At 43.7% G+C, this 259165-nt stretch overlaps 3 protein-coding genes and 4 long non-coding RNA genes across 15 annotated transcripts; 4 read left to right on the top strand and 3 right to left on the bottom strand.

Annotated features, from left to right (window-relative positions):
* Positions 1-5399: 5399 nt before the first annotated feature.
* LOC135181312 (uncharacterized) lies at positions 5400-9958 on the bottom strand. Of its 2 annotated transcripts, none has more exons than XR_010304819.1 (5): positions 9893-9958; positions 9125-9416; positions 8141-8335; positions 5662-5816; positions 5400-5570 (listed from the first exon to the last, which is right to left on the bottom strand). It is a non-coding gene; the product is annotated as an uncharacterized LOC135181312 (long non-coding RNA). The 2 variants fall into 2 exon arrangements; XR_010304820.1 differs by having other exon boundaries at positions 8182-8335.
* Positions 9959-24872: 14914 nt separating this feature from the next.
* Positions 24873-48856, top strand: GPR20 (G protein-coupled receptor 20). 3 transcript variants are annotated; one of them, XM_064153960.1, is made up of 3 exons: positions 24878-24955; positions 37332-37452; positions 47500-48856. In XM_064153960.1, exon 3 carries the CDS (start codon positions 47521-47523, stop codon positions 48580-48582), a length of 1062 nt encoding a protein of 353 aa, XP_064010030.1. In that variant the 5' UTR covers positions 24878-24955; positions 37332-37452; positions 47500-47520; the 3' UTR covers positions 48583-48856. The 3 variants fall into 3 exon arrangements, with proteins under 3 accessions (XP_064010031.1, XP_064010030.1, XP_064010029.1); XM_064153961.1 differs by lacking the exon at positions 37332-37452 and having other exon boundaries at positions 24873-24955; XM_064153959.1 differs by lacking the exon at positions 24878-24955 and having other exon boundaries at positions 37270-37452.
* Positions 48857-73187: 24331 nt separating this feature from the next.
* On the top strand, positions 73188-75238 carry LOC135181309 (uncharacterized). Its single transcript, XR_010304816.1, has 2 exons — positions 73188-73456; positions 74842-75238. It is a non-coding gene; the product is annotated as an uncharacterized LOC135181309 (long non-coding RNA).
* An 18270-nt stretch (positions 75239-93508) lies between these two features.
* Positions 93509-97402, bottom strand: LOC135181313 (uncharacterized). 2 transcript variants are annotated; one of them, XR_010304822.1, is made up of 4 exons: positions 97322-97402; positions 96995-97240; positions 93999-94234; positions 93509-93903 (listed from the first exon to the last, which is right to left on the bottom strand). It is a non-coding gene; the product is annotated as an uncharacterized LOC135181313 (long non-coding RNA). The 2 variants fall into 2 exon arrangements; XR_010304821.1 differs by lacking the exon at positions 93509-93903 and having other exon boundaries at positions 93925-94234.
* On the top strand, positions 97183-186373 carry SLC45A4 (solute carrier family 45 member 4). 5 transcript variants are annotated; one of them, XM_064154383.1, is made up of 9 exons: positions 119736-119854; positions 147132-147250; positions 147371-147987; positions 172496-172684; positions 175354-175533; positions 175646-176721; positions 177792-177891; positions 178841-179052; positions 179893-186373. In XM_064154383.1, the coding sequence occupies exons 3-9, from the start codon at positions 147750-147752 to the stop codon at positions 180253-180255; spliced, it is 2358 nt and encodes a 785-aa protein (XP_064010453.1). In that variant the 5' UTR covers positions 119736-119854; positions 147132-147250; positions 147371-147749; the 3' UTR covers positions 180256-186373. The 5 variants fall into 5 exon arrangements, with proteins under 5 accessions (XP_064010455.1, XP_064010456.1, XP_064010454.1 ...); XM_064154385.1 differs by lacking the exons at positions 119736-119854; positions 147132-147250 and adding an exon at positions 97183-97257; XM_064154386.1 differs by lacking the exons at positions 119736-119854; positions 147132-147250 and adding an exon at positions 97803-97879.
* Positions 186374-190363: 3990 nt separating this feature from the next.
* DENND3 (DENN domain containing 3) lies at positions 190364-232912 on the bottom strand. Its single transcript, XM_064154380.1, has 23 exons — positions 232811-232912; positions 226569-226842; positions 225779-225894; positions 225153-225292; positions 221993-222104; positions 220310-220429; positions 218758-218976; positions 217293-217414; positions 216704-216859; positions 213941-214037; positions 211783-211886; positions 211305-211483; positions 210043-210564; positions 209662-209924; positions 209036-209206; positions 201108-201237; positions 200542-200649; positions 198594-198733; positions 197405-197565; positions 195723-195856; positions 194707-194822; positions 194444-194581; positions 190364-191861 (listed from the first exon to the last, which is right to left on the bottom strand). The coding sequence occupies exons 1-23, from the start codon at positions 232889-232891 to the stop codon at positions 191661-191663; spliced, it is 3804 nt and encodes a 1267-aa protein (XP_064010450.1). The 5' UTR covers positions 232892-232912; the 3' UTR covers positions 190364-191660.
* A 10474-nt stretch (positions 232913-243386) lies between these two features.
* Positions 243387-257069, top strand: LOC135181060 (uncharacterized). The gene is made up of 2 exons (XR_010304694.1): positions 243387-243476; positions 256775-257069. It is a non-coding gene; the product is annotated as an uncharacterized LOC135181060 (long non-coding RNA).
* The last annotated feature ends 2096 nt before the right edge of the window (positions 257070-259165 follow it).

The following is a 259165-nucleotide window of genomic DNA, read 5'->3' as shown; positions in this document are numbered from 1 at the left end:
TGACTTCCTTTTGTAATAATAAGGTAACAATTAAGGATTAGACACACATTTGTGGCAAAGACCAGGGACAGACTGGGGAATGACTCCATGTAAGGAAGAAACAACTGCATGCTCCTTCTCATAGGTTTCTTCCCCCACTAAGATGGAATGCAGGTAGATCATCAGGTCAACAAGCAGACATGAATCCAGGGACAATTTCATCTATTGCCAGTCATGGTCACGACAGTGCTGTCATCTCTGTAACTCTCCAAAGCAGCTGGCTATAGAAAGCTCTCACCAGCACAAGCTTCTTGACACAGCTCTGAGAAAGCTGTCACAGGAAGCACACAGAGCTACCCAGCCCACCCAAGACATACAGATGCTGTCTACAATGGCAACAGTGTGAGCCCTGTCTTTAGTTCTGTCTATGCAATGCTTTGTCCTTTCCAGAGTGACTGGCTCCAAGGCAAGGAAGCTGATATCAATTTATCTGAGCCCTTGGAAGAGCCAAGGATTGTGACTAGGCAGCAAGGGTAAAAGGAATTAGTGTTACTTTGTGCCCAGTAGATTTCTTTTAAACCTCTGGCCATGAGCAGAGACTAATCCTCTTCAAAGGAAGATCATGTTCAGTCAACAGCAAAAAGCTCAGTAATTTCAGTAGTAGCGGGGGGGGGGGAACATGTAATAAAAAAGATCAAAGAAGGGAAGAAAATTCAGTTGCCATAAATGTGCCTGCAAAGACTTTGTATGACCTAACTTCGTCTGTGCCACCACAGACTGTCAGTCCGCATACGAGTGGGTGGTCAAGGCAGCATTCACAGCAGGGCAGATGTATATCTATGAGCTGCAGAGCACCAGTACTCTCCTGTGCTCAGCAGGCAGGTCCTGTGTGTTGATATGCTCCATGTTAGGTAGTGCTTAGGAGACACATGGACTGGGCCAATCCATCAGGCCAGATGCAAGAAACAGATGAAAGGAAGTCAGGCGTGAGCCTGGGAGCTTCCCAACATTGCCACACAGCACCAGCTCCCAGTGGTTGCTCGTTCTCTGTTGATTTCAGGTATGTCAGCATTATGTCGTGCTGATGACACTGTGCAGAGGAAAGTGAAAGTACTGGGAAGGTGGCATCTGGGTATTATTTAAAAACACAGCTTTACTCTGGTGTCTTTATAGCTCAGGAAAGGGAGTAGAGCACAGGTTCCAAGGCAGCTTGCAAGACAAGAAGCCTGGAATCAAGAGCTTTGGACAGCAAAACCAGGCTGTTTTGCTAGGAGCTTTGTCAGCCCAGCTGGCTCTGCTGACATGCTAGCATCACGCAATACTCCAAGGAGGGTCTGGACTATAGTCCCACCATAAGGATAATTACTCTCCATTTGCATTATTCCATAGGCGGTCTGATGGGACAGAAATGATTCCTCATTTTGGCTATTTGCAAAACCTGTCTCTTGAAAATCCTAAATTAGGACCTTGGAGATACTACTGCTTTCTTTTTATGCAACTTCTTTTTTTCTTTTTCCAGGGGAAGAAGTCTTGACAAGCTGTTGGGGGAAAGAGGAAGAAATATGCCTTTTAAGATGAGAGACAGAGGTACGTGCAGCATGAGCTCTCATCTTTCTGAGCTGTGGCAGTCAGGAGAAGTATTAGGGCATTGGATTCTCAGGCATTCATCTCCAACTCTTCCATAAACAGAATTCTAAGCCATCAAGCAAAGGATTTGTCTCCCAAGGAATTTAACATTTTTCTTGAGTGATCTTCAAAGGAAAAGAGTGTAGTTCCAGAGCTGGACCGCTTTCTTTAAGCCATCCTCAAGGTTGATGTCACCATGGGTAAACAAAGCAATTCCAGGGCTAAGCGTGACAAAATTGGCAAATTCTTCCTCACTTTGTATTGAGAGCAAAGAAAGCTTCTGTTCATCTGGCCAGAGGGCTCTTTGGAAAGTGGAACAGATCTTGAAAAATCCAGGATGACCTAATTGCTGACCTATATTGTCACAAGAGTGCCATCGTTGCCTCAGTGGGTGAGAAAAGCCCCAAGACAACTGTATGCAAGGCTGTCTCTTACCAAAGTGAGGGTGCTAAAGGAATCAAGAAGTTGTGGCTATGGCAGAGCACAAGCAGAAGTCCAGGGCATTATTCTAAATAACAAACTAATGTTGTGTTTTCTTCTCCTGAATTTGTCTGGGAAGAACAAAAAAGAAGATGAGACATTTTGCATTCATGTCATCATTGCCACCCTCCAGATTCACCTGCGCAGGAGGCAGTGCTGGCTGAGATTCCCTCCATATTGGAACACCTGTGTCTGGGTGCTCTCTGGTGTGAGAATTCCCACTGCAGTCATTGGAGCTGAAGTCAACAAGTCTAGAGTTCAATTCACTCCAACCTACAGTAGATGCCCAGCTTGGGGTGGATTCATTAGTCTGAAAGGTGACACTTGGAAACATTTGAGATGCCTGAGGGTATATACGACATCAACTGGTAGATAAAACACAGGGTCTGTTTCGATTGAGGAGTGTTTCAACAATTGAATCCCATCCACAGCTACCCCATGGAGATCAAAGATATTGAAAAATCAGGTACCCAGATGTGTCCTCAAGAAACCTAAATATTCTGTTCATTTCAATCATTCCACGACCTTTGGAAACAGTGTTAGGCAACTGTGTTGTCTTTCCTGCAGGATCTGACAGAAGCCCATGCCTTCCTCAGCATCTGAACTTCAATTACCTAAATTATTTGTTGATGCTAAAGAAAAGTATTGCCAATTAAAATGTCACCTTGTCTGGACAAAATGAGTGCTGTTGTCTGTTCAGACTCGGGATATCTCCTTCCCTAATAAAGCCTTCTGCCCTGATCTCTGTGCTGTCCAGTCTGCAAGCCACCTGCCTAGCAGAAAGACAACAATCCAGAGACCTCCAGAACATATCAAACCACATCGAGAAGACCTCCATAAACCTCACTTAACATTGCAGATTAGAAAGGATTAATCACTTTGCCAGGAAAGATTCCCCATATAATCTTCTGTTCCTGTGATTTTCTGTTTGAAGCAGCTTGGATAGTCTGTTGACTCTCTGAGACACTTCAAAGGACTCACCATTCTCCACCCCATGCCATGCCATATTAATACAACCCCATCTTTTTCCAGAGTTCACAAACTTTTGTTGTATTTTGGTCTTTCTGCTCTTTTGGCACAATTTCCTGCCTGTTTCCTGCACTGCCTTCACTGCACTGGTGTTGATGGAACCTCCATTCAAATCATGATAATCATGTTTGATGCAGTTCTCTTGGTCATGGAAGGCTACATTGAATGTCAGCTTATGTCCACAGCAGATAAAAAAGAAGGTTTCACCAAAAAATGTTGAGTCACCAGGCTGCCTAGCCATGTCTGAACCCCAGGTCAGTATATTCTCAGTGCTATTGCAATATCTCAATATGGTATAGGCATCTCTACAGTGTCAGCTCCCTTAGCATGGAGACTGGGACTAAAACAAAACTAGCCACATCCATTTTCCCACTAAAATAGGAACTGACTCCATCCAAAATGTTTTCTTCTTCATCTGCAGTGCACCAAGCTGTGTGTACATCACCTCTTCTGGACACTTCAGTCATCCCCTGGGACTACTGGGAGAACAAACTGGGTGAGTCAGCATCCTGCCTCCAAGAGTCAACGCCCAAGGAAGAACATAAGCTTAGAACAAATATATAACAACGTTTCCTTAAAACACTTCCCGGCATTCAGCAGCCTGTGGGCTGGGAATTTCCCAGGTAAGAAAAGGAGTCTTCACTGAATGTTTCCCCCATGCTTTCTGAGCATACATGAACTTCCCAGATACACAACTCCAGTTTTGTGATATGACCAATCACCTCTTTTTCTTGAACTGCTCCCTCAGTAGCTTCTTTTGGTGTCTTTTACTTCTTGCATTGGAAAAGGTTCTGAAGAGTCATCCCCTAACCTGTGCTGCTGGAATAATATGGTCATATGTCACTTCAGTCCTCACTTTTCCAGCCCGAGGAGTCCTGCAATTTGGCGGCACTGATTATCTCCAGAGCAGGTCAGCAGAGGGAGCTGATGGTCTGAGCCCTTCCAGCAGCTCATCTCTCTTCTTGTTTCAGCTTTTAATTCTCAGTCTAAGTATAAAACAATACCCATTGTTTCTCCCAGCTGCATGTCTGAATGTTCCAGTCAATAGCCAGTTAAGGCAATGCACTCAAAAAGAGAATATTAGGACTTTAGATAATATTTGATTCTGAGCAAAGTCAGATTTCAGGACTTGTCCTAAGACACAAGCCAAGATAAGACAAGCAAGAGAACAAAATCCCCATTCAAAAATCTTTACAAGGTCAACCCCTGGACTGTGGCATATTTTTAGACAGTGGCTCTCACCTGTATTATCAGAGCATGAACAGTCTCCCCTGGAATATCGTGTGTCATGCAGATCTGCAGGACCATAGCTTGACAGAAGCTGGAAGCTCCCCGTAAGCCTCAGAGTCATTATTTGAGATATTTGTGCCTCAGTTTCTCCACTCCATCTTTATTATAGTTGCAGTAGGACAAGCAGCATGTCTTGCTGTACTGGTTAGAGAAAGCCCACACTAGCCCAGGTTTAGCTTGGAGAAATGAATCATCTGCAACTGCCTGAAAAAATCTATGGAAAAGATTTTCTTATGGAAAGACTATTTCCATAGTCTTTGCATAAATTCTTGGGCATGTTTTTCCTGAAGATTTTTCTGTTCTTTTTTGCACTGTGAAAGAACTGTGCCTTAGCATGGAGGAAACCAGGAGCTAGGGTTATGTTACCTGAGAAGAGATGACGGTGGTGAAGCCTGCTATGAGATCCAGGGCAAGAGAAGCTCTACTTCCAAGCTCCGCATGCATCCCTAATCTGAGCCTTGGAGCCACCAGCTGAAATGGTCTCTTTGGGAAGCCACCAGCATCAGGAGATCCAGGGGCCTGATGCCTTTCAGTCCTCAGGAACACTCAAGAGAAAAATCATTCTGCTTTTGGTCCGATTTGGACCCAAACCAGCTCATAAAAGAAGAAATTACAACCCACACTTGATGACATTTCCCACAAAGTGGAAAGCCAACAAACTCTCACTCCCCCCAGCACCCCTGGCTTTGGCATCCTCCAGCACACACATGCTTTGGCCGAGTTCCGTTTGATCCGCAGAGCAAAGGAACCTTATGTCTCCTTTCTGGCAGCTGGATTGCACCACCGGGTAATTCTGTGCCTAAACTGTTTAAATAATGTTAATGACTTTACAAATTCACTTTCAAAACAGCCTGAAGTGTAAAGCCAGCACAGCTGAAGCCGCATGCTAGGGCTTAGGCATGTTTAGATAAGAGTGGGTGCAGAGTAAGCTTTCAGAGTGCTCCACACGAGCTACTCAAAAGCTGGTAACAGGAGGACTTCTGCCTCTTAGCTATGTCTCCTGTGCTGTGACGGGCAAGGATTGAAAGCCAGGACTGCTAGAGGCTTTGAGGGATTAGTGTTTTTATTTTTCTTGGCAGCTGGCTCCTTTTGTGGCTGGTGCTGTTGGAGAAAGCAGCAGCAGATCCATGGGTGTTCTCAGGTTTTCAAAACAGCAATAAATAAAACTACAAAATGAAGTCAGAGGCTTAGCTGAAGGTGCTGGATGCATAACAACAGGTCAGACTTTAACACAGGGCACATCTGGTGCACACTCACCTACTTGATGCAAAAAATTGCAGTTGTCTAGTTGTCTGGCACACTGTCATGCTCTCAGATTTTAGTCAGGATGTGCCCACGTTCTTCAGCCTGGCAAGGAGCAGGTTGAGAAACGCAGTGTAGCTTGATGGAGGGAAGCACTCAGCCACTCGAACCTGGGTAAAGCACACACCACATGGTTGCAAATCCAAAAGGCAGAGGCAGAGACATGACAACACAAGCAGTGACCACAGTTGAACATCCAGAACTTTCCTGGGTTTATCAGAGAAAGCTATCAGTGAATGTCAGAGCTCTCCATGCTCCTGTGTATTTGCACACCTACTCTTCCCAGTGCCTGCATAGGCTTTGTGCCCACCGCTTAGGTCATGCTATGGTCGTGATAGCCATAGCAGCATCACACAGGATTATCCGTGCCTCTTAGCAGCCTGGATTTCACAAGGGTCACCCACCTCATAAACGTAATAGCAGCTGCACTGAATAATCTCTCTTGGCCAAATAAAAATAGGTTAGAGAGATGTTTTTGCTTTGATTTACACCAGGATAAATCTGCTGTTCTGCCCCAGTGATTCTTTGCCGGCAAAGGAGAAGTGAGATGGGGTCAGTACAGCCATTTGGAATAACTGCAGGAGAGATTTAATGTGTGACAGCATGACTCCAACTCACATTGAGGAAATTAGACAAATAGAACAGAAAAATAAAGGGCATTTTTAGCAATAACAATGATTAACTACTAAAACAAGTAAGTTTGGGAAGGGGTGGATCTACCAGTTCTTGATGACTTTGCAGCTAAACCAAAGCCTTTTCTAGCCAAACACAATGCATGGCAAGTGGCATGCTCTCTGCAACATCCTTTACTGCAAACTGTGAATGTAGTGTCAGATTTGGGTTTCTTATCAAGCAGAAAAGAGAAGTTTGCAGCCAGTGTGCAGTTGCCCTCACAGTGCTCCTAACATCAACTGAAGAAAACACAGCCATAACCAGGTGAGATCCAAATCCATAACATAAAGACTCAAAACCATAACACAGTCTGTGTTCCCAAAATAGTGCTATTATGTTCCTCAAAGCTGTGTACCAACACAAACTAGCAGCTGCTGATCCTCTCCGGTTTCTGCTCTCTAGTCATGCAGTCTCTTGGCCCTGATGAGCCACACTACCCTCAAGTCAAGACAACTGGGCTCCAAACACACCCTGCACAAACCTGCTGGTGGCACAGGCCATGCACAGCCCCAGGCCTGCGGCTGGTGAGACAGTTTCATGCTCAGAGTTGGACACAGAGATGGGTTTAGGTGCAGCATAGGGCATGCTCCACCCTTATGTGTCACACAGTTCTGGCACACCTCTTCTTGCACTTGATGGGGACTGACAAGAGTCATTGCTCTGTCATGAGCTCCACCCCTCCAAGCAGTAGAAGTGTTTTCTCCAGTCAATAGCTGTACCTAGGAACAGTTAACATACACCATTCTACCAAGCTGCTCTCTCACCTGCAGCTGCAGCCCCAGAGTTCTGTGAAGAAGAAGCTACGCCCAGGAAGATGGGAATAAATCACTCAAAGAGGGAAATTTGGGGAAAATTGCTAGGTCAGTAGGTGCTCCTTAACATACTGTTCAATCTGTGCACATCTGGAGGTAATACAGATGATGAAGAAGAGCCTCCAGAGACTTACATGTGATGGCTGACAGCTAGTCATCTACAGGATCCTTTGTCTTAGTAATTCCTCCCAAAATACTTTTGGGTGATACACTAAGCAATGATGAAAAACCCTGAGGCTGCTGAAGTCAGGAAAAGGTCTGCCAATGGCTCTGGAGGTGTGTGGTCTGTTTTAGCCTTGATAGGGTGAGAGAGATCAAACAGGAAAGAGGGTTTGAGAAAGGAGGCAATTTCTGGCCAGTGTAGAATAAAAACCAGTAACTGGTTGCAGTGGTGTCTGTGGGCACCCTATGGTAAACGCAGGCCACTGAGGGCAGGGCTGCTCAAGCTGGGATTTCAGAGACTTGAGAGTAGCATGGATAGTCAGGGCAATGCATGAGCCCTGAGCAGAGAGCAGAGAGCTCACTGCATGAGCAGAGAGCAAGGGTAAAGGATGGGATGGAAATCAAAAGTGAGAAGGCAGATTGTGTCCATTCTGAACACTGCCTCACAGGGCAGCCTCCTCCTGTTTACATTTTGGCAATGGACATCTCATCTCCTAGGATGGAAACCGGGCAATGTCTCCTGGGTATTGTCACCTGTTCACCATTTGCCTTGGCCAGACTGAGATGAGGCCCCACACGCGAGCTCAGGCATGTTTGATTTACTTCATTGAAAGTAACAACACAGTAGGCAGTCCAGGGAGGATGCACAAAGAAGTAGGGCCATGCCAATGGAAGCTGGACATAGCCTGGCAGCCTTCCTTTAGTTCTCCCCAGGAGCAGGCAAGCCTATGATCCCACCCAAGAAGGGGTGCCAGGGACTTTGCCCTTCCCATAGTTTCAGTCCCCACCTCCTCCTGACCTCTCCCAGGACACAGGAGGCCAAAGGCACCTCACACTGCTTCAGGATGGCTGCAGCTCCTCCTAGTTCAATCTCTGCAGAAAGGATGTCTTGCAGTCCTCCAGCTCACTGCCCTGTGGTGATTCATGGCTTCTCTCCTGCCCTTCCTTTTATGGGGATTCTGCATTTCCTCATGTTTCCTGCACTGGGAAAGACAACGCTTAAGAGTGCCTCTTCATATGCCTTGCCACCAGTCCCATCTGCTTCCCCTGCCCAGTAGCAGGTCATGGACCTGCCATGTCCCATCATTCTCCCCATGCAAGAACAGTTACTCCATGGCCGCATCCCATCCTTCCTCAGCACCAGACAGACCTAGATTTCAGCAGCCTCCTCCTGGTAGTAAGCATGAAATGGGCACAGAAGTCATATACAAGGTAAGATGGACCGAATATGAGGATTCTTCTATTATCTCAAAGCCACATCCCCCAAGGGGCCCACATCCTTGGAAATGCCACCCTTGTTCTTTTTTAAATCCTCTTCTCAGCCAGCATTTGCCTGCCAGCAGTGCCCAAGGAGACCTGCTTCTGCTTAACCTCTTGTTTTGAGTCAGAAAATTTGCCTTTCTGCATTTGATTTCCTTCAGCACATTTTGCTCCTGTGGACAGGCCATCCCCTGTGGCTGTGCAATCTTGTCTAAGATGTTCATTATGTACAGCTGCAGCACATAACAAATGATGAAGAAAGTTGCAGCAGCAAAGGTTTAACTTGGATATTATTACAAATGTCTTCACCAAAAGGGCTCTTAAGTTCTGGAACAGGCTGCCCAGGAAAGTGGTGGAGGCACCATTCCTGGAATGATTTAAAAGCTGTGTAGATGTAGTGCTGAGGAAAGGGAAGGGAAAGGGACTGCAGTAGCTAACTCTCAGAACCATTAAACCACATCACTTTACTGCCTATGTCCTTAATAAGATTTTGATCTGCAAGAGAATTCTACCTTCTCAGCACTCCTTTCTTGTCCAGCAATTTCCAGACAAGATTCTGTCAATCCTGACCATGGCAGCCAGCTTGAACACTCTCCTGTTGCAGTCAGGGAGATGGTGACACTGCAGATGTGGCAAAAAGAGAATGGCAGTATCAGGCAGGCAATTCCCAGAAGAAAAACCCTCTTCTGTCTGGCTAAAAAATCATGGAAATGAAAACTCTCCAGGGAGAGAAAAGTTTGCGGAGGAGAGATGAGATGATGCAGAGCTTCAGACACTCCAGCTGTCTCCAAACAACTGATTCTCCTGAATATAAAAATAAAACAAGGGAATGCAAAGTGACAAACAAGCATAGGCTAGGACTGAGGCAGCCAGAAATTCAGGAAGAGCAAAAAGGAAAACAGTCTTTTCCAAACAGATTGGACAGATGAGCATCCAGCAAGTGGACACACAAGCCCAGCAGGATGGGGAATTGTTGCCCACACCCCCCCACACCCCCCTATTGCTTTCCTCCCATCTGATGGCAACAATTATAATCACAGCCCCTTCTTGTCTGGGGGACTGCTGCAACCACTGCAAAGAGAAAGAGCATTCTGAGCAAGAGGAAAACAATGGACCCTGCTGGCTCCTGATTCAAAGGGTAAAATGAGTTAAGTTTATTTTAGAACTTCTTGTCCCCTTCCCTTTGGCACCTCCAACACTTTCCACTGCCATGTCTCAGGGTAGCTGTGAGCGGCGTTCGTTGCAGCTGCTTTCCAGTAGGATAAGCCTTCCTCCCTCACCATGCGACGCCAGCTTGTCCAAATCTCCAGGCATCTGGGCGATACTGCACAAGTCCCCAGGTCCCTGGTTGCGCAGTTGTGTTCCTGTAAGAAACCAGGAGGTTTACCCAGGGTGATTCCTGTTTGCAGATCTCACATGCACAGCTGGAGTTCACAGTTTCAGAGATCTAGCTCCGAAGCCCCAGATGTGATTTCAAAGCTGACAGTCCATGCCATCTCCTTGCACTGCTGCTTGCTTTCTGTGTTCCTGGCAGGTGAAGGAGGAGCAGATGATGCATACCCTCGTGGGGCTTGGGTGATTATTGCTTTTGCTGCTTACATTTAATAGCCACATATTCCCATTGACATTTATTTCACACATCCTTTTCTTCATAAAATGATCCAATTTCTCTGTATGGAAAATTTAGCTGTCCTAAATATCAAGCTGTGTGCTTGCTCCATATGGGAACAATCGGAAATGGTTTAAGTGGAGTTTCAAAATGCAGATTAAAATGATGGGCTGGAACAAGATCTTCATTTGGAAGCACCATGAAAACATCCTCTCAGGTTTCAGCAAGCTGAAAGTTAGGAATGAATTTCATGCCAGGATTTTTCAGGCTGGAGAAGAAGATGAATAATACAAGGGATGAGAGAGATTTGTGAAACTATGAAAAGCATAGAAAGTGTACAGAGACTGGTTTTTCATAATCTTTTCTAAAGCAAAATCTAGAGCTTTAATCAAAGCAAAGCTTTAATCAAAGCAGCAAGAGGAAACTTCAAAGCAAATGCAAGCCAGTTCTTCATGTAACATGATTAAACTGTGCAAATCCCTGCCACAAGATTTTGTTCAGTAGGCAATGAAGACATGCACACAAACACATGTGTAAAACTAACATGAAAATCAGAAGACATAAAATAGTAGAATCATAGAATAGTGAGGGTTGAAAGGGACTTCTGGAAATCATCTAGTCCAATCCTCTTGCCAAAGCAGGCTTGCCTAGAGCACAGGCTGCACAGGAACATGCCCAGGAGGGATTTGAAAGTCACCTGAGAAGGAGGCTTCACAGCTTCTCTGGGCAGCCGGGTGGAGTGCTCAATCACCCTCAAAGTAAAGGAGTTTCTCCTTAAGTTCAAGTGAAACCTCTTGTGTTCTAATTTTTGGCCATTGCCCCTTGCCCTGTCACTGGCCACCACTGAGAGGAGCCCAGCCCCACTCTCATGACCCCTGCTCTTTAGATATTTATATGCACTGAGCAGATCTCCTCTCAGTCTTTTCTTTTCCTGTCTAAACAGCCCCAGGTCTCTCAGCTTCCCCTCACGAAAGAGACTCTCCAGTTCCCTAATTATCCTCGTAGTCCTCCACTGGATTGTCTCCAGTAGTTCCCTGTCTTTCTTGAACTGGCAATCCCACAACTGGGCACAATACTCCAGGTGTAGCATCACCAGCTAAAAGCAGAGGTGGAGAAGAACCTCCTTCAACTCCCAGCCACAATCTTCTTAATGCACCCCAAAATGCCATTTGCCTTGCCCATAAGGGCACTTTGCTGGCTGATGGTGAACTTGCTGTCTACCAGGACTCCATGTGCCTCAGCATAGCTTCTAGGCCCATTCCAGATCATCCCAGGCACAGAGGTGAGGCTGACAGGTGGGTAGTTCCCAGTGTCATCCTTCCTACACTGTTTAAAAATGAGTATAATGTTTCTCTTCTTCCAGTCACCAGGGGGTTCACCTGTCTGCCAGGGCTTTTCAGACATCTTGGAAAGTGGCTTGGCAACTACATCAGCCAGCTGCCTCAGGACTCTGGGATGCATCTCATCAGATCCCATAGAGTAGTGTATGGTCAGGTTCCGTGGGTGGCCACAGACCTGATCTCTCAGATGGGAGGGAATTTGCTCATTCGCTCCCCTAGTCCCTGCCTTGCTGTCCATCCAAGTTAACTGTATAGATCATGCTGAGGTCCCTGAGATGCTCCTTTATAACATACTGGTGCAAACACAGACTGTGCATCCTCTCAGCTGCAGCCATGATGGGATAGGTGAAGCCAAAACAGCACCAAGGCTGAGCTCCAGTGACATGGAGTTACTGGACAAGCTGAATTCAGCAGTGACTTAAGTCCCCAATATTCCTTATTGCCTATAGCTGTCTGAACAAGCATAGAGAAGACAACGTTTTCATCCTGTTCCAACTCTGTTACTGATGCTCCCAAGCATCAACAACCACCCAGCATTGATTCAACACTCAGTTTCCCCTTGAGCATGTCTCTCTCCTGCTCTGTGCGCTCAAGTTCAGCCTCATCTCGGGGGAATTGCAGAGCAACTTGGCTTTAACCAAAATAAACTATCCTGGCATGAGTTCCTGTTTTTCAAGATATAGCTTTAAAATAATAAAGAGGAATTTTCCCCTTTCCTTGCTCTCAAAGGCAGCACAGGCTCCATTGTGAAAGCTTCAAAGATTGTCACCTACAACACCATCATGACCCCGGAGTAAGCATCTATTTATTTTCCCATGAGAGGCATTTCTGCAGCCAATAGAGATTTATAAGTTGAAAACAGACAAGATTTTCCATGGCTTGTAAACTTGTGGAAAAATCAGAGGGACAAAGACAGCTCGGGGCTTCGAGGCTGTAAAACAACACTCAGTCCATCTGATTTTAAGTGCTTTAGACCTTATATCAATATTGTTCTTCTGCTGGGGAGGGGTGGGGAAGAAGAGGGATCCATCTACCCCCAAACAGCAAGAGAAATCTTTTGGAAACAACAACAAACCCACAGGCCTGGATAATCCCTGTTAATAAAAACAAAGCTGCAGCTCAGATTGCATGTACAAGCTGGAACCAGGCAAATTTATTCCCGAGGTGCTGTGACAGCAAAGAGATATCAAAGTGGTCACAAAAGTCTTTTGGCAGCTGCCCCAGTGCATCCTTTTGTCATCTTCTCTTTTCTCTTTTAATTTGATGGAATCGAGCCCCAAGTACTGTAATCCATCTTGGATCTCCTGCCCTGTTCCTCCTGTTATTTTAACTTTAGGCACAGCAGCCCTTTGAAAAAGTGCCCCGTTCCCACTGCCTGGGAGCTATGGGAAAAAGCTATCTTGGTCCTATCAGGAATGTTCCTCGTCTCTGCCCTGCGGTTGTGCTGCCTTCGGAGAAACTGGTGTCACGAAGCACCGAGAGGAACAGGCCAGGACGTTCCCTTGGAAGAGCTGGAGAAAGGCGGGGGGAGTCAGGGCACGAGTGGATCAGGCAGTGTTGTCTCTTTGCTTCTTGGAGTTGGAGGAAAGTTGGAGAGACCTAGTTGAAGGGGGGTTCTTACTTTATGGGGATGGGAATACTTTAGAGAGGTGGAAAGTTGAGGACAACATGTGGCAGAGCTTTGGGAAATCCATTTCTTGTGTTCAAATTAAGGCCAAATTAGACAGTAAAGATCATCTTACATTGTGCTAGAAGCCTGCACATTTGCAACTGAATCAAGACCTCACTCTCTGGTGTCTGTTAATTAACTCTCCACAGGGTCTAAAGGAAGCTCAGACACCTAGCACACATGGATCCGTAGACACGGAGACTCCTACATGTCTTGGTCTCCATCCAGAACTAAATGCCACCACGGAACTGGTGAGATGGATTCACACCCACGTGACCAAAGGAAATTACATATCAAGGACTCAGTGGGAAAGAGCAGGTTTTGTGGTTTATGTTTGCTGCATATCTACTGGACATTGCTTCTGGCTAGCTGATCTTTGAAACTAAAGGTTCAGTCCCTTTGAAGGTGGAAGAGATTAAGCAAGAAAAGAGGAGTCCAATGAGCAAGTGCCAACCTATGATCTAGTATTTGCTTTCCAATCAGGAGGGATGTTAAGCTGGAAGATACTACATACTGAAAAGATGCATCTGGCATTCCCCTACCCAAAGAAAACTAGAGTATCTTGTCCCACATTCCCTGACAGAGCTGCAGGGAATGACCAGGAGGAACATGCTAAGACATCAGGGCACCCAGTCTCAGAATATGAGACTGTGCCTTAAAATAGTTTTTGCACTCAGGGCCCAAATCTACTTTCCATGTCAAAACTATCATCTCTCTCTACCGATGCCACTGCCCTCCATCACACAGCTTTTGCAGGCTCCAACATTGCCCATATAAAAGGATCTCATGCCATGGTGCTGAGAAGTCCATTTGGGGATGGAAGATTTAGTCCCCCAGGAGCTACAGCAGGTCCATCACCTGTTGGACCAATTGATGAAGCAACATTCCTAAGGGCATTTCAAATACCACTAAATGCCCCTTCTTGGGCAACTGGTGCCTTACCATGCCTGACCAATTCCTCATACACCCAAACCCAACATCTCCATCTGATTTGCAGGTTCAGCTTGCAACATCTGGTTGTTCAGAGTCCAGAAATGGACAGGGATTCCTTCCATTGGCATCCACAGCGAAATTCTCACTGACCTGAGTAGAGGGGCAGAAGTCACAGCCTTTGGTGGTGGAGAATGCACCAATGGGAGATGAGGAGGGAAATCACAGAAAAAAGCTACCTAACCCTCAAGACACTGCCACGACCCCCTTCATCTCAGCCTCATCCTCAAGCACATAGACCTTATCCACTAGTGAAACTGCTAGGGATATTACACTTGACATCTGATGTGCCTGCCCCAAATACTTTCAGCTTTGCAAAACATGGTTGGCTCCAGCCTGGAAACACGAGCCACTCTAAGAGCTCTTCCCCCACTAGCTGTGATGGGAGAGAACTGGTGCTAGGCCAGCTGTCAAGCCTGTCTGTAGGGAATGGGCTGCCCAGGGAGGTGGTGGAGGCACCGTCCCTGGGGGTCTTCAAGAAAAGACTGGATGAGGCACTCAGTGCCATGGTCTAGTTGACTGGCTAGGGCTGGGTGATAGGTTGGACTGGATGATCTTTGAGGTCTCTTCCAACCTGGTTGATTCTATGATTCTATGATTCTATGAAAACATCCAAACCTGAGTCATCTTCAAGTGACTCAGATTGTTCCCTTTAGTTCTTCAGGAAACGTTATCAGCTGTCTTGATTCAGGCCAGAGCAGGATTGATGGATGCAGGGAGAAGGCAACACACACCACAGTTGGCCTCATTCAGAGAAGAAGACTTTGTGGAAGACAGATGGAGACGTGTGACTCAGGACTGGCTAGTCACTTGTCCTTCACATAAATCCTTTTTCTACTGGTGAAATGGAGGGGTTTGCACTTCTCTGCAATATCTGCCTGTCTCAGGAGATGACCTCAGGCTAGCCAAGCACCCTAGCTCTACTGGATGGGGACTCATAAAAAGCAAAGCAAGCAGTGAATCAAGCACTTGCTATGCTGCCTTTGCAGCAGCACTCTGCAGTAAATGTATTGGCCAGAGCAAAAAGCCCAGTCAAAGAAACAGCATGTCCAGTGGAAGCACAGCCTGGAGCTGGAAGCATCACACTCTTCTTTCCACAGACACCCCCAAGATTATGCTGGTTTCTGGATTCTGGAAAAATCTGGATGAGAAGTCCTTATCTCTGCCAAACCATCAAAGCCAAGAGAGGAGATGACAAACACCAAGCCACAGGTAGTCACTGCTTCCTTCCATCCTCCCTTGGAACAAGCAGGTTCCTCCTCTGTACACCCTCAGATGGATGTGATTTCCCTCACCTGCCATGCAGCCATGTCTCTGTGTCTTCTGCTAATATTAGCCTTGGTAAATAACTATAGTGCTGCCCCTGGGTGTATTTAAAAGCCATGTATACATGGTGCTCAAGGACAAGGTGTAGCAGTAACCCTGGTAGAGTTAAATAGTGAAATGATCTAATTATCTAAGATAAGTTGCACAAAAAGAAGTTGCCTGTAGTCTCTGGTCTTCAGGAGGGAATGCAAATTTAGACAGAGCTCACACAGCTACGGTTCTGCCTAGCAAGTCATTTCATGCCGGTGTCTCCGCATGCCCATACACATGCCCACTCTTGGATGGAAGATCTCTCTCTTTAGGTGGCCACAGTTCAAGGAGCTGCTTGAAGAGGACATGCCATTTCTCTTGCCAGACACATTTACTAAACTGCCATAGGCAGGGATTGTAGGTGTAGTGATAGCACTTTCAAGATGAAGAATGCTTTGGAAAGAGATTTAGAAGTCCTTTTGAATGAGTAATAAACTGAAAATAAGAAGAAAGCAGATTGGAATATCAGTTGCAAATACAGGCTCCTTCCAAATAAGGGGGTGTTACAGAAGTCCTGATTAGACCAAAGACATAAAAAGTAGGTCTGAGCAAATAAAATCTAAATGTGAAAGCATGCTTATGTCACAGTGCTCTACCCAAAGCAGGCAGAAGCAAGCTTGGAAGACCTCGGAACCAGAGGACATTTCCAATAACAGCACAAAGCAGCCACACAACCTGTGTTTGTTCACCAGTGATTGATACAGTTTTGCAACTTGTGCTGGCAACCAAGGGTAATTAACATCACTTCCCAGTTAACCAGTGGCCTACACAGTCACTGGATGCATGGAAGCAGAATAATATGTCGTTAATATCTACTTTTTTTTCCCCATTTTTACATTCATTTTCTTTTGCCAAAAGCTCCCAAAGCCATCAACAGGAACAAATCAATAGCAGGCCTGTAATCACTTCCAGGAATTAAATATGTGTCTGGTTCTGGTAAACTCCTGAATCAAAGAGCTCAGCCTCAGGGCTCCAACTCACAGAAAGACTTCATAGAGTGCAAATCAACAAGCTATAAAAAATACACCAATGAACGAGCTATTTCTTAAACACTTTACTGCCTCCTTTGGAAGATAATATATCTTCTTGATGGCCTTGAGGCTGAAATGAGTTTGATGGATAGCACCAATTTTGTAAGAGATGGAAGGAGTTTCTTACACTCTCTTCAGCACACATCAGCCAAGCTGATACCACACAGCCCCTCCAACAGGCTGGTACAACAGCACAGATGGTGATGCTAGAGACCAAGTGCACATTGGAAAAGAAGCACAGAAGATTCATGACTAGTGGGACAGCGTCCCTACCAACAGCTGACTGAGTGTAATATTGTGGTCATCTCCAGAGAACGCCAAGTCTATGCTGTTTCAGTAAAGACCAAACCTTCCTAGCATACATGAGCTCCCACCCTCATTTTGTGCAGGAAGACCGGTCAGGGAACAGCTCCAGCGTGGGATTAAACAATGTTTCGTTTCTCCAAGACCCTTCCACATCACTTCCCCGAATCATTTCACAGAATGCAACTCCAGCATTTGTCCAGTGCAGACAGAACAGGAGAAATTGCAGCTGGGTAGGAGGGGAAGGTGCAGCGACCTTGGAGCTCTGATCAAAGCAGAAGAAATCGGCAATGCCTCAGGCATGGCTCCTGCTCACCCATAGACAACAAGCAGTTGCAGAGTGGATGGGTGCTGGTCGTCACCTTCTGCAAAGTGCTCCCATGCAGCAGCCTTTCATAGCAATCTGTCTGGTTCATTTCAGCATAAGGGCCTGCAGGTTAGCTCAAGAAGCAGCAAAAGTGAGTTCTGACTCTGTAGGATGTGGCCTCCAGCCCGGAGAACAGTCACCTGAGAGTAGTAATTCTGGCACTACTACCAGAACATCTCTGTTCATGTATTTATTTCTCCATAATGGATCAAACATGAAATAAAAACCTACATTAATATCCTCTTTTAGGCTCCTTTGCATCAACAGAGGAAACTTTGCCTGATTCAAAACCAAGCTCAAAAATGAGATTGTCTCTAGGAGCAGATCACTTGCACATGCTGTTTGGTATACTGTTTGGACCCAATGATCTCAGAGGTCTTTTCCAACTGAAACAGTTGTATGATTCTATGATATTCATACGAGAGCTTGGCAGCCCGTTTTAAGTTGCAGTTTCAGGACAGTCCTTTTCAAGGCAGGCTGCTGGAATCCAAAGATGTAGGTATAGACAAGACCACTCAGTAGATACATCTCTCTCTGCTGACGGGAGGGAGAACACTTGGACATGAGCAGCCCGAAGGTTATGCAGACATAGACTGAATGTCATCTGAGCATCAACTCAGGTTTTGGTTGGTTGGTTTTTTTTATGAACTGTCTTGGGAAATTGTTATACTCAAAGTGACTGGTGAAGCCAAGGAAAAGCTCCTGCATCTCATGCAAAGACACATAAAGTCTTGTGACAGGTCCTGTATTCGTGTCACTGTGCATGACACCTTGCCTACTATAATTTGTGTTGAAGTTCTTACCTAGAAGCCAAAGACCCAAAGGCAAACCTCCCACTGATTTCAGTATGGGTAGAGTAGGCTACAAAAATTAACCCCTTTGAATGCAGCATTAATGTGCAAATTGTCTGCATTGCTACGCAAGAACAAGGTGAGACTGCCTGGGAGGCTAACAGCAGCAGGCTGACTTTGACTACCTCTCCACTGAGTGTCCTACTTTTTATAAAACATTCATGATATTTTCTTTCCAAACATCTCAGCTCATTCCAGACACAAATCCTTTGAGTTCACTGCACCCTTAGAGGAAACCAGCTGAGAGACAGTGAGGACACAATTAATGAGAGCAGGGCAGGCAGAGCTTGAGTCAGTGAAGCTGGAAATGAAAAGGAACAGCTATTTGTTTTCCTCCATTTGTCTGCTCTGAGATAAATCCCTCTAATCTTAGAGATCAAGTCTTACCAGAGATGGTCACCACTGATTATGTGCCCACATATGAAATGTGTTTTACCTGTCAAACTCGCTTTAAATAGCCACGGTGTGAGTACACAAAAGGCCAGCTTTGTATTGAACTAGAGTTCCCATGATATACAGCTTCCACTAACTCCTGTCAAGGTTGGGAACAGCTCTGCACACCAGCCCAAGTGGCATTGACACCTTTGCTATGCAGCAGGGCACCCATTCTCTCGCACTGAGAGGATGGGAGGAGGTAGTTCCCCCAAGATCTCGACCTCCTCTATCACAGGTTAAACCATGGGGAATGGTGTCAGATGATCCACCACTTGCCAGTTGGGCACTTAGTTACATAGGTCCTTCTCTGACCGGTTGAGCTAGGACCTATATGAGCTGTCCTGTTGACTAATGGAAAGTTTAGCCTTAAGGTCATCAAAGGCTGGGCCACTGGGCTTTAAATCACTCTGCTTTGCCAGTTTGTCTGAGACTCTTTGAGCAGTACAGGACATTGTTGTTGGGACTTTATTTTTATTTTTAATATTAATTTTAGCCAGCATGGAAGAGCAAGACGATGGAAGAAATGTAGTAAGGGTATTTGAAATGGGCATGGAATTTTACACAGGACAGAGCTCCCAGAAATAGCTCCAAAACAGATTGCTTTTAAAAAATTTAAAATAGCAGGTTTTATTGGTGTTAGAAGGATGATTTCTCAGGGCTCTGTTTACTGTGACAAGCCCAGAAGGGAGGGATGCCTGTTCCTGTGGAACTGAAAGAAGGAGATGTGCCATTACGGAGCGAGGCAGCACATGAGACCAGATTGCTTCACCATATATGTTCTATAGATCATGGCACTGCAGTGCAGTCCAGTCCAAGATGCTTTTGTAGATAGAAAGATTCCTGAAGATTTGCTTGGGTCACAGGCTTATTGCTTTGAGGAGAGGAAGAGTAAAGATGTGGGTCAGTTTCAATCTGCTTCTTCACTTGGTCACCAAGAAAGGGGAACAACACATCCAGGCAACTGCTGCCACGTACCCATTTTGTAAGCAAACTCCTTGGGTGTGATCTCAGATTTCTCTGAATCTGGTCTGACGCCTAAGTGTCAGCCAAATGGGAAAGGAGGGAAAGGAAAAACTCTCAGCAAGGTGAGCTTGGCCTGAGTTACCACCATCCTCATCTTAGAACCCATTTCACAGAGGTCTGTGAGCAGCAAAGCAAGGCAGTGTTCGAGGCGAGGCTTTGGGCAACCTGGTCTAGTGGAAGGTGTCTCTGCCCATGGCAGGGGATTTGGAACTTGATGATCTCTAAAGTCACTTCCAACTCAAGCCACTCTATGATTCTGTGAAAACACAGCCTCTGAATGCAACCTTCAGCTCAGGGACAAGTGCACTGGGAGAAATAATGACCCCTGGCAGGCTCCCGAATGAACCATTATGTCTTTGTGAGCCATTGTTTCCCTTACTGACAGACCAGCTCTCATTCACAAAGAGCTGCTTTTGCAAGGCAAGAGGAAAAAACACATTGGAAAACACAGAAGTGAGGCCTCATGTGGTTAATGCAGCATGGGAGCCTTGTGAGAACCCAGCTGTTATTTACCCTGGAGGATTGCATGGACAGTGTCAAAATGTCTTCATAGACAAATCCATTTTGTCTGCTTTGGTTTCTTATGCATGTAAACTTTGCTGTGGAGTTTCCCCTACAGGGCTGATGTTTGGGGCAACATTGCAGGTGAAGGACTTCTATCAGCTTCTCTTGCTTTCCCTCCAGGCAAAGCACACCCCATCAAACACACAAGGCCTTAAATAAAGGCAAAAGAGGCTGAAATTTTACTTATTTCATTCTTATATTGCTGAGCTGGCTATGTGACAAGACCACTGGCCAGCCAGTTTGGGAGATGATTCTAGGGCTTGTGAGCATGATGGCACCTTGAGCCATTGGAGTTATCTTTGGCACCCACTTAAGACAAATGGGAGCCCATACAATTACAGAATAGCAAGCAGAATCCAAGTTATCACTTCTAAAATGACATCTGCTTGTGGGCAACAAACTTAAAACCCTCCTGGCTTGTGACAGAATTTCTGTTTAGACTACCCATCTATACTGACTAGGTGTCTGGTGGCTGAAGCAGGAACCTAGACACCTACAGGAAAGTAAAACACTAAGGACAGCAGACTAAATCCAGCTGACAGATGTTTAGTGATGTCTGAGATGCTTTAATAAAACCTACACTACTCACAGGGCTGGAAGGTAAGACACAGGTCCTGTTGGAGACCTGTGAGCTCAGTGGCTATTCTTCAGTATCTCAAGTGGAACCAGATGCCCTCATACAGACAGCCTGAGTCCAGCCCCAAGCTTTTCTTCTATTTCCTCCTCTAAGACAAGCCATGAAGATTTGTGTCATGAAATGCACTTCGGCTGATGGTGCCAGGCTAGCTGCAGGCGTGCAGCAAGGGTGACTGGCCACTGGGACGTGGCCACACGATCCTGTGTACCACAGTTGGCTCTGATGCCGCTGCCTCTGCAGAAGGATACAGCAGGCTGGATGGGAACAAGATGTCTTTGCAAATGCTACTGTTAAAAAGTGCTCCCGCTGCTCTTAAGGGGTCTGAGAGTGGCATGTCCTCCTGTGCAGAACGAGAAGGATTTTGACAGCATGAAGTGCTGAAGCCTTGTTGGACTCCATGTCTGCATGTTCACTTTTGCCTGCCTGCAGTGGTAGTTTGGAGGCAGCGGTTGAAGCAAGGACCCCACTCTGCTCTTGGTCTCTCCAGGATGTTCATGTCTTCAAAGAACAAAGATATGTTCTTGGAGCCTCCAAGCAGCACATTTGCTCCCTGGATGAGGAACTGCAGGGAATATTTTCTTCTGCACTGGAAATCTCCTCAGCTATGTGCCAAACCAAAATGTACACTGTCCCAGCCACCCTGTGCTCCTCTACGCAGTGTGGGCTTGGAAAACCAGTGTATCCACTCATCTGAGTACCTAATAAAGCTCCCCAGCAGCTTGAAGCCTTAAGAGCCACTGCCAAGGATCCTGCCCCGGAGAAGGGGGAAGCTGGGGAAATCAGCATCTCACCTGAAGCCATGAGTGGTTGAATATGCACCAGGACATTCTAAAGGCAGGGAGCAGACAAATCTACCCTGCACAGCCTGGAGAGCTGCCATTCAGCTTTGAAAAACAACACATCCTACAAACTGCTGTTACCACTCAGAGGAGCCATGGAACCCTACCCTCATGAATGGTTTGAAAGTCTGCAGTCTCCCTTGTTCTCACCTCAAGCACAAGTGTCTAAAATTGTGGTCCTAACCCTCTCCTCCACCAGCTGCACTGAAGTCCAGAGTCCCAGTGCATCTTGACATTACTGTTCACTGGGAGCCTGAAGAAATGTGCCTGAGCCTAGAAATACTTGTGTTTTCACATCTAGTCTGATCGTCAGACTCATCTCACCATTGAGCCTTGATGAGATCAGTGGCAGCTGTGCCAAGGAGGAAACTCAGCACAACCAGTCCTACATAAGAGCAACCAAAGGATGAAGACATGCTTATTCAGACTTTTTTTTACCCAACAGGTCAGAAATTCACTCCAAATGGGGAGAGAAGTTTTTTTCTTACTGCAAATTACCCAGTTAAAGTCCAGTTCAAATCCATATAGTTACCAAGTTAAAACACTCAGGGGCAAAGGCCCTGTATTCATCTTCGTAAGAAGACCTCTCAGTTTCCACTAGGACTCCCTAGAAAGACATATTAGTGTGTATCTACATAGCCAGGGTCACAAGACTATGCTCTTCCAGAGTTAGCAGTGCAAGGACTGCAACATAGATCTCCAGCAAGGGCTCCCTATGACAGAGAAGAGACTCCAGATCTCTGGCACCTTGAGTGTTATTACCATCCACTCATCAAGCACTGTTTAGGCTTTTCATTCAGACTGAGAGCTCTGTACCTTCAGCCATGTGTAGTCCACGTAGGGGCTAGAAGATCTCATTCCCAAGACACTTCTGAGAGCCCTGTCTAAGATATGACACAAGTCTCTTTCAATCCAACACCTTCATGATCATAAGATCTCCCTGAAAAAGTCTTGGCATCCTCTAAAAGCCATGAAGGACTGCAAAAACCCCTGGCAGGGAAATGAGGAGTTAATAGTCCTACTACCTGGGAGGTTATCACTGAAATGGGACTTCTGCCCAGGAACTTTAGCTTATGGGCACAGCTCCACTGTGATGGTTTCTTCAGAATGAGTTGGCCTGCCTTCATCTGTTCAGGAGGTCCATTTCTAGTAAAAATCTGTAAATAGTCCAAAAGGTTGGAAGAAGAAACGTAAAAGGGCCACTGCTGGGTCACTTAATGTATAGACAAATACATGTTCACTGTATCTGCCACGTAAACCTCAACTGCTCAGGTTTATCAGTCACTGCCAAAAATGCTATTACAGCAGTTTGAGATTTCAAAGGCAGTTTCATTCCTGTTTCTGACTGACCTTTGGATGGATCTTTCAACTCAGAAAAAGAAAACTTTATGTACTCCAAAATGGAGCTCAGAAGGTTTAACACATTTCTAAGAATAGACATGGTGATTTACGAGGACCTCTTTTTCTGGTTTTTATAAGACTCTGTCTTCCTTCAACCAGGAACAATGTATTGGCTTTGACAAGGACACCCGGAATCTTGGAGATTTTAGCATGATTTATGATGGACAGTGTTGCTATCCAATGGCCAAGAAACCGGACTTATTACTTGGCTCTGCTGTGGGTGTGCTGAACAACCAAAGGGTTTTCCCTTCCTGTGTCTTCTTCTCTTCTCTGCAGTGGTAGTACTGGGGTCAAAACCTCTTTCTCACCACTGGTTTTCAAATGAACCAGTAGAGCCCATACATTCTGATGGTATCAGATGATGCTTTTTTGTCAATAATCCCTATTCCTTGCAAGATTTTATTACTACAGTTTCCAAGGGTCAACCAACCCAGTTACATCAATATCAGCAGGTGGCTGGGGCTGTTCATGAGTGTCGGTGCCTGGATTCAAGCAAGCTCATCTCAACGCTTGCTCCTAAGACCTTTCAGTGAATGGTTTGTGTTAAGATGCCACACAGAGTGTCCCATAACAGATTGTCATCAGTTCTGTTAAGTGATGGACAACTGCATCAGAGAAAGGTGATTCAATACCCAGAGACAGCACAGGTTGCACTGGGGCAAGCTCCATGTTCATTTTTAGGCGAGGCTCTAAGATCCAAGTGAGTGTTCATGTGCTGGCATTCACACTACCCAAGTGAATGAGTGCTCACAAATCTAATAGAAAACTACCAGAATTTAGGGCAGGAAAGCCTTGCTTCGAAATTCCTGGAAGTCACTGGGATGTATAGAGCAATCTGGGTTTGCTCCCAGCCAGCAAGAAGCAAGATGCCCTAAACATAGGTGTGATTAATCTGCTGCAACTGACTCAGTGTTGACAGTTGCACTCACAGGTTTGCCTTTATGACTGTGTTTTCCAAATGCCTCACAAGCGTCAGCCCTTTACACACCCTGAAAATGTGCCATGCACATGTCCACTGCACAGCAGGTGCAGGAGGGCTAGAGATGGATGTGCACACCAAGTAGCAAAAAAAACCGCCATGAGCCTTAACCTGACAGAGCAGGATGCCCACAGGAGACAAATACTCTTCAACCTTACAGCTGTCTAGGGAAAGGTGAGTTACACAGGTCCTGAAATCTGAATACGAGATACTGTGACCTGTAAGCCTGTGAAAGGCTGGTCTGTATCCACAGACAGGCACATTCAGCTGCATGCTTATCTACAACTGCATGCCACAAAGTCCAGGTCTTTAAGGCCATATTTTGAGATGGCAAAAGCCACTCAAATTGGCATCTCTCTGTTCCATTGGAGGTAGACACTGGTCCCAGCCTAGGCACAGAGGCAGCACAACTGCACAACTGTATCCATGTGGAATTGTGTAGGGACACTAGACCTCCCTTGATCCCTCAATATTCTATCTCCTCTTGAACCAGCACCCATGTACAAAGAGCTGACAAAAGTGGGAGAAGGCAGGGCTTGTGCTGCCGTTCTGGGTTGGAGTGCAGTTTGGAAAGCAACTCTGTGCAGATATGAGGGTCAGGCCTCCAAAGTCCCCAAGCCCAGGTGATGATCTACACCCAAGGTCAAGTGGGCTCCATAGGCACCTTTTCTTTCGACATTATCCCCTAAAACCTCCCACCACCGGCTGCCAGTTCATCCTCACTCTTCTCCCTCTCCGACCCCTCCCCTTCACCCTGAAGACGTCCTTTGACCAAAACGAGCTGAGGAGGCTAGAAAAGACACTGACGTCAATGTAAAAGTAAACCAAAGAGGTCTGGTTCCTGTATTATCACTGAGCCGGGCTGAGCACTGGGGAGCCAGCGCACACTCACTCGGGCAAGGAATCTGGGGCTCAGGAGTCAGCAGCTGAGCTTTCTCATCCAGGCTGTGTAAGTCCTGGCTGCGGCATGCTTCGGGCTGGGAGTGAGCGGGGGGGAGAGGAAGGGAGAGTCACCAGCTGCAGCTCGGGAAGGCAGCGTGCTCCGGTCCTGGCTGGGCTGAGAGTGGGAGATGTGGATGGGAAAGGGAGTCCTTGCAAGCCAGGTTGAAAACGAAGCATGTGGGTTTGGATGTGGTCTGGCTCCACGTGGGTGGTAACAGAGCAGGAGAGGAGAGTCTCCTATGATGGGTGCTGCAGGGGCAGAAGAGGGTCAGTAAATTTAGGGCTGGTGCAAGATAAGAGAACATTTAATTAACAGAAGTGCAGGGCTTTCTAGATACTGAACTGATCCATTTGGACAAGTGCGTTTGTGCTGGTCCATTACCTCAGCCAGTGACGTGCATATGAGGGCAGACAGAGGTGTACATAGAAAAAACAGGCTGCAGGCAGAGCCATCTGAAGGATTCTGCAAGAAAAATCTGAGTATTTCTGGTATACCTCCAGATACTGATTGACTCTTTCAAAATCATCTACATATAGCAACCTGGTGGAGTGGAAGGTGCTCCTGCCCATGGCAGGGGGATTGGAAGCAGGTGATCTTTAAGGTTCCTTCCAACCCAAACTATTCTATAATTTACAATGTACACATCCTGCAGGTGTCCCTGTACAGAAATGCAGAGCTAGATACAAGGCTTTCAGACTCAGGCCACAAAAAAAGTGAGCTAAGAGGGCTCAAACTGAACTTTACAATGGTAGGATAGGAAGCAGAAAACCTTCCCCAGAGAAATAGTATGGAAATGTCCTTATTTTGGATGCTGGGTGGATGGGAGAAGCAGCTGGGCCAGAGCTATGGTGGGTGAGAGGGATGAATGGACTTGCTAGTTCCACTGGCAAGTTACTGCCAAGTGGGGCATGTCTGGCTGCAGCACATCATATAAAGAGCATCTCCCAGCATTTACACAAGCTAGATCCCTTGGCACTGTGACAGATTTGCAAACGTGGCTCTTTGGGCTCATTTCAGCTGTGTTTTGGTAACTCGAGGCACCCTTTTCTTCCAACATTTCTCTTGTACAGTTTCTCTTGCTCAAAAACAAAGTCAGTGCTTTTTCTGAAATGGTAGTTCCTTCAGCAAAGCTAAACCTCCCCCATTCAGAAATAAGAGACAATGGGCATATAAATTCAATCCCTATTACATGTGTGTGACAGGCCCAATTGGAAAGCACTGGGGCAAATGCCTCTGTCATCCATGATTAGAGGTAATGCCACAACTCAGCTCGCTCTGTAAATCCCTGCCCTGAGTGGAAGAAAGCTGAATAGCCACAGGAAAAAAGGTAGAAATTCTCCCCCACATCTATTTTGTGAGGGCAGAAGACTGCCTTTGGTTGAAACCTCTTTCCTAAGAAACTTTTCCATCTCCTTTGTGCACAGCAATCTCTGCCAACCCACAACAGGGAAGAGAATCCCCATTTTTCCCTTTCCTTTCTTACAAGGACTCGTGGCAATTTAGCAATGCAAGTGAGCAGTTACTTTATTACTCAACCAATTGCAGTGTATTTTGCTTCACTCTGCCTGAGCCTCCTTCCCCATCTCATCAAGGCACTGAGATAAAACACAGACAGGGAGCAATTTCTTCCTTCCCTGCAGAGCATAAAGGTGCCAAAAGCAACCTACAAGTCTTTCTTCTCCCCTTTTGAAGAAGGAGGCAAAGGCCAAGGAAGGAATTGTACATGCAAGATCTCTCACAGCACGTTCTCTCAAAGGCAGAGCAAGTAGAACAGGGGAGGCTGCTGAACAGAGCAATAAATCCCACCGTGTGCACGTACGACACCACTGCATCCCTTTACATGCATCATGCCCTGGGCATGATGTAGTCCCCGCAGGGATATGGAAAGTCCTGTCCCTGCATATCCTTTCAGGAGACAAGATCAAACCCTGCACTCCAAATTTACTATGTCAGAAGTACTGTGAGATTTCAGCTGTTCACATCTTACCAGTCTGGGAACACATGAACAGGGATGTTTAGCAGGCACTTGTGACATCTGAAGTCTACAACCCCTTCTGAGGAATGTCTGCTGATTCTTAGCAAACTCAGCTGTAAATATTGTAAGAATCCTGCCATCCTTCCTTGCTCCCTCTTTTACTTCTCCCCCAGTTTTCAAACTTCCATGTTAATTTGTGGCTTTTAGCTGGAGACTTTGCTCCCACTCAGAGCAACTGCAGCTGACCAAATCCTATTGGTGAGTTAGCAGAGAAACAGTTCTCACCCACTGAGTCCTGCAGAGACATGGCAGAGTCCAGCTAAGCATGACAGAGTACAGAGACAGAAGCAATTGTGCTGAGGTGAAGGGTGAATCAGTGGAATATAAAAGAGAAGCCCAGGGCCAGAGCAAAGTGGAGCAGTAAAGCTGTGGGGGTCACATGGGACCAGGCTGAGCTGTCTGTGACACCCAAAGAAATGATGTCATCTGTCAGGATAACACTAACCAGGACAACTTGACCTGCTGTTCAGTCTCAGTGCGGCATTTACTGGGATCAATATACCATTAGTGTATAGACACAGAGGAACTGAATTCTTTATTATGTCTGATGTGCAAATCCATAAAAGATGTGCACCTCATCTATCACAGCCTGAAAAGCACCACTAGAGCCATTACCACACCACAGAAAGGATGACTTCTTCCACACTGATGCAAAAGATGTCAAATGTCCTGTCCCCTTCATGGCTTCTGCCACCTTCTTTACAAATACTGGCCGAAATGCTGGGCTCTCTGAAATGCCCCAAAGGCTAACAAATGTGGTGTATGCCTCCTTGTGTGGTGGTCCAGAAGACAGCTGCCCATCTTCGTGTGCACTGCAGTTGTCAGTCCTCTTTATATGACACCTGGAGAGGTGGATTTGCATTGCTCTGAGGTGCTGCCTCACAGTGAAGCTATCACAAGTAGGCTTTAGCTTTATGGATAAGGTTGGAGATGCTGTGCAGGTTTGCTGAAATTCTGTGTCATCTAGAGCTACAAGCAACTGCAAAGATCTACACTACAGTAACTCCCTTCACGCAAGTAGGTATTAGCAAGGTGAAATAGCACTGAGCTTTGAGGATGAGGGCCCATGCAGAGACCATGGCAAGTGTTTGCAACTCACCAGGGTCCCCTCAGAGTAGAAGGACATACTAAAGCAGGTATCTGGGCACAGCAGGAGAAGACACCAAGGCAGGTTCAGCAGAGCAACTTTTTATATGACTTGAAGGGAGTTTCTAGCATTTGAGTGCAAAGGACAAGAGATTGCTGATGGATGGCTTGTGTGGCAGTGATGGGCACAGATATCCACCACACAGAGCTGCTACTGTGCAACCAGCCTCTCTTTCCATGTGTGTATTAGCACCATCTTGCTGGTCTGCCCACTCTCCAGGAGCAGGCTGATGGGCAGTGCAAACTGAAGACACAGAGCACACCCTTGCCTACAACTTGTCATTACACATCTCAGCAGAGAGGCCAAGGCATTAGCAGGCATATTGGCCAGACATTTAGTGAGGTGCAATTTCATCCTCATTCTAAGGGTCTTTTTCTGGCAGGATGGAGATAGAGATCTGCATTGCTGTTTGGTTTCACCTGCTTGATACTCACAATGCTGCAGTTCCCCAGCAGTAAGGCTGTCTCCTTTTGCCCTAGCTGAATATGCCAAGCAATACATCTCCAAGAAAACTCCAGGCTGCCAGGCCCTCTTATGCTGTCTCCACCTAGCAATTATGCAGATAAATTGATTGTCATTAGAGTGATGAAGTAACTCCACAAGTAGACTTTCAGGAACGAGGCAGCACATTTTTCACACACCACTCTCCAAGCTTCCTTATGCTTTGACCAAACTCGCTGAAAACTGTCTCCAAACTGCACTGGTGAGTAGACTTGTGAAGACTGGAGCAAGTCAGTGAGGGGCAGGGATTTGTAGTACACTAATAACTCCACGTTTGTGCACCGTTGTGCAAGACAGGTTGAGCAGATACTTTCTGAAGGTGTCCAGGACTGAGTTCATAGAATCCTAGAACTATAGAATCATAGAATGGTTTGGATTGGAAGTGATCTTTAAAGGCCACCTAGCCCAAGCCTATCTGCAATGATCCAGGACGTCTTCAACTACACCAGATTGCTCAGAACTCCATCCAGTCTGATCTTGAACACTTTCAGGAACAGGTCAACTACCACCTCTCTAGGCAACCTGTTTCAGTGTTTCACCACTCTCACTGTAAGAAAAATATTTCTTATATCTACTCTAAACTGACTTAAAATCCCTTCTCCTGTCTCAACAAGCCCTGCTGAAAAGACTGTCTTCATATTTCTTAAAGGTCCCCTTTAAGTATTCAAAGGCTGCAATAAGGTCTTCCCAGAGCCTTCTCCAGGTTGAACTCCAACTCTCTCAGCTTTTCCTCATAGGAAAAGTGTTCCTGTCCTCTCATCAATTTTGTGGCCCTCTTCTGGATGCACTCTAACAGGTCCACCTCCTTGTGCTGAGGACTCCAGTACTGAACACAGTACTCTAGGTGGGGTCTGACCAGAAAGGAAAACCAACTCCCTCAACCTGTTGGCCACGCTTCTTTTCATAATCCCCAGGATACAGTTGGCCTTCTGGGCTGCAAGAACACATTGCTGGCTAGCATCTATCTTTTTATCCACCAATACTCCCAAGTCCTTCTCTGCAGAGCTGCTCTCAATTACATCACCCTCCAGCCAGTGTTGATACCAAGGATTGCCCTGACATAGGTATTAGACCTCTCAAAGTTCACATGGGCCCACTTCTCAAGCTTGCCTAAGTCCCTCTGGATAGCAGAGAGCCGCATTGTGGAGCAGAGCTGCACAAACTACAGCCCAGGAAAACACTCTGCTCCAAGCTACCCATTGTGCCACCACCCTCAAAGGGGTTTGGCAATGTTGGGAGTAGTGTGTATGCACTTCCTACCTGTGTCTCAGCAGTAGAGATTCAGGTCATTGGCACAGAGACAGTTGTCACATCCCACTGTTACATGGAGCCACTTTATAGTTCACTCCTTCCAGCAGCCACCTCAAAGGATACCCAGGACTGAAATAGCAAGGGGCAGATGTCAGGAATCAGAGTCACTAGCAGGAGAGGGAAAGGAAGGGGAGTCGTGCTGGCTCTGGCCCTTGCCCAGATTAGGTCTGTCTCATACCAGGGCTGCTCTCCCACTCACAGCAATATTAATCTCACCCAGAGAATCAGAGCTCCTAAGACACTGGCAGCAATAAATCCCAATGGGATGATTCCTCATGATCAGCTTACCTAAGAAAATGCATTATTATTAAACACACTGATTTATTAATACACTCAGAATGGCTCAGGCCACTAGTCCTTGCCCAAGGGAGTTCATCAGTGGAGCTCAGCAGCTTGACTCAGTGTTGGGACTGATGTATGACTAGCTGTGATCAGATGGCATGTCTAAAAATACAGAGCCTGCAGCTTATTTTTCTTGGAAAATGGAAAGACACCCAAAGAAGCAGAGCTCAGTTTAGCAACCACAGCAGGCTGGATTTTTTTCTTTAAAGAAGCCAGCAGAATTTGCCCAAAAGAAAGTGCCACTTAGGTTGTGTTACATCCGTGGGATTAACCTGTAGCTCTAGCATCATGGAGAGATCCTCCAGCTGCTTTTGCTGCTGCTGTGGGTCTAACTCTGCATCGCAGAGGGAAGAGATGCTGACTGCACATCTCTGCCCTGGAAGACACAAGCCACATGATTCCTCTTACTCAAAGGAGGTCTCTACACTGGGACCACAATGAACTGGGTTGGTCACTCAGTACAAACTGGTATTAATGAAGAGATGAACCTGCCTTGCACCATTCCCAGGGAAGTGCCACAGACAGCACTGCCTTCAGCCATCTCTTCTCTAGATCAAACAGTCCCTGGTGGTCTGTCCTGGTGGATCATGCCTGCTGGGCCTCAGGTCGTTCCCACTGCTTTGGTATGTGCCTTTTCCCCCTTCATTAGCTCATTTAACAGCATTTACTACAGCTAATAATGCATTTCTAGTAAACAATCCCTCCAGCTGTCACAAAGGGAGTGCCAAATAGCACCTTGCAGCACCTCCTAACAAAGTCTGAAGCTACAACTGAGAAAAAGTTATGGAAAGGAATGATTGATCAATGTCAGGCTGAGCCTGAAAAATATTGCTTTGAGGCCATAAAGATAAGCCAGCATTGAGCTTTCATCTTCTCTCCATTGTGCCATCCCTTGTCCACACCTCAATGGGTTCAAGGCCTTAGTATCATAGTATCATCAGGGTTGGAAGAGACCTCACAGATCATCAAGTCCAACCCTTTACCACAGAGCTCAAGGCTAGACCATGGCACCAAGTGCCACATCCAATCCTGCCTTGAACAGCCCCAGGGACGGCGACTCCACCACCTCCCTGGGCAGCCCATTCCAGTGTCCAATGACTCTCTCAGGGAAGAACTTTCTCCTCACCTCCAGCCTAAATTTCCCCTGGCACAGCCTGAGGCTGTGTCTTCTTGTTCTGGTGCTGGCCACCTGAGAGAAGAGAGCAACCTCCTCCTGGCCACAACCACCCCTCAGGCAGTTGTAGACAGCAACAGTTGTAGACAGCCTTGTTGATAACCACCAGTGACAATTTCTTCCTGTCTATAAAATTCATCCCTGTCAGCAAAAATAACCCTTAAGATTTTTGAATTGGCACATTTCAGCTTGACTCAGGTCTGCAGCAGGTCTCTTATTCCTCCTGTGGGAGAAGAAAGGGTTCTCAGCCATATAGCAAACCCACCAACACCACAAACAGTGCCAGCTGGATTCTACTGCCCACTTATCTGTCTTCAAGTGAGGAGTGACTATTCTGGCACTGCAATTCCAGCAAGAAACCCCACTAAATCACAGGCAGGACTCCTTTCTTCCCTTCCTCAAAACTCCCAGAGGCATGGCTGCACTTTGTGCTTAGAGAGGTCATTTCAAGAGCAGGGAAACCAAGGCACCTCTCCAGAAAGTGTTTTTTTGTGGGACAAGGAAAGACAGTTTGACTTGATGATCCAAAATGTCTCTTTCAACCAAACCAGTTCTATGATTCGTTGCCCCTGATGAGGCTCCCCACACAGAGCTCACCAGAGGAGCAAGAACTGTCTGCAGAACAGGAGCTGCAATTCCAAACAGCTGAAAACACAAAGCAAAGCATCTCCTCCAAAATAATAGGGGGAAAAAAGTTATAAAATGTACCAGCCTCTGCCAGAGGCAGCAGTTTTTGGAGTTACTTGTAATCAGGCAGCAGCAACTAGGTGATTGTTGGGTTTTTTTCTCCCAAATGAGGCCGTTTCTTTTCTTCCTGTTGCTGTAGGAGTTTTCATTGCTATGGCATTTCCTACTATAATCCATCAGATTTACTCTGCCCTGCTCCAGACCAGAGCATCCTGATCTCTGTGCATGTCTAACAAAACACAGCCCTGCCCTGCACCCATTCCCAGCCTCTACAAAGCAGCAAATCAAGGGAAAGGGAGAGCAGGGTTAGCATTTTTGCAGAGAGAGAAAGGGAAGGGATGTCCTTCTCTAAAATCATTTGAGGAGTGTGGATCCCAAACCAGATTTTCTGAGTTGCAGGCATCCTTCCTCCTGGGCTCAGCTGCTTGCACAACAAAGGCTACCAGCTACTGAACAGATGGGCCTGGCAGCACCCTGCTGCCCGATACCAGTTTTGTGCACACTGAATCAGAGCAGGTGAAGACACCAGACTGGCACCCTAAGGTCCCCAACACTTCCATGGCACATGTTTGTGAATGCCCTTTCTGAACTTTGCAGCCTTCCAGGGCACAGCACACCTTGTGTCCAAGGTTTTCCAGCTCAGACCTGCCATGCTATGCTCACCATTTCCCCAAATGCAAGAGTGGATCACTAAGAGCGACCTGGAGGATCTCTCAACTACCCTTGAGCTACATCCCAGTGCAGCCACCCCAAACATCCTGCCAATTCCTGTTTTGCAGCCCTCAAGCCAGAGACAGCAAGAGCCACTCCACCCAGCTCAGACCTCTCTGGGGCACATGTAAGTGATGCCAAAATTACGGCTGCCTGCACAGCTTTCCCCTCCAATTACCAGTGTCCCCATGTGCCCAGTGACAAGCAGGAAATACTTTGACAGGGATGAGGAGAGCCCTGCTGTGAGGCTGTGGCTCTGGAACCTGTGTTCTTGGTGTTTTGAAAAAATATCAGGGAAAAAAGAAAAAAGAGATGGCTGCTGGCCAGAGCTGGGTTAGGGAGGCCAGAAAGGTCAAAGCAGGGCCCTGCAAGGGATCACAACACAAGTTGGATCACACGAGTCAGCCAAGACACAATATGTTTTGTTAGGTGGCCAGAGGCTCTGTGGATAATTTTGTTGGTACCTTGAGTGAGGAATCTTGTGATAAACTGAGCAGACTGAGCTAGAGAGAATGATCCCTACATACCTCACTCCAGAATAGGGCACATCTGACTTCATACCCCTTGTCATGCAGGAATTGGAGGAAGGCAGGACCAAGGTACTCCAAACCAGTCACCAAAGAGAAACCTCAGGGTTTCCCAGAGGAGCAGCTTGCAGTTTGTGCCCTGCAGATGCCCTTGTTTTCCCTTCAGCTCAGCAGGTCTATCAGTCAAAATGCCATGACCTGGGGAGAAAAATGGATAGGGAGGCAATGGTCAGAAAAGTCAATTCCCCTCATAATGGAATTACTGAGAGAGTTGGAGTGGTTCAGCCTGGAGAAGGGAAGGTTCTGGGGAGAACTTATTGCAGCCTTTCAGTACTTAAAGGGGCCTCTAAGAAAGATGGAGAGAGATTTTTTTCACTAGAGCGTGTGGCAACTGGACAAGGGGTGATGGTTTTAAGCTGAAGGAGAGAGATTTAGATTAAACATAAAGAAGAACTTTTTTTACAGTGTGGTGAAATAGTGGCACAGGCTGCCCAGAGAGGTGGCAGATGTTCCATCCTGGAAACACTCAAGTTCAGGTTGGACAAGACTATGAGAAACCCGATGTAGCTGAAGATGTCCCTGCTCACCACAGAGAGACTAGATGACTTCTAAATGCCCCTTCCCACCTAAACTGTTCTATGATTTTTGAAAGACTATCAAAGTACACCCTTCTCCTGATGAAAACTGAGGAGACAGCTCCCCAGGTTGGCAGCTGGTATCAGAGTTCTGACAACCTTCTTCAGAGCTATCTGGCCTCTTGCTTTACTGCTCTATGCCACAGAAGACTTTTAAACAGAGCCCTGTTCCATCCCTGTTTTACATGGTGTCATTTAGGGATTGCTAGGAATTATTATAGGCCAGTAGAACTCTTTCCTGCCATACTTCTCCTACATGCTGATTTCAGCTACGTTCTTCCACCTACAACCCCAAGACATTCACCGCAGTGTTTAACATCATTGCATATTCAGTAAACGAGCTTGAAAATTTTCCACTTACTAAAGCCTAACTTTTTGTTCCTCCTTTCCTTCTCCCTCTGGGAGGGTGATAAATGACTGAAAATCAGGAGATGATAGAAGTTCTTCATTCATCAGCTATGGTTGAAACTCCTCCTGAAGCTAAGTGTGGGAACCGCATCTGGGACAAAGCGTGGCGCTGAGCCCGGATGTGCCTTCTCCACCTTAATAGCAGCATCTGCTTCCCAATATGGCATGCTCTGCACTATCTCAGGAACAACTTGAAACTTTGCAGCTGTTGCCACTCCAAGTCTAGCTCTAAATCCAGCAAGGAGGGAGAGGCCAAGATAGTGGGGGAGTGCAGGGCATTTGTTATCTTCTGCACAGGGATAGGAACAAAGCTCTCATGCATCACCCAGTAGCACAAAACCAAGCCAGTCCTTACATAGGAGGAGCCAGGCAGTCCCTCAGTGTGTGAACAGAGTGTAGGTATCAATATCTCATTCTGGAGCAAAGTCTCTGCTTTCTTTCAGTCTTGCCTTTGTAACTCCGAGGGCTATTCTCTAAGAACCAAAGTTTTGTTGACAGGCTGAGGGGAACATAAGCATTTGCCGGCACAGATAATAAGTTCGTCCAACCTGTCCAAAGCCAAACTGTAGGCTGGTTTCTTATCCTTTGTTCTTCTCTCTGTTCAGCTTCCAAGATGGAAAGAAGTGAAGGCAAGATTATTACCCAGACATGACTTATGAGGGCCTTCCTATCACATTTGCTTTCTAAAACATAAGTGAAAAGCAGATGAGAGTTCAGACACATGCCTGAGTTGGAGTTCAGCTGTGAAAGGCTGGATGCCTGGACCAGAGAGCATGTAAAAGTCAAGGAGGATGTTCCTGAAAATTGTTGAAGAATCTGCCCCTCAAATGTGAGGAAACTCCAAATAAGAAATCAATAAAATAACCAGATGAAAAAGATCAGCTCAGTCTTCCTGGGAAAGATCCAAGGGTGAAAACCTAATTCCAGAAAATGAGGTCACCCTTCTTTAATAACCATAGCTACTGGGTTTGCTCCAGTGAGACATGCATCTGTGGAGTTTACCTCTCCTCTATTTATGGATTTGGCCTCTTGACCTGGAATTCAATGTCTCTCAGTTGATCCTGTGATGGGCCCTATTCTGCATGCTTACTGCATTGGCACCAGTTTTGTCTTTATCTAAAGAGTGAGGGAAATGAACAGTCCTGGGCTGATACTAAAATCCAGCATCCATCCTCCCTGTCCTTCTAAATGTCAGAAATTGATGCAACTCCTCACTATAACTGCCACTTTTTGTTGGCCTTTTTTTCCCCCCACAAGGGACATCCAAGGTTATCTCAAATCCTCCTGCAAGCCTTTCAAGAGATGGACAATTTGGAACCCAGTTTAGAGCATGAGGGGAGACTTTGGAGGATTTGTGAGATTTGTTCACACCATTGGGCAGCACAGACATCTTGAAAGCTGATCTGGCCATGTGCTTAGCACCCATCTCAGCAATTGGATAATTAGTTATGCTTTGCCCAATCTCATTTTCTTCTCATGTAGCTAAAGGTGAGGACATACTTAAACTATGTCCTGGGGTGCATCAAAATAGGCATGGCCAGCAGGTCAAGGAAGGTGATTCTGTCCCTCTACTCTGCTCTTGTGAGACCTCACCTGGACTACTGCATCCAGCTCTGGAGCCCCCAGCACAAGAAGAACACAGTTCTGTTGAAGACAGTCCAGAGTAGGGCCACAAAGACAATCAGAGGGCTGGAACACCTTTGCTTTGGAGGATAGACTGAGCAATGTGTGACTGTTCAGCCTGGAGAAGGGAAGGCTCCTGGGAGACCTTGTAGCAGCCTTCCAGCACCTCAACAGGGCCTACAGGAAAGCTGAAGGGGGACTATTTGTAAGAACCTGTGGTGATAGGACAAGGGACAGGAGTTTTAAACCACATTAGGAAGAAATATTTTTACTGTGAGCGGGATGAGGGACTGGAATGAGTTGTCCAGAGAAGTTGTGGACACCTCATTCCTGGAAGCGTTTAAGACCAGGCTAGATGAGGCTTTGAGCAACCTGGTCTAGCGGGAGTTGTGCCTGTCCATGGCAGGGAGGTTGGAACCAGATGATCTTTAAGGTCCTTTCCAACTAAAGCCATTCTATGATCCTATGAAATCCAATCCAAAGCATCCTATGATTCCATGATCCCAGCACTGAGGGACCTGATAACAACAATGACTCTACCACCAGCAGAGGACTGTGTGATGATGGAGGAATGTGTTGGGGGGGTTCTCAGTGGAACCTCAAACTCCGTTTCCACCTTCATCTTATCTCTGCTCAGCCAATTCATCCCAGTCCTTGGAGAGACATTATTAACTCCTCTCCCAAGTGACTGCAGCCAAAACATCACCAAAGTGTGCAGGATCATCTTTTGTCTCCCTGTGCCAGGGTCTGGACATTTGGACTGGTTCAAAGCATGTCACAGGCTTTGTGACATTTGGTCCAACACTTTCCTGCAACTGCCAGGGATGCTTTTGCCTAATCCTAGTTCTTATCAGGAAGATTAGAAGAGAGGTATTTTCCTCAGGTTGCACAGTGATGGTTCAATAGCATCGTGGTGGCCTTCAGCTGGAGGGTTCTCAGCAAGGAGATTTTGTTCCCACAGAGACACAGGAAAACTGACCCAAGCAGGGGACAAGAGTGGGGTCAGTAACATCCTTTTCTGTTTACTAGAGTTGTCCAGGCATTAGCACCATGAGCAAGGCTGGAGCTCTCCTCAGTGTTTCCAGCACTTCATAAATTTCGCAGAGATTTATGGCTAGGAGCCAGCTGTTTGGGGAGAAATTCTGAGCACTAAAGACAAGTGGAATTTTTTTTTTCTGGTGGTGTGTATTTTTTCCCATTAGTTGCAAGGCTATATTTAGAGGAGAGGGGCGGGGGGAGAGAGCACACTAGAGACATTAGGCATTTCTTCATATTCTGTAGGCGCTCCAGTTGTTCTGCTTGTAGGAACAGATGTCTCTTTCCTGGGATGGTAACATTTAGGTCCATGAGGAAATTATTTTACCAGCAGCAAATCTAACATAGAAGTGAGATCGAGCCAGAGGTAAGTCAGAACATTGTGGAGCAATACACTGCAGGGAACACTGCAGTGAATGCTTTGGGATGCTGCTCAAAGAAAGTGGGGCAGGGGACTGCACCAGTGACAGTGTGGGGGTGATGAGGGGATTGCTGGACATTGGATCCAAAGTCTGGAGTGGCAAGTGTGGCTATTGCATCAGAGATTCCTGACAGGGATAGCTGTGAAGAGGAATCTGCACTGACCACATAGATAAGCAGCTCAGGAAAACTTTAGCTCTGCCTGTGTGGGAGGTGTGGAAATTCATCAGGAGGTGCCCAAGCTGGAAAGCCAGGCTATGCCAGCAGTTCTGAAGGTCTGGGAAGGGCTTCTTCCACTGCAAGTCTCTTTGCTTTTGGGTTTGGGGACAGCAGAGTGATAGTTGGTTGTTCCTCAAGGAGATGGGGGGTGATGAAAGCATGCAAAGCTACTGGATTTTGTGTATCAAAAAGTACTGTGCCAGCTCTTGTGAGGCATGGGGTGGTATTTTGTTTGTATCTCCATATTTCAAGGTATAATGAAATTTTGAGGAAATGCACTTAGGGAGGTTTTGGAAGCCAGAAGGGGAGTCAGTGCACTGCCTGGCTTGAGAGTCAGCTGCAACTGGGGATGCTCAGACTTGCAACAGGTGGGAGCTCAGCTCCAGGAATGATACTTTTTTTCTTTCTCTGAACCTCCTTGCTGGGAAAACCTGCTTGCTTCGCTAAGAAGCAGCAGATCCTTTCCAAGATCCTTCACTAAGCCCCTTCAGAAGTACTTTCTGCTTTCATAGCAACTCATCAACAGCTCAAAGTTTTTCCAGGATAATCTGGTTAATCCAAAATTTGCAAAACCCTAAAGACACTACGGGATCTGCCTGCACAGCACAATGTCGTGTGTGCCTAGCAAAAGAAACCATATAAAACAGTCTCCCAAAGGATTAAGATCAGGTTATACCTCCTAGGATGCCTCCAAAAAAATGTCAGCTCCCTGACCAGGTCTCCCATCTCACTGCGCTCCCTGTGGCCAAGCCCACGGAATCTGTGCCAGACTGTGCCTCAGCTTCTCCCGAGAGCAGCACAGGCTGAGGTGAGTGCCAGGCTGTAGGGCTGCACCCACCGTGGGCTGATCTGCTGCTCATGCTGCATCTGACTGCGCTCCTCACTGCATCACATGTTTATAAACATATGAAGGGTGAGTGCCAGGAGGATGGAGCCAGGCTCTTATTGGTGATGCCCAATGACAGAACAAGGGGCAATGGGTGGAAGCTGAGGCATAGGACGTCCCATGGAAACAGGAGGACAATTTTTTTCCACCGTGAGGATGACAGAACACTGGAACAGGCTTCCCAGGAGGGTTGTGGAGTCTCTCTCTCTGGACATGTTCAAGATTTGTGTGGATGCATTCCTGTGTGGTCTGGTAGAGGTGATCCTGCTCTGGCAGGGCAGTTGGGCTAGATGATCTTTCAGGGTCCCTTCCAGCCCCTAACATTCGGTGATTCTGTGACCTCTTTCACCTGTGTCTTTCTCAGGCTTTTTACCAAGGAAGATAGTGAACAGGTATCTGAAGGCATAAAGAGGGGAATGTGCTCAAAGATCACTAAATTTGCTATTAAACTTTTCCTTTTCAGAAGCAAGCAGCAATGCACAGGCCAGACATTGCTCCATTTAAGTTCCCACAATGTTTTTGCACTTGCCTGTGAAGTTTCTGTATGAGCCTGTACGGACATTTTCACTGCAGAGTTCTCCTCGTGCACAGCCACTGCAGCTGTTATTCCAAACTAACATTTCTAGCACTTTGTCTCAGGCACCCTTAAAATGCTAGATGGATCACTGCAATCCCAGTAACATCACACACAATTTTCCCGTGCTGTTACAACCTCCCAGGAAGACAGGCAGAAATCCATCTCTATTGGCTAGACCCATAAAACTCTCAATCCACATTTCTTTCCAAATTCAGTTCTTTTAAATAATGTTAAACCATCTTGTAACATAATTTTACCCCAAATATGTGCCTATCCCTCACATTATACTGGCTCACAAATGACACAAGGGGATGCACTCAGGAAGTCATGTTTTGATTTCTCTTAAAATATCAGAGCTAGAAAGACACAGCATCTCTCACAGAGATGTCACTCCATGCTCCCTCATGACAGATGGCACTTGGTACTCTCCCTGACAGGCTATGAGATGTTGGACTTTTAAATGCTAACAGCTTGATTTACAGAGCATTCACTAGGATGCCTAATATTCTGATAGTGCAAGAGAGAGGAGCATGAAAAATGCGACAGGCAATAAGCCATTGTAGATATCAAAGTGTTTCAGGAGGGACCTTTCTATCCAGTGTGGTATAAACCAGCAAGTGGAGGTGTAAGCCTTTTTTTACTTAGGGGTGTAAGTCCTTAAAGTACTGGCACTTTAAGGTGCCAGTACTAGCAAACCTTGTCAGAGACAGGCTAAAGCACCTGAGTGTCCATCACTGCTGGGTACACATTTGCAGATCTGGAGAGGCAATGTATGTGCAATCTGACTTCTTCGGTCATTCATACACATGCATCTGTGCTCCTTCTTTCAAAGGCTGAGGCCTTAGTGCTGCAGATAGGCACAGAGGAGCTATAAGCTCAAAAGAAATCTGCCAGGATGTGAATTTCCTACTCTGTGTATCTTTGGGAGCTTCGTTTCATATTTTTCATGCATGCTCAGGACAGAGCTGGGGAGAATCATGCAGATCTGTCCAAGCTTTAAATAGATTGCCTCTGGTGATCTGTCACCTGACTTTGAGCAGCAGGTTCAAGCCTAGATGCAGAGACTGCCTCACTCCCATCTGGGTCACTTTGCTCCATGAAGAGCAGGAATGTAGTTTGGAGAGTTGTGGCCTCCCTCTTCTAACTGGCAGTGATCCCTCATGGCCTAAGATGACCCGTTGGACTAAATCATTGCTTGGTCACCCACAGGCTACTGTGTCTGAGCCAGGTAGCTGGGCCACTCACTCTCAGAGGACTTGATTTTGGCTTAGGCTTGCTGAGGAGCATGGAGTTGACATGCATGCACACACAGAGCATGGTGGGTAAAGTTCAGGTCACAACTCATTGCAATACCTAGCACACATTCGACAGCAGGGCCTTGGCGATGAAGGGCCACATGTAGGCTAACTGGACCTACTAGGCAGGAGGCAAATGGCTCAACAGCTCATCAGCAACATCAGCCTAGCAATCAAGATTGCATTGGCCTCCACATGTTCTTAGTCTATGCCTGTTTGCATGACTTGAAGGACAACCCTAGCCATGCCTGGGACTGGACATCTAAGCTTTTCCTCTGGCCAGATCTGATCCTCATGAGAAACAAAAGTTAACAGAGAGAATTAATCCTTCTTTCTGTGTGTAAAGTAAGTTCATGTCTTACTCCTAGCAGACAAAGCTGTAATTTGGTATATGACCATTCAAACCATTGGATGAAGTAGGAGCTGCTAGCCATCCTGCTCTTCATCACACACGGGCAAGGATGCCATGGCAGACCAGTGCAGACCCCAGGCAATTAGTTATCATCTGTCCCCAGTCAGGCTGGTTCTGTCATGAGGGTAAAAGTGAAATCATTTCACTTTGGGGAAACAGTGAGAGGCAGGCAATGCTCTCTTTGCAAAGGAGCCACCCGGCCCTGTTTGCACTGCTTTGATGCCAAAACAATTGTGAATTTACAGGGAGTAAGATCTAAGTGAAAGGAAATGTGGTGGAGAGTGCTAGCAAACTCCTTGCAGGCTCACAGTAGAGGAATCAAGGATCACTCTCAGAGTCTGTGTGTGTTTTTCAGCTCAGCTATCTTCCATTCTCCTAATGTTTTTCAATCAGTTGGCTAATTTCAAGCAAAGTTTGGCAGAAGGAAGAGATCACCTCAATTTTCAGGAAATTAGGCAGTAAAGAGAGGAGAAAGTCAAACAAATGTCAGCGCCAAGGGAAGAGCTGGAACATGAGTGATCATTAAGGCAGCCAAGTGTCCACATGGGAAAAAGTTAGAACAATCTCAACCAGGGCAAAGGATTCATCCAGCCCTGTGAGCCCCTGCAAGGCAAGAAACCGTGAGAAAGCAGGTGACACTTAATCTGGCACTCACATAACTGTGTGGTTTGCATCTCCTAAGCACCTTTTATTGCCGGAGCACTAGAGGGCAAGAAATTGTCCAACTGGACTGGGTTTGACTATCTCCAATTGTAATTTCCTAGCAATAAGGTGTTTCCTGTACTCTGTTCAGTCATCCTTAGACCCAGAGGCTTCTATGACACATCAGTTCCCAAGAACCAAGGGACAGCAGAGATCTGACATCTGCAAAGATGGGAATCTGACATGTCTGACAGAGATCTGACACTCATCCTGGAATTAGCCCCATTTCTGCTTCAGAGTGGGATCTTGCTCTCCCAAACATTGTCTCCCTTCTCACAGCCTAAAGGGCTAGACAGGCACCAACTTTTGCCTTTCAGCATGTGGATTCACTCTTTTTCTCTCTCTTTCTCTCTCAGTTCCCACTATCAGCAAACTCACCCTTCCCAGGCTGAGCATGAGGCACACAGAACAAGGTCTACCACATATAGAGCAAGGTCCTCAACATGCACAAAAACACCATATTTGGCAAGTTTGAGCCACAGCTGAGTGAGAGCTTGCCAGAAGGAGAATCATTCAATTTTAAGTGAAAGAGAGTGAGTTTAACCCGTCATTTATAAATATGATGATAAATCACCCAGAGAACTCTAAACACGGCCAGGCTGCAAAACTAAACACATGCTGCTGCCATCCCAGGCAGCAGAGTAATACTAGCAGGCAGGATAGGGTGAAGAAGACAGGAGGGATGAAAGAGAACCCAGGTTGCTATATCAGATTTTCGGATTCAGGATAGGGAGATGAGAAAAGCTGGAGTTGTTTATGCTAAATAACACTCTCTCATGCCTGTCAATGTCCTTCTCATCTTTCCAATCCCACTGCGTGGCTTGCTTGTTCTCTGACACTAGGTCTGCAAGCAGAGATTCCATCTTCATGCATAAACAAATAACTCTTTTGGAGAACAGTTAGGAAAAAGCTCGGTGGCCTGACCTGCCTTTTCTTTTGTATTCCATGACTTGATTTTCTGAGCCAGATACAGAAGTCACTGGGTCAAGGCAGTGAATCCTGTCAAATTCAATAAGCGCGGGGTGAGGCTTAAGGCTGCCACCAAGCAGAAAGCTGTGTGGAATGAAACACAGGATGGTCAAGGATATCATCCTGGGGCAGATGTAGCTCTGAGCTGTCTGTGCTAAATGAACAAGCGTGATGCCAAGCAGCAAGTGAGCGAGGGAAAAGGCTGCAGGACCTGGTTTCAGCATAGTGACCATCTGTTTCCTATTTGGCCCCAGAATGATGGAATTGGTTGTGTCACTCGACAGTAAGAAAGCATTTCAGAGCTAGCCCCTCTCTCACAGTGCTGAGCAGGGACCTTTATCAGAACAAGGGAAACCAGGTCAACCTCCAGTCTTGTCCCTTTGCTTATCCCATTTCTACCCAGATGCTTGCTGTACTTTTAAGGAAATGTTACCCTCAGTCTCACAGACAGACAGACAAAATCCAGCCTGAGAGGTATAATGTAACAACGTGAGCCAAACTGACATGGTCAGACAGTGCTCGGAAGGATGTGTGTTTACCCGCCTTGGGCTTTGCAGACTGGCAGCTCCGAGAAACAGGGATAGCATGGACTCTCGGGGGCCGAGAGCCAAAATAGGCATAAAGAAGGTTGTGTTCCAAATTCCCTGAAGATTTTAGGAAGGGGGTTAGCACAAGGGCTATTTACTCTGCAAGCAAAGACGATTGTCCTTGTAGCTCTCTATGAACCCATGCCAGAGCTTTAAGCAATAAGTAGCATGAAAAGTAGCAAAATAAAGATTTACAGAGGCTTCAAAACATTTAACCATGACTCTACTGGATGCTGTATGCCACCACTCCATGGTGATGGGCAGTAGAACTAACTCACCTTAACACCTGCTTGAGTGTTTCTGATAGCAGAGAAAAGAGACCTGAGTGAAGTAATTTTCTGATGGGGCAGAGGCAGAATTGGAAATCTCTTGAAATGTTTGCTTTTTCTCAGACACAAGGCCACGCTGCCATTCTATGCCTTGTTCAGCCTCCTGCAATATGAGGCAAAGTACTTTTGTCAAGTGCTTGGAGACCCACAGTGGAAAAATACTTAGTAGCCATTAACCAGGGGGTTGGGCCAGCTCCATCACATTTAAAGCACTTAGTGGAATGCTGCTGCTTTGCCAGTCCATTTCTCTCCTGCTTGGGAGCCATGAGATGAGGGCAGTCCTATGAAGAAAATAAAAGGCCATTCACCCAAACATTTGTCAGTAATAATTTGATTAGAGGAAGAGTTTCCCCACTTCAGCCCAAGAGGCAGCTTTTCCATAGCTTATCAGTGAGGAAATCGACAGAATTAATTCAATTTGTTGGGACTTTCATGCATTTGCTTGGATTTTGTGTTCAGAGATGGCAGCAATAGATTGGGAAAAGACACAGATGCTAATTCAGCTCCTTCCTTGCCTATTCAATTTGTCAAAGCTGTTTGTCTGGAGTTTGTCCACATGGGCCTCAGTGAAGAGGTGACCGTCTGAAGGCTTTAATTTCAGTGTATGGCCAGTACTCATGGGGCATCTTTTTCTATTGGTCTGCAAAGTACCCTACATTCCACAATAGGATGGTGAGGATGAGGAACATCTGAATGGGTTTTAAGTTATTGATTCCATTGTGACAGGAAATAAAAGAAACTGTTGAGGTGAATACCAAGTGTCTGAGCCTGAAGAAAAATCTCTCAGTGGAGACAGCCTACTAACAAGATGTAAAATCAGAGCAAATGGCCAGTGCCTCAGAATTACGATAAGGAAAATGCGTACACCACTCAACACACTCTAGAACACGTTAAGAGATGGAATGATGGTTTTGTCTCCTGCTGTGCTCGACTCCCTGTAGGAACACAGATATGCAAGCTTATGCTGCACTCAAGGGGTAACAAAGTCCTTAATCCTTGGTTTGCATTGGTGCAGCAGCTTCTGCAGTGCTCCTCTTGGTAGCATCTGCAAAGAGAAATCTGGGAGCAGAACCAGGCATCTGTTTGTTTCAGTTTGCTTTCGTAATTAGGGAGTGAAGCAAACAAACAGAAGATTAAATGGTGAGAATGCTACTAAATCACTAGAAAATGGGCCAGCGTTCTGCATCTTCCCCATGCATCCTCCTCAGGTGCCAGACTTTGCAACTCCACTACCTTCAGCCAGTCTTAGGTCCACTTTTTCTTGTTATTTGTTGGCAGTGTGCTTGGCACAAAATGCAGAGAGATAAGACACTCCCCCAGGAGTCTGCAGGCTCAATCAGACCCAGACAAAATGATGGAGATGGCATAACCGTAACTGTAGACAGAAGTTAGGATTACTCTTATTTGCCCAGCAGTTCTTGGATTCATTGAAGGTAGTCAGACCCTAGGTTTCAGGATTTCAGTCCTGCAGCATAACCTGGCACTGGGTTTGATCTCAGGAGGGCTTTATGGTTGAGCACCAGCCATTCCAGTGGACAATTCAACTATCTGAACAGAATGAATTGTCATTTGATTGTAAATATCCTTCCGAGTTCAACAAAATTAAAACCAAGCTTTTTGTTTCACACCAGTTCCATACACTAGATAAGAGACAAGAAGAAACCATAGCAACCATTAGACTCCAGGCTAACAGACCTAAGATTTGTCATGGTGGTGATGTCACTTCTCTAAGAATTTCCAGAAAGAACTTCACACCTCACCTCCTAAATTCTCAGTCCTAATCTGTGCTTTTATGCAACAAATGTTCTGCTTCGAGCTCACCACACAGAATAACCACAACTAGACTGTAAGTATCTCATGAGGACCCCTGATTTTGAATGTTCAGTCACAGCTAATGAGATTTGTAGTTCATTAGTCTGAAGAAGAAAGCTTTTGGTGGCTCGGCAGGAGAAAGTTTTGGCACTCATCATGCAGGCTCTGAGCTGCTGTGATGATCTATGGACCCAGTTAAGACTCTCCCTGTAAAACATTTGGTTTTCACTAACAGGGATTCTCCTGAGGATCCACCAGAGAGCTTCTGACCTAGGTATCTTCCTCCTTTACTTTGTACACACCCACCAACGGCTTGAAGCATCTCACAGGCAATGTGACACCTTCGGTCCACCCGTCTGGTTCCTATAAGCAGCAAAAAGGATTAGTGAAGGCAGAAAGCCAGCTGCCAGAAGGTGGGACATGACTGGGGCAGCTGGATATCCAATCTCTTCTAGCAGTTCAAGCTCTTTAATTGAGACACTCAGCCTAGACACACTGTGGTTCCTGTCAGTGCTGGTAGATGTGTTTCCAGATCCTTGTGTCCTAGCCCTTCTTCACTTGGCTCTTTGGTAGCAGAGATTTCAAATCCTCATAACTCAAACCTCTCAACGTCGTTCTCTGCTGATTCAAGCTGATTTTTTTTAACCTCAAAGCCCTGCTCAGCTAGTTTGAGATATTCCAGACATTTTTCAACCATTTATTTTTATTGAAACCAGCCAAGTCTCTGTATATATTGGGCTTTTTTTTTAATCTCTTTAATATACAAATCAGTTTAAAATAGTGTGTAAGCCAGGAATGATTTGCAAATTAAACTGTCAAACCCTGGCAGGAGTAGCAGCTGACGCCCTAGGTTTTAAATCTCCTGGCTGCTGTTGCTGTGAGTATGGACATCTAGAAGATGCCACACAAACTGCTCGTGCTTGGCTGGAAGAAAACAGCCACCCTTTGATTTCACAGGACTCTTAGTTTCTGAAAACGCTGCTACAAGTAGCTGTCTAAGGGGGTCACCTGGCCAAGGGAAGGAATATGGTATCTTATGAATCTGAGGCAACTGTGTGCTGGTTTGAGGCTAATTGGAATATTTTAATGAGCGAAATTAGATTATTGGCTGTGAAAAGAAAATAATAATGATGTCTATCTCACTCATTGGTTTTGCTTAGGGATACAAAATAAGAACACAAAGAAAGATAAGTCAGTCTCTGGCTGACACCTGCTTCACTATCTCTGCCTGAACCTGCGTAACCGAACTAATAATTTTCTTCTTCTAACCTCTTGCCAACATTTCACAGCTCTCCCTGCACGTAAGGGAGATTCTGAGCTAAGGGAGGGGGTGGAAAGAGGGGAGTTGATTTGAGAGCCCTCCTTGGTGGCTTTGCTGGTCAGGTGGGGTTTTGTATCTCTGTATTATTTTTAACTCATATATTACTGCATATAGTTGTAAATATCTGTGTATATATATATATATATATATATATATATATATATATATATATGCTTGTAAATTGTGCCACACTATAAATACAGCTTCATTCCCTATCTTCCAGCCATCTGAGCTAGTCTGGTGAATTTCTAGCTGGGGGAGGGAGGGTTAACTCCCAAACCTGCACATATGGTTTTGCTGATAGATTGGGAAAATGTCTTCTGGCTGCCAGTACTATCCTGCTCCTGTGGATGCTTCAGTGGAGGGAGGACTCAAAAATTGTGTCATGTGCAGTAAAGAAGACTTGGTAGCCTCATATTGGCTTGACACAGCAGAAAACAGAGTGTGCCTTCTATAAACATCAAAGCACTCTGCTTGGACTCAGCAATCCTATTTCTCCAGGCCATTTGCCATGTAGTGGGCTCAAGCATGACCATGTTTAGGTCCCCTTTAGGTCCCCTGACTTTCCCATCTCCTTTGCTCTCTCAGCATAGTTCACATCTTGTTCTTGCTCAGGGCTTAAACCACTTTTGCACAGGACAGAGAAAGAGGAATTTGAGGATGGTGTGTCTTCTCCAAAACATGCATCTGGAACTGCTGGAAGACAGCAAATATAGACACAAGTATTTTTCTAGTGATTATTGGTAATCCCACATTGGCAGATGAGACATTCAGGCAGCATAGCAGCACATAGTAACTACTGAGGATATACAAATATGTTGGTGAAAAATCTTCCTAGGTGACAATATTTTGAGCCCATCAATATATCTGTTTCTTTTCTTCCAGATTGCTGGAAAATCAGTGACCATGTCAACCTCCTCGACCCAGCTGCCAGTCCTTGACTCTATCAACTCCACCCAGCAAAACAACTCCAGTACCTACTTGTTCTCCAAGTTCATCCACTCTGACAGAGAACTGTACACAGAATTTTACAGCCTGTGGATTGCCCTGATGATAGTCAATGCCATCATTTTCCTAGTGGGTGTTGTGTTGAACAGCTTGGCACTGTATGTCTTCTGCTTCCGTACCAAGACAAAAACCACCTCTGTTATTTACACCATCAACTTGATTGTTACTGATCTCCTGGTGGGCTTCTCCTTGCCTGTCCGGATCATCATGTTCTACAGCGCAGAGAACTGCCTGAATTGTTCCTTGGTTCACATTTTTGGCTACTTTGTCAACATGTACTGCAGCATCCTCTTCCTGACCTGTATCTGCGTTGACCGCTATCTGGCAATTGTACAGGTGGAGGCCTCACGGAAATGGAGGAACCCCACCTGTGCCAAGGGGATCTGCATCTTCATTTGGGTCTTTGCTACTGTGGTGACTTTTTCCATCCTGACCATGGCAATACAGTTTGCTGCATGCTGCCTTTCCAAGATTCTCGTTCTGATGGTCTGTGAGTACTTCTTCCCCCTCATTGTAATTATCTTCTTCACGACCAGGATTATGTGTGCTCTGTCCAAGCCCAGCCTCATGCACCAGAGTCGGGAGAGAAGAATGAGGGCTGTACAACTCCTTATCACCGTCCTTATCATCTTCATGATCTGCTTCACTCCTTTTCATGTGCGACAGGTAGCAATCTCCATCAACCCAGACATGTCCCACAATGTCAGCCTCCTTGTCTACCATGTGACAGTGACTCTGAGTAGCCTCAACAGCTGCATGGACCCCATTGTCTACTGCTTTGTCACCAATAACTTCCAGTCAACCATGAAAAACATCTTCAGGAAAACCGAGCCAGAGCAAACCAGTGTGGACATCTTGGGCATGAACAAGAGCTCCAAGGGCTCCAACGCAATCATGGCCTTCTCAAACACAATAGGAAGCCCTGTGAGCTTGCCGTCACCAAGCAGTGTCCAGATATAACCCGCCTCTGACGGATCATATTGCATTAAGCCAGTGTAATCATTCTGGAATATTGTTAGGATGTACAGTGCTATTGTCTTTGACCTCTTGTTTTTTTTTCTAGGCTGAGGTTCAGAATGACAGGGATGGAATTTGTTCCCCAAGAACATTGTGATCTGTTTGGAAAATGGAACTTGCAGTGCCGTTAGTAGCAAGACAGGACAGTCTATTCATTACTGTTCCAAACAGGAACGTTTTCTTTGTATTTTAATACAGACATTTTGCTAGCAATAAACTCTTCACTGTGGTTTTATTTTTGTGTTTCACACCACAGTGCAAAACCCCTAGAATTACTCAGAAAGCAGGAAATCTCTGTTTTCTCTGAAAGCTTTTGGGCCTCCAGACCTATCCACTACAAAGATTTCAGATGTCAACAGAGTGGGAAAGAGAATACTGTAACCCACCTGCCCCTAGTAACTACTCCTTTGTTTCTGAAAATGCCTGAACTTTCTCAGGGAAGAAAAGATGAAGCCAAGCAGTAGTATCACTATTTCAGCTACAACAAAACCAACAAAAACCCAAACAAAAACATGTGAGTGTGTATACTTTCATCCACATTGTTTGGGCTTGGGGAGAGGGTACACTTACATTTCATCTTCATTTGGGTCACTAAACCTGGTAAACTGCAGATGAGCTTACAAAAACTATGAAAACGAATGTGCTTTCCAGCATGCTGTGCTGTTCTGCTCTCTCCCTGAAGAGCAGCTAAGAAGGAAAGCAGAACCAGGCTACAAGGCTACACTACTCTCGGTTGACTTTTGCTTCCTGGTATGTTGTAAAATCCAGGCTTGCTGTCGTTATCCCCACCATCATTCTGTCCACTCAGTTACTTAAAAGCTAATTTCCTCTAAAGAAAGCAAAAGAATTCATCTCAAGCATCGAGGTTGAAATTCACCCCACTATAAATTCACCAGGATGATTTAGGAGTCATGTTTAAAAGGTGTGTGAGGCTAAGGATGATACTCACAGCATGAGCAAATATTTCAGACTACATTGTACCAATTAGGCAGTGCAAATACAAAAAACCCACACTCTCCTAGGAAAACACAAGCCCTGTAGCATGAAGAGCAGTAGCTGTTGTTACTGCTCCACATCTCCTCTCTTACATGCCTGTGGCCCCTCCAGCTGGAAGGCTACTATCAAGGCTACATCACGTCTAGTAAACAGTTTTTCTGGCACTCACATTTAGGTTGTCGGCTTTTATGGACAGTCCAAATTAGGCCATTCTAGAATACTCTGCTTCTGGGCTCTGACCATGGGGCAGCCATTTCCATTTTACAGGAGCACAACTAAAACAACACTTCAATCTGCCTCTTGCAACTGAGTCTGCCAAGTGTTTGCCTCTTGGAGCATATCTGTGCTCCCCCTAACTTGTTTCCCTGACCAACCCAATGGCAGTAAAAATTGAAATAAACATCACAACAATACAGGTATCTATCTAGAGATAAATAGAGTTGTCCCTAGGATCACTGAGCATCTCAGTTCCTGTTCCAAGCAGTGGTGTCTAAGGTAAGATTCAGGTCATGGAAGTAGAGAGCTCCCAGCTGAGTGACCCTGGCTTTCATGTGGCCTAGCTCTCCAGGGATATAACAGGAACCCAGACACCACCTACACATGGAGACACTTTTAGTGCACCCATTTACATCAGGCACCAAAGTCCTCTAGGATTCAGTAGCCAATAGTCCAGTGCCTAGTGTCACCACACCTCTAGCTCCTGATGCACAACACTGGTTCTCCTGCAAGTCCTGCACTGTCCCAATGGCCCTACCCACCAGTATCCCACAGTGTGCATTTCTGCTTGGGCAGCTGAGTCCTGTGCCTGAAACAAAATAATGTATCTGCAATCTACAAATGGGCAGTGTTCAGCCAGCTGGTGCAGGGACCTGCAGGTCTCGCTCAGATCACCAGTATGATGCTGTCAGCTGCAGCTAATTTGTTAACTCAAGCTCCCGATCATCCTGGGGCACAGCAATTGCCCTTGCTAGGTCTGTAACCTCTTTAAAGCTTTCCCAAGCAACACAGCTGACTCAGTGCCCTTTTCAGCTCTATTCCCTTGAAGAGGATTTTCCTCCCAGGAAGTTGTGACGAGAGCCATCAACACTGTGGCAATATCCCATGGGATGGAAAGCTATTGTCATAGAATTACAGAATTGTTTCAGTCAGAAAAGACCTCTATGATCATTGAGTCCAACTGTCAACCTACCACCACCATGGCCATTAAACTGTGTCCCAAAGCACCACATCCACCCATTTCTTGAACTTCTCAAGGGATGGTGATTTCACCACCTTCCTGCACAACCTATTCCATGCCTGATCAGACATTGTCTTGCCTTCTGCACATGGCCACAAACATGGTGAGCCTTCCTAGGGCCCAATTACACTGGCTTTTCCTTCTGCCTCATCTACTTTACTTATCTGTAGACCACTGCCACAGGCACCTCACAGCTGCTGCCACGTTCTTGGCAGGTCTCTGGTAAATGCTGTATCAGCACACACAGAGGAGCTTCTGACTTCTCAGCCGAGGATGGCCACTTCACATTTCTGCCCTTGTTTCCCACCAGCACCTCATTTGCAGAAAATATTTTTTACCTCATTCCCACCAACCTACAACACACTCCCAGACCTTTCCATGCCACTAGGCTGTTTGTAATGAAAATGCATGTCACAACTGCAGAACTGTTCACAGCACTGTCTTTGCCAAGATTGCTTCAGAGACACAGAAGTGCAGGCTCAGTGTATAGCTTGCTTTAGATTCTTTGTTCCAACAGGCTGCAGCTTCACACTTCCCTTCCTTTTGCTATCAGGAGTGTTTTTGCCATATACAGAAATGTCTTCACATCTTTCTCAGTGCAATTGCTCATTTGAGGTCAGTATAAAATCTCTAAAATTATTTGCTTGGATTTTTAAGCTCTTAAACAGAGTCCCAGATGGAGCTGTCTTTCTGCTGTAAACTTAACTTGCAGTAGTCTGAATTCCCTCTCCTGTCAGTGTATTACAAAAGCCACCTGAGATGAGATAATTCTCTTTATTTGGTAATGCTTTAAGGGGTCCTTCTTTATTTCATACCAGCTCCAAATCAAGCTTTGTTCCCTCACTAAGGGCACAGTTTACAAAAACTGCAAAGAAGCTAAATCATTCACTAACTGCCCTATTTTTTCAGTGACTTTTTGTGCTCTCTGTTTAATCCATATTGTTTACACATCATGCTTTTCCTCTTAGCACTTGCTAAAATTCTCTCCTATCTAAAGTCACCCATTTTTGGCCAGGGCACAAAGCTGAAAATCAGAACCAAAAAGCCAGTTATCATCAGAAATACCCAAATGGTACCCTTTTGGTATGTACCTTTTACCTACCAGTTGTCATTGCTGTTGAAGCCTCCCCTCTGTGTTTCTGGAACCTGGGGCAAGGTCCCTTACACCTCAATCTGCATCATCCTTCTCTGGGTATTGCCTCGACTTGTTTCTTACTTAGTGATCTCCAACTGGGATTGCAATTGTCCTATTCCTACCACAACCTGCCCTTTCTCTGATGAGAATGGCCACACAACACAATAGGGAAGCCTCCAAGGGTAACATGAATAACTTCATGCATCATTAAACACATGCAGAGACTGCAAAGGCTAGGCACATACAAGTAAGCTTTTGCAGGGCAGTCTTTTATGCAGAGTATTTAAAGATTAAGATGGCAAATTCCCAATGATTTCAAACTAAATCAGACACTTAATAGCTTTTGAGCTTCCAGATCGTTCCCCAGAGGCTGAAACAGTAATAGGGATGGATGACCATTGCGTATCATACTACCACCATGAAGTCTGTGGTAGACAGAATACAACATTCCCTAAAGAGCTTAACAGCAATAAAGAGCTCTGTAAAAAAGCCTTGCCCTTTCAGGGGAATTACAGTATTCATTCCTTTTTGATGTACTGTGGTTCTCTTGTGCATCTAAAATCCCATGAAGCAAATTAGAAACATCCTATTCTACTAGCCACACAGAGGCCAGCAAAAAAAGGCTGTGAAAAATCTCATGTATTTTTGGACATCTCAGCCACTCCTGGGACGAGAGATCTCTGCTAACCATAAGCTTGCCTGAATGAGACACAACACACAGATGTCTATGGTTTTTTTGGCATATCATGGGCTGGGTATCCAGGAATAAAACTTCACCACTTTCTCTCCCTGCTGTGTTTCTCATCTACAGTGCATCCAACACAGCCCTTGTTTCAAAGTACTTCTGTCTTTGCAAGGCATTTCCTGCTACAGCCCAGAAACCTGTAGCAAGGCAGAGGTGCAGAAATGCCAGCCCTGAGTCCTACTACAAACACAGTCGAAACGCTTCAATTCTGTACCAGAAAAGGAGCTCCTGATTCTACTCATGGGGTTATCTACCAGTCTAGCTCACTCATGGGCTTTGAGTGAGTTCTGCCCTTCCATGCATCCATCTTTGTAACTGCAAAGGAGCAGCAGCATAGCTATTGCAAAGGCAATTTCTTCCTTCCTTGTCCCTTTGGGTTTTGCTGTCCCTCAGATGCGTACAGAGTCTCATTAGTCAGCCCAATCAGCACTAATAAGTACTGTTAGCAGATGTGGGCTGGACTTGCAGAAGGCTGAAGAAAGTGGAATTGGCCATGTGACAGTTGCTCTGGGGCAAAGGAAGATGAAGAAGATACTGCAGAGGAACCAGAGCCCCAGACAAGGTAATGACAGAAGAAAGGAAAAGGAATCAATGAGTTAAACAACAAGTGGAAGGGAGGGCTGGTGAGAATAAGGATGTGAAAGTTAATACAGGGGAAAGCAGCCACTGAACACAGGGACTTGATATTCAGCAAAGGATGACATAGGAAAACAAGTGAGGGCTCAGCTTGCTTTTCCTCTTCTAGGCATCATTAGTCCCAAAACAGGAGCCCTGGGGAGGATTCCAGTAGTTGGATTAGAGTTGGAAGACTCCCATTTTAGGAAGAAAAAGACTAAAAGCAGAGCACTTTATCCCCTTCCCAGGGTGAGGCCCAGGAAAGGGACAAGACTCATTTCTCCACAGTTGTCTAAGCTTTTGTGGTCCTGGAGTAGAAGACAAGAGCTCTGTGTGCTGGGAAAGAAGAAAACCTTCGTTCAAGCACCCTTGGGGGGGTGCAGGATGCTCAGGAGCTAGTAGCAGTGTCTATTGTGTAGGTTGAAGTAAGAATATTTGAGCACCATCTGACTCTCAGACAGCCATGAAGAGATGGTCAACGCTCCATGAACATGTAGATCTGCCAGTACAGGCTTTATTTTGTGAAAACATCCAAAAAACTCCTCTGACACAAACATATCTCCCCCAGATATATCACCTCTGCTCTTCTCGGTAGGAAGAGCCAAAGAGGACACACAAGTATAAGCACGAGCCCCAGAACAGGCTCCCTCTCTGGAGATATTCAAGACCCACCTGGTGTGATCCTGCTCTAGCAGGGATTGGACTAAATGATATTTCAAGGTTCCTTCCAGTTTGTAACCTTCTGTGAGGTTGCAATTTGGTATTCTTGGGAATGGTGAGAGGCCCTTCTCCCTTACAGAATACCCCTTGGCTTCCCTTTTGTCTGTCAGTGGACCCTAACATGATTTTCTTGGCATGCCCTTACAGCAATCAAACAAAATCCCCTCAAAAGCACAGCCAAAATTTTACTCAGGTAAGTTTTGGTTTCATCTTCTCCAAAAGAGACCTCTAAAGCAGGCCAAGAAGTACTTGGTTTTTTTCCTGCAGAGAGAGAAAATTGGAGACTGCTCCAGGTTAGTTAAACAGATTCCCCCATGAGACTTGCCCAGGGGAACTCCATATCAGAATAGGGCACAGCATGAAAGCCTTGGGTCAGAGCCCAGCCTTTGGCTCACCCTTCCTTTGATCCCTCCAGCCAGAGAAGGACCCCCATAAATTCATTCACGAAGCTCATTAGACAGAAGCCTAGAGCAAAGCCCAGCATCCAACCCCTTGATGTTTTGGGTAGTTGAGACTGCCCAAATCCTGGCTTTGCAGGGCAGGCCTCCCTTGATGGATGTTATTTAGAGTTGGAAATGCCGCCCTGCCAGCGCCGCTTGGAAAACACGTCAGTGCTGGAGACGCCGCTGCAGACGGGCTTCTCTGCACAGCTGCCCGCTCACAGAGCATGTGGTGGGAAACTGTTGATAGGTTCTTGACAGAAGTTATGGCTTGTTTATCTGCTAGCTTTACTTTGTGCCTCCTACCCAACCCGGAAACCCTTCCTCTTCTAACCCCTTGGCCTGCTATTATATACAGAGTAGTCTACATGATAATTTTGGTAACCATGTTTCATCTTATGACAAACACTGCATAAAGCAAACAGATTTGTATTGTCATAATTAAAGCAAACTAATGGATGGTTTATCTATACAATCCTTGCAGTTCTGCCACTGCTAATGCTTTACCTGGCTTGCACAGGTTTCAGCAAGCTGCTGCAGGGTGCATTAACCCTTGCAATATCAAACAGGCACAACAACTCTGCTGCCTCCCAAGGATGGATGGACTTGGGAGCTGGCAGGACTTCTTTCTAAGGGTACTGCGTGTCAAGCAGAGATGAGAAAACCTCACACACTCATCTCAGCATCAACCTTCAAACTGGAGCTGCTTCTCAGAAAAGTCTGCAGTTTTCCAAGCCATGGATATTTGCTCTGTCTTTGTCTAACAGATTAGTACACTCCACAATGTCAGACTTCTTTTCTCCCAGAGAAGGTATTTGTAGACAACACTCCATCCCTGCACTCCAAAATAAAAATTACTCTGCCTCTTGCTCTGAGGAATGTTTACAAAGTCAGAGCCTTTCTGGCATTTTTGGAGGGTTCTTGGCTAGGCTTCTTCAGATGTCTCATCTGCCTATTCTAGGTAGCACACCAGAGAAAGGTGAGGATGGGGGTCAGAAAGGTGTTCATCTGCCATCTGATTTAACATAGGTTAAACTCTTTCTTTACAGTGGGGCAAATGAGGAGTAATAAAGATGGACTGAGGGAGAGAGGTGACATGCAAGGACCATGGGAGCACGGTGCTTCTCTCCACACCACTCAGAGCTCAAGTTCTGCCAGCACCAATGTGTCTCCTTAACATTTTTGGCTTCCTTACAGTCCCTACAGTATCTGGTGATCACTGCTTAGCAAAGCCCAAATACTCTGCATTTGGCAGCCATTTGTGCAGCTCTTCCAACCCCATGAAAATTGGAGGAGAGGTATTTTCTGCACACTGTCCCTACACCTGCCATGTTTAATAGCAGCAGCAGCTGATGCCAGTACATGGGCACCACCAGATGAGAAGGGCAGACCAAAACCACAAGACAATGCCATGGGGAGTAGGAGTGGGGGTGTTCATCTCTTTAATGCAAGCTCAGATAAGGAGATCCCTTCATTTTCTCTCCAGTCACTTCAAGGACAACATTTCTTTCCCATACATGGCAAGGTGCAACTCATTTTTTTTCCCCACCATCAGCAAAATCTTTCACAGATGAAATATACTTGAATGGCTCTCCAGGAGGGCCTCTTTGCCCAGCTAATGGTGCATAAAATCACAGGAAACAGCCTGCCTGGGGTATTTCTAAGAACTGGAGAAAAGCTAAAGCTGCTGGGGCACAGGCATAAACATCCTACAGGCTCTTTTCAGACTTGATTCTCACCTAGGGAAGTGTCTCATCTCTTTCTTCTGCAGCAGGAACAGAGGACACTCAGCACCCAGCAGGACTGGCTTTACACCTGTTCTGAGCATTACACCAAAAGTTGTTCCCCTTTAGCTCTGGGCCACTCCATCTTTCCAGGCTTCCACAGCTCTCCCCAGCTGGAACATACACAATGTCTAAAATATGAACTACAATTACCATGTACAATTACATTTTCCTGACCCCTTCATCAGACCTGATCCCTCTCTCCAAAGAGCAGCCCTGCCAGTAGAAGTATGGGTGCCAGGAGTTGCTCACACGGTTGCTATTTGCTGTCTCGTTGCTGTAAGTCACTTGTGCACTCAGGACAAACCCCTTCTCTGCCCTGAGAACTGCCAGGCCAGCCCGCGCCTGGTCCCAGAGCAGCCTGCACTCAGTGTGCAGTGGAGTCTTTACCTATCTTTCACCTTCTGAAAATCCATATATCACAGTATCACAGTATCATTAGGATTGGAAGAGCCCTCACAGATCATCAAGTCCAACCCTTTACCACAGAGCTCAAGGCCAGACCATGGCACCAAGTGCCATGTCCAATCCTGCCTTGAACAGCTCCAGGGACGGCGACTCCACCACCTCCCTGGGCAGCCCATTCCAGTGTCCAATGACTCTCTCAGTGAAGAACTTTCTCCTCACCTCCAGCCTAAATCTCCCCTGGCGCAGCTTGAGGCTGTGTCCTCTCGTTCTGGTGCTGGCCACCTGAGAGAAGAGAGCAACCTCCTCCTGGCCACAACCACCCTTCAGGTAGCTGTAGACAGCAATAAGGTCTCCCCTGAGCCTCCTCTTCTCCAGGCTAACCAATCCCAGCTCCCTCAGCCTCTCCTCGTAGGGCTGTGCTCAAGGCCTCTCACCAGCCTCGTCGCCCTTCTCTGGACACGCTCAAGCATCTCAATGTCCCTCCTAAACTGGGGGGCCCAGAACTGAACACAGTACTCAAGGTGAGGTCTAACCAGTGCAGAGTACAGGGGCAGAATGACCTCCCTGCTGCTGCTGACCACACCATTCCTGATGCAGGCCAGGATGCCACTGGCTCTCTTGGCCACCTGGGGAAGGACACAGGGCAATGGCAGGCACACAGTGAAAGGGCCCAAGCTGGGCAGGCAGGTCAGGGCTAAGTGCTTGATTTTATTTTTGAACTTCACTCCCCATCCTCTCAGACTGTCCAGTTCCTCACGAGTTTTGTCCTGCCTTCATATTTGTGTTATAGTCACAGAATCACAGAATGGTAGGGGTTGGAAGGGACCTCTGAAGATCCTCAGGTCCAACTCACCCTTCCAGAGCAGGATCACCTAAATCAGATCACACAGGAACACAACCAAGTGGGTCTTGAAAGTCCTCTGAGACTGAGTCTCCACCACCTCTCTGCCCAGACTGTTCTAGTGCTCTGCCACCCTCAAAGCAAAGTCCCTTCTGATGTTTAGATGAGACCTCCTGTGTTCATGTTTATGCCCATTACCTCTTGTCCTGTCACTGAGGACCACTGAGAAGAGTCTGGCCCCATGTTCTTAACACCCATCCCTTAGGTATTTGTAAGCATTAATGAGATCCACCCTCAGCCTCCTCTTCTTCAAGCTAAACAGACCTGGCTCTGTGCAGTCCTTCCAGCACAGTGGGCCTGTGATGGATTCTCTCCAGTAGGTCTTTGTCCTCCAGGCAAGGCCTCGCCAGCACAGAGCACATTCTGCTTGATGGATCCCAGGATGCCGTTGGCCTTCCTGGCCGTGAGGGCAGACTGCCTGCTCATGGCTATCCTGTTCCCTACCAGGACTCACAGGTCCTTTTCCTCAGAACTGCTCTTCAGCAGGTCAGCACCCAACCTGTACTCATCCATGAGGCTGTTCTTCCCCAGATGCAGTGTCAGCGAGCTGGAATCCAACTCTTCCTGCACAGAGGTGGGTTCCCAAAGCTGCTCTGCACAAACAAGTTCGATGTCATGTTGCCTGTCATCAGCCCCATACAGAGCAACTGGCTGAGAATCCCCAGCCTTGGCTTCCTTCCCACAGCAGCATCTGGTGTGCAAGCAGCTGCAGTGGAATTGTCACAGGAGTTATCCCCCAGCATATCCTTCCCAGACTTTCTGGGGCAGCTCAGAGCAGCCCCACCTCAATTTTGCTATGTTTGAGTAACTCCTCAAGGCTACCTAAGACTCACTATTTGGTTCAGGTGGACGATATTCTTGCACTGCAGGGATTTTTTTCCCTTTTCCAGCATCTCTTCCCTTCCCATGGGAACAGGATGCCGGGCTGATGAGATGCTGTGTGGTATTCTTTGCTCAGATAAGCAGTACTGGTTACACACACTGTTTAGGAAAAGAGTTATAAACACATACAGAAAGGTTAAGGTTTGGTTTTGTTTCATTTTGTTTTCATTTTAATTAAGAACTCGTGGATAACAAAATTCCACCTTCTTGAAAACAATCACAAACTTCTTGAAAACCACCAGTAAACAGCAGACTTCAACCAAGTCAAAGAATCCTATTATTTTTCCCCCTGAAAACTCTTTTCTATTTTTGCAAATGGATATGAAATGGGAAGAGGGAGGTTTGCTGAAATTTCCCCCAGAGACTTCACTGACCCACCCTTACCTCTGCATTGCACTGATGCAAGGCAGGGAGGATCTGCTTGCACCTTGCTTTTCTACAGCTTTGTCGGATACGCTGCCGCAGAATGGTATCAGCAAAGCCTGTGCCAGTGGTTTGAGGTCTGCTGCTGCCAGCCAAGTAGTGACCAAATCAACCACTGCCCTCTACTGAACACAGCCCGAAATCCCCGTGGAGCTCCTAAGCGTTCCGAAAATCATAGCTGAAATCCTGCTCTGTTGGGAGGATGGGAAAACTCGAGCTCCTCCCTGTCTTAGACTGTGAATGTTTGCTTCAAGTCAGCTGCCAAAATCCTCTATTTTGTGGTTTCCAAATTGCATCTCTGCTATACAGTTACATCTCTGCAGTAGCTCGAAGCCTGCATTGCTATGCAAGATTGCTGTTTTGCACTAATCATTCTTCACCACAAAAGTTCCCAAACATTGAAGCATGCTATCCAGAGAAGCAGTTGATGTTTAAATACATGGAGATGTTTAAAATACATGTAGATGTAGCACTTAGGAAGATGGTTTAGTGGTGGACTTGGAGGTGCTGGGTTAACAGCTGGGCTGGATGATGGTAAAGGTCTTTTTCGACACCAACGATTCTCTGACGCCGTGATTTCTTGTGCCACTCAGAGCCTTTTCTACACCTATCCACAAATTTCTGAGAGCCAGTGTCCCCAGGGCAGCACCTGCTTCAGGCCCTCTGAATATGAAGCTTCCCACCCACACAGTGGCTGGAGATGGTTCCTGGTGCTGCTTTTATCTGAAGACAAGCAAAAAGCTATGTCAGAGCTCATGACAAGGTGATTTTGAGCAGCAGCTAGGGAGGGGATTGACGTTCCTCTGTGCCTGGGAGGGAAAGCAGCAGCAGACACAAGCTGGACCACTGCCCTTTGACATTCTCCTCAGCCCTTGTCAGTGCTGTGAGCTCAGATTGGATTTCTGATCACCTTACGCTGTGTGCCCGTGAGGTTGGTTGAGGAGAAAAGGGAGGGAGGGAAGGGGAGATAGGAGAGGAAATAGGAGAGAGGAGAGGGGAGAGGAGAGAAGAGAGAGAAGCAGGGATAGGAGGGAGTGGAAAGAAGGGGAGAGAGGGCAGATGCGTCGCCATCAGCCGTGACCGCCAAGAGCCGCCGCTAGATGGCACTCGGGGACAGGCCGAGGGCGGCCATGGCCTCCGGCCGGCCCGGGGCGGTAGCGCCAGCGGCGGCCCTGAGTCCGCTGCGGCAGAAGTGCTCAAACAGCAAGCAGCAGCCAGCCTTGGGACAGTGGATGATGCTGTACAGGGGCCGTTTCGCTAGCTAAGGAGGTGGGAGGGATGCTGTCCTGCTACAGACCCTGCTCATCTTTGGGTGCTGCCAGTGTCTTTGTAAGAAGCATTTCTCTGTTCTTGTCTTGGCAAACTGTTGCATAAATGACCCTGGGATAGCCCTCCAAGTCGTTCCTTCGTACTTGCTGTATCTCTGGTTAGGTCTAAATAACAACTGTGGGTACATGAGGGCACCACTGCGTCTTGAATCCGTTGCCAGTCTGTACTGAATGTCCTAGACGCACCTGGCTAGAGCTGCTGCAATGCTGGAAGCCAAAACCTCCAAGCTAGCTAATTAGTCTGGGTGCACTGCAGGATGCAGAGCTTGGAAATGCCCTGGGTCTGTCGCATCACAAACAGCATAGCTTCAGTACAGACCTGCACACTCGCCTGCTGCGTCAGACTAACATCTTCCTGTCCAAAACTGTTGTCATTTTCTCAGATTGCTAGCAAATCAGGGGGAGTGGAATAGCTATGACTTATCCCTTCCACTCTCAAACATTAAATGCTCCTGGTTAGGCAATGCCTGCATCAGGAATTTCCTTTGGATTACCAAGTCACTACGGAAGGAAAAGTTCCTGGTGGAAATAAGTCACCACACATCAATCCTGCAAACTACTTACTTTGGAGCGCAGAGCTCCAGATCAGACCAGTATCATGCAGTTTCCCCAGCTGCATGTCTGATAGAGCCCCCAAAAAGCCCTCTACAGAGTCTTGCTCAATCACCACCCTTCATGTGCATCCCAAGCAGATCACGGTCAATGAGAGATGACACACAGGACTTAGAAGGACTCCAAAAAAAAGGACTTAAAAGCCTCCATGTGCCATGGCAAAAAGGCAAGAGACAGCAAGTGTGTTGCCAAGGTCATAGGTCCATGTCAAATGATGTCACCTATCTGCATTACAGAGAGGGAAGGAGACCCAGCCCAGTTCCTCTCTGACGTTAGGTCTGGGATAAATTTTGGGTATGTAGATGAGATGGCCACTCAAAACACTTCTTTCTCCTAAAAGCAAAAGTGGAATGCTTGTTTCTGCCCCCAAGCTCATTTTCACTTGGGTCAGTCCAGTGTTAACAGAGAAGGGAGAGGAAAAGGCCCCAGAACAAATCAAATCCAAAGCCAAGTCTGTATCAAGGAAAAAATGTTTCCTTCCTCCTGGCAAAAACTCTGAAACATGGGAATATTTCAGTAGAGTCGAACTGGCATGTATCAGACTGAGAACAGCAATGATCATCCCTTTCCCATGTCTTTCTGAGGATATCAATGTCACCCTCATCCAAACACTTTGCACCTCACTTACAGGACAGCTCCCTTCCTGTGCAGTCCCTTCCTCAGCTTTATCTGTTCCATACTGAAAATGTTTTAATGTCTTTGGAAAGGTTTCCTAAAATGTCTCTCAAGCTTAGAATCATAGAATCAACCAGGTTGGAAGAGACCTCCAAGATCATCCAGTCCAATCTATCACCCAACCCTGTCCAATCAACTAGACCATGGCACTAAGGGCCTCATCCAGTCTTTTCTTGAACACCTCCAGGGATGGTACCTCCACCACCTCCCTGGGCAGCCCATTCCAATGCCAATCACTCTCTCTGGCAAGAACTTCCTCCTAACATCCAGCCTAGACCTCCCCCAACACAACTTGAGACTGTGTCCCCTTGTTCTGTTGCTGGTTGCTTGGGAGAGGAGACTGACCCTCACCTGGCTACAGCCTCCTTTCAGGTAGTTGTAGACAGCAATGAGGTCACCCCTGAGCCTCCTCTTCTCCAGGCTGCACACCCCCAGCTCCCTCAGCCTCTCCTCGCAGGGCTGTGTTCCAGGCCTCTCACCAGCTTCATTGCCCTTCTCTGGATAAGTTCCAGTATCTCAACATCTCTCTTGAATAGAGGACCTGTCAAGGTCCAGAGAAGCAGAGATTAACAGTATCTCTGTCCAGAGGAACAGGACCCCAGAACTGTACACCATACAATTAGAAGTCTTCTTCTTCCCAAGCCAAAGGTGTCCCATGTCCAACTGATTTTCATTTGATTGTCCATTAATACTATATTTTAACATATATACCTCTTTTGCCCCAGTATATTTAACAAACTATTAATTTTGCCCCAATCTGCTTTTTTTTTAATACAAAGATTATCTTTTAGGCTTGACTGACTAAACAATTCACTTCTTCTTCTCACCAAATACATTTCCCCTTTCTCTGGTCATTCAAAGGGAAGTCTGAATTTCCTGAGACTGTGCAACTCTCTGCAAACTGATTTGCAACATCCAGTGCTTAATTCCTTCTTCGTTTCACTTAGAGAAACTTCCATGGCTCAAAATGCAGCAGGGGAGCAAATATTTCTATTCTCTCCAGTCTGCTCCTGCCTGCAGATGGCTCTTTCCATGACATGCAGCCTGCTGCAAGGCCATGAGGCATCCATATGCCGGGAACATTTTTCGACGTTCCTTTCCTAATCCATTTGAACCCTAACAATTTGACAGGTCAGGCAGACCTAAGAGGTTTTGCTACCAGCTGGCAGAGCAGAAGTGAAGAGCTCTCATTCCCCTCTAAGTAAGACCCAAAGGACTATCAGGCCATCACAGCCTCCAGCCCTGTGAAATACACAATTCAGTGGGCTGCTCAGCGAGACAATCACCAGTAATCCTTGAGCCTTCCCTCTAATTCACACTCACATGGACAGGGCATGTAACCTGCCTGTGACTCATCCTGTTCTTGGCAAACAGCTACAGAGGAAGAACATCCAAAATGGCCCACGATGACTCTCTGCTGCTTCACTCCAAATAAAACAGGAGAAAGAGCAGCAGCTGCAGAGCCTTTTTCAAAACACAGAGACACAATGAAATGGTTACACAGCAAATCTCACAAGGCCAAAACAGAGCAAGGCTCTGACATAAGTGGTCTGTTTTACAACTCAACCTACTGAGGCAGGGAGTTTGCCTGGCTGGTGATGTGACCTGCTTCTGAGTGACAGGTCAATGCATGGCAGTCAGAAACAGTTGTGCATAGCAGTCAGGCAACTCCAGAAACTGCCCGCTTTTTCCTTTCCCCTTTTAGCAAAGCAGCATTGCATCACAGAGGTTGCTGCTACTGCAGAGGCAGAGGAGTCCCTGCCCTTGCAGATGAAATGTAGATTCCATGGGAGAAGTGTAGTTCAGTGTCTACCTCTGGCTAAATATCCCTATGGAGAAACGATACCACCTTGGCGCTGTTGTCCATCAGGCTCCTGGGGCCTCTTATCAACATTATCCTATCCCTGTAGATCTTACAGTTTTCTCAGGGTACTGACACATCTTGCTTAGATCACAGTAAGCTTCTGCATTGCCATGGTGAGAATTAAAGTAACTTTATTTCTGTGTAGCTTCATTCACTTTGACCTGATTTAATGAGCATACCCCTTTGGGCAGTCCAATTTAACTTGCAAAGATCACAGAATCACAGAATGGTGGAGGTTGGAAGGGATGCCTGGAGATCATCTAGTCCAACCCCACTGCCAAAGCATGATCACTTTGATCAGGTAGCAAAGGATTGCACCCCAAGAAATTCTGAATGTCTCCAGACCAAGAGACTCTCTGAGCAGCCTGTTCCAGTGCTCTGTCACTATCAAAGTAGAGTTTCTTTTTGTTCAGATGGAACTTCCTATGTCCACTTTGTGTCCATTCCTCCTTCTGCTTGCACTGGCCACTACTAGAAAAAGTCTGTCTCCAAGATGCCTCTGCAGAGGTAAGCTTCTCCATAACTGCTCTGTGCCACTTCTTTATAGCACAGGCTTCTACAGAGTTTGTTCTGGTTTTGGAAGGGGAAGCTCTGAAAACCTCAACAGGAGGGATTAACCTGGCTAGCATTTGTAGTGTACTGTCTGCATCCTAGCTGGAGATGATTTCAACACAAGCATTGACTGTATCCTCTCTCTCATGCATTTGTTAACAAAGCATTTGCCTAATCCTTTTCACAGTCATGTCCATCTAGTGAGCTGAGTCTAACCCTTTAGATCTCAGTTGATACCAAAGCCATAGCATGACAGAGCTGAGAGACGTGCAGAACAGAGCAAAACTAGCTACAGTCACACAGGAAAATGAGCTGAAACAAACTAGCAGGAGCAGAACGAATAAGGCAGAGGTGTTAGGTAGAACAGGGTGTCCCTCTGAATCTACAGTTATGTTGGCAAGTCTCTGGCCACGGTAGTTAAAAAGCGAAGGAGAGTGTGAACAGCTCAGATGTCAACAGCACAGGACATCATAGCTCGGGCTTCACTTGACCCTTAGACCATCAGTTGTACATACAGAAATGGCGATCACTCCCAAGTCAATCTCATCAGCAGAGGATGGCCCCAACCAAAGACAAGGAAGAAGAAAATGTACTGGTGGCTTTTGTAAAGAAACCCAGATGCATCCCAAATTATGTTGCCTGCTAATAGTACACCACAGCTTGACTGTATTGCATGTAGATCATCACTGATGAGAGCATAATGGGTGTCTTCAAAAGGATTGTCGAGCTTCTTAAGGAAGCCCATAGGAAGATAGAGTGAGCTACTGTATTTTTTAAGTGTAAATTGCACATCTGCTTGTGTGTACAGATCGAATTTCCCACGGACTGGGAACTTTGAATTCTCAGGAACATTCAAGCTGATCTGTATCTCAAAAAAAGCCTTTATTAAATCAAGAAAGTGCTTACACATTTCACAGAATCACACAGAATTGTCAGATTTGGAAGGGACCTCAAGGATCATCTAGTTCCAACCCCCCTGCCACGGGCAGGGACAATTTCCACTGCATCAGGCTGCCCACAGCTACATCCAGCCTGGCCTTGAAAACCTTCAGGGATGGGGCTACTTGAAGGAAGCCTTTGTGCACTCGAGACAGTAACTTCTGCAAAATCCCCCCAGCTGGGGCAATTTGCTTGGAGAGCTCTTTCTTCTGCTGTAGTACAGGCAGCCATTGTGTTTCAGATGACATTCTGGCTCTGGGAGAAGGTTCAAGTCTGCCCAAGGTTATAACCAATAAATGAAATTAGCAGTGGCTTCATCTCAGTTAACCTCAAATTGCCTGTCTACACAGACACACCTTGAAGCAATTGAACTCAAGCTTGCCTTTGGCATTAGATCAAGCACCATGAATCTGCACTTGAGTTTTAGCTCATATTGTATATAAAGTTTATTCAGACAACAGGAATATTTGAGCATTTACAGCCAGCTTCCCTTCCTTCTTCCTATTTCCACAGCAAATTGCTGAGGAGTTTTTTTTACAGCCTTTTGAAGTAAAAACAGTCAAAATATATAGGTAGGGTATCTGTAGACTACTAATGCTTTAGGAATAAAAACAAGAGCCTGCTACTTCACTGCAAACCTCATATTCAGTCTGCATTAAATCATGTTGTTTGCAAGCCCTTCTGCACACAGCACCTCACCCTATGTGTGCACAGAGGTTGTGTTCACATGTGACACGTGTCACTATAGGTGGGGAGTTACTTGCAAATTCTTCCCCTCACCTTTGCCACTCCCAGTATTATGAATGACAGAAGTCACTGGATCTAGTTTCAGCCACTGAATCCCATTGCTTTCCCCACTGGAAGAAAGAAGCAGTGGAAAAAATCAGTGGCATTCTTGAGAACTTGGGAGTTTGGCTCATAGCAAGTGGGTGCAGGGCAGGAGCTGGCAATGCAGTTTGTTTACACAGACTTTGCTCCTGATGTTGTCCCGTGTGGCACTATGATGTTGAGGACAGCCTGGTGACCCTAGTCATAGGTCTAGTTGGGAGGCCTAGAGTCTAGTTGGAAGCCTGTATCTAGTGGCCAGGGGTCAGTATTGGGTCTGATCTCGTTCAATATCTTCATCAACAACCTGAATGAAGGGACAGGGTGTACCCTCAGCAAATCTGCTGATGATACAAAACTGGGAGGAGTGGCTGACACACCACAAGGCTGTGCTGCCACTTGGCAAGACCTGAACAGGCTGAAGAGCTGAGGAGAGGTGAACTTCATGAAGTTCAACAAGGGCAAGTGTACAGTCCTGCACCCAGGAAAGAATAACTCCAGCTTAGCAGCTGACCTGCTGGAAAGCAGCTCTGCAGGGAAGGACCTGGGAGTGCAGTGGACAACAAGTTCACTGTGAGCCAGCAATGCACTTTTGCGGTCAAGAAGGCCAACTGTGTTCTGGGGTGTAAAGAAGAGAGTAGCCACCGGGGCAAGAAAAGGTTGTCCTCCTCTTTTGCTCTGTCCTGGCCAGGCAGCACCTGGAGTATCATGTCCAGTTCTGGACTCTCCAGTTCTAAGGAGACAGGCAACTACTGGACATAGTTCAGTGGAGGAACACAAAAATTATTAGGGAACAGGAATGTCTCTCTTACGAGGCTGTGAGAGATGAGGCTGTTCAGCCTGGAAAAGAGCAGACTAAAGGGGGATTTTTATCAATGCTGATCAATATCTAAAGGGTAGAGGTCAAGAGGACAGGGCAGACTTTTCGGTGGTGCCCAGTGATAGGACAAGGGGCAATGGATACAAATTACAACACAGGAGGTTTCACTTAAACACAAGGAAAAGCTTATTTACTTTGAAGGCGATGGAGCATTGCAACAGTCTGTCCAGAGAGCTTGTAGAGTCTCCTTCTGTAGAGACTTTCAAAACCCACATGGATGTGTTCCTGTCAACCTGATCTAGGTGAACCTGCTTTAGCAGGAAGGTTGGACTAGGTCTTTGCAGGTCCCTTCCAACTCCTACCATTCTGTGAACTGCTATGAGATCTCAAGCGCCAAAGTTTTCAAAGACCTTGAGTTTTATGCAGATCAACACAAGACAATTTCAGGTATTTTTTGGTACTTGAGTGAGTTGGGGTCTATGAGGAGCAGAGTATTTTATGAGCAGGTGCAAACCCTGCTCTAAACTGCACAGTTTGACCCAGCATCACGTCCATGGAGGCAGCTAAGACTAGCCAAAGCACAGAATAATTCTTGCTCTATACTGCAAAGGATGGAGGTCTCTCAAAGGTTACTAGGTCACTAGAGTTTGCTCCATGGAGTCTGCTCTCACTAAAGCAAAAAGAATTCTCTTCTAAATGCCTGTTTCCCATGCTTAGGAACATGAATTAAATCTTAGCTATTGTTGTCACTCTGGCTGTGAAGGAGCATCCCTTCTCCAGGGAAATGGGGAATGGAGTAAGAAACTGTCCAGCAGGTCATCCATTCTTGTCCTCATTACTTGACTATGATGAGGCCTTTTAATATTCCAGGGGCCATGTTATCATGAGCCATAAAGCATCTTGATCCAGCAGCACAAACACTGGCCTGACAGTGTTTCTGGCATTGGGTGCACTGGTGAAGGCAGATCATGCAAAGAATTATATTAATGGTTAACATCCAGGGGGGTTTGTGTAAATAGCAATGTCAACAACTCTTTATTCTTGCAAAATGTGGCTATGGGTGTATCATGGGCACACCTCTTCCACAGTGCCCTAAAGTTGGCAGCAACCCTTTGTGCAGACGTGCAGCTGTACACATGTAAGAAAGCACGCAGAGAAAATCAGAGAGCTTTAATGCAGACAGAGACAGGCATGTCCTGTGCCTTCCCATATCTCCAGGATGTTGCTCTACACAACACACTGTGCTTTGCCCCACAGAGCTCTGCAGAAGGACAGCCTTGCTATCACCATCATGCGTTACAAAACTTGAAGAAGTGACAAGGGTCCCTGTGATCTGGCTAGAGGACCTCTGACACAGGTCAAATGTGAAAGGTTGTTTACATGGAGATTAAGTTCTGCTATACTAGCCTTCATTCTCATCTTCTGGGGATAACACCCACTGTGCAAATTTGAGTAGTCCATAAATGTAATACAAACTGAACGATAGCTGGAGGAAGTGGCAGAAATCTGGCAGAGAGGAGAGCACAAACAGAACTGTTGCAGATGTCAGTTTAGACACCAGCCAGAAAAAAAAAAATCTTCTTTTGTCTTTCCCTTTACAAAACAACAGTCAGACCCACCTCAAGATCTTGTGATGACTCTGAAATATTTGTGGGTCTTGGCAAAAGTCACAGTGAGATGCCTGGGACTTGCTACCTGGTCCATGCATCTGGTAGTTGAACTGCATTGCTCAGGACAAAAGAAGAGGTTACAGGTTGGTTTTTTTTTTTCAAGATCACAAGTTCTGAAATCCCCAGTTGCCTTTATTGTTTCTGTTTCTCCAGCACTTTGGAAAAATCCTCCTCTGTGCTCTCATTTCCATCTGAAAGTCTTCACTCTGTAATCCAGGTGCTGCGATGTGAGTTAGCTCCTGTTGTGCAGTAACAATCTGTCCTGTTCAAATGGCAGGAGATGCCCTGCTTTTAAAACAGTCACTGCTATTCATACATTTGTTAATAACAGTAGTACTGCCTGCTGGTACCATCCCCCTTCAATCTGTCCTCTTTCCCACTGTCCTTCTAGACACACAAACACTTGCTTTTTTCCCATCTTCTGACAAATCCTGTTGCAGACAGTTGGTTACCCACATATATCATTGCAAGGTATATTTTCTGCTTTTGGTTTGCTTTCAGACCATCATGACCTGGAGTGATTTCTGCATCCGTCACTGCTGCTAAATTTCAGACCATGTTCCTCTGTTTTCTCTATGGATGAGAAACTGACACCCGCTGAGGGCCATTCCCTTAGCCTCCTGGACAGGCCCACAGCCAGTGGCAGTCCTTGATGTTTCAAATACAATTTCACAGCAGAGACAAAACAGGAGGGTGGAAGAAAAAGGCACACTCATAAACACTTCCAGAAGTTCCTTTCTCTAACATCTTCCCAGACAGTAGCCCTTGCAACCAGTCTAACAGTCAGGCAGAGGCATCTGGAAGACATCTGCATCTGCAAGCCTTTCAGAAGCCCTCTGCAACATCTCTATCTAGCTGAGCTCTCCCATTGCACCTTGGGCCATGAGGGACAGCACTAACGTGCTGTGTTGCCGAGCACCAGATCTTTTTTCCATCAGCCTGTTTATAAGGAAGGATGTCAGTATCAAGCAGTCCTCACTTTCTTGGTCAGGCTGCTCAGCACAGAGAAGATGTCATGTTTGTGCCATCAGTCATATAGGCCTCTCATTTTTCCTTTGCAGACCAACATGACCATATCATCTTTAATAATACCTGCAGGGCTTATAGGTTTGGTGCTACACCTCCTGGAAACTTTGGGTCAGACTCTGAGCTGGTATAAATGGGATACAACACCACCAAAGTTGCTTAAGCTGCTGAAAATCAGGAAAGATCTGGATCATGTGCCTCTGGTGCATCCCTGCCTGTGTTGTGACTTAATAAGCAAGATCTAAGAATAACATTAATTCTCCCAGCCTGAGTCCTGTGCAGAATATCAAAGTATTTCACCAGGAGTGCAATAGCATCACTTCCTCTGTCCTTCACAATCATAAACGTATCCTCACCTCCCTCACCGGGTGAAGTCACTTGTCCCCTAAATTGCACTGAAGTCAACAGAAGAGTCAGAGTCCTTGTTTTACCTGGTGTTCCACTTGAGAAGGAGTAATGGGAGAGCTTCTGTCATGGCACCTGCTTGTCCCTAGCAGACGAGCTGTCTCCAGGCCTTTCTGATTACATCTTTGCCGTTCTAATTCACATCCTGCACTTCTTAGCGATAAGGTCAATGGGAGCAAATACAATGGGAGCTGCTGAAAACTCTGTTGTTGCACATGCTCCCAACAACACTCTCTGTGCTGCAGAAACCAAAAATAACTTCCTGGTCTCCCAGAGCGGTGTGGAAAATATTTCCCTTAATTTTCTAGGTTATAGATAACTTCCCTTCTTTAGATTTGTGGTGGCTGTTTCTCCAGGAGAGCTGAGCACAAATATCCCTTGGGAGCATGTGCCATTTTCCTTTGTGCTCTGCAGGAGTGCTCTCACCCTGGAGATCTCCATGCCCTCCTGACAAGGGCAGAAAATGTCCCTTCCTCACTTCTCTTGCTCCTACTTTACACATCTTTAACTCAGTGTTTATCCTTTTCTTTCCCTTCCTAAAATACTCAACTATCTTACTACAGGACTCCCACACTTGGATGAGACTGTGAGCTCTCAGTGCATGCTCGCAGCAGACAGCAATAGCATTGTTTGTGTCCTCTGCCTCTTAATGTACACAACCCCTGAAAGTCCAGAGGCTCTTCCCTACTTGGTTATTGGGCAAGTGGAGAAAGTGCTCCAGGAGCTTCATTTCTTCCCTAAGGGCAACCACATCTGCAACTGCTAGACAGCATGACAGCAATGGGTCAGGAAAGTCACTTCTGCTCAAGCAATCTAGATGCTTTTGCTACCACTTTTCCCATTTCTTCACTTGCTTTCTGTCACCACCATTGCTTGACTCTGGCTCTGAGTGGTAAATGAAAATATTGTCTCTCAGTGCTGGCAGGGTCTCCTCTGATTAAAAGCTCATGAATTATCTTTGATGGTCTGCAACATTACTTGGCTTTGGCATACAGTTGGAAACTCCAGAACTACAGCAAATGTCTGGGGAGACAGGCACAGGTTGAGCCATGCTGCAAGGTATCTAGAGACTTCTGTGAAGGTCAAGTCCTGCAGATAAGCCACCATTAATACAAATTGTTTTACTAGTGAGAATTCCAGTCCCTTTCCTCTCAGGTATTTGAAAATACCACTCAAACACACAAGAGCTGAACCTAGAATTGCTATTGCAGTGACAGCTGGATACCTCAGAAGCCAGAAAGGCTCCATTGTGCTGTCATATGGAGAGACAGGGTAAGTCCCTGACCCCACGCAGGCAGGGCAGAAAGGGCAGAGCAGGGACAGGCAAAGCATTGCCCTTCTGGGCAGAGAAAGATGGAATTCAAAACCCCTTGACTATAAATGTATTATTGTATGGGACACAGAGAGGGATTCCTTTGCTGGGACTGACTGGTCCAGGTGACCTCTGAGTCCCAAAAAAGCACATGAAGTTCTGTGTTTTAAAGTAGGCTAAAGGCTTTGACTACCCCTGATCCAGCTGCAAAAAGCACCATCTTTCTTAACAGCTACAACTGTGGTAATGACTCATTGTCAGAGCACACATCTGTCTCTCATCTACCATATGGTGCAGCACAAAAAGGAACCAAGTTATTCTGTAAAGAAACCAACAATGACCTGCCGATCAGGCCAAGAAGAGGAAGGCTGTAAGCTGGTTTGCACTGCTCTGCAGTCTCCAGAGTACTGTTACAATGTACAAGGATATGCAAGACCTGGAACAGGGATTACATGCCCTTTTCTGACCTCATATGCTGCATCCAGTTAGAGATGCTGAGCACCACAACTTCTGAGCAGCCAGCTGCTTGGGAAGCAAGCCTGGATTCAACAGAAAGGATTGAATCCAAAAGGGAAGGAGCAGGATCTCCTCTGAAAGGTAGAATTCCAACAGTCATGCACCAAGCCCGCAATTCTGCTGGCAAGAATGTCTCCTGCTAGTAGAAATAGCAGTGACAGATGTTGCATGTGTGCAGAGATGTGTGTTTACTCTCTCAGATAGAGAAAGCAGTTTGAGCAGCCCAAGTTACCCTAGCCCACTGAGATCCTGATCTACCTTCTTAGAGCTAAGTAACACTTGTGGGTCACACTAGGAAGGGCTGACCTTAGAAGGCCACTGGGGGTAGTGGCAACTCTATCTCCCCTGGGACATGGTTTGAACAATTGCACTATGACGCAATTCAGAAGGACCATGTACACTATCCAGCTGCCCTGTGCTGGCCATGAACTTCCAGCCTTCAACATGGCTACAGGCACACCAGCTTTGGAGATGAGCTTGAAAGCTAGAGTCAGCTATGGCCCAGGTAGAATCATAGAATCATAGAACAATTTGAGTTGGAAGGGACCTCCAAAGGTCATCTAGTCCAACTCCCCTGCAGTCAGCAAGGACATCCTGCACTGATTCAGTTTGCCCAGAGCCCTGATGAGCCTGACCTTGGCTATCTCCAACGATGGGGCCTCAACTATCTCCTTGGGCAACCTGTTCCAGTGCTCCACTACCTCCACGGTAAAGATCTTTCTCCTAACATCCAACCTAAATCTCTTCTCTAGTTTAAAACCACTGCCCTTCATCCTGCCACTTCAGGCCTTTGTAAACAGTCCCTCTTCAGCCTTCTTGTTGGCCACCTTTAGGTACTGGAAGGTTACTATTAGGTCTCTGTGGAGTCTTCTCTTCTCCAAGCTGAAATCTGAGCATGTTTCTGGCTTCTTGGTAGACATCTCTGCACAACTTGCAAACTGTTGTTCGTGATGAAATGTTACAAAATCTTACTGCTGACTTCTATCCAGTGATGATTTGTGTATAATTTTGTTACATACTTCAACTTGATCTCCAAAAACACCAAGCAAAAATATTTCTCTTTATCCAGTCTGTAAAAAAGATAAGCTAAGCTGACAAATGTGAGAAAGGCAAAGAAACACAAGGAAAAGAGGACTGCCCAGATTCACAGATCACTTGCTGTGCAATTTAACATTCAAGATGACTGCAAACAGACCATTCCATCTTCCTGTTCTCATCTCCATCCTTTTCCTCTCCATTTCTCTCCCTTCTCCACCATATCCACCTCCTTCTCTCCTGCACAATGCATTTTCCCCTTTTTTTCCCCCAAACTCATAACACCTGGGTTCTCTTGGAGTCTCCTCCCACCCCAGGTGTCACCACTTTGCCCTCCCTGCCCACTCCCCTTTTCAATCTGGATTCTATTGGAGTCTCCTCCCACCCCAGGTGTCACCACTTAGCCTCCCCCTACCCACTCCCCTTTATAAGTGGCCCCAGGAAAGGCAAGCCCCAAGCTTGCCCATTGTGGGCAGAAGGATCCTCCTCGGATCATCACCGGTGAGTGCTCTGTGGTGCTTCACTGGGTGAATGGTGGAGGGGATTCAAAAGGCCGGGGGGCCTGGTGTGGCCCCCCGGCTAGGTAGGGCTAGGCCTCATGATTGCTCTGACATTGCTCACGGGTGCTGGGTAGGCTTCCTTGGACTGAGTTTATCTGTGTTGAGTTGCTTCTTTCAGCTCTCTGAGGATGACCTGGAGCACTCGGCTGAACCTGTACCAGACCATGGAGGAACACATCCAAGCAAGTCTTGAATATCTCCAAAGGAGACTCCACAGCCCCCCCAGGGCAGCCTCTTCCAGTGTTCTGTCACCCTCACAGTCAAAAAATTCTCCTTTGTGTTTACTTGAAACTTCCTATGCTTCAGCTTCCAGCCACTGCCCCTTGTCCTGTCATCAGGCATCGCCAAGAAGAGCCTGGCTCCATCCTCCTGGCACTCATTTCTCCTTCTGTGTAAGTAAATAACCAGCTCTAAAATGTAGGTAGAACAAACAGCACTCTAGATGATCTCAGGTACCAAGTGAAGTGGCAGTGCCCACCTTTGCAGGCTGAGTCTCTCACAGAGCAAAACCCTGCAGCTTGTGAGGAAGCAAAGCCACACTTTCTGCGTGGGAACTGAAGGGCTCTGGTGATGTCTGGTGTTATAGGATGGACTTAACAGCCACGTGGTAACTGCAGAATGCCACACTGGGGGACAGCTGAGCCACTGTGGAGTCTGGGAGCCTAGGTATCATGATAAACGTGGTTATTTGGCCTTTGGGTACTTGTGGTTAGGGCCCTGCATTTGCAGCAGACAGAAGGGCCAGCCACATTCAGGTCACCAATGTCATCAGAGTCAATAACTGGTGTCTGTTGAGAAAACCAAGCCCAGAAGTGTCTTGCTGCATTGTTGCCAGCATGATACCTCTGATGTCATACCTAGCTCAACCTCCTACTCAAATCAGGGTCTGCTATGGGACTCAGACCAGCTTTACTCAGCCTGGTCTTGAAAACCTCTGAAGACAAAGACCACATAACCTTGCCCTGCCCTGTCCATCCACACAAATAACTGATATGGGGGTCCCACCGAGCAAACCACCACCTCCTTACTCCCATCAGCCAAGGTACAGCTGAATGGCCCTAATCTGTTGAACATGGAGCCTACATATCCACTGAATCTGAGCTTATAGCAGTTCCATTACCAAGGAAGGCTGACACATGCTACAGGGAGAAATACAATTTGACATAGTTATGATTTAGCAGCAACTTAAGATTTATTAATGGTGAAAAGTAGATTAAATGTTGAGTTTTAGCAGCACTTAATCATTAACCAATTCAAAGTTAATGACGTGATTCACTAGAATACTCAAAACAGCTACTAAACTGCTTGGAAAAGCAGAAACACTTCAGTCTTGTCTCCCAGCTGCTGCTGAAAGCATTCTTTTGGATTCTTCCATGTCTTGCCTAACACACACCTCTCACCTGCATCACTGCAGATGTAGTCTTTGCCTCCTTAAATCCAAAATCATCTGCTGTCTGGACTAGAGCCATAGCAGGCATGTGGTCTGTGGACACATCTCATCCCTGTGTTTTGCCCACCAATACCAAGATGCAGCTGGTTTCACACCAAACTCCTGCAACCTTCTCCTCTATGCCAAGTCAGGTCCTCTCCAAGCCTATGGCCTTCTACCTCTCCTTTCTTGCTCACTTCAAACCAAGACCTCCTTAACCTTCAGCCTCTGCTCTTTACCTCCTTGACTCTGTTCTCCCTGATTACTTGTCCTCCTCGAGAGTAGCCTTCCCAACAGCCATCCCGTAAACCTCACCAGGCTTCTTTTTCTCTTTCACGCCTTCTCAAGACCATGGGTGTTTTCAAGCCAGCCCACTCTGGTGTAAGGAACCATGTGGTTTACTCGTGCTCTCTTATGGGATCAGATGTGACAGCAATGAATACAACAGAAAAGCTCTGACTAGAGGCAATACACGAAGACTGGACTTCAGATCTAATGACTGGGAACCATTTCAAGTGTTAATCTTTCTCCTTTGTTGTTCTTTACCCAAGTCGAAGCTAAATCTTAATCTCCCTAATCCCACTATTTCCATGTGAAAGGTCTGCGAGCAATGTGGGAGATAAACTCATTTGCTTCTCTTAGAAGTTACGTCAAGGAGCACAACGGGAAGATCCGCACAGGCAGGAATTTTTAGCTGCAGTCCCCCAGGGTGCAAGGACCGTGCTCTTTTTTCAAACCTGATTAATTCTGCATCAGTTGGGCACATTACAGACACCACTTTCCTGAAGTCTACAGTGTATTCCCTGGGCCGCAGCTGCTGCTTCTGCCACTGCTTGCTATTTGCAGTCTGATTGTATCTGACAAATAGCAATGGGAGAGATTTCAGGAATGACTCAGAGGCAAAGGCAATTTCACATCCAAGGACAGCTTTTCACTGGATACAGAAAGAAGAATGAACGAGGCTTATTCCTGCCACAGCACCCTCTTGGGATCTTACTGAATGTCACATCTTAAGCCATGGGCATTTCCATAGCCCTGCAGCTTTTCTCTGCTCCAGGCACAAGGGACAATAACTATCAGCACATTTCTTGGGTTTCTCCCATGTTAGTGACAATGTGCTGGATTTAGATGTACTCTTTTTGCCCCTGGAGGATCTGCCATGATGGGTCTTTCCATCTCATCCTACCTTTGTGAGTCGCTAGGGTTTACTTACTGGCTTTTGTCTCCCAGTCTGGGTGTCCTGAAACAGTGGCTGTAGTTGTGCTGGAATCTTGCCAATTTGCTCACCTAGGAGCCATTTGCACCTGCTGTTTTTGCAGCCCTTCTGGTGTTTGTCACTTCTTGTGTTTCTACAAGAATCTTTATCCAGTCTCCATTCTTGCCGGTCTCGACATTTCCATTTTTAATTCCCCAACACATGCAAAATCCCTTCTCTTTCTCGCAACAATCCCTTCATGATGGGGAAAGATGTTGTTACACAGGAATCTGCACACACAACTGAACCAGCCTGGTGTGAACCTTGTCCATTCAAGCCTACAAGGGATGAATCTGGGACCAACAACCAATTTTGTGCTTCCCACCAACCAAATAAAATATGGGAAAACACAGGAGGGCGATACTGCCATGGAGCAGTGTTGTTCCATTTTCTGGACAGGAGAACATTTGCTGACTGCTTGATGGAAGGCATGTTCATCTATGCTCAGCAGCAAAGTACATCCGAGACATTTCAAGCTCAGTCCCAAGATCCTGTGGGAAATATTTCAGGATCAGCAAATTCAGGCTATTGCTCTTCAAACTCCTTCACTAGAAACAGATGTAAAGTTTTAGCCACTATGGTGTAATCAGCCAAGAAACAGTCTGAGGTGGGGTTATATGCTCACACAAAGCCATCCCTAGGGGATCATTTGTCCTTTGCTGGGAATGCATCGGTGTGAACTTAACTCAGGGAGCACTAAGACAACAGTAACCCTCCCTTCCTCAACTCCAGCACCATTCAGCAAAGCACAAGTTCTCTCTGCCTCATGCTGGGAGGTCTGTAGCATGCTGTCTCCTGTCAGCCCCGAGGCCACATGCAGCCCTGACATGGAACTATTTCTTCCACTTCTCAAAAGCCCAACTGGCCTTCGTTCCTTTTGAAAACTACTTTCTGTGTTTCATCTGAGATAGTTGTTGGCCTTATGTGTGCCATTTCAGAGGAGGTATCGTGTCCACCAGTTTTGCAGCACATGATGCTGCTGGCACAATCTTTCAAGGCCCCATATGCATTAGGAGTATGGTAAAAGCATCTTCAGGCTGTAATGATGAACTACCCACAGCAAGCAATCAACCTGGTAGTAACGAGTGCTCATGCTCCATCAGAGTAACCAGAATTGAGGCTATTCTCTCTCACACCTTCTCCTTCCCACAGCATTACCCAAAGCCCAATCAGGAAATAAAGCAGCAAGTGGCAGAATTCAGCAGAGTAGGCTGCCAGCTGCAACACTGCTGACGTTACAGTGACACAATTCCAGAGCTGGCATAACCTCCAAACAATTAAAAATTAATCCTGAGTGCTCAGCTTCCAAAGCATCTGGGATATTAATTACTAGTCACAGAACATCAAGCAGGGTGGTACACAGCCACAGCAGTGACTACCCTGCACCTGCAGGAGCCACCTGCTAATGGAGACAGAGAGAGAGCCCTTGTCCTCCACTGTGGCCTCTGTTACCACATCCCTGATAGCCCTCCACTCAGAATCATAGAATCACTTAGGTTGGAAAAGACCTTTAAGATTATTAAGTGCAACCATTAATCCAGCACTCCCAAGTCCACCACTAAACCATGTGCCTAAGTACCACATCTACACCACTTTTAAATGCTTCCAGGGACAGAGACTGAACTACTTCCTGGGCAGCCTGTTCCAGGCCTTAACAATCCTTTCAGCAGACATTTCTTTATGTCCAATGTAAACCTCCCCTGGAGCAATTTGAGGCCATTTCTGCTTGTCCCATCACTTCGGAGAAGAGACAGACATCCACCTCACTCCTTTCAAGTAGTGTGGAGAGCAATAATATCTCCCTTGAGCCCCGTTTTCTCCAAGCTGAACAATCCAGTCCCTCTCTGATCATTCTTGTGGCTCTCCTCTGGACTCACTCCAACAGGTCCATGTCCTTCTTATGTTGGGGGCCTCAGAGCTAGACACAAAATTGCACACGAGGTCAGAGCAGAGGAGGAAAATCACCTCCATTCATCTGCTGGACAGACTTCCTATGATGTGGCCCAGGATAGGCTTGGCTTTCTAGTCTGCAAGCACACATTGCTGGGTCATGTTGAGCTTCTTGTTAACCAGCACCTTCAAGTCCTCTTCTACAGGCCTGCTCCCAGTCCGCTCATTGCTCTGCCTGATTTGTGCTTGGGTTTGCCCTAACCTATGTGCAAGACCTTGCATGTGGCCTTGATGAACTTTAAGACGTTGACAGTAACTGCCAGTAGATATTAAGGCCTACTTTTACTGCCATTGTTACTAATAACAGTAACAGTTGCTACTCTTCTGGCCATCACAAGAATAATAGCGTTACTGCTGTTGTTGTACGCTGCTGTCATTGAACTCTGACTCTGAAGCTGGGCATGTGTGAGGATAGCCCTGTCTAGGCCTTCTTTGGGCCAAACGAACCATGATGGCCTAAGCCTCAAAGTGCAAGCTAAAAGGCAGCTTGGAGAAATGGTGAAATGGAGGTGAAGGAGCGGATGAGAGGAGACATCAGTGTCAGCACCTCTGCGTGAGTGTGCAAGGCGCGCAGTCAGGAGATTCAGAGGCGTTCCCTATCCAACCACAGCCTTCTCACATGACCTCCACGCAGGCATTTGGAAAGCCACTGGGGACAGGAGGCAGCTGCAGGCTACAGTGCTTAATTGTAGGTGTCTCTGTGGGCATTAGGTACCTGGTCTCACATTACAGCCACCAAGGAGCTAATCATCACACCAGTGGAGACTAATAAGCAATTAACTGCCAGAATGTCCAGCTAACCCCCTTGCCTGAACACCAACACCACATGCTATTTGGGATGCTGGATGAACCTCTGAAATCTGCTGAATCTCTTCATGAAGCAGCTCCCCACTAGTTATATGGAGGTGTTATGGCTCACTCTCTACAACTGTGTGCTTTGACATGCCATCCTTCACCATAAGAGGATTCCAGAGCTCTGCACGTGGCTGATAGACATCACATATCACTAATAACACAAGAGTTTTGTTTTGTGGTAAAGCCACAATGCTCAGCACCTGATGCAACTCAGAGTGCTGCACTCCTGTACGAATCTCATCTCTGGATGTAAGAGCTCAAGATGAGCCAAACACTGCATATATATTTTGCATGTGTTTTGCATTTACAGACTTCAACCCAGCCTCTGTGGATGAGAAGTCTGCCCAGCTATCTATGCTGACAGGAACTCACCACCTACCAGTCAGGAGCAGAAACCAGTGTTGGCTGTGCAGGCCACTCTCTGTTCTTCAGGAATGACACAAGAGAATAGGGACTCCTCATCCTTCTCTCAGGTATGTATCAGGTTGGACTAGAGATCTCCCAGGGTCTGCTCCAACCTGAATTGTGGTCTGCTCTTACCTCTGATCATAGCCTCCTGCAACAAAGCATGGATGCCCCTATAAAAACATTGTGTCCACCAGTGTGGCCCCACATCAGGATGGGCACTTTAAGGGGCAGTTGATTACAGAACAACAGCATTTGTGCCATTTCTCCTTTGTTCACTTCTCTCCTGTGGCAGGAAGCCTGGGAGGGACTCTAGCCTGATAGCAAAGCCCAGACTGGCCTGTGCAGACCTGGCTCTGGAAAGCCTGCCAAGGCAGACCGGGGGGGCACACCATCACTTCAGCCTAGCTCTAGGTAACAGCACAGCAGAGCTCGAGCGTTGTCTTTGGCCTCTCTCCAGCAGGTGACCTTCCTGCTTCTGAACAAGGCTTCTGCCAGCAAAGCACATTTATTTATGAGCCATTCAGATAACAGCAGGCACCCTTCCCCTATGGGTTTTGTGACGATGACAACTTGTAGCCCCAGCCTATGGCTCCTCATCCCAGCATGCCTTGACATTTTTCTGCATCCAGATCCTCCATTCACTGCATCTCACTCTGCCCAGCTGCTCTGCCCATGCCATGGACAGATTTATCTTTCCACAGGACCATGAGTGGGGCAGGAAGGTATGAAAAACAAAGCTTCTCCCTGTTAACATTAGAAACCACGATTTCCTCTTTGTGTGACCCAAAGAACTCTTCTGCGTTCAGCACCCTGTTTAATCATTTACACCAGGGCAAAGTCAAGGTGGGACAGACACCCTGTTCCCAGGACCTTAGTGCCTGAGGAGGTGTCACACTTCAGGTCTTCCAGCCTGCCTTTCCTTCTTCTGCAGCCAAACACAGGCTGACCTGGGGACTCATTCCAAGCTGTGGCAGTGTCCTCCTGGAAGGCTGGGTCACTTGAAGAGGGTTTCAAATTGCTATTGAGTCTGTCCAGCAATGGATCTCCCAGGTAATGCCATTCCTGTGCTTCACACTATGTGCCTAATTGACCCACACCCAGTTCCTTGCCTCCCACACCCAAGGAGAAATTAACTCCTTCCCACCTATGGCAAGACTCCATGTCACACCCAGGGAGCCCGAGCTGTTACCTGGTGACCTGCTAACAAACACAATCTCTGTGTCACAATGCTGATAGTCTCTTTGAGCCCCAAAAGGTGGCAGTGGGCATCCTCGTCCCTCACCTGGGGTTATCAGGATCCCTGCACTCCCCATCCTCAGTGCATAGGGGTACTCACATTACTGGTGGGTGAGCCTCTGGGCTTGTGTTCTTAGGAGAGCTTTCCAGGACAGATACTAATTGGTAGAACAAAGAGTCGATGGGGCAGAGAGCTGATACAACATTAACCTGTCCACATTTTGAGTAAAAGCAAGAACCAGCAGGAGGGCTTGGTCTAGGGATCTCTTCTGAACATGTGCCGCTGATGCAGTTGAAGAGTTCTGTGCATGTCATTCACCAAATCATCTGCTCACAGCCCCAGAGCCCCAGGCACTGTAAACACTGTGGGGGATAGGGCATCGATAAGAAATAAACAGGAAGAGTAAGAGCAATCCGTGTGTCACAGATGGGAGGGCCTTGTTTCCAAAGTAACTGGGTGGATCTCCAAACTGCTGAGAGCAGGATTGGAAAGGACATGAAGAGGTGACCTCGTCTTCCTTTCTGCCCCAAGGCAAAACCAATCATGCCTGAACCAGTCCTGAGAACTCTCAATTTAACCTGCCCTTGGAATATCCAGGTGTACAACTTTTGTTAGCCTCAGGTCCGCCAAGTCTCTGTAAAAGAAGGAACAACAATAACAAGTGGATCTGTTGCTGGCTTATTGGAGAGCAAGGAAATGGAGAGGGGAACCTTAGCTGACAGTCGATGATTTGCAAACATCTGGTGAAAAGCAAGAAATAAATATAGAGTGTTGTGTAGATATGGATGTTAACACCCACTGGTGTGAGTTTGATACAGCTACAAAGTGTTGTCACTGCCTTATACGTGATAGTCCAGCTGTGCACACATGTGCATGTTTGGCTCTTCTCATGCTCCTCCGCGCACAAGATGGGCACTTGCCTTGCAGAGGAGTTCTTGCTGCAGGGACTGTAACCAGACTTATGAGGGATACCAGGTACCACTTTTCAACTCTAGTTTGTAGCAAGCTTTACTTTCTTACTCTGTAGGGCTGGGAAAGTGTGGGAATCACAGGACTGGACTTCCTAAGAAAGGTCAGTGTTTGGTAGGTTGGGCTAACATCCTGCTTCATGAAGGAAAATGACAAAAAGATTATTATTTCTGTCCAATACTGCATGTACCTGATACTAGAGCACATGATTGCAAGTACACTCGGAAGAGTGTTCTAAAGAGAGCAGCAATTTTATAGTATTATTCTGACACCCTCAAGTTTTGAACTGTCCTGCTGTGGAAGTCACCCTTTGTCTCTAAAACCAGTTAATGTTTGTCCAGGTCTCTGGTAAAGACCAAATTAATACTTTGCCTGAATCAATAATTCTCAATCCATACCACCAGTGTGGGTTTCAACATGAATATTGCAGTAAGGCAGGCCTCAGACAGGCTTTGTGTGCAGCAGACATCTCAAAGATCCTCACAGATGTCTACCAGTCCCTCCTGATCACTGCAAAGACATTGCAGGATCTGCCCAGGATCCCCATTGTAATTCTTCGTGGCCCTGTATGGCTTATCCCCGTGCAAGCAAGCACTTACCTTGCTTCCCACAGTTACTCTTTTCTACCTAGCCATGTGAAAAACAGAGAAATGGACACCAGCTCTACAATGGCACCTGTCAGCTTGAGCTGGTTCCTCAATGACAGTTAGATGTAACTAAAAGCAATAAGAGAGCCTGTTTGGAGTCTGGAGGTGGTGAAGGCTGTGGTTCATAGAGTTATTTGCATGCTGGGGTTCACTCACAGGCAAAAAGCCTGTTTCAGCTGGCTGAAAACACTGTCTAATGGGCTGCAGTGACACAAACAAAGCAAGGCTGAAAACCAGGCTTTTAAATCCAGTTGCTCTCCAGCACCATACTAAGCATTCAAAGATATATCCCAGAAACCTTCTGTGACTCCAGTTTTTCTAAGGAGTAGATTAAAAAAAGCAAAGACAAGTAGGCTACTTTTCTCAAATTTGAACAACACTTTTGGTACCTGCCAGAAGACCACAGCAAGCTTAGCCAAAGTTGGGTCACTGTCCTATACCTTGTTATGTTCCTAGTTTAGCTCTTAAGTCATTGCTCCAGTCACTCACTACTTAGAACACTAAACTTGTGTCATTAAATCATCTCACAACCCTCCAGAGAACAGTTAAGACTCAGGATGGCCCCTTGGCATCACTGTACAATTTAGCTCTGTTTAATTCCTGTTAGCTGAGAAATATGATGAAAATCTATCTAGGAGACCAGTACTCATCCATACAGCTTCTATTCTTGACAGATGCACAAGCCCAGCTTTCCACTGATAGTAATCACTGAAGACTAGGACCTCATAATTTATCCAAGGCTCTTAAGTGATTGATATCTGTTGTTCTTCCAGCACAGTTTAAACATAAAACCTGCCTTGAAAAGTTCTGTGCAAACCAGTCAGCCAGCAAATTTCTTACAGATGATAGCACACTGATCCCGGCATAATCCAATGTTTCATAAATGTCTTAAAAGATTAAGGCATCATTTTCCGCCCAAATGACAGAGGAGATTCGCATCTCTGCAGAGTAAACACTGGCAGTAGTCTTGCATAAGAGCCAGCAATATCACAGAAAATCTCCTCTGTGCTTCCTTACAAGGGCAATTACGTAATCTGAAGCATTCATCTATCAAAAGCTACCCTTTCCATTAAACAAGACTTTATGCTGTCAGTGCACAAGCACACATCAAGTGGGAAAGAGGGGAAGGTAGCTGGACTTTATCTCCTGACTGACTTGGAAAAAGGACTTTAGACATCTAATGACACTTCCCTGCTTAGCATTTTCTTTTGTTACTTTCTAACTTCATCTCTCAGTGTTTGAAGAATCACACCGAGGCTCTTCAACTAATGAATCAAGGTCCCCAGCATGCAAGACATTCTGTTGATGAAGTCTCACAGGCCCCATCTTTCTTTCTAAAGACAAGGATTGTACATGCAAAGGAGAAGAGGTCAGAGCAAGACTCTGGCTGAAAGACCTGCAGGTGCAGAACTCCCAAAGAAATCGCACTTAAACTTTGCCAAAACTTTGAAGAACTAAGACATTGCCCTGGAAAAGGGCAACAAAGCTGGTGAAGGGTCTAGAGAACAAGCCTTATGAGAGCAGCTGAGGGAACTGGGATTGTTTAGTGTGGAGAAGAGGAGGCTGAGGGGAGATCGCACTACTCTCTACAACAAAAGAGGCTGGAGTGAGGTGGGGGTATCCTAGAAAGCTAATAGGCCTACTAGATGTCCTGGCTTGCCCCACCCTTCTGCTGATGGGGGAAGCAAGGGTGGGAGGAAAACAAAGGCTTGGACCATTATGTCCTCTCCCAAAGTGATAAACAAGTACCCACAGGTGTTTAGGTACTTGTTTCTGTCTTGCCCCAGTAAGAGTGAGCAAGCCCTGGTTTCACCTAATATGGTCAAGTTTGCAAATGCCATTCTGATTGGTGAATCTCTGTGGCCAAAAGAGCCATTACACTCGGGCAAGTGATATAAATTGAGCTAAGTTGCAAGTAGTTGAGCTGCTTCTGCCTTGCTGCCGCTGCCTTACTGCTCTTGGACAACATGTTCTGCTCTGCCTCATGCTTCAGACCAGCTTAGCCCTGAGGTTTGGGCCTTGAACTACCTGGAAACTGAAGTGCCTCAGGTTTCCCAGAAGAAGGCATTTAAGTGCTTCGTGACGTGGCAAGAAGTGCCACTGACATTGTGCTCCCTGCACATCTGCAAGAGATCCTGCCTGCACCTCTGCAAACCTCTATGCCAAGAGGAACCAGGATCAGGTCAGAGATCCTCTGCCTCTTTCCCAGCACCCTGGGAAGATCTAGAAGCCTCTCAACGGCCAAGCAGTTCCAACACTGCCACAAAGGAGCCAGAGACTATCTTGACATTTCTACTCCACCGCAGTGAGTAGCACAGACTTCCCTTGGGCTCCAGGCTACCTATCTGTAAGTGGGGCAAAGCCACTTTGTGGCTAAACTTTTCCATTTTCCTGATTCTTCTACATGAATGAATTGCCCATGAGCATCCTTGTGAAGATTTTCCTGACCGAATCAGAACCCAAATGTCACTAATTTGTGTGCAGTTGTGGGCAAGGCTTCCCAGAAATAAATTAACTACGTATTTTGTAATTCCTGCCTCATTTATTGCCACAACTATATCAGACAGGCAGTCTCTTCTCCCTAGAACCAGGCAACAGGACAAGAGGAAATGCACTGAAACTGTACTAGGGAAGGTTTAGATTGCATATTAGGAGAACTTTCTTTGCTGGTAGAGAGGTCAGGCATTGGAGACCCTGGGAGAGCCTGGGCTCCAACCCAGTTTGTTGCCTCACAGGGAAGACCTCTTGAACTCATCTGGAACTTCCCCTTGAGTTTGTGGCTCTGATTAGGACACATATACCATCCTCAAGAGAGATAAGGACAAACTGTGTAGAGGCCCTGATGATACCCACCTGGCTTTGGGATAGGCCTCACATCTCTATTCTTATTGCCTCTCTTAGTGCATCTGCAGGAGGAAAATAAGTGAGAGAAAAGACTGGACTTAGCATATGTGATCTCCTCTAAGGCAGCTGAGTGAGGGATGTAATTCACTGAAGTGCCTCTCCTCAGCAGGAGAGACCTTTGTGACTGCTGCTAATGAAATAGCAGGAAACAGTATTTTCCTGCTCATACCTGGCAAGCAAACAACACAGAGGGGGGATTTTTGGCAGAGCTCCTCTGAAAGAGCAGAAGGTAACATGATAATTGAATGACGGAAAATGGAAAGCAAAGAGGAGGAGGCCATGACAGCAAGGTCACTAGAGAGGTGTGCTTGGAGTCTGCAAGACACCTTGGGACAGAGTTGTGAGAAGGGAAGGGAAGCAAACACAAGGAGGTAGAAATGGGACAGGGAAGGAGGGGCAGGAGGTATCACCAAAGAGTTCCCACCAGGAGCAGCACCAGAAGACTTCTGATGCACAACACAGCTGTGATTTTCTTATGTGTGTGGGCCTCTTAAATGGACCTATGGACCCTATAAAGCAAAAATATGAAACCAGATGGATTTTGTTCAAATCTGTATTCCCCAGAAGCCCTCACCTTACATTCAGACTGATCCAATTGTGATCTAAAAGTCCCATGTCTTCCTTCATTGCCATTTCCCTGGCTTCAAATCATGTCTCTTAGGTTTCAAGGGTGAAGCAATGCAATATTCCTCCACCATGACCCATCCAACTTCAGTACTTCTCTCCAGAAAAACTCCTAAATTCTTGCCTCTGAAGCTGCAGGTGGTTCTCCTGAGTACCAACAGGACAGAAAAGAGCACCAAGGCTAGAGGATACTGCTCTGATTCTCTCTCTTATCACCAATATGACCCAGGCCACAAAGGTATCCTCCTGGAATAGTAGTTTTGGTGCTGCATGAGCTCATCCAATCCAGGGCTTAGAGTGGAGAACTACAGGCCAAAAGCATCATGGTTTGGGACTTACCTGCCCCCCCACTCTTATGAAATCACCCAGACTAGACTCAGCTGGCTGGAAGTTAAGGAATGAAACTTTATATTGACAGACAGCACAATGTAAAAGCAGGTATTTACAATATATCACAAATATATACAGCTAGGTACAGAAATGTACATGTTAAAAGAAATACAGAAAACACAACACCCCTCCCAGAACTCAGAGTCCTCAGCAGGGGCTCCCAACCACCCTTCCACCTTCTTTCCACCCCTCTACCTTATCCCAGAGTTTGTCTTATGTGCAAGGCGAGTTTGGAAGATTGTCAAGAGGGGTTAGAAGCAGAAATTATAAATTGGGTTACACAGCCACAAAAGCCCAGGGAGAAAACACAGGCACTGACTCAGACAGATAGAGACACTCTGCCTTATCTATATTTGTGTCCTTGCTTTTACACATCTCAGCAAGCCTATGAGTGAAGTAGACATCACCATTGTTTCCTTTTCACAGCCCATAATCTAATTTCTCTCATTAAAATATTCCAGTTTGCCTCAAACTAGCACACAAAGACAACGTGGGAGAAGACCTAGAAAACTCGGGACCTAGCAAGCCCTTGCAAATCTCTATTTCTTTATCCAGCAATCAATATTTGTGAAAGTGGTAGGAATTTTGGTATCTACAATCTCTGGTGCTTCACCAGACTTGATTGAAATGTGTAAGGTTGTCCAGGGAAGGGGGGAAAGCACACCAAGAAAGAAGCAAGGCTGTATCAGCCTTTTGGCTCTACTATATCAGAAACCAGTATCTTTAGCTATTGACTGTGATATTCATCATCTATTGCAGGAACTTGGCCTCAAAAACCTCCAGAAAGCTGTGTTAGTCATTTTAGGGTCTCAAGGTGATTTTGCCACTTTCAGCCAGTATTTCCAAGAGAAGCTGGGCACACACTGAGAGGAGAGTAAACAAAAGGGGATTGCCTGGCTAATTTTTCACAGGGGTGGTTGTGCAGTGAATAGACTCATTGAAAGTGTGCTTCAAAGCCAGCCACGAGGTTGGTTGCAGAAAACAAAGTTTTTGTTGGAAAGCATTAGAACTGGAATTAAGTACCTGTTGTGCTTTGCCCATGGGGAGGTTGCAGCTTATCTCCCCAGCAGCGAGAAAGCAACCTAACCCCATCAACCAAACAGAAAACAGCGTCTGGGTTTGTCAAGGTGCTCAAAGAAGAGAAAGTGCAGGAACGAGCTGTTAATAATGGACTCAGAGGACAGACCTGCTCTGGCAAGCCACTTGCAAATATCCCAGGATGAGACCAAACAAACTTTTGTCAGGTCAGTTAAACTTTGCAAATGGTCCCTTATGGTTATGTTTCCAGTTGTCTAGGAAGGTAACACACAAGTCGTGGTGAGAACTGAGGGCACCTCTCCATCCTCTTGAGTCTCAGCAGGGCAAACACGATGTTGGGACAGTGGAAATGTCAGGGCCTGCACCAGGCAGAAGGAAAAACACAAGGGAAACTGCTGATGTTGCAGCCACGGGGATTGAAAAGCTGAACTGACTTAAAGCAGGTCACTTCCACAGAGCTTGCAAAGTGCCTTCAAATTATCCGGTCAAATGAGCGTTAGATAAGCAGAGAGGCTTTTTGGGCCTCCAGGGGAGTTCAGACAAGAGAGTTATTCAGCAGCTGGGTGATGACTAAAACTTTCTGAAGCAGGTGGGGGATAAATCACTGCTGCAAACTGAAAACTCAGCTGGGGCTGTGGGACAGACTGGGAGGGTGAATGAGCAAAGCTGTGTGCCTGAGCCAGGGCAGGGGCAGGGTCCATCCTGCCCAGCTACCACATCCCTGAGCTCTTTGAGGAAGCCGAATTCAAGAAGTGCTTTTTTGCTTGGGTTTGGCTTTCAGACAGGTCTCCCAAGCAGCCAGAAAATCCCTTTACACAGTCACTGTGCATGTGTGTAACTACCCCTGCCCCACAATTTTTACTCTACAAACCCGGGGCTTTCAGAAGCCCGAATAAATATTTGTCCCAGATGTACTGTGAAAATGAATGGGTGAGGAGAGCAAGGCTTGAGCAAAGTGTCATGGTATCACAGTCCCTCTGACCCCTTCAGAACACCAAGAGAGGACCAGTCTCTGTAGAAAAGCTGAAAGATTCTCACTCTCAAATGCACATCAGATTATGGAAAGGCACAGGGGATAGAGAGCATTCCCAGCCCCTGTGGGGACTATCTCTGCCCAGCTGCAGCCAGGGCTGGACCTGCTTTGAGACCCTGATGAACAGTGAGGTTGTGCACAAAGGAAGGACCTGGAGAGGACCAGGTCTGTGGTCTGGCACAGGACTATCATAGCAGATAGCAAGGCTGGAGATGCAGAGGGCAAGGAGACCAAAGTCTGGCTTCTGCCAGTGTGTCACTGAAGAGCTGGGCAAGCTGCCTGTTCTCTTATGCCTTCAGTTCTGGCAAAAATTAGGATACAGATCTGTCTTCATGTTTGCCTCTGAAGTTCTCTGAAAGAGGCAGGATATGTGTGTGAGACACCACAAACCTATTCTTGTGACCCTTGAAAAGTGCCCAGTTTGTCCTGCAGCCAGTAGTTAGCAGTGCCACGTAAATCAGCTGCTGATGATTCCAAGTATATCAGTAGGGTTAATGGAGGACTGAAGTCATTGTTTCCCCCTTGTCTTTCATTTCCTCTCCTTGCCAAAACAAATACCTTCTTCCTGTGCTCTCTAGGAAACACATAATAATTTAGCTCAGAAAGGACTTCTGGGCACCCCCAGTCCAGTATCCTGCTCTAAGAAGGGTTATCTTCAAAGCTTGATCAGGGTCTTACCCAGATGACTTCTGAGTATCTACAGGTGTGGAGACAGCACAGCATCCCTGTGCACATGTCCCAGCATCTTAGAATAAAAATGTTTCCTTTGCTGTTCAGGGCACCATAACAGAAACATTTGGACTGGTGTGAATGGGGATGTTTTGTGTGGGCATACCAGAAGGGATAGATGACAGGAGAAGGGCTACAGAAACTGCACTTGATGATGGCACCTAGCACAAAAAGTATGATCCCAGCACATCTCCATGAGCCATCTCAGGATACCTGGGATAGGAGGCAAAAGCAAATGAGTAAATCCTGGTGACTCATGGACATGGAATAGAACGAAGAGGTTTGACAGATGGAATCTCTTGTCCTCTGTGGCTTTGCAGGGATCCCTGGGCAGACAACTTGAATGTAAGTGGTTTTGGTGCCAAACTGTCAAGTACACACTTATTGCTGCTTGTGGGCATGCAGGTCTCAATGCTATCAGTGACAACAGGTATTGGGTTGGGTTTATTTTAAAATTTACTCAGTTCCCTCCCTACAAGGTCTCATGTCATCCTTTACTACATTGCCCCAATGTCATTTCCTACCACCACAACTTCTATTTGTTGTCTCATCCTTTCACAGTGCACCTTGAAGAAGAGACTGACTCTCTTCTCTATAACCTCCCCTTAAACAGCAGGAAACAGCAACTACATTCACCTGAGCATCTTCTCTCCCTAGATAGTCAGACTCAGCTCCCTCAGCCTTTTGTCATATCTTGAGCTCTCCACTGAACTTGGTCCATTTTATTAGTCTCTCCCTTGTACTGGGGTTTTAAAATTGATCACAGTGCTCCAAGCAGAGGGGAAGCATAATTTTCTTCAACCTTCTGAATCAAAGTGACCCCAAAGTAACCTCAGAAGAATCTGATAGTCCTGCTCTCCCTCCCTGCACCAGAGATCTCATCTGAGAATAAGCTGACAGATGATTCTTGGTACTCACTAAATAATCTAGCAGCATGAGCAGCAAGAACGAGCTCTTTGGCAGCAAATCTTTAAGTATTTGCTGATGTGGACTAGCATTCCCCACTCCACTTTGTGTGGCTACTCTGCTCTGCCTGATAAAGCCGCTCTTGTATTTTCATGTCTGACAAGCAAAAACTGATTAGAAGTGAACCTAAGAGAAATGAGCTGAGAGAATGTTTCCAATGGTTTGGAAATGGAAAGGTGCTTTTAAATCATTAAGAAAATACGATAGGGCTTTTTGTTTGCATGTTGTTGGGTTTCTTTCCCCTGTTCCAAAGCAGGAGCCCAGATCGGCTTTTGAATTGTTTTGCCATCCCTACAGCTTCTATTGGCAAATTACTCTTCTGCCTGATTGAGCTCATTGTGGTCCAGAAGCAAGAGTGAGAGGCTGCAAAACAGGATGTCTGGGTTCCCTTCTGAAGTCTGCCCCTGACCTGCTGTGGGAAGCACAGCTCGGCTGGCTTCTAGTGGGCCACACTGGCAGATGTTGAGGCTGAGTCTGCCTGAGCGGTGGTTTTCTGCAGCATGCGTCACGGCAGCTGTGGTTTCCACTGCACTTACCATTATGGCACTGTAATGCTTCCTTGTCTTATGGAAGTGTCAGGAAGATTAGTTGATGTTTATTCGGCACTGGACAGAGGCAAGGAGAGGGGAAAATTTCCCTGCCAGCTCTTCCTTCTCACTGAGCAAATGTAATTCTCTTTCATGATGTCTTTAAGCCCTGCCAGGATTCCTGTGTTTGCTTTTGCTTCCTCCCTCTTTTGTGGCTCCTTGCAGACCAAGCTCCTGGAGCACAGCTTCTCCATGCAGCACAGCAGAGACCTTGTATTGGGAAAGATCAGGGCTCTTAAAAAGCCCTGCCTTCTCACACGTTGCTTTTGTATTGCTGAGCTCGGCTCTGGACAAGCTGAGAAACGTTGTTGTCACTGAAGATAACTTGGCCATCAGCCCAAGGGCACGAAAAGTGCCTCCCTATCCCCTACTTCTCCCCTCAGACTACACTTGGGCTACAGCTAGAAGCACAATGTCTGAGACAGTGCGGGGGGGGGGGGGGGGGGGATTGAAAGTGGTGACATACTACGACAGAGGTGGCATACACCACAGTGCCACCACAACAGAGTGCAGTTCAGCCTGACTGCCACTCACTCTGTGCACACTACACTGCAGCAGCCTTTCTTCTGTGGATGGCCAGCCAAGAGCTACTGCAGTGCAAAAGCATGAAGCCAAACCAGGACCCGTCCCTGTCAGGGACTCAGCTATGGTCACACTGGGATTTTCGTTGTCCATGCTGAGGATAGTCTGTGTTCATTGAGCACCACCTGCTAGAGCACCTCTCACATGCATACAAGCTGAGAGAGCTGGGGTTGTTCACTTTGGAGAAGGCTCCAAGGAGACCCTATTTTGGCATTCCAGTATCTGAAAGGGGCCTACAAGAAAGCTGGTGAGGGACATTTTAGGATGTGGGGTAGTGATAGGACTAAGGGAATGGATCCAAACTAGAGGAGGGTAAATTTAGGCCAGGCTGGATAGGGCTCTGGGCAACCTGCTGTAGTGGAAAGTGTCTCTGCCCATAGCAGGGGGGTTGGAACTAGATCATCCTTGAGGTCCCTTCCAACCCTGACAATTTCATTATTCTGTGTCTCAAAGTACAGACAAAGCTGCCAGTCTGCAGCTGGGCTGCTGTGTCTTACAGGTCTCTTGCTGCCTGGGCACAGATCAGGGTACAAGATACACATGGTTTTTAGGAAGCAACAGACAAGTCAAGTGTGGCAAAGTTGGTCTCTCCTGCAGTCGTGTGTGCGTATGTTAGGAGCTCTGGCCACATCCTATGCTGTGCAGACCTGCACTTCTTGTCTCCATGTCCTGAGCTTCTCTCCAGCTGAGATCCCTTCATGTTTCCTTTTGCTCTAAGCCCTTTCCTAGCCACAGCCTAAAGCAAGCACATGCTACTTTGCTCCATGCTGCCTCGAGAGAGAGAGGTGGCTGTTTTTTCAAGCCCATGCCACCACAGTGGCAAACACTGTGATTTTAATGAGCCCCGTGGGCAACTGCCACCATGAATGCAGAAAGGCAGCAGCCAAGCAGCACCGTGAGTTTGCACAGCTGAACTACTTGAGCAATGAAGAAAGAAACCCCATTTTATGTGACCATGCATTTTTCCTGCTCTGCTCCCTCTTTGCTGCCTGGAGTGCAGATGTTGTGATGGATTTGTCCTGAGGAACAAGAGGCAGGTTAACTCTGAACCAGCTCTCTTCACACAGTCAAGTGCCAGCAAAGATCCACATTGAATCAGCTGATGCTAAGAGCCACTCTCTGAGGCTCTTCTGGGTGACAGACCAGCACAGCTGTGGGGCAGTGGTGCTGCAAGAGCAGAGGGGCAGCAGAGATACAAAACCAGTAGCACTGCTTCAAGGGAGCAACAAACATCTGGCTGCACCAGAGGAAAAGGGATGAATAAATGTACTTGCTTCCAGCTAAAGGCTGACTTCATGCCAACCCCAGAACCAGCAGATGTTGAGGGGAAAAAAACCTACCCAACAACAAAAGCCCAGAGTGAAGCATTCCTGTAGTTGCAGAGGTGAAGTTTCATGAGGCCTTGACCCATGGGATTTTTTTTTAACCATATCCTTTAACATAATCAAAAAGAGAGTAGCCAGGAGATAGGAATCACAGCAGTTGAAAGAACCTTTCAAATAGTCTTGAAACCTTTCCTATGAGATAGCTGCTGGGATGACCCAGCTGTAAGCAGCTTCTCTCCATCCCAGAGCCTCTGCTGAGACAAGGCTTCTGCTATTGCAGAACTTCTCAGCACTGACAGAGGACACTGGTGTGAGGCACCAAGAATTTATACAGAATGCATCCATTTCTCATGACCATGGCCCAAGCCCATCAGGCATAGCAGCACACTCTGGTAACATCACAGAGTACAGCAGTAAATTGGGATTCTGCTTTTAACAGGAAAACAGTTTCTGCAACATTGGCCTGCTACTTAGCATGGGAGTGGTTGCCATGGCACTGCAAAGCAGGAACATTTCCAGGCTGATCAGGACTAAGCATTGGCTTCCCAAAGACCAGGCTCCCCTCACCAAGAACCTCTCTGGCATTTCTGCCAGCTCCTGCTTTGCTTTATCTGTGCACATCCAAGTGAATAGCTCAGGAAAGGGTCTAGGAAACAAGAATGTGAACTAAATGCAGGACCCCTGTAAGTTCTTCTTGTGGGGAACCAAGTGTGTTTCAGACAGAGGTGCTGCACATCTACTGGTCTTCCTCCTTTCAAGCATCCCTTTTGCTCAGCAGTTTGTGGTCAGCTAGAAGCCAAAGCATAAGGATAGTGCCTTCATCTCCATATCAAATTCTGCCCACATTTATTTGCATGAGAGCAGAGATGTTGAAAGTCATGCTGCAGGGAGTCTTGCTCTCCATGTAATAGAGCCACAAAGCTGCTCAAATGACTCAAATGACGCTGGGACCAGTGACCAGCTGCTCTGTCAGAGTCAGGGGTTAAGGCACATGGGGTTTACGGTGCTAAGCAATCTGCTCTCTTGCAAAACCCAGCACTGACTCCCTCTACCAAGCCCACAGTCTCCCTCTGAGCAAAAATTTTGCTGTATTGGTTTGGAGATTTCCAGCAACAGAGAAACTACTGCTTACCAGCTACTCCTGGTAGTTTATCACAGTGCTTCACAGCCTCCATCAGTTACAGAGAGGTGTCTGACTGTATTTGGCCTCTGCTCCAGATCACTGGATGCATATTCATTTTCTCAGTGTGGCTGGAGTGTTTTTCACCTCTTTGCATCTCTTAGCATTGACCTCATTTAGGTCTGCTCCTTTGCTTCTGCTCTTTACTACTGCTTTGGACAGCTGTGCCTGGTCATCCCCAGAAGCTGAGAAGAACCATGCTATGTTTCCTGCTCTGGTGTCCTTGATTTCAAACGTTCAAACAACAGAAGAGCCTGGGAGAGGTCAGTCCAGCATCCTTCCTCTGCCAGACAGGTTTCTCTAAAATAAATCATAGTAGGGGTGCAGGATGGACACACAGGTCTTGTGGCTGCTAATATCTGGGTGTTATTTTTATTAGAACTCAACATCACATGCTGTCAGTGTCTCAAGTGATGCCCAGCACACACATATTTGGTGATCCTGGTAGTGCCAGAAGCCTGGTACATTCTTGCTGTCCCATGGGTAGAGACAGTTAACCTGTCCTCAGAGCATCTCAGCCTTTCTACAAGAGATTGCTTTCAGTCTGGAGACAGGTATTTTCATTGCATTCAGGTCCAGCATGCATCTTGTTCTTCCCAGGAGTATCAAATGCTCTGAGAATCTGCAACTCCCCAGGCTGGAGGATAATGGAGGGAGGCAAGGCCCGGATCAGCTTTGTCCTCAAGTCCAAACCTCAGGCAAGTAGGTAGTTGAATTGCAGTGAAAACCCCCTACAAGCACAAATAAATCCAAACCCCATTAAGAGCCTCTTGCATGACCTCAGTGACCTACCAGATGGACCTACCTTACTCTTGGTTTGACTCACACGTCTCCATGTCCATTTCATCTCTGCTCTGGCTGTCTCACCAGTGCTGTCTTTTAAATTAAGTTGAACATCCTCCTCAGTATTCAGTGCCATCAGAGAAGCCACTTTACCTTTCAGCTGCCAATTTTGTGGACATCTTTCACACACCAGCTCCTGCCAGGTGGAACACCACAGGATCCCTGAGCAATGGAAGAGCTGTAGGGGTGATCCCAATAATGCCTGAGCTGCAGCCAAATCTAGAGAGGAGCAAGAGAGGGAAAGCTAATGTGTGAGATCTGACAGGCACATAACAAACCCAGCTGGCTGGCACACATACCAAGCCCAAACCACCGCAGGCCACCCCCCTCCCACCTTTCTGATACCATCATCACCCCTCTGCATTTAATTAAAAGAGGATTAAAGCAGGCTGTAAGGATGTGGGCGATGGCTGAGGTGGGGGGGGGGGGGGGGGGGGGGGGACCTTAGAAACCTGTGCTAAGCCCCGCAGCTGGTGCTGGGACAGTGGGCTGTCTTCTTGTGATACCAGCTTCTTCAGTATTAAAGCAGATCTAATCTGAGACCCAGGCAACTTGTCCAGGCTCCTTGGAGGCGATGGGTATGGATCTGAAACCCACCCCTGAATGATAGGACATGCTGCGTTGTGGCAAGAAAAGAGATGTCTCAGGCTGGTGGATGGACTGTACTGCACTGATGTCCCCCCTGGTAGCCCTTCACCTCCCAGCTTGCATTGCTACCTGGAGAACTGAGCTGCAGAATGCAAGCTGGTTCCTCAGCGGTGGTTTCATGGTCCACCCAAACCTATAACACAGGGCCGGTCCCTACAGGGAGAACAGGTGAGCCCATGGCTTGCAAGTGCTCCCCATTTCACCTAAATCAGTCTCACATCCCCATAAGTATTTCAGTTCAGCCCAAAACCCACCTTTTTAAGAGTGCCTTAACCATGACAAGCCTGAAGAGCTCGAAGAAGTGCCTCGTGTTTTTCCAAGCTTTTTCCGCTCCGATGGCACTGCCTTCCTCTCTGCAGGGTAGCAGAGCCTTGTTTCCCTCAGAGCAGGCTGCTCTGCACAGGATCTTAGCTATCCTGCAGCATTTTCTAAACGCTGCCAGTCCCAGTGACCTCACTTATTGCTGATGCCCCCTAACCAACCCATCATCCTGTCACCCAGCCTTGGAAAGTTTCCTCCTTCCTTGCCTTGCACTTGCCAGAGACCGGCTGATTCATCCACTATCTGCCTCAGGCAACCCACGCAGCCACCGATGATTGAGTTACTTAACAGTTAAGCAGAGCTTTAAATCATTGCAGCACTTAACATGTATTGACTAATTAATCCAAGTGCCTATCTGAGGTAGGTTAGTTCAGTCTTGTGTGTAGCTTCCAAACATGCCCATGTCTGCCTTGCGGGTCGAGGGCAGAGGCAGGTCTGCAGAGGTGATAGATCCACCATTCCTACTGCCCACACCCCGCCAAGCGCAGGACTGCTTCTCTGCATGACTTCAGGGGTCACTGGGTCCAAGGGACCAGATGCCCAGCCTAGGAATCCTGCAAGTCTTGCTCTTGAATGGGCTTTCTCCTGCAACTTCTCTGGCCTTACATGGTTGCTTCAATCCCTGGCTCTCTCCCCACCAGTGGGGAGTCCTGCACATCCAACAGCTTGAACCAGTTTGCTCCAACAAGCAACAGGCTGCCTGAGGCTCTGCCAGGCCTCGAGCGCAGGTGGCAAAATCCCTCCCCTGGGATCCTGCTGGCAGTCAGCCATGAGCCCTGCTGCTGCAGAATAAACCTGGCCCTCAGGATGGTTCCAGGGGAGCACAGCACAATGCCACACTGCATCCTGCTGAAGTGCCACACAGAGCGAGCCAGGCCTTCCCCCCAGCCTGCCGTACCAAGCCTATTCACACGGCTGTCTCAGCCACATCAAATCCCACGTTCCAGTCTCAGCTGTCAGTAGGGAACGAGGACAAGCGTAGGAGGCAGGGAACCTGCTCCCTATGTGGATGAGCTGCACAGGAGCTTTGTGCAGATGAGCAGACTGGGGAGATGCAGAGACACACCCAAGGTTATGTAGAGAGTCCATAGCAGAAGTCAGGACCTAGGTGACTTCTAGCCATGGGTTTCAGAAGAGGGAAAGACAGGAGGTTTGCCCTATCTAAAGCCATGAGCAGACTCAGAGAGCTGAGATGGGTTCTCAGCCTCACAAGCTGAGGGCATGATCATAAGCAAATCATCTAACTTTTTTTCCCTTTTTCTGCCAACACAGTCACTTTTAACCTAGACAAGAGTAAAGGAAAATGCCATGTCTCTGTGCCACACAGATTCCCAGCCATTAGCTAAGGCCAAGGCAGGTATTAAAACTCCTGGTTATGCCAAATTCTCTTGCACTAGAGTACAAGAACCCCTAAGCACAAGGACAGATATCCTAGAGGCAGGTGATGTTGTTTGACTCCCTTCCACTAAAAGGTTTCAGCCCATCTGAGTCCTCTGAGTAGCTTATGCCCTTTCCCTGCACCTCCTGTCACTTCAGGACTTCAGCACAGTGACAGTCCCCCTCCCTGACAGGCAAGTGATGAGGCTTGAGAAATGCCTGATGAGAAGGACCTGGCAGCAGAAAGGCATTTTGTCTACCTGGGGAGTCATGAAGCAGCCAGCTGGAAGAGAGCTTAATCTGAACAACCCTGCTCAGAAAAAACAGGACCAGCAGAATCAGGATCTGCTCAGACCATGCAGAGTCTCTGACAGCAAGGTACTGGCCTGAGTCAGAAAGCATCAGCACGCATCTTATCAAGGCATCTCTGCTGCTCGTAATGGTACCCTTCATGTGCCCTCCATCTCATGCCACTGAGGATGGGGTTCCTGCCTACCCCGTGGATACACCATTTGCTTTCTTTTTAACATGCATCTAATGTCACCAAAGGCAGTAGAGAAACTTCTCCCTCTGAAATTTGCCCCACAGAATCCTGAGTTGTAAAGCAGAGGAACATGCAGACCAGCACTTTACCTCTGGGTCATAAACCATCACATATATTAGGAAGGATTCTTGGTGGTATTTTTTTTCCTTGCTTGAATATGTGCTGATCTCATTAATCTCGGGAAAAGCACGAGGTGTTCTCATCCAGGCTATACCTGGCAAGCTGCATACACTGTGGCAGAGGGAGTGAACTTCTGAGCAAGCTCTGCAGTGACTGCTGCCGGGCTTCTTGTGGGTTATTTCTTGAGCGAGAGGCTGGCTTCTTCACCTGGCATTCTTGAGAGAGATGAAGGGTAAGTCAGCAAATCAGCTTCACGCACTGCGAACATCCTCTGCTTTCAGCCATGGCAGAATTACCTCAGGTTGGGATTTGCTGGTAGATGAGTGAGAAACGTCTGCAGGGCTTCTTTCCCCCCTCCATCTACCTCCCTTGGAGGGAGAAAGCAAAGAAATGTTTTTAACATGCTGCACGGAGGCAGGTTGCAGGAGCAGTGGTACCCGGCACGGCTCAGCAAGCACTGCTGGGGAAATCAACAGGGAACGTTCCTGATGCTATTTTAAACACGGGCAGAAAACGCCAGCTAGCAACACTGAATTGGTCGGGGCTGCACAAAGCCAAGAGCAGCCGCAGGGGCATGAGCTGCCTGCCTGGGTAGCAGGGACCCCACAAGCCACGGAGCGAGCTGGTCCCACCGATGTGTGGGCTACTCGCTCGGTGGCTTGGTTTGTTGATGTATTTGCTAACTGCGACGTTGATTTGACATGTCAGCTGGCAAGCCGGCGTCTGGATGCCTCGGTGTCACGCAGGCACCTCCGTTCCAGTTCCATCCCTGGGGACAGCAGCTTAGATCCGCTGGCCGGGGTTAAAAATGAATCGCAGCTAAGCTGTTCAAAGGGATCTGCGCTGCCGCCAACGTGAGTGCTCCACGCCTGCCAGTGCAGGTGGAAGTTGCATGTCTGTCTCCAAGGGGGGATGCAGCTCTTACCGGGTGACTGCTGATAAAAAAAACAACCCTGCTCTGCTGGCTCTTACTGGAGCTTCTTGTCTTGCTTGCCTGAGAAAGGACGGAAAGAAGGCATTTTGTAGGATGGCTGTAGCTGGTAGGTGCTGCTAAAGGCAGGATGAGATTAAAGGTGGTATGTGAGAATAAAGATACTGCAGCAACCACTGTCTTAAGAGTAACGAATACTGCAGGTCTGGCTACTGCAGGAAACGTCCCCTTTGCAAACTGTGCTGCTTGGAGTAAGAAGCGCAATTACGGGAATTCTGCTGCAGCTCATTTTGGTCGGGTTAATTTGGGATGAGGATGTTGGCTGTCAGCTAAAAGAGGCAGCCTGGGAGTTTGGTTAGGATGCAGAATTACCAGACCAGGCTGGTATTTTGAAATGGTAGAACAATCTCAGGGCAGGGGAACATGGTTCAGTCTATTTTACCTTCTGATGTAGTCAGGAGAGGTGAGACCTTAGCTTACAGGGCTCATCTTATCTTAATGAATAATAATCATGAGCATAATCATAATAAATATTTTCAAAGACAGGTCCTGTTTTGCAAAGCCCAGACACCACGGTGATGGGCACCACTGAAACCAGATGCCTTTTCTGCCATCTGAGTGCCAGGGATTTCCAGAAACGCTATTTGTGCAATCAAAATGTCTCAGTCCCAGGGGAGGGTTTTTATGCCCTGGTTTTGTGTGTGTGTGTCTGTGCTTGGGGGGAGGTGTGAAATGCTCCTTGTACCACGAGTCTGACTTTGCACCCATTGTATTACAGTAGGTAGGTTAATGAGTGTTACACTGTGCTGTGCTTTTAAAAGGAGAGAGAGCCCTGGCCGGGTTTACATGATGATCCTGCTGCTTTCAGTGCTCACAGGCTTGGGCATCTCTTGGGCTTCTCAAAAGCTGCTGTTGACTGCCCAGTGCAACCAAGGGACCAGTGCTACCATGGGTGGACACAGCAAGGATGCGAGGTGTGAGTCAATGTGCAACACCAGATGGGTTGACATCGTGAAAATGCCAAGGAGTTGATTTGGACAGGATGGAGACTGGAAAGGATGGCAAACAGCAGCAAATCCTCCTGGAGAAGAGGCATCCAGGAATTGTAAGGGAGAGATGGCCTTGGTGTGTGCTGGGACAGTTCCTAGGGCATGGCGGGGGCAAGGGTATGTAAGGACCTATACATTGGTGGCAGGGAATGCTCCCTACACTAACTCATCACTCTGTACTCACCAGAGCACAAAGCCACAAACAACAGATTTTTTGTGCTACCAAGAAAAGGGACATTTGCTTCTTCTCCACTTCTCTATTAAATTTCCCATTGCAAATTCTATTGCACCTCTCCTTCCATAAGGAAGAGAACAGCCACTGCAAATCGTTTAAAAACAGTAGCACAAGGAACATTAAGTACAACCTTCCTCCTGCATAACTTTGCTCTAATTCCCAGTGGCTGCTTCTGGAACAATTGCAACCAAACTACTCAGCAACGTAAGGATGCTTCTCCCTCTGTAGAAGCAGCAGTCTGCCATGGATTGCCACTTCATTTTATTTCACTACAGTTTTTGCACTAAATTTATGGTCTGTATTATTGTGTTTAATGCTTTAAGGACAAAGGGTCCTCTGTACTGAGCAACCATATTAAAACATGCCTATTAAACCTTCCCCTGTGAAACCACAGAGACTGAGTGCTGCAGGCATTGGTGGCAGTTGTGCTGATGTTTCTAGCCTTGAAGAGATTACAGGAGCCAAGCACAGAACAACATTGCTGTTCTCAGAGCTGGGAATCTGGTGGTAGGAGAGCAAAAAGGGTGCAGGAGAGACGGCTTACAGTTCTCTGGCTTTCAGGAGATCCTCCATCTGTCTTTTTTCTCCAGCCTTCACCTAAGGAGATAGAGTGAAGCATGCCAGCCTGTTGATAGTTTGTCAAGCAGGGGTTGCTAGTAGGCTTTAGACAACAACTGAGCATTCTTGTTGTTTATTTCCTCCAGCACCTAATGCTGACTCATGATCTAGGTCTCCAGGAGTCTCTTTATCCAGCTTTGCAGTATGGTCACTGCTTTGCTTGGCAGGGATTGGAAACCTAGTTATAATCTGCTGTTGAACTTGGTTTAGCATTTTACCCCTTCCACCTTACTGCTATGAAGCCACCAGCTCCCATTAGCAAACTGATCTTAGCTGAGATGTTCTCCTGTACTAACATCCACAGGGTTTCTCTGCTGTTTTGTTGTGTGTCAGAGCAAGCTGCTGTCAGAAGATGGATCCAGACCCTAAACTAGGCAACAGCAAACACCTCCAACACCCCAGAGCAAGGGGATTAGATTGCACACAAAGCAAACACCTTGACAGCAGCTGCATGCATATGCTGAAGCAACCACATAACCAGCAGCTCCAGCACAAAAACTGACCTGAACAGCAGCCAGATCATTTTTTATGAGAATGCACTGCTCTTGAGCAATTTTTCCAGCACATCCCACGCAAACAAGTTTTCCTTGAACACCACACAACAGCATTTACCATCTCATGCCAGCTTGTTTTTTTTTCTAATTGTAAGGGGTGGGAGTGCTCTCACCACTTAATCTCTCTGTGCTAGCGAGCACAGTCTGAGCAGTGTATCCCCATGGACACAAAATCCAGCACTAAACCATTCCACGTGACCAGTTCTGCAGAAATCTGACAAGATCTCACCTTTCTATAGAAACCTGAGGTCTAATAACATGTTCTTCCTCTTCTCTTCCCAGTTTGCATGCAGTGGGTTGTACAGCAGAAGTAGTGTGGATCCTTCATTGATGTCCATGAAATTTTGATAAATCAATTAAGTTCTTGGTAGTAAGAAAGAGATGAGGAGGGAAAATGGATAGTGTCTGTAAAGCCAGGGGTGACATCTTAGATACTTCTGGTCCAATGTAGCCTGTGCCCACTCTGACACAGGGTTTGAGCTACTGTGAAAATAGGCACTTTTAAAGGCAGTATTTGGCCCAGGTTATTGCATTTCACTGTGCTCAGGGCAGTGAGGATGCATCATCAGATACATTAATTGTACTTCTTGGTTAATTGTGAGTGATGAACTTGTCCTATTTGCTCCTAAGAGAATTAAATGGTCACAGTCTCTCTCTTCCTACGTGGAAGAGCCAGATACATGTGTCTAGGGGAGCTGCTCTGCTCCTTGGCAGCCACTCTTTTTTGATCCGAGCTTGCAGTCTCATCAGGTCTTTCATTTCTGTATGCAGGAGGGAGAGGGAAGCAAACTCAAAGCTGCCTCTCTCACTAGTCTGCCCCTTGGTACTCCGTACGCTGCTCTGATTTGAAAGACAGCGGAAAAGTTGTACTTATTCCACGGAATCTAACAAAAAATTCCCACGTTGTTTCATTCAGTAGAAAACAAATATTCAAGTCCTTCCTTGACCAGATTCAGTCACCCTGAAAAGTCCTTTAATTTTACCTAAAAAAAAAAAAAAAGGATATAAAACTTGAGCCACAGTCAAAATAAAAAAAAAAAAACCCAGAAATTATTTTCTTTCATTTTCAACAAGACATATGAAATAATGCTCAGAAATAGCAAATGGCTAAAAAAACCTGTTTCTTCACACAGTTTTACAAAGGAAAGAGGAAGCAAATCCCATAGTCATACAAAAGTGGATTAGTCCCGACCCTGTGCAATGCTGGAGGCTGAGTAACCTTCTAGGTCTTCTTTACTTATCCCATCAGACCTATTTCAGGGTATTTGAGATAATTTTTAGCTAATTGTCAGGCACATGAGCAGCTTCTAGATGGGATCATGGAAGTGTCATCAGATGGAGACTCCTGTGCTTGATTCCTTTGTTCATAAACATCAAGCAAATACCAGTTAGATGAGGGAGAGGATGAGCCAAGTTCCTCTCACTTTGTCATTGCCAGAGGTTTTCTTGTGCTTTGGAAGGGAGGAGAAGGAGTTCTGGATAACAATTCTCACATGCACAAGCCAGCAGAGAAAACAATGATAAACACACAAAGGAAGAGACAGTTTTAGCAAGCTATGAAAACCACAGCAGTAGTGCTGCACAAGGTGGGTTGGGCATGCTTACGTCCAAAAATTAAGAGGCCTCAAGAGCTAAAAAATACTTACAACTGTTAATATATTACACAGCTCTCATCTGAACATCCTAAGCATCTGAATTTCCCCCATAGTGAGCTGCATTAAGTCTGCAGAGGAAACTTTGGCAGTAATGGCAGAGAAGCTGGATGCTCTTGGCATCCATCTTGACAAGTCTATTGTGCAGATGGGTTTGCAGAGCTGCACTGGGGACTGAGGAGAACAGTGGCCTCTTCTGAGGCTGGGCAAGAGCTGTGGCTCTCTACACGTTGTACAGTATCCGCTTAGGCCTCCAGCACAAAGCCCTCTGAGCAACGGAGCTGGCACCATGTTGCCTCTTTGTGTGAAGTCTGGACAGACACATCCAGGTCACTCGCTCCAGACAGCATTCACAACCTGTATTTTTGCCGTCTTCCAGTTCTCCAGGGGGGAGCTCAGCCCCTTGGCAGCAGCCCTGCCCTCGGCTGTGCTGTCTGCTGGAGCATGGCCGGAGCGTGTGGTAGTTCAGACACTTGGGAAGAGGCCACCATGTCCTGCTTGGATGTGATGTGCCTCACGCCATGGTGTCTTTTGAGTTCATTCAGGCACACGGCTCCTTCTTTACTGGCTGAAGAGAGACCCAAGAACAGGCTTTAACTGTAACTCACCCTCCTCTTCCTTCTCCTCCTTGATCCTCTAGGGGCAATGAATGAAGGTCATCCATGGCCAAGGCAAGTCTATGCTAATCTCCCTCTAGAGCCTTGGTGGAATTCAGCATCCATGTTCTGGGAAATAATAGGAAACAGATAATTGATCAGGAAAGGCTAGATTCTAGCAGCTGTGAAAAGGAGAGGCACATTTTACCCATGCCAGAGACAGAAAGGTGAGGGTTTCCCTCTGCACCCAGGCTTTTGAAACCAAGGTGCATAGGTTGGCAGACTGGAAGACAAAAGTCTGTGCAAAAAAACTAACAGGGAAAGACTACAGTGGAGGAAACACAAAAGCTCCAGGATGACATTTGTATAGGGTTAACACTCCTGGGGGAGTGACCCTGAACCTGACCCTAGGGGTCTTGGCCCCTCCTCAGGGGTGGGCCACACTCCAGGTGATGGTTAGCCCACTCCCCCCACTTCCTGTGGTATAAAAGACAGGAGTTCTCCTGTCTCTTCCTCTTTTCGCCCTCTTTCTCCCTACCTGCGTTCATGACCGCACACACACACTGATACTGCATACCAGCCACGAGGCAGAGACACCATCACACTACTCGGGTTGTATCCATCCCTGTTTTGTATTTTGCTGTTTTCCCTTCCTTATCCTTTGTAAACTCCCCTACCTCCAATCCCTTTTTCTAAGTTATTGTTAAACTTTTCCTTTTTTAACTTCCAAATCGAGTGAGATTGATTTATTGGGGTGTCCCTACCTTTTATCTCTCTCCCTGTCTTTTGGGGAAAGGAGGGGGAGGAGGGGAGGGCACTCTATAAACTCTATAAATTCTATAAATTGTCATTGGGTCTACCAAATTTATAAGAGTCTCTGGGAACCTGCATTTGAACCCAAAACAACATTCACACTCCTGGGGCAGCTCACTTCTGTGCATACTCCTTTGTGCTTGCTCTTGTGGCAGTTTTAGTAGATGCCCTTTTATGTATTTGAGAGGGAAAGAAAACCTGTCTGACAATCCATTCTTCTAGCAAATCTTTCGTTTTGTTTCTGAGGTCAGCTGTCCATCTCAAAAAAGACTTTTCTCTGTTGTCCTGGAGAGGGAACTGAAAGTGCACAATTGGCTGAAAAAGATGAACTTGCTGCAAGCAAACCTGACACCCTTTGCAACATCCGAGAGACTGGAAACTTCGTTTGTTTTGTTTCTACACAACCGATCAATTGAAACTAATCAATGAAACACTGAGGATTAGCATGTTCCTGCCTCCACCCCACTGACTCGTGGTGCTGCCTGCTCTGAACAGCAGATCTGAGCTGGTGCACGCTCTAATGTATAGGCAAGCATACTCTTCTCCAGTGAGATCTCAGGTTATCCTGCAGCCTTGTTTTGCCTCTCAGCAAGGAAAGACCAGTACAAAAAAGTCATCCCAGGTAAGATCATAGAATTGCAGAATCATAGGATCAACCAGGCTGGAAGAGACCCACAAGATCATCCAGTCCAACCTATCACCCAGCCCTAGCCAATCAACTAGACCATCACACTAAGTGCCTCATTCAGTCTTTTCTTGAACACCTCCAAATCTTCACTCTGAAAGCTCTCTCACTATGGTCATTTCCAACAACAACTATCCCACAATAGCAATCTGTGTGTTCAACTTCCTCATACCTTCTACCACATCTCTGGAAGGGCTCCTCAGAAGCATCACAAACCCACCCCCACAAAATTCTCTCAAGTCCCTGATAGAAACCTATTTTGTCCCCAGTATAATGCTCATATTGCCACACAACACACTGACATACACCTCTTTCCTTCCCTGTGTTCCTCTGTTTACCTGAGTCTGTGTATTTTCCTATGTCTCAACCTTGGAATAACAAATTTAAGGGTCTGCTGAGTAGCACAAACTAGCCCAGCTGCTGCTTCTTGTCCTATGGCAAGAGAAACCAGGAAAAATAACAGCAAGGTGGTGACTCATTAAGACGAGTAGCCTCAATAATTAGGCTTACTTAACTTTTCCAATTGTATAAACAACTGTGAAAAAAAAAAACAACCTCTTAAGCTTTTCCTTTTTTTTTTACTTTTTCCAGTTTCTCATCGAAATTGTCAGTACTGGGTCCTTGTCTCAGGCAAATTTCTTCTCTACACAACAGTAAATTCGTATAATGAAATGAAACATTTGCTTTGCCTATATTCTGATACTGCTATAGATCCACCAGCACCTCTGTGCTTCTGAGCAAGGAGGAGCCCAACTGCAGCTCTGCCTTGGTGCTGACACTGTTCCAGATGCTGTTGCTATAGGAAAAGGAAGAAAAAAGAAAAAAAGGCAGAACTGTCTAAGTCTTGAGTTCCTGAAAAATCTGTTTAAATCAGCAGGGATAGAGTCCAAATGCAAATTTCTCTCTGGATCTGACACTCAGTGACTGCATCTCTACCATTCACCACTGCATTCAGGTGCTTCTGCTTGAAGTTGGCACAGCCTCTTCTCTGCTACCCCTGCCATCAGCCCCTCTCTATTATTACCCCTACCTGCCCACTGACTACTGCCAGAGTCAGAGAAGGAGGCATGGACTAAGGGCAAGAGTTACCCATGGGGTTAAGAGAATGTGTCTGTAGGACAAGAGGCTGTCAGAAGGAGAGCACTTGGGAGACAGTACCTGAGGGACAGATGGGAAGGTAGCCTGAGAGTGATGGGGCAAAGAGACTGGGACAAGGACAAGGTGCCTGGTGAGATAGAGAGCAATTCCCAATGGCAGAGGGTGGAACAGAGAAGACAAGGAGCCAGGGAGGAAGACGTGAGAGGACTGGGCTGAAAAGGGGCTGAAGAAACCAAACTGGGAAGAGAGGAGAGCATCCTATCCCTGAGCAGAGCTTCATGCTACACTCTTATCTCAGTCCTTCTTCCTGAATTTCAGGCACACCAGGACCTTGCGTTCAACTTTGCCTTTTTTGAATTGCAAAAAGTCTTGGTACACTGCAGTGTCTAGGCACACTGGCAGCAGCTGTGGCTATTTAACTAGTGTTGGCCTGGAAATGGCTGCTTAGACCCCAGCAGGGCAACTACCCTGATGCCAGCTTTAAAGAAGCCCTACAGTAGACAGGACTTCAACAACCTGGCCTCCAGGCTGTTAAAGCTGCCCTATATCTCTCACTCCCCCTGGAAAAAAAGCCCCAGTGAGTACAATAGTATGGTGTTAAAAATGGAAAGTGCTTATGGAGAGAAATCAACTTGCTGTGTTACACAGTTGTATGTCCTGGAGTTCCTTTTGATGTAAATGTGTGAAATTACACATTTATTGCGAGATTCAAATGTAGCCATGGCAACATGATTATCAAACAGTTGCATATGGAAGTGTAAATCCACATAAATTTCTGGCTGCCAAGATTAAACTGCCCAGAGATAGGGCTCAATGTAGGCCAATCTCAGGCCCTACATGTCCTAAAAGAATCAGCTCTGCCTTCTGTGTGGGGAAAATGTAATTTCTGTGCATCCAAATGGTCCCCACTCAGCTGTTCTGACCGCCAAACAAATACTAGGAACACAGAATCACAGAATGGGTTGTTTTGGAAGGCAGCTTAAAGGACATCTGGTTCAATTCCCCTGCAGTTAACAGGGAAATCTTCAACTAGATCAGGTTGCTCAAAGCCCCATCCAGTCCAGCCTTGAACACGTCCAGGGACAGGGCACCCATAAATTCTCTGGACAACATATTCCAGTGCCTCTCCACCCTCACAGTGAAGAATTTCTTCCTGATAGGTAATTAAATCCACCCTCTTTCAGTTCAAGGCCATCACCCCTTGTCCTATCACTACATGCCCTTTAAAAAGTCCATGTCCAGCTTCCTTCTTTAAGCACTTGACGACTGTTAAATGGCCTCTTTGGAGCCTTCTCTTCTCCAGGATGAACAACCCCAAGTCTCTTGGGTCCTTGTAGGACAAGTGTTCCAGCCCTCTGATCATCTTCATGGCCCTCCTCTGGATCCATGCTAGCAAGTCCATGTCTTTCTTACACTGGGAGGCCCGGAGCTGAATGCAGTACTCCAGGTGAGGTCTCACAAGAGTGATGCAGAAGCACAGCTAAGGAAGTTGGTACCCTCAACAGAGATGCAGCATCATGCATTTTCCTGAACGCTGCTACATAAGGTAACTCTGTCTTGATGACTGCTTGAATCAAACTCCTTTGCTCAGCCTTTGCAAGAGAAAAGGAGAGTTCAGCCAGGAGCCATGTCTCTGAAGAGTGGGTTTAGATTGCACCTCGAGTAATCGTCAGGGTGTATTCATAGATTTACTGTGCAAGAAAACAGGTTGAGCAGCCATTGGCACTGTGCTCAGAGCAGCCAGGGCACTTCCCCACCCACAGTGCTCATGTGACAGCGATCTGGTGACATCTGAAGAGAGGACAAGCAAAGCTGGCATGTATTCTGCCTGCAAGAAGGAAAAGGCTGTGTGCTCTTACAGCTTCGAAATGGTGACCTTCCTTAGAAACAAGGCCTGCCAATACATTTTCCACAGCCACCAGTAAAAAGCTGAGCCGTAGTGTGGCAGCCAAGGAGACTCTGTCACAGTCTCCTGCCCTCCCTCCTCAACACAAGGCAAGCTCCAAAACCTCCCGTAACAGTGTCTGCATGTAGACTGCTCAGCTCAGTGTCCTGTTGTGTCAAGAGTGATGAGTCTATCATCAGGTGGACTGTGAAACAACCACAGAACTGTTATTAAAAGAAACAAAGCAAAGCAAAGCAAACCAAACCAAACAAACAACAATAAAGCAAAATGTGCCCCAGCACAGAAACAGGCCACTGGGGAGGAAATTTTTTTAAAGTTTTAAATAGACACCCAAAGTTTAGCAGAATTTGGCTGCAAATGAAATCAGACTGGTATAAGTGCACATATTTGTCCTTGTTTTGCTTCTTTTCAGAGAACTGAGGTGGCTCTTTCACTGAGAAACACAGAAGTAGGGCACACTCCTGCAGCAGGCACCTGGGAGGTATTCACAGCCCTGAGGTTTGGGTACCTGAGGTAGGAGCCCTGGCCTCCCTCTGCAGTCATCACAAAAGCAGGTTATCTCCACGACAACGTGGTGAGCAGCTTAGCCGGACACCTAAAACATCTGATGACAATGCCCTCAAGCTGTCACATAAGAATCCACAGGATGACTTCCTCAGTAGGATGTTTCTATAGCTTATTAACCTCTGATCCTTAATTCCAGTGGGCACATCTCTTGATTCCATCTCCAGCAAAGAGCTCTTGTAAGCACTTTGCAGAGTAGATTAGGCAGTGACACCTTCTTGGCACAGGTGGCACCTGGAACCTTCTTCTGCCACAAATACTTCTGGGGACTGATTAAATCCCTAGTAGCTTTCCCTCCTGCAAGGCAAGCATACCAGAGGTCCACCACACTCTGTGTTCCAGCCCTTCCAAATATGTGACCAGCTATCCTCCTTAGTTTTGAGGTTTCAGAGCAGAACCTCTTTACTTTTCCTCAGAGCATATTTTAATTAGTAACTGTTTCACAAGAAATTTTTGGCTTGAATAAAATGTAGGCTTTCATGGCTAAAGACAGCCCTTTCTTAGTAAACACAAAACTTTTGATTTGAAAGGTGACAACTATTTTTCCTGATTGATAAAAAAGAGAACTCCCCCAAGCTGTTTTAGGAAATTAATAAAAAATACTGCTGTGCTAATTGCTGCTACCCTAACAATTTTCCCACCAGCTCATGCCTGTGGCCATGCAGAACTAGGTAGTTCTGCACTGGGACTGGCCATTGCAGGCACCAGCAGATTTAAGTATCTGATGTGAATTATCACAAAATAAAGGCACCACAGCCCTGCTGTTAAGACTGCCCAATGCAGTGACAGGATTCCTAGGACGTGGAAGCGTCAAATCATCCAAGCCATGCTGCTGTGACATTTGCTTCCCAAACTTGGTCTCTGCTGCTTGAGAAAATGGAGCAAGGCCCTCTAGGAGAGAGAGAAAACTGCTGCCTGCATCTCCTGCTTCCCCTTGCTTGCACTGCCCTTTGTAGCCCTTTGATCTCTGTAACTGGAGAACACTAATGGGAGCACTAGAGTCTGAAGTGGCTTAAAGCCATTTTTTTATCGCTGGATTAGTGCTGGGAGGGTATGAAATCTGCCGGCGCTCGGCTCGGAGCAAGTCAAGAGCTCTCTGCTGCTCACAGACCGAGTGTGCTGAGCGTACCACGGCACAGCTAACTGCTTTTATGAATGGAGTTAAAACCAACAGATACTGTGAAGCTGTTGCAAAGAAGCTTTTTCCTTTTTTTTTCCTGATGTCCTCACTGCTTCGGCCAATATAAGCCAACAGCACTCTGAGCACTGCACAGCCCTGAACTCAAGGAAGTGGGCAGGAAAAGCAAAGCACAGGTTCCCTATCTGTTCTCTGCCTGCGTTTAGTTGAGCAATTACACAATTCCAGATCTCTGATTATTCCTGGCAAGGTTTATTCATCTCATGGGAGACTTCTGGAATAACATGGTGCTTTTGTAGGGAGTGTCAACCACGAGGCAAAGTTGCCTTCCAGATCTGATTTATTCCTTTTTTTTAAATATGTAAGTAATTGTTTCTTTACAGTTTGGTCTTTGACTTTTAATGACTCACATTTCTACCTTGTCAGCTTTCAACACAGGCCCTGCCCTCCCTCCCAGTACTACAATCCTCCCAGATCTCACCCACTGTGCCAGGTCACCCAGGGTGAAATCATCAAAGACGAGAATCCATTTTGTCATTGCCCTGTCCAGATGTTCTGCTTACAGGGGCTGCTTTTAGTGGAGGGGGGGGCTGCAGAAACTACAGGCATGGCAGTCAGCAGGCATCAAAACCAAGGTGCAAGCCTCCCTCTAGCACTTTCAAGTGGAGGTTTGTCTGTGCTTTACTATTTGAACAAATCCAGATAATCCAGATGCTTTTTCACAGAGACAGCAACAGACTCTGATTCCCAGCATTGCTTCTATGCTGAGTATCTCATTTGTGTTCCAGCCTCCTCTGGTGCAAAAGTGCTCTTCGAAATAAAGAGGGAGAAAGCCTAAACATTCATAAAACTAATGTTTTAGCCTTAATCTCAGTGAAATGACTGCAATTTTTTAAGAGGGTTTGGGGTTTTGTGTGTAACTTCACATCTCTCAAAAAAAAAAAAAAGTATTCGACTTAAGACAGGGAGCAATTAATGGAAAATTTCAGGCTGAATGCTTAAAGCATGGCCAGCTTGAAAAGTAATTGGAAACACAGAAAGAAAAGTGTTTGGCAACATAGGATAAAAGGTGCTATGGAAGTGGAGTCTTCTTTTTGATTACAAGCGCCCCTCTCTCTGTTATGTTAATTGTGTTCTGTCTGATCCCTTGACAGTTCATTATTTTTTTTGTCCAATTGCAGGCTGTTGAGTGCAGATAAATTTCAGGCTATTATGGGAACACCCTAGAAGTTTGTATAGAAAGGAAACTCTCTGTTTCCTGTATCATCCTTTTGGGGATCTTGAAAGAGTTCACAAAAGCCACTTAAGCAAACTTTCTTTGCTGGATAACGGAAGGAAAGGAAACTGTGAACAAGCAAACAACACTTAATTCCATGAGACAAGAGATACTCAGAGGTCATTAGAGAGAAAGTAAAGTCAGTGAATGGAGCACATACACATAGAGAAACTATCTTGCACTCTGAAAATACTGGGAATTTCTGAACCTGCATATGATTTCCAGCCTAAAAAAAGGTGTATCACAGAGCCCACCACTGAGGTAGGTGGTGAGACATCTGTCCCTGCAATGTGTTATATCTTTTTAAAGTTTTTTGTGGTTCTAATGATATTTTGTGAACTCAGTTGGAAATGGCCATGGATCACCTGAATGGCTTCACCTTCTTCCTGCCATTAAGAGCACAGTTGCCAGAGGTCTGCTACAACCAGCTGTGGATCTTTAGTCACGTGCAGATCAAAAGCAAAGGTCTGAGTGGCTCCAGGTTTTCAGGGGGATGGCTTCAGGAGCATAATTCAGACAGAGGGTCAGAGGCAAATGCAAGCCCTGGAAATATTGAGGACTCCAAAGACTTTCAAGTGGATTTTGTGGTATTTGATGTGAGTAAATTCACTTGGTGAAGAGACTTTGTATCTTCTTAAACCACAAGAAAACTTCTTGTCTAAGTTTGCAGTCAACAGAAAGGCACAGACCCATAGGAAGACATAGTTTGGTGAAATACTTCATTAGAAGAGCAGGGGAGGGAAAAGGGAGTGAAAGAGCAGCAGTAGCTCTCATTCTGGGAAGTGAAGTTCAAAACAAGCCAGAAAGGATGACATAAAGCCAGTATCATCTACAAAACATGCTCACAGCTCTGAAAAAGGAAGAGTTTCCACAGCAGGATCATGAAAGATCAATACAAAAGGCCCAGGCCATCTGACAGCTGATTGCCAGAACTGTCTATGAAGAGAAGACAAAATAAATTTCAGCTCGGTTCAATGCCCCACAGTCCCCAAATTCTCCTCTGAATTTCTCTAGCCACACTCCAGTCACAGCCTCACCAGACCACACTGAGAGGTGGTGAAATGTTGCTCCTCAGGGGGCAAAATATAAACTTCTAAAGGGAACATCATGGGCTTGCTTGGCATCACGAAGGGCAAGTGAATGACAAGGTGAACTATGGGGACAGCACTAGCAGGTCTTCAGTTCAAGTCTCATAGACGATAAGAAAAATCAGGAGGTGTCTGGTGTCTGCTCTGTGCCTGTTGTATTGTGAAGAGGGGATTTCTGTCTCCAAGGACACTGACCAGCAATTTTTGACAGGCATTTAAGAAAATATCAGTTGTGAAAATATTTTTTTCTGGCAGATTCTGCAACATACACTTCTGGTCTGACCAAAACCGCTAACAGGGGGGAAAAAAGAGCAAGGAAAATACAGGAAACATTTGCCAGTCGGAAAAAAAAAATACTTTCTTCAAATTGGGAGCAATCCATTCAGGACAGTTCTCGTTTCATTGGGACTGAGGAAGGCCTTTTTTTGGCAGAAACACATCTGATTAGTTGACAGGAAAAATCCAAACTCCTCAAAAACATTTCTCCTGATCTCTTCTCAAAGTTCTCCACAGCAACAGCAGTTCCCTAGGGAACTTGCTAAACTTCCCAAATAACCTATTGCTAGGAACCTGCTCTACTTTCAGTTTTACTAATTTCTGTATCTTAAGCCATAACCTCTTGAGTCTGCTCTCAAGGTTGTAAATAATCTCCATTCAAATCACTATATTCTGAGCTCCTGTTGCCTTTATGTGCTCTGGCACAGGTAAGTGCTCAGATGTCCTTAGGGAGAGGATCCATCTGCACTCAGCATAAATGCATTGCCAGTCCAGAAAAATGGGCTGGTACACATTCAATTCAATCCTATTCTGACATGTTCAAAAAATGCTCCCTGCTGCATTTTATTCACTAATAATAGGAGACGGGGGGGACCAAACTAAACCAAACCAAAAACAAAACAACAACAAAAAAAAGCCCAACCCCACACCAGTAACACAAAATTTTTGATCCCACCAAAGCAATGCTGAATCTTTGAGGTACTTAATTTAGGAGCTTAGTCATCAGGCTCCCTTTATAAATAAGGAAAGAAGCTGCTGAACTGATAGGATTGTCCAAGAAGAGCAGCAGGAAAGCACATCTCTGTGCTGTTGAAAGGGTATGTCACACATATAGCTCTAAAAAGGACCAGTGCCACCTCCAGGTCCCCCTCTAGCAGGTTACATTGTAGCCCTGGGAAGACTTGGGAAGTGTGGGAGGAAGATGATGAAATTGCTTAAGAAACTAGAAAGTGCTGCTGATTTTATAGGGGTCAGAAGTGAGAACTGGAGGGTGACTGATCCTAAAAAAGACAGTATTATTTGGAAGGGCCTGGCCACTACCTGCCAGCCTTCACAAGCTGAAACAAGGCTTCGGACTGTCATATGAGTCAGTCAGCATGATTTATCCAGCAGAAAACTATTCCTTTCTTAACACAGGGTTTCCCATCAAATTGTCTGTGTGAACAAACTCATCCTGAGTGCACATGACTGGTGGATGAAGAGGAAAAGTTGCTCCTTTTGGGACCAAGTAGTTTTTACATCCTTTCAGCCGTAAAATGAAACTAACCCCTAAGAACAGCAGCGTGCAGTATCCACACTGTGCTTCAGGCAGAGAAATTTCAAACACTACATGAAAATTGATGATTGGAGTGATATTCAGTTCTAGGAAAAGGGAAAATTGTTGAGCAGAATTGTTTTGAGGGGGGTTGGACTACATGATCTTTTGAGGTCCCTTCCAGCCCCTAACATTCCATGTGATTCTGTAATTCCCCAAATGACAAATCTACCACTTTTCACCCAATCTTTAGTGGGGAGAAGCGATTAAAATAATGTTTTAAAATCTCAGTTGTTTTGCTGGGGAGTTTATTTCCACTCCAATTAACTTTGGACATTGGAAATGCACTTTATTTTATCCTAAATGTTTCAAATTGCTTTCATATGAAACACTTTGGGGTCTGAAGTTGTTTGGTTGTGTTTGGAAATTGAAGCAATTAGACTAAAAAGTATTCACCTAATTCATTTCAATGTCTTGGTCACAACTACAACAGTCTGCTCAGGGTTATTCTTGAAACTTGGGTTGCTTAAGTCATTTAAATAGATTTCTATTCCAGAAACAAAACAAGAGCCAACAATTTCACAACTAAAGGCTCGAGGGCTATAAAACTTGGCTTCACCTAAGACTCTTAACATTGTTTTTTATTATCTTAATCACTAGGTTCTTTACATACTAATTTTCCATCCCATTGCCAACTACTGCCAATCCAACTCACTTTTCCATCGCCCAGGTGAGTGTTACTCATTTTTTCAGGGGAATGTAAAAAAAAACCTGAATATAGTCAGCACAACAGCATCTATTTTTTGCAACTGCTTGTGGACTTCTGCTAACACTGAGTCATAGCTGCAGAAGTCACTAGCCTAGGTGTAGCTCCTTCTATGTTGTTTCCTAAGATTTTCCAAAACTAGAGAGAATGCTGCTGGTTTTCCAGATGCTGTTCTGATGACACAGGGACACAGAATATTGCAATTGCCAATTAGCTACGTGACCGACTAGGCAAAGGCATAGATGAGGTAAATCACAACACATGGTTGTAACAGGCCTTAGCAAAGCAAAGATTAAAGCAAGTCCTCCAGGAAAGTTATAGAGGCTTCAGGTCCCATCTGGGTGATCAAAATAGATGTGCTCACTAACACCTGCACAGTTTGAATGCAGATGTAGCTAAAAGGCTGCAAAACAAGAAGGCAACATGAACAGAGATAAATGTCCAGTTAACTAGAGGTCATGTTTCAGTGTCTAGAGCTACAGACCAGGCACTTGTGCTGGAACCAGATAAAATATGGTATTTTATTCTGCACTGGCCCAGCCCAGCTGGCTATCATCTATAAACGTGGAGAGTTCTTCTCTGGAGACTTTCAAAACCTGGCTGGATGTGTTCCTGTGCAGCCTGCCCTAGGTGATCCTGCTTTGGCAGGGCAGTGGGACTAGATGATCTCTAGAGGTCCATTTCAACCCCAAACATTCTGTGAACTAACCCATGAAAAGTTGTGTTATTACAAGAAAGCATTAAAGAATGAAGACCTCTCAAGTGAAACTTGAGTGAAGTTTGCTTTCCAGCAGGAAGCTGTGTAGCCAGAAAACTAAGTAATCTTCTTTTGCATCCACCAGTGTAAATTGACAATAATACTGGCAAGTGTTCACCAGGGTAAGGCTAAGAAAAGTCACTTGGAAAAAAAAAAGTCACTTGAAAATAATTTCAGATTTAACAGCCTCTTGCATTTCAAACTTTGGCTTGGGATTTTGGTTCTTTGCAAACCAAATAGGATTAAAATGTATCCATTTTGCAATTTGGCTTTTAGCAAAAGTAGAGAGACCAAAGCAGAAATATTCCTGTGTAGCAGTGGAAACCTTATAAATATCACAGTCATGGTTTAGCATAAGACAGCTCAGAAGGAAAACTGACTAATCTGAGCTTATTGCCCGGGCTGTGAGAAACAGAAAGAGTAAACTGCATAAAACCCCAGAGATTCAAGTCTCTCCACTGCAAGGGACTGACTTGAGTGGGCCCTGCAGTTCTCAAATGCTATCTAGCAGCATTTTAAGTGCTCTTGGCACTTAAATGGGGTCTGAAACCCATAGCTCTTGGGGGCCTGTCAAGTCATCCCATGTCGACTACAAACTGCATTGGAGCTTAATTCCTCAGAGTTTTATTATGAAGATAATTATAGATCACATAAATTCAAGAGGCAGGATAATTTTAATACCACTTTTTAGCTGTGCAAACCAGGAAAATAATGATAGGGAACTCTCATTTTTCAAGGCATCAGCTCCTGATGAGACCTCACAAGTGGCAGCAGCAGCAAACACATCGTACAGGCTGTATTAGCATCTTGCCAATTTAAGTGCTGTTGGCTTGAGCCTCAACCATGAGCCATTGATCTTCCGTGTGGGGATGGTGTGGGAATGTATCCAGTGTTTTTACTCCAGGTTTCAGTCCAGGAGAAAGGCAAAGAGACCCTATACACACACAAGCCTGTTAGCTTAGGACTGTTGACATTGCTCTAGGGTAACAAGAGCCAGCTGGCTCCAGGAGGGTAAACTCTGGGCACGAGACAGGGCAAAGGGCTGGGTCATGCTCTGTACCTCCAGGTCCTGTCTGAAGTCCTTTTGCTCTCAGAATTCAAAGTCAGTCTTGGCTACCACAGGAAACATAAACTAACTAGCAATTCCACCTGTGTGAGTGCCAGTCACAAACTCAAAGGCAATGTCTCACTGTCCATAAGCCCCTCCTAAGACTCATCTGAAACCAGACAAAGTATCTTTGGTTGGCTTGCTGCAAGCCTACGGCCCTCATCCAACAGGCAGCTACAGAAACATCCCAATGCTTCTAGGGGAAAAAAATAAAAAGCATCAAGGGACATGGGCCATTTTACACAGTCATTAAAGTTCCAGCTTTATGACAGCATATGTTGGAGAAGGGTGAGAGGAAGGATAAACAGCAGTTTCAAGCCCAGATCATAGGTTTCCCATCAGATATCTCACCCTTTGTGAGAGATACTCTGGGGATAAGTTGCAGGCCAAATGAGTAAAAGTTGAGACTCATTTTTCACATCTTGTTTACAAGTGTCCTGGCTAGGAGACCTCACCTAAACTTACGGGTGCTCGTATTTACTTCAAGCCTAGCCTCAAGCTTCCCAAACCCATGACCACTCCCCATTAGGAGAAACCTCTAAGAGGTCAAACTTCATTAAGCCTGAAAGTGAGTCAAAACAATCCTGTGAGCTTTTGTCCAACAAGGTGAAGAATTACCTTTTTTTTTTGCAAGTTACAGCTTTCAAGGGTTTAGGAGCCCCAGCAGCCTCATGAGGCTTGGATAATCTGGGAGTCCCAGCGTTTCATATAAAGCAATTCACACTAGATCTGAACACTGGCAAACACTCAGCTAAATCCATTATCGCATGATAATGCTCAAACATTTCATTAATTCCTAACCAGCTGTCCTCTGCTCCCTTACCCCTTTCATCATACAAATATTTCTTCAACTGTCTGAGGGAGGGGAGAGGGAGGATCAGACACAGCCTCGTAAAATTCCTTCACCCACTTTGCTTGCGGCAAGTTATTTCTTTTGACACGCATGTAAAATAATAGTGGGGGTGTTGTTTGTTTGGCTTGGCTGGGTAGTAAATTTTCATAACAATTTTGTAAGCCAAGTACCTGTGAAATGGAGTAGGGAGAACTCAGGCAGCTTGTTACTGATCCTGAGTCTGGTTAATTAATGTATCTTATTAACTAGGGAAGACCCCTTGCTCCAACTGCTATGCCAAAACTGAGGGAAAGGCTTTTTGTGCAAGATATTGGTCTGCAGTATTCAGAGGTCCCATAGATTTTTAAGTCATTGCCAAACAAATCAGTGGAAGCAAGCATAAGGGACCAGCACGTTAGGGGTTTCTAAAACTACATGACTCAGAAATAGATACAGGCATAACCAAGAGTCCTCGAGAGAGATTTTAAGGTCACTTCTGGATGCTTTCTTTAGAGAAAGATACCCTGGGGATATCACTGAAGTGGCTTAACTCACTACACATCAAGCTGAGGAACAAGACTAGCAAATACTACCCTGTCGAGGGATCTGCTCAAGGCAGACCCTCCAAACAGAAGGAGAGCAAATCTCCATCCTGGCACTCAACCACAGTTTAGGTGACTTTCTCAGAGTCCCACAAACATCAGTGCATCTCCCAGGGTAACGTAGCACACGTCTGGACAGCACATCAGTCTCCTGACTGACACTCAAGCCTCCCATGCCAAGACTTGAGGATACATTTATTTATTATGGGTTAAATATTTGGAGTTGAGTAAGAACCTCAGAGGGAAAAGGTGGGTCTGCTTCTCTGGATTATTTTTCTTCCACCCCCTCACTCTCATTATGAAAAGCTGGGTTTTTGTAAACTAAAATATTTTCTAGAAAATTACCCTGACTCTAGGCTCAGCTCAGGGCTAACAGCTCTCAAGTGAAAATCAGATGAGGAAATACAATGGAGAAATATCTGGACATGTCTGGACGTTGCCAAAACAGGTCTAAAATGTCAGGGTGAGGAAAAGACCATGCATTGCGACAACAGCATGCAGCAAAAGGACCCAAAACCAGAAGGGTTTTTTCTTTTTCTTTTTTTTTTAAAGGGAAGTGAACACATGTCAGGGAGCCCAGGCTGCCACAAATTTATGGGTAACACAGAGCACATTTTAAAGTAGTAACTATGCTCCTACCTTGAGACCTCTACTCAGTGATTTCAATTGTGTTAGGATCTCAAATAATTCCTGCTAAAGTCTTTTCTCTTACCATGAGTCCTCAGATTTTTCTACTACTATATATACAGGTATATTTTGGGTTTACTGTGGAATAAACTTTAATGTTTTATTAAGCTATACTACGTACATTTGGTTGTGATATGATGGATGTTGTTTCACTGTCAAGGGTAGCTGTTACATGAGGTTGTCATCAGGATGGTAGTTTTATCTTTACCATTTGGACAATTAAGGGAATTATTATACTATATTTTTTCAAAAAGCTAGCAAAGTCATTACAATATTTATAAACAGCAGTAGTATGTCAAAAAAAGCATCAGACCTTGAACAGACTTTGGAATCCTCGCCAGAGGACAGTTAATATAGTGAGTTGTGCATGGTTGTGGTCATGCATGCTTTTCAATCCTTGGTTTGAATTAGCCTAAAAATCGATACATATTGATAACAGCATTCTAGAACAAAAGACTGCCCTTTTTTTCTTTCTTCATGGCTTGCAATCTCAGTGCTTTTGTCAGATTCATGACTCACATTGCTTTTTAATAGTGTGTAGATGTGTGCAGTTCTTCCATTTTGCCTTTTGTGGTTTTCCTTCTTCTAAAGTCTGGTATGCTCCATGGTTTGTTTATTCATGAGCTGCAGAGAAAGAAGTTCACAAATTTAAAAAAAAAAAAAAAGGTTTGGAATATATAGTTAACAGTGTGTCAAGAAACAGCCAACAATTACACTTATGCAATAAAATGTGCATTTTTACATGCCACTCACTACTTTATGCATCCCTAGTTTACGTAAGTAATGAAAATTAAATATTACACTACTCTGCCCAATGTAGTCAGCACAGTTAAGGCAAGGAGACGTTAAGTAATCTGGGATAAATCCCATATGCCTGCTCTAAAAATATGTGGTCTTTTGTGGGAAGTTTGCAGGGGGTGCTTACAATGTGGTAGCATTGTGGCTTCAGTGAGGACCAAAGTATACAATCGCTGCAAGCTGCATATGAATTGCAGCATATTGTGGACGTGACAAATGCTAAATGCCCTCTTGCACAGAGCAGGTGATGATGACCTGGTGTGGTGCACTGTTGAAGCACCAGGCTGTAGAGAGGAAGTAGAGCAGTAGAGGCAAGGTGGGGAGGCAGGATGAGACCTCACACGTGGCCAAACCTGAGGAAAAAGGCACTACTTTTCCTCATGTAAACTACCAAGACTGGCATTAACCGATGCACTTCAGCACCACATCTATGCATCTTTCAAACACCTTCAAGAATAAGACTTTGACCACTCCCTAAGCAGCCTGTTCCAGGGTTTGACAACCCTTTCAGTGAGGAATTTTCTTCTGAAGTTTCCCTGGTGCATCTTGAGGCCATTTCCTCTCATTATATCATTGCTTACTTGGGGAAAGAGATCAACCTCCACCTCAGTCCAATCTCCTTTCAGGTAGTGCAAGGTCTCCCCTCAGCCTCCCTCTCTCTGCATGAACAACTCCAGTTCCCATAGCTGCTCCTCACCAGACTCATTCTCCAGACCCTTCGCCAGCTTTGTTGCCCATCTCTAGACCTGCTCCATCACCTCACTGTCCTTGTAGTGAGGCCCAACATCGGAACCCAACACTCAAGACGTGGCTTCACCAGTCCTGAGTACAGGAGGCAACCACTTCCCTTGTCCTCCGGGCCACGCTAGTCTTTAAACAGGTAGGGAAGGACGTCCACCGCGGTACTTTGCAAGCTGTTCCCTTGGAACACTTGCCACACTTGGCGCAACCCTGAGCCGTGTCACTGCGAGACCGTGCGGCGAACAGGGGCTGCCCCGGCGTGCGCGGATCAGGTGCCGCTTCCAGCCAGCCTCGGCGCCTCAGCGAGCTCTCGTCCCGGCCAGGAGCCTCTCTTCGGCCAAGGCAGAGGTGCGGCCAGGCTCGCCCTTCACCCGACACTAGGAACGGCCGCTACACCTGCCTCAGCCCGGACAGCCACCCACCGCAGCTCCCCTCCCGCGGAACCGCCGGGGGCTGCTGGCGCCCGGCACCCCTGCCCCTGGGGGGATGCCTGATCGACCCCGTAGCCCGCTCGCTCGTCACCCTAGCAACGCCCCCCGCCCCCCGGGCCACTCCTCCACTGCATATTCATGACCCCCGGCGCGGGGAGGGGGCGGAAGCGGAAGCGGGAGACGGTTTCCGAGGAGCCCGGTATAAAGCGGCCGCTGCTGCCCGGTGTCGCCTGCCGCTCCTGCCGCCGTGAGTGACCTCACCCCTCCTCCTTCCCCCCACCCTCCCCGCCGGCCGTCGCGGCCACCTCCCGGCACCGCCGCCTCCCCCGCCGCACGGAGCTGGTCCCGGGTGCAGGGGGAGACCCGGGGGCAGGTAAGGGAGCTGGCGGGTTACAGGTCTCGGGTCGGGGAAGCGGGCACTTGGTCCCGGGAGGGAGGGCGGCTGAGCTGTGAGTGGTGTCTGCAGAGTGAAGGAAGAGTATGACCTTAAAGGAGCCGTTGGGGGGCTCTGAGGGGAGGGAGAGGAGTGACTGGTGAAGTTGAAGGAGGGTTTGGGGGTGAGGATTGTGAGGGGCTGGCAAAGGTGAGGGAGGGAATGAGGAAGGTGAGAGGCTGAAGGTGAGGGAGGTTTTGGGATGAGACAAGATGCTTATGAGAGTGAGGGGAAAGAATGTGGGGATGAGGAAGGTGAGGGGCTGTCGAAGGTGTAGAAGAAGGGTTTGAGGCAAAGGAGGTAAGGGGGATTTGAAGAGCTGTGGGAGGGAGATTTGGGTGGGACTGAAGGCAAGGAAGGGCTGGGAATCTTTTGCGTTAAGGAGTTATGGGGTCAGAAGAGTGAGAAAAGGATGAGGAGCTTTGGGATGAAGGGGATGGGGCATGTGGGACCTGTCAAAATGGGAAGGCAATGAAGTGCTTGAGTGAGATATGATGTTAAAGAGGAGGGGAAGGGCATCAGAATTGAGGTGAGAGAGACATGGGGCTTCAGAGGTGGAAAACCAAAATCGTTCAGCTCTGTGGTGAGGACAAAGGAGATGTAGGGCTGCAGAGGTTGGGGAAAGATGAGAAATTAATATTAGGATTGGAGAAGCTTGGTCGGGGTATTCTGGGATAATAGGTACTAATGAAGGGAAGATGGGATGTGAAAAAGGTGTCTGCATGCCCCTTTGGGATTATGTTGGCGGGTGAGTATGCTGGAAAAGGACTTGGCAAAGGGACTAAAGGTGGAAATTAGTGTAGTTTTTCAGACTGCTGAACTTCACCAGTCTTCCATTTGAATAATTCCACAGTTAATCTGTAGCCTGATCTTTATCATAAAACAATTGAGACTCATCTGACTTAGTCTGTGATGGGGAGAGTTCTGGAGGAAGAAACTACTTGACACTTAACTCTTAAATCTACTGTGAAAGCTGTAGTTATCCTGAAGATCATGTTATCAGTGATTTGTCCTAATTTAGCACCTTAGCAGGTGCAGAAAACATTTAACCTTGAAAAATATTTTCCCTGTGGGGTAATGTTCTATGGTAGTGATTGGCCTCCAGTATTCTCTGTGTATAGAGGGAAAAAAAGAGAAGAAAAAGATCTAGCCAAGGCTCTGACTTGGCACTCGGTGCAGCGAGTGAATCAGTGTTGCTAGGGCTTGGCTAATGCAGAGAATTGCAAATAGGAAAGGATAGGAAAGGTATTGCAGGATGTTGAGTGTTGGACAGAGGAGATTTCTTCAGGAGAGATGCAACAAGAAGCGAACCTTTATAGTCAGGCAGCATGGACAAATAATTGCAACATTATGAGGATTCATGAGAAGAAACTGCACTGTTACAGTACATATCCTTAGTGCTCTGTGAAAAATGCTCCAGTGTGATCTGCATCATGTTCCACTGCCTTGATCAGACAGTGCTACAAAAATATTTAATGAAATATGGTTTGGCAGGCACTTGAGTTCAAAGGAAGAGCTGAGGAATATTTTGTTTTCCTCAACAAGTCAGGCTTTTTCGTGGATATCTGGCAGAAGTTGTTGCTGATGTGATTGCAGTGACTTAGCTTGTGTATGCTTCTTCCCCCACCCCAGTATTGCAAAAGACAAGGTTGTTCTTGCTTGGTTTAATGACCATACTGGATTGATAATGTTTGACAGACCTACTTTTTTCCCTTCCTAAATAAGTATTTCCCAAAAAAAGATTAAAGTATGTAGTTGACACTGGCTATAAAGTCTTCCAGAATTATTTTTACTGTGTGCTTGAAAAGCTCATGCTACCTTAAGCTCCTAACACTTCATCTAGTAGTCTCTGAGGCATCCAAATGAGTTCCCATGCCTGTCAAAGGTAGTGACAGCTGCTGTCTTGGAAGTGAGAACTTCATTCCTATATTAATGAGATTAAGTTAGACATTTAAGGGAGCTTTCATGACAAAATAACAATTTCCATGATGTAAGAGACGGGATCAGTAGAACAACTTCTCTTTCAGTTAGCTATTTGTAATATCAGAGGCCAGTGTACATGGGTTGGCTCATGCCTCTCTAAGCAAGTAAATGATAGCAGTTCTTGCACTCAATTATGTATGACTGAAGCATCTTAAAATTGAAAACGTATGGTTCTATAGATAACCCTCTTGCATAATGCCTGCTAACTCCTGCTAGAACCTGCTGCTCTCTGGGAGTTCGTTGCTGAGAAAGGAATGAGCAGTATCTGCTGACAGTGTCTTGTTGGGATGCTATGGGGGCTACTTGCAGTTGAAAGTAGTCCTCTCCCTCAAAGTTAAAATATTTCACAATTCAGTTTGTGTTTTAAATACACTGGTACTGCCTTTAGCCAACAAAGGGTATTTTCTGCTGGAGGTGTCCTTCATTAGTGGCACTAGTGGTTAGAAGACTGATATAGTGAGCAAACATGTTTGCTGCTTCTGTGTCACATTACAACAAAATTCATGAGGTGCAACTTTTGTTCACTTGGCTTTTCTGTGGAGCAGCAAGTGGAATATTTACAAGGCTTCCAACCAACCATGGAGTAACTGGGACTGAAACAATGCACATGCTTGTACATCTAAGTACATGTGACCCTAATTTTTCACACTGAGGCAAATGTGTAGCCTATTTAAGGAGCTTTCTGAAGCAACTCCCTTTTATTATGCTGTGTGGAAATAAATATATGCTCTGAAGAGCTTAGAGCAGGCTCAATTTGGACCCATCTCCCAGGGCTGTGACCTCAGAGGTTAATTACCTTTAAACTGACTCCAGTTCCTTTACACAGTAGCATTTGATCTTGTCTGGCTTAATCTGTAAACTTGGCCTATGATGTGCTGCTGTCATTTTTAGTTGAATACTGATGACTTCAAGTTCAATTTTCTAGAGTGGGTAGTCTGTTTTGCCCACAGTATATGGACATCTCTACTTGCATCTTAGGCAGAACCACTGAAATACTTTCTCACAGTCCATCACAAGAAGCTGCGGATAGCAGTTCTTTTAGAGTTTAACCCCCTGCTGTAACTCCTAACAGAAGTTGTCACCCTAAAAATATTTGCATCCAGTGATGAAGCAGCATGTTGAGCAGCAGGGCACATGTGGTGGTGTCATACCTGAGATAAACAAAATCTTCACTTGCACTTCAGACTGACTTTAATGGGATGGTTAGTGTGAATGCATGCTGAACAGAGTCAAAACTATGAGTTAAGTGGGGCTTTTCAGTTGATCTGCCAGGAGAGCTACTGTGGAAGTGCTGAGTCTGTCATGTGATGGAAGGGGAAGCTTTAGTAGCTTGCAGAGTGACTGGTAGCACGAAGAACTGTTTGTACTTCATTTTGGTTTTGCAAGGATCAGTCCCATGACCTTTACCTGCAATATCTACAAGATGCCAAGCTGTGACCTATTCCAGCCACTTGCATAAGTTTATCAAAACTACGCTGACGATGGCACAGCCTCGTGCAGGGTTTCCATTAGAAGCCTTAAATGATGTGATAACTATTTTGGTTCTTGAACATGCAGAACATTGTCAACCTTATTAAAAAGCTTCTACTCAACAGTGTGGTCAGTTTGGGGAATAGAGTGCAATGGCTTAGTATACCAGTGCTTGGTATAAGCATTGGCTTATAGATAACACTTGGCTTAGTACACCAATGCTAAACTCAACAATGTTTGAAACAGTACTTTCCCTAAGCAGAGCATTCCTCTTGCCTGGTAACTGCTTTAATGAGTTCAGTACTTTATGGCAGTCATGTGCGTTTAAGTTGCCCTAGAGAAAATACAAAGGATTCTGGCAAATTCAGTTGCTAGAAAGCTGAAGCAGAATGCCTGCTGAAAGCATGAGTGACACCATGGTGTAACTTGACAGAGCTGGTGTTTCAGTTTGAGAATGGTGTTCCAGACAGGAGATCCTTGACAGACCAAAAATGAAGCCTAGAAGCAGAGGCAGTTAAGCTGTGGAGCTGTGCTGTGAACTAAAGACTTCACATGCTTTGGGTAAGCTACTGCTGGTCAGGTGACTGTTTTCTGGTCAGCAGCTTATCAGTTACCCACATATCTTCCATTTGGGTCCCAGCCCTATATGAAGTAACCACCCAAAACTTCCACTAGTAAAGGGCATAATGTCCTCCAGTTGGGACTGTGAGGGTCTCTTGAATCCAAGTGCTAATTATCCTGAATAAACTGGTTATTCTGTCATACTTCTGTATCACAGTTCACTTCTCCAGGTGCAGTAAGATACTCTGCGTAAAAAAAAAAGATGAGTTCATACTATTAAATGTAGGCTCTGATAGAGTTGCTGAAGGCTGAATTTGCCTCAAGTTAAAAGCTGAAATTTAGGCATCTCGTTGATGTATTCAAAGCACTGCAAGGTGTAATTCACTGGGCACTTGGTGTGCTATGAACTGCCATCTTAGGGAGACTGGCACACAGTAGCTTAATTAAAGCCCCTTAGTGCTGGTGTTTCCAAGGAGTGTTCTGAAGTCATTTAGACTGCAAGTGGCATGCTGCATTGTAACAACTTGGGAGAAGTAGCCAGGTTTTCTCATCAAACTTGCTCTTGGCAAGTGACTCTGGCAAATGTCAGGACACAAGATTTTTGTTGGGTAATGATTTCGGCTGGCCTAGAAGATGCTTCTGACCTCTGTTTGGCTCTCACTGCACATAGTCTGCTTGAGCACAAATTGCACTATAAAGGTAATAGGAAGTTGGTCTCCATACTATGGTGAACTAACAAAACTCTCAAAACCCCAAAGACTCGGTTTCCAGGATTCCCATCCATGAAGGAGATAGGTTACTGTAGTCCCTATAGCTTGAGGACATCTGCCTGGTTTGGTGCTTTAGACTTGGCTAGCAGTCTCTTTTAGTGTTACATGAAGACTGATCTGGGGGCCTGAGGTGCTGAGGGAGTGGACTGAGACCTACTTTCCTTGCGAGGCTGAGGCTGTCAGTCAATAGCTGCTACTCGTGTATCAAGGCATAAAAGGGTAGGAGGTAAACAAAACTTAGCCCTAAGGAATAGTCTGAGAATGCTTTTCAAAACCTTAATGTGTAAATAGCAGCAGGAAAGCGCTACTCCTGAACTGTTTTGCTAAACTATATCCAAGGTGGATTTTATCAGTATTGTTGGGAAAACAAGACTGGTTCTCTTAGCAGAGCGCTGAGTTTCCTCATCTTGTTTTAAATGAGATCTCTAATGTTTTTGTAACTGAAATTGAAACCAGTGTTATGCTGACCCTGCATATTTTCTATCCTCTGCTGGCTGGCCTGGACTACTTCTGCATGCAATACAGTTCATTTATTTTGGAGACTTGAAAACAAGCCATTATCACCCTTCAGTGCCAGATAAATAAATGATCTAACTGGGGGCTGAACCCAAAATGTTCTTTTACAAAAGCAAACTGGATATCATGCTTATCTTATTCATTCTGTCCTTGAATTATGATCAGTCTTCTTGGACCATATCCAGAAACCTGTGGCTTAACCCAACAAGCGATGACTGCAGAGCCGTCAGATTTGTGCCACTTAATTTCCTATCATCACTTACATGCAGCAAATGATCTTCCAGAATATGCTTAATCTAAGCACTGTTTAACTTACAAACTTGATTATCAATCAAATGGGAGTACAAACAGGAGGAACAGGAATTAACTAACATAGTCTTGATGCTGGATCTTTGCTTCCAGATAACAGCTTCAGGGTTAGTACCTTTGCTTGTGTTGCTTTGTTTTGAGATTATTTTGAGGGTTTTTTGTTGTTGTTGGTTGGTTTTTGTTGTTTGGGGTTTTTTTTGTGGGAAGGGGTAAGGCACATGTAAGGCAAAAATACTCCTCCCATTGTGAGGGGAACATCTGAGCAAGTATACTGGCCTGTGCAGTCTGGCTTTGGGTATTCCCAGAGGAGTGATTTGAAAATCTGAACTATTGCTCCTTAGAGTACTGTGGCTGGCCAGCTAACTCCCAAGAGTTCAAAAAAATAACCCAAAACAAATGCACAACTTGTTTTAACACTAACACATCTAGTGCATGTCCTGTTTGCTGTCTGAAATGTCTGGGGGAATCAGCTCATGATGTAGATTTGTTTTTTTTCTTGGCTCTTGTTCTGCTTCTAACTTTGGTATAGAGAGAAAAAGCTGATACTTCTCAATGCAGGAGTTACCATGATTGTTTTCAAAGTCACAGCACTTTTGTAGCTCCAGCTGCCCTTCATATTAGTTGCCACAGCATTCAGTGGGCTGCAAAGAGGAGTGTCTTGACAGTTATTTGCCTTACAGTTGGAGTTTTTTTCTGCTGCTTTGCTTTCAAATCATGCTTCAAATTTGTCATCTTCCAGGTAGGAAGATGTTGCATTCAAGACTCAATATGCAACAGTCCTGTTCTAGATTTCTGTCTACTGGAGAAAGTATTGAACCAGATAAGATGCATTCTTTTTCAGATGGTTGCTGGTATAATTTGTGTGATGATTCAGGGTGCCATTTGAAAATAAACCTTTTCACCCTATAATACTAGGGGGATCTGAGTATGAGCAGGACTCAAATGCTAGATAAAAGCATATCTACTAATGCCTTTGAATTGTGTAGTAATCTCCAATTAAGCTGTCTATAAATGGATTTGGGTTCCCATCTGGTGAATTTTGTGCTACAATCTTCCATAGGTTCATCTCGTGGGCTTGATACTGACTTGTTAATAATTCTTGTACTGGGGCATGTAACAGTCTCTGGTATGATGCCTTCAGACAGAGCTTTACTAGTTTATTTCAGGGTATTGTTCATGGGTAATATCAAAGTGGTTAAACACTTCAGCAGGTTGCCCAGAGGTGGTAGAAACCTCATCCCTGAAAACATTCAATGTCAGGTTGGATGGGGGTCTAAGCAACCGGATCTAATTAAAGATATCTCTGCTCACTATAGGGGAGGTTGACTGGCTGGCCTTTAAAGGTCCCTTGCAACCCAAAGCATTCTATGATTCCATGAATATCACTTTGTCTACATAAAGCCTAATGTGTCTCAGGGAATATTAGGATAAACTTTACTCTGTACTCCTTGAACAGGTTTCTTTGCATCTTCCTATGCACAGGTCACTTCATGGAAAACTACACTTGCACATACCCTCCCAGTGCTCAATGAATGGAGAAAATTGAACATAAATGTTTGTCAGACTACAAAATGTCAGCTCATTCCATCAGTATTTCCTGAAGCTGCACTTAAATCTCTCTTCCTATGCTGAAAAATCAACACTTTAAGAGATCAGTTCCAGTTCACTGTTAATGGCTGGTTACTGAATAACTCATTGTAATTAATGTCTAAATTTATCATTGGTGCAATAATAGCTGCACTGTTCCCTTAAGCCTCTTTCAGAAGCTTTTGGTTAACAGACTCCCTGTTAGCTAAGTAGTCTGTGTAGGTATTTACAAATATCTCATTTGTGGGATCCTTCAGTGAACTTGACAGCAAGTTGCCTCGGTGGAGCACAACCTTGTTCTGCCTACTGAGTGTTTAGTAATTGATGTGTCCCCAGCAGCCTTCACTGATCTTTCAAATTTTGGGGACATTCTCACTCATAACAGGCTTGTAAGTGGCCCATGGTCAAACTTTCCTACGAGAGAAACCTTTAGGTCCTTACATAGCAATTAGTGTATTAATACTGCACACCCTATAGCTTACGAAAGACAAGTTTAAGTGGGGGATAAGAGTTAAACATTACATGGGGAAATTGTTGTGGTCCAAGTGATTTGGAGATCACACCTTTAGGAAATGGAACCAAAAAAGCTGCTGCATTTCAGTGCTTAAAGCACTGCATTCTCAGTAAAATTGCTTTGTATTTCAAAAGTGGTCTGAACTCAGAGATGCTCTAGGAGAGGTCTAGGTAATTCCTCAAGCTTTGATACTACGAGAATATTGTCTAAAAGGCAGTCTCATGTTAATGTTTACTTCAGGTCTGTGTTTATATCTCCACCATGCAATATCCATCTTGCATCTAAATTAGTGTGGTCAGGGTGGAAGCACTGTGCAAATGAAAGAAACACTTTGTTTATAGTAGCAGCATTCAGTTTATTAATATTGCATCTACCTTAACTTGGAGAATGAGGAAAATGGAAAATGTGTTAGTGACAAATATTAAATGAGTTCCTTAGGCTTGCTTCCATGACTCCCCAGCCTGCTTCCTAATTCTTACCTGGTCTAGTTGTGTCGGTGCCTTTAGTGTGCTTCATTCTCTTGCTCACTGATGTAGGAATTAAATTGCTTTCTTTTTAACTGTCTGGGTAATAGTGACATCTTTTCAAATATCAATAAGAATACTTGCCAATTCTTGGCTTCCATTAATTTTTTAAGATCTTGGACAGGCTGAAAGCAAACCAGGAAGCCAAGGCTGGAAACTTTTTGACTCCATCACATCTGATAAAGTAAGCGAGAGCCCAGAACTTTCCTTCATTAATTTGCAACTTCACTGCACAGAGTTGCTTGATGTGTGAGCAGCTCAGACTTAGAGCTACATAAGTCTATCTTTTTGTATCTGAAAGGATTCAGGCCTCTAATAGTGTTGTCACACTTCAAAACTTACAACTTACATATTTAAGTGTCTTTTGGCTTAAAAATAAAGACTTAAAACAAAATGGAAGTGACCCTTTGATCTGTTTTGCTATATGATCTGTACTTCTGAAAAGCTTGTGGGTCACAAGTCTGACCTTTTTGAAATATTTATATAAATTAAATATGTTGAACTTAGAAATGCACTACTGGAAGAGCATAAACTCAAAGCTGTTAGTCATAAAGGCGTCTTACATGAATGAGATAACAGTTGCGGTGCTCCTGTTTTGTCTGTTCAGTTTTGGCTGCTACACAAAATGGCATTAAGAAACTTCAAGTCTGTTTAGGCTCTTGGAACCTAAAAATTGAATTATATATTATGCTTAACTGTGCACTGCTTAAATCTTACTCCTCCCAAAAATCTGGCAGGTGATTGTACAGACAATAAACACATCAGTTTATTGCATAAGATCTACTGTAATTGGAAAAGTAGAATGACTAAGCACTGTGTTCTAAGTAAAGCTGCCAAAATACATCCCAGAAGAGCAAGCTATGCTTTTCATTAAAGTAAGCCTCAACAACCATTAAAATTTTTTACCCTAAGGGCTTCCTCACCCTGACAAGTCACTAAAATGTCAAATACCTCCACATGCTGTCCAGTAGCAAAGATCTTAAATACTAAAAGTTGATGCAAGTTAGTGTACATCTTTGTTCACAGTACACAAGAACCAAATAGTTTTCTTCCTCAGCTTCCTGTGTTAGTGCTGAAAGCACACCACTGCACCTGCAGCATATATAAATGTGCCTGTGGAACTTGGTAGCCAGGCCAGAGTGTGTGTGCTCACAACTGAGGATGCAAGAATTGAGCAACTTCAGCATGTGCCGTGAGAAAGTTATCAGTAAGCGTGTCAAGGAAGCAGTGAACCTTCTTCAGTCGTGATGGCTAACAACACTTCTGTTACTGACAGCATGTAGAGAATATGCTAGAACTCTGGTTACAGCCTGGGCCAGTCGTCATTGCTTTGATGGAGGGACCATGTCATGTTGTTTTTTGCATGGCTTTTATGCTCTAGACCTACAGTCAAGCCTTCCTTTGTTTAAGAGTAATCTCATGCCCTTTAGACTTAGTCATGTCTTGTGGCTGTTGTCTTTTCTATTTCCCCCTCCCAGTTTATTCTAGTTGGGTCATTCTGTTTACCTACCACATGCTTTGCTCACTGAAGCGTTCAGGTTGAGTGTTGTGCTTGATGAGGAATCATTAGTCATGAGAGGTAATCTTCACTGCTAATGTAAGACTAGGACAAAAGTTAAAATATCTGCATTAAACAAGGTACTGTCTTGGACTCTGCTTTTCTGCTATCATCTGCAAATCTTTCTGGAAAACGTGTAATCCTTTTTAGTTAAATTGCTACCATGAATAAATGTTTTCTGGGTTTTGCTTTTGTTTCAAGCTCCTGATTCTTCTGAACAAACATCAGAAAGCTGCCAAAACCCTACTTAGAAACGTGTCCCACCTACTTCTGTGGTGCTTTCATCTAAGGTTACCTTGTTATATACATTAAAATATATATACCTTAAAAAGAACTTTAATATAGGGACGTATAGCACCTACTACAGTGTGTAAGACTTGTGAAATCCTACGTAACTGCTAATTTATTCAAACTTTAATGTTTTGAAGCAGGACTTTTTTTCTGGAAGATATCTTGAGTGACTAAATTCAAGTTCTTGGAGTTGATTCTAAAGGTCTCTAACTGAAACCAGAGAAGGCTTATAACAAACCATCCAATATGGCCAGGTGCTTGCAACAGACATTTTAGAAAGTCTAGGCAAAATTCATGTCACCAGTCTCACTTGGATAACTGTGCTCAAAGCCTCATTCAATTGATATGTTTGCTTTGCTTGCTTATGACTGACATATACTGTAAACAGGTCTAATGCTTCAGATAATTTGGACTAATATGTACATCATTATATACCAGTAACAACTTTTTGTCTGTTCCTCAAGGACTTAGCAAAGTACATGGTAGAGTTATTCCTTAACCCAAATTAAAAGTTTATAAATTCCAACAAACTGTTGACTTGAGGCACCTTGCAAACAGTCAAGGAATGAGCTAAAAGCAGTAATACAATTCAGGAGTAAATGTGCTATCCTTTATCACCTCTGTGTGCAAAAAATGAGTTTAGCTACTTCTGGTGTCAAAGATTCCTGTGTTAATTGTCTTCATGGGAACTAGGTTAGAAGCTAAGCCACTATCTTGTACCTGAATAAACTGATAAGAAAAAGTAACCAGTTAAAATTAGAGCAGTTCTTTAAAGAACTGTCTGTAGACCTGAAACTTCCAAAAAGGTGAGATTAGGTAATATTACACAGTTTACATTCAAGTACCTGTCATTGGTTTTGCAATTTCAGCTCATCATTTTGTAGAAATTATGACTGTCCTCTTTCTTCCCCCAGATGAAAGCTTGTGATTTGCCTCTTGTGCTAGTTTGAAGCAGGCTAGAATGTTTTGGTGAGAAAAAGTAGATAATTTGCTGTGAAAAGGAAAACAATTGTGATGTCAACTTCCCTCACAGTCTCGCTGAGAGGTATGGAAACAAGAAAGTAAACATTAGATAATGCTTTTGCCATTTTTTACTCTTTCTTGCTGGCTTTGGACTCAGCTGCAGCTCCCTAACTTCACTGCCACTAACCTTGCTTCTTAACCTCTTGGCTGAACCTCTTTTCTTCCTTAAGATTGGGGTAAGGTTGAGAGGGGCAGGGGGAAGGTGCAGGGGTGGTTGAGAGCCTCTCTTGGGGACTCAGGTTTTTGTATTATTTTTACCTTGTATATTTTTGTGTATTTCTGTATATATTGTAAATAACTGCTTGTATATTGTGCTAGCTGTAAATAAATAGCTTCATTTATATTGTGCCAGGGTAGGTATAGGCTGGATATGAGGAAGAAGTTCTTCACAGAGAGAGTGATTTCCCATTGGAATGGGCTGCCCAGGGAGGTGGTGGAGGCACCGTCCCTGGGGGTCTTCAAGAAAAGCCTGGATGAGGCACTTAGTGCCATGGTCTAGTTGACTGGATAGGGCTGGGTGATAGGTTGGCCTGGATGATCTTGGAGGTCTCTTCCAACCTGGTTGATTCTATGATTCCCAGAGTCCTACTGAGTTAGCTGGGGTACTTTCCAAAGTGTGGGGGGGTGGATAACATCCAAACCACCACACCTCTGCATCACAAATAAAGCATCCCATTCTGAAATGTACCTAGTTAAATACCCAGCAGCTTCAAACAGGTCTATGTGTGCTGACATACTTTATCTGACTTCTGCATGCAATCAGTGATGCTTCCTGCTTGGGTTGCTGCTGTGGGGAGTTGTCATCTGGAAGTTGAACAAGAAGTCAGTTTGGAAAAATGGAAGAATTGGTATATTATAGCAAGTAGAAGCCAACAAGAGTTGGAGTGACAGATCAGGAAACTGCAAATAGAACATCTGGAATACTGTATGGTCAGACTCAGCTTTCCAGAGGAGCAGTGAGAGAACTCTGAATCCATTCTACTTTTAGGATTAGAGAAAAGAAAGCAGCAAAAACTTCCAGGAAAGAGCTGAGTGCCTTCGCTTGTCATATGCAGTTTTCAGTGGCTTTTGTTGAACCACAAAAATTAAACCAGAGTGAAGAGTACACACTAAAAATCTTGCACCAGTGTTTCTTTTAATATAGAAGCAGAGCAGTAGAGGTACAGACTGCATGAGAGTGGGGAAAGATGAGTGAAAGTCAATGGTGCCACCACAGACTTAATTGTGTAAAATATTTAACTTCTGTAAGCATTCTTAAAAGTCATAAATCCAAACCTTTTCTGTCAGGTGTTCCAGTTTCTGCTGCTTCCCCTATCTCCTAGATTTCCCACTTGAGTTGTGACTTCATTCTCTTACTCTGCATAGATCCTGAGAAATTATTGCTTGTTCTGTGACTGCTGAGTGCACTTGAGTAAAGGGTCTGATGCCTTTCTCTCAAGGATATTAGATGTCTAGCAGGACAACCTGCCAACTCGTCTGTTGCACTGCGGCATCATGCTGTTCGGTCTGGAAATTCTGGTGTTGCTCTCGTTGTCCTGCTCCTCTTAAGCTGCCTTCAGTGCTGCACATATCAAAGCAGCTTTACCTACCTACAGAAACACCTGTGATAGTATCTAACCACAAATTCATTTTGCCTCTGAGAACCATCTGGAAAGTTACTCAAGCTCATATCCCATTAGCTGTGCATAAAGAAACAACCACTAGATTAGCTTTCTTTTCTAAACAGTCCATCAGCTTTTATGGGCTGAAACATCTCACTACCTGGTTTTAGTTTTTTATGCCAGAAATGTAGCATCTAGAATGTTAGTTAAAGGTAGTTGCTTTAAATCTTAGAATTAGATTAATATTGGCTATGAGTTCTTGACTTTAGCAGTTTTATGCAAAGAAACTCTCCTACTAGAAGAAGCCTGTCTACTCCAATAGAAATTGCTGCAGCAGTATTTTTGTCCTTAGGGACATTGGAGAAAAGCTGCTATAATGTGTAATATTGATTCACTAAGGATGTTTTAGTTAATTTAAGACTGCATATCTGATAGTAACCTCCATCAGAAAATGTTTGTAAGGCCAACCAATATTGAAGCTGGCTAAATGTAGGTTAGCATCTTTATTGCCCGCATGGTTGCTTGTGGTAGCCCCAGCTGGCTTGTAACATAGTTACAGTGCAGCTGACAAAACCATTATGCTGATTCCCCTTAACCACTCTACTCCTGGAAAATGCCTCTGGGAATGTAAACGGGGACAGGTTCTATATCCTGGATCATACAGTAGTGCTTACAGTTGCACGGATGAGATCTGGACCCATCTCACAGTGCAGCTTTGTCCTTAAGGGATTCCTTAGCTGATCATCTCCCTGCACTTAGCACTGGTGACGCCACATCTCAAGTACTGTGTTTAGTTCTGGGGCCCTCAGTACAAGGACAGAGGTGCCGCAGCATGTCCACAGAAGGGCAGTGAGGCTCAAGAAGAGCCTGGAAGGCATGGTCTGCAAGAAGCACTTGAGGGAGCTGGGGTTCTTCAGTCTGGAGAAGAGACGGCTGAGGGGAGACCTCATCATATTCTACGACTGTCTGAAAGGAGGCTGGAGTGAGGATGGCTCCTACCTCTTCTCCGTGGTGTCAAATAGCAGGACTTGAGGAAATGGTTTCAAGCTGTGCCAGGAGAGCCTTAGGCTGGATATCAGGAACTAGTTCTTCATTGAAAGGGTTATCAAACATTGGAACTGTCTGCCCGGGGCAGTGGTGGAGTCCCCATCTGTGGCAGTGTATGGATCTGGTGCTTAGGGACATAGTTCAGTGTTGGCTCTTCAGTGCTGAGTCAAGGGTTGGACTGGGTGATCTTTGAGTCCTCTTCCAACCGGATATATTCTGTGATTTTGTGATATGTAAAACTTGCCTTGAAGATGGCAGATGTATATTTTGCACTAAGCATACAGGAAAAGTTGATAGACTGACAGAGCATGGTGCAGATTCTCTGAACATGACAGGACTAAACCTAGGCTGCGAGATGCGTTTGCTTTCATTTTCTCCTGTCAGCTCTACGAACTGCTGGACTGCAGTAAGACAGCAGACTACTGAAGTGCTTTGGTACAGAGCTGTTGCAGGTCTCATCCTGTAGTGGTGTGCTGCTGGTGGTGTGAATGCTGAAGCCTGTGCATCCTATAAGAAGAGCGTAGCTGACAGTCACTCCCGAATTAGGTAAAAATGGCAAATTCTGGTGACAAGCCTTTGCCAAGTGTCTCATAGTTCTACAAAGTCACAAATGGAAGGAGGTCTAAGTATTTCCCTGCTAGCTGGTTTTTATGTATCAAGTTGAACTGCCAAGCACTTCTAGCCTCTTATTATTTTAGCATGTGTGTCAGTAAATATCTTACCCTGCCAGTTCTAACAAGGTTACAGCTTGGCAAAACATGTTACTGAAATAGCATTTGTTTGTAGTCCACAATCAAAATATGTCCTGATCAAGCTGCTCTTAAATGTGGTCACCAGAATTCTACAGGGCTGCTTGAAAACTGGGTGCTAAATCCTGTTCTTTTCACTAACTTTTCTAAAGCAGAGGGTTTGTAGGTACACTGTATTAGTCTAGGTGTTGTCTGTATTTCTTTCTCCTAGCAGGTGTAATTCAAATGGTATGATTCACCTATTTTGCTTGAAATACGTGTTATAGAATTTCTTACTGTATTGTTCCTAAATGCTGTAGATACCTTCTGAAATCAGTGTGGTTATGCAGCCCTTCCAAGCACCAATTTATCTTTATTACTGAAGTATTTCTTTGGTATTCCTAAGGTTTATTAATTTTATTAATTAGTGTTGAGAGGGATTTCTTCACTTTGATTTTTGTCTTGTAGCTTACTCAAAAGATAAGGGCTATGCATCACTATTAGGTCAGTTGAAATGTTTATGTGATTGAGGAACTAAATTAAATGGCTCTACTTTGTGATAATGAACATACATATGTCTTATGCTGGTATTTGGGGCAGCCTGAAAAACTGGAGCAGGGATCTGCTCAAGCGATCTAGCTGTACATCTACGGACTGTTTTCTCAGTACTTGTTTGTAATCACTTGTGCTTCAAAAGGGAAGCACTGAAGATGGTTGCCAAAGGTGCCGCACCATAAGCCTGTGTCTCTGACCTGAAGCTGTTTTCTCTGTTGCCACCAACCACTGCAAGGCTCGAGGTCATGTGGCTGAGCAGCAACTATTTTGTTGCACCCTTTTGCAGCACAGTTGCATTAGGAGGAGTTACACCTACTTGAGTGCCAGGGAGGAAGTGAGAAATAAAGCAATTATGTCTGAACACCTTTATCCCTTTCTTTCAATACCATAGCAGTCAGCTCCATTTAGTATTTCATCCGGGGAGGCAAGAATATTTTACTTGGCCTAGATGGTGGGAAGCTATGCAAAGTGGGAAAGAGATGAAAGAGGAGGGATCTCTTTTTTTATGCTGACAAGAGGCAGTTTCCAGCGATCATGCTGAATCAGTGTGGGCTCAAACTGCAGGTTAGGCTGTAAATGATTGCTTAGTGCCAAGTTGTTATAGTGATAGTATACAAGTTTGATCTGAGAGTCCACTTGAAGGGAGATTAGATTATTTAGTGGAAGGTGATATAATCAGTTACAGCTGTTTACAAACTCTTTGGAGAATCTGAAATGTGAGACACTCTCTTCTGTGTTTTGGTTTCTCTGAGGGAGTAATTGTTTCCTCAGACTTAGTAAAATCTGCCCGAAATCTAACTTCTCCATCTCTGTCAAAGATGAACAAAATTCTGTGGATACTTTCAAAAGCTTAGCTTAACAGTTTTCTGAGATTGAATGATGGTAATGTGTTTAGTGACTGGTAATTGAAGGTGATTTTGATGAATTAGACTTTGCAGACATTAATGATATGCTAGAAGTCAGCTTATGAAGATCTATGCTGTGCTTTTTTTTGTCTTGATCTATTGGATAGCTTCTGTAATTATCTAATACCTATTCTGGCAGTATTTGGGTTTCTTAAGCATTTACAGCCTGAAGAAACAATCCAGCAATTTTTTGGAGCAGTGAATATAATTAGTTGAAATGCAAGTGCATGAAAATTAAATACTGCACTCTTCATTGCAGGTACAGTAGCATCTGCAAGAGTTATCTAACTTTGCCTATACAAATTAAGTAAATTGTCCTGCTGGATGAATATTCATCCAAAACACTGTTCTCAACCTGTTATGGAAAGTATTGCTCATTCGGGAGAGTAATTTACAGATGATTGTACTGGTGTACATTGTTTCCCATACTGTGCAATAGGGAGGACAGCTTTAGTGAAGGGACTTGCAAAAGGAACTGGTGGCAGTGGTGTTCTGATAGAATTATTCTTGCCCCATCAGCCCCCATGGGTTAGACATTGTCTTTCCTTTTGCGGGAAGGTAAGACTGTTCACGTTAATCTTCTTGGTAATGAATTAAGTTGTTCTCTGGTGATAGCCTTTGTTTTGTTTTCCCTAATGTCCTAGCTCACTGAGATGGAGGAAATGAAAACAATTAAATCTGATGGAAGATAACTCTTGTGTTCAACATGGCTTCAAAACTTCAGGGTTTATTAGGCCCTACAAAGTTTGTGCTGATCTGAAGTTTGGCTGTGCTTGTCCGAGCAAATTAGTGGATTTTCTCAGAAAAAGTGACTTGCAGCAGTGTCAGCCCATAACAGCCTATTTGCACACTGTTTCCATCCCTGTAATGCTTTGAGTTTTGTCCACGTGAAGTGACTAAGTTTTGGGGTTTTGTTCTGAAAGTGCTTAGCTGCAAGTGCTCGCTATCTTGCCCCTACCTCAACATTTATCTAATTTTGGGGGTACAAACTGCTACTTAGAGATCCAACTGTCATGAATAAGGCATGTTTGGCTTTGTAGTGTAAAACTGCTTCTTAGTGCCTCTTTAGCATCACTGGTCCCAGCTGTTATGCTTTCTGCTAGCTGAGAAGGCTTGTCTGTTGCTATTTATGCCCATACTACCTTAGTTGTTTACTTGCTCAATGGCTCTGAACAGAAGTAAAGGAAACAGGAGCATGCACAGAGAGTGATTTGCCATTGGAATGGGCTGCCTAGGAAGGTGGTGGAGTCACAGTCCCTGAAGGTGTTCAAGAGAAGACTGGATGAGGCACCTAGTGCCATAGTCTAGTTGATTGGATAGGGCTGGTGTTAGGTTGGACTTGATCTTGGAGGTCTCTTCCAGCCTGGTTGACACTATGGTTCTATGTAAGATTTTTTTTTTAGCAGTAAAACAGAAGGATAAGATTAATGAGATAATACCATCTCTCCAGAATAAGAAAATGAAGTATTTCCTACTAAAAGTGGGAGCAGGAGTCATTTAGTGATGTAATCTGATCTAATATTAGTAACAGCCTGTGCCTTCAGGATCAGAGTAATGTCCAGCCCACCTAATAAGGTCTGTCTCACACTAAGTTCTGGATCCCTTTTAAAAAGTTGGCTTCCCAGAATTGTTTCAGTAACTTCATAAAGACCCATAGTCTTCTACACTTTTTTTCTTCCCAATAATACAATCAGTCTGGGAAAATGACATTGGCCTCCCTGTTTATAACAAACGGTGAAGCTGTGCTGTCTTACAAAGATGTTCTCCCTCATGTCATGAGGACCTTCACTTCTCCACCTTATATCTTAAGCTTTCTATTCCTCTTTGCGTGTCTGGGCAGGAAAAAGCCTATCAGGAAAGTTTGTCATGGAGAGATTGCCATCCATGAGCCAGAAAAATAATACTCTGTTATTTTCTAAGTAAGCTGGAAGGGAGTGGAGACAGGGTCCCAAGAAAGCAAGGGGGCTTCTAGTCAAGGCCATACTGTAGGGAGTAAGGAATCCCTATAGAAGGCTTAATATAAGCAAGGTTGGAGTTGTAAGCTGGTTTATGCCAGGCTTTAGTCACTTCTGGAATTTTGTATACGTACCAAGGAAAGAGTACAACAAGTCTTTGTTAACCCTTTCACGTGCCTTTGGTCTTATATTTGGAAAGGGAATTGTTTGGCTATTGCATGGGTTTGTTGGGGGAGTTGAGGAGTCAGGATGTCAATAGGAGAGCTGCCAGAATCATTCACTTCTCTGAATATATTTTTCAAAAGTTACACCCTGTTTTAAAAATCAGCAAGAGGTTGTAAAAGACATCAACCAATTAGTATGGAGTGTCCTGAGGGCTGGCAGAAGTTTGTATTGCAAGAAGTGGAAAAAATGCTGCTTCTCCATGTGAGGTAGATTGCTCCATAATGTTTTTGTTAGCAATGTGCTGCAGAATGATTTATTTTTTTTTTTCCCTTTCTCCTAGACCTTCCTTTGGTGGCCTAAATTGTGTGGTAGCCTGAAAAGTAGGTCATGATGCAAAAGCACTGTGCTTGGGTCCAGTGCTGTTTTGGTTGGGGTTTTTTGTTGTTCTATGTTGGGTGTTTCTGTTGGTGGCTGGGTTTGGTGTGTTTTTAAAATAATCTTAGATTTCAAGATAAACTTGTAAAATTCATCCAAGCCTTTGTTCAGTATCAGTCAGTTGCTTAGTACATGGTATCCTTGCAGAATAGGCTGGTTTGTGCTGCTGTTTCAATGGCTTTGATTACCTGAATGATGAAATGTTAGAGCATGTCAAATGGGGCTCTGTATTGCACCCAGTTAGCCTTAACCTTTTCCCTTTGGCAGACTTTCAGTGACTCAAAACAGGTTAGTCCAGTTTTAATGTAAGACTCTTAAAATCAGAGATCGACTGTCTTAAAATCTGGAGTAATGTTGCTCACATATGGAACTGTTAAGTTCTGAGGTATAATTGCATTTAAAAAAAATCCTAATTAGGTTTGGTTTTCACCTTCTTATAGGGTTAATGCAGTTCTGGGTTTGGACACAAGCCTGCCATGTGCACTCCAAGCCTGGAAGGCCAACTGTACCTGGGGATGCATCAGAAGCAGTATGGTCAACAGGGGAAAGGAGGTGATTCTCCCCCTCTACCTAAAAATTACTTTCACTAGGTTTTAAACTAAAAGAGTAGATTAGCCTAGATGTAAGGAAGAAACATTTTGCAATGAACATAGTGGAATGCTGGCACAGGATGCCATGAGGTAGTAGATGTTGCATACCTGAAAACATTCAAAGTCTAGATGGACAGAACTCTAAGCAACCTGATGTGGTTGGCATCCTTACTGCAGAGGGGTTGGAGAAGATGACTTTTAAAAGTCTCTTCCAACCCAAAACATTCTAAGATTCTATGAAATCAGTAGCTGAAAGTCTTTCTGTGTTTGCATTGATGTGAGACATCTTCAACAGAAATTTAACAACTTGCTGCCTTCTTGAACCAAAGGCCTTGATGACTTGTGTGATGGTGCTTTCAGAAGTCATAAATCTTCCTGAGTCTAGACTTCTGTGAAGGAACAACTTAGCACTGGTCAGGGTGCACCTTCAGTACTGTGTCCAGTTCTGGGCACCTCAATTCAAGAGATATGTTGAGGTACTAGAACATATCCAGAGAAGGGCAACAAAGTTGGTGAGGGGCCTGGAACACAGCCCTGTGAGGAGAGGCTGAGGGAGCTGGGGGTATGCAGCCTCCAGAAGAGGAGGCTCAGGGCAGACCTCATTGCTGTCTACAGCTACCTGAAGGGAGGCTGTAGCCAGGTGAGGGTCAGTCTCTTCTCCTGGCAACCAGCAACAGAACAAGGGAACACAGTCTCAAGTTGTGCCAGGGCAGATATAGGCTGGATGTTAGAAGGAAGTTCCTCCCAGAGAGAGTGAGTTGCCATTGGAAGGGTGTCCTAGTTTGAGCCTAGCTAGAATGTTTTGGTGAGAAGAACTAGATTATAGGCTGTGGAAGGAAAACAAGGCTGATATCTACCTCGCTCATAGGCTTGCTGAGATGTATAAAAACAAAAATCCAAACATAGATAAGGGAGTCCAACTTTTCCTGCTGGGGAGCTCTGAGCTGCATCTCTCTAACCTCACCCTCCATTTTTTTTCTTTCCTAATCCACTTTGCTTCCTAACCTCCTGGCTGAACCTCTATTCTTTCTTGTGACTGGAGAGGGGTAGGGGGAAGGTGAAGGGCCGGTTGGGAGCCCCTACTGGGGACTCAGGTTTCTGGGAGGGGTATTGTGTTTCTGTATTACCTTTTACCTGGTATATTTCTGTATATTCTGTAAATATCTGCTTGTATATTCTGCTAAGATGTAAATAATAAGCTTCATTCAATTTCCAGAGCCGTCTGAGTCTAGGCTGGGTGACTTCTAAAATGTTGGGGGGTGGGTAACACCCAAACCATCACAAAGGGGCTGCCCAGGGAGGTGGTAGAGTTGCTGTCCCTGGAGGTGTTCAAGAAAAGACTGGATGAGGCACTTAGTGCCATGGTATAGTTGACTGGATAGGGCTGAGTGATAGGTTGGACTGGATGATCTTGATGATGTCTTCCAACCTGGTTGATTCTATGTTTATAATCAGACCACAGAAGGCTATAACCCCCTTGAACTTCGAGTAGATTAGCTGAGCACATTTTTCCATCTGGACCAGAAACTCTAGGTGTGCTTTCTAAATGTTTTTCTTCTTAGTGCAGTGGCTCAACACTTGTCTTGACATGGGCCAAAGCAGCTTCCCCTGTGGCCAGTTCTGTTACTATAAACAGCTGCCAATAATTAGCAACAGAGCCACTAAACAACTGGGGAGAAAATAGCTGCCTCTTGGCTAAGCAAGTTGTGTTCTGCCTTGCATCTGGCAAGTATGAGGAGGCAGAATATGTGATAGCACTCATAGCATGACTGAAGAACTGCCTTCTGAAAGTGAGACCTCTTGAACTGGGCAGGTGAGTTTACTTTTTGATCTTATAGCCACAGGGATCCACTGACAACTTTTTCGTTAGCTTGTTTTACACTGAACTCAAAGTAATATTACTGTCTGCCTCCACTCCTTCCTTATGTTGGTATGGAGCCATGCAGGCATGCAATCAGATAAAGCCAAGCTGACTTCATAAATGGTGTTTTTAGCTTCTTGAATGTGTTTGGCTTTTGTCAGCTTAGTTTTCAGCCTTGATCAGTTACACTGTTTGATTCACTACTTAGGTGCTTGTGTTGCTGTGCAGCAAGGGGTGGGAGTGAGGAACCAGGGCAAAGAAAAGGAAGAATAGACTGCAGCTTTTAGAGGAAGTACTTGTTTATGCCAGCTTAAAGTGATTGAGAAACCTGTAGTGTAAGCAGTATAATAAGCCTGCAATGTGTTTTATGTGAGATTCCTACACAAGCAGCTGACTGCAAAACAAAATTACCCTTGCTAGCAAAATGAGTTGTCCCAGTAAAAGTGTAATCTGGTGCTACAATTTGAAGCTACAATCAGGTTTCTATTGCAAGGAGTACCTGTCTGGTTTCAGCTGCTACTACCTCTGTGTGGAATCTGTTGTCCCTATTGCAGATCTGTAGAATACAATTATGAGTGAGTCATCTGTGCAAAATGGGATGGATCAGCATCTTATGTTTGAATTGTCAAGTTTTTCTGAGCTACTATAGCCATAGTGCAAAGGACTGAAGGTCATCCTAGTCTTTAAGAGCTGCCCTTGCACAACAGTATGCTATCTGTCTACTGGCATGGTAGAGCACCAGAGGATTTGAACTTAATGTTAGTAATTATCCTTGGACGAATGCCATTTTACTCTTGAAAAGGTGCGAGTCCAAATGATGTATCACTTCAAGCTGGTCAGATGCTGAAGCAGAACCCAGTGTCCACTTGGCATTTAATCATGGAATGATTAAATGGGATAGGAGTGTTCAGCCAAACACTTACTTAATCTGAGAAAAAGCCAGATAAACTCAGAATGCCTTTCTTTCCAATGCTAACATTAAAGTTATACTTAAATTGGTCTAGATAACTTCAAGAGGTGGCCAGTTTAAACCTTAGTATAAACCAACTTGGCAGAAAAGTTAAGTATTTGACAAATAAATGGAAAGACTGGGCAGTTATAGGCTTGCCAGCTGAACACGATTCCCATGTGAAGTAGTGTGGTTACTGGCAGGCACACATGTCTGGGATGCACTCATTGAAGAGAGGGTAGGGTATGTAAAAGCCTGGAGGGAAAGAAATCTTTTCCTGTTAGACTGGCAGCCTCTGGACTCTTACACTTATCCTGTCAAACATTCATTTAATGAAGTGGAGCTACATCTACCTTGGTTTTTGTCTATGGTTTTCTTGATGCGCCATGTAGAAGGGTCTCATTAGGAACAGTTAGTGATCCAATGATAACTGTGAGCAGACTTATTAAAGCCTACTTAAATTCTGTAGGAACTGGTTCTTGGCTCTTTTTTGCTTTATGAAGTAGTAAATAATAAAAAGACATTTGTATGCAGTCATGGCTCAAGGTGTCTTCTTCATCTGCCAAGAAGGCAGATTTCTTCTAAACTGTAGAACCTTTGTCTGAGCTAGAGTATTTCTTACACCATCGTACAAGTCTTGTGGAGCAAAACTGAGTGCTGTTCTTCATGATTCAAGGAGACTGATCAATTTGTAAACTTGTATGTGAAAAAGTAATTATTACATAAAAGGCAGATATGGTAGACAAGAGATGGCTGAAGTCATTGGAAGTCAATGCCACAAACTTTAAAGACCAAGCTGAGAGAAGGGAGTAATTTGCCGCTCTTCAATCCTTCTTCCTTTAGATATTCAGTAGTCTTTGTACAGAACTATCTGCATCCTTTTCAGTTTGCTCATTCCAGTTTTTCTTATTGTGCTTATTTTTCCCTTCAGGATTTGAGATTTTGCCAGTTGCACACACTGACCCTGTTGACATGAATTGTTTCTTGCACCAATAAATGCCTTATGAATTGCCTAAGGGTTTCAGAGGAAGAAAGCACTCCTAAAGATGTGAAAATTTCCTTGGTAACCATTTGGACCCATTTAACTGTTACCTGTTTGTCAAGCTTTATCACTGCTTAATAAACTACATGTGTGATTACCTGAGACTTGCTGCATACTCTATAGCTTGATTAAAATTGTATGCTTTAGCAAGGGTTCAGGAAGTGTAGTGAGTTGTCAAACAGTATGTTCATTATTAGCAGGAGATATCTGGAAATGTGCATTAAAAATAGTTCAGTCTTAAAAGATTCAGACAGGATTACTGTTAACACCATTTATTTTGGTATTGGTGGGTTCACTACCGATTTTCAAACCTCCAGGTGATAGTATCAAGTGCAAAATCACTTCTTGTCATCCCTTAAGTCCCAAACCAAAAGCATGATGAGACGTGTGATACAAGGCACTTTCCTGAGACATTGTGTTGCATGATTGTCTAGCATGAGCTTTTTGTACATCCCTAGCCTTGTAGGGCCTGCTAGGGAAAAGAAAACCACTGAAATTTGTGAGCCAGAAAGGTGACCTGTATAGCTCTTCCCCTTTGAAAAAGCATAAAGGCAGGCAGTAATTTTCCTGTGGTTCAATGGTTCACATGCTTTGTCTGAACACTAAAGTATTTCAGGCACAGGATTATTGTGATACAGCCTTGTCAAGCCTGAAACATGTTGTTTTGTGCTTCACGCAGTCTTGTTATGACTTATGCATAGGTGGAAGATAGGTAGTGAAAAATAAAATGGGAAAGATCACAAACAATTTAAGCAGCTTGTGTAAAATTTTGCTTATATCTTAGCTTTCAGAATATATTACTTGGTTGTTTTGTTGAAATATTAACAGCAGCTTTATAGGTTTTGTCATTGTTGCAATATGGCCAAAGGTCAAACTAAAACATGCAGTTAGGTTGAAGAAGAGCTGGTGCAATCAGTCTCCTCTTCCCATAAACACTTAGCAAGATTAGGATTACTTCTCTTCATGCCCAACATCTGTGTAACACCCAACATGAACCTCTTTCTATGACTCAGATTCTACATTCTACTTCCTTATTCTTTGTTAGTCATGAAAATGCCTTTTTGGACTTCATGGAAAGTACGGTGAGAGTGCCTGGCAGAATGGCAGAGGCATTCCTGAGATAAATGCTTTCTCATGCTTGTTTACTTTTTAAAGTCATTGTTTACTTGCTGTGTGGCTGGATGGTCAGAAAAGTATAAATGAAAAAGAAGCTCTGTCTTGAGCTCTTTGCCACTGTGCCTCTTCACATCTGGTTCAGGAAGGGATGCCCACTGTTAGTACCCAGTCTGCTTGAAGGTCAGATAAAATATGGGTGTAATTCATCACTTAAGCAGCACTGGTGGGCTGCTTAGGTGGACTCCACACAGTAAAGCCTTTGAACCATGTGAGAAGTGGGACTACATGGGGAAACTGCTCTGGGTGTTCAATACCAACATTTTTTTCAATTGTCAGTGAAGGTTTGCCGTGTGTAGATGCCAACATGGGAGCATACCCTCTTGTCAGACGTTGCACAGAGGTTGTGGATGCCCCATTCCTGGAAGTATTCAGGGCTGCATTGGATGAGCTTTTAAAGCAACCTGGCCTAGCACAGTGTGTCCCTGCATATGGTGGGAGGATTTGAGCTAGATGATATTTAAGGTCCCTTCCACTCCCAACCATTCTGTGATTTGGCCTTTTAATTCAGCTTCTCCTTAGATGCCATTTGGAAGTTCTTTGTCTTTTATATAAAAACATTGTGATATTTACTTCCAGCAGGTAAAAAACATTTCTCTCCCTAATTGAAAAGGAAGAATGTCACTACTGAAACTTGCCAAATTCAAAGTGAACTTTGAAAAAGCAGTAGCCAAGTCTGTATTGGTCTAAAATCGCTGTGAGCACAACCTAAGAGGACTTACAAAGGACCTGGAAGACCTTTCTGGAAGGCTCTTGTTATTCTCTGGCTCTTGTATTGGACGCACACTCGGAGACTGATGAAAGTGATGCAAGAAGACTAGTCTTATGCTTACCACAAAATTGGCATAATGGAACAGTAATTCCCTGTTCCTTCAGATAAAACATGTCTGTTGTGCCTCTTGCTTGAATACTGTAACTGCTTTTTCTGGCATGTTTAAAATATACTGCTGTTCTTATCTGTGTCAATTACAGCTTTAAAGTCTCCATCTATTATTCCTGTCTCTTATCTGATTGCTCCCCATCATCTTCCACTTCAAGAACTTTCAGTCATCCCTTAAGAGTCTTGCCTGGATGGGCTAAACCCCAGCTATCCTCTTTTGTCCTGCCCCTATCCTTTCCAGTGACAAATGTTCCCAACCTGGTGGCATCCTGCTTGCGTATGCAGACTGCCCCAGTGCATCATAAAACATGCTGGTGTGATGAACTGCCTTCCTCTCCATGCCTCATTCTGTTTCCCTGTAACTGCACATTAAATAAGATGTTAGGGGAAATTGAGTTAAATCTTTCATAGCGACAGAAGGGGAAATTAACCATAAGAAAACACATTAAGACTTCAAGGCCATCTTGTACAGAAGTGTTTTCCTGACCCTCAGTCTGTAAAACAACACACAAGTTCTGAATGATTTCTGAATAAGAGCTGATGTGTAAATTTCAAAATTCTACTAAATGTAATTTCACCTGAGTCTGTGAGCAGTTTCAACATTGAGTAGTCTGTAACTGAAGGAATTGTTTCTGCTCAAGAACTTGTGTTTTATTGGTTTCATTCACCCAGAACTTTTTATAACAAGTAGATATGTGGGTTTTTTAGTATAGTACTTCACATTTGTGATAAACTAATAGTCCTTCAATATTTAAGCTGAAAGAACTGGCAGTAGCAAAGAGAATTGTGCTCTTTCACCTCCTGATGCAAGCTCAATGCTGTACTGACTGCTGGAAGGAGGTAAATGCACTCTGCTGCATGCAGGAGCTTAGCAAAGCAAATCCTGAATGGCAAAAGGAAATCTTCATAAGAACAAGGTGCTTATGACAAACTTGAAGAATTACTTGTCTGTGCTGGAATTCAGTAATCCAAAGCAGCATGCCTCAGCTATTAATGCAGAATGGGTGGAGAAGTCCTCCTAGTTCTGAGCTGTTTAATGCTTACAGTTAAATTCAGACTCAGTGAGCACAGGTGTTTGTAAGCTATTTCAATGTCTGCCTGGTGACTTAAAAGGTTTGACTAACTCAAAAGCAAATTATAGTATAAAGTTATTGAGGTGATCAAATCAGAGAACTCTTGATAGTGTAGGGGAGCCTGATGAGAAAAAGCACAGAACAGATGGTTTTGAATGGAAGAACAAACTATACACAAACCCAGTGGAGCTGCAGCTTGAAGGGAGGGAGATTATGTATCAGGAGACTGCTCAACATTATGTTCCTGTGCTGCACTTGTAGTAGAACAGAATTGCTGTTGTGATGTGCTTTAAACCCCAAACATGTCTTATTTTTCTTAAGGCTCATTTTTAGGTTCACCACATAATGATCTAGTTTATGCTGTAGCCCACAGAGATTTTTGTTGTTGTTGCCACAACTGAAGGGCTGGAAACTACACTGTAGGGACTTTTTCGGCCAGCTTTGCTGCCACAGCCAACATCTTGTGAACCATACCCCAGAGGAGTCTTTTCTAGGATATGAGCTCAGCCACACTGAGGGCATAGGTGTTAACATGCATCCAGATAGTACAAACATTATGTAATCTGAATTTATTGATAATTTTTTGAGTTTATGAGCACACTGTGACATGGTACAGTATGTTCAACTGCATAGACTGTTTGTGACACAGATGGGGGAGGTAAAGGAGAAGCTTGCCTTGCCTGGTGGGAATATATTTGAATAATTTTCATCTAGTGAGAGCTATTTGTATCGTTCTGCTCTTCACGGACTCCAGAAGCCTCATAGCATGTGGGAGCAAGTTGCTCTGGTCTTCTCTGCAGAAAGTGAAGATGGATGCATATGCTATACATATCCTCATTAAAAGTTTAAATATTCAACTACAAATCCTTTAAGTTACATATTCTTTACAGCTTATTTCTTCATCATACTTGCTTGAGGACTATCCATTATAAAATGCTGTGATGGCTACTGCAAAGTAACTCACAGCTTCCAAAAGTCTAAATGGAGAGTCTGAGTGTATGGTAATTGATGAATCATCTTCCTGGCATAGTACTGAAATATCCTATTCTGTTTCTGAAATGGAACCTGCATTGAAATTTCCAGAATTTGTTAGTCTTGTGTCCAATGTTCTCAGGCAAATATACTGATATATTCTTCCGTGGTTTCGTGTAGGAACACAGACTGGAGGAACTTATGAGTACAGTTAACATCACTTAAATGTAAGGAGTAACTGCATTTCAATGGGAAGTCCACAGGTAGAAGGGAATGTAAAATAAGAGACTTTACACTAGGTAGGTGAGAGCAATGGAAAGCATGAAGCAGGAAATGGGGCATGTGTTCAGGGGGACATATACAGCCACTATCCAGAAAAATACTGTTGAAATTTGTTCTATGCTTGCTTTTTGTTACAGATTAATCAGCCACTCGATGGGGATTAACAGTGGAGCACCTCTTTGTGTCGCCTCTTCACCTCTCCGTAGCAAGAATAACAACTTCAGCACTTCTTCAATAATAATTATGAAACTGGTATTAACTGAATGGCAATTATGGATTTTTAACTCTAACTCACAGTAAACCAGCAAGCCATATGTTGAAATTCCTACCAAATAGTTTTTGTTCTTGATGTCTCATATCTGTACGAGAAGTTGCAAGATACCTGTTTGTACAAGAGGAATATAAGTATTACTTGCCTGAGGAACAGAAGCTGAAAGAGAAGACATCCTAACTTGTTTGTGGAGTTATGGTAATATTATTTATATAGCTATAACAAATATATATTTTTTTGTGGTTATGAAAATGGCTCCCCAGAATGCTGACTCGGAATCTATGCAAGTTCAAGATCTACCTGTGGCACAGCTTCAGAAACCAGAAAACAAGGAGAGTGAAAGTAGGGAGGAGACCATTAGTGAAGGATCCATAGACCGGATACCAATACGCCTGTGGGTGATGCATGGTGCGGTAATGTTTGGCAGGGAATTCTGTTACGCCATGGAGACGGCTTTGGTGACACCTGTATTGCTACAGATAGGTAAGTAATTCTCCCTTCTTTTAATCAACACGTGTATCTTTTTGCATTGATTCGCCTCGAAGAGGGAAGTGAGGTCTGCTACTTAGAACTACACAATGTAGAAAGGGTTCTTTTTTGACTGTGCTACAGATGAAACTGATACCATATTAAGTGGGGAGAATTTCTGTATGCATTCATCTTGTGTATAATATTGGTACCTGATTTAGGTCTGAAGCTTTTGGCTAAAAAGGTAAGTGTCCTGGAAACTAGGACTACAAAGAAGATTTTTTCATTTATGAAGAAGTGCTTTAGGTTACAGCACTTGAGAATAAAAAGATAAATTGGCTTTTCTGACTATTAGTGAAATACTGCTTTTATTTCAATCCACTAGTAAGTCTCATTTTATGTACTTGATTTGTCTAGTTTATAGCATGTGAATACATATGAACAAACTATAATGCTAACAGCCTCATGATAATGTGAGGGTAATGGGCTTTAGAGGAGTTGACAGTGTCAAATTTCACGGTGAGTACTGTAATTTGGTTTCCAATAAGTGCTTACACTATTAACAGCATCTTTATCAAACACAGGAAATCATGTTCTTCTCTATGAGATACCAGAAAAAATTGCATGAAACGGAATGGAAGTACCAGACTAAGCATGCTTCCAGGAGTGAAAAAATCAACCATGTTGTGTGTGTTGTATATGCATATGTGTAATAAATGCATATTATATGTTTGCTTTGGCGTGTTCATGCACTTGTGCCTTACAGCATGCTCAGTTGTGGTCAAACAACCAACCAGCTCCAAAGAAATTCACTGAATACTCCTTACAACACTGTTTAAAGATGTCAAGGTTAACCACTCAAATGAAACAGCTGTATTTTTATGTTTATTACGCAAGTGTGCATAACATAGAAAATCTTTTTGTCTTCATGCAGTTAAAAATATGTTTTTGTATGAATTTGCCAGCTTATTTTAAATCAAATAACTAGTGCAGGTAGTACCATGAGAGATGCTGATAGTTATGCCTCCAAGTTCCTGAGATTTCACTTTTCAGGGTTCATCAAATGGCATTTTTTCTATCTATTGATGGCATAATGTTTCCCAATAGGAGCTTCCCGAGCAACTTAACTTGCTGAATAAAATGCATGCAGCTTCATCTGGGAACATTTGTAGTGTCTATAACTTGTTTCCATGTGTTATCTTCTTGGCGAGTTGAGATTTAGCAAACTAAATAAATTGTACTAGCAGTGTTTGTTCAATTACTGTCTGTCATAAATACAGAAATTACATACTGCTTTTAATGGAGAAACCCCCAGTTTAAGTGACCTGTACTTTTTTTGTTAGCATTCTTGGTTTTGCTGTCACTCAGATGCTTAAAACTCATATCTGGCTTTACCTTGCCGTAGAGTAAGGTCAGACAGTGCAAGTAAACCATCCACTTAATTACTGATGAGTCTACTAGTTCATGTGTCATTTGTGAGCTCTTCTAGCAGATCTGTTTCCTTCAGATAATTAATATCTCTTCCCTTCCTTCCCTAACTCCAGTGATCAGAATAACATTAGGATTTGGGGGGAGGGAAGAAAAGAGCTCTCCTAGAACAGCTGGCAAAGCAACAAAGCAATGTGAAAGGCTGTGAAGGTGCAATGATGATGATCTATGCCACAGAGACAAGAAATGGAGGTAGCTGGTTACAAATACTAGCACTTTGAGAACTAACTGAAATCTTTCATGCTCTGGTTCATGTTCCCTCAACAGAAGAATAAACAATGTTGGATTCACTGAAGGGTTAAGTTATTCATGGGTGACTTACCTAGCCTGTTTGGTAATTACCTCTTACAGGGTTCTGCTTACCTTTATCAACCTCAACATCTGTCTGCCTCGACATAAGCTATATTTATTCCTCTGTGTTGCCTATAGCTGTTGAACTGCCTTTTTTTTCCTTTGCTTTTCCTGGTAAAACAACAATCAGTTCTTTTCAGTAAGGTTAAACTGACTTGAAACTGAAAATTGACACCTAGGGAAGTGGGGACTTAACCGACTAAATTTGTTTATAATAGATTGAAAAAAACAGAAGCCTTTTGGGTATGCAAAAAAGACTCTTCCTTACAGACAGATGTTGAATAAGCTTTATAGTGTGTTCCTTGTTCTGTATCTTAGAGAATTTTGACCACTGAAATAATCTGAGATTCTTACTAGGCAGCATCATTAAAACCTCAAGCACATCAAACACACAGTTTCTGCTTGCAGGTATTTGACTATATAGCAGTGTCCCCATCATCATTGGTGTAGTGTTTATTTGGTACCTGTCCTATTTCTTTTCTGCAAGCCACAAGATTTTGGCAAATGGAAGGAGATGATCCTTTGGACAATACTTTTCAAATTCCAGTAGTTGAATTCTTGATGTGTTTGAATTTCCTGAAGCTTTGAATTCTTAACTAAAAGCAGTAGTGAGAGCTGCTTGGGTCAGTGGGTACTGTGAATTGGAAAAGGCTGGGAATGCCTGAATTGCTGTATTCCTATTGAAATAAATTCTGCTTTGTGACTTTACTTATTTATTGCTATGCTTAGATTTGATGTTACATTACCATGTCAGAAATACAGCTACTGATCTGTAATGGTCTTGTAGTTGTAACTGGGTTTTAGTAGCTTAGCATCAAGAACAAGCTAAATACTTACTGCACTTTTTCTAACTCAGTCTTGATTTCTTACTATCTGCAACTTAGCTGCTTCAGTTTGAACTCCTAACTTGTTTAGAAGAATTTGATGACAAGCAAACTCCAGGTAAAATTGTACTAGTTGGCAGTTTTACAAGTTTTCATCCTTAGAAATCTTTATCATTGTTTTTGTAGAGACCAGTTCAAGCATCAGTTCCTCTCAGCTAGGTTAGAACTACTAGAAAATAAACTGTTGGCACCGTTAGCACTGAGTTTACTTGTTCATCAGTGCAAGGTTTTTGAGAAACAGTGCTGTGTAACTTTCTGAGTATATTCTGTGCATTGATGCCATTCGCTTCCCCTGTGACCATTTGGCCACTCATTATAAACCACGCAGGAGCAGGATATGGCTTTTGTCTTCTAAAACATCTGGTCCTTAGTGCTGCTTATCCCTGACAGAGATTTAAGATCCCTGCTATTGTTTGTAAATGACAGTGTATTTTCTTCTGTCATCAAACTTGTCTTCTAAGGACTGAAGATCTAAAATTACTTCCAGTTCACAAGTGTTCATGGAAAATTTGGATATGCTTTAAAAATGTCACTATAGATTTGGAGTAAATAAAAATGAGGAAAAGTGATGACTGTTATGGTGCAAACCTAGGAAACTTAAGAATATTTTAAAAGAAATTTGTTAAATGAAATCACAGTAAACAGCTTTTGTTACAAAGGTTGAACCATTAATAAGTGACCTAAATTGGTAATTTCAGGTACTTTCAGTTGTAACTGAAGACCAGTTTGGGTTGTAATGCAACCAGTCAATACATATTTAGTTATTCAGAAAGATGGGATCCATGTGCTTTGTTCATTAAGACTGGAAGGAAAAAAATCTCTATTGTGACTTGAGGTGGCTGCTGCTTTCAGCATGAATTTGTTTTTTCTGCCTAATAAGTAGTGTACCTGTAAACACTAAGTTTCACATTTTATGTTTAATATGATAAAGGCTTTGCCAAGCTTTTTCTGTTGCTTCAAAGGCTCTTCCCAATGCTATTGTTTTATTAATAGTTAATAAGCACAGAATTGACTGTCAGCACCAGAACTGTTCCTCATTTTCCTACATGAATTAAATATTACACTAGTGCTTTTAAAAAAGAAACTACATTTCCATAAGGAAAAGCATTAGCACTTTGTGCTGCTTACTTTTGTCACTTAAATTTCAGGCTATTTCTCTAATATGAGACAGGAATGGTCTTGATTTTTGTGCATTTCATATTCAAATGCCTATCTGATGGTTTTGCTTTGTTTTGTTGTGAGATAATGGGCTAGTTTAGTAAACATTAGCTGGTATAGCGTTAAATACCAAAATTGGTTGTTTTAAGTTTCTGGAAACTGCATTTTTTGGTGCTGGTTAACAGGTTTTAGTAACAGGAAAGACTGAGTTAAGAAGAGCGGGATACCATCGATTATTTTTGTTTGGTAAAATAATGAGTTGCTGTGCTTTTGAATCAGCAAGATACTGCAGTTGCTCATGTGTTGTGAGACAATTACCTAGTATTCAAAAGTCTTCCAGCCATGCTTAAAGGGTCTTGAAATCTAGTTCATGTGAAATTGCTGGTATAGAAGAAGTGTTAAGCAATAATTCAAACTGCTGATTCTGAGAAATTTCAAAGTGGTGGTAGCTGAACAGTCATACTGAGGAGATTTAATATTATGTAGTGAACTTTTAGTACAAAGTATTGAATCTATCCATTCAAATTTAGTGTAGATACCTGTCTGAGAAGAATGCATGAAGGTAAAGAAGAGATTATAGAGAGGTATTTAGAAACCAAGTGTGAAATGTTACAGAGAAGTTAGCTTTTAGGTATGTTTCTTCAAAGGAATAAGGTATCAATTGCTGAGTCAATAGAGTGTGGAAAGGAATAGCCTTCCTAAGGCTAAGCCAGAGTTCAAAAGAAATCCAAAAACCTTACAGATCTGGTAGGGGAGAAGGGAACAAAGAGATTGGATAAGCTTTTAAAGGCTGCCTATAATTCAAGCAGAAAAGGCTGACACTGTAAAAAATCTTCCAGATGGAGGAAGGTCTTTGACATAAACCAGCACTGACTTATTTCAGTTCAGCTTAAGTGGTTGAGTTTATTCCTCCTCTCTGCCAGTGGTCGCATTTATTACATACATTTATAACTGTCTTTATAAAGCTGCATCTTACTATTTAATCTCTTCCTTCCCTTGCCTTGTCTTACCAGGAAGAAACTGTTTGAGTTCCTGTAACCTGCTCTTCGATCTGACCTGCTTTTTAAATTCCTGTGTGATCTAGCTGCATCTGGACTTGCAGGTGTAGCTGTATTTGATACCGAGTGAATTGCAGGATCTGAATTCCTCCCGGGAAAAACTGAGCTGACCTGTCCCAGGAGGGGACTGTAATGCAGCTGATGTGAGGGCAAGAATTTATGGTGGAACCACTGTAACATTCTTCAGCGTTGTTAGCTTTGAAGTTAGTCTTCAAGATAATGTAAAGTTTGTATTCAGATCTCAAGTAATGGAACTTATCAAACTGCAAATATTGTGCCTGAGGCACATGTTGATTGCCCTATAAAACCTCTCCACCCATCACTTTTTACTTATTGACTAATTTTATGCCCACTACGGGATTGTTTAAGACTAACTTTACTGTACTGTTGTTTTTTTTAACTGACACATCAGGCTTCTGTATCATCTATTGATGTTTTCTTAGATAAAGTATCTTTTGACCTCAAAGCTGTATCAGTACAGTCTTTGAGCACATGGAATCCTTAGTGGAAGGTTTGGTGAAGGGTGAATTTAAGGTACCTTTAAAAGAAAGGTGCTATGCAGTATTAACACTTGCAATCCTGAGGGCAGTGAAAGCACTTGCTTTATTTGTGTGTCAAGGCAAATGCCACTTGGTCTGGCAGTTGTGCAGTAAGCTCCTTAGAGAGCACCTTTTATTTTAAATTAGTGTTCTGTTTTTCTTGAAGCAACACCAAATCTGGCCTTCAGAGGCACAACTGATAACACATGGCAGATTTTCAGCTAGGGTAACATGAGCCTTCATGCTGGCTTGAGGATTGTGCAGACTGGCTGAATAGCCTTACTAGGAAAGGGAAGTTGTGTGGGGGGAGTTCAGAGGCTTCTCCTATAGCATGAAGCACACTTCCTATTAGCAGTAGGTAACTTTTTCTTCCTTTTTTTTCAGCTGAATAAGGTCTGCCGAAGAAGTTGCTTCTAAAATAAGTCTCATACGTGCTCTGGTGTTGTTTTCTCCCATTCCAAATATTTAGCAGAAGTCCTTCGTCTTTCAATTATGTATTATAGGAATGGTATTTCTCCCCCCCCCCCCCGATAGAAAGTATTTGCAGAAAAAAATGCATGTGAGAACACTTTGAATCATAGGATAGTTTGAGTTGGAAGGAACCTTAAAGATCTAGTTCCAACCCTCTCCTCCCTTTTGAGAGCCAGTATGATCAGCTCAGTGTGAGCTGACCATACGTGACAGGCAAGAAACTCTAACATGTCTGAGAGCTGTGGACTGATAGAAAAAGCACACTGCAAGACAAAGTAAGTAAACTGTATAGAAATGCAGGCTGTCAGCTTTTATGTAAGAGTGGAGATTTAAAAACGATTCTTAATTCTGTCATCTCTGTTCTTCAAATGCTTTCTCTTCCTGCAGCAGAAGACAAGTAGAATGTGATAGGTGGAAAGAGCTTGAGGCTTGCCAAAATAATCCTTCCTGAAGAAGGAAATGGACATCTCTGCTCTTGTGTAGGTGCTTCTTTGTACCAGTAAGTCTTTCCTGTTTAGTATGCTGCCTCCTTTTTACCTTGAAAAGATAAGGTTTAAGAAGCTAAACCTTTGAGAATGACTTAGGAGTAGTTGGATATTTGTATTCTCCTTTCCCAAATCCTTCTCTTCCACCTCAGTGATACTTAAAGCAGCAGAAATAAGGACCAGTTAATGATGCAGCTACAGGCTAATAGTGGTGAACTGATTATGGGACTATAGTAAGTTGTAAGCATAATTACTATTTTGCATATAAACAAAGAGCTGTTACATTTTCTTTCACTCTATTGAAAATGATTTTTACTTCCCAGTTACTGAATCATCTTACAGTTCTTCCCTCCTACACATATTGGACCCACCTTTTTGTTATGGCTCTGGATTAGGAAGGGGCATGTGTAGGACTTAGGCAACTGCTCGATCCCTGTATGTATAATGGTGTCTAACGTTTCCTGTGGGTAGTGCAGAGAGGGTGGGAGAAGTAGGGGCAGACTTTGGCCTGCTGTAGATGTGCTAAAATTGATCCGTTTTAAACATGCACATTTATGCAACTACTTTCCTAAACCCTTCTTCTTAATCTGTTTTCCACCCACATATGCTGTCAGCCAAATTTGCAGAGCCCACATATTTTATAGTTTTGTCTAAACACCCTCTAGGAGAGCAAGACAGTAGGTGAACCTGTGAGTGTGCACACATGGCTGCTGTGAGAGGTTCAGTTTCCTGCTCAGAATTTGAGTTTGACCCTCAGCTCTGACTGCTGGGTAATTTTGCTGTGGTGGTAACAGATGAAACATAACAGTGCTTCCATGCTCTTTTTTGAAGTAATTGCCACCAGAGCAATTCTCCAGCAGGCAATCGTCTGTGCCTTACTGTAGAAAGGAAAGGAAGTGGGGGAGGGAAAGCTTCAGCTCTTTTGATGGGGTGCTAGTAGCAGAGCTTGCAGAAGCAAGGTTTGGGTGCCCAGCTTTTGAAATTTGCAAGGCCAAGACTCAATGGTTTTCTATTGAATGTGGATTGTGAAACAGGTTATGAAAAGAGAATGGCTGAGAACTCCTTAATGAACAGGAGTCTTACTTTTCAAGGAAATAACATTTAGGCCACTTTGGAAATGAAAAGAATGTAAACAGGCTCTTGCCAAATCACGTCATGCTTTTAATAAAGTTTGCTTCAAGAGGATTGTCAAAGCTGCAGCCCCTTAAGCTCTGTTCTCCTCTGAGTCTCCTGCGTGCTTGTTGCAACAGTGTTTCTGTTGTGGTCCACCCTCAGGGACTCCATTTTAATCATCCTTTTTTAACCAAGCAGCAGTTGAGAACATTTCATATACACCTCCTGCAGGCTCTTTTGCAAGAAATTATTGGAAAAGTTTTCATCTGTTGATGCAGTTTGACAAAATTTGATACAAGCTCATTTAACAGGGAGAAACTGGGTCATAGATCTTGTTTACGTTGGTTTAGATAAATCCCCGATAGCACATGTCACTCCATAAATATATTCTTCTCTGAAGTTTGGAGTCAGCAGTGGGTACAAAGTAGTACAGATACCATTTTTTTTTCCCAGAAATGAAGAAAACAATATGTTGCACTAACACTTGGTGATGTTCAGTGGATTCTTTGCAACATAGTAGATGCAGAGCATGTAAACTGAGTAGGACTTAAGAAACTGGATTTCGAAGGGTCCCATCAGACAAGCAGCATAGCCTGCCCACAGTCAATGACCTGAAAGTCTAAAGTCTTCAATGAATGGGATGAATAGGTAGTGAAAGGGAGAGACTTTTAGATGGGGGCAGTGATGGTAGTTGGCGAGGGCACTAAAGTACTTAGCAAGTGCTGCTAGACCTGGTTAGGTCTGCCTGGTCATCTACCTCTAGCCTGCTTAATTAAAAGGCTTTTTTGTTTGCAAAATAAACTTTCTTAATTACCTGGAAGCAAGAACTTCAGTCTGTACTGTTATAACATAGATGTTACTGTGACAGACACTTAGCTCAAGGAACTTTAATGTACTTCCAGAACAGAAGAGGGTGAATAGAATGAAACCAGTCCCTACAGTTACCTGGTTCTGTCTTCAGTATCAGTTTTGTCTTTGGCAAGTGTCCCACACCATGAGGCAGTGCAGCCTCTTCTAATATGCCAGTAAGTTTGTACAGCTTCTGCTTATGTCATCTGAACCTTGAATTTGTGCTGTTCATATAGGATAGACTTAGGTTCTTTCTGTTTCAAGTGATAAAACGAGCTGGATGATTTTCTGTGTTCTCATGTATAGACTGTTTAAAAACATGAATTTCCTCCTTTTATCAGTTGTACTACTCTGTAAACAATGGTCTTTCAATAATTCAGTCTATCAGAATTGAGTTCCCTCAGGATAATCTGCAAATTCCAAAAATATCCTGCTGGCTTCAAATGAGCTCTTGTTCTGGAGGTGTTTTAATACCTCTTACAAATGTTATATCTGGACACTTTTGGAAATTGAAGCATTTCTTTGGAGAATGGAGATTGAGTTCACACACTGCAGAGCGGTGGCAGAAAAATTAACACTAATTTTAGCATATGTAATTCAGTATAAATTTTGAGACTCTGGGAGAAATCTTCATGAATCTAAACTCACAACAGCTGCCTGGGGTGTTCAGATAAATGATTGTTTACCAGGTTAGATTTATTGTAGTGGAGACGGTTGCAGCATTCACTGCGTTTTCCTTGCCTGATTTGGAAAGTCAAACATAGTGTCTTACCAAGCCAGGCATTTTCTGGCAAGGAAGAGTCATTACAGGCATACCTGCTGTCCTACATGGACTGCATCAGGTGACTTTAAAATGATTGTTTATCATATTCAGATGCAAATTAAACAATTTCCATTGCAATGGAATGCCACTACAGCCTTGGAAACATGTGATCTGGTGTTTTGTTCCAAGTTACAACCAGAAATGAAGAACAGATGCTCTGTGCTCTGCTCTTTCTTTCTCTCCTTTAGTCATTATTCTCTAAAGCTTTATGAAAACAGATTTTAGTTTATTATTAGTGATTCTGCACTATGTTTACCTTTTTGGTTTTTTTTTAGTAGAAAAACTGCTTGTGCAAAGGATTTGTTTCACTAGTATTTCTGATATTAATGCCTGTGAAATATAAATCAACTGATTCTACTAATGTTAAACAAGAGAATGAAACTGTTGTGGGTCTGAAATGAAAACACTTTAAAGGTTTTTCTTTCATTTTTGGTTCAGTAAGTAGCAGTGTCAAAGAAACACAGTTTATATGCCTGAACTGGCTAGCATCTCAGAGGTTATCACTGGCGACCTGTGGCATACCCCTTCCTGAACGATTTGGTGGGTATAAACATGCTGCAACAGTGGAGAAGCTAAAGAAGTGCATAGGGAAGCTTTCAGGATATGTGGGGACAGAATGAGAAAGTAAGATGATATAATCAGTTTAAAAGCTGAGAGGGTGGCTTTTACTCTGTAATTTAATTAAGGAGTAGGCTTAATGAGTGCTCTCTCCTTCTCTGAGTTAGTCAGTCATGGGTCATAAATCCTGTGCCAGGGACTCCATCAGCTTGGATAGTAGTCAGCGTGTGTGAGAGGTTACACAGATAAAGGCAAGGTTGTTTTTCTGCTCCAGGGATTCCTACCGCGTCGATGCAACATGTTTAAAATCAGTTTTCCGATGTTTTTAAGCTGTAACCTTTAGGGGAGGGATTTGGTACACCTCCTGTCAGATGTGAAAGGACTGCCACATTAAAGCTTGAAATGTATTTAGGTCTCAATCTTCAAGTTTACTTAAATTGATTGAATAATGTTATGTTGCAGGCTACACCTGTAACTCATATAAACCTAATTCCGTCTTGCTCTAAGTTTAAAAGACAAGCAGAGTTTTGAAAAAAAAATGTAAAACTGCTTTTCACAATCTGATGAAAACACTGGCTGTCTGGAAGAGTTCTGTTTTGCTTTGTCCCCATTAAAGCCTAATTCTCACAATCTGCATGTTTGGAAAGGAGCTGTCTTACTGTCTTACTTGCTGGTGTGCTCCACTTGTTTAACTTGAGGTTTCATTGGTAAACTTCATGTATAACCTGATGGTGAAGCACAACACAAAAATTGTATATAGAAGTCCCTGCAGTCTTCTTCATTTTTTTCTGATTCCATTTTACTTCAAGCTATCAATTCAAGTTATTTGCTACAAACTGACTCCGTGGATCTCATTATCCTTCATGTAGAGATGCAAATCAAGTAATTTAAACAACTCATTGAAGGCTGGTTAGCCACTCCTCCAGCACACAGTAAACTGTGTTATTTGGAATGCTCCCTGAGACTTGGGAGTTAAGTTCTGCTTTAGTTACCAACATTTCTAGGGTCTGTAACTTTGTAGTCTGATGCTAAGATAAAGATTTTTGTATAGCTAGAGCCTGGAAGACTCCAACGTGAAAGCAGCTTTGCTTTTAAATATCTCTGGTATGTGTGTAAAATGTTTCTTGTAAGTTAATATTCAAGCCAAGACATACAAGTTTATAGAAAGCATGTAAGAAAGTTTGCAGGTTTGAGGCAGGCTGCATAAACTGCAGCACCATCTTTTTAGTCAGTCTGCATCTGAATGAGAGGATGGTTTTCTATAATGCTTTACTCACAAGGCAGGCAGTTGTTGGAATGCATAGCTATAGATGATGACCATTTTTGGGGGGGGATAGGGAACCTTCAGGTGATTAAAATTCCCTATATGAGAGTCCTGTTACCAGCATTTGTCTATATCTAAAGATTGTTAAAACAACTGGTGAACTGCAGTGGTTTTCCTGGAGCTGTGTTCTACGTGGAAAACCATGTCTGCATACTCCAACCTGCAGTTCATTTGTTGAAGCAGACAGCAAAAGCACTAATGGGATTTATGTTTTGCTTGATATAGCCACGAGAGGTATTAACCTCAATAAAGGCAACTGCATAGAGGAATCCAGTTTCTCTTTAGGAGCTTAGTATGGGTTATTTTCACAATTCCTCTGGTATTTTTTAAGTATATGCTGAATAATGAGTTAGAAGAATCAGTGTGTTAATTCAGCAGTGCTTTAAAAATAGCAAGCAATTTGAATGTGAATGCAGCATTAATGTTCTTTGACTTTGTGCTGGTGAGGCTTCCCAATAGCACATTTGTGGAAAAAATGATCGCAAGCAGAGTGTTTATTCCTAGCATAAACAAATCTATAGTCATAAAGGCTTTAGAAAGGCCAGGAGGTTGATTTTTGCATTGGAGTAACAATTAACAATATACTACTTGTGAGTCTGTTATGGGAATGGAGGCTTGTTGAGGGATTGAATATTGAAAAAGCAAGTAAAGCACATTGAGACTGCATGGCAGGAATAGCCTAAGGAGTGTAGATATGATCAGTTCATTTTTTTTTTTTTCCCCTTCAGACTAGTTTGAACATTTCTAACTGGAAAAATACCCCAGCTTTTAGAACACAAAGATTCCATGAAGGTACCTATAATGCATATTAGCTGTTCAGTTTGGGGGTTTTATTTTTGTGTTAGGTCAGCTAGCATAATTATAGCAGGAGCTGCCTGCACTGTTTACTGACCCTTAAAAGGACCATGCAAATGTGATCCTGACTGAAGATCAACTTTCTGGTCAGTAATCCCCCAAAATATGAAGGTTCTCAGATGTTCTCTTGCACACAGGCCAAAAATCACCTTCTTATATCACTGTTTTCACCTGGCTTCCAAATGTGTGGGCAATCCTGAGAACTAGGGAAGAGGAGAATGACTTTTATTAACGAGAGATAAGCTCCTTTCATTTTGCTTTGCTGTACACTTACTGTATTTTCTAACATATGCAACTTGAGGCTCGAAGTGAATTATTTTCTTTGCTGCTTGCAATTCAAGGGCGTGAATGTTGTGCTGACCATACCCTGCCTGGCTGCTTGCTTGACAAAAAAAATGGGTTTGGGCTAATTTCAAGTCTGTTTGCCTTCCGTTTTCAAGTTCTGTTCCTGGATACATTGACCAGATGACATGCTGGGATGGGTACATGCCAGTCATTTGTCTGGCAATGTGAACCAGATCCTCTGATTTCCTAGGACTTGAGGGTTGGTGAGTTACAATGGATGCATCAGGAATAAACCTCTGCTACAGAGAATGAGAGTTTAGTGTTTGCTAGAATGCTGTTTTAAATGTCTTAACCTTGAGTGAGCCTCAAAATTTAGTATGCCCGGTGTTTATACTTACATTAATCATGCTTCTACCTCTCCATGAGGTCTGGTTAGAGCAGTGCAGAAGGGTAATCAAGGCTTCCTTTGGACACAACCCTTGTACTGCAGAGCAGCACAGAACCAGAGCCCTCTAGCAAGGGCTCAGGTTGCCGCTGCTGCTGCTGGGCAGCTCCCTCCCATCTATGAGCGGCCCCATACCCTCATTACGAAAGTATGTTTTTAACTGAAAATTTGTTCTTAAGCAGAACTGAAAAGTTGCTTGGTAACTAAGATTTTTTTTGTTGGGGAGTAGGAGAGGGTCACTTCAGTCTAGGTTGAACACCCAGAGTTAACAGTTCAGGTTTAGCTTCACTTGGAGATAAAAATAGGCGCTAACACCAGGTTTGGGTTAGGACTTGGTTCAGCTGTGTAAGTCGATGGCCCTATTCTGAGGTATTAATGTGGTAATCACTGCAACAAAAGCTGCACTGTTGATTAAGGGAACAGGCTTGAGAGTTGGTGCTGTAAGAGTTTTTTTTTTCTCTTGTATATATGAGAGTCTCTTGAGTTCAGGGATTTTAAAGTGCATTTGAGCTGAAGTGCCTTTGTTTATAAATTTGCCAATATTCTAGAAGTGGTGACGAAAAACCCTATTGAGCTGTGGATAAACTGGGATGCTGCATATCTTCAGGCGACACATGTCACTGTAATTGATGTCTAATCTTGCAGCGAGTGCACGCCGTGAAGTGCTGCAGTCTTACGTAATGCATGCGGTCGAAGTGGGGCATCACATACCACTGATGCATTTTAATTACATCCCGTAAAGGCAAGGGGAAGGATTAGTGTGGCAAAACAACTTATTGATTGCTGCATTCATATACGTGTCTGCATGCATTTAGGCACTTGTGAGTGATGGGAAATGGATGCTAGCATAGTTGCGTGTGACCTTTAAATCCTTCTGTATCTGCAGCTTGTTTAACTGGCCAGCAACAGGAGACAGCCTTTGCAGCCTGGGAATATTAAATACACTGACATTGTGAAGTTAGTATCTGCTGCATATATCCCTGTATATATGTACTTGGATACAACCTGCATTTTTTTCTGGCTGTGAATAAAGTTTTAAACTTTTCATTTCATATAAACACCTTAGTTATATCCCTAAAGCTGCTATTTAGGTTAAAAGGGCGGTTTTGTATTACTGCTGGTTCAGCACACTGGGTGTTGCATCAGATTAACAAGCTGAATCTCAATATGGATTTAAGCACCATGGTGCAAATTTCTTATTCATGTCAAAGTTCTGAATATTGGTTAATAAGTGAGAGGTGAAGAAAAGATTCCCAAGAGCCAAGAAAGATGGCACAGGTAATGTAGAACACTCCAGTGGATCAGTTTTGTTGGTTGATGAGAGCTCTTAGCAATGTTGCAGTTCCTTGCCTTCTCTGAAGCTTAGTTATCTGCTGAAGTGTGGAGAAAGCTTGTTTGACACTCAGTGTTTTGCATGTAGAAGGTTTGGCTTCTGGTTTAAGTGAACTTTACACTTTTCACTGGTCTAAATGTATGCTGGCAAAAATAAATTCCAGCCTTTTGGTACGGACGTAATTCTGTGCAACCTGTAGGAATTGCTAAGCATTTTTACTATAATGAAAAAATCTACAGCAGCAATTGATTTTTCTGGTCTTTCCCTAAGCAGGGCATAAGTCATACACTTTGCTTTTGATTCCTCCTCTTCAGCAGCAGCAGCAGGACCAGCTAATATTGGCACATGTGTCTTTCAGCAGTTGCTTGTTATATGGGATAAGGATGTAGAAAACTGGATTGTTACGAGTGCAGTAAGCTAGAAATTCTCTTCTGCCTAAGTTACTACAGGATACTCCTGTGGCAGTAGGTTAGTAGGAGGGTTATAAATTTTGACATAAATAAAGCTTTGAAAGCTTTACTCGACAGCAATCATGCTAAAAGGTAAAACACATTTACCTGCCTGTAGATCAGTGCATGTGTTTTCTCCGGTGTCTCAGACCTCAGCTGTTGTCAGGTTTTTGCTTCCCCTCTCCCTTTTCAAGCATACCTTTGGCTCACTTCTCTTAACATATGCTTCTCTTTCCTGACACAGCACCATAAAACTGGGTTATAAACTAGGAACTGTCAGGGAAGCCACTTAAACTTTTCTACAACTTTGGCAGAATGGCAGTAGCACAGCTTAATGAAACACTGATGACTCACAGAGTTGCCAAATAGGAGAAGGGGAGAACAGTTGTAGGAGGTTGAGGAGCAACAACTGAGTAGAGAGAAAGTGGGAAAACTGGATGATGAAATTCTTTAAGAGGCCTGTCACTTATTTCCTTAATTCCATTTTCCAGAAGTTCTATTTAACATGGTGGCTGTTAGCATGCCATTGCATGGGTAATTTCAGAAGCTCTTGAGGTACCAGAAGGCAGAATAGCTTTGTCAGAAAGGGACTTAAAAACACCTTCAGAACTCTACATGAAACACTCCAGTAAAACTTTTGTGCTGAAGCTGTTGACAAGCAAGAGCATTGCTTTATTACTAACTTGGTTATTCTTTCAAAATAGGTGGCTCTGAGTCTAGCTGCAGGCATGGCATATAATGGTTGTAATGGCTTTCAAATTTTGGGGAGTTGTTTGTGCTGTAGAAGTGACTTGTTTGTGTCCAGCTGTTCAGGAAAGTTAAAGTTTTAAATACAAGTTTAAAGGAAGTGTTGGGCATCTCTGACCTAACTTAATCCTTTTAACACTCTGGTTATTTGTTCACATATTTCTGTATTTCAGGTAACGATTGTCTGACAACTCCAAAGAAAAATCAAATGTACTGTTATTTTACTTGTATCTAGTAATTTTGTGAGTTTCTAGATCAAACTTTCATCTGTAATCTCATGACAGGGACTGACTAAAGCAGGTGCATGGATCTGCTATAAAAGTTTTGGATGTCGCAGTCATGCAGGTAGTGGCTCCCTGTCCTGGAAGAGGAAGACAAGCTCTGCCCTGTAAAGCATCACTTGGGTCCTCTGCATTTTTCCTCATCTGTTCACAGTGGATTGCAGCTGATTTTTAACTTTTAGCTTAGGAAAGAATTTTCTGCATTTTACATTTGGATGTCAGTTACTTGAAGTACCTTACTTTTTATGTGGGAGTCATAGAATCATTTAGGTTTGAAAAGACTGTTGAGATTATAAAGTCCAACCACTCACCCAGCACTGCCAAGTCCACCACTGAACCACGTCCCTCAGCACTGCATCTATGTGTTTTTTAAGTACATCCAGGGATGGTGACTCAACTACTTCCTTGGGCAGCCCATTCCAGGGCTTGACAACCCTTTCAGGGAAGAAATTTTTCCTCATGCCCATCCTGAACCTTCTCCACACAACTTGAAACCATTTCTTCTTGCCCTATTCCATGTTACTTGGAAGAAGAGACCAACACTTACCTTGCTACAGCCTCCTTTCAGGTAGTATCAGAGGTCATAAGGCCCACTCTGAGTTTCTTCTGTGCTAAACAAGCCCCCTTCCCTGAGCTGCTCCTCATGGGGTTTGTTCCCCAAACCTTTCACCAACTTCATTTGCTATCTTTGGACATGTTTCAGTACCTCAATATCTGTCCTGTAGTGAAGGCCCCAAAAGTAAACACAATATTTGAGGTGCAGTGGCACTAATGCTGAAAAAAAGGGGCCAATGACTTCCCTGGTCATACTGTTCCTGGTAAAACCCATCATGCTGTTGGGCTCCTTGGTCACCTAGGCACACTGCTGGCTCATTCAGCTGTCTGTCAACCAACACCCACAGGCCCTTTTCTGCTATGCAACTTTCCAGATGTTTTTTCCCCAATCCTGTAGCATTTGTGGGGTGGTTGTGACCTAAGTACAGGACCAGGCCCTTGGCCTTGTTCAGCTTCGTGCCTCTGACCTCACTCCATTGATCTAGCCTGGTTAAATCCCTCTGAAGAGCCTTCCTGCCCTCAAGCAGATCAATGATCCTGCCCAACCTGAGCTTATTACAAACTTACTGAGGGTGCTTGTAATGCATCCTTGTAATATTTGTATTTCATTACTTTGTGCTTTTGATTATCATGCCCCTGAGTGCCAATATCCCCATCAAAATGGAAGAGTTGTGCTTTATCCCTCCACTCATGTCCCACAGCTTGGTTCTCGTTGGCAGCAAGGAGGCTGCCCTATCCTCGACCTGTATCATCCATGGTGAGAGCAGACTGAGTGAGGCTGCAAGCCCAGTGCTCCCAGCTGTTGTGCCCACACTGCTGCTCACAGGAGCTGAACAGGAGGGGGAAGGAGAAGATAGACTTCCTGCAAGTGGGTGATAGTTTGTGCTCCAGAGAAGTATGTTCAGAGTGCACGTACGCCTGCCTGTAAGATGTATATAACGTGTTGACAGCTTGTGAATGTTACAGGCTAAGCAGGAGAGCTCTTACTTGACAGGTGCAAGAAGAATTTTAGGATGTGAGTTCTATGAGTGGGCAGATTGAAGCCATGGGTTTGATACTGCTCCTATTTTGTGGTGTTTATTGCAGCAGGTGATTCCTGAGACACTGAGTGAATAAAGATGCCTGACAACTTGATGGGGTGTCAGGTTTTGTAGAAAGCTAGCAGCTATTAGACATTTCCTGTTACCCATTTTCTTCTGAGGTTTTCCACCTGCTCTTTTGCAACTAAAATGAGCCTGGTGATCACATGTATTAGCCAGTATAATTGTTCTCCAGAGTGCTCAAATCAAGTGCTTGTGCAGACGTTGAGGATCAAGACTGGGCAGGGGTAATTTGATGAAGAGCAAAGTTTTCACATAAAGTCTAGTATTTGGCTTTGTTTCTTCTTATTACCTGCAGCTAGAAGATATTGTAGCGTTAGAGGTACAAACTAAAGATTGTCTCTTTCCATATATGACTGACTGCAAGTAGTGCTTAAAATTATTTCCTTCTTAAAAGTTTGTACCCTTATTTGGAAGCTGCTTGCATCATGGTAATGGGCACTAGGACAAGTTAGTGTGCTTTTTCTTATCGTTTTCTTATCATCACTGTTGGTCAGAGTTCTTATTTCAGGCCACAAGTTACAAGGTGGTTTTTCATGGGTATGATAAACTCAGCATGCAAGTACTAACTGTACTGCAGTGGTGCTCAAACAACCAGTCAAGCACATTCCAGTGCATTGGTTCAACATATATTGGCTCAGGTATGGTTTTCTTGGGAGCTCAGAGTCACAGTATCACAGTATCATCAAGGTTGGAAGAGACCTCACAGATCATCAAGTCCAACCCTTTACCACAGAGCTCAAGGCTAGACCGTGTCGCCAAGTGCCATGTCCAATCTTGCCTTGAACATGAGCTCTAAGTCATTGGAAACCCTAAAATCTGAGGGGAGGTAGCAAGAAACAAAAAGACTTGTGGTTGAGGTTTCATAGTGTTAAAGTTGTCAAAATAGGCATGCAGCTTGTTAGCAGGGTTTTTTGTTAGGGGATCCAAATATGTGGCAACTCTGTGTTTTCATTTTAAATATAAGGAAATAGGTATTCAACTGCATTTATTAAACTGTTCTGAAACCCCTGTTCCTCACGTCGATGTTCCAAAGCTCAAATGCCTGAGTTTGTGGTGGTTTCTACGATTCTGGTGTAGCAAGCTGAAGAGCAGACACTGGTGTAACTTTTTCACAGCTTTTTGACAAGCATTGCTTTTGCTTGCTACCCTCTTGACAAAACAGTCTAAACAAAGCAGCATGTGTAAAGGATGTATTCTTAAACAGATCAATGTGAAATTTTCAGCCACACATAATATTTTATGGAGGGGTGAAACTGTGGAATACGAAGTATTTGCAGGGCATGACAGCTGCTTGTGTTAGTTCAGCAATTTGTATGGTGTTTACTTTAAGTGTATAAACAAGTTTCTAGGTGATGATTTCTGACAAATGCAAACGGGAGTTTAGCATCCTATTCCCATATCAGATCTTATTGTTAAGCTTATAAAGAACTATTTTCCCCCAATAGAACTTATCAAAAAGAGGTTTTGAATAGAAGCTGCTGCACGTGACTTAATCTTTCTTCAATGTAACTCGTGACCTCACGCAGCCCTTAGACTGATGGTGACACAGTGAGCATTTCCTGTGAACCGTGAGCAGTGCTGGTCCCACTATTGTTGGGCCCTTTTTTTTGTCTGGGAAAAAACAAACCCTTATTTACTAGAAGCCAGTGTCCTGTTTGTTTGTAGCTGGCTGGGAAATGCCATATTACAAGGGTCTCAGTGGAAGTTGTCGCTGCTAACAGAAGCTGTTGTTGTTTTGCTCTTTTTCTCACTGATTTGTATGAGACTTTGGAGTCTGCCTTGTGACCTGCTCCACATTCAGTTCATGGCACATATACTAACCTTGTTTCCTCCTCAGTGTTTCCTTAGATTAGCTGTCAGTAAAAGACTAAATAATAATCTGCCAGTTATTATTTCTCCCCTAAGAGGCCACCAGGTTATGATTCCAAGTTGGCAGAAGGTGGTTCACGGTTAGAGCCACCACCTTGCAAGGCAAGCACAGAGGTGGAAAGTTACACACAAAATAAAGGAACAGCACTGAACTGGTAACAGGACTCAGCTGCTTTGGTCTCTGAGTCTACAGCGAGGCTCAGCAGCCTTTGATACAGGCACATGCTGTATGATACTTCTCTTGACCATAGAAAATCAGTCCTGGGCTAGTTATATCTTGTTTCAGGTGGTTATAGCAGCTCTCAGCAGTAAGGGCATTTTAGACTTGGCTGTAAGAATTTGTGGTGAGGCAGTCATGTGAATGACAAGTTTGCTGTGCAGTATTGCCTTGAAACCTAGTCCAAACTATCATCCCTACATCTGTTCTGCACATCAGCCTGGATGCTGCAGGGCTGATGGCCAGGCACATCAGCAGAGCAGAGTTCGTTTAAAACATGCGCTGCATCTGAGTCCTTGCCAATAGATGGAGGTATCAGAAGGAATGTCTTGCTGCTTGGTATTTCCTCTGTCTCTTCATTTCTGCTCATCTTCTTGTGCCTTGGACTCGCCTTCTCAGCTGTCTTGTCAATTTAAAATATTGTATAAAATGATGCAGTTCTGCAGCTATAGGAGGGTATATACGCAGAGAAAGGAACTGTTACTCTTCTCAACTGCCTAGGGCCCTTCACCCACATAATTTCTATAAAGTCTCATTAATTTCTATAGAACTCAGTCTTGTGAGGAAGCAAATCTCTGGAAGACTTGAAGGAGGCTGCGTTGTATATATGCATACACACACCATCTCTGTTTCAATTTTCAGTCTTATTGATTTTGCTTCTACTGCCAAATCACACATGCCATCCTAAACATGCATGTCACATATGCAGACATTCAAGATGCCAAAACTAGAGGAACTTCTTTTAAGGGAATAAATAAGTATTAGGATGCTGGAGTTGTCTGCCCAGAGCCTTCTCATCTATATGAAAATGAGTAGCACTAAAGCAATGCTGTTCTTGAAATGGTGAAGGTCCTGTACACTCTACCAGTATGAAGCCTGAATTTATGAAGAACATCTGCAAGAATGTTTTGGAGTCTTGCTTCATGGGCCAGTGCAGGTAGTGCTCAGTGCCTCAGCTCTTTCCTAGAAGACCCATGGTAGAACATGGCTGTGAGCTTTACAAAAGTCTGCTTTTCCAGCAGGAATGCTCAGTGAAGATATCAGAAGTGACAACTAAATCTATACAGAGAAGCTTTTTATAGGCACAGAAATTGGCTCAGAGTTTTGGTTGGCTTACCAATAACACATCTCAGCTTTAAGATACAAAACATAAATGACTGGAGAAGCTTTAGGGGACTAACAAACTTTAGTACCCATCACTAAAGTGATTAGTTTGCCTGTCTATATGTTGTTGGGTAAGGAGTCTGCTGTCTGTCGGAGAGGTTCAGGTGAGTAGGCTCCTGCCAGCAAATTAACTTCCCCTGTGTTGTTTGCTATAGCTTACATGTGCACCAGCTTCCTGCCACAAATCTTCTGTAACCCCAGTTGATAGCTTTCCACTTGAGTAACCAACTAAATTGTAACATGATGACATTGCAGTTTACATACTGAGAGTCACACACTTCACTTAGTACATGATAACTATTTTGAGTTCTGCATAACTGTGTATAAAACATACTGACTGTATAAACTGTTAGCTTACACAGGGAATAGTACAGCTTTTAGGGTTATGGAAGTAGTCCTATAGCATGACTTCTCCAGCGAGAGGAAAAGCAGGTTGTGCTCCTGTTGATGGTTCCTACCACTCTACAACCTCTGGGAATTGCTCATGTTCCACTTCCAACATAGCCCTTTCCTGCTTATTTAGGGGAGCACCAAAAACTTTTTAGACATTCTTGTTCTTGCCTTAGGGTTATGAACTCTTGTATGTATTGTTATTGTGCCCCCTTTTTAGAAAGACACTTTTGTCATCAAGAGTAGTTGTATAAAAATAGCAGTGGTTTGTCTGAAGAAACATAATGTTTCTGGTTTTTCAAATGTCCTTTTTACCTGTCCATTAAAGCTACATCCTTGGCTCCATTCTAAAATCATTTGGTTTCATGTCTTCTGCAAAACAAGCCATTTTTAATGTAAATACTTGGATTTAGGCTTTTATTTGTAGTACTTAAATGTTAGGAAGATCACTGTTCTCAATCAGTAAGAATAACCCTTCTAAAGAAAGCATTTCAGTCTCTCTCCTCTGACTCATACACAGAAAGATAAGACTCCCTAATTGTAGGCATGTAACAGAGGTTGGGTGAAAAGCCTTTTTTCCTTTCTTTTACTGGCCTGTAAAATCAAACCAGAGTGCAGGCCTTAATCTGACTTTGAGTTATTACATGCAAAGCTGACCTTGAAAGTGCTGAAGACAAAGTAATGTTTGCAGTAAAAATCACTGAGTTTTTAATACCTTTGGTACATTTTTATGACAGTCGGTCAACTGTGGCTATAAAGCATTAAGAATAACTGTCTTTCCAAGGGAGAAATAGGCAGGGTTTAGTATTCAAGGAAACACATTTGTAAACAGGTTTTTCTTTCCCTGTAGAATCGTTTTGATTCATAATTCCAAATGGATTGTTTTCAGAACTTTTTTTGGTAAGATCTATGTACACCACAGAGGAGTGTGACTGGAGACACTCTTGACTTCAAGGAGAGAAGGACTCTCAGTGTCCCTGTTTATATACTCCTGCTGCTCCTCCCTCCTCTGCTTGTGTTTCCTTGTTGTTTCTGCTAAACAGCCCTTATTAAAAGGAGTTCGTTTTCACAATGGATGTCTCTTAATTCTGTCCATTTCACTTACATCTGTCTGCTTAAGATTGTTTATTTGTATGAGATAGGACGACGCATGTAACACTAGTAACAGCTCTTGATCGCCTTCATTCCCTGTGTTTGTTTACAGCATCTGGGTGATTTACTGCAAAACCTTCCCAGCATCACTCAAGTGTTTACTGATGGATTAGCTTGACTGTGATGTCCTAGCTCATAATTCACAGATCACGTCATAATTCAGAAAAGAAACTTCTCTTCTCAACATATAACCCTCTTTCAGCTATCTGACATCAAATTGTGTTTCAGATGTTGGTGATCACCACAATGAGGAAGCTACACAGCTTCTAATTTTGAAACAGACTCACTGCAGTGACTTAGCATCACACACCAGCAGCCTTTGATGCATAACTGCTGCTCGACAGGATGGCTCTGTGGAGGCAAAATGGGATGAGTACACATTGACCTTAAAATGATCATAACCTACCTACCACTTAGTTTTGCTTGCCTTGAGCTAGATGTTTCCATTTCCCCATAACTAATTTATTTTTAACCATACCCACCACGCACCCCCACCTCTGCCAGCCCAGGTGTCGATAGGTGTTTGCATCCTGGAGCAGGTGAGATGCCAGTTTAACACGCTGCCTGAGCCTGCTTGGAAGGCTGTTGGACACAGTGAAGCTAAAGAGAATGCTAAAAGCATAGGGAGATAGAGGTTTTCCCTGTATGTTTATTAGTGTTACTGGCTTGCTGACTTGCACCTGTGATTATGGTAGTGTTCATTACGAGAACCAGGTAGTACAAATGTTGGCATTTAAAGGAATGCTGCCCACAGTGATGGGTTCTTGCACAAGACCTTTAAACCTAATATGCACCACTCTACCCTGCTAAGTATGTTTCAGCTGAAACTTTTGTGTCAGCCAAGACCTCACCAAACACTTGGAAAAGATAAGAGGTAGTGTTTTGAACCATGATTTGAACAAGGTGCTAACTATACAAACACAGCCCTTTCCTAGAGATCTGAAACCTGCGGCAGGAGTCAATAGTTAGATGGCAAGAGCCAGCATAGAGTATTTGCCTCTGATACAGAGCTTTAGTTGCCTGTATGAAGGAAAGATGGCTAAACCACGATGCCATCCCCTGGCAGGGTGTTCATGGGCATATTTGTACAAAACAGGTCAAGCAGGTTCAGAAGAGGCAAGTCTCTTCCAATAAGTCTGTACTTACCAAGGCAGCTGAGGCTGTTAGGTTGTTAGGTCAAATCACATAAAATGTGGCCTCAGACTGGGATTTTGAATACTGATGATGGAGTTGGTTACTTGTGGCAAAAATTAGCTTATTTTCCTGTAATCTAATCTCAGCATCACTGCAGAGCATGCAACAGTCTTGGGAAAATCTGATTTATCTCACGGAAGGAATTAGTGTTGTTAGTCAAGATTTGATGGTGCTTTAAACAGCAGGAGATTAGACTTCCAAATTTGCAGCACAGGCTATTTTGAGCAGAGATTGGTATAATCCTGCTTGGTAATGGATGCCTCCATGTGCTGAACATGGAGTGCAAGGTACGGGTTGATCTCGCCGGCAAAGGTCAAATACTACTCCTGCCCCCGATGCGTGGTTTCCAGTAATGAATGGTTTTCCTTCCTGGGGTAAAGACACTGACTTTTGTGTAAGTCTTGACACCAGTTGGACTGTAATCAATTGATTGGTTTGTTATTATTACTTTACTAAGAAACATGGTTACCTGATTTGTGCTGATAAACCGAGAGGTAGGCAAGTCTCCAAGGACCCGAGTGTCGCTGCTCTTCTGAGCCAGTCTGCCATCTGCAGGCCATTGCTCTCCGTGCTTGGGAGGGCTAACGCAAAACTTTGGGCGTTCTGTCCTTCTCTGGCAGTTGTTATTTAGCACGAGCTTTTTTCCTAGGTAAATATTCCACAGATCCAGTGATCCTATGGATAGACATTTTTGTGCCTAGAAATAGGACATTTGATACGACAGTCACATTCTGACCATCGTTTTTTCAGTCCATTAACCCTTTAGTGACTCTTCATGGTTGTGTATTAGCTGGCCAGTGCCACTACAGAGTCCAGCTCCTGTCGAATGCTAGAAGCTTTGCTGAGAAGGGGACGTCTGTGTACAACAACCAGGCAGCTTTCCAGGCATCTCAAAGATCTTTGTTTTTATAGTCTGCATGCAGATAAGAGGATGCAGCAAAGCTATTTGGCTTTTACACAGCAGACCTTGGCTGCTACATCTTCACAGAAGCCATCCTCACTGACACCTCTATCAAAAAAAAATCCAGGACACTCAGGAAAATTCACCAATTCAGCAACTCTATTCAAGTGTAATTTTTTTGACAGTAGTAACTAATTTAGACTAATGATTTTGCTGCTCTCTATCACTTTTTAACTTTGATTTCAGTAGCTTGATTATATCTATTGTTGCCCTCCTACAGCCCAGGTATTCAAAAGGTTAAATGATCTATGACCTTCTTAGCTGGTTTTCTAACTGCCATGTTCATTTAGGAAAGAGTTTGCTGTATGTAAATTACTGATCAATTTACAGTTCTCAAAAGTATAACAAAGTTCTGCCTATAAAGCAAAAGATTTGCTGTGCACCACATAACCTTTAAATGATTTTTTTTCTCTTTGTTTTAGGTCTTCCTGAACAATACTACAGCCTCACTTGGTTCCTTAGCCCCATCCTGGGCTTGATCTTCACTCCGCTTATAGGTTCAGCTAGTGATCGCTGCACACTGAGCTGGGGCCGCCGGCGGCCTTTTATTCTTGCTCTCTGCATTGGTGTCCTGTTTGGAGTTGCACTTTTCCTTAATGGTTCTGTTATAGGTAAGTAATGAAGAAACCACCTGCATGTATCTCTTGCTAATGTAGCTGCTTTAAGCTTTGTGTGTAGGAAGTAAAGATAACGCTGGGCAGTAGATGTAACTCTGTGCAGCACCGCACTCCCACTGAACATCATGCATGTTTTCATTCGTGCTTGACAGTTACGGTGCTGTGCTGAGTATTGTGCAATGCTCACACGGTGTTGTTAATACAATGGTTGCCAGCATAATGTTTGCAGTCACAGAGACGAATTTGGTCAATCTTTGACATGGGAAAATTGTAGCAACCTGTTCACAGGGAAATGTTTCCTGTTGTGATCCGTTTTCCCTTTAATGCGTATCTGGCAACACATCCTGTTTCCAGCATTATTTCAAAAATTATCTTTTCACTTTTTCTTGTGCTTTTCTTAGACCTAGTATTGAAAAAGTCCAGAACACAGTTAATATTTGTTTATCAAAAGCTATGTGGGAAAATAATTTTTCCTGAGCCCCTATCAAAGCTGTAAAAATAGTTTCCCTTCAACATAGTTTACTACAGAACTTAATCTACAATCTCTTTGTGAATGTAGTGTAGGAGAGGTGACAGAAACTATGTTTGGGGAAATGTTTACATCATGGTTGGACTGATGCAAATGAAAGGAACTAAGCACCTAATAATACCCTCTTGGCTCTCTCTTTTTAGGGTTAGATGCAGCTCTATTGTGAGCGAGTTTTACTAATTGAGGGAAGTGAGTGGAAGGCTACCTTGGCTCAACATGTTGGCTTTGTAAAGCCCAACTGGGATGCCACATTATGGTTTTCAGTTTTCTGCAAGCTGCAGTGAACAGTCTGTTCAGATGAACGACATTTAGCTTATGCTTTCTCAGTTTACCTAAGCAGTAAATATTACTTGAATTGCCATCATATGGTATCAATTGCACTTTATTGTTCTGTCTTCAACAATTATTCCTTCTTGTTCAGATGCATACAAGATGTTAATGGCTAGGAAGCTCTTACTGCCACACAGTAGTTTAGCTTACAGTATCACACAGTATCACAGTATCATCAGGGTTGGAAGAGACCTCACAGATCATCAAGTCCAACCCTTTACCACAGAGCTCAAGTAGCTTAGTAGCCATTGATAGTGGCACAGTTTATAGACTTACTTTGAAGTGTCTCAACTTCTTATATGTCAGCCCAAAATATTGTCTTCGATTTTTCATTCATTCTTTGTGGCACAGTTAATAAATTCTGTTCCATCGTTTTGTAGAAAACCTGTGCCTTCCAGATACTCCAGTGGTACTTCTGTGCAATTAAACTTCTTTAAAACACAGAGGTTGTTGCTACACAGTGTGAAAGCAAGTCTGGAGTGAACTGAAGTGAGAGCTGTTCCATACTAGATGCCAGAGATTTGACACAAATGTTCAATTTCAGACAGCTATTGAGCTACCACTTAAAGCAAGCACACAATATGATAAAGCAGTATTGGTCTTTCTTTAACTGAGTTATTCCTACTCTTAGTCACCAGATACTTGCAATCCTGATTTCGATTTGGGGCTACAGGAGATGGTGCAGAAATGAAGTGGTCATTGTATTGTACCCTTTTTCATAACCTGGCTTCTGGCAATAACAGTCACAGGGAGGTAAAACAAGGAGCGAAAGAGCAAGCTGAAAAAGAGGCTGGGTGACCCTCACCGTAATGCACCCATGTGCCAGGAGAGCAGCAGTGTATGGATCTTGTTCAGCTCTTGTTCTCTTCGCTCCACACACTGTTCTGCTGGCTCTAACAAATCTAAAGTTGGTGTTTTCTGCTGCAAGGCTCTACTGAGCATGGAGCGCATATAAATAAACCTCTTTAGCTTTTAGAGGGTTGATAGAAATGAGGACTGAATATGCATGAATCATCACAGTTGAGATTTAGATGAGTTTTGGTGGCTTAGTTCATCTCTTTCTGTAGTCATTTTCCTCTGTTAACACTGTTGGTTTTATCAGAGTCTTGCATGTGTAACTTCTGAATTAAGTAATTCACGCTTTTGTCAGTGGTTTGTTTCATGACAAATTCTCCAGCTTTAAACTAAATGCTGCCTTCCTACTCTGTAGACAAAAAGAGCATTTCATGCCAGGCTACCACCAGAAGCTGACTTTTCACAATGCAAAATACCTTCATGTTGCTTCATCCTTTAAAGTTTTGCTTATGACAGTGATCTAGAAAATGCAAATGTTGAAGGAAAGCAAAGAGAGAGGTGAAGGGGTTACAACAAATTGCATGTCAGGCTCCGTGTCAGGAATGCTGCCAGCAGCTCAGTTACCTGTGTTTGTAACTGACAGATGAAGTATGGCATTTTGGTTTTGGGTGCTCATTTTACCCACCAAGGCTATCCTTTGAAAAGCCACCTTCAGGGTTTGAAGGAAAATGCATACAAGGAACATGAAATAATATCCAAATTGAGAGCAACTTTAAAAATAACATACTGAAAAATAAACATCAGTCTACAAATGCAGAAACATAATCCTTGGCCCAGACCACGTATGAAACCGTGCCAGAGTTGAAGTTGGCATTTTATTCTGTAAAGGAATGTTTCCGATAAGTGCATCAGCCACCTTCCTCTTAGGAGGCTTAACCTTGCTCTTTGTAGTTCTGTCGTTCTGCTGTTTGAACTGACAAGCTGAGATTCCTTTTCTGTTTTTCCTCAGGCCTGGCTATCGGCGATGTCCCGGACAAGCAGCCCATTGGTATAGTCCTCACAGTGCTTGGTGTAGTGGTGTTGGACTTCTGCGCTGATGCAACAGAAGGGCCAATTCGGGCCTACTTGTTGGATGTGGTGGACAGTGAAGAGCAAGACATGGCCCTTAACATTCATGCATTTTCAGCTGGTGGGTAGTTAGTCAGTATGTTTTTGGCAGCTGTCAGCTATTTCTGGTGAGCAAGTTGTGACTGAATTGATTTTTCATTAACTGATTTCTCCTTTTTTTTTCTCTTCCACAGGTCTTGGAGGAGCCATCGGTTATATGTTGGGAGGGCTGGACTGGACGCAGACCTTCTTGGGTGGTATTTTTAAATCTCAAGAGCAAGTCCTTTTCTTCTTTGCAGCCATTATTTTCTCTGTCTCCGTCGCTCTCCACCTTTTTAGCATTGAAGAAGAGCAATATAACCCTCAGCAGGACAGGACTGATGATGGAGATGACACACTTTCTAGTGTCAAATTCAGTGGTAGCCTCCCTCCTCTGAATCGATTGAATGTAATTAGTGAGGAAGAGCCTTATGGAGCCTCTATGTTCCATGACGATGTTCAGTCAGAGCATGACCTCAATATGGAGTTCCTTGAGGTGAACATTGTAAGAAGTAAGAGTGACTCAGTTCTACACATGCCTGATGCTACGCTGGAAATTGAATCAGAGCTGCTTTTTCTGCATGACATTGAACCTTCCATTTTTCAGGATGCTTCATATCCAAACACTCCCCACAACACAAGCCAAGAGATCATGAAGTCCAAACTCAACCACCTGTCTGCTTTCCTCAGGGACAATGAGAAAGAGGAAGAAATGTTGCTTGATAACCGCTTAAATGAGGACAAAGTCCCAAACCTGAATGGGTCCCTACCAAAAGAGTTCCTCAATGGACATGCTACAATAGGCATGAAACAATCCAGTACTTCAAACTCCATGCGGAGGCGGAGGCACATGTTCTACCGTCAGCCCTCCTACACCTTCTCCTACTACGGCAAAATAGGCTCTCACCGCTACCGCTTTCGCCGGGCTAATGCCATCGTCTTGATCAAGTCCTCACGCAGCATGAATGACATCTATGACATGCAGAAGCGGCAGCGACAGAGGTACAGACACAGGAACCAGAGTGGCACCACAAATTCAAGTGGAGACACTGAGAGCGAAGAAGGGGAAACTGAAACTACTGTCAGACTCTTGTGGCTGTCGATGCTAAAGATGCCAAAGGAGCTGCTGAGGCTGTGTGTCTGTCACCTCTTAACTTGGTTCTCCATCATTGCTGAAGCTGTGTTCTACACAGATTTCATGGGACAGGTCATCTTTCAGGGTGATCCAAAGGTAAGAGAACAGTTACCATTGGCAGACTGGAAAAGAGAAGGCTCTGGGGTGACCTTATAGTTGCCTTCCAGTACCTGAAAGGACCCTACGAGAAAGCTGAGGAGGGAATTTTTACAAAGGCTTCTTGTGATAGGATGAGAGGGAATGCATTGAGACTTGGGGAGGGCAGTGTGCACTTGCAGCCCAGAGGGCCAACCAGATCCCAGACTGCATCAGGAGAAGTGTGGCCAGAAGGTTGAGGGAGGTGATTCTCCCCCTCTACTCTGCTCTGCTGAGATCCCACCTGGAGTACTGCATCCAGTCTGGAGCCTCCATTACAAGAAGGATGTGGATGTGCTGGAGCGTGTCCAGAGAAGGGCCAGTGGGATGATCAGAGGGCTGGAGCAGCTCTCCTATCAGGACAGACTGAAAGAGTTGGGGCTGTTCAGTCTGGAGAAGAGGAGGCTCCGAGGTGACCTTCTTGTGGACTTTCAGTATCTGAAGGGGGCCTACAAAAAATCTGGGGAGGGACTTTTTAGGCTATCAGGTTGTGACAGGACTGGGGGGAATGGAGCAAAACTGGAGATGGGTAGGTTCAGGATGGATGTGAGGAGGAAGTTCTTCACCATGAGAGTGGTGAGAGCCTGGAATGGGTTACCCAGGGAGGTGGTTGAGGTGTTTAAGGCCAAGCTGGATGGGGCTCTGGCCAGCCTGATCTAGGGTAGGGTGTCCCTGCCCATGGCAGGGGGGTTGGAACTAGATGATCCTTGTGGTCCCTTCCAACCCTGACCAATTCTATGACTCTAGATTTAGACTATAAGAAAGAAATTCTTGACAGTGAGGGTGGTGAGGCACTAGAACAGGTTGTCTGTAGAGGTTGTGGATGCCCCCTCCCTGGAGGTGTTCAAGGCCAGGTTGGATAAGGCCTTGAGCAACCTAGTCTAGTGGAAGGTGTCCCTGCCCAAGGCAAGGGGGTTGGGAATAGATGACCCTTTCCAACCCAAACCATTCTGTGTTTCTATGCTTACAGATACTCATTTCTGAGATATGCTCATTACAAGAAAACAACTTTACATTTGTGTCTGTTGCAGGCCCCTTCTAACTCAACTGAGTTACATGCCTATAATGCTGGAGTCCAGATGGGATGCTGGGGACTGGTTATTTATGCTGCTACTGCTGCTGTTTGTTCAGGTAAGAGACTGCAGAGATAGTGCAGTATATGTATTTGCAAACTAAAAATAGTTCTGTTTCACTTAGGCTTCCCTTCCCTGTTCGGAGTGGCAAAAGCTTTGGAAAAGCATTTCACATGGTTGTAAGGGGAGAGGCTTCTTTAAGAACCAACAGTTCAAAAATCTCTCCAAATGCAAAGGTGGAGATATGACCAGAGGGGTTAAGTGGCATAAAGCACACAATGGTATCAAAGGATACTGAATGGTATTTAGCAAGTCATCAGGAAACTGAAAATAGGCTTTTCAGTTGTTCCAAGCATATGTCAGAGGGTTTTTGCAGGGGCTGTTTTTCAAACCAAAATGATAAATATATATTTCTGAAAGTCTTTTGTGCTCTCTAATAACAGATAAACCAAGTACAGACAATTTGGCCTTGGAATAGACTGAACTTGAGAGGGTTTGCCATACTTAAATTCTGCCTTTTGCAGCACACGCACAGGCACATCTGCACGGATCAGTGTGGTGGGGGCTACCTCTTCATTGAGACATGTCAAGTGCTCAGCTTGTTTCTGAGCATGGACTGAAACGTGGCCATAAACATCCATGATCTGATCACTGTGTTCAGCAGATGTGCTTGTGCTAGCATCTCCTCTGTGCTCAGCCTGTACCTGCACTGATAAAGTTAATAAATAGGTTAACTTAATGAATGGACTGAGTGGACCACATTTGATTTCTTCTGCCTCAAACCTGTAGCATGGTTTAAGCAAGTCCTTAAGGTCGTTCATTCTCTGGTTTCTGAGCAAGTAATCCATCCTTGTCCCATTGAGGGCTGAGCTATGCCACTTACACAAGCCAAATGAGCAGTGAGCATCCAAGTCCTAAACAGTCTTATCAAGCTGTCTTGGCCACATCAGTACCATAAAACATCACTGAGTAAACTGATCTTCATGTTTTGTTCTTCATCTCTGCAGCCTTGTTGCAGAAATATTTAGACAACTATGACCTTAGTATCAAAGTGATCTACATCCTGGGCACACTGGGTTTTTCGCTTGGCACCGCAGTGATGGCTATATTCCCCAACGTGTACGTCACCATGATAATGATCAGCACTATGGGAATAGTCTCTATGAGTATCTCCTACTGCCCTTATGCCCTCCTGGGACAATACCATGATATTAAAGAGGTATGTGGAATGTTTTGAGTGTTTTAATCAAGGCTGAGCATTCGCATTTCTCTGAAGATCACAGTGGTGAAATAGATTTATTAAATCCCATTCTTTGAGAGACATTCTTTGCTGGGATGTGTGCCAAAGCACAAATTCAGCCTTGATGGTAAGTAGCAAGAACTGCTATTTGAATCAAATGGTATTAGCATCAAGTTGACACCGTGGAGTCACGATTCCTTTACTCTGTGCTGAGGCATGAAAGGATTTGGGTGCATGTGAAATACTGGAGTATTTGTTATATACCTCGTTGTTACTGCTGGGTTTGGTGTATTACGTTAGCATTAGTCAGCCTCTTCCCAGTCTTGGATATTGTGATGAGTCTGGAAATGGAGCTGTGATTCTAGGGATATTTAGGACAAATGGATCCTGCTGGAAACAAGCACATACTTACTTTCCACTTTGTAGTGCTGTTCCATGTGGATTACACAGGATAATTTATTTTAACATATTTCTGCATTGGGATTGGGAGGAGGATTCCTTTATATAATCGTCAAAAATAATTGTCACTGTTTCCTGACAATTTTTTTTTGCCAAACCCTAATCTTGGAGCCAATTCACACTAGGAGTGCCCCAGTAAATATCTGCCTGTTGTTGCAAGATGAGGAGGCCGTTAGTAAATAGTAGATAAGGAAGTCGTTGCTTTGGACTCTTACAGCCTGTGTGATGCAGAGGGATGGTGTTGAGCTGACCACGTCTGAGAGATTTGAGGCAGACAGTAGTGTATAAGTCTGTTTTCAATTATTTTTATCTTATTTCATCCATTGTTTGCCTCTTAACATGTCTCTTGTCCTTTTCCAGTACATTCACCATAGCCCTGGGAACTCAAAACGAGGATTTGGCATAGACTGCGCTATTCTGTCCTGTCAGGTTTACATCTCCCAGATCCTTGTGGCCTCTGCCCTTGGTGGTGTGGTGGATGCAGTTGGCACTGTCAGAGTCATTCCCATGGTAGCTTCGGTGGGATCCTTCTTGGGTTTTTTGACAGCTACTTTCTTGGTGATTTACCCCGAAGTGAATGAAGAGCCAAAGGAAGAACAGAAAGGACTAGGTCCTCCAGAGACAGCCGAGGGCAACGGCATAAGTGCAGAGAAGCCGACTGTGCTGAAGCTGACGCGCAAGGGAGCTGCTGCGTCGGAGCTGGACAGCGAGTCAGCTGTGTGAGGACATCGCTTGCCGATCACCCACATTCCAGGGAGTGCAGGTGCAGGATCAAGAACTCTTTCTTCTTTTTTTATCTCCAAGAAAACAGATTAGAATCTTCATTACTTGTAAGTAAAATTATAGAAGAAAAGGCAGTTCCATGCAAAAGTGTAAATTAAATTCTGTAGTCCTTAATATAGGTTTGAACAGGTAACTATGACGCTAATTACTTTCTCTACGACTTAGAAATGTTGTTTCTGAACACTTTTTTATTAAGAGTACATTTAGACTTGGAATAAGTTTTATTAATCTGCATGAGACTCACAGTGTATACAATTAGCAGGTAGAAAAATTACACTTTGGGCTGTTTTTGAACTAACTGAAAATGGAAGCTATCTTGACTTCTAGTCTCTTGCTGGGTTTTTTGTCTGAACATTTCAGGTTTCACTAGTGTAATAACTGAATCAAACACTTAGACATCTTGATCAGGTTTTTTTTCCATCAGCATGGTATTATCAGTCTGACAGCTACAGTTCTTTAATGTTCATTTTAGGCTTCATGCTTTTGTTAGTGCAGTTACTACAGAATCGTTTTGTTTGCAATTACTTTCCAGAAAAACAAAAGCAATTACTGCAGTTTCTGAGAAATTGCCACGAATCCTTTCAGTCATACTGTTCAACAACTACTCCCAAGTCTGTTGCATGTCAGGAGAGGGTGACATTGGGTGTGTGATCTAACTGTAGATGGAAGAAGCAGCAGCTGGGAAGAGGTGACCAGCACTGACAGGTTTTTATCACAAGTGCTGGATTTGGTGAATGTCATTGGAATATGCTGTGACAATTCTTAGATGGGAGTTTTGTGTGCTGGTGAACTTAGGGGTTTTCTTGGCATTTAAACCTGATCATCTCTAGATGAAGCTGCCATGGAGGAAGGATGTCTCTGAGGTCAGCTTTGTGGGAGGGTTCATTTGGATTCTGTCTGATGGGAACAGAAAGTCGTTGATTAATTGCACTTTTTATGATCCTTTAACCTGCCGGCTGGGAATGCAGCAGCCAAAGTAAAGGCACAGTGTCAGTACAGCAAGATAAACTGAAGGCCTACCTCTGTCACTTTATGTCATAGTCTGGGTGTATGAAAATCTGTCAGAAACAGTTTTGGGGCCTTAAAAATCAATCCACAAGCATGTGTTGCCGTTTCAATCCCTTTGCTGGAGGATTTGTAGGTTGCAGCTCTTCCAAGCTGCTGTACCAGTGCCATCAGCACAGTCTCCATGCCCCCTTCCTTGATTCAGGACATAGCTGTGGTGCAAAGACATTTTTCTGTGAAGAGCTTGAAAGAGGGGTGCTAATCTGATTTAGAGTAAGTGTTTGGATCTCTAGCAATGTGCCCCACCCCATGGGCAGCCAAAGCTCAGAGATCCAGCAGCCATTTAAAGCAGCTTTAGAAACTGATCTTCTGTTTGTCATCTTAGAAGTGTTTGTGATGCTATTTACTCAGTTCCGCGTGGACCTCCAGGCTGCAGTCGATCAGTGTGCTACACAGACAAATCACAGCTCCTTGTAAGATTTCTGCTGCCTCAAGCTCCTCATGCTACAGTACTTTAAAGTGCATGTGTAGCTCATGCTGCAATACAGTCATTTGACAGAAGAGTATATATTTCAAACTGAAAAGCAGTTTTCACTCGATTACTTGAAGTGTCAATGTATTTAAGACGCGTATGTTTTGGGATGTGTGAGGGTTGACGCACGGTCTTGGCCAGCATCACTGACCACTTCCCGGTGGCACAGGTGTGTTTCGTAGCTGAAGGCTTTCAGTTGGCACCGCTGCCCTCTGCTCTCAGGGATAGCAGGGTCGTTTTTTAGGCTGGTGAAAGCACCGAGCACTAAAGTACATCTAATTACACAGGACTTAGGGGTGGGCTGTGGTTTGCTGGGTTTTCTTCCAAGTCTCTTAGAAAGTCTTTTTTTCTTTAAAGTGATTTTTTTGTTGTCATTTAGAACACGTACTGTGAACTGTGTTCAGACAGGGGAATGATACTACTGAAGAATATGAGACCTTATTGAAGAAATCAGATGTGAGAAGTACTTTAACTGAACTTCTGCCGTGACTTTTATCATCTCATTTACATTTAATATATTCTGGTGAAGCTCACATAGAGCAGACCTGAGTTGTGTTTCACCTCATAACTAGCATTCATGTGAAATACACACTGAGACAGACATTTTTTTAAGTGGCTTTAATATTTTCTTTTTAAAGCTCCTTGAAGATTCTACTTGGTTGTCAAGTGTTCCCTGCTTTAATCTCTATTTCTGGAAAGGTTCTTCTATAGTTGAAAAATCTGCATCTTTTGGCCAGTGCCAGACATAATCACCCCTTCCCCCGTGAGCTTCACAGGTCAGTATGGTTTCAAACCTCCATTACTCCACACTGCACATGTGTAAGCCAAAGCTTCTTTCACAGCACCATCAAGCTGACAAAGGCCTAGCAGCAAAGAGAGGAGAATTTGAAGCCCCCTCTTAATTCACACCCAGCACAGTGAAACTGTTTCGAGAGGTGAGCTCACATTTATTTATCTTTCTCAGTCAGGGCAAGGATAAGGAGGGAGGAAGGATGTTTTGAACCCAGAAGGTTTCAAGGAAAATCAGGGAAGGTCCAATTTTGTCCCAGCCAGCATAGCCTTCTTTCTACAAGTTGGATGCTAAGATCCGTATTTGGAGTTGTTTAATTGCTGCTTGTTCCACGTGAACATGCAAGCTGCCATGCAGCAGGAAGCTCTGTTTCACTCCCCTGTAAAGCTGAAGGAAATAATTATCCATTGTAAATGCACTGAAGTATTTGTAGTCTTGCCAGAGGAATTAACTTGAGAGGGGCTCCTGCCAAAGTATCTCCTCCTGTACCTTGGCCAGGCAAGTGGTGAAACCACCACGCTGGCTTTTCCACTGTGCTTGCTGGTTAGGGCTCCCAAGATCTTTCATAGTAAAGTTTCATCTTGAAATCAAGAGTTTTCTTTCTAGCCCTACCGCTTCTCAGGGTAGTGTGGGCAATGATTTGTGTGTGTGTGTGTGTTCCCTGTCTTTGATACAGAAATTACTTTGTTTTCTGGTCACAACTAAAAGGTAAAATAGTACAATTGTATGTGTTTATTGCAGAAGTTGTGGGAGGAGTGAGTTGAAGTGGCTTTATGTTATTCCTGGGGACAGTAAGCATCATTTATTACTTGTCAGTATTACTGTAGTCAGATTCATCCCACATGCTCCACCTCTTTGCACCTTTACTGCAGGAGGCTTCAAGTTTAGTGGGCTTGTTCTGTGTGGCTCTGCACTCTAACAATTTCAACATGTTCTGTGGCAGCCCTTCCGGTGAGGTGCAATATCACACACACAAGACCCTGTTAGTGTTCAGGCTGTCGAGAGCTGCAGTTAGGAAGCTGCACATCTAGAAATGAAGCTCAAACTTCAACCACTCAGAAAGGCATAGTATGCATTTTGCACTGCTTATTGCCAGAGTCCAGTCAGATGTGTTTGTGGATGGCAATTTCAGACTCCAGAAGCAATAATTTCTTAGGAATGTTTCTCTTGCTGCTGTTAGATGACTTTCATAGAGATTTATTACCTAAATAGCTTTTTAATAACATGAATCTGGTCGTTTGCTAGCACTGGCAGTGAGCAGTTACGGAAAGATGTGGGTTGTTCATCATCAGAAGGGAGGAAGCCAGTAAATCCAACAGAGGCTAGCGCTGCTTGAAACGCACAGTGTCCTTTTCCCCTTTCACTTGGAGCCTTTTTTCTAGACTATGAAATATTTCTGGCATGGCAGGCTGAAAAGGAGGCAGCTGCAAATTCATCCCCTTGTTTTTCTTGCCAATGCTGATGCTGGTGTGTGGACCCCATGATGAAACAGGCTTGTGTGAGGTTTTCCACAAGGGCAGGGGAGCAAGGGCTGAGCCTCTCTCATTCCTCTCCGGTCTAATCTGAACCCCTGCAGCACTTGGCGTGACAGTGACAACAGTGATTGTTGCCAGGTACTTTGCTAAAAACTCAATTCCATTGTTAGAAATGCATCTGCCTGCCTTTGGTTTCTGGCGAGCTCGGTCTCCCTCTGACGTCAACACTTAAAGGCAGGATTTTTGTTGGTTGCAGTGAGGTTTTTCAGCCGTGGGGTTAAGATCACATTTCCAAATGAAGGCGGAGAAAGTCGAAGTTTGTTCCTGGGCAGAGAAGAGTTCAGGTGGGGGCTTCTTCCTGAAAGGGCTTTGCAGGGGCCAGTGTCTGGTTTTGGTGGTCGCTTATGTTTGCAGTAATTCTGCACAGCCAGGTTGTGTGCCAGTCTCTTGTGCAGTCCCCACCATGAGCTGCAGTTGAGTCACCAAGAGCCGTTTTTCTCCAGGTGGGCACATATGTGTCTATGTATAGATACTGACAGACACACTGCTCGGGCCAAAGCAGCCTTGTGGTTGTGTGCTCCTTGTCACTGTACTTGACAATGTTTGCAGCTGAGTTCTTCCAGGTTTCCCTTATCCTAGTCCCATGGCAGATGAGCTCAGCTAAAAATATGTATCCTATTTAACTAAATAAACTCGTGCATGATATTCCAAGCACATGTAGCAGCTTTGGCATCTGAAGTATCTATTGTGAAAGAGAAGTTGGTTTCATTTGCAGCTGTTTTGTCCTCGTTTCCTTTTAATAGGCCAAATAAATGTAACGAACACCAAATGTTGCACAGAAATGTTCTTAATGACTGTGTAGAAGAAATACCAAATTTTATTTTTCTTTGCAGAAACTTTATGGTGAGAGTCCTTTAGCTGTTACCCTTCCTTAAACGACGAAGATGAACGTTTGTAAAGTGTGTTGAAAATGGTCATTTTTCAAAAGTGGAGCTACCCAAAGTTTTCTGTTTCTCATGTTGCATCCAGAACAAGCCTCTGGCAGAGGCGAGCTGCAAAAGCTCAAGTATCAACTGGTGTTTTGATTTTGAGACTCAGAGCAGCCCAGACAGTTAGGAAATTGTGTGAGTTAACAGCAAAAAAAAAGGCTCAGCTGCCTTTTCATAATGTGGCAGGAGCAGTGCCAAGGCCTGCTCATTCGGACGCTCCACTCTTTCCTCTACTGTCAATTCACATCATCTCCCGGAAAACTCATTTTCTTTGGTTCCTCAGCCCAAGCAGCTCAGCAGCTCACCTGCCTTTCAACCTCACTTTCCCTTGCCCCAGGGAGTGCAGGAGACCTCAGAGGATGTCCAGGAGGGACAATTATCTTCCCCCTCCAGAAGAAGACATCTGCTAAGATTAAAAGGCTTCCGCTGCCCTTGTGACCTGCCAAAGCTGCAGTGAAAACCCAGGACGCAGTTCAATCTCATGTTTTCTCACACATTTCTTCTTAAGTGCTGAATCTGGGGCAGAAGCTCTTGGGGCACCCAACCCAACTCATCATCTGACTTCGTCTGCACCCAATGCAGTCCTCACCGATAATCAAATTGTAGTTAATAGCCCCAACCCCCAGATGTTTTATCTCAACAAATTGGCAGCTCCCAATTTTATTATCTCTTTTTTCCCCCGATGTAACATGAACACTAAGCCCTTTTGGTAGCCAAATGACCAGCTTATTTTAAATGCCTGATCTTATTAGAAAGCTGCATATAGGCATCTCATAGCAGAAAAAGAAAAGAAAATTTTAAAAAAGAAAAAAAAAAAAGAAAATATTTAGTTCCTTTGTGAACTGGCCATATGACAACTACTTTTTTATCAACTTATTAAGTTGGGGCACTATAATAGCTCTTGCTGAGTTTAGCAATGTTTATAAGCATGTGTTAAACACATAATGTTGTTTTATGAGGAAAAAGGGATTAAGAAAAGTAATGTTGCGGATGAATGTTTGAGTTCGTAGTCGGCATAATGTATGTATGATTTTTATTTCTACACTGTTGAGCTTATTTTCTGTTGTAAGGTTAAAAAAAAAGAGATTTGTTGCATGAGAACTGTTCTATTGTGTTCTGCACTTTCTGTTCTTTTTGTATAATCTTGATTTTTTTTTTTCATTTATGCATAGAGGAGGAAAATCAATTTAGAAATATTCTACTCCACCAAACATTGTGTTCCCATCTGTTGTTCTGAAGTTCAATCTTAATAAACGTTTCAGTAAGAGCTGGTGGCTCATGTTCCTGTGCTGTTTGTAGGGAGCAGGAGCATGTGAGCAGGCTCCTGCTGCTGCTGCTGCTGCTGCTGCTTCCCCTTGCCCCTAAGCTGTGTAAGACAAACAACATTCACCTGCTTCCCAAAGCTTTATGTTTCTAACAATGCTACGACTAAACATTAGCTTGCAAAGGAACAAGTGTACAATTCACACCTGCTGGTTTCAGGTGTAACAAAGGAGGGAGCACAGATGGAAGTGCAAACTGGTGATGTCCCTGGCTGCTGAGTCTCCTCCTCTTGCCCTGGTTGCCCTGACCCATCCAGGAGACAGGGGGTGGTGGCTGTCACCTACTGAGACAGCAAAATCTCTCGTGCCATCACCATGAGCAGTGCCAGAGCTGAGGGATGTAGGGGCTTCCCTCCCAGTGGGTGACTGGGGGCTCTGGCACTTGCCACAACAGTTGGAGGAGAGTCTCATTTCTTCTTCACCAGCACATTTGCCTTTTACTTGTCTGCTTTACCATGATGTGGAATCCTCCTGCACAGGAGAGCCCAGGAGTGCTTCAGGAGGAAATAAGCACAACTATAAGTGGGGCCAAAGAAACCAGTTCACCTCCAAATCGATTAACCACTCAGGCCATCGCGAGCGCCCAGGGAGAGGAAAGCCAGAGAGGCCTGTGTATCAGACTGCACACTCCAGCTGACAGGCTTAGACGTGCAGCCCGAGCAGCTCTTGTCCTGCATCAATTCCCAGCAGTTCACCTGATGGATTTCTTCAGAAGCAGGATCAGCAGCTCCAAGAAGTTGATGCCACTACAGCGTTTGGTTCTTTTTGACTAACCACAGCTCAGCCGCACTCTTTTCTCCCTGGGCCCGAGGTTAACATGCAATAAATCTGACATGGGCTTTTTCACCAGCACCATGGGGAGAGCAACCCCCAGTCCTGCATCACTGGGCAAAGAGCTACTCCAAATGCCTGCAGATGACCCAGAGCAGAGTTCTACTGCTTTGGCCTGGGATGAAGTTGATTTTCTTCATAGTAGCTGGTGTGGGGCTACTATGAAGTATGGGGCTGGGGTTGAACAAGGACAGTAGCCTCGCCTCCTCACCCCAGTTGGCTCAGCAGAGTTGTGGGCACTTGTCCTCACTCTGGGGAGCTCTGACCACCTGGCAGAACCCAAAATGAAGTGGGGATTAAGTGGCACGGACTGTTCAGCATCCTTGTCTTCTGGCACACTTAAAAGGGAAGAGGCCAAGCAGATCTGAAAGCAGCAGTGAAATAAACCTGAACCCTTGTCTGGCTCTTGCAAGGTGTGACCTCCATGTATCTCCTCCCAAGTATCTTCATGTCAGCCCTGTGACGAGAAGGGGGAGGACAGACCAGCCCTCTCCCTCCTTTCCAGGATGTGACCAACGGAGAGGACTGGGAAGCAGAAACCTCCCTGGATGATCCACAGCAAGGAGAGGTGAGAAAGCACATTCCTCAGCTCAGGAGACAGGAGCCTGGGAGTGGGGTCAGTGATCCCCAGCAAATGGTACTGGGACCTTTATTTGGGTGGGAATGAGGTGCTGTGTCTGGGCTGGATGGAGTGTGCCAAGGAGGAGGTGAGGATAGAGCTGCTGTGTCAGCACCACCCCATAACCTCTGGTCAGTCCCACCCCAGTTACTGTTTAAGTGAAGGCAGCACTTAGAAAATAGCTCACAGCAGCCTTGGAGTGGCTGAGAGGGTCTGGGAGCAGAGCCTGCCCCACTGCTGCCCACACTTTCCAGTCTGGAGTGAGGATGGAACAACCAGCAACTAGTGATGCCCCCTGCTGCTAAGGGCTATCCTTAGGGATTTACAGAAGAAAACCAAAGGCTGCTTGTCGCTGCCTCCAGTGGGGTTCTGCTTGCTGCAGGCTCTGCTGAGGTGGACACACACCCTCAAGCTGGGTTCCAATGCAGTGGGCAGCCCTTCCCACTCTGAAAGGGGGCAGAGAGGCAGTCACCCAACAGGCAACCAGCCTTGGAGAGCCACAGTGATGAAAAGGGACCTGCAAAAGGACAGCAGACCAAACAGGCAGTGTTTACATCCTTCTCTGGACCAGGGAGGCTGCACCAGTGCCAAATGGTGTTTGTGCAGCATCCTCCCTGCCCTGACTACCAATGCACTGCTGAGACCAGGAGACCTGTGCATGAGGGTCCACCATGGAGGGGGAAGCCAGACACTGGAAAGGATCCCAGCACTTAGCTCCTACCATGTCTCTAGTTTCCAAACGACAGCTGACCCCACCAAGCTGAGACCCACATCAATGCCATGCAGCAAACAGACCCCTGAGCCCAGCATGGGGTACACTGCATCCCTGCGCAGTTATGGGGAGATGTCTGGGAACACAGCAGCTGAAATGGATACAGCCAGAGCAACACAGGCAAGTAACTCATGGCAGGGAGGTCAGGATGGGGCTTTGCTTCATTCCCTCTGAAATGCTGACAGCAAAAGGCAGAATTCAATTGGCACCTATTGAAAAGGGCCTAAGCCTACAACTAGCCCCAGAGCAGCTCCTGAATGAAGGCTGGAAGGCAGAAGGGGCTGTTTCCTACTCCACTGCATGGCCCCATTGGCTGATTGCAGCCAGCAACAGGCAGCCTGAACTTCCAAGCAGCTCCTGTCTCTGCAGCCAAGTTCTTTTCAGAAGCAAATGCTGCCATCCCTTGGTTTGAATCACAGGATCCTGGGTTGGCAAGAACCCAGAAGGATCAAGCTGAACTCCCTGTAGTCACAGGACTACCTAAAACTAAACCATATGATTAAGAGTCTCATCCAGATGCTCCTTGAAATCTGACAGTCTTGGTGCCATGTCCACTTCCCTGCTGAGGAAGTCTCAGAGGAGACACACTTGCTGCACTTGGCAAGAACTTGTCACCTCTGTGCCTCATACCTTAAGTTACTGTGTTCTGCTGCATGGAGAGCACAGGGAATCCCCAGTACCATGCACCTTGTCTGCCTGACAGGTCTGTCGCAGGGGAGGTTGGGTGCAGTTCCACTCATCTGCCTCCCTCTCATAATCCCTGACACTCCTCAACTTCCTCACCTCCTCCTGGAGTGCTGTCACTAAGCAGGAGTTCCCCCTCCTGAGCACACCTCCACAGCTGTACTCCGTGCTGCCAGTCCAGTACTGGTGTCAGAGCAGAGCACATCCTGCAGCCTGCCCCTGGGTGGCTTCTTGTTCCCACCAGATGTCTAGCTGGGAACGGCATCAGTCATGGTGAGTGGAGGGTGCAGGCTGCTGGCTCCCAGCCAATCTCTCCACTCCCTAAGGATCCCTGTTCAGGAGACCAGAGGGAAAAAAGCAAAACAAAACAAAAAACAACTGAACAGCAAAGAGAAGCTGGGGCTAGGTTCTGGAAGGATCGTTGTATTGTATATTTTGGTCTGATGTGGTTAAACTCTCCTCCTGTATGTGGTGTTCAGTGGCTGGTATTAAAGAAAGCAGTGCCTCAAATAAGGTGCCATCTACTCAATCAATTGTGTTCACATTCACTATGTTACTTTGGAGTCTTTTATCCTCACAAAAAATCAACATTTGTCAGTTTTGTCATCTCGTATTTTCAGATGCTGGGAAGGCAGAGGCAGATTTAAAAAGTCTGCCAGGAAGGAAAATTAAGGCAACGACAGGCAGGTGGCAGGCTGGTGTAGCTGAGTTCCTCTCTGCAGCAAGTGGAATTTCATTAGCAGCACTTGTGTGCCTCTGTACACAGAGACCTCTAATTCACTAAATAATTCATTTCACTTACCACCACCAGCTGCCAGAGGAGGAAAGAAGGAACCTGGAAGCTACAGATGAGGGACTCAGGGGAGGACACATCACCAGCAGAAACTGTTTTTAAGGAGGAGAATACCAGAGAGATAAAAACTCAGGCAATTACACTACTTAGAACACAGACAGGATGCAAGGCACCACTAAAAGCCATCGTTCTTGTATTGAGCCACACAGCAACAAGAACAAGGTATGAAGAGAGGCCAGAGTACCAATATAGTGTTTAATGGTTTTAAATTGAAAAAAACAGCACAAATAAAAAGGTAAAAAGGTTGCCATCATAAGATAAAACCTCTCGTCAGCACACTGAAAGAGTCAGAAATGCTACAGGGAATATACTTAAGAGTAGTTTATCCTTCCATTAGGCCTACTCTGCTTTATTTTTCTTAACAAAAGTAGCAGCCCTTCTGTCCTTCTACTTACAGTATTTTAAATAGTGCATTCCACTTTACCCAGCACTCAGACAGCTAAAACTATTCTGCACAGACTTACTGTTTCACTTGTAGGTAATTGTCATCAATGGACAAAATCCTAATGTACACCAGGAAACGATTAAGGAATGCTGCTCAAGAGACTCCTCTGGACTCAGTGATGCTCACTTCAGGAATTAAGAAGCAGTTTGATGGCTGTGCAGTAGTTAACATTTCAGCAGTTTCTGCTCAGTTACAGCAGTTCTTCTGACTACAGAAACAGAAGGAGCTGCAGAGGTTTGTTTGCACAGGTAGATGAAAGGTAGCTTCGAAAAGCAAGCAAAACAGATAGAGAAATGAAATAAAGTGCTTTAGATTGAAAAAAATTAATCAGTTTCATGAACTGTTACAAATGACAACTGCTGCGCATTGCTTTTAAAGGAAAAAACAAGTTTAAGCAGTAGAAAGATCACTGAGAATATCCAAGTAGCTGGTCCCACCAGCAGGGAGGTTTCAGTGCTATCAGGAAGAGCCTGTCTGTGTCTGCATTTTAAATAGTACAGCACCATAAAGATACCTATAGGGATAAGGGACAGTCTTCCCAGCTACATCTAGCTGCTAGGTCAGACAGGCACTCAGCATTCATACTAACTCCACAAACGCAACAGCTGCTCTTCAGTGGTTTTTCTTCTCAGTGATCATGTCCAGCTGTTATAGGCTGTGGAGGCAGTATTGAAGCCCATTTTTCAGGTAACTCATGTACTGCCCAAAAAAGAGCTCTAGTAGAATTACTGAGCTGGTTTCAGTTCTCTTGGCACCATCTGCATCACACAGTGTGTCCTAGAACCCTGACCCTTCCCAAGAACACGTGTCAAGTTTAAAAGCCAGTGACTCTTCTAGTCACATTTCTGTTTCTTCACCAAAGGTACAGGAGCAGTACAAGGTGCGAGGGGAGATTCACTTCTGCTGCGACATGAGGGACGAAAATAACTCAATAAATACAGAACACTGACAGGTGGCTGAAGGCCCTACAAAATGTGGAGGGTTGTTCACTTTTTGCCAGCACAGGTAGAGTGTTTTGAAGAGCTTAACTATTCAGCCTTCCAAATGGCAATCTTCCCTTCTTCTCTTCCAGAGCCGCTGAGGACATACCTGTCCTCTGCCGAGCACAGTGCCTTCACTGTATCAGCGTGACCAACCAACTCCTTCTCTACAGTTTTCTTCTCAGAACTGATCACATAGATCTTCCCTTTGCTTTTGCCTTGTGATCTTCCACTGCTGCCAACCCACAGCTGGAGTGAAAACAAAACACCAGCACAGTCATTTTCACCACTTTGCATTTCAGTCTTGGACACAGTTGAAGAGTTTTACAGATCAGGCTGGCAGTGAGGGGTCTCTCTCGATAAGCCGGGAAAGGGAAGCACTGAACATTTCCTGTGTGGGTGCCTGTTCATGTCTATCTCAGACTCCTTGATAGTCCTCAGCCTCCTCCTGGAACTCTGTCACTAAGCAAACAAGTTCCCCTCTGCGGGCACTCCTCCCGCAGGAATGTTCACTGCTGCTGCCTGGTGCTGGTGTCAGAGAAGAGCACACCCTGCAGCCTGCACCGGGGCTGAGCTGCATGTTTCCACCACAGCTGTCTGGGAACTGCCTCAGTCATGCTGGGTACAGAGTGGACATGAATTTCTGTGGGGTGGATACCACCACCCCCTGGTCAAGATGACAGACTTACAACACCCTGTCTGCCCACCCTAGCACTGCCCAGGGGGTTCTTTCACTCGTGTAGATTGTGCTGGCACTGCAGCTGCTACCCTTGTGACTGAGTAGAAGGTCTCTGTTCCTCTCAGGATCCCCTCGTTTAGGAAACTCCCCTGTGCACACAGTGCTGGCACTGCAGCTGCTCACCTCAGCAACATGACTTGCCTTTGGTACTACTGACCAGTGCAGAAATAAGACAGAAGTTGTCACTTTACCACTGTTTAAACCACAGCATGGCTGTACCTTGAGTCCTGCTTTCTGCACTGCGAAAGCAGAGAAAATGCAGGGAGAAGTAACTGAAAACTATCAGGAGAAAGGAAGAGCTGTCATATGAGCAAAGATGGAAAGAGCCAAGTGTCCTAAGGCTGGAGAGAAGGCAGATAAAGAGGGATGACACTGAAATTTACAAAATTAGAAGAGTGCAGAAAAGCAGAATGTAGAACCAGAGTTCAACACATCCAACAATTAGAGAAGTAAGGGACACGTGGAAACCAGTAAGAGTTCAGTTTCACTTAGAAGAATGTACTTCTCTTTACAAGGCTGGCAGTGAACTTCTGGAACCTGCTGCTACAGGGAACTATGGCACCAATATGTTTAAAATTAAACTGTCCAGAGAGATTGGATCCAAAAACAGATAATGAAAGATACAGTTCACTAGTCCTATAGAAGAACTGTGGACAGTTAGGCAGCTTAAGGCAAATGCACAGCAGCTACAGGCCAGTTTCACAGGTTCTCCCTACACAGCACTGCCATCAGCATCATCAGAGGCAGGGTACGGGATCAGACACACCCATGGTCCAGCACAGCAGAACACAGCTGTGATCTTCTAGTGTATAGTTTATTACAGGGTAAGTTCTCACTGTTGTATGTTAGCAGTGCTTGTCAGCCAGAAAGCATCCCACTTCAGATAAAAACAAGTGCACAATGTGGCTCTCAGGTTTCTTAAAGACAAACAATGGCTTGCTTTTAATTCTAGCACTTAAAAGCAAGCCTGTGGCAACAGCCCCGCTACTGTTGTTAGCCTGCAACAACAATGTTAGGCTGCAAGTTCATTCTCAGTATCTGTAATGCTGTGTAGAACAGGAGTAGGGGTGCTCCAGCTACTACATCAGGCTCCAGACTCCTGCTTGGACAACCTAGGCTGCTGAGCTACTGGCAGGCTGAAAGATGGCACACTCCACACTCATGTTCAGGAGATGGATCATACAGGGATATTGCTCAGTTGTTCCTTTTGTATCAGTAAGTTGGACAACAATGTTAGTTAAGGTGGAGTTAAGTGAGGAATAAGTGGAAGAGAAAAGCAACAAAGTTCTTAAGCAGAACAAAAGAGAGTTTAATGCCTTGGGGTTTCCAAACAACCCTCTAACTCTCCTTGAACAGAGGTTAAATGTATCCATCTCCACTGTGGGGAAGGGTATCTTAAAAGAGTTTTCCAACTTAGCTCACAAATCTAACCAAGGACACAGAAAGTTTCCCTATTTCATGAAGCATTTACTGGAAAAGTAATTTTTGAGGAACAAAGGAGGGAACATCTGAGCAAGACTGAGGAAGCTGCTTTCCCAACAGACATTTGTCAGTTAACCCCACGCCTGTCCATGTGGTATCACAACTACAATCATTCTGGTATCATTCAGAAAGAGCAGGCATACAGCCTGAGGCCAACAATGACAGAGGCACAAGATGCTAAGGTAGTAAGCTGTTGGCTCTTTGTCTCTGTTGAGTTAGGAATGTGGTAACTAAACAAAAAGCTCCTCTACAAAACCAGGCCAGCTAATTGGCATTTATTGTTTGTCTATTAACCTTTTGCAAGGCTTAGTCTCAGGAGCCCTGAGATTAAACACCGAGGGATCTAAACTTCCCATTTCTATGGATTCCCAAAAATGTCAATGGCTAACAAAAGTCACCACACATTTAATTACTGCAGAGGCTTTTGGCTTGAGATGCATTTTGGGGCATAACTGTGCTGGGCAGTCATTAACTTCTATGACTTCCAAGAGGAACCAGTATTTCAAACCAATATACGTGCAAACACCCTGCAAAGTAACTACTGGCAGCTCACCAGAACTGCAAACTAAAGAACTCCAAAGCAGGTAAAAACAATTCAAGTATCTCTCACCTGGTTTTTAACTCTTATCATACAAGTAATCTGAGAACAATCTTGAAGATGAATCTTTTGGGGTGCACTTGAAAAGTCTTTGGTGTTCCAAACATACAGGTCACCGCTCCCTGAGTAGGATGTCCACAGTTCATCTCTCTAAAGCACAGAAAGATGTTTCACATGAGCACTGCTGACAGGAAGCATAGTGCAGTAACTAACTTTGGCTTGCAATGCCACAGCTGTGCTTCCTTTGAAGTCTATTAGCAGTTTAAATGTAATACCTCAGGAAAGAGTTGGAAGCAGAGGAAGTAGGAGCACATATCCTTCAGGTGATGGTCAATTTTCATCTGTAGTTGAAATTCACGTGTTGACACCACAATTATGCAACTTCCAGTACCTTCAATATTGAAGAGAAGGAATTAGTAACAGAAATGCCCACTTCCTCCATCTCTATAAACCATGGAAAAAAACAGCAAAACAAAATGTACACTTTTAACAACTGTTTTGTTTCTCAGCAGTTAAATCTTTGAGATACTTCTTATTTTTCACAGTATTTTGTAGATGTATTCTTTCTCCAGACACTGGTTGCTATTCTACTGTGCACATAACCTGGCAGCTCAGAGTCAACAAACGAGTGGAGAAGAAACTCCTTAAAATTAGGACATCTCATACTTACATTTTCAACTACAATATATTTTCACCTACAGAACTGACACCAGGGGTCTGTGTTATCAAGTTAGAAGGGCCACCGCAGCAACGGCAGCAGGACAACTGCCTACAACTGGGCCAAGAATTTCCAAAGCTTTAGCTACCATTTTGTTATGTTTGGATCCAGGCTCTTGTACACCGCAGCACTGGGAATCACTGCAACACTGGCCACCATTTACAAAACAATTTCAGGATACTCCTTTACCCTAGCACAAAGTTTCACTTTAGTCATCTAAATTTCTGCAAAGAGGATAAGAAATTTCTAGAAGTGGCCAAAATGCAAGTCTGGGGATTATTAGCTCAGACCAGTATCAGACATGTGATTTGTAACTGTTATTGCCCCTATAGACGTTGAAACTTTTTTTGTTTCTCACAAGTTTCTTGGAGTTTTTCATTTCAATTTACAGGCACCATCTCAGGTTTTTGGAAGATCACCTACAGAAGGTTGCTTAAACAAACTAAGTGGAGAATGACAGAAGAACACCACGTACACATGAGTTTGAGATTAACATATAGTTCTGTCTAATAAGACAGCATACTATGTGAAGGTGTAATTTATCCTTTTTAATTATCTGAGGAATAAGCTTACAGCACCACAGCTGCTCTTTATGAAGTTTGATTGAAGTGAGATTCTGGCAGGGCAGCTGAAAGACACGGTTCACTTTCAGAGTGCTGATGTTCCAAGCAATCACTGTTCCATCTAAACTGCTGGAGTATGCTTCGCTGTTGGTAGAGATTGTTAAAAAACAACAGTAGTGAAGTTTGTGTTCTGTGTATGCACTCTGCTCTGAACAGAAGAGAATTACTTGCAAAATAACCAGCTTCACAGTAAGCCAACTTAATGTTCTTCCTTTCAGAGACTGGAAGAATAAAGCACAGTAACCATTCCCCACAGAAAATGGACTGAAATCCAAAAGTCATCAAGGCCAGAACCTCTCATTATTTTAATATTAAGCAACTATATTTACTGAATTCTTTTAAACAAAGTTATCAGAGTCTTGAGTGGACTCTATCTTGAGTGTCTACCCTGTGCCCACCACAATGCCTAGGGAATGACCTAAACTTCTTTTCTTCCTTCATTATATTCTAGGTACCTGGCTCTAGACTACTGAAAGCACATTCAAGCAACCGACAGCTCTGGGTTGCAGCCAGGGATCCAAGTTTCAAAGTACTGGAACCAAAGCATCCTAGAAGAGTTTTTGTCTTGTTACAAACTGCATCACTGGAAGCACTGCAGGCTAATTCAGACCTCAAGGAACTACATTATATCATGCACAAGAACTTAAGCACAACATTCCCTGAACATTGTTGCCTGTTGGATGTTTCAAGTTAGGGCAAAAAGTCTCAAATTTGCTTTTCTTTGCTACTGCACCTAAGAAAAACTGTATTATCCCTTTTACTTTTTTTTTTTTAATCTTTAACATCTGTTGTCTTCAGATGAGAAGATCTTTTTCAAAATGTTCCAATACCTAAACAAACTCTACCTGAAACCCAGTTAAGCCTGCTGCACCACTGGCAGAGCTATGGCTAACGTCTGGTCTGGCCTGAGAGTTACAGCTCCCAAAGGAAAACAGCAGGTTAGGGCCCAGTCAACACTCTTCCCAGTGGTAGCAAGACCAAAATCGTTTTGCCTGAATGAAACAATAACTGTATAATTTCTTTTACAAACAGGCAGGACATATCCAGAAGTATGCTGTAAACATCTAGATGATGATGTGCTCAAAGCACAAATGAAGTGGTCCTTAAATTGCATCTGTACTGATTCAGTTCCTGGCTGCTCTCATCCTCATCCAAAAAAGCATTCTTTTATCCTCTTTGATACAAAGAACATAATGCTCTTTCTTTGCAAAGGAAATTCTTAGTTTACCATCTACAATATGAGAGCTACAAAAATGGGCTAAATGAAGGCTTGTATTAGCAGGATGAAGCCACTCTTCTCCCTTCCCCCGCCCCATTTAAAACAATAAATCCTTTCAAACATCTGGGAAATCCAGTCACTGGTTTCCTGTCTGGGCTCCTTTACATGAGCACATGTTAACCTTTTGCTTTTGTTTCAGGCAAATTAAAGCCATAATTAAAGCACACTGCTGTATCATTTGGATCTCTAACTAGTTCTCACTGCAGCCCAAAGTCTCCAGGCCAGTGATGTTGTAGCTCCATAAAACGGTTTTCCATTGAGCAGGAAGATTGTCCACATGACTATTCTGGTGGTACAGACATCCTTCACATTTGTTTGATCATTTAAGAATAAAACATTGTAATTAAATATACCTGGGTACTCCATTCTTCTTCTCCACAATGATGTCCGTAACATCAGAACGATGATCATTCAGTTGCTTGTTACAAGACATGCTGTGGGTGTTGATTATATAAATAATGGAGTCTCGAGAACCAATCCACACTTGACTCAGTTCTACCATAATCATACATGTCTGGAGAGAAAAGGCAGGATTACATAAAATCTAGAAGAAAACTCCACTCTTTAATGAAACATGGAAAAAGGCTCTATGAAGATGCTGCAATTTTCTGGTCATTCCAGTAACAAAGCAAGACTCAGTGCTACAGTGTTCTGTCCTTTGTTCTGCTCTGCAAAGAACGAGAGTGGCCAGATCTCTCTGCTGACTTCATCCTTCAGTAAATAGGATTAATGATCTATCTTCTGACTTAAAGTTGTGTTTCCTGGCCCAAACCAAGTAAAGGTTACAAAGGGCATCAGGGAAAGCACAAGCTTGTGTATTTCTCTCTTCTGGACTGGAAAGCACCCTAACGGTCTGATAAAAACACACTTCCTGTTTCAGTTAGCAGTGTCAGAAAACAGTCTTCTCCTCTACCACCTCTGGAAAGTCCTTCCCTCATTCAGAAAACCAGCTTTCTTTCCCTCCCGACTTCCATCAGTTTCAAACATGCTTCCTCTTTTCTTTCCTCTTTACAATAGGTCAGCATCCAGCTCTTCTCCTGAATTTCCATCTTCCCTCCACCAAGCCCTTCACCATCAACTTTACTCCTCCCTTTCTGACACTCTTCCACTCACCCAGAAAGTGTTTTTCAGCTTTCACACAAGCAACCCATCTAATCCCCTTTTCTTGTGAGTTTCTCATTCAGCCTGCAGCTTTCTTTCAGCTTCCCCTTTTACTGAGAGACCTACTCTTTTCTTTGATCCTCTTATTCTTTCCCCTCGACATTTCTCAAGCTACCTTTCTGCCCCAAGAACCCAGGCCATTAGGCCAGCAGGCCCTCCCAATATCCACCCCATCACCTCTCAGTAGCTGACTTGTTCCATTATGAATATTTTCCTCTCCTTTCTCTTCTCCAAAATCTCCATTTCTCCAGGTGAAATAAAGCCCAAGCAACAGAAGTGTCTTTGTACAACTCTTAAGAACAACTGATTCAGGGTCATAGAGGCTGCAGCAACCAAAGCACCAAGCTAAAGCAGCACTTGTGACACGTTTCTCAGTCTTACCAGTTTAGAGCGACCCATTTTGAAACAGTGTTGTTGAATAGACCAGGTAGATGCATCAAAGACCACCACTTTCCCTTCATCTAAAGCACACCACAGTTTTGGATGAGCATTGCCAGGTCTTTCTGAAGGGTCAAGATGCCCTAGAAATGGAGAACAGAAGATGAGAGAGATAAAAGGGGAAAAAAAACCAGATCACTTTTGGAGATGAGTAGGAAAATCGTGACTAAACAAAGCATCTTTCCAACAAAACAAACCTGTGTTCTGGAGCTTGTACCACCAGTTAAAGAACAGCACAGTTTTCACAATGAATTTGAGCTCCTTCTCATTTTTTTGTTGAGCTCACCTGATGATTTCATTTTAGACTTCAAAGTAATTCAGAGCATAGACAATCTTTTTCATTGATGGCTAAGTACTTAGCTAACTGGGATTGCAGGAAAGCTTTTAAGCCCTATAAAGTACGAGTAATAAATTCACTCATTCTATTTGCTGCATTAGAGCTCTGCTGAGAAGCCTCATACTACAAAGGAAGAGAAAAAGAATACAGCAAGCAGGTCAAGGGAGGTTCTCCCTCCCCTCTGCTCTACCCAGGTCAGGCCTCATCTGGTGTGCTGTGTCCACTTCTGAGCTCCTGAGCTCAAGAAGGACAGACATTTGTTTCAGAGCGTATAGCAAAGGGCAACATGAATGATTAAGGGACTAGGACATCTTTCTTATGAAGCAATGCTGAGGGACTTTTTAGCCTGGAGAAGAGAAAAATAAGCAGAGATCTTATAAGCATTCAAAAGATGGGTGTCAGGAGATGGAGTCAGTCTGTTTTCAGTGGTGCCCAGTGACAGGACAAGAAGTAAAGGGCACCAACATAGAATGTTCCATCTAAGCATGAGGAGAAACTTCTTTACTTTGAAGGAACAGGCTGCCCACACAGGTAGTGGAGTCTCAGTCTCCGGAGTTATTCAAAACCCACCTAGACACCATCCTGTGCAATCTGCTCTATTGGGGCAATTAGACTAGATGAGGTACCTCCGTAGGTCCCTTCAAACTCCTACCATTCTTTGAATCTGTGAAAACCACCACCAAACCCACTGACACCCCCACCATACACACACACAGAGCTGCTCCCACCCATTTTAGCTTCAGAATTTCCTCTTCTGTCTCAAACTGTCCATGCAGTAGGAATCACATATGAATTTCTATCAGAAGCAAGGGGGCTATACTAGATGATATTCGGAGGTCCCTTTGACTCCTACCATTCTATGATGCCATTCTGTGACTAGTAAGGCTATGAAGTTGAGTTAGGAACTTCCAGAACAAACATATCTGCTAACTAAATTCACACCTGTTGTACAAAGTTCTTAATTTTTTTCTCCCTCCAATGCTTTTTAAATTCATCAGGTGTAAGTGTGCCAAATACACAGAAAAGCTCACAAAAGCTTTCTTCAGGGACGGATTTAAATTACATGTGATGTGTAGTACATTAGATCAGATTTTATGCAATGAGAGCCATAGGCATACAGGTGTCTTTGGAATTTGAAGAGGTGGTACCCTTCCCTGCACTTTGCTTCAAACACCCCAGTATGACTCTACTGAAAAATGGAATAAAAAACAGAAGAATACCAGCCCATGGTGGGGCATGATTCATCCACTCCGCTCAATAAATGAGGTAGAAGTCTTAATGGGAAGTCAGCACATTAACATATAATTGAAGTCTATTATAAAGCACATACACAGAGGAAGACAAATTAAGACTGCAAAAGCTATGCCTTGGAATATCTTCATATGCAGTATTACTGTTCTTTAATGATCTCCTGTTTTAGTATTCAACTCACAAGGAAAGCATGTCAGAATGTGAACAAAATCAGGCAGTCATAACACCAGGTGTTGTGAGATAATGTGCTTTATGGGCTAATTAAGGCTGAGCTAATATAAAGAGAGCAATGCATCACCTTACCTGGCGTATAAAGCAAGACATCTATTGCCTGTGGAAATGTCTCACCAGCTGAGGGGTTGATCTTATGCTTTAACGTCTCTGAAGTTGTTTTGGGGATCATCATTGGCACTAAAATAGATTTTTAAGAGGTCATGAAGCGCACACATCAGCCTGAAGTAGGTCCATATTTCCTATGAAATAGTAGTCCTGTGCCATTAATTCACATTTGTCACTTCTTTCCCTTTAGCCTTAGCTGACCAGGAGAACTAAAACACCATTTGTATGAATTCTGGTAGCAGAAGTATGCATACAGCAGCCAAGAAGTCTAAACAACCACAGCTGAAACACAGCACCAAACATGGTGACAGATGCACCAGCCAAGATTCTGATGCACAGAAGTAAAATACCCCAGAATTCTAAGCTTTCTGTTAACACTGTTTAATAAACTATGCCTGTGAAAGTGAAATCAGTCTAACATATTTTTATACTTCCAGAGATAATCACTTTGAAAACCAGAATATATACACAAAGAACCAAGACAGATGATGCAACAACAGCAGGCCTTGCAGCCTCGCTACGTGACTGACCTTCATTTTTCATCCTGTCAAAATAAGACAGTTTAGAGGCCGCATATATGGCTTTGGAGGACTGCAGGGCACCAACCACAGCATCCATCAGGAGAACATTTGTCAGTGCTTGCTGAATATACTGAGGATCCTGAAGACAAAAGTTTTACTTTAGTTTTACCTAATGCTCATTATTCTTACAAGTTCCCTTGTTCAACAATCACAACACATGTCATGCTTAACACAGACTAGAGTCAGCTACTGCCCTGCAGAACAATTCATGCTTCTTGCAGTCAAACCCCACTCCCACATCACATGTTCCACTCCCAAGCAAGGTCATGGAGCAGGGAGCCAGGAGCCAGTGTTAATTCATTACAATGAAAGAATACTCCAGGTCTGGCACATTGCTGATACAGGATGTGCTAATGAAACCACACGAATGGCACTGATGGAAAACATGCATCGGTCACAGCATGGATACCCATTTTCAGTTTGGCTTTGACTTCAGATGAGGGAAGTACGCATCATGCCTTCCCTTGGCTAAAATAATTCAAATGCTACATGAAGGATCATCAAACTATATTTGCTCAATTACATTCAGCAGTCATGAAAAATGGAAACTCTGCTTGTATGATCCATTTTCTCAAGGTTTCTCTGGCAGATGAAAACATTTTTTCCTTTTCTTTTTTGAAATGATCTATAGTCACCAGGGTTTCACCATGACAAAGCTCTTTCTACACATCATATTTTGAAGCAAGGTGGAGAAACTCTTCTGTGAGTTTGGCTCACTATTCTCACATGTTGTAAACATCAGAAACTATTTCACGGAACTAGTGACTCAAATAAAAGCCCTATACTAACAAGTGAGAAAAAATATCTGTGATGGTTTGGGGGTTACCCCGCCCCTCCCACACTTTGTATTTGCCCCAGCTAACTCAGACGGCCTCTGGGAATATAGATGAAGCAATTTATTTACAGCTAGCAGAATTTACAAGCAGCTATTTACAATATATACAGTTATATACAATTATATACAGAAATATACAAAGGATAAACAATACAGAAGCACAACTCCCCTCCCAGAAACCTGAGTCCCCAGGAGGGGCTCTCAAACCACCCCAACACCTCCCCCCGGCCCTCTCAACCTTACCCCAGTTCTCAGGAAGAAGAGAGGTGCAGCCAAGAGGTTAGGGAGCAAGGTTAGTAGGAGCAGGGTTAATGAGATGTGACCAGGTCTAAGGCAAAAGCAAGAGTGAGAAACAAAATGGAGAATGTTTTCTTCTTCTTCCCAGAGTTCTCAGCGTGACTGTGAGAGAAGTAGACACAATTGTTTTTCATTTCACTGCCCGTTATCTAGTTCTGTTACCAAAACATTCCAGCTTGCTTCAAACTAGCACAATCCACCCCTTGTCTACTTCGCTCAGAGTATCGCTGAGAATTATCCAATCTAATCTAAACCAATATTTACACCAAAACAATATATACAAGTTCAGTTCACACTTCAATCAGATGTAGGTGATTCAAAAGCTCAGAACAGGGACTCCCAGGTGACATTGGGTTCGTGCTCACATACTGTAGATTTTTCTCAGTGTTGGGCGCCGATGTTACCTAGAACAGAAAACTCCTAACAACTTATGCTACACACTCTGAATTTAAGCTCTCTCAGCTAAAGTTAAATTTCTCTGTGGAATACACTGGATTTCACCATTCTCCTGCATTACCCAGTATGTATGACCAGGACCTTCAGCAGAAACCACCCCTCGGACAGGTTTCCCTTCGCCCGAAGGTGAAAATACCCAAACAGTTTTCCCTAACAGATTCTTCTCACGTACAACAGGAACTTTATCACCGTCTACTGTTTGGACCAAATCTGATTGTGCAGGTCCTGCTCTGTTTACTGAACCTCTACTATTTACCAACCAGGTAGCTTGTGCTAAATGTTTGTCCCAGTTTTTCAGAGTTCCACCCCCCATGGCTTTTAGGGTGGTTTTCAGCAAACCGTTGTAGCGCTCAATCTTCCCTGAAGCTGGTGCATAGTAGGGTATGTGATAGATCCATTCAATACCATGCTCTTTGGCCCAGTTTTTCACAAAATTGTTCTTGAAATGAGTACCATTGTCTGACTCAATTCTCTCTGGAGTTCCATGTCTCCACAAGATTTGTCTCTCCAAACCAACAATGGTGTTACGTGCAGTAGCATGCGGAACTGGATAGGTTTCCAACCATCCAGTGCTGGCTTCTACCATCGTCAGCACATACTGCTTGCCAGAACGAGATCGAGGTAAAGTGATGTAGTCAATCTGCCAGGCTTCACCATACTTGTACTTTGACCATCTCTCACCATACCATAAGGGCTTGATTCGCTTAGCCTGCTTAATAGCAGCACAAATGTCACAGTCATAGATGACTTGGGTGATAGCGTCCATGGACAAGTCAATTGACCTATCGCGAGCCCATCGGTATGTTCCATCTCTGCCTTGATGTCCAGATGAGTCATGGGCCCACCGAGCTAAGAACAGTTCACCTCGGTGTTTCCAATCAAGGTCAATGTCAAGTTCAGAGTTGGTATCAACTTGAGCAATCTTAGCAGCTTGATCTGCCTTCTGATTATGTTGATGTTCCTCAGTTGCTCTGCTCTTAGGCATGTGTGCATCTACGTGCCGCACCTTCACTGGAGTTTTCTCCAGCCGTGCATCAATGTCCTGCCATAGATCAGCACACCAAATAGGCTTTCCTTTCCTCTGCCAACCATTCTTCTTCCAGTCCTTTAGCCAACCCCATAGAGCATTGGCTACCATCCACGAGTCGGTGTAGAGGTAAAGGATAGGCCAATTCTCACGTTCAGCCACATCAAGAGCAAGTTGAACAGCTTTTACCTCAGCGAACTGACTGGATTCTCCTTCTCCATCTTTCGTTTCGGTAACTCTCCTGGTTGGACTCCAAACTGCTGACTTCCATATTCGCTTGTTCCCAACAAGACGACAGGAACCATCTGTGAACAAAGCATAGTTCTTTTCCTGATCAGAGAGATCACCATAGGGAGGAGCTTCCTCAGCACGAGTTATTTTCTCCTCCGGAGGTTTGGAACAGTCTGTGCCTTCCGGCCAGTTGGTGATCACCTCCACCAGACCAGGTCGGTCAAGATTACCCATTCGTGCTCGCTGGGTTATCAAAGCCATCCATTTAGACCAGGTTGCATCTGTGGCATGATGTGGTGATGAACCTTTGCCTTTGAACATCCAGTTTAGAACTGGCAGTCTAGGAGCTAAAAGCAATTGTGACTCAGTTCCAATCACTTCAGAAGCTGCTTTCACTCCCTCATAGGCTGCTAGAATCTCTTTCTCAGTTGCAGTGTAATTTGTCTCTGAACCTCTGTAACAACGTCCCCAGAAACCAAGAGGACGACCACGTGTCTCATTTGGAGCTCTCTGCCAAAGACTCCAAGTTGGACCATTGTCACTGGCAGCCGTGTACAGAATGTTTTTAATGTCCGGACCAGATCTCACAGGTCCCAGGCCCACTGCATGGACTACTTCTCGTTTGATCTGATCAAAGGCTGCTTGTTGTTCAGGTCCCCACTCGAAATTGTTTCTCTTACGAGTCACATCATGCAGAGGTTTGACAATCTGACTGAAACCAGGAATGTGTAGTCTCCAAAATCCCACCACACCAAGGAAAGAAAGTGTGTCCTTCTTACTGGTGGGAACTGCCATGGTAGAGACTTTGTTGATCACATCCTGAGGAATGTAACGGCGACCATCCTGCCACCGCACTCCCAGAAACTGAATTTCTCTGGCAGGTCCTTTGACCTTGTCTCTCTTAATGGCAAAACCTGCTTGTAACAGAATGTCAATGATTTTGTTACCTTTCTCGAAGACTTCCTCAGCAGTTTGGCCCCACACAATGATGTCGTCGATGTACTGGATGTGCTCTGGAGCTTTACCTTTCTCCAGTGCATTGTGGATGACTGAGTGACAGATGGTTGAGCTGTGTTTCCACCCCTGAGGCAAACGATTGAACTGGTACTGGATTCCTCTCCAGGTGAATGCAAACTGAGGCCTGCACTCCTTTGCTATGGGAATAGAGAAGAAAGCATTAGCAATGTCTATGGTTGCATACCATTTAGCCTCCTTCGATTCCAGCTCGTACTGGAGTTCCAGCATGTCCGGCACAGCTGCACTCATGGGTGGCGTCACCTCGTTGAGGGCACGAAAGTCAACTGTCAGTCTCCAGTCGCCCGTAGGTTTGCGCACAGGCCAGATGGGACTGTTGAAAGGTGAATGAGCTTTCTCAATGACAGCCTGACTCTCCAACTGACGAATCAGCTGATGAATGGGCAACAAAGAGTCACGGTTAGTTCTGTACTGCCTATGATGAACAGTTTGAGTTGCAATTGGCACTTCCAGGTCCTCTATGTCATGATGTCCCACAACTGCAGATTCATCAGAAAGTTCAGGTCTAACAGACAATTTCAATTTATCATCCTCAATCTCTACAGATGCTATTCCAAAAGCCCATTTATGACCCTTAGGATCTTTGAAACAACCTTGTCTCAAAAAGTCAATTCCCAAAATGCAAGGCGCATCAGGACCAGTTACAATAGTATGTGTCTTCCACTCTTTACCAGTTAAACTGATCTCAGCCTGTATCTTAGTTAACTCTTGAGATCCACCTGTGATTCCAAAGATAGAAATGGACTCTGTCCCCTTACAATTAGATGGCAATAAAGTACACTGAGCACCTGTGTCAACTAAAGCCCTGTATTTCCGAACTCTTGAACTGCCAGGCCACCTAATGAATACATTCCAATAGATTCGGTTCTCTCCACTATCCCTTTCCTCCTCCTGGCTGGAGGCAGGGCACCCCTAATGCTGAACATGGCATGTAGGGTGTACACAATGATTGGTGGTGTTGTGAGAGGAACTGCAACTGTTGGAACAATTGCAGTTGCTCTCGGGAGCTGAAGAAGTGACAGCTACTTTCCTGGCATTATTGCCTCTGTTTCTGCCACTCTGCAGATCCCTGATCCTCTTTGAAAGAGCTGAAGTAGGTTTACCATCCCATTTGTTCATGTTCTCCCCGTATGTGTCACGCAGAAGTATCCACAGTGACGCACGTGATTGCTGCTGTCTGGGTGGAATTTGTCTCCTCCTGGGCTGGAATTGCCTTGCAGGAGGTGGGCGTCTGTTCCTGACTGCAGAAACATTCACCCATTCAGATGATGCAGGAATGGTATCCTTGACCAGATTGGAAATTGAGGTTGTAAGATCCTCCTTCAGTTCTTTCATGCTCTCCTTAATGCCATCTCTAATACCATCTTTAAGCTCTGTAGTCATAGTCTTTATGGCACAGATTATACCAGAATGTGACAAGCTATCCTCAATCTGCCTGAGCTGGTCAGTGAATTCACCAACAGTGAAAGATCTTCCATTATCACTCCTTGCTAGGAATTTGCTGGCCAAGATGTTAGCATAGGATGAAGGAGCAAGCTTAATCAGCTTCTTCATGAGACCTGTTCCCAAAGGAATATCATCAGGCTCATGTGTGCCATGATCTCCATAAAGCACTTCCTTCACAGCAAACTCCTTCAGAAGCTTAATTCCCTGCTCAACAGTGTTCCACTTCTTGGCAGCCCATGGCAAATCATCTCGGGAAGGATATCTCATAGCCACAGCCAACAGAAGGCGTGTCCACAAGCTAACCCTACCAAGAGGACTTGCTAGGTGTTTGTCCACTCCACTCTCTTTAGTGAGTGGTCCCAGCTGCTTGGCAGACTTGTCTCCTACCTGCAGGGCATTAGCACCAATGCCACGGCATCTCACTAGCCAGCTTAAGATTGGCTCACCTGATTCCCTTGTGTATTCCTTCCTAACTTCCCTGACCTCTCTGAGTGGATCCTTGGAACCCTGGATGTCATCTTCCTCCTCCTCTTCCTGTTGTTCTGGTGGTGCCGGGCCTAACACAATCTTCCTCATAGCATTCCTAAACTCATGGGAACCATCCTCTCTCCTGGCAGCTAACCTCACAGCACTCCTCTCACTTGAGTATTGTTGTCTCAGCACATCTACAAGGTCTCGTAGACTAACTGCCTCCTCTTCCTCTTCTCCTTGCTGATCACCAGAGGTCCCATCTCTTACATCCTCCTGCGAACCACTCTTTGTCTTAGCTTTTGCCTTAGCAGGTGCCAGAAGAGCCTGAGCAGCAACAGACTTGGATGTGTCTGCTGGAGGATTTGAATCTTTAGGAGTCTGACTTGGAGCTTGTGAGTTCAAATCTGCCTTGCTTTTAACAGGAGGATTTTGGTTCTGGTCTGCTGGCTGGGGGTTCGAATTAGCTGAGCTGCTGTCATTAGGATTTGGACTGACTGGGCTAGCGTTACTAGCACTAGTAGTATTATTAGCATTAGTGGGATTGTTTGCCTGTCCTCCTGGGATGCCTGCCAACCCTGATGTGTTTTGATTGTTGCTAGGAACATTCTGATTTTGGGTACCTGCCTGTCCTCCTGAGGCTCCTGCTAAACTCTGTGGCTTGTTTTGGTTATCCTTATCATTGTTTACGTTAGTGGCGGGAACGCTGGCTGTGTTCCCAGAACCTACAGAGGAGGGTGGAGAGGCTGGCAAGGGGGAAGCCGATAACTGTGTTCCCTTGTTTTGCTGTGAAAGAGACTGCTTCTGAGACACAGAAATTTTCCTAGCTCTTACAGAAGCTGGTTTAGAATTTTTCACCAATAATGCCAAAATTAATATGAATATTAAAATCATGAGGCAAATATTAAAAATTGTGAGAAGAAAAACAGTTTTACACGAGCATGTACCTATACAAACAGTTGGAATTCCTGTCTTAGGCTGAATAACTCTCATTAGAGCCATATTTAAAGCAGAATTTCCATTGATTGTCACATTATTGACCAGAGCTCCTGTAATGTCCTTGGTAATATTCTCAGAGATATTAAAACCAGCATAACCAAGAATAAAATCACCCCAGCTCCAGAACATATCTGAAACCTTAGCTTTAGCCTTATTATAAGCCAGATCAATAAAATAAGCAACAATTTGAGCTTTTATCCAATTAAATGCCAAGTAAACAAAACCAGACCAGAGCAATGCACCAACCAAATACAATAGCTGCTTGATCAGCTTCATCTTAATTCCCAGAGCTAATTTCCACTCACTGAAATATCTAGCCCCACGTTGGGCGCCAATAAAAAATGTGATGGTTTGGGGGTTACCCCGCCCCTCCCACACTTTGTATTTGCCCCAGCTAACTCAGACGGCCTCTGGGAATATAGATGAAGCAATTTATTTACAGCTAGCAGAATTTACAAGCAGCTATTTACAATATATACAGTTATATACAATTATATACAGAAATATACAAAGGATAAACAATACAGAAGCACAACTCCCCTCCCAGAAACCTGAGTCCCCAGGAGGGGCTCTCAAACCACCCCAACACCTCCCCCCGGCCCTCTCAACCTTACCCCAGTTCTCAGGAAGAAGAGAGGTGCAGCCAAGAGGTTAGGGAGCAAGGTTAGTAGGAGCAGGGTTAATGAGATGTGACCAGGTCTAAGGCAAAAGCAAGAGTGAGAAACAAAATGGAGAATGTTTTCTTCTTCTTCCCAGAGTTCTCAGCGTGACTGTGAGAGAAGTAGACACAATTGTTTTTCATTTCACTGCCCGTTATCTAGTTCTGTTACCAAAACATTCCAGCTTGCTTCAAACTAGCACAATATCCTACCTTTTTAATGTCATCTCTTTCTTACTTTTTTCTTAATTATGCCAGAAATATTATATTTAGAACTAACAGCAACAAAAGAAGTGTATTGCTTTATTACTACTTCGTTTGATGAAACATTTAAGTTCTAAGATTGAGGCATGAAATTATTTAGAACAGAGGCAGAAAGCATATACTTCATACTTATTTTTGGTTAGAAATTCCCATGCTTATACCTTGTGATCATCAGCCATTTTCTTTCCAGCCCACATTTCTTTCACTATCAGGTACCAGAGATCGCACTCAGTTTTGAGGTTAGCTTCAAAGACTTCTTTTTTAGATAACGTTTTAATCCTCAGAGTAGGTATTCTCAAAAGAAGGAAAGCTACAGTTGTGCTCTTAACATCCTGGAAAGGAATACAAAAAAGAAAACAAGGAGGATGTGCCCTGTAATCACAGATATGGTGCAGCACTCACCCTAGAGGGCAACATGCTCTAATCACAGCTAATTATCCCAGTTGTTCACACACATTGTTAAGCAGAGACTGGTTTATGAGAATGTAAGTTCCAAACAACATCCTACAGACTTCACAATGGAAACAAGCTGGCTCACTGACACTACAGTCAAATAAGCCCATTTAATACTCATGTAATTAAACTCCTCTAGCTCTGTATCCCATGTGCTGCACTTCTTGTATTTCTGTACAAAGACCCAGAATTTTATCTAATCACTTATAAAATTACTGACTTCAGAGGTGCTTCCTGCAGTCTCTAAGGAAACTTTGAGACAGATCTTCTTGCAGAATGGAACAGGGCCTATATCTGGAGGTACACAAGAGAACAGAAGTGCCTGGATGCTCACCTCTATATCCCTGAAAGCAGCAATTTGGACATAGCCAGGACGGCCTCCTTCAGTCAAAAGGAACAAGCGTTTTTGGGTCAGAGCTATTTTTCCTACACCATAGTTGGTTTTAACTGAGCAGGATAACTTGTAGACACATTCATTTTTATCCAGATGCTCTATTACTGTCGGAGGTAGATTCACCTCCTGAGCTTCTGCTTCAGTTTCTTTCCAGTAGTTGTAGAAATCTCTGAACGTTTCAGGATCAATTTGTTTCTGATGTCCTAATAAAACCAAGAAAAAACAGAGACACAAATTTTCGGTTTTGTTCATTAAAAAAATCAGTTTGCAATTGTGATTGCACCAATGGAGATGGTCACTAAAAACGTATCCTATGCTCACCTACTGTCAGGGCATCAAACAACCGATGTATAGTGTCTATATCTCTGACAATCCCAGATTCCTGGATTCTCTTCACGAAATCATCCAGCTGCATGTGTGTTTTTGGCAATTCAAAATTCTTCACATGATCATCTATTTTCAAGACTTCTCTTTGTTTTTCCATCACTCGACTTATCAACTTCTTCAGCTCAGGTTTGCGGTCTGCTTGCAAACGCTCAGAGGGAGGCATGGTTTCTACAATTTTTCTTACAAGATCAGTAGGGAAAATTCTTAAGTCTGTTTTATCTAGGTTCTGAAAGTCAGAAAGTGCATTTAGTAGCTTCCCTTGCATCAAGCTAATAAGTCCCCGGAGGTAGAAGTACCTTGCCAGCAATGCTGAGTTATCAGGTGGTAAAGTATTTATAGCTTTGCTGAGATGGTTGAAGAAGTCTGTATAGTAGGAGTGAACACACTGGAACATCAGAGGAAAGTGTATTTCTGGGATTTTGAATGTACTGATTGATTTGGAGGGCATTTTCACAGCTAAAAATAATAAAACCCAAAAGTAGTTTGATTAATACAAATAGTGACCGAAAGTGCGAGAATTCCCATCACAGCAACAAATACATCACATGTTAGAGACATAAACATATTTCTATATCCATTACTTTTATCAGAATATTTCCTAATCTGACAATATCAACTGTAGGAAAGAAAACGAAACAACAACAAGAAAAATCAAACCAATGTCAAAATAAAACAACAATGAACAACCAAAAAAAAAATCAAATCAAACCAAAATCAACAAAAACAATACAAAAAAGCCACCAACCCAAAACCAAAGATGCAGTTTCTTTAGTGTCTTTGTTAAAGACTGATAAGCCAAAGCCAATGTTTAAAGGTAGCAGAGAACTGGACATAAGGCAGGTGAAGTCTCCTTCTTGGAGACTTTCAAAACCTGCCCGGATGCATTCCTTTGTGAACTACCCTAGGTGATCCTGTCTTTGCAGGGAGGTTAGACTCTATAATCTCTGGAGGTCCCTTCAAACCTCTAAAGTTTGGTGTGATTCCGTGAAGACTCAACATGGTTAAGAAAGCAATTTTCCAGTATCAATCCCACTGTGATCAATCAGTCTTCTATGGCACAGCAAAACTTGCAGCAGGCTACAGACTGACCAAACATGCAAGGTGAAGCACATACAGGCCCCAGCTCAAAATGACTCTCCTCACCATTTCTTTCCAGCCATCTGACACTGTATTTGTTCAGCACCACCCTCCCTTACCGAGGCCCATTTCTGTCCTTCGAAGGGAGGAATTCCTTGTCGGTCCCTCTGGCAGTTTGATATCTTGCAGATTGGGCATGCTGATCACCATCCGCCTGTTCACGTACTGGTGATTAAATTGCTTAGAAGCCATTTTCTCCATAGTCAGTCTTCTTGGGGTATGAAACATTAAGTTTAATCTGAGTAAAATAAAAATATTGTAACTAGGTTTAAAATTCATTTTACACACACCCCAAATTACTACTTGGTTTTATCTCTCTGTATACAATAGCATTAAATTACAAGTAGAGAACCAACTTATAATTTCGACAGCCACGGCTGGACACATTCACATCACCCATTTGCAGTAATCTTAGTAATGTGGCCTATCAGATAGTCATCATCTTACTTATAGATGACCAGATCTCATACTGACAGATTCAAAAGGGCTTTTACCACAGAAGACTCAAAACCAGAATAAGAAATATGACAACTTTACCTGTCCTCCTCAGGCTGAGTACTCAGTTCAAGTCGAGCAAAGGCATCCATCTTTCTGTTCAGACGAGCTTTAAGAAAAGAGTGAAACATGTAGGTCTCTAAAACCTGTGAGACACAAACTGATTATCTGTGGGTCATTTATAAATTACATTTTTATTAACAAGATTTGTTCAGTTTTATTACCTTCATACTGGCAAAGCTAAGAACTTCCAATTTAGCAATCACGTAACTAAAAACACTTGAAAGCTTCAATAGCAGAAAACTAAATCAGTTTCCCTTTACCTTCTGAACTTTGATGGTATCTGCTTAGTGGCAAACAGTAATCTCAGACCACCCCCCAAATGAGGAAACCAAACTAAAAAAAAGAAACACTGAGCAAAACAGTTTTTGCTACAAGTTTGACAGTGTATTTTCTGCCCCTAAGTAAGTGATGATAATATTGTCTATGGTCTGGAGTAAGAAGTTTGTGGCATTCCAAATTAACATTATACCACCATCAGAGTGAAAAGACAACTGAGTCATCTTCTGTTTACCCCCTGTACTGTTTCCTACTCCGGTAATTATCATGGTGTCATCCAGAAATTAATTCTGAATGGTCAAATTGTTACTTTTAGGATAGAGGACTCCATAAAAAATGTCAAGTGTGCACTAAAAAAGAGTGGAAAGCTACCATCTCCCACCACTGCAGATGAAAACAAGATGGAAAACAGGATTTGAGTCAATATATGTGTACTCTAAGTGTTAGTTCTAGCACAGAGCTTTTAGTACTGTTTGAAATGAACAATTTTTAAAAGTAAACATTGAAATAACCCAGGAAAATAATCTGTTTCATGAATCAAATGCAAACTTCACCAAGAAACAGCAACTTCAAGAAATGCAAACTATCATCAAGAAACAGTATTCTAACAACAGGAATCCTGCCTTTATGTTTATACAACTTGCAGCCTTTACAATTTTAAAGACCTTTCAGTGTAACTATGAAAAACTATTTTGTTTTATGATATATCCCAGAGGCTTGCCTAAGGTACCCTTGGAGTTTTGTCACAGGATAAAAAAACCACAACCCAGCAACTCAAAACCCCACTGATCAGACATCAGAATACTTCTATGATTCTTTTAAAAGGTAAATGAGAAGGATTCATAACTAATTGAAGTGCTTTCAAATTAATGGAAATATTTCACCAACAAACAGGTCATTCTTATTTCTGATGCCTCTTAGCAATCCATTTCCAGCACATCCTGTGAAACGGCCTCTACAGAAGCCCTAAGCTTTGTGATTGTATTTGTCCAGTAGGTGGCACATCTTGTTGATAATTGATTGTATACACAGGCGATGGCCAGCTGCAGGAACTGACAGCTCTTTCTAAGGGGTTTTAGAGTCCTCTTAACAGAATTCTAGATACCACTGGTAAATATTTCCTATTGTGTTACCTTCCAAGATTTACCTGAAAGCAAACTTGTCAATGTTATTTAGTATTTGAGTCAACTCTTCTTAAGTGTGCACATCTGCATTTTAAATTACGTTTACATTTCAATTCTTAAAATTGTCACTATTACATTTACAGTATTAGAGGCAGTTACTAAATTATTTTTTTTAATTACTTCTATTCCTTTGAAACCCTGATCTGAACATTTCCAATTCATGGATCCATGGAGCATAATTTAAAGCAAATGTAAGGTGGCAGGGGCACTTTCTATTCCCTATTCGACCTTTCTTTGCACCCATAAGTTTTATAAACAAGCTAAGGCATCACCAGAAAAAGTGAAGACACAGTACTTTACTTTTGAGAAGCTTAAACAACATTACATGTTTTACAGTTTATTAAATAGCTTCTTTCTTATTCTAATTGAGTATCTGCCAGAAACTACTATAAAAATTGCATCATAGGGTACAAGAAAACACATCTCACCTTCCTTCAGAAATTAGGTTTTGACCACAGACACTCACAATTCAGGGAAACTGTTTTCCAAACAACTGTTTTTTTATTTAACTAAACTGAACTTTCTATTTGGTTAATAATCATGACACTTAAAAAAAACACACAAGAGTTTATGACTTTGTTTTTCAGCTTGCTGTGTCAAGACCAAATTCTCCTAGAACACTGTACATTGCTCAGACTAATAACTGAGAATCACAACATATTTAACATTGAATTCACCTTTTTGTAAAATGGCTGGTCTCCAATTGCTCTTGTCTTCAGAAATTCTTCACTGTTAAACACTCTATGTTCATAATTCAGATGGTCTTTTACCTCCCTGGAGACAAAAATAAATAAATAGGTAAATAAGCTTGGAGATTTCTAGGCAAGTTGCATTTTCGCAGTAGCAGCCCAACAGTACTACAAAAAATATTCTGCAGCATTAAAAGGCAAAATAGAAAGATGCTGCAGTATCAGAAGGCAAACTCAGCTTTAATGAACAAGATTGAGGTACTGAATCATAGAAAAAGAATGCAAACTCTTATAAGAGGGCAGCTACCTGTTGTCATTGCCATTTCAAATCAGTTAATTCACCTAGAGTCCATGAGATCAATTTTAGTGACTAACTGATGGGAATCTCTATATTTCAATCATGACACAGGCTCCAATCCTGGAATCACATTTACACGCACAGCTCCTGAATTCCATACAACCCACCTGGAACACTAAAGTGTCCCTATCAACACTATCAGATACAAAGATGAGATCTGTCCTCACACTGTCCCATTACCTTGCATCTGTAACATGCATGTGAAATATTATGTCATGTAATTTCTTGCTGCACTCTCAAACTCTACTTATAAAGCAGCAACAACTGAGAATTGTGTTATAGACAGAACTATGGAAATATAAAAGAAAGCAAGATAAAGAACTGATGCATATGTTAGTATATATATGGTCACAACAGGCAGGAGCCTGGAAAACCAGACATCACTAGAAACTCCTGTGCCCTAAAGGTGAGGCATGAAGTGGGATTTTACTCAGAAAAAAAAATAAAAAGCTGTTCTCTAAAGCCTGTGAATAGGAAATCATAAATTATTTAAGATAGAAATGTACAAGTGGCTAAAATCAGGGCTCTTTCATTATTACATCTTACTTCACCTACTCCTACTGGGTATCCATGAATAAAAAGCTCCCATGAAAGAAATTAAGAAAAAGAAGCTGGTGAGGCAAAACTTGAGTGCAAGAACAAAAACGGCATCTTGTACCCATAGAGAGGACAGGTCTATACATCACTTGTCTTCCACAGAGCAGTGATAACAGCCTATTAACAATTAATCAAGCCATATGAGATAAAAAAATGATAGTTGGCAGAAGTACACATTTCTAAGTAATTCTACATAACTTAGCACTGTTTGCCTTAAACGTGGAACCTCCTCACATGCACAAATACTGCAGTGCTTCAATGAAGACAGTAACAACTGGCAGCACAACTGTATCAGAGATTTACTTCCCTTCACTCTTGGACACTTGTAGACAGAGCATTAGAAGACAGAAGAAACAAGGCTGGAAAAAAAAAGAACAAAGAAAAAGTTTGAAGGAAAGGAGAAAGAAAGCAAGAGAAGAATCAACCCCCTTGAAAACATTACGATCTCGTACAGAGCAAAGCATCTGTTTGTTTTTTATAGCCAAGGGTTTAGTGCATTAAGGAGTTCAAGCTGCTAGCTGTAAAATGCATTTCTCTTCATCTTTAACTGGAACATATTGTTGTCAAGCACTGAAATTCCCCAAATCCCACAGTGGCAGCACGTCAGGTTGTAAATGCATTTCAGTTTCCATATCCAGCTAGCAGTAAAGACTTGTCTGCCCTCCACAACCAGCAGCTGTTGTTCTCCTGGCTCTTCCTAAGATGACCCAACAAAAGTGAGCAGGTTAAGAAAGACCTGGTATTTAACCCAGCACATTCTAACTGAAAGTGTTAGGGAGCGTTCACTTGAACAATTTGGTAGATGACCTAAAGGGGAGCACCATCTCCAGCAAGAGGATGCAATACACAGCTGGGGATGCTTGTCTCCACAGCCGCCTGCAGACCTCTGTCCAGATAACCAGATTCTTTAGAAATGCCAGGTAGGCAGTTCCATTTTCATAGTCTATGTAAAAAGAAATGAAGCATATGCAAAGCGGCCATCTATTTGCTGCACTGCTTTGTACAACTCGCCTATTATATTTCCATTCCCTCCCCAAATACAAGCAAATAATAGCAGCATTTATGACCAGAATGCAGGCTTGATAAGGTAAAGCAACTGTAGGTATAAACACATTACACAAGAACAAGGGAATTCAGCATAGCTGGACCTTCTTCTAAAGAAAAAACAAAACAAACAAAACCCACTCCACATCATTATTGAAATACCAGCCCAAATTGCACCAAATACCCAGCACTTCTTTTGCCAACACTGGGTACTTAAGCTTAAACAGCTTCTCTCCCTGCTTCACTTTCATGTTATTGCACTCTCCAGATACCTTGTCCATTCTCAACACTTGATCGGTTACTCAAAACACACCCAAGTATTCTGAACTCCTGACCCTGCTTTCAGCTTTTCTACCCTATACTGTTTTAAATTATTTTTCCTCTAACTGAAGTGACCAAAACTCTTTCCAGTTACAAACTGCTATGTATACCGAGTCGTAAAGCTTATGAAATATGAGAACTGCATTTTTTTTCCTGGAATCTTCAGACAAAAGACAAACAAGTTCAAAATCAGATGTTTTACCTAAGATGTCCTAGCAAGGCATATGTACCCAAATACATTAATTATTGATAGTTCAGCAGGCTTGCAGGACCTCCTTCTCAAATTCTTTCATAAAACTTAAGAGACTTACAAAATATCTATAAACTAAACAAAATAAGAATGTTTTCAGTGATAGTGGAAGTGTCTTAGCCAGTACCATATGCTCTAATAAAAAGAAATACCATATCCTGAAGATAAAAATACTACTCACCTGAAGATATTGACAATTAACTGCAAAGTCATTTGCTGAACTTCCGTATTCAGTTTCTGTTGCCAAGCCCTTCTACGCATTTGGAGCTCACCAAGATCCGTGCCAGCTCGAAGATGGCAGAGCTCTAGATCATAATGCAGCTGAAGACTCTCCACTCTATACAAAGAAGAAAACTAACAAGTTACATCCTAATGTCAACAATTTTGTCCTATCTTTTAAAGAAAAAGTCATTTAGGCTCCACAGGTCTTAGAACTGCAAAGTGCAAGTTTGAGTTCCAAGTGTTAGCAGGCAAAGAAGAATCCTCAAAGTCCTACCTGTACCTCACAGAGCACTTTGTAAAGAACAGTGAAGTTCAGAAACAATCCATACAGGTAATACAAAAGACACAAGCGTTCCAGTCAGGTGTTGCAAAATAATACATTTATGACTACTTAAATTCATAAATTGATGTTTTCAACTTGCCTTTACCAAATATAGTGAGGATTATATGAATGAAATAATATAATAACAACTAATACAAAAGAAAAGCTTACAAAGAGGGTTGAACATGATCTGTGTGCTATGATAAACACAACTTCATCTTCTCACCTTTTTATGAAAGTTTCTGCTGCTTGTGCTGGAACATCTGGAATTTCAGGCTTCTCTTCAGCTACTTTTGAATGTGTAATATCTCCATTATCTATATTAATTAGAATTAAGTCTTCAGTTTCCTTTTAACAAAATAAAATAGAATAACAGCAAGTATATTAAAAAAACATTTACTTCTTTATGTAGCTCTCAGGCAATGAACTATTTCACCAGGAAGATAACCAAGAAAATGACTGATTTTTTCCCTCCCAACCAGAAGATCATATGGATAACTAGAAAATTACTTTCAAGAAAAAAAAGTGTCATTAAATGAACAGATATTTGCACACAAGTATTTGGTAAGCTAATATGCTTTTCATAGAGTATTAAGTTAATACTGTATCTCTAAGCTTATCCTTGAAAAGGTATGCATTGGAAAATATGCACAAAACCATATAAATAGGTAAGCAAAGAAGCTCCCTAAAAGCTGAATTACAGCATTTAACCCTGTCCTTACCTGTGGGATGACTGGGAGAAGGAGTGTTTACATATTAGTCTCAAACACAGAAATATGCTACAGATAAACAGTAGTACATCTCCTCTCCATGATGATCTCTCACTTTGTGATTTTAATAACCTTAAAGATCAGAGTGTAACACAGTCTATATAAATGAACACAAAATCCTCCCAATTATAGCAAAGTGTGGTACCTATTTTTGATAGTGATATCATCATTCTTTAAGTATATTTTCATATTTTTTTAATCTTACTTCTTTGCTCCTTTTGGACTTGATGGACCAGTTTCACTCTGTCTAATAATCAGATGGATTCATCGCATACAAACTTCCACAATTTTCCTCTGTGTTTGGCTTCAAACAGCCACAGAAAACATATGTGCTACTCTCAAAAATTATATTCACAGTAGTCCTGCCCTGTGAAGCTGAGTTTTTTTCTTAAATCTATGAGTAACCAACATTAATGTTGCCCATTGAAAGAGGTTCAGTTAAATAGGGTTCTGAAAAAAAGACAACAAAAACAGGCCTCAGAAAAAACGTGAGATTGTATCTCTTATACTGCTTTTTCTATTTTATAAAATACATAACCTCACTCATTAAGAGTACTTTCAGATGCATGCTCAATTCTTAACCACGATGTCTGGAAAAGGCACCTACTTAATCCCACACAACTCCAAGCAAAAAATAACCTCACAGGTCTGAAGAGAAACTATCTATATGATACAAGAGGCATGCAAGTAGAATTTTTTTCCCAAAGGAAATTTGAACTCACACAACACCCTATTATCTGCAAAGTAAGGGATACAATAATAAGTTTTTTCCAATAAAGCAGTGGTCACATCAGCACAGCTCCATTATTTCTAATTTCTTCACTTCCCATACATCTGGATAGCAAAAGCAAGTTTCTAGACGCATTTGAAAGAAGTTAAGGATTAAATGAACAGCAAGAGTAGTAGCAGTCAAAACCATACCTTGCTGACTTCTTCAAAATGATCAATATGACATCCCATAAGAAATGATGTTGGGGCCATTACAAAATCCAGCATCTGACGAGACAGAATGGGCACAAAAGTGTGCTGCCACTGAAGAGGATGAAGGTACAGCATAAAGCATTCAGCAACAAGTGTCAGCAGAGCCCAGTCAGAAGAGAAGAAAACTATTCTCTGCTCAGTCAAAATACAGGTCATAATCTGGAAAAAAAAAAGTTGAATGTTTATGAGAAATTATATTTAGAACATACAAGATATGAGCTAATACTTCATCTGCTTGCAAACGCAGCCTCCCAAGTCCCGTTTTTCAACCACTACCTTGCACATATCCAAATTGAAATAATGTCAACTTAAGGACACCTAACTAAATAAGAAAACAGAAAAGAAGAACAAAATTGTCAGTGTGAGTCAATGAGTTTTGCCACCAACATGAGCACAGATAGGACTTCTCTAGAATTACTGAGAAGACCTGTCACCATTCTTTCACAGTATTAGATTGCAAACCGGTTGTAGAAATCATGGTCTTCATTTGGGTACGCAAACCTGTCTTGATGATGAACACAAAGATGATCTAGATTTCAGGTATCCCAGACAAGTATCTGTTTATGCCTCCAAATAGCAGCATCCCTTACAGTGGCACTGGAGAGCACTTCAGGAAGCTATCTGGGCATGTCTATCCTTTTCCACTGATACACAGGACATCTAAGCACCAAACTATATGCCTCAAGTTGGGTAGGACAAATTCAAGCCAAGAAGAGTAGTGGCGCATGTGAGACATCTCACACAGGTGCTAAAACATAAAATCCCATACTCAAGATGCACCAGTTCAGAGGACCATTTAAGATCTGAGATAGTTTCATTCGTAACATGTATATGGGGCCAGAAGCTCATGTTGGTGGAAGATAGCACATACAAAAACCAAGCCATCACTGCCTGCTTTCAGGACCAAGGAAGTTTACAAGTAACTCTGCTAAGAGGCCTCCAATCTGCTCCTTTTAGAGGAGGTGGCAACATTAATACTGATGACAGTGAGCAAACCATTTTAACTTCACAGGTGGCATTTGAGCACAGAATTGCATCAGGAAACTGAAACAAAATTATTGGACTATTTTATGAAACATACAAAAAAAAATTTCAAACCGCTTTTGATATTTTCTTGTCTACACCATTTCCACCAGTGCCAGCTGTTACCAATTCATCCTACAGGTCCCTCTCTTACACAGGAAAATTATTTTTATGAATTATGTAAAAAAATATATTTTATGAGAATTCAAATTAAAATCTGTCAATCAGCTTGGGCATTTAAAGTACACATTTAAGAAATCTAGCAGGTGAAGTAAATCCAATATGCCACAATCTAATCTAGTCTGAAAATAACAAAATATCTTAGTAGACAGTGGATTTTATTGTGCCTTATCTCTATTATGAAGAACTAACATTGTTCTGGTTTTTTGCATAACTTGGGTTTTTTTCAAACCAAAAATTACCCTCACTGTCAATCTCTATTACACTTTAAAAAATGTCTTTGTTTTACCTGCAACACCTGCTCTGGCTTGAAACACAGCAAGGGAAGATGAAGATCCAAGTCAATAACTGGACTGTCTGGGTCCTCTCGTGAAGGAATTATTATTTGAAGTGGTTTCATATTAAATACCTGTAATAACAGATATTTTCCATTTACCTCCTAAGGTAAACATTCCCACAACACATTTGATTTAGCATTTTAGTTCCAACTACAAAATATTAACATTAACTGAGAGCAAGAAGATAGATATTTGCAAACTGCAGAAAACTGAAGTAGAAAGAGAGGGAAATGTTAAAGAGACTAGTTTGAAAGATTATCATGGACTTTGTGTCCCTTCATTCTCATAGGTTGTACAGCCAATAAAACTTTAAATATACATTTATTTTTTTAGCAGAATTAAACTCACTTTACTATAAACATAATGAAATAATGAACTTTATAGATACACCTGCAAAATAAAAAATATTGATTAAATTCATACAGGAAATTAAAAAAAAAAACATTAATAACTGAGCAGAGGTGCTCACATTAAGAAGGCAGAACAAACCAAAACAAATGTGTTCCTTTGGTGTCTTCAAATTCTCCAGCTCAAATCTCTGGAAGACAAATCCTGCACATGCTGCATATTTCAGCACTTAGCAGCTGAGCAAGTCAACCATTCAGACAATTTTCCAGCTATGCTATTTTTCTCCTCTGCTCCTAACCCCTCATCCCAGGACCAAAGAAAGCCGCTAAGGAGAGGCCCAAGGCTGAAGCACTACTTCCCATTTCAGTATACAAAAGAGAGAGTGCGCTCAAATTACTGACTCAGCTAGCAGCTAACTTGACTTGGGATGGGTTATGAAGAAGAAAATAGAGTTGAGACACCTCAACTTCTAAACTGAATACAAACATTTATGTGAGTTTCTCCTCCCAGCTAGGTTTTAGTGAGGCAGCAGCCAACCCAGGACATTTAATCCACTACAAGCTGTTATGCTTCCCCAGAGTCATTCAGACACTAGAAAAGAACATGTCCAGAGCTGTACATGTTGTTCAGCAACAGATTTCTTCAGCCTCTTTTCTTTCAGAGGGACTGCTCTACTTCTCAGTCACACTACTGCATGTCATCTCATCACACAATCAAGATGACAGCCATAAGCAATGGCACAAGGCAACACGTCTTGTTATCAGACACAAGATAGGGAACTCCCACACTTTCACTGAGTGATAATTACATGATTTACTGGTGTTTAGACATATGTAATCAATGAGATGGCAATGTCATACTGTTAAGATGAAAGATCAGCTTCCATTTTTACAAAGCAGATAGAGGCTGGAGTTTCCAGCTACTTGTAGTAGTAATTATGTCAGCTGCCCCCCTGGAAACCAAAAGCTAGATTATGCTGTCTCAGGCATCTCAGGGAGTAACAGCCAACATGAGACAAATCTTTCTCCAAAGAGTATTAAAAATTAAATAGCATGACCAACTGGTATGCCAGTGCTGCAGCCAGCACCCTGGCCACACTGTTATTTCATGTACTAATAATGCATAGTCTTCTTTTCCAAGCACAACTACTGACATCAATTTTATATCAACAAGTACAATCTCTACCCTGACAATGAAGAACATCCCCCAATTTACAGAAAACAACACCTTAGTGCTTTATGAGACATAGTGTTAAAGCAATTATTAAATTCAGCATCAGTAATTACCAAGTGGAGTGGTCCTGGGGGCGGACTGGGTATTAAAAATAACTTTGCTGCAAACTCTTTTATATGTTCCTCGACATCTAAATCCTTGAAAGGTCGCAGTTGCATTAGTAAGCTGTAATTAAATTAAAGAAAATTACTCATAAATAATTACATGCAAACAGAAAAGAAGGCTTTTTGCTGATAACCTAGAACTAAAAAAAAATTAGGAGCAATGAAGCTATTATTGCAGCTAATTAAATTCTAATTTATTAGATGCTTTAGCAGCTCTGTTTAATTTTAATGATGCTGCTGTTTCAGAAGCAGAATTTTCTTTTTTTTAAATTTCCACACATACAATAGTGCTGTATCACATATATCAGAGGATTCAGATAACCCAGGTCTCATGATGGCAAAGTAAACCTAGAGCTGAGATGCAGCTAAAGAAGTGTCTTCTAATACAGACTGCTTGAGGAACAAAATACCTACAGCTGCAACATAGTGCCATGGTGTTTGTTCTATCCCAAGCATCAGACATCAGCTCTGGAAGAAAAGCAGCATCAGAGGACAAGAGAAGTTGTAGACATGGGCTTAACTGCAATGTGAAACAAGAGCCGTACTTAGCTTAAGGCTTAGGTTCTTTGGTCTTGTTCCTTCTTTGTATGGACAAAGAACAAATACAGTTATGCACACCTGCCAAATGTTTCTGGTTTATGACTCTATTACCCAAGCTATGTCAAAGCCATAAGGATCACATGGCTTTTATTACATGCCAAATCAAACCATGAACATTTAAGCATACACACTATTAAGACTGCAAATTGTGAAGTCCAACGGTAATTCTGAAATGTAGCAATTAAGAAATTAGAGATTTGTAGTCAGAAAGGGCATTTTCTTCTATAGAAGATTCAAGTGCATGTTTATAAATAAAAAAAAAAAAGGAAAAGAAAAAAATCCAAACCTTTAGAAAATCAGAAATCTAATCCTGCAATCTATGTACATAGGAAATTAATATGGTTATATTCTCCTTTGAGGTTTTGTTTCAGTTTACAGTTTTACTGGTTTCCTTCTGAAGACTATTTGCTCTTCAGGAAGAAAGTGGTCTACAAAGCAACTAAGTTCAGAGATATATATGAATCCAGGACATCACATTTGTGTATGTCATTTAGATTCCTGAGTAAAAATGTTCTGTCATGTATTTCTGAGCTTTTAATTGGACTAATGAGACATTTAAGTTCACTTAATTAACATTTAGAAACAGCCCTGGGTTGAGTACTAGGCTGTTAAATGTGCTTCCAAAAAAATCTATAGCTATTCAATGGTGCAAAGGAGGCAGGGTGAGGGGACTTTAATAATTATCAAACAAAACCAGACAGCAGAGTCATCAATTTAAACAAACATACTCTCACATTTAGTAGTGTCTCAGAAGTGGCCTAACAGCACAGACTTGTTTTTAGTTTGTTTTATTTCCCTGAGATAAAAAGCACATATCGACACATCCTGTAAATGTTACAACAAAACCAGCCTGACTCTAACCCTGAAAAAGCAGCAGATGTACCCAAAGGACAGTAAGAGCACACTGTGCCTATTAATGCCTAATCAGCACACTGTGCCTATTAATGCCAATAATAGCAGCTGACAGCTCTGCACTGCAAGTCTGATGAAATAAATTAAGTCATCTCTGAAACATTAAAGTGGAGAGTTAAGGAGTTTATGAATCTTCCATTACCTCTATTAACTGTCCACAGATGTTTCAGAAAGCAAGAACAGCTAAGAATAGGTACTCTGTGCTGCCACAATGCTGGAAGCTATTTGCATATTTCCACCTTTTCTCAAAGCAGCTGAAAGGACTAATACACAAGGTGGAAGATTTGCAGTGTGAATGGAGCCTATTCATACATCCAGGATGGGAGTTCACCCAGAAGGAGGTCACTGCCAGGAGTATTTAACTTTTCACATAGTCTAACAGATTTAGTTAAAACTGCCTGATCAAAATGCCAAAAAACTCTCAATTTAAAACCTGAACTTTTCAAATAATTATAGAGAATAACCCAATGGCTACAGTGCTGTGAAATGGGCTGGGCAAACATCTGCTTGATTTGGTGAGAGGCAGACACATCCCATTCAAATTGTTCTGGATTTCTAAGCACTGTACACTATTAAGACACCCTCAGATCTCATCCTGACATGGAGTCAGGTTAGGGGCCTATGCACCCCAGCTAGTACCCTCATCTCCTCAGCTTACCAACCACTGGCAAAAGAGACTGGAAGACCCAGGCTCCAGCCCAGAAACCTAACATCTTTCAATTATGTGTAATATTCAAAGGCCTGCAAAAGGTAAATAGATGACTTCAAATTTAACTCTAGAAAGCTTGACTGCAACTTAGATAAAAAAACCCTTTTCTACCTTTATACTATAGGTCTGGAAGCGAAGATTACCCAGTAACATCCAATGTATAGAGATAGGCTTCCTGATGCAAGGGATTTTAAATCCTCTTCAGAATAGAAGCACATAGATTTTAACGTTCTAACAGGAAAGCAACAGACAACCTCAAAATTATTAGACTGCTCAATAACAAAACAGATTCATGTTCACTTATCTTTTAACTCATCCATAAAGTGGAGTATGTGAGTGTTTCTAATCAGTGAAGTTGTCTGTGTCCGTAAGATTTTTTCCCCTAGCTCTAAGACAGAGAAATAATGACTGTTCTCCCTCAAGTGACTCATGATTATTTAAAGAATAAATTGTCATTAACTGCTTGTTAATATATATATATACACTCATATTCTTTTGATATTTATTTGGTGCATTATGAATAAGTTTTTGTGCTTTCAAAGTGCTTTTCACCAGTGTGGCAAAATGATAGCTATCCCTCTTCCAAAAACAAACAAAACAAAACAAAACAACTTTTTGAGAATTCTGCTCCCTGCAATTTAATAACTTCTAGACTTACCAAAAACCTCAAAGACAATGAAGAAAACATCAGAACTAATTTTCTTTATATTTAGAACTTTTGCTTACACTTGCTTTACATTTCTTGTTTGCCTCTTCCACACAGGCCCCACTACCATAACTTACACTAATTCCTGCTTCAGTGTTCTGCAGCTATCCTGACCACATGACACAAATGCACGTATTAAAGCCTCCACACTGTTACTTTCAGAAGAAACATACAAGTCTTACCAAGAGAGACAGTCCTTGAGGGCACTGAAATATGGATATCTGGATATGACACAAACAGCAAATGGTACAAAGCAGACAGGCATCTTCCCAGTCTGTGCCGATTCCCAATGGGCCTGCCCATTCGAGAAAATGCAGCCATCCTGCAAGGAAACTACAGATTAATGTGTTTATGGTAAACATAAACTTATGGCTGATTCTTTCTGAGAACCCTAGAGGTGTGATACCAAATTTATTCTAAATGTAAAAGAGATTTGTATACTGATCTCCCTTAAGTTGTTCAGCAAAATGTCAGCCTACAAGACTTAGATGTACGTATTAAAAAGAATTTCTGCACAAAAGGTATACAGAAAGAACACAGGATGCAATCATCATCAAAAAGTGTCCAGGGCACAAAGTCTGTTAGTAAATATTCAAAACTCCCAAATGAAATTCTTAAGTTTTTCCTAATGCAATGCTGCTCCAATATATTTAATTGGCAACATAAAGTATGATTTGTTCTGTATTCTTACTAACATAAAAACCTATCTATCAGCTTATCTGAAAAATTAAACCTGACATAATTCTCAAAGTGTTTTCATTTATATCTTTTACTATGTTTTAATAAAAGTATAAACTCAATAACATACGTGCATAGGCTGGTAGTACTGTGCTACAACACCATATGTTCTGTTACCACAGACATCTGTGAAGACCAGGAAATGAATGTGGTCCTCTTTCGATTCAGAAGCTATATAAAGTCCTCCTGCAATGAAAATAGAAACATTTTTTTCAAACTACAGCTGCTTGAAAACCAATTAATGACGAACACTGCATACTTGCACTTAATTTCAAGTGAAGTATCTCACTTTAAGGGATTAAAATGCACATACACAGTCCATTTGACCTAAAGGTTGTTAAAAAGGCTGTAAGCTGCACATTACTGAAGAAGCAAAACTAGTATATAATGTCTGCATTTTAAGTGGTAAAATACAATAGATGGCATTTGTTCACTTTTTTCTTTCTCCTTTCAAGCAATTTATAAGTTCTGCAGCAGTGACATGCATATCAATATTTCTGCAGTTAAACCTGCAGGAAGCAGTCACTACTTCAGGCATATCTTAAAGTCAAATGAAAAGTGAAAGAGTACTCAGCCATTTTGGGGAAAAAAAAATTTAGAAGTGTGTGCACTTGACCCATACTGGTAAATCTTGGTCTGAGTGAAGTAACTTCCAGCTTCCCTCTCATGCAGATGCTGCAGCTACTATTGCTAACAGATCTGTTTTACACCGCACAGCAATACAGAGTAAGGGTAACCCAGTCAGGTAACAGTTACTTTCATCACTGGCGAACTTACAAGCAGACACATTTTTAATACTATGAAACACAAAGAGATAAAAATTATAATTAAAAAAATGGCTGTACTATGAGTCAACATACCTGGGAAGCATAACTGTGGCAAAGCAATGAGATCAATGTCCTTTGGAACGGTAACATCTTCAGTGTCAGGTGCTCTCTGCTCCCCATTGAGACTCTTGACATTTTCAATCTTTGGTTTCTCTTTTTTCTTTCGGAAAGATCGGCGTTTATTTTTATTCAAGCTATTACCAGCATTAATCACCTGAGTATCATCTCTGCTGATAAATGGAGGCACAAATACAGAAAGAACTTCTGGATCAAGGGGAGGGAGGCTTTTAAGTTTTCTTTGTGTGCCCTATAAAAAAAACAAAACCAGCAACTAAGCCAACACTCATCCTGATAGATTTTCTTTTAGACCACTTTAATCTCTGTTTTCTGTCTACCACTAAAATAGTAAGTTTAGAATACATTTTTACTTCTCCTTAATTAATTTTTCCTTCTGATTTCTTTTTCACATATGTTAATGCAAGGGGAATAATCTGGGCATTTTCAGTGAGCAAATAATTACTCTTCATCACTGAAAATGCACAGTACCAGTGTTGTGCCATTGGTGTAAGAAAACTAACAAATATCAAAGATGCTATTTCCTCTTTTGAAGTATTAGGATATATTTAAGTTATACTAAAAATAAATGCTGGTAGTGACAAAAACCAGGCAACAAATGAATGAGAATAAAGAAAACCAGCTGAATTCCCTAAACATTTTTTTCAACTTTAGGAAAAGCTACATATTAACTAGGAATAATCTCTACATGAAGACAAACTAGATCCATTAAAACCAAAAAAAACTTCCCAAAAACCAGCACAAGCTTTCACAACATTTAACTTCAAACCACAAAAGACCCACATATGTTTTCACAACATTTAACTTTACAATGTAATCAAGAAAGTGCAACTGAAAATGACAATCACTGTTACAATAAACACATTTTGAAGGCACTATTCAATATGAAACCACAAAATTGTTTCCATATACTGATGAGTAAGTCGAATAAGCATCCCAAGAGCACATATGAAATAACGGGTTTTAGTAGGCAGCTTTGCAAAGTACTACTGCACTGAAAGCCCTTGCTGCCCCGTTATGGAAAACCTGTAGAGGAAGTGACAAGAGATTTCCTTGTACTTGGGAGCACTTTTTGTACTCTCAACCATATATAATAGAGACAAGTAGCTGCATTCTCCATTACTTCACTGTGATCTTAATTCCTCCTGCAAGGCCAGAACAGCAAGAAAAAGATTTGTTTAGCCAACGGATATTTGGAAACAGGAAAGGCGAACCTCGCTGTGGCTAACATTTGTTTCATGTTCAACTTTTTGGTAAGCAATACAATGACAGATGAAACAAGACGCTGCTTTTACCTTCAGACATGATGCATGGGTATAACTCACATTTAAGATGGCCTCTCCCATTATTTTCCTACTTTTAAAAATACCTACAACATACAAAGCTCTTGATTCACTGAAGCCAGTCTTCGACCATCGAAGTTCTGGAACAGAAAATCTCAGCTTATTTGTCTTAGCAGAGGAGTCCACCAGGTAGTCTTCTTCACATTTGAGCATCACAGGAAAAATAAGAAGAGATACCTACCTTAATGATATATTAGTTATTGCATCTTAAGCTCCACCATACTCTATAATAGGATATTTGAATGTAAGTACTTCAATAAAAATAGAAGTGAAGCATTAAAAAAAGACTCTTTTAATTAGCACCCAGAGTCTGAACTAGAAAGAAGTTAAGAGTGAAAAAGACAAAAGTTCAGGTTAAGTATCCACTGGGATATCCAAAAAATAGCAATGATTTCAAAAATCACATGAAATATTGGTGTACCATATGCCATATCCCGCCATGCTAAAACTCCAAGTGTCATTTTCCTTAGGTGGCAGCTGGCATCCATTTCAAATGACAAAACTGGAAATACAGATACATCCAACATGATTCTCAAAATAACAGGCAGCTATATATTTCAGAAGAAAATTAAGAATTCAGGCTCATCCCCGAGGCTGTTATGCAAGAAAAACACAGGCCTACTCAAACAGTTGCAATCTTAATTTGACAGATTTGCCCTGCACACGTTTTCATGCAAAGTTGCTTTGACAGAACAATCTCTGACTTACACTGAAGGCAACTCTGCACTACAAAGTGCCGTATGACAGCCAGTGATTTAGCCTCACTGTGTAGCAGCTCCTAAACTGATAGGTCCTTGATGTCTTTAACTACAAGAGAGGCATTAAATACCACTCTTTTCCCCACAGAACAGCACTGTCACTGACTCAGTGACTGAGTTGTCAGCATTCAAGTCTGCTCATACCGTCTATGGCCAAAAACATATTTTCTTACCTTTTCATTTGGGGAGTAGTGAATAGGCAGCAATAGAACAATATTCACTTGTTTCTACTATTGTTTGAACATTTTTTTCAACTGCTTCTACTGTTACTTCTTTATTTTAAAATGTTTCTCTTCACAGAATCATAGAATGGTAGAGACCTCTGGAGATCATCTAGTTCAATCTCACTGCTAATACAGGCTCACCTACATCATAGGTGATAGTAATGTGTCCAGTTGGGTTTTGAAAGTCTCCAGAGAGGGAGACTCCCAGATAGCCACAACCTCTCTGGGCAACTGTTTCAGTTCTCTGTCTCCTCCAAAGGAAAGAATTTTCTTCTTAAGTTCAAGTTAAACCTCCTGTGTTCTAAATTGTACCTGTTGCCTCTTGCCCTATCATTGATCACCACTGAAAAGAGCCCAGCCCCACCTTCATGACCTCTACTCTTTAGATACTTATGTACACTGAAAGAATTCTCTTTGTTTTATCTTCTCCAGGCTAAACAGCCTCAGGTCTCTAAGTCTCTCCTCATAAGAGAGATGCTCCACTTCCCTAACAATCATCATGAGTCACCACTGGACTCTCTCCAGTAGCTGCCTCTCTCTCTTGAACTAGGGAGCCCACAACTGACACAACATTCCACGTGCAGCCTCACCAGAGCAGAGGAGAGGGAGAGAAGACCTTTCCTTGATCTGCTGGCCACATTCCTACCACACCCCAGGGGACTGTCAGCCTTCTTGGCCACAAGGCTACATTGCTGGCTTACAGTGAACTTGTTCACCAGGACTCCCAGGTCCTTATCCATAGAGCTGTTTTCCAGCAGGTCAACCTCCAACCCATACTGATGCATGGGGTTATTGTTCTTGTATCAAACATAGCTTCTCATAAACACCAATGTTTCTTTCCTGTAATTCTCCAAGACTCCAGAAGCCAGGGGGTTGTATTCATTTTCTATTTATTGTTGATGTTCCAGTAAACAGCAGTGCTGTATGAGACACAGATAACAGACAGGCCTTTTACAATGACTGCACTATTTCAGACACAAACAAGAAGTAGTGTGTTGAAACCACAGATTCACGTGTGAGGTCATCTCTGTGGTGTTTCCTTCATGTCATTCTCCTCGTCCCATCACCAAAAGAGTTAATTTCATTTTGAATGTCATGAAAGAACTGGCATCTCTAAGGAATAATTGGGCAGGGAAAAGTAAGAGTCTTAGAAAAATGAGGTTGGAAGGGACTTCTGAAAGTTTCAGTGAAATCCTCTGCCCAAAGCAATGATAACTTTTAACTTCTGTCACAGGTTGCTCTGGGGCTCATCCAGTTAAGTTTCAGAAATTACTTAGGAAGGACATTTCCCCTGCCTTGTACCCCACCCCTCAGGCAGATTATCTTCTGCTTTTGCTCCCATTTGTCACCAGTTCATTCGTAGCAAGGTACCCAATGGGACAGTATTCCAGATGTGACTTCAAGAATGTTGACTAGTAACAATAATAGCAATAATCCCTTCCCTTCACCTGTGAGCTATGCTCCAAATGATGCAGGCCATTATACAGGTACTCTTCACTGCCACAGCTACATGATACTGACTAATGCTCAACTTCATGGAATTGTAAAATAGTTTGGGCTGGGATACCTCACACTAGACCAAGTTGCCCAGAACCCTGTCCAGTGTGGTGCTGAACACTTCTCAGGATGGGGCATCCACAACCTCTCTAGGCAGCCTGTTCCAGGGCTTCAACACCTTCACAGTGAAGAATTTCTTCCTTAGATCTAATCTAAGTCTAACTCTTTCAGTTTAAAGCCATTACTCTTTGTCCTATCATCACAAGCCTTTATAAAAAGTTCCTCTTCATCTTTCTTGTAGACCCTCTTTAGGTACTGGAAGGCTGCTACTTGATCACATCATATCTTTTGCACAACCTGACACCTAGCAGGCATTACAGAAGGAAAAAAGAATGGTTTGGTGGACATATTTGTATCATCAAGACCCAAAAGCATTATAGAGACACTGTTAGAGACAAGATCTGTACCACTGTGGTAGGTAGATAGAGAATTCAGCAATGGAGCTGATAGGAAGATCTGAGACATCTGACAGACAGCTTGTACATCATCCTTGCCATATTAAACTCAAGCTTTATAGCTGAAGATAACTTAGGGGAAAGAAGTCTTATTAAAGATGGGTGTATGATCTTCACTATTGTACTTCTTATTCTTACAAAATACACATTTCCAACACTAAAAAAGCAACCTCTGTCTGAAAATAGAACTCTTTGATCTCTTTGAATTGAAATCTTAGAGCCACAATTATCTTAGTAATAAGGGCAACTAACAGATGGCAGCCCAGAAACTTCAGTTTAATGAGTTTCCCTGTACAATCTTTTTTCCTGGAATCTGCACTGACAACAAATCATTCATATGAGATCATATTTTTCCTTCAGAAGTGTGTTATATCATTCCTGCTGACCTCATTGACTTTATTACCCTTTGGAAGTATGCACAAGCATACTTTCAAGATCTAAAGCACTTGCAAGAATTTTACCTGTTTAATCTGTAAATAGAATCAGTGAGCCACTATTTTCCATTTATATGTTCCTATTTTCTGTCTATAGGGCCTCTCATTTCTACAGTCACTGAAATGAGACATAAAACTTATTCCACCACTTCCTGCCTGCAGAAGGAAAAGGACCTGGAGTAAATCTAGAAACGTGCCCTAAGACAGTGACTGAAATCCCTGTGGTGTAACAGCTTGCAGGGACATTACTGCAGTTAATACTGACAAGCCTAGAGACTCCTTTATTTTCTGGCACTTGATTTTACACCTTGAGCAAAGAAGCAATTCAAAACCTGTAGTGTTGCAAATTGCCGACAATTTCTTATTTGTTGTTCTACAGGCTTTTTGGAAGCAAAATCATCAAACTAAGACAGGAATGAAAAAGCAATTCCCCTTCTTTTGGGTCTACTTCTCACACAGATGCCAGAAAAAAACATATACATCCGTTTCAAAAGCCTGGTGTTGACATTTACAGCACAACTATTTCCCCAACTTGAATGTATACATGAATGAGATTCTGGAATTCGAACCTCTACTTTAGCTGATACCACTTAAGAAGTCGACATCAATGACATCTGTCTCCTGAGCAGTTAGCAGCAACAAGTTTAACAAAGACTTCTTTATCTAGTGGTATTAGAGCGCACAATCCAATTCAAGTTGAAGCAAGACAACTGGAGATGCCTGGGAACAGCATGGCTTTGCAACACGTGCCGCACCACAGCTCTCCCCACCTAACAAACCCATCAGCACACTTCAACAAAGCAAAAGCAGGAAGAGGATTTTCATTGTTAGCTCCTGTGTGAAGTGGCTACAGTCATAAAAAAATCATAAACCACATATTCAAAGTGGAAACCAACCCATCAACTCCGGTTGTATCTGAATTGCTGGGGTTGTGCCAAGGTCAGATCACTGAGCTCACAGGGAGACAGTTACACCTCGTGTTGCCCTAAGGGTGAAGGTTACCAGGGTTTATTCCCGCCTTTAGCTTTTATCTCCACCGGAAAACGGGACATGGGATTCCATCCAGTAAAGGATATGCATTGTTCAAGTATTTTGCCGTTCCTGCTCGCCTAAAGCTACACTGGAGTCTTCATCCAAACTCAAACCTCTGAAAAGTGTAATTACTTAACAATCTATTTCTACTCTGTTGGTGATCTCCTGTCAAAACAAGTTTTAAGTATTTCATCTCTATCCCATGATAACAAAACCAAGACAACCCTATAGTTTTACTCCAGTCCGTACTAAGAAGAGTGGCCCGGCCAGGGAGGAGCTGACCCGGGTCACGCTGCTTGGACTCCACTGCTTCACAGACCCGCCGGGGCCCCGGACCACCGGATCCCATCAAGCTGGCCCGCCCTTTGCTCCCTCACCGCACCAAGCCCCCTCTCACCTGAACCAGCGCCCTCACCCGCTCCCTGGGCACGCCGACCAGCAGGCAGATCTCCAGCAGACTCGATGGCAACACCTCCATGACACGGCGAGAAAACGGCAGCAGGCGCCGCGGACCGCGGGACTCCTTCTGCCGGGCTGGGCCAGGCCGGGCTGGGGCGGGCGGAGGCGGGAACACTCCCTCCCTGAGACAGAGGCGCGGAGCAGTCCTGCCCGCCCATCCCGGCGGCGCGCCTTGTGATTGGCTCTACTTCCCGTCGCTCTGAGCACCAGTCAGAAGGGCAGAGCCCGCCTGCGGCTGCCTGCGGCTGCCTGCGGGGCGGGCGGGGGCGGGGCGCCGCCACTCACCGCGCGATGTAAAGGCGGGCGTGGGGCTGAGGTACCGCTGCTTGGGTTCCCGTTGGCCTGCGTCCCTGTCTCCCCTCACCGCAGCTCTCCGTCTCCCTGCCCTACTGGGCGCGTCCCCGCGGAAGACACTCCCCACCCAAAGTGGAGGTCACTGTTTACTCCTGGTTGGTTTCCTAGGGGGTGTGTTGGGCAGGAGGGGTTGAGGTGCCTCAGGGCTACCCGTCGCCGGCGTGTCGGAGAGGTAGATGAAGTCACGGCCTGGTGCTGTGGCAAGTGGTGCTGTTCCCTCCTGTTTGCTCCAGGTGAGTAAGTAAGGGTATGTGACTGCCACTAAGAGTCTTCTGTTTATCATGGGTCATAGTTTCAGTGACCTGTAAGCAGGGCGCTGATTGCAGACTGCGTAGCGTTTTGCCTCCGGAGCCGCAGAGCTGTCGGTGGAGCTGCCTTCACAGAAACGACACGGGGGACTCCGGGATTTCTGTGCGAGTTTTTCAAGCAGACCGTGAGTCACTCTGTGTGTATTGGCACTGTGCAGATCTTCACTGAGGGAAATGTTTTCTTTGGGACTGGTGCGTAAAGTAGGCGAAACTGCAGAGAGCCGTCTCTCTGAAACCGAAAGGATGAGGCATCTTTCCATCGCAGCCACAAACCTTTTGTGGGCGGTAGTGTTCACGTATTTCAAACGCAAAACAAACTCCTCAGAATAAACTGCTTCGGGTTTTCACAATTTTGTTGTCAGTCCAGGATTAGGAACAGATTCCTTCAAACAGTATAAGGAACGTTAGAAACACAAGAGGATTCATGGGGAGTTTATTATCTGAGTTTTGGTGGTGTTAAAGATCAGGATTGTGTGGCCTCTGGTGCTCTTAAATACAGAGCAAGTCACAGATGTAGAATATAGGAAATTATATGGTATTGACTGGAAGAAGAAGATCCCTGAATACCTGGAAGTTGAGAGATCACGTCTTCAAAGTGATAGAAAATCATAGGCTCAAATATTTATGTTCATGAACTTTAAGGTCATAAGAAATTGTTAAAGTCATCCTGTTTAGCTTGTGTAGCCTAGGCCATGCAATAAGAGCAATTCACGTGTTAGATTTGTAGCTTCTGACTGGCACCATGAGTTTCTACGGCAGACATTGCTATCAGTCACTGTTAGAAGTTTGGTGTCCCATTTTAAGCTTCAGTGTTTAACTTAGTTTTTTGCCATTGATAGCATTACAGTTTATCTGCTGTTTGAACAGATTCTTCACTAGGAAAAGATTTCTCCTTGCAGAGTTCAAGGTGATTATTTTAACTTACACAGTTCATACTTTTTAGGTCTTTCCTAATCACTTGTGTGCATCTTTTCTCAATTTTTTCCCCAATATTTTTTTTTAATTATCAACACCAAAAATAACCTTTACTAGTAAATTGCTGAATATGCAATAGTAAGTGATATTGCTATTTATAATTGTTAACCTCACCTAATTGAAGCAGTAAAAGACTGATGTATGAATCATTCAGAAAGATTGTAGTGTTTAAATGGCAATCCACTGTAACCCCCTATGGTTTTCTTAGGGTTATTACGTCCAACATGGCAGCCCTACATCTTGCTTTCATTGACCTATGGCTATGACCTAGTATTTGATCATAACGAATGAGCTGAGCCTATTAACCAATCCAGTCACCCTGTAGTTAATTAATTTGTATGATGATCAGCTTCTGATTCTCTGCTATCTGCAATGATAAGTACTGGATGAATTGTTTCCATAATTAACGTATCCCTCAAATCAAGAGTATGATGAAGTTGTTATCAAAACAGAACTACAAGATGAAAGGTATTTATGTGAATCTGATGAAATCTCCAGAACTCAGGAAGCAGGAAACCTGCTATGTGGGATCACTGATAAGAGACTAAATAATCCACATAAAGTGGAAAATATTTATGCAGTTAAATCCGTTTTTTCCTAAGCATAATTGTCAGCTGAGGAAGAAATGCCACATTTATTATGTGTTTGATTTTTGTAAGATCACAAACGCAGTAAATACTTGTTAACTATCTCATGTGGTACTCAGCTGCTTGGAGCTATATGCAAAAAAACCTGTTTGTCTTGATGTCTCCTCAGCATGAGTAAGGCCTTATCATACCTGAGGGTCGTATCTGAATAACTCATGATTCTGTTGAGATAGAAATCTAATTCAGTTTCCCAATGCAATGTTTGTTTTAGCTAGACTGCATCTGTTTAGAAGAGAAAAATAAGACATTGTAAGATAAGATATTGTAACAGATTTAACTAAGATAGTGGAATAGATACCAAGCTATTCAATGTATCTTCGTCATGGCATCTTCTCCTACTTTTGGTACTCTTACTAAAGGATTGAGTCCTCAATCCTTAAGTGTTCCCTCTCAATGGATGTGATAAAATCACCTGATAATGACAGCTCTGCAGTAAAGCTGAGAAAGGAGTTTTACCTCCTGGAGTGCAAGCTATAAAGTGCCTAAGTGACTTAGGGAGTTTCAGAATATTAGGATTATTTGGCATGTTCTTTTAGTGCTATTTTTTATTAATCTTTTCAAACTGTGTTAAGGACTGCATAGGCTAACTCAATTCTTTGTATGTGAGCTCTTAGAGACATTCATCATGATGTATATGAGGACTATAGGAGTTTCCTTCCGACACTGAATGTAGACATCATTTGTATTCTGCAGGGTTATTGCTAGGTTACTCAGTTCAATATCCTCTCATTCACTTATGAATAAGTTTGTTGCACAGCAATATCTTTCAGTAAGATCTTGGACCACAACTTCCTTCCTGGCTTACAGGAATATACATTTCTGTGTCTGTGCTAAGAAAGATTGTACAGGTAAGAAGTATTTGTTCTTTCTGGTAGGAACTGTGTGCAAAGAGAAGTACAGGAAGTACAGTATAAGGACAAGGATTTGTTTTGAACAAAATTCAGGTCGGTCAGCTTGACATATTCTCTTCAATGTCAGCATTTCTCATTTTGTGTTCCTTCTTCCCAAATAATGAAGCAACAATCCATAAGTCTGCAAAGAAAAATCTTTGTTGGCAGACAGAACACTTCTGTCATAGCAGGACAAGACACTTTCTAAATTTACATGGATATAAGCAACTGCTTTGTAACTGACTATGCAAATTGAGTCATTGTTTCAAAACTAGAGCCTGCACAGTCTTCAAATTCCTCTTTTGGTGTCTCGGACTTTTATTCACATTAATTCTTTATTGCCCCAGCTATTGTGCAACTTTGACTCAAATATTATTCTGTAAAAGGTCACCAGGTTCAGCATTAATGTATCATGGGAAATCCCAAGCACAAATATAGACTGAGTGAGGAGTGGCTGAAGAGCAGTCTCAAGTAGAGTGACTTGAGGGTGTCAGTTGGTGATAGACTCTGCATGAGCTCACAGTATGCACTTGCAGCCCAGAGGGCAAATCATAGCCTAGGATGCATCAAAAGTGTGACAAAGAGGACAAGAGAGGTGTTTCTCCCCCTCTACTCTGCTATCCTGAAACCCCAGCTGGAGTACTGAATCCAGTTCTGGGACATGGAGCGGATCCAGAAGTGGGCCACAAAGTTGGTCACAAGGCTGGAGAATCTCCCTTGTGAGGACAGACTGTAAGACTGGGGCTATTCAGCCTGGAGAAAAGAAAGTTCTGGAGAGACCTTATAGCAACCTTCTAGTACCTGAAGGGGGCCTACAAGAAAGCTGGAAAGAGACTTTTTACGCAGGCTTGTAGTGATAGAATGGCTTTAAGCTTGAGGAGGGTAGATTTAGACTGGATGTCGTAGGTTCTTGTGTAAGAGCGCAAAGGACTGAAATTATTTCACTTTTTTCCTAAGGAAAAAGGGTGGTAAAATAATAACTCTCTCACTGAATTGGAGATGAAAGTACAGAAAGGTTGTGTTTAGAAATATGCAGGAAAAGATACGGCATACATGAATCCTTAACATGTAATACAGACACAGGATACGTAAGAATTCACCCAAAACCTTCCCCCCCAGCCAAACCAAATTCACCAGAACAACAAAACCCCAGTGCTCATTTTCTCCCATTCCACATTTCTCCCAATTAGGCCTCAAACAGGCCAGGCTTACTGTAGTCCATGGCCTTGAAGGCCAGGGTCTACAAGGTGCTGCTTACATAATTATGTAGTTGCCAGATAAGGATCCACCTAGAGAGTTGGAGAGGCAGGGAAAAAAGAGAACAAATGGACCTTGCTACTTACTTTTAAAGTGTTTGCAGGATTTATGTGATTGAATAACAAAATTATGATATCTGGGGATGCCTAGTTCATCTCCTGGGATGGATCTTGGTCTTTGTATTTTTTTAGGAAATTTGGAATCCTTCAAACCACCACCACCACCACACCAGATATTAGGAAGAAATTCTTTACTTTGAGAGTGATGAGACACTGGAACTGATTGCCCAGTGAAGTCATGAGTGCCCGTTCCTTGGAGGTGTTCATGGCCAAGCTGGATGAGGCCTTGATCAACCTGGTCTATTGGAAAGTGTCCCTGCCCCCAGCAGGGGGGTTGGAACTAGATTCTTTAAGGTTCCTTCCAATGTAAACCATTCTATGAATCGGATGGAAAGGGGAACAGTTGAAGGATCTTTGCTGCTATTAACAGTTCCATTTACATCATGTTGGTGGTCCTGGCTGGTTTGTGCTGCCACCATTCATGGTGTAACAGCATACACATTTTCTGCAACATTCGCTGTCACTTAGCATGCATCTTTTCAATAATACTTTGTATGGTTCATTGACTTTATACAAAAGTTTCAGCACAAGACCAGTTTTTGCAGTATCTCACCAAATGAGATTTGTATTTTCTGCAGCTGTCTGTGTACTGGAGAGGTCAGCTACTGTCAGTTGTGAAGCTATGGAAAATCACCTGCAGTTCAACTGTTTGTAGGAAACCACTCTCACTCTCCTTAAAGCTCAGATCCATGTGGTTTATATGTTTATTGATGAGCTTTGTGATGTTTCTGTGCCACCCCTGAGTTACATAGAGCAAGTACTAAAATCTGTCAACCACTTCACCCTGGGAAGGCTTTTAAAGTGCTTTGCGTCTCAATGCAACACTTAATCCTTGTCATGCCTCTATTTCTGATAACAACATTGGCTGCAGTTTTGTTTTTCTGAAAAAAAATATCTACTGAAAATCCTGGGATAGGAGGGGGAAAAATGCTGAACTCTATTTGCAACCTCTGCATCTCAAAAAATGTAGCAAGAACCAGACTACTGTGAGTGCTCTGAATATTAGAAGCACTTTACATATTCCTGAGACTACAGAAGAGCTTATTCCTGACTTCCTGAGGCTACAGAAGAGCTTATTCCTGACTCTAGTCACTGTAGGGGCCAGTTTTAGCAGTGGGTTTTTGTTTATTGTTGGTTTTTTTTTTTATGTGGGATGCACAATATACCTAAAATCTGACTTGCCTAACGTGGCATTTATACTTCCAGTTCTTTACCATCTGTCACAATCTCAGGTAGCCAAGAGATTTTGCAGCTGCTTTTGTAGTACCATTAAGACTGCATAACATTTACCCCTTTACTGCAGTGCTGTGAAAGAAGTGAAGATTCACACCTTCTGAAGTGGTGCGCCAAGAGAAAGGAGAGGCCAATTAGTGCTAATAATACTTAGCATCTTCATCATCAGTGTGGACCATAGGGTGAAAGGCATTCTCAGCAAGCTTGTGGATGCTGCTGTGGGTGAAAGCTGAAGGGCAAACTGCCAGGAGGGAAAGCTAAGAAAAGATGTAATTGCCATCCACCTGAAGGTGGGTTATAAAGAAGAATGACACAAACACTTGCTAGAGGTGCACAGTGTGAGAGGACAAAAAACAGCAGCTGAAAATTCCAGAAAGAAATATTCTGTCACCATGAGAGTGAATGATAAAGCACTTGAGCAGGTTCTCCAGTGAGGCAGTGTAATCCTTCTGTGGAGATTTTTGAAACTTGGCTGGATGAGGAGCAGGGCAAATGGATCTAATTTTGAAATTATTGCTGCTTTGAGCAAAGAGTTAGACTAAAGATCTCCAAAGGTCCCTTCTAAAGAACATTCGTCTTTGATTCCATAACTAGTTAAGCCCATACTGGTTTATTTCCATCCAAGAGTCCTAAATGATTTAAAAGTGCCGCAGAGGCTTGATATTAGGAGGAAGTTCTTCAGGGAGAGTGATTTGCCATTGGAATGGGCTGCCCAGGAAGGTGGTATAGTCACCATCCGTGAAGGTGTTCAAGAAAAGACTGGATGAGTCTAGTTGATTGGATAGGGCTGGGTGATAGGTTGCACTGGATGATTGTGGAGGCCTCTTCCAACCTGGTTGATTCTGATACTATGCTTCTGTGATTCTATGACAAAGTTCAACCATTCACGTAGCTAAACATATCATGTACTTTTAGGTGTACTTCCCTATCACTTTAGAAGGAGTATATTTATATATAGCCTGACATGGCAAATACAGCAGTTAGGCACATGTTGCTGTGTCATGTATGACTGAAACTGGACAGGACGTCACTTGTAAATTATTAACTCCTGTTTACTGCTTCAAGAGCTCTCATTTGCATGAAGGTGTCATGGTACAACTTCTGCTGAGTCAGGCGTGCTGTGCTACCATGAAGCTGAAGAGGATTCAGCATAGTTGACTATATAAAGACAAATTGCAGTAGTACTAACGCCACTTGATAGTCTGTGCTTGTTTTCCATGTTGTACTTGTAATATAAAAAAAAAATTACAAATTTGGGATTGGAAAACTTAATTAACAGTGTGTCCCCACTGTCTTGTTTTCTATGGTTCTTGTCTATTCCTCTATAATAGCTATTTCAGTTTCTGTAGGGTATCCAGTTAAATGAAAAAACAGAAAGAATACCTCACCCACAAAGATGGATTGTTCATAAAATGTATTTTAATAAATAAGTTTTAGAGCAATTTAGGCTTTCTTTTCTGGCACAGTTGAATCTCATGCCATCTTTCCATATTTCAGTGTATCTTCGTTTTGTGTTTGGAGAACTTGTCAGTGCGTTATTTACAGCAAATCTTTAAACCTTTTAATAGGAGAAAAACACAAAAATACAGCATTTCAAAGAGGTGAAGTAACACAGCCTGACATAAATGGATATGACTAAACATTACAGAAGTGGATTCACGTTCCACAAAAATCTACTTGACACCAGTTCTTTAAGTGTCAGAAGAAGCAAGCTCTTTGTGATCGCTCTGGACTTCCTCGTGTAAGATGATCCTTATGAAAAGTGGCTCTTAGTTTTCTGTGTTTGTAGAGCACACAACATCAGGGCCCCAGTGTGGTCAGCTGCCAAGTAGAATGTTACAGGAGTGCTGATGGAGATTGTAGGGGGGGGGAAGAGAGGTTTTTATTTGACCAAGAGATGTTGTGAATGCAAAGGCAGTTATACTGTTCTAGAGTGGCAAAAGAGTTTGTTGGGTGGGTTTTAGAAAGCTTCCTTTTAAAAAAAGCAATGACTCAGAAAGTACTGCTCTTAGTCCTCCAATATGTTCACCAAGCTGTTCACCTACTGAGAGGATATTATGTCATATAAAATATAGAAGGTTTTCAGAGTTTGTATTAAGTACATTTGTATGGAAAGCTAAAAATAGGTAATAGCCCAAACTAGAGTTGGAAACAAATATGTTAGTACTTTGATTGAGGACCATATATTTTTAAGTTCTGGCTAAAAGTTGCAGACTTCTTTTGAATTCTCACATAATGCTTAAGCCTTTGGTCTGCATATTCTTACTAGTTCTGTTCTTATCTACATTCAATATATTGTAATGTTCACTTGCTGCATCTTTTCTAAAATTAAGCCTTCAACCCTCAGTTTCTTCTTCAGGATCAAGCCCACACAGCTCATGATTGCATTGCAACCTCCCTCGGGATAGAAGACTTTTCTCTGAGTGCAGCACATTTACCCTACAGAGCAGGGCACTGATTCCAAGATGCGTGGCTAACAGTATGGCAATAATTCATAGCTTTTTGGTAGTTCTGTGTTCTGCTGTTGTTTTAGAGGAAAGCTGCTTTAATCTCTCAGGAGATTGCATTTTGGCCCCATCATCAAACATGGTTGGAAGTGACATCAATATAAATTCTGCACTGTCCTATATTGCACCAAAACAGAGAGGATTTTTAAAACATGCTAGGAAGGTGTATTTTTTTGGCACAACCTTGTGAGACATTCCTTTTCAGGCCTTTCTTCAGGCAGTGCAAGTTACTTATAGGTCAAAAAGTTGGTTATACTCTGGAATGAGTGTGTCTGTAATGACCAGTGCACGTGCTTGCATTAAAAGCTGATTCAGGAAAATTTGTTGTGGGTTTTTTTTTTTCCTGGCTTTTCTTGCATATAGTTAGAAGAAAGCAGCATTGTTTAATTAAGATAGCACATTAATGGAGCTCATAAATGAATTTTTCCTGCCAAGTATGTTCTTTGGTTCACAGTTCCCTGAGTTTTCTCCTGGGTTTAACAAGAGTTTTCATAGAAGCTTTCTTACAGCCTTTTGCTGGCAATTATATTGCAGCACCAATGGAGAGCTGACTGACTTGAACAAAATATGATCACTTCTCCATAATGACATGCATGATTAGCCCTGCAAATCATGTAATTGTAATAGAGATTTCAAAGGAAAGAAGGCAGTTTATTTACATACCATCCAGAAACATTCAATCTCTTGATGAGGAGCAGAATCTTAGCATGGAAGTCTTTAGAGTTACTGCAACAAGACCAGTATATATTTACAATCTGTTCTAAAGGCTGCACTTAGTTCAAAATTAACATCTTTAAAAGACAAATTTTGTTTGGGACAAAGCAACCCTCAGATTGAGTTGGAGAGTGATCTGGACCTGTCTGAATCTTGTGAAATAACAGCCAAGCCTTTCTGTCTTTCAGCTCAGACAAAATGCAAACCGTAAACAGCATAAAACCTTTGGCACTGAGTAGAATCAGTAATTCATCACTAAGCCAACTACTGGATCCCCCATACCATATTTTTGCACTCTAGTTTTCCTAATAGCCTCTGGGGACTGGAAACACCACTGGTGCTCTGTGCCATGCAGACCTATGGCATAGAGCTTACAGTACCAACAGTCAAGCAATATGGGCTTGTTTTGTGGCAACTTCTGGCATTGTCTCTATCAGACATGGGAGAAACTTCTGGCAGTTTCTCACGGAAGCCATACAGAAACCTTTGTCATATCAACCCTGAGCTACCAAAACTTTGCCTTGCAAACCCAGTCCTGTCTTGGTTTCTTACCATCCTACTGTGTTTTTCATTTGCACTAAGTGAAACTGATTTTCCTCAAGTTGAATCAGTTTTGCCTGTGGCAGTGATTGCCAAGTGATCTCTCTGTCTTTATGTTGACCTGTGAGATTTTCCACGTTATTCCTGTCCCCTATCCTGTTGAGAGGGGTAGAGTGAGAGAGCAGCTGGGTGAGTTCTGGCAGCCAGCTGATGTCAAATGCACTGCAGCAGGTACTGAATTTTACAAGCAATTGCAGCTATATCCTGATCACTTTATGCACATGAACAACACTAGAATTCATAATGGGATTTATTCAAGTGCATAAAGCCATCAGGATGTGCCCTTTAGTGATTGTACTGAATCTCCACCACTACCAAATCCTTGGAGCCTGTGCACAGAAGACTTCAAAAAGCGATGCTGTCTGCCACTCTTGGTATAAAATGCTAACACCTCATGTGGTACAACTATAAACATGTACTTCTTTATGAAACCATTGAAGTGATGCTAACAGATTACGATGCCAGGATTTTCTGTTTAGGATGTTGAGGAAAATAAAATCTTACAGCAAGCTTTTCTATTTACAGTTAGACAGGCTACTTAAATCATTTAGTATCACTGAAACCATTTAATAATTTCCTAATTTAATTAAGATAAAAAATCAACTTTTAACTATCAATTTAACTTCTTTGTTTTCATTGCATATCTTTTGGATGAATATATATAGTCATGGGGCATCAATGTAACACAGACTTATTTTCAGCAGGATTAAGAAAAGCAAGACATCCCAGTAGTAAGCCAATGCTACATGGTGGCAAGCCACAGTTATTGACTGCATACTGAAGGATTGGTTGGTTTCACATACAGAAATGAACAGGAGTCATTGCTAATCTCCCTCTCTCCACTGTGGCTATTTTCTTTTGTAAGTTTTCATCCTCTCCTCTCACAAGTGTCCACTTTTTTTCCAGAAGGAGAAAAAAAAAATTCCCAACTTCTGGTAGCACCAAGGAGAGAAGGAATAAGGGAAGTACAAGCTCGGGAAAAGGCTGCACACTTCTACTGGTGAGTACTCTGTAGCATTTATTTTGCATGTGTTGATTAAAAGCTGCTGAGAATGTTTCAACACTGAGCACCTGCAGATCAAAGTATAGGAAAGCTCTGAAAAATTGGCAGCTGCAGGTCAGAGCTACAGGCCCAGATGACAGCTAAGAAATCAGCAATGCCAGATGAAGAATGTCACATCAGATTCATAATATCAAATTTAGCCAACCCTGCTTGCACTGGCTGCACATAAAGGATGATTAAAAACAGGAGGTGAGTTGGTAAAAATGCTTGGCTGGAAACATGAGCTTTCCTGGGGAAGAGAAATGCTGTATTACTACTGATATAGCTAATATGACAGATACAACAGCCATTTGTAACACTTTAGACATGTGAGGCTCTACTGGACGGAACCTGTCTTCATAAGTGTGTGCAAACATCCTAGATGAGACCATGAAACTGTAAACAAAGGTGGAAAGGTCTGATTTTGACTAGTAGTGGTGTGGCATGAGAACATAACTGTAGCTCTGTAGCCAGAATTTCCATGTCTTCTGAGACCATACACAAGTAACATCTCCGCCAAACCTGGTGATAGTTAGGGATGTCCCACAAGCATCTGAATTTCTGAGCATTGCTTTCACTAACTTTTTGTGTTAGCAGACCAAAGCAAGTCTTTTCCCTCCACTCTATCATGCTTCAGGCCTGTAGATGTTGCTTCTGTACAGCAGTATATAAAGATGAACAGTTAGTTTTGAAAGTGTACCTCTTTCACCTAACAGCTATGGAGCAACTTAGACCAGGATTCAAATTGGCAATGATATAAAGACATTACCAAGAACACAAGAAGCTTAGAGTGGGTTTCTGCTTTGGTACTTCAGCTGGTACCTAATGCCTGTATGATAAACCTCAGCTTAATTGTTCTAATAAGAGTACAGAGATAGAAGAATAACTAATAGATATGTGTAGGAAGTTACAAGTTTCTCAAAAAGCATATTTGCACATTTACGTCCACTTAAAACTGAGGAGAGAAAAAAGCCCATGTTTGATGCCATTTGTGCATTCAATACTGAGACTGTCTTTGGAATGCTGAAGAAAATGCTAGATTAATGTTGTCATTCAAGGCCACAAGCTACCCATGACTGGATGACAGAGGTGATTCTTACCCCTTTTGGACAGTAAGAATGGAAATACTGCACACTGATTGGAAGTTTAAAGAGATTCTATTAGTACATATATGCAAAAGGCAATTGGGTATGGTGGATACATCCACAAGCAAAGCCAAGTCTATCAAACTAAATCATGTAGTATCTTCCAGCCATTCGACCCCTGGTAGGCCTAAGAGTAGGTCATAGTTTCTCCCCCCTCCATCTCCATCTGAAGCCTACAATGTCTCACTAGGCTGCGTTGCACAGCTCAGAATTCCCTGCCAGCTAGTAGCCATGACCCCCACAAACTCTGAGATAATGCATGCTCTTCCCCAAGAGAGGTGTGCAGGGAGGGAGAGAAGAAGGGAAAGAGCGGTATCAGCCAGGCACTGCCTTTATGAGCTGTGATACCAGGGAATGGAACAGAATAACAATGTTGCAATATCCTGTGATGCCCTGATCCGTCCCCTGGAGTGGTCTCTCTAGTTTCTGAGGGGAAACCTCAAAGTATGACAATTATACAGGGTTTTTTAACCTGTTTTCAACTGCTAACAACAAGTTACTAAAACCAGCAAGTGAGACTACCTGAAAGATTAGTACAAGGTTCAGGTGACCGAAAAAATAACAAGCTGGACTTGCCTTCTCTGCCAGCCCTTTCATGCCGAGTAGTACAGACAGCGTTTCCCATATGATGCACAGTAATGCTGGTGTTTGGTTTCTCTGGTTTATAAATAAAATACTTGTATCTGCACCTCTTTTCACCATAACTCACGTCTGTAAGATCACAGAATCATAGAGTGCTTTGGGATGGAAGGGACCTTTAAAGGTCAGCTAGTCCAGCTTCCAAAAAATCAACCAGAACATGGGGAAAATCTCTGTCAGGCAGCATTGGTTGCCATCATGCCATAGCATGCCTGAGCTGTCTGCTTCTTTGTTTCACTTTCTATGCAGCAAAAGCAGGTACAGTAGCTCCACAGGATTTATTTTTAACCAGCTTATTTACTTGGTTCCATCTGTTCAAAGCAAACAGACTTGTGAACATAGCAGGTAAGAAGAGGTGGTTACCTCTGTTCTGTTTTATGCAACTTCTAATCTTCAAATTTAGTATACTGGGATTTATTTCAAGCTCTGTGCAAGCATTAATTCACAGACATACCCGTGAAGGAATAAGAAGCAACCATTTAACAAATAAGGCAACTGAAAATATTTCTGGGGGTAAAAAACATGTGTTCTTATCTTGGGTTGGGCAGCTGGAACTAAAACTGTCAGGAATTATGGCAACTGAGGTTTCTAAGCTGGGTTAGAAGTAAATAAATAATTGAAAGGGAAATGAGGATAAACCAGATCCCCTCCCCTCTGTCAAAACCCCATTTGACTTAACACAAATGAAGAGCATACTTTCTTCTTTCGTTCTTTCTCTGTAAGTGCATCCTAAGTGGAGGCAAGGAATTTCAGAAGTAGCTACTTATTTTGACTGTTTTTATATGTTGAGCTTGAAATAGCCTAATAGAATTTTTCAGGTATGCTGTCTCCTGACTGTGGTTGTGTATACATAAACTGAGGGTGTATTGCTGTCATGGCTTCTTGGCAGCCAAAGACATCTGTGAGGAAGTTTGGGGGGAAAATTTATTTGAAAAACATTCTCTGAAAAGCAGAAGCCAGATAAAATGCTGGTGAACTGTGGGCTTCCCTTCCCTAGTACAGCTGATAACAGTAGAAAAAGTTATTACTGTTTGTTCCTTGTCAGAATCTACACACTGAAGTCAAAGCCCTGTCTTCCCCAAAGAGACACATTTACTTGGAGTGAGCTGTTTCCTACAACTGAGATCAGGGTTTCCCCCACCACAAGGCACTCCTTTTATCTTCCTTTTTAGTGTGAGGTGTCTTCCACCTGAGAAAACCCCTGCTCCTTTTCTCCACTACCACTTAACTCTTAGTAAACCTAGTTGCAGATTCTCTGGGAAAAACTTTGATTTTCACTGAGACTCAGCAATCCTGGTTCGGATTTCACAGAGGGTTGAAATATTTAATGACATGCCCCTACAGCTAGAGGTTGAGCTTATGGCTAAGCTAACCTGAAACTACATCATAAGACTTGCTAAATTTTCCCTATGATGTCTACACAAATCTAACCCACCATGTCTCTCCAAGAACAAGGAAATACTTGCCATGTCATAAACTTCCTTTTTGGTATAGGGTGATCAGACCTATAAGGGAAAGAGAGGGCTCTGAGGAGACCTTACTGTGGCCTTCCACTATCTTAAGTGAGCCTGCAAGAAAACTGGTGAAGGACAATTAGGATGTTAGTGATAGGACTAGGTGGAAGGGAGCAGGAAGATTCATATTGGACGTTAAGAACAAGTTCTTCACCATGGGAGTGGTGAGACACTGAAACAGGTTGCCCAGGGAGGTGGTGGAAGCCCCATCCCAGGCTGGAGCTCTGAGCAACCTGATGTAGTGTGAGATGTCCCTGCCCATGCATGTCATGGGGGTTGGAACTGGGTAATTTTTCAGACCCCTTCCAACCCTGACAATTTTGTGAGAGGAAAAAATGCTGGTCTCCTCTGGAACTTCTGCTCTGAAGGTCTTGAATAGAAGGCAAGGAGGTTATGACAGCAAACACTCATTCAAATATGTTCAGCATATCAAATGGCATTTTAAAAATCCTTCAAGGGCAAGATGGACACAGCTGCAGGCAACTGCTTTTGTCTAGGCAGGAGTAGGGTGCAGAGAGGTCACATTTGCTTGAGCGTGAACTGTCTTGCACAGACCACATTAGAAAGATCTTTCTAAGGCGATCTTGAAAAATACCAAGTTTGACAACCTCAAATTTCACTCTTAAAACCAGGGCAGAGCAAATCTTGTCAGTTTAAAAAAAATAAAAATTTGCAGTATTTCCAAAGGATAGCACACCAAAGGATCTGTTTTTTTGGGAAATGCATTTTTAGCCTCTGTTGCATCTCACAAATAACTGTAACTTCATACAAAGTCTTGCTTACAGTGGTCCTCCCAGTTGTCTTTACTGCAGACAGCAGACCAAGAGTGTTCAGGGGCAGTGGGCTGTATCAGGAACTGACTCTGAGTTGGAGTCTTTCACAAGTTATTTTCTGTTCCAAATAATAGTCTAAAAATCAAAATTTGTATGCCACCAAGACATGCTTAAGACAAATGCTGGGATTAGACGTGACACTTACAGCTAGGTCACTTGTGCTGAAATAGGCTAACTGCTTTGACAGTAATATGCTGGCTGGAAGTCTTGCTGTGTATTTTAGTTCTCTTGCTCCCAGTGAAACGTCTTTTACTTCCTGAAATCTACACACACACAAGTACTGAAGTCAGTGCAGTGACAACCAGTATTTTAGCCACTGCAAATGAAAATACAACCCAGTCCAATATGGCAGAGTCAGCAATTGCTGAAAAATCCCTTCAGCAGTTTTCATCTTAATGACCTCCTCTGCTCGTATCAGAAAGTTATGGCTTAGCGACTCCTAACTTCTTCACTCATGGCCTGTGTAAAATCATTCTGTCTTTCTCTAAAATGATTCTAGTACTTTTTAAATTTAACAATACCCTGCTCTTCAATGGTATTTAAACACACTTAGACATGCTCATGAATTAACCTTCATAACCTCCATTATGTATTCATACTTGCAACAGAAATTAGTAACTGTTAGATGTTCAAACAGTCAATTTCATGCCTTCTCTTATGCTCTGGGCTTACAAAAATATTTACAGAGCTCTCTCATTAGCTTGTCTCAAATCTGTCAATATTTTTTTACTCACAGTACAGAAGCATTAGCAACAGCTCATACCCTGTGCTGGCTGCCTGTCACACTGATGAGTATTGCTCCACTGTTGCCTTAAATTCCCCTCCATGACTGTATCCATCTGTTGTTTCTTGTCTTGAACCTCAAAAGCAATTTGGGGCAGGATTACTTTTTCAGATTTGTATGGCTTCAGTCATAAGGAGACCACTTTCTGTGACTGAAATTCCAACATGCACAATATTAAACAAATGGGGAGACAGATAGGAAAAGGAAAATTACTTGCTTAAAATATCCTGTGATGGGCAGGAATCAAAGGAGTATCCATCTTTCTGTTTGCATCTTTCTTTCTCTCACAGTTGTCATAGTACTCATTACAGAGGAAATCCAAGCATTCTAGCAAGGATGAAAAGTCGAATTCAAAAAGAGGAAGGAAGATTACAATGGGTAGTTCTGGGGAAAGGGAAGAATTACTCATCAAGTTTTCCAAGAGCTTCAAACCTCTAGGAAAGCTCATCTGAAACATGTTATGGCTGCTTTTAACCACTAGGAGCCGCATTCAGACCATCTCCCGCCTATAACGGGCCAGGCAAATTGTAGCATTTAGGTCAAGGGAATAGGTACGATCTTACGGCATCTAGGCTGCCAGATGCTGCGAACACCTGCACCTCGACCATCCTTGCGTTCGGGATTGACAGGCTTCCAAGACTCGCAGAAATGCTGGACATGTCCCAGCCTGAGCTGAGACACAACTTCCATTATAGGCCCAAGTCATGAAAAGGTACCTACCTCCAGTCTGGATTTCCTTACTGCCCCCGTGTGATCCCATCACACAAAGCACAGGACTGAGAGAGCTGGAGGGAGGGGAAGTGGGTCCAGTGAATGTCACAAAAAACTTTTGTCAGAATTTGTAGAGAGGGTTGTAGGCCTTTCTGATTCCAGAGGAGTTTGTAGCTGTAATTTCTGCGTCTCAGGAAATCACTTCAACTAAAGGGCACATCTCATTAATGACTCCTGTTTTCATAAAGCTCTGGATTCCACAAGTGTCTGCAAAAGGGGGAAAGATGGCTTGGCTAGGATTGCAAATTGCAATGAGGTGTTTTTTTTTCCTTTAAGTGTGTCTGAAGACCTGATGCCTTTGTGTGCTTGATTGGTTTCAAAATACTTCTTGCAATGCTTGAAATGCCTCTTTTGGGGGATTTTGCACTCCAGTGGTGTTTGCCATTTCAAAGCTCAGATCTCTTTAGAAAAGCATGTTAGATCAGCTGCAGAAAGACTGGAATCTGTCTATCCACAGTCTGTTTTAGCAAGCAGGCTTCAAAATACAAAGAGCTTAATACAAAAAAAACCTGATCTTTGCCACTTTCCTCAATCAAATTCTGTCCAGTCTGATCACACATACACACATAGGGTTAATGTTTGCAAACAAATGTACAATCATTTGTTTATGCTCAGCTGCATGGACAATACACAGTTATGTGCAAACAACACCTGCCTTGTAGGCAGCAACTCATATGCCTAATGTTAAGTGTAAGTCATGTGTAAACTCATTTCTGGCCTGTGTTCAAATCCTTGCTTGTCCTTGCATATAGGAACACACAACATTAAATGGCAGTCAAAACTTTTCTTAGTTTTATTGAAGTAACAAACTGAGCTCCTTTTGGCTTTTGCCAGCACACAGGTGGAAACAACCATCTCTGTCCCAGATTAAATGCAGAAGGCAGGATGCAAACATTTTACAACATTACTACAGCATCTTAAATGACTTCTAACAACAGTTCAGAGATCTCCTACCCAGACTTGGCAGAGATTGCCCCCCCTACCCAGCCTGGCAGTCGTGGGTAGCAGGTGGCCTGAATTGCTCTCATGAACTCAGTATGCCATGTTATTCCATCTGTCATAGGCCCCATGAGGTATGTCCACCCTGTATATTAAGCCTGCCAGACAGGGTGAGCTGCTTGTGAGTCCCAGCCCTCTCATTTCTGTCTCTTGGATCACTGAGCAGAGCTGAGCTCAGAGTTCGGTTCAACTAGAGGAAGTAGCAGCTGAACAGCAATTAGAACCAGCCTAATGCTAGCCCAGCCCACCCTACCAGTTTCTGACTCCAGGGTCTCCTAAAGTCTTCAGCCCTTGGCTAAAGGACAGCATAGTCTGGGAACAGAGGTTTTACAGTGTAATCAGCAGGCCCACATTCAGTATATGGTGTGAGCATGTACTGAATGTGTTTGAGTATGTGTTTCAGTGAGTTTCCAAACTGAATGTACACTAAGCAGCACTGTGAGATCCAGAGAGGGGAAGGCCACTTCGTGCCCACTGGTAAAACTGCTTCTGAGGTCTAGCTTTGAAATGTTTTGTGCTTTATAGTCAAAGTGTACAGCTCAAATAGTGCAAGGAGTCAGCACAACAGAGCAATTCACCCAGAAGGAATGACTTCCAGGCTCCCTTGGGAGCAGAGGTTGCTTGTACTCATCACTCAGCAGATCACAAAGGTATCTGAGTGCCATCCCTTCACTTGACAGGCTTTGAGGGGTGGTTTCAGTGGGTACTCAGTAACTTAAACATTCTGACTAGAGCTTGTAGCACTTCAGCTATGCTTTTGAACTTCAAAAAAGGAACACCTGGCAGTACACATTATTCACAGCTAAGGAAAACCTAAGAAGGCATTACAATTACAGGACAGACTTGTCTCCTAGGAAAGAGTACTGTTTTCATTAGCTGCAAAATACAGATAAGATTTTGTGACTGTTTCCTATTTACATTTTGAGAGCCACAGTTCCTGGATGTTCCCTTCAAGCAGGAGCTCTTGATTGCATCACACTCCTGTTGCTTCCCATGATCTCTGCACTAATCACTTATCTTCTGTAAAATTCAATTCAATCCCAAATCTACCTTTAAAATAAGGAAGCTCCCAGAATCTCCCAGTATGTTCTTTTTGCATCAGCCTATTTTTGTATCAGTACAAATGTTTTCTTGCTGTGTAGGGTGTGCAGCAAATTCTTGCTGTGAAGCTCTTGCCTTCAGAGGTACAATAGAGAAGGAAATCCAAAGGGAAACGTCCCTTTTGCAGGTTATGGAGAGACCTTGTGAGCCTAAATGCAGATAAGGTCAAAAAGACACACACAAGTGCCAGACGTGTCCACCTTTCACCACCCGTACTGCGTACTCCATCTGGAGCAGGATATTTTTCCAGGAAGGAAATCACCTCCTCATCCCTGGTGGGATTTCCCCTACTATACAGATGGCTCTGGTGTGATGTGAAAGTCCCACTACTTCCTAGGCAGTTCCTCATCCTGCTTCGGCACTATCAGCCGCTGCTACCTCACTGCTGAGGCACCTCTCAGGTTTTAAACAGAGATAGAGCAAGGGGTGCTAGGCAGCTGTATCAGCCTTGCCGAGACAGCAGCACGTGTGCAATAGGCAAGGATCTGACTACAATAAGGACATTGTAGGGCCTTTGGTTCATGGTCCAGCTGTGATATTCTGCCAAGGAAGGATTTTGCTGAGTTATGTTCAGCACCAGTAATTAGACCATTTCTATATGTTGTCCAGAGTGGGCTTCTGAAAGACAAAAAAGGTGGTGGCTTAATTTTCTTTTCAGAAAAGGCAGAAGTTTGTTCTCTGACATATGGACTGCATTTAAACAGCCTGGCAAAACCTTGCTTCAGTTTAAATACCTGCTTTACTACAGAGCAATTTCTGCTGGGAAAAAAAAAAGAAATAAAGATGGATTTTATCAAAATATTTAAAATTATTGTTCTAGCAGAGGAAGTGAGAGAAAAGGCATACTCAAAAGATTCATGTTGCCTTCTCTATGAATAATTCATTAGTGTCTATCACATGTGGTGCAGGTGGATTGCAGTGGAGGAAGTGAATTCCTGATATGCCAGGACACAGAAGTTCAGACTCAGAAGATGGCATGTTCTTTGGTGTTATGGTGTACAGAGGCAATACTTAGCAGTAATGTCCCAACAACACAAAATGCCATCAGATTTTCATTATAATACCCATGAAGAAACAACTAGTTTGAAGGACAGATAAATGAAAGTTTGGCCATATACTTTAGGCTTCGTATCAACACATTAATCAGGAAGAGAGCAAGGGATGGATCTGAGAGTGAAGGAAACAGACAGTGCTCAAATCAGTTCTTTGAAGATAATTCACCACAGAGAAAGAACATTAATATTAATTTAGAAATGAATGTTAATTTTGGTTGCAGTGCTCCCAAAATTCAGGGCTGAAATCAGAAACTCTGTGGTCATACACAGGAGAACCTACAGGTATACATGTATAAAGTTTTACATATTTGAGAGGTGGCAACCAATGTCTGTAATAGCTTTAAGTTGCTTAAACCTTATGGTGAAAATAGATTGAAAATATGAGGTAAGGGAAATGGGCTGGCCAAGGATGAATGACTGGACCAAAGGGTCTGAGTATGAAGACTGAAAGTAAGGATTTGAGCTACAAGGGATTGAGTCCACCATCAGTAAGTTTGCAGATGACACCAAGTTGGGAGCGTGTGTCAATCTGTTACAGGGTAGGAGGGCTCTGCAGAGGAACTTGGACAGGCTGGACTGATGGGCGCAGTCCAACACCATGAGTTCTACCAAGTCCAAGTGCCACTTTGGCCATGACAACCTCACGCAGTGGTACAGGCTGGGGACAAAGTGGCTGGAGAGCAGCCAGGCAGAGAGGTACCGGGGGGTATTGGTCAACAGGTGACTGAACATGAGCCAGCAGTGTGCCCAGGTGGCCAACAAGGCAAATGGCATTCTGGCCTGTATCAGGAATAGTGTGGCTAGCAGGACCAGGGAAGTCATTCTGGCCCTGTACTCAGCGCTGGTTAAGCCACACCTTGAGTACTGTGTCCATTTCTGGGCCCCTTAATTTAAAAAAAGGTGTTGAGGTGCTTGAACATGTCCAGAGAAGGGCAACAAAGCTGGTGAGAAGACTGAAGCACAGCCTTATGAGGAGAGACTTAAGGGGGGTATTCAGCCTGGAGAAGAGGAGGCTCAGGGGAGACCTTATTGCTCTCTATAGCTACTTGAAAGGAGGTAGTAGCCAGGTGGGAGTTGGTGTCTTTTTCTGGCAGAATAAGAGGACATAGTCACAAGCTGTGCCAGGGCAGATTTAGGCTGGACATTAGGGATAAGTTCTTCATGGAAAGAGTGATTGCCTGTTGGAATGGGCTGCCTGGGGATGTGGTTGAGTCACCATCCCTGGAGGTGTTTAAGAGGAGGCTGGATGAGGCATTTAGTGCCATGGTTTAATTAGAAGGTGTTAGGTGATAGGTTGAACTCGATCATAGAAGTTTTTTTCCAACCTGGTTAATTCTGTGATTCTGTAGTCCTGAAAAGACATTGGAACAGGACAATACCTGAGAGATGCCCTTCCTTCAGATATGGCTGAGCATGGAAGTCTCCTATCTGAGTTGTTGCCCTAAGCATAGAGGCTCATTCCTGTTTTGCAGATTTGTTTCCTTCTGCCTGCCATGAAGACTTCCCTGCTGGCAACACCCTGTGTCACTTCTCACAGGGTTTTTGGCCAGGCACTGGAAGACTCAGCACTTGGTGCTTCTAGTTGTGGACTGACACACAATGAGTAGCACCTTCTGTAGGCCATGCCAAGCTACCTGCCAGACCACTTGCCCCCACCTGCCATTCTTTTCCAGGCAGCCTTTTATGTGATGGCTTTTTGGTGTGCAGCCTCTCCTTGCTACCTGCACTGTGGCAGGGGACAATTTTTTTCATCTCCTCACGTCCCTTTCCTTCTTCCCTCTGCATGGGTGTTGGTGCCCATTCACTGCAGCAGTACTGGGTAGCAACACCATGAGTAAAACTGAGAGATTACCAGCAGAGGAAATGCTTTGAAAATGAGATCTCCTCCTTCTGTGCAGAACAGGCTATTTTAGGAGCTGATTGTGTTGGAGATATAGGCTGGGACAGGATTACTGCATCTGGTAAAGGAAATGCTGTTGTATTCAAGGCTTCTCAATAAGCAAGGTGATAGATATCACATAAGTCCTAAAACTGTTTCTCTCCTCCCTCTTTGGCATCACCTCTGGACTCAGAAGTGGTAGCGAGTTTCCTCAGCTACAGGGACCATCACTGATTGAGAGCACTGTAAGGAGTAACCCCACCATTCACACCCTTGAAGAGGAATGATTTCCACACAGGTTCCCAAATGCAGCAGGGAGAAAGGATTGTCCTACTCTCGGTCTGAGGGCAGCACGAAGGACCATGGTAACAGACAGTCCTGGGCATGTTTAGCAACATTACTAGCAAAATCTCAGACGTGAGCAGATCCCAAAGAAACTGCAGCAGCTCATCTGTCTGAGATTCAGTGATTTCCCCCTCCAGCTGCACCTCCTCAGCCATTTAAATGATGTCATATAATTAAACACACTGTGAGAGCAGCTACAATGCCTGTCAAAGCTCTGCTGGGTCTCAGCAGAGCTGTTTCAGTGGAAACCTCCAGTCTGTAAATTTTCTCAGAAGCAGTCTTCTGGGACAGATCGACCACATATATTTGTCATCACCTGCATCTTCAGTACACAGATCCCACCTGCAGCAGCCTGTCACGTGCTATACCTAAAAACAATCTCAGTAGTCTGACTTGGTGTGCACTTCCCCAAGCTACATCTCTGTGCTTCAAGCAGAAGAGCCCTGCAGACCTTCGTCTGTCATCATGCTGAGCGGTCGCTCTGAGAATTACCTGCAGATTTATTGCCCTTCAAGGTAACTTGAGAAGAATGTTGCTCTCTCTATTCTTACAGAGATTTACAGCTCATTCTACCTAGAAATGGGCCTTTTTCCTTTTTAATTGAGCAATCTGTCTTTGGGGGAAATGTTTGATGTTGTGATGTGTGTTTCAAGGTCTTTGTGTCACTTTCACTTTATTTAGCTACCCAGTCATACCAGCCTTGGGTACTTCCTGTTCCACAATCCATGGCACCTTCATGGCTCATACATTTACACATCTCCATGATTCTTCCCAGACTGACTCTGGAGTCTGGAATATGTCCTTAAATTAGGACTTAGCTACATGGGAGAGTGTTCTGGGGATTTTGAGGTAGCTCTTCTCTGTGCAAAGACTTCTTGTGGCATACATATGCACAGCTGGGACTTACACCAGTGAGCTGTCATAGTTCACTGTGCCTTTGTGCCGTGATAAATTAGTACAAGCACTAACTCAGGAAAAGTCCTTAGTTATTACTGAAGAAAGGTCAATTAAAAGCTGCATCCACTGTGTGACTGCATCCAAAAAGCAAACATACAGGAGGCTATATAAAGGGTGGGATGGAGAGTTACATAACTCAGTTACACAATGTATGTGATTGCTGTCATCAGAAAGCTGCTTTTAATGCTTGTTACAGTTTCAATAGTAACAGGGTTGAGGAGTTCAGGGACAAGCAACATTGCTATAGTGATTAGCAAATCTGAAATAAAGATTGGAGCCATTTATCTGGGAAGGATAAGATGCTATGAATCAAATAATGAACAGTCTAAGGCATGTGGATTAGGAATGCTTGTTTTCCCTTTCATTTAATAAAAAAAAGCAAAGTGTCATTGAGAGAGAGGAGAAACAGCAAATCACAGTTTTCCAGCAGAAGCCCTTGCTCAACATACTTACAAACTGGAATTTATGTAAAACTCAAAAACATGAGAAATCTTCATGTAGTAACAAGACCATACACAGCTGCAACACCAAAAGCTAAAACACCAGAAGGCAGATAAATGCTTCGGTACCTATAATATATATAGGGGATTGATATTACTCCATCAAGGAAAAAGAGCTGTCAGGTCTTGTTTTCACTCTCTGCTGATGGCTCTATTACTACCCTCTCAGAAATAAGCTATCCCATCAAATGGCCATACATCTGACAGGACAGTGATATCTGTGTTCCTGTGGAACAGTAACAGCACTGATGGCAAAGGAGCTGCCTCTCGTTTCCAGAAATGTGTAACTTCTGCCTGTTGTGCTCTTGCTGATGCTTAGCATGGCCAGACACAGTGGAGTCACTGTTCAGACACAACTTTTAAAAATGCCAGCTCAGCCAGTGAAAAATATTATGTCTGAAAGAGCTGAGATTTGGTGAACTGCTGTCAGATCTGAATTCCAGCTCTGATTGGCCTGGAAACACTGTGATGCTGAAGACACCGCATCTTGAGGCACTGTGTCTGAAGGGTTTGCACAGTGTCAGGAGCCTCAGCCACCGCAGCACTTGCCAGGACACCAACGAAAGCACTGATTTCATTCGGCAACTGCGGGGCGGGTCAAATTGCTCCTTCCTGGAATTAATATGGTTTCACATCCAGCCTAGACTTTTAGAGCTGAGTTTTCTTAGTTCAAATGTGTATCTGTGCCATATGGCAGCTGCTCTTGGCTTTGAGTTACTCATTCCCTCATGTAGGTGAAGACTATGTCTCTTGCCCTGACAAAGCAGCAGAGGGAGCTCAGGCAGTTCAAACGTATCCTGGAAGAAATGGAACAGACGTCTGGCCACTGTATCACGGTTTGCTACCACACAGCTGTTCTCCAGTTGTATTGCGAGATGCAGCCAGACCAACTACTCGGCTCTGTTACTAGTTTTCAAACGATCTTCTCGGCTGGCAGGCATCTGTACTATGTGAAGCTGAGAAACTGCAGCATTTACAGATTTCATTTGGAGTCAGGTGTGCTGTGTGCCTCTCAGACCAGAACCTTACTTTATACTGCTGTAAGGGGTAGTATTTTGTGTCCAAATTTCCCCCTGAATCCCAAGGTTTCACAAAAGTAATAAAAAAGATACAGAGCCAAATAAATCCCAGAGTACAGAGCATTCTAGGAATTGACCATAGAATCACTTAGTTTGGAAAAGACCTTTAAGATCATTGAGTCCAACGGTAAACCTAACACTGCTGAATCCACCACTCAACTGTGTCCCTAAGCTCCGTGTCTTTTAAATACCTCCAGGGATGGTGACTTCATTTCGCTGGGCAATCTGTTCCAGGGCTTGATGAAGTCTTTCATAATACTCAATCTCAACTTTCCCTGGTGCAACTTGAGGATGTTTCCTTGTGTCCTATTGCTTGCTACATAGGAGAAAAGACAAACACCCACTTTGCTACGATCTCCTTTTGTGTACTTGTAGAGAGTGATCAGGTCTGTTCCTTTAGCTTCTTTTTCTTCAGGCTAAACAATCCAAATTCCCTCAGCTGCCCTTCAGAAAACTTGTGCTCTAGACCACTCACCAGCTTCCTTGGATGCACTCCAGTACCTCGGCATTTTCCATGTAGAAAGCATTAAGTACCTCAACCATTTTTTTCAACCTTCTTTTTTCAGCTGGGCACACAGTCTGTGTGCCCAGCTGCCAGTCATGCCAGCACCAGAGCTGCTTAGAAGGTACTATTCAAGATTATGGGATGTTCAACATAGAAGAATCGGGAGACTATGTAAGTGTCTAAATGAAGAGACCCATGGGGGAAACAGAGGTAGAGGAACCCTCCAGAACCAGAAGCTTAATCGTCCTCCACACTTGCTGTCAGACCACACTGGTAGCATACCCACCTGAGGCAGCCCACAGTTGAAGAGGATTTGGAGATTGGCACGATTGCCACAGAAATGTTTCTGGTAAATGCATTCTGAGTAGCCATTTGGACTAAATACAAGCTTTATTTGAGATTTTTGTTTTCCCAGAGCTATTCAACCCAAAATGGCCTTCCCCATTGTTTTCTTAGTAAGCAGTCCACATGCCAGAAACGTATTTAAGGTTATTATGAGGTAAACAACTGAGCATTAAACCAAGTTCAAACAGTATCCCTTATCTACCTCATTTAGGGAAGAAAGCTACAGAATTTCCTCTAGTTCTACTAATTCTTTTGCATACATGGAAGTGTCTGTGAACTAGAAGTCATGAAACTATCAGTTCTGCTGTGGATTTATTGTCTAGGTAGGGAAAAAAGCAATTACAGTTAAGAGAACAGTATGAAAAATATCTGCTTCTGAATATTTCTTTCCAATTTTAATCAATGTTCACAGGATCACAGGATGTCAGGGGTTGGAAGGGACCCAAAGAGATCATCGAGTCCAACCCCTCTGCCATACAATCTAGGTCAGGTCACCAAGGAATGCATCCAGACAGGCCTTGAAAGTGTCCAGAGAAGGAGATTTCACAGCCTCTCTGGGGAGCCTGTTCCAGTGTTCTGTGACATTTACAGTAAAGAAGTTCCCCCCTGTGTTGAGGTGGAACCTCCTGTGCTGCAACTTACATCCATTGCTCCTTGTCCTATCCCAGGGAGCAAGTGAGCAGAGCCTGTCCCCCTACTCCTGACACCCAGCCCTCGAATATTTATAAACATTTATTAAATGCCCTCTCAGTCTTCTCTTCTTCAGACAAAAAAGCCCCATGTCTCTCAGCCTCTCTTCATAAGACAGTGCTCCAGTCCCTTAATCATCTTTGTAGCCCTCTGCTGGGCCCTCTCCAGCAAATCCCTGTCCCTCTTAAACTGAGGAGCCCAAAACCGGAAGCAGTACTCAAGATGAGGTCTCACTAGGGTAGAGTAGAGGGGGAGGAGAACCTCCCTTGATCTGCTGGACATGCTCTTCTTAATACACTCCAAGATCTCATTGGCCTTCTTGGGCACATTGTTGTCCCATGGATAACTTGTTATCCATCAGGTCTCCCAGGTCCCTCTCCACATGGCTGCTGAAAACATGCTCTGAAACAGATGCAGGATTTGAAGCTGTCACATAGGAAATGTCCTTCTACACAGAATTTCTAGGAAAGTTATGGCTCAGCAGTGCATCTCCTTCTCTATAGTCT

Source organism: Pogoniulus pusillus, chromosome 14 (assembly GCF_015220805.1).
Source record: "Pogoniulus pusillus isolate bPogPus1 chromosome 14, bPogPus1.pri, whole genome shotgun sequence".
NCBI lineage: Eukaryota > Metazoa > Chordata > Aves > Piciformes > Lybiidae > Pogoniulus > Pogoniulus pusillus.
Note: the sequence above shows the minus strand (reverse complement) of the source record. Positions and strands in the feature narration are given on the sequence as shown.

Coding starts and splice junctions, on each gene's coding strand:
- DENND3 (XM_064154380.1), bottom strand. CDS start 232,891: ATGGAGGTGTTGCCATCGAGTCTGCTGGAGATCTGCCTGCTGGTCGGC. Junction 195,857..197,404: donor AAGAAGAATGGAGTACCCAG/GTATATTTAATT, acceptor CTCTACCAACAG/CGAAGCATACTCCAGCAGTT. Junction 194,582..194,706: donor GCTTCCAACTCTTTCCTGAG/GTATTACATTTA, acceptor TCTGTGCTTTAG/AGAGATGAACTGTGGACATC.
- GPR20 (XM_064153961.1), top strand. CDS start 47,521: ATGTCAACCTCCTCGACCCAGCTGCCAGTCCTTGACTCTATCAACTCC.
- SLC45A4 (XM_064154385.1), top strand. CDS start 147,750: ATGAAAATGGCTCCCCAGAATGCTGACTCGGAATCTATGCAAGTTCAA. Junction 175,534..175,645: donor CATTCATGCATTTTCAGCTG/GTGGGTAGTTAG, acceptor TCTCTTCCACAG/GTCTTGGAGGAGCCATCGGT. Junction 176,722..177,791: donor TCTTTCAGGGTGATCCAAAG/GTAAGAGAACAG, acceptor TGTCTGTTGCAG/GCCCCTTCTAACTCAACTGA.